At 41.4% G+C, this 288,358-nt stretch overlaps 2 protein-coding genes across 7 annotated transcripts; one reads left to right on the top strand and one right to left on the bottom strand.

Annotated features, from left to right (window-relative positions):
• Positions 1–164,305: 164,305 nt before the first annotated feature.
• On the bottom strand, positions 164,306–193,416 carry glrx3 (glutaredoxin 3). Its single transcript, XM_068002386.1, has 11 exons — positions 193,300–193,416; positions 188,557–188,665; positions 179,704–179,778; positions 177,040–177,211; positions 173,648–173,820; positions 172,711–172,772; positions 172,470–172,527; positions 169,736–169,788; positions 169,597–169,636; positions 166,119–166,211; positions 164,306–164,611 (listed from the first exon to the last, which is right to left on the bottom strand). The coding sequence occupies exons 1-11, from the start codon at positions 193,389–193,391 to the stop codon at positions 164,555–164,557; spliced, it is 984 nt and encodes a 327-aa protein (XP_067858487.1). The 5' UTR covers positions 193,392–193,416; the 3' UTR covers positions 164,306–164,554.
• Positions 193,329–264,763, top strand: LOC137340097 (uncharacterized protein C10orf143-like). 6 transcript variants are annotated; one of them, XR_010966702.1, is made up of 4 exons: positions 193,329–193,529; positions 206,461–206,631; positions 211,561–211,626; positions 216,497–218,245. XR_010966702.1 is itself a non-coding variant. In XM_068002391.1 (4 exons), exons 1-4 carry the CDS (start codon positions 195,000–195,002, stop codon positions 263,778–263,780), a joined length of 342 nt encoding a protein of 113 aa, XP_067858492.1. In that variant the 5' UTR covers positions 194,910–194,999; the 3' UTR covers positions 263,781–264,763. The 6 variants fall into 6 exon arrangements, 4 of the variants coding, with proteins under 4 accessions (XP_067858492.1, XP_067858490.1, XP_067858489.1 ...); XR_010966701.1 differs by having other exon boundaries at positions 193,329–193,564; XM_068002391.1 differs by lacking the exons at positions 193,329–193,529; positions 216,497–218,245 and adding exons at positions 194,910–195,092; positions 263,769–264,763.
• Positions 264,764–288,358: the final 23,595 nt, after the last annotated feature.

The raw sequence follows: 288,358 nt of genomic DNA, 5'->3' as shown, positions 1-288,358 counted from the left end.
GGGGCAGTGTTGTGGCAGACGGAGTGTAGGGGAAAGACTACGTGTTCTCATTGTGGCTGACCTACTGAGGTCATTGCAGTGCCTCCTGCACTGTATGCAGGTGGGTGATATGTTGGTGGCGCAGGTGACCCCCTCTGCCACCTCGAGCCAGGCCTTCTTGGTGGCAGAGGCAGGCCGCTTCCTCCCGCCCGCCGGGTGGAAGATCTCTGTCCTCCCCCTCCTCCTCACCCCATCTGATGATACCTGGGGTGAGGCATCATTAAACTGGGAGCAGCCTTCCCCCTGGGCTGCTCCATGCTGTAATTTGTTCCATTGGTTGCAGCATCTGTTAGTGGAGGACTGCCCCTTTAAGTAGAGAGCCTCCAGCTGACAGATCGTACTGCGCATGCGCAGCCCGCCCGACGCGCAGATCAGCAGCGCGGAGCCCGGAGGAGCAGGTAATTGGATCCCATTAGTGTGTTGCCTGCTACGATCGCGCGGGCAACCCACTAATTTCACCGGGCGCGGAGGCCACGCACCCGAAACCCAACCCGCCGGAAACCCGCTGGCCTGGTAAAATCAGGCCCAAAGTGTTTTTTTTAAGGTTAGTCTTAGCTTGCAGTTTTTAACCCATCATTCCTATTGGCATGGTTTTTCATTAAACTACCTCTAGGAGGTTATTGAATTTGTGAAATGTCTCCTTTGTTATTATGCATATTTTAATTTTTAACAGCTTCTAGGCAATAATCTTGATTGCAGATATATCTATCTGTAAAGCCAAGACAAGCTCATTAATTCTTGAGCAAGAAGCCCCAATATGCAAGTTTAGTTTCTGACATGTAATCTGGAAGCTGTGCAGTTACATTTTCTTTTTAATGGGATTCTTGCTTTCACTGTACTTGAATTTTGGGAAAATATATTTCAGGCCCAATTTTCGCACAACATAAATTTGGAAGCAATCCATACCCGTGGTGCTGGTACACCCACACCCGTAACATAGGGGGTGGTCTGCATCGGATTTTTTGGTAGAAGTTCTACCCCATATTTTCATTTGGCCACAGGGGAGGTTGGCCTGCTGCACACTCAGTTGAGGATCGTAAAATTGGGCACAGGAATAGCTCTTAAAGGGTTGTGGCTCATTGTAAAAAAGGGAAATTGTGGTGGGCACAGACAAAGGTATGTATGCTCCTTACTTTATCACATATTCCTTTGGAGGCCCATCAACCATGGTACCATTTCAAGTAGCGTGAACAACCATTGCCCTTTTGCACACAGTCATTGCACTCAAGCTACCTGACACACTTTTCTTCCAGGTGGAGGTGGCTGATTAGGAACTGCAAACAGATGCTCAGGGTTCCAGTCTGTGGCCCTTTTCCTTGGGGGGGGGGGGGGGGGGGTGGTGGTGGGGTCACCAGCCATGGATACCTAGGATAGCCTAATTCGACCACGAGTCAATCACCCAGTGTTTATCCTCTTTCACAGAATGTGAGCACCATGGGCTGCTGCTTCCTAGATAACAGCCTCTGGTGTACACGATGATCTTTTTGCTTATTAGATGTCACCTGAACAGTGAGTGCAAAAGCTTTCTCTTCATGAAGGCCATAGGATTGATATAAAAAGCCCTAATGCTTATGTAGCTTCCATCTGTGACCCTTAACACTTGAGGAAAGCTATGCATCTTGTCCAGCAGGTGCAGCCAGGAAAGGTGATAACGGTGCTGCCCTTGCCAACATAGCAGTTGTCATTTCCTTGATATATGTGTGTCCTGCAGGATGCCTGATGTGGCAGATAGATGTCTCTTGTGGCAGCTTGGAAGGATGCACTGGCATGGTAGTTTCACACTGTGGCAATATTCACTTCTACAGGAAGAACTAGTCATGATCCCAGATGTGTGCAGTTCAATGGGCAGCAGATGGCATGACTCTTGCAGCCAGTCTTTTAAAGTGGAGGTGGTGACAATAGAACTCCTCTGACATGTCCAAATGGAAGTCCCTAGGTAGTGCTGGTTATGGTTGGAATGTGTCAAAGGTCATCACAACTGTTGTTTGGCCACTCTCAAACTCCTCTTACTTATTTCAATTGTTCAGCAAATTTGGAACTTAAAAAGGTTATTGTCATCTCTTTGTAAGGTGCTGCATCAAAGCATTCAGAAACCAAAATTAGTGAAGTGTTGGAAGAGAAAAAACCCAATTAATGGATGGAGCAAAATGCAACCAAGAAAACAAAATCTCAAATTTTCAAGAAGCCTACTAAGCAGGCCTTAGAGACCACTGTCTCTACATCCAGTTTTTTAGGCATAGCTTCATCTGACATTGCAGTTCAAGCTAAAACAAGCAGTAGGAACAGAGGTAGGCCATTCAGCACCTTGAGCCTGTTCCTCTTCAATTAGATCATGGCGGATCTGCATCTCAACTCAATTTACTTGCCTTTACTTCATAATCCTTAATACCCTTAAACAAAAATCTATCACTCTCAGTCTTGAAAATTTCAATTGACCCAACATGCACAACCTTCTGGGAAGTGTGTTCCAGATTTCCTCTGCAATTTGTGAAAAAGTGCTTCATAATTTCATTCCTAAAAGGTCTAGCTCTAATTTTAAGATTATGTCCTCTTATTCTAGATTTCCCCACCAGAGAAAATATTAATAGTATTGGTGAAAATTGCAATCTGATCTTAAACTAATACTATCAAAGGGCTTTTCTCCAGTACTGCTAAATTTAAAAAGCCTGCTATGACACACAGAAAAATTGGATATGACTGAATCATCTCCTAGTTGTCCCGTTATCAAAATATCTTGATTAACTCAGAGTATTGAGGTTCTCTTCAATGTGACCTTGTAGTCAATTTTATGTTTGTTGCTTCAGGTGGTCCCAGTTGGTAGCAAGATTCTATATTAATCTTAAAGAGCAGAAAGATTTGATTCATACTGCATAGCCTAACAGCCAGAGAGTCCAGTTGACAAGAGATAGATGTTTTGTACATTGAGGGGCATCTTCAGCACTGAAAGCTAGTCAGTATTACCAATTTTACATATCAAAAATCTATAGGAAGCATTTGTTTTATTGTTGGCCTATACAATAGAATGGAAATTATAAAAGCATTATGCATTCATAATTTAGTGCTCCTAGAAATTTAATAATTGTCAGAGGCTAACCACAACATAGACAGTAATCTTAAAGTGCAAGACTGAATCCTGCAACAGTGAAAATTCAGTGTTAGCTACCTTCTGTGAAATCAAACAAAAGAATAAAAGCAGCTCTACATTAGCGCACCTATACGAAAACAGCAATATGACCACTGAAAAATTACAAATAACTTATAAGTAGAAAGGCTCCAACAAGTTCAGGATAATCAGGGCTATTAATTTTGCATGGTCCCATATGTACTAAATTTGTTAAGAAAGTGCTTCCAGTAACTAATTGACCTGATATGGCTTTGTACATTAGTGCTGTAAAACATACTTTATACTGGAGGCTGAAAGTAAAGTTAGGGATTTTAGTTATGTGGAGAGACTAGTGCAAGAATCCCCAGAGACCATGAAAACAGCATAGCCTAGGCCTCACGGCAGTGAGCCTTGAGGATTCTCTATAATCTAGGAAAGTCTGACACAAACCAATTGGTAACAGTAGAGTACTTTATTTGGAATAAGAACAGTCAAGCACACAGTGCATCAAACAGTGATTTATTCTGAACAAAGGCAAAGCTCAACCAGGTGGTGTTTAGGGCAGAGAGTCGTATTCTGGCGCCAGCGCAGTTGTTCCAGACTGTCGCATCTTAATCGTGCTATTTCTCTAATAAGCAGGAGTTTTGGGCTCTTTATAATAGAAATGATGCCTGATGATTGGGTTAATGCCTGCCATTCAGATTACTGTCCCTTATCTCTTAATTGCTCAGTGGGCCAATGGGGCCTGCCAACAGTGGCCTTGGGCTGTTGATGTTCACATACCCAAGGGTTACCTCCTAAGTTGGAAACCTTTAACTTTTCTTTGTTCAACATTGTTGCAGACTCTACAATTTTTGTACAACTGCAAAGCACATAGCTGTGTCTGTTTCTAGACATGGGCCTCAGAGGTGCTGTCGTGCCATGGCTGGGCTGGCAGCTGTTTGCCCTCCCTATTTCTGTACTGGGAGGACTGCCTGCCTTTTCCCAGACTGACTTTCAAAGAAACATCATGCTTATGAATGCTTCACAGAAATATCCAAAAGCATGCACAACTATGTTAATGATTGTGTTTCCGGCTACTAAAGGCTATGATTGAATGTAAAACACAAATTTAAAACAGTTTGTTTGACTAACCTGCCTACATGATTAGTATGTTAGGCAGACAAATACATGTACCAAATAAATCACAGTTAAATGTTTGTGGTTAAAATACAAAATATAAACGAGGTTAACTATGATTGAACTCAAGTAAAAATATAAAGATTTCCCTTCATTAGAGATGCTGGGATTGTTCTTAGAGTAGATAAGGTTAAGGGGAGATTTAATAGGGTTTAAAATTAAAGGGTTTTGATAGAGTAAATAGGAGAAACTGTTTCCAGAGGGCACAGATTTAAGATAATTGGCAAAAGAGGGGAATTTTTTTTTTGGCAGTGAGTTGTGATCTGGAATGCACTGCCTGAAAGGATGGTGGAAGCAGATTCAATAGTAACTTTGAAAAAGGAATTGGATATATACTTGAAAATAAAAAATTTGCAGGGCTATGGGACTAATTGGATAGGTCTTTCAAAGAGCCAGCAAAGGCATGATGGGCTGAATGGCTTCCTTACATGCTGTATGATGCTATGATAAACTATGTTTCACATTTAATGTAATGCTTTATTATGTGGGTGAACCAAATAATTCTAAATCAAAAGTTTGCCACAAGAGAACAAATATGCCACATGCATAAAAATGAAAAGTTACTTCTGAAAACCTATGGCAGAAGTGATAAGCAGGATGCTGCATAGCACTTCATTAAAAGGTATGTATTTCCCAACTCAATCAAATATTTGCTGCTTCAGGTGTGGTACCCTTTCTCACTATGTTGCAGGGCATCCCCTTTGTGGGTGTAGATGTCCCGTTTTTTTGCATCCCCTCCCCACTGGTCTCCTTTTTCTACTCTATTCTTAAATTTATTTGGCAGCTGCTCCATTTCTCCTTTTTCTTTCGGGTCCTGCAGTTAATTTCCTATTGCTTTCCTTACATCCACTGTGCCCTGCATTAGCCCCCACTCTGCTCCAGGTTGATCCTAGGTCTGGGCAATTGATGCCTAAATGTTCATTACTCATTACCAAAGGCTGACTGTTCTCTTTTTGGGATTTCTAACTTGTAATGAAGGGCTTTTGTTGTTTATATTTTCACTTATTTTATTTCTGCAAAACTATTACAAACAAAATCTAAAAAAAAAACTTCCTCACATTTGACTTGTCCAAAGAGCTTGCAAAACAAACCTTTGCTAGTGACATTTGAATATCTTAAATCTGTTTCAAAAAAGAGCTTACAGATGCACATATTCCTAAAATTCTTAAATAATAATAATGTCCATCAGGAATAATAGTCCATTCTGGAAAAACTAAGTAGATTACCACTATGGGAGAAATTAATCAAGAGTAGGCAGGACCTGTCAGATATCACTCAGTCTGGCAAAGGATCATTTATATTTTCACTAATTAAAAATCACTCACAGAATCACCACATTTATTTTAAAACAAAAGCAGTAATAGTTATTCATCTCTCGTTGTTTAGGGTTCCTCACTGAAATATTAAAAGCTTTAGAATATTCAGCCTTTCAGTACTTAGTCATCAATAAGATAACATCCTATCTTTCCAACACACAAGCTGGGTTAGACCTGCAAACCCCTGCAGTTGATTCAGAAAAGAATCATCCAAGCAATCAATCAAACCCCAGACTTGTTCAGCCTCAATGCTCTTTGTGATTTGCTTCAGCCATCGTTTTAAAGCAATCCAAACGAGAGTAAAACACCTCCAATTGATGAAGACAAACCAAAATAACATTTTAACCCCTTATCTATGAACAATGCTTTACATGTAATGAAACATCCCAGGAGCTCGGGGCAGGAAGCATACATGCCAATCATTAAACTGATAGTCATCGTATTAAGTTGACAATGTTTCAACTCATCTGTCACTTGGGTATAATTTTAACCCCCAGGACGGGTGGGAGAGGCTAAAAATAAAACAAACGTGCCCACTTCCAGTTTTAAGAGGCAGGTTGGGGTGGTGGGTGGAAAAGAGAGGGGCAGGCAATTAACCTGCTCTCCAGAGGTGGGACCCAAATTTAAATATTTTAATGAGGCTGCATGCCTCAGAATTTAGCTCTTAAATTTAAGGCTGGCCAGGCAAGTTTCCCAGGCCTTGGGAAACTCGGCAGCTGAAGGGAGGTGAGAACGGTTGGATCCAACAAGTGTCTGCCTTTCCAGCATTGCTTGTGGGCCAGGAGGAGGAGTGCTTCCCGCAGGCTAACCTGTAAACCAACCCACGATCGGATCCCCGCCCGATGACCGACCATCCCCCACCGCGCAAATATCAGGGCAGTAGATAAATCAGCTTCTTTTCTCAGAGTAGAGCCTGTCAGAGCTAATCAGATGTTACTTTCTTCCACTGTCACTACTGCAAAAATATAAGACAGAAAAGCTTCAAGTTGAGCTCTTGCCTTCTGAGAATTTCAGTTACGCAGGTTTCTGTAGTGTTTGTCCAGAAAAAGACTCAACCAAAAAATGTTTTTCACAAAGGAGCTCTCTGGAGCAGAACGATTAGAATTGTTGTAGGCATGTGCTGTAAAATGTTTCAGTTCACTAATTAAAATTTTGTGATGGATTAGAGATTTGTTTTGCTTTGAGCCATAAATGACTAGATTGGTAGAATTGTGGCAAGTTTAAAATGTCTCCCTTAAGTTCTCAAAGCTGTCTGTTTCACTGTATAGGGAGAAATACACATCTTGACTAATGTGTTAATAATGTTACTTCAAAGTTTTCATAACAAGTGCAATTATCAGTGCAAGCCAGCCACACTGGAAAGGCAATCACTATCTGCATCAGAACGGTTTTGTTTTATAGATATGCACATTATAGGAAATCCGGCTGGGCAGTTTCTTTGCCTTTGAACACCACTTTGGTTGGCAGCATTGTTTAACTGCAAGGGATCCCTTCCTTTGTCCCAGTTTAAACTTCAAAAGAAGTATAATTGCAGCAAAAACCACACAGGTGGGCAATTAAAATCCCTCAGATCTGTTATCCACCTGCTGCCACCAGGAGGTGACCTGCCAGGATATTCATCGCAAGCAGCAAGGACAAAACTGATAGCGTCCTTTTAGCATCTGCATGTTCGGTCCCGAAAGTGTCATCGGGACCAGACTGCAATTTTTTTTTTCTAGTGGACTTGAGTGGGAAACGATAGCGAGTTTCCTACCCAGGGAGGAACTGGATCCAAAATTCCAAAGACGAGGCCCCAAAATTTGTATAATTTTTTTTTTTAAATTCATGGGACCAGGAGGAACAGAGTGCTCCTCTGGGCTCCATGAGGAAATCTTAGGCCTCCGCTGCCATGGTCATGTCCTCTCAGTGAAAATCAACACTTGGAACATTGTTATAATTGAAGAAACAAGGGAGAGACTAAAAAGACAGCAAGTAACAATCCACAATTTATTTTTCAGGGAGAGGGTGAATACCAAACAGCAAACCATCTAATAGGGGTAGATTTTTATCTTAACCACCTGGGCAATAATCCCATCATAGAACCCGTCCATTATAGAATCCATCTGATTCTCCATTAATGAACGGGCAATCTGTTTTGCCAGATTATCGCCCAGGCGATGATGAAGATCTATCCCTATTTCGAGAAATGTATATCTTCAAATTATACCCTTATAAGTTTTAGAAATCTGGGAATAGAGGAAGACAGTAGACCCGATCGTAACCCAGAGCAGGAATTAGGAACATAGGAACAGGAGTAGGCCATTCAGCATCGAGCCTGTTCCATCATTCAATGAGATCATGGCTGATCTGTATCCTAACTCCATCCACCCACCTTGGCTCCATATCCTTAATACCCTTGGCTACCAAAAGTCTATCAATCTCAGATTTAAAATTATTAATTGAGTTAACATCTACTGCTTTTTGTGGGAGAGAGTTGCACGCTTCTATTACCCTATATGTGAAGAAGTGTTTCCTAATTGCTCTCCTGAATGGCCTGGCTCTGATTTTAAGGTTATGTCCCCCTGTCCTAGACTCCCACACCAGCAGAAAAAGTTTCTCTATCTACCCTATCAATTCCTTTCAAAATCCTAAAAACTTCAGTCAAATTACCCTTTATCCTTCTATGTTCCAGAGATACAAGTCTAGTTTATGTAATATCTCTTCAATCTAACCCTTGGAGCCCTGGTAACATTCTGGTGAATCTGCGCTGCATTCCTTCCAAGGCCAATATATCCTTTCTAAGGTGCAGTGCCCAGAATTGCACAGTACTCCAGATGTGGTCTAACCAGGGCTTTGTATAGTTGTAGCAGAACTTCCTCCCCTTTAAATTATAGCAAACAATTTTACAACACCAAGTTATAGTCCAGCAATTTTATTTTAAATTCACAAGCTTTCGGAGGTTACCTCCTTCCTCAGGTGAACGATTTAAATTATAGCCCTCTGGTTATAAAAGCTAACATTCCATTAGCCTTTTTGATTATTTTTTGTACCACTACATTTTAGTGATCTGTGTATATGGACCCCTAAATCTCCACCTCCACTGTTCCTAACTTTCACCATTTAAAAGCTCAGATCTATCCTTTTATGGTCCAAAATGGATGACCTCACACTTACCTGCATTGAAATCCATCTGCCACAGTTTTGCCCACTCACTTAATCTATCAATGTCTCTGTAATTTTATAGTCCTGAATAGGGTGGGCAGGGGGCTAGGTGAGTGCCAAACCCCCTTGGCTTCAGCAGCATGAGGCCTGGGCGATTTTAAACTTTCGGGCCTCATCTGCTTGCCTCCCGTCAATTGTCCACCTGAAATGAGCGAGGAGGTAGCATCTGGCAGGAGCAGAATTTTGGGCAGCAGGAGGGCACTAGGACTCAAGGAACAGTCCGTGGCACTCTGGTAAGTCATGGTGGGGGAGGTTTTTTTGAGAGGGTCTCGCACGTTGGCCCGGGGATGGGGGACGTGAAGCCCAGGGCTAGCAATGCCTAAGCTTTCCTTATGCACCCCACCCGACCCCACAAGCTTTAAAAAACTTACCCTGTTTGGGCCTCTTCAGGCCTTGGCTCTTCACTTGTTGGAAAAACCACAGCTTCCGGCTCAGGCCGCAGTTAAAATAGTTGTCGAGGCCCGATTAAGTCATTGGACTCCGATCTGTATATTTAAATAAAGACCTACCAGCTATCGGTGGGTGTCCTTGACCTGCTCAGATGAGGTTAAAATAAACAGCGGGAATGGAATGAGATGTCAGTGGGTAAATCTCCAGGGCAATTTTAGCTGCCTGCCCACCAAGTTTCTGCTGAGCAGGTAGGGTTGAAATAACTCCTGATGTTTATTGATTCTCGTGAAAACAATTAAATACATAGAATCAGCACAAAGAAAGATAAAGTGAAACAAAGGAGAGCTAATGAAGATAATGGAACAGGTAGTGAATAGAGTGAGAGAAAGAACATTAATGTAAAAGAAAATTGGAAAAAAATTAAAACAAAAAAACTTTGTTGTGAATTAGAGAAATGAAAATGAAGAACTACAGAAAGGCCAAAGTGATAAGTTAAAGAGGATTGTGGTTTATAACCCAGTTTGCGTTTGCTGGGCTTGACTTTTCTTCTTTTGATGTTCAATTTCAGGCTGTGTTGCGACTCTAACACAAATAAAATGCCCCACCCAGAACCTACCATGGTACATGTAAATTGGGAAGAGTAGGAGCAAGGGCTCCACGGTATCCCTCCCAATTACTATCCCAAACCCAAGCTCGGAGATATAGGCAATGGCTGTATGAATATTGTTGTGGTATCCTGGAGGTGGATACTGTATTGAGTTAGCTACCTTGGTTGATATGTTTGAAGCTTTGAGAAACTTTGCACATCAATTTTTACTATTTGGAGCTTGTCTGAAACCTCCTCCTACCAGTTGTAGCGAGTACAGGAGAAAGTTATTTTTCGGAATGTAGAAAAGGATTTCTCGATGGGAATCGTTCTCTTTCAGTGTTATGAAGAGAAGGATGAGGAAATGGAAGAGGTTGGATTGGAGGAACTTAAAGTGAGGCAGCAAAGAGGACAGATACAGAGTAAAAAGGGTTTACAAACCTAGAAGGTCTCACTTACAGTTCTCTGGCAGTTAGTGACTCAGAAGGCTGTGCTTCCCCCCTTCCTAGTGTTATATAGCCCATTTCCATCAGGAGAACAGCATTGACTGTAGCTGTTAGTGACCATTGCCTTGATTTATTTTGTGTTACTGGATTTTTCCAGACAGCATTAGATGACCTGTGCCACATTAATCAGGCAGCAGCACATCATTGTATAAAGATAGTCACTTATGCTCTATTCAAGTGGATCTCAGTTTAATACCTCCTCCCTTGGAAGCTGCAAAACAAAAAGAGCAAGCAGGCCAATTCTAGACAGATGGTGTTCCCATGGGTGCAACATGCAATTGATGGAATTCAACTTGCACTGAAAACCCTATATGAGAACATTCAATTTAATGAACAGTAAATGGATTTCATCCCATCAGTGTGCAGCTAGTGTATGATGCCACTCACCTTATTTTACACATTAATCCCATTACTCGAAGTTGCCATGACGCTTTTGCCACATGGCAATGCACCATACTAACTCTGATGACTCAAACCATGTATCAGGAGGTTTGATTGGGGATCAGTCTTTTGCAGTCATGGCTTATTACACCAGTATGGCAGCCATAGACAGAGGAAAAACAAATATAACAAGACCATGGACAAGTAGGATAGAGCAGACCACTGGCATTTTGAAGTTCCATTTTAAATGTCTGGATAATGCTGATGGAACCCTGCAGTACAGCCCAACAGGAGTCTCCAGAATCAAAGGCCTGGAAATTGCTCGTAAAATAACGGAGAGCCGAACAGCGCTCACTGTTGTTTCAAGGAAAATGGAAGTATAAGTTCTGGAGAGATTACATGTGCAGTCCAAAGTGACTGCATGTGTAATGCTCTACCTGATTCCTTGCTTTTCTGAAAGCTTCACGGTAAAGAGATCTAGTTGGCTGGAACGAATAGACCCATGCAAACTTGCTCTCCTGCCCAGCTGGAAACTAACTCTCTCCAGAAAAAAGATATGTTGAGTTATATCAGGTTTAAATTAACTTAACAGCATGGTAATTATTAGTGACTGGCAAACAACCTCTCTGATGGGAGTCCTGATATATCCCTGTCCCAGTTCTGCCTCTTAGCTTTGCCAGCATTCTTTCTCCCTGGTTCCCACTTCCTTCACTCTGCACGGAGTTTCTCTCAAGTCTTTCCTGATTTCTTTGTCATTACATTTTCCTTTTCTGCTTTCAGCCCTTTCCGGTGCTTATTTTCCCACTCTTGATTTCCACGTTCTAACACATGCATGTCAGCTGTCTCCACCCAATCCAGCTGATTCCTGCACTGCTCTTCCTTGGACTTCTTGGATGCTGCCTCAGTCTTATGCTGCACTGTAAGATGCACGCAGCTGGTCTGTTCCAGCTCACTTCAGCCCGTACTAAATATTTGTTTTCCCAACTGATGGTTGGACCACTGGTACATCTGTGGGGCACCATATAACCGAGTTACATTGAATGATAATGGGGTAGCATTTCCACTTTGGGCACAGTCGGGAAATTGCACTGGTTGGGTTTCAAGTTCCGCTAAAAATTCATTTACATAATCAAACTTAAAATCTTCCATGAACCAGGGCAATCGGCAACTTAATAGCTCTCCATTAAAAAGTATTCCTTTATGTATTTAAGAGTGGTAACCTGATGCAGTTTTATTAATAGTTATTAATATTAAAATCAGCAAAAATAAGCATTTTTAATAAGATTGTCCAGTCTGCCACCTGTGAGCAATCTGATTTAAAAATCACTGAAAATGACTTTAAAAAAACTATACTGAACCATTTAATAGCTTCACTGGTGTACAGTAATCAGTTTCTTAGTAAGTTAAATTTTTTGATATGAACTTTTAAAAATGTATCTACTAGTGCCTGTGCGCCTAGGAAAATGAACACAATTTGAAGAGCCTTCCCAAACCAATGAAATCGGCGGAATCTCGCTTTCGACATGGGGGCATGGCCAGTTCTGTGGGCAGGGCCTGCTTCGGGCTAGTTGAATCTTGAACCAGCGTAACAGGTCATGGAAAACACGATCGCAAACCTTTTGGGCATAACCCACTTACGTTTAAAATTCCCTGATCTTGTGCGCTGGTTCGGCCAATCCCGCCTGGATCGCACTGATATTACTGGTAGAAACTCAACCCCAATTATTCTCTGGTACCTTAATTAACTGCATTTGGTTTTCCAACTGCACCCAGCATTCAAATTGAACTGAACAAGATCAGGTCTGCATCAAAAGAGCATGCTAGTGGCCTAAAAGGAGGCCATGTTGAACGTGTGCAAGTTCACTTTGATTACTTCACCATTTAGACAAATTCCAGTCACAGATTCTACTTCTATCTGAAGTGTTTCATACTTAAGTCCTGATGATATGAAACCCCATATTTGAAAGTCATGAACAACATTTTGAAAGAGCAAAAATAAAAATACTCCGGTAACCTATACTGAAGGAGATGTTAACTGCCTTTAACAAAGCTTTCCCAAGTGCTCATGACAGGGTGGCTAAATTATTTAACTGATAACAGCAATCCCATCTCAGTTTGAAAGTTGCCAGAATTTTGAGTAATAGGGAAAATTACATAGCAAGTCAAGGACTCTCAACTCTTCTAAATTTGAAGTGTTTTGAAGCTCACAGGTTTAACTACAAAATAGGTGCCTAATTTTTTTAAATAAAAAACTGGAAGTGTACAACTGGTCAATCGGCATTTAAATGGAAAGATAAATCAGTGTTTCAGGGCAGCTTCTTCATTGGAACTAATTATTTCTGTTCCAGTATTTTGTGGTATTCTTATTTGGGTAAATTTTACAACTTAGTGTAACAGAAGTGCATATCAGGAATTTAGGAATGACCATTTGCAATCTGTTCATAACTTTCTGTCCATTCATTTAAGGGATACAAGATTCCTAAAAGGACAGAAGCGGACAAAAAAGGGAATGTAGCTCTATTTGTTAACGAGGACTTAATTTTTATTGAGAGGTGTTGTTAGTCTGTAATTTGGGTATGGTCAGATCAAGCTATTCTTCCAAAATTGATCATTGGTCCCCCTTGTAGGCTTCCAGGTCAAAGCGCCTATCAGGACAAGGCACTCTGGATGCAAATTAAAATTTCAACAGATCTGGGTAATGTTTGTGCCATGGGAAATGTGAATTTCCCAGGTATTCTGTAGTCCAGTAGTGATTTACCAAGTTTTGAAGGGTAAGGCTGAAATATTTGTAAATGTTAAAAATCAATGCTTTCATTTAGGGCATTGGATGAGCAGTTCACAAGTTTGCTGATGGCATGAAGATATATGGAGGGAGGTGGTTAGATTAAACAGAGTCTACAGGCAGATCTAGATGCATTGGGACATGTGTGGCAGATGACTTTCAATGTAGACAAGTACATGTAATGCATTTCAGCCAGGTTAATTCCAAGCATTTACATTTACCTGCTCAAGGCTGCAGAGAAAGAGTTCATAAAACTTTGAAAATCTGTGACCAGGGTCACGAGGCTGTGGTGAAAGTGAATAGGGTGTTAGGGTGTATAGCTAAAATAGTTAAATATAAAAACTAGAAGTATAATTTTTAATTTACAAAATCTTGGTACAGCGATGGCTTAAATACTGTGCCCACTTTTGGTCCCTTCATTATCAAGGGATAGTGGCCCTGGAAAGAGTCCAGGAAGAGGGCCATTGAATTGATACTTAGTTTAAGGGTGCTTAGTTATCAGGATAGCCTTAAAGAACCAGGCTTTTCACTCAATTGTCCACGATTAGATTTGAAAAAATTCTAATATCAATAATAAATGGTTACTGGCTAACAGTTTTACTGGATCATTGATACCTAAAGCAGATTGACCATCAAGCAATGCTTATCCTTCCATGGTTGCTAGTCTCGAATATATAGATCAAATGCTGGAAGTGATTTGTTATTGCTCAGATGTACTTAGAAACTAGTCTTCTTACTGGCTATATGCAAAATTGCAGTACAAATCACATCACACTCAAGTATAGAAACATTAGAAAAATCAATGACTGTATATTCAAAATTCCATGCAAAACAAAAGACATGATAACTCCTAGAATTAATGGAGGAATTGATGGTATTGATTTTGAAGCTCTCAACAGATCTTTCAAAATTGTTTGCAATTGTTATTCATTGCCATCCAAATATCCAGGTTCACCTGTAAGCCTGCACACCCACAAATTCACAATTTGGGCATGTTGAGGCTGATTCTAAGGAGCTGCACTTCCAGAGAGAGCTGATTTAAGTAGACAGAGAATCAGGGGTTGTGGGCTGGTGATTTCCTGACTAGTGCTTAGTGAGTGCCGCTCTTGTCCAGGGAGGTCCAGTCAAGGAATTAGCTCTATTATTCATTGTGTGAAGGCCACCACTGCCATCTTTTGTTCCATAGACTCATTTAAGAACCCATAGGTTCAGGTCATCACAGGAGTCAACCAGTTAGCCACATACTGGTCCATTCTGGAATGCGTATGGGTCTAGCAGGGAAGAAGTGTCTCCATGCTGGCAGTAAAATTAAAATTTTCACTAGATAATTTTATGGTGGATATCTCGACATCTCAAATATACAAATATCACCATAAAATTCTTTGAAATATATTTTTTTTAAAGTCACTTTCCTTCCCCCCCCACCCCCCAAAAGTATCTCACCCTAGACTTCACTTTCACTTTGTCATGTAATATGTTCCCATGTTTCTTTGGAAACATAACATAAGAAATAGAAACAGGAGCAGGCCAGACAGCCACTCAAGCCTGCTGCGCCATTCAGTAAGATCATGGCTGATCATCTACCTCAACTCCACTTTCCGGCCTGACCCCCATAATCCCTTAGTGTCCAAAAATCTAAAAATCTGAGTCTTGAATGCACAATGACTGAGCATCCACAGCCTTCTAGGGTAGAGAATTCCAAAGATTACAACCCTAAGAAATTTCTTCTCATCTCGGTCCTAAATGGCCAATCCTTTACCTTGAGACTATGACCCCTAGTTCTAGACTCGTCAGCCAAGGGAAACAGCCTCTCAGCACCTACCTTGTCAAGCCCTCTAAGAATTTTATACATTTCAATGAGATCACCTCTCATTCTTCTAAACTCGAGAATATAGGCCCATTCTACTCAATCTCTCCTCATATGACAACCCTCTCATCCCAGGAATCAATCTAGTGAACCGTAGTTGCACCGCCTCCAAGGCGAGTATATCCTTCCTTAGATAAGGAGACCAAAACTGTACACAGTACTCCAGGTGTAGTCTCAGAGTCCTATATAATTGCAGGAAGACCTTCTTACTTCGCCTTTATTGCAAGGGGGTTGGAGTATAACATACTATTTGCCTTCCTAATTGCTTGCTAACTGCATGTTAACTTGTGATTCACATACAAGGACACCCAAATCCTCTGAACATCAATATTTCTTAGTCTCTCACCTTTTAAAAAAATATTCTGCTTTTCTAATCTTCCTACTAAAGTGGATAATTTCACATTTCCCCACATTATACTCCATCTGCCACCTTCTTGCCCACTCATTTAACCTCTTTATATCCCTTTGCAGACTGTGTCCTCCTCACAGCTCACTTTCCCACCTAGCTTTGTATCCTCAGCCAACTTAGATACATTATTCGGTCCCCTCATCTAAGTCATTGACATAGATTGTAAATAGCTGAGGCCCAAGCACCGTTCCTTGCGGCACCCCACTAGATACAACCTGCCAACCCGAAAATGACCTGTTTATTCCTACTCTCTCCTTTCTCAGAGAATAGTAATTTTGAGCTCCAAGTGTAGCTTTCACCAATGTGTCATAGTATGCCATACATTCCTTGCGCTTATTGCTCCACAATTCTGCTATATAACGTAACATTGCGCTTAATGCTTGAATAAATGTCACACCCAAATTTGAAATAGCATACTTTCATCATGTGCTATTATATCCAGAAACATTCTTGACCTTGAATTTCTTTTGTCATCTGGCACCTATCACAGTAGATTAAGCCCTCTAAAAACTATTCCAGCTACCATAGCTTGAAGCTTAGATAATTCATTTATGGGTATAAAACAGACGTAACGAGACCCATCAGGGACCAACGTCCTGCACTCCAAAGACACCGGAAAAGTATCTGACCCGAAATTGGGTTGGGCCATGTTTCAGGCATTCCTGGCAGCGACCTGAAACAGGCGTTAGGTTTCTAACATATGTAAATGAGGAGCTTATTTCCTGCTTTAAGTCCCCTCGCTGGAATTGTGTTGAGGGGTCAGGTGTCAGGACCACTGCAGGACGCTCAAAAAACAGCAGAAATTTTTTTCCAGGTGTGCTCCTTTAGAGCGCACAAAAAAATCTGCAGCCTGCTGCCAGTTCCTTCGAAGCCCCCCTCCCCCATCCCTTTGTACAATTCAATCCTATTATAAGTCCGTTTAGTTTTAATATTGTAAAATTATAAACAGATATATAGGAAGTGAGCTTCAACTCTGCCGAAATAGGAGAACAGTCAGCTCAGTGCCTGCACTGCTCACCCAAAGCCGGCGTCAGGAGGGCCGATCCATTATACGGCCTCAATTAAATGCCGCTGGGGCGTTGCGGGTGGGAAATCAGTCAGCACCCACATGGAGCCAGCTGCAGGTTGGAGTTTTTTTGTGGGCCTAGGACCAATTAAAAACTTCCTTATTTGCATGGCCTCTAATGGGACCTTTAAGGATTGCTGGTTAAGCCGCTCAATGCCTGGTACAAACGGCCAAAGTAGTGAGCAAACTGTGCACATTTGTATCTGAAAATTGCAAAAGGGGTCTGACAACCAGCATGGAACCCAGATTTGCAAACATAAGCAGCCTCCCACAGCTAGGCATGCTGCTTTCCCCATTTACAGGCCTGCCTGAAAATTGCATCTAAAGTACCCCCCAAATCTCTGGCTGTCCATTTTTCAGGTGAAAAATGGATAGTCAGTAGTTGAATATTTGCCCCAGATGCTCTGAAATTATGCTGTGGGATACTAACGCACCAAAACATAATGTGTTGGTCTGAAATTCCTCGTTCCACTATTTCAAGAGATGCGAACCAGTATATTTAAAAGGATTGATAATGCCATTAATAGGCAAGAGGAATTTCAGATGAACATGCTAATCGTTCAAACATGAGTAATTTCAGTGCCAGAAACTAATATTTCCCTAATGATGTAAACCATTATGAAAGGTTACAAGGTTCCAACTGGTGAAGAATGTTGGTGTTCATAAATGAAGGGCAGCAGGATAAGGGGCAGTAAAAGGAGGAACATGAAGAGCCAGTGGCACTGGTAGGTGTTACAGGCTTGCAGTGAACTACAGGCTACTACTTTAGCTTTTTTCTTTTCAAGGACCTTCAAATGTTTGAAAGGACTTTTTTGTTTTATAATAATTTGTATTAGGAGAAATACATTTTTTCTAACCAAGAATGGTGTATGGTAGTGGTTCTGTGCATGTGTCCACTAAATGTATATGTATTACTCGCTCCATGTGGTTTCTAATGTGCTTCCCACCACCTGTAAATGCACTTCTAGGTACTGGGGGAATGCAGTCTGTACTTGTGATCCACACGAGGAGTTTGTTAGTGAATGCTGTCATTCCTTCTGACTGGAGTGACATCTCTCTCAATGGTGAAAGACTAGAAACTGTGGAGGAGCAAAGCGATGTGCGTGTCCTGGTACACAAATCACTAAAAGCTAGTGCACGGGTACAAAAAGTAATCAAAAAGGCTAATGGAATGTTAGCCTTTATCTCAAGGAAATTGGAACACAAATGGGAGGAAGTTATACTTCAGTGTACAGAGCTTTGGTCAGCTCCTATTTGGAGTATTGCGTTCAGTTTCAGCCACCGCACCTCAAGGATATATTAACCTTGGAGTGTGTAAAACATAGGTTCACTGGAATGATACCAGGGTTTAAAGGGGTAAATTATGAGGACAGGTTGCATAAACTTGGCTTATATTCCCTTGAGATTAGAAGCTTGAGACATTTAAAATGATAAAGGGATCTGATAGGGTAAATAGAGAAACTTTTTTCTCTGGTGGGAGAATCCAGAATTCTGGTGGGTACTGCTGTTGCAAGAAATACTGGTGACTTGCCAAAAGCAGACTCCATGCAATCTATCCATCCTGTTAGTGAAGAAATTGAATCACATGTGCTCAATCAGTCCCATTTGGAATGCAGGAAGACCAAGTGCTCCAAGTAGGGGCGACCAGCATGACAGTTCCCTGCATTGTCCCTGATCAGCCTCCTCCTTCTCTTCCACCTCATTTTTACCTTTGCACTGTTCAACATCCAGTGCTTCATGTCCCACACTTCCCAATGAATTACAAAATGCTAGTTCTGGGTTGCCACTTAATGCAGATATAAGTGGTGGTGCTGGGCACTCCTGTGTACTGTGCTGCTCAGTTTCTCATTGTGGACCACTGGTATCCACAAGAGCTGAGGGTGCATTAACACACTTTAATTTACTGTTGCCCACAAAAGTAAGGATGTGCAAATCTGACATTCTCAGAGGGAAGGTATAGATCAGTTTATGTTACCTGCTCCAGACATCAGGAAGTAACATGAAAGTTGTACAATACCTGGTGTGTGCCCTATTGCCACTTTCTCAAAAGGAGTGGTTTCAGCAGTCACTATGGCAAGGAAGGGCATCATCCCTTGTCAAAGATTGTCAGGGACTTAATTGTGTTGTGGTCTTCTCTCGTGCCACTGCAGGCCACCATTTTGTCTAAAAGTGAAAGGAATACACATAATTGGCAGTCAATGAAACATCAGTATTCTTGTTTCAGTCGTAACATCCACAAAGTAACCATAAAAGGAACTTTAAAAAAAAACAGAACCTTCATTAGGACACCTTGCAGTGCACAATTATATTTCTGTCAGTGCAAGACACAAATATGACTCCTAATAAAATTTGGAACACCTTAAGCTATCATACTCAAATATGTGCATACAGTACATAGTAAAGGCTACAGCATTTGCCATTTCATTTCCACATTACCTTGGTAGCTACCCTTCAGTCATTGAAGGGCTGACTTTTTTCTGGCCTTGGTGCTAAACCAGCAGCACTAGAAACTAGCACACTTAGTACTTACTGACATAATACTGTACTAATATTACAGAAGTACCTGCCAGTGACCCCTATTATATATTTCAGTGGACATGCCAATAAGAGCTCATTGTCAATTGAGAGGGTGGGAGAGGAAATAGCTTTTATAGATTGCAGCGGCTGATCTTTTTTGTATTTTAGGCCACCCTTTTATAAGAAGGGGGGGTTAGGGTATGTTTTTATGTGCAGCAAATAAAACCAAAATAAGTGAAAGAAGCTGATTGATTGTTGCTGGCAGAAAGCCCTTGGTTATATTCAAGTCATGGTAGGGCCAGTTTAACTACATAAAGGTGGGACTGCAGAGTAGACACTTGGATGTCTGTGCACTATTCAAACTTCCAACCTCTCAATACTACTGCTCTGCTTACAGCTCATTTACCAGGAGGATGCCCCCCTAATTTTAGACAATTGAGTCAATTTGAACAGACCATGATTGATATTCTGGGGTCTGAGAACATAGAAGGAATAGGCCAGATAAAGCTGGATCCTGAAGTTCAGGGTGAGTACCATTTTTGTTGTCATTCCTTCACTAACTCACTCACATGCATACATTCCAGCAGACCACCGTGACACACACTATTAGCTGTGTTAGCTTTGTTTGAAAGGGTGTCATGCAGACATCATTCTGTCATATGTTCCTCTTCTGCTTCCATAAGTGAGCCCCAAGAAACCAGTTGCTGTACCCAATGGCACGCAAGAAGCCGTTATCTCACAGCGGCATCACTCACTCCTTCCATAACAAACGTTAGCACTGTTACACCCACCCAGGAGCAAACATGAACAGGAACAGATGGGGAGCAGGAAACTTAGTTGAAGGGCCCAGGGATTCAGACCTCACTGCATTTAAAAGGATTCCATCTCAGCACTGATGTTGTTTTCCCTCATCAGAGGATATGCCAAGCATTCCATGAAATCTGTGGAAGGGTCTACTATCAACCACTTAACAGAACTGCAGTCCACCATGGGTTTGTGGCAAATCCAGGGACATTTACAATAGAACCCTTAGAGTCAGAGGTCCTAACCCCAGCTAGACATCTCTCATGAATGCTCAGACTGCTGCTGTATAGACCTTAGGGTGCAGTCTACAACAAGTTCTCTCATCTGGCTTCAACATAGATGGGGAAATTTGATGGCACAGGCCATTACACCAGGCTCACAGCTGCCCGGATGACTGCTTCCACATTGTTCAGGGAGTGCTCAACAGCAGCGATACGGCTGAAGTATGCATGGTTAAGGCTGCTGCCGCTCAGGGCAATGCTCTTTTCAGCCTTGCTCCTCAACAGCTAGAAGATGCGACGGAAAATGGGCAGCATCAGCCATCACAGTATCAGATGTGATGACACCAGTTGCAAGGCCAGTTCATGACCTAGTATAAGGAAGCCACCTCAAACTCAAAAGGCTCCCACTGATATTGAGCAACCACCTCACTTACTCCTGCCAATGGGAAGGCACATAGAAGAAGTACAAAATTAGGATATATAACACACAAAACATACAATATTGTCCATGGGGAATCATTGGGGTAAAAAAAAATGAGCCACATCAACTAATCACTTTTTCAGGAATTACTTTTTGTTTCAGCTATGTCCAGAGGCATTTCATCGGAGTGCAACCAGACAAAAATTGACACCGAGCCAAAGAAGGAAACATTAGGATAGGTGACCAAAAGCTTGGTCAAAAAGGCAGGTTTTAAGGAGCGTTTTAAAGGAGGAGAGATGGAGAGGCAGAGAGGTGTAGGGTCTAAATAACTGAAGGCACGGCCGCCAATGGTGGTGAGAAGGAAGTGGGAGAGATACACAAGGGACCGGAGTTGGAGGAATGCAGAGTGCTCAGAGGGTTGTTGGGCTTGAGGAGGTTACAGAGATAGGGAGGGCCAAGGCCATGAAAGGATTTGAACATGAGGATAAGAATATTGAAATGGAGGCGTCCAGGGACGCATTAGCATATATTACAAAAGTACAATTCAACTTCAGTATAATTCATTGGCTGTGAAGCACTTGGGATATCCTGAGGAGGCGAAGGGCATTATATAAATGTGAGTTCTTCTTTTTAGGTGCACCTGGCTCTACAGGTGCACCTAGGTAAGGGTTGGGAAAATGCATTCTGCTTGTTGTGTCATCAAAAATGCCTTACATCCTTCTTTTTACCTTTTCTTTCTCCCCCAAGGAATGCAAAAAGACAGGAATACCCATTGGAATTCACACACCTAGACTTTTGATTGTAGTAATGATGAATCTTGTTGCCAAAAATCTGGGTCAAAAGCCTACAAAAGTAAACTGCCAAAAATAACTACAAAAAAATGCAATTGTCACAAACCCAAAGTTAAAATACACTTCTAAAAATGCTCAATGTAAGCTGATCCCCCTTTAAACGCTGACCACCTATCAGCCTAGAATGTAGCTGACCCTGATTGCCCAATTTTACAGGTCTCCTGAGCACACAGCACATTCCCTGCAAGAAAATCGAGGAAATCACACTGGTGCTGATTAACATCTCATTTCACTCATTGTGATATTAAAATAAATGCTGGGAATTTCCTCAGGGGTTCTCCCCATCGACTGCCGTAAATTTGGTGAAGATCAGCTGAAACCTTGGATACACTGTGTAAACGGGGTTTCCGGCGCTCTTCCGCGAAAGTTATGGTGCCGATTGGGAGAACCCCCGAAGAAATTCCCGGAGTTTATCTCTTCCATTCTTACTTTTCTCCCCTCTACCCCCAACAGCAAACTTTTCCCACAAGAAATGTTGATCATATAATAGATTTCCCATGGTGTTTGATAGTTTCCAAACCTGCGACCTCTACCACCCAGAAGGACAAGGGCAGCAGGCACATGGGAACAACACCACCTGCACATTCCCCTCCAAGTCACACACCATCCCGACTTGGAAATATATCGCCGTTCCTTCATCGTTGCTGGGTCAAAATCCTTGAACTCCATTCCTAACAGCACTGTGGGAGAACCTTCACCACACGGACTGCAGCGGTTCAAGGAGGCGGCTCACCATCACCTTCTCAAAGGCAATAAATGCTGGCCTTGTCAGCGACGCCCACATTCCATGAACAAATTTTTTAAAAAGTTTGTGATTATCTCTGTACATATGTTCTGCTGGAGGGGTGTGCATGCAATGTGGCAGAAGGCAGACTATATAATGGTTCCTGGGAATTACACTCCGCTTGTCTGGCACCTATCACAGGGCCTCGGATGTGCTTATTTAAAATATTTTTAATAATAAGCATTGTTGTTCACAGACAAAATGTCTGGTTGAAAGCAACAGGGGTGTAGTTAGAAATTAATAAATGGAAATACTAAAGCTATTATGAATTGCAAAATGGTTTACCTCGTAGGGATTCTCCTTTTTATGTCTTACTTGTTGGAGGAGAAACAGCAGGCAACCCATGAAGCCAGGCTTTTAGGACATCTTCATATTGAAATTTGGCATGCTAACATTTCAGAAAATGGAATTACTCACAGAGAAAATCATGCTACATGAGCTACCTGCTGAAAACAATAGGACTAATCATGAATTATCATTTCATGACCAAATCACTTGCTATAAGAATGATTAATGTGTTCAGCTGAAGAAGCATCTCAATTTTTATAAAATGCCTCCAAAACTAAAGCAGCACATGGCAATAAACTAATTTAAAAATAGTAATGATTTTCACATAAAATTGCACTGCATTTCTACTTATTGCTTTCATTGAAATGCCTTTAAGTAATGTAATATTTTCTTCTACGATCAATGTGGGATGGCAACGTTTGCTTCAATAAATAGAAATGTATTGACATTATTTTGTATCACACCAGGAATTCTGCAAAAGCATGTGACACTTATTGAGATGTTAAAGAACAGCAGACATTTTTCTATCAAAGATATTGTTGTCTGCCAAAAAATTCAAATAAATGTATTTCTTGAATGCTTTTCTGAGAATTATTGTTGCTATTATTGAAAAGTAGGAAAATTAAATTCAGCACAGATGGTTTTGCTGTCTAAGTGTCACATATGTACAGTGTTTTGATTATTTGTTTGTTTGTAAATGCATGCTGAGAGATATTGAATGAGAAAAGTATATAATCATTCCATATTACATTTAGTAATCATTTTTCCTATTACAATGAGACGGTGGGCTCAAAACTGCTTTATTGCAAGGATAGTTCCAGAATATGATACAAGTATCTACACATGAGCCACAATATCTAGTTAAAGTGCCATTAGGTACCTAGAATGGCTCACATCTTTTCTATCTGTCACCCATATCAACTGCAGCCTTTATAGATAAACCTTTCATCTGCGAAAAAGATTCTCTGCTGGAAACATTTAAAAGGCTATCACATTTACAATGACTTTACTCACTAAACACAGTCAAGTGAAGTATAGAGTGTGACTTTCTGTAATTGGCAAGATTTAAAGTTCAAAGTGCTTTAAATCCTATTACTTTAACTGCCTAAACCAAAACCAAGGGTTAGAACAGTAAATCCCAAACACCCAAAGAGATAAAAGAACACACTGTGTACAATCCTGCAGTTGTATCTATGAATACTTGTGCTCTATTGTGCTGAATGGTCAACTAATCTGCACTAGTCAGCAACTGTGGTATTGGAAGCTACTTGTTTTTCCTCTTTCTATTCTCCTTTAGGTGTTTTGGATTGACTTTACCTGCTGATCTGGCCTTCTAATAAATGGTAAAAAATTTCAACCTTGCTTTTTTGTTCATCCTCATGAATGATCCCATTGAGAACAGATTTATCTGTAATGGTGACATTTAGTTTAATTTTAAGTTTTCTAACCTGTGTCTGTTCAAGAAGTTTATGTTCGGTTATCTTATTACAGTTTTCTTTCACTTACATAAAAATCATGCATAAAATGTATCTCAAATATTATCAGAAGCTAAATAAACATCAATGGCTTATGGTTAATCTTGCTATTCATTTTAGTGGGATGACTTTTATTCCTTTCACAAGAGCTTCTTCATAACAATATTTATTAGCGTCTTAAGGGCCTTTTCATAAATTCTGTGCTCATCAAAGTAAGGAATGACTGCTGGATCGTGGAATATTTTAACTCACCTCCGTATTAGTGCTACAGTTGCAATCAACAGGGAGCATTAACTTTTTCACAGTTAGGAGACACTTTTTTAATAGAATGAAACCAATTTGCAGATTAGATGGTTGATTTTCAGTTTGAATGACATTTTGACTCTTTGAATGATCCAGGTATATCAAAAATCAGTCTGTTAACACCCTAGTTGTTACATCCTTCAACTCAAAGCAGTCAACTAGCGTGCAGAGATTTATTTTCATGGTCCCTCACGGCCAACTGTTTACTCAACAAAATTGCTGTAGAAATGGATGTTAGTGAGTGAAGAAAGCCAGTTTGACAGACTATGAACTGCAAGCCATTCTGCAATTACCCAGGGAGAGAAGATATGCAATTTAAGAGACTCATACTCACCCCTGGTGCACCAGGCATAAAAGGAGATGTTTTAAGGCAAGTAACAGAAGTTAGCCACCAGAATCTCAGATATAACTAACTTGCATGCAGAGCTCTTCAATGCAATGCTCAGGTCTTCCAGAATCCCAGCAAACTGTCAGTGAAGCCTTACAGCCAGCCATGCTTCTTCTACAGGAGGGTCACGTTAAAGTTGTAAAAGGTCATGTGTTACATATCTGAAATAAAGCACTCGCACCAGTAGACAGCAATGTGCCACCTCAAGCTGCCAACATTCACACACTATAATTGAGGAAATAAATGCCTTGAACTTGACTTGAATATTAGCTGAACATCTATCTATCTGTCACTGATTACAATATAGAGGGAGCCCAGCAGAAGGTGGCAATTGATGGCATTTGAAGTATTTGAGGTATTGAAAATCTTTAAGTTAATCGACAAGTTGAGCCTTGAGAAACTGCTTTCCGTGGCTCCAAGAATGTCAATGAGGCTTGTGATGAGGCTATTTCACACAAAGGGCGATTGACGCTTGAAATGGATTGCCCAGGGAGGCAATTTAGGCTGATAACATCAGTAATTTTAAGAAGGAGTTAAACAGATTTTTAGCAAGAACATCAATTGAGAAATATAGACAGTGAACTACATATTCCGCTTTTGAGCTCTGGGGCTAGCCAGATGGACCAAAGTGGTTCTTTCTGGTCTACACTGATGTCTGTGTAATGATTCAGGCATGGATGAACAATCATATAGGATAGTCGCTGAAATCTGTGGATTTCTTTTAACTTTACGCATGTTACAAACAATAGAAAAACATCAGTAGAACAAAATCGCCAATATTACTGATTTCTTGACATCGTCCTTCATAGTGCTCTGGGCCCAAACTCAGGCAGACTGGAGTTATAGTCCAGCCTACCTGCAGAAGAATGGGTGAAAAATTCTACTGGGGTTAATGTCACTTTAATGCGCTTCTGATACTGCATTGATGTGAAGTTGAAACTACTTTGCAGTGATAAAAAGTGACAGTATAATTGCACCCTTTAGCTGTCAATAGAGTAATGATGTTGCAAAATAGTGCAGTTACAGTCTACCCACTTTTGGTGATGCTGAGCAGTTGATCCATGTATTCATTCAATGTGCCATAAAAGTGCCTTTAGAATAATGAACTATCTTTCCGGTTGCTATGATACAGACTAATCTTTGTTGTTGATAAGTATAATGCAGCTGTAGTATCCTTGTTCAGCTTATCTGAAGAGCTTTGCTTTGTTTTCTTCTCTGAATGGCTAAGAGGAGACATAGATGCTTGTCAAAAGATGCAGGATGGAAAATCAATATCAATTCTACCTTCAAAAGTCACATCAAAATGCATTGTTAAAGATGTTGCTCAAGTGAAGAAACATTTCTAATATACAAGTGAAGAATGTAAAAGTACAATTTGTAGTAATTTGATTGTTTAATGCTGCCACTTAATTATCTGAAGTTACAATATAAAAATTAGATACCAGATCATCATAATTAACAACTTTATTTTCTGGTTGTCATAAAGTCCAACCAGGCATCTTAGGAGGTAATGCAATGGTTCTCCTTTATGGATTATTCAAAAATTTAATAAGCTTGCTTGTCACAATTGTTAAGGCCCTCGCTTCTATTCTTGCATGATCAGATAAAAGTGCTTTGCTTTTTCGTGAGCGGTGTGTTTTTTTTTACCATAACTCTGCTATTACCCTTTAAACATTCGTTTGTCAGTTTGAAGTGCTTAGAGAAGCCATCTCCACTGCATCTTTGTTTTTCAAGCAAGAATACAAATCATCCAGGTGATGGCTTTGTTACAAAGGCTGTAGGAAATAACTTCAGCACAGGGTTAACTTGTTTCAATGCCATGAATGGTACTTGAGCTGCTCTTGAAAACTGGTGGTTAAACAACACTGGGCATTTAAATCTTTCAGTTATACCCAGCCTGCCTACAGAAGAATGGGTGAAACAATCTATTGGAATTAGTGAAGCAGAAACCACTTTGCATTTCACAAACTTCTCTAATCAATTGCAGAAATGGAGAATTTAAGAGAGATGAATTGGACAGGGCCAATTTTAAGACATGTCTGCATAGTTTTAATTAGCTATGCTAACATTGTCGAAAGGATGTTAGTTGGTCAGATTGGCTGAGCTCATGTTTTAGTTGTAATAATTTAAGGTATTTAACTTTTCACATCATCCTTGAAAAGTCAGCAAAATATACCAAGAAGAGATCAACAACAAGAAGAGAATTACAAATTAATGAACTATATTAGAATTTGCAAGTGACCCAGAGAAGGAAGGAGAGTGTAATTAATTTGGCAAAGACACACTTGTATGTTTTGCAAAGTTAGCATCTCTAGTCTTTACAGCAAGCATTCATATACATCCTCTGTTGCTTTATATAACGTGGATCCTATTAATATAAAGACTTGAATTTATTAATTCAAACTTCCAGCATGGAGGATATTGGGGTACAGAGGTTAGTGGGCCTCAGAGGATTTTCTGACCATTAAAATTAAAATTAAAACTAAAATTAAAATTAATGAATGGAAAATCCTGCAGGGCTGGCCAACCTCCACACTTAAATTCCTGATAGGCACTCCTGACACGTGAACCTCTGCGTCAGGAGCACAATTTCACAAAATCTACCATCAGCTTTTTTTAATTAGTTGTAAAGCATTCAACTTACATTTCATGGTCTGTTTGGAGATAAGTGAAAAAGAGAGACTTTCATTTTAAAAAGTAGATATCTGAGCCCCCAAATGGTGATGTGGTAGATCTCAGCAAGCAGCACAGAGAGCTGGGGGCTGATCTTCAACTTTTGCCTGAAACGGGAGCGCAGTCGGTGGAGCTGCCATGCCGCCCACTCGCTTGCTAGTGACAGCATGAGGACTGAGCCATTTTGAGGTCCCGGCCTAATTAACATGCTGTCGGCAAGCTGGGTGCACCAAATGGTAACCCACTGCAGCACACGGGAAGTGGGAGGGCAGGAAATCGGCTGGCTTCCCACAGTGATGGAGAGAGGGGGTGATCCAGGGTGGCCTCCAATGGACTGGCAGTAGGCTGGAAGGTTTTTGGGGGTCCAGAAAGGATGCACCTAGGCCAGATCCAGGAAAATCTCCCCATAGATACTTGCTTGACATACCTATGGATTGCATACTTTTTAATTTGATAGATGCCCCAATCAGTGGCATAAAAGCTTAATTCTGTAGCAACCTTCACAGGTATGGGAAGAGATGTCCATGTTCTAGAAATTGTCTGCTGGTCAGCCTACAGTGGATGAAATAGCTCAGTGACAGCCTCTCTTGCGAAGCAGTGGTGGCGACAACAAGCCTCTGCTGATGTGCCCAGGTAGGAATGTCGAGGTCTGTAAATTTGGATTCTGGAGTAAGGGTAGTGACAGGATTGGACAACATGCAGCAGATGTCATTGCGCCTGCATTTGTTGTCCCCTCATGAACTTGTCTCTCTGATCTAAATCATAGAGCATAATAGGAACCCCCAAAGGAATTCCCATCCTTGGCACTTTGTTTGCTGCAAGTTCCCTTGCTGCAGCTTTCAGCAATACAACCAACTTTAATGTGCAGAAGTGGCACCCTCTACACCAAAAGAACAAAGTTAAATATAACTAAATATCAATGTTTCTTCCAAAAAAAAATTTACAGGTTTTGAATCAATTTTGGAAACAATAAACTAGTTTTAAAAATCCAACTACAGCAGGCAAGGCCCATAATCATTTACATATTTCTATGGGCAAGGTTAGTATGAGGGGCAGAACTCACCCAAACATCCTGAATTTTTATTTGGGACCTCATTATCATGGCTCTTCATTTGCCAGGAGGCTGATGCTGCTTGGCAGTGCAAGCTTTCCTTTGACTTTTTTTAAAAATTGTCGCAAACTACCGTCCGCAACAACTTGATGCTTGCCCATAAGTGCCCACAGCAAGATCCCATGCTGACAGTGAAGCCTCACAATTTTATTCACATTTTACACAGTACTGGGCAGTGCCGTTTTCCTATCTTTTAGTATGCTTTTATCACAATTGAAATGTTACATCAGGCAATCTGACTAATCAAAATCCTTTTCATCAAGATTAACATGTCTAATTAAAACTTCGCATGCACATCTTTAAAAGTCAGGCTATCTGATTCAAAAACAGACAAATGCCATCCCTCGCCACAACCTTAGATTTATTCCATGATGTAGTAGCAATAGTTGCTATTTCATTTTTTAATATCGACAACTGGGAAACTACTGACAGCTTTATTTCTATATTCAATTATTATTATTGCTGTGTTATAAGGCCGCCTGTTGACTCAAAACAATCAAAGCTATCATCAAAACAATGCAACTACTATATATGCAAAAAGGTCCTCTCTCTTTTTGAAACCGTCAGCCTAGCTAAACATTCTTGTGCTGTATATAATTTGCCAATTCAATCAATCCACTTTCTGGTTCTCAGTATCTACTCTATTAGTTTAAGGATGTGCTGGAAATGGGTTCCATCCAGTTTTAATTGATGAAATAGCGACATATTGTAGCCCCATGGAATCTGCAGGGGTTCAGCTGGTCTCCTACTGTAACATTTCTGGGATTTTCCAGCATGCCTTATAAGAGACAGAACCTCTGTCCGCCTCTTACAGGGCAAATGTCATGGAGCAGGGAGCCAATGATTATGTAGGGAGGTTCCACTTGCCTGGTTCATTCAGGATCCAACGTAGTACTGTAATCCGGTATACTGAGTGAGATGAGGCATCCCAGCTTCCAGATGGGCAGTAGTGGGCCCTCACCGGCAAGGGGGTAGGTGGGAGGTGGGGGAGAGAAGAACTGGACCCCTGAAGAATGCCCCATAAAGGGGGCCTGGGCAACTTGCCCAAAGGTGGCCAATGCCACATGTTCCAGCTGCATGGAGATGCACGTGCAGTGGCACTTATACTTGCCTGCCCCATGCAAATTAGATACCTTCCCACTGACCTCATAAACTCCAGTAGGATTAGCGCTGGAGGGCACTGGCAGGCATGATCCTGGCGTTATCACCAAGAGCCCATCCCGTGGATTTTTGGAGCCTGTGTGTTTTAATTTGAATGGTAGATAGCACATTTACGCTTCTGAAAAGATTTCCTCTGCCCTTTGTTTGGGTGTGGGGGCCTGGGGGTGAACAACTGCATACATGCATTGAGATTCAAAAAGCATTTTATTTATTTCTTTGTCTGTAAACATTCTTATCAGGTTCATATCGATTGGCCAGACATGAAAGGCTTTTGAAATATTAATATATGCCAGGTTGCTACAGTGAAAGGAGATGCATAATGATTGCATTTGATCAAGTTATTTGGAAAGACCTTCCTTGATTTCGTAAGGTGCCAGAATAAACTCTCCATTAGACTATGACTTGGGTCCATTTTGTTGCTATAGAGATTTAAGCCCCGGTTTTAACTCGGGGCGTGAGTTTGGCGTGGAGAGAGCAGGGTAAGTATCAAGAGGGAATCCTGAATATCCTTCAGTGATATGATGTAATTGTTCCAGTTGAAAGAGTTTGTACAGTTCATGTTAGCTGTGGCTCAGTGGCAGCACTGTCACCTCTGAGTCAGAAGGTCGTGGGTTCAGGCCCCACTCCACAGACTTGAGCACGTAATCCAGGCTGACACTTGGTGCAATACTGAGGGAGTGCTGCAGTGTCAGAGGTGCTGCCTTTCAGATGAGATGTTAAACAGAGGCCCCGTCTGCCCTCTTAGATGGACGTAAAAGATCCTACGGCAATATTCAAAGAAGGGCAGAGGAGTTCTCCCAGTGTCCTGTCCAATATTTATTGGTTAACCAACATCAGTAAAAAAACAGATTTATCTCATTGCTGTTTGTGGGACCTTGCTGTGCTCAAATTAGCTGACGCGTTTCCTACATTACAACAGTGACTACACTTCAAAAGTACTTCATTGGTTGTAAAGCGCATTAGGGCATCCTGAGGTCATGAAAGGCTTTATATAAATGCAAGTCCTTTCCTTTTCCTTTATGTAGTTCACATGTTCATACCTTTTAGTTTGTTACTACACTTTCAGGGTTAATATTGATCTGTAGTCTATAAAAATGTAGAGGAATAGCTGCTTGCTACCATTATACTTACCTTTGCAGACCTTGCTGACCTGCACTAGAGTTAGGGAGATTATAAAGTTGCCACTTGCTATCTCATCCACCTCCTCCCACATGGTCCTAACTGCTGTATTGGCAGGTCCTTTAATACCCACTCCTACTATTCCATCCCTCCAGTGCCTAATTTTACTTATGCTATTGATGTCTGGCCTTAAAAACTGCTGCAAGTCTTTAAATTGTGCAGCACCATGCTGCCATCCAACAGACAAGCACCCAGTCAAACATATTTCTAATGCCTGGAGCTTACTCAAGTAAGATAAGGCTGATCTCAGAAATGATGGCAGGATTAGCACTCATCGTGTGGGGTGGGTGTGAATCATGCTCCGTCACCACCTCCAGTCGAGCTCACACCCAATTAGAAAATCTGAGCTTCTGTCTCATCCACTGTACTGCAGTCCCAGCACTTTAAGTTCTCTTGAAACCTTTTATCATTGTTCCTAGGCGTACTGTGGCACAACACAGTCATGTTCATCACTCACCTTCAGGGTTTACCCATTTTTCTGGATTCAGTCTTTAAAAAACAGTATTAGATCAGGCTAAATGTAAAATTTTTGACCATTAAAGGGTATTTAGCTGCTATTGCAGATAACTATTGCATTCTTTGGCAGATAAAAACTTAAATGAAATGGTTTAAGTTCATTTATACCATTTTAAATGAACTTAAGATGGTTTAAATGGGTAGAATTAGCTGTAGGCCATATGTGATTATCTGTCATCTGCCCAGATTTAATGACTTTCTGATTTGTTGTTAAAGGCTAGCATGATTCAGATGGTGGCTTACACAAATGCCAACATTTAATTTATTGGCACAATTGTTTAAATGAAAATACAGTTATTAAAACTACACAGTAAATCTATACAATACACAAAGGGTAGTGGAAATCTGGAACTCTCTCCCCCAAAAAGCTGTTGAGGCTGGGGATCAATTGAAAATTTCAAAACTGAGATTGATAAGTTTTTGTTAGGTAAGGGTATTAAGGGATATGTAACCAAGACAGGTAAATGGAGTTAAGATACAGATCAGCCATGATCTAATTGATTGGTGGAACAGGCTCGAGAGGCTAAATGGCCTACTCCTATTCCTATGTTCCTAAATGAAAATAGTTATTAAAAAAAAATTTGCATCCTTGTAAAGAAATCATAGGTTAAAATACATATTTTATTCATTAAAGGCCCTGAATTTCCACAAGAGTTATCCCAATCTCCCCCTGTAACTTTGGCAAGAGATTGGTGTAACCCCAGGAGAAACAACGTGAAACGAACACAACAAACCTAATCCTTCCAAACACTCCGACAAATTACAACTCTGAGGCAGGAATCTTAATACACTGTAACAAATAGACATATTGGTATACTGCAACTGGAAAGTCCCCTTGGAATGAGATGAGATTCACAAAGAAGCATTTTCCTTTAATTGTTAAAACAGACTGAAATGTTACATTAGAAATTGTCAGTTATCTTGATATTGCACTGCAACAAATACACAAATTAGGAATCCAGCATACCTGTGAAGTTCCTGGTTATGAAGGTGTGATTTGTGAAAAATAAAACCTCTGACACTATTTCCCTATAAGCTCACCATTAATATTTGACTGTCAATACTGTGAGTCCTTAGACTCCTAAACTGTCATAGATCTACAAGGTGGGATGCTGATGTGACTTGAAGAACTTGTGGTAATTAAGGTGTGATCCAAAAGCAAGGATCATACAATGTCTAGCGTAGCTGTGTACAGTGGAGACATTAGGCCTGATTTTAACTCGGGATATAAGTGCAGCTTATGGGGTCTGGGGTGGAAAGTGCCCATAATGGCGCTTGAGAACTTCCAACCAAGTGAGTAAAGTGATTTGCTTAGAATTTACACTTAATTTTTGGTGTTATTTCAGCGTGTGATCAGGGCAAGTAACTTTTGTTTGGCAGCAAAATGGGGCAGAAGCTGCTTACACCCCAAAAATCAATCCTTTGAATTCCCTTGCGCTTTTGACCTTTCCCTCGATCTGCCCACAGAGTCCCAAGTGAGCACATTTAAATATATTAGAATGAGGGCCAGTGGCACTGCAGTTCCAAGTTTCCTGTTTTTACACTCATAATGCACTCAAGGTAAGTTAGACTGAGAATTATAAGGCACAGCTGTTGCCAGGATCAGCTGAAACAGGCGGAACAGAAGAGTTTATGAGCCCGAAGAGTGTGGAGAATTCAATAGCGATTACTGCAGCTGGGAATGATTTCTGGCAACAGGGAGGTATTGCTGCAGTTATATAAGGTATTGGTGAGACCGCACCTGGAACACTGCATACAGTTTGGTGTCCATACTTAAGAAAAGACATACTTGCTCTCGAGGCAGTACAAAGAAGGTTCACTCGGTTAATCCCGGGGATGAGGGGGCGGACATATGAGGAGAGGTTGAGTAGATTGGGACTCTACTCATTGGAGTTCAGAAGAATGAGAGGTGATATTATTGAAACATATAAGATTGTGAAGGGGCTTGATCGGGTGGATGCGGTGAGGATGTCCCCAAGGATGAGTGAAACTAGAACTAGGGGGCATAATCTTAGAATAAGGGGCTGCTCTTTCAAAACTGAGATGAGGAGAAACTTCTTCACTCAGAGGGTGGTAGGTCTGTGGAATTTGTTGCCCCAGGAAGCTGTGGAAGCTACATCATTAAATAAATTTAAAACAGAAATAGACAGTTTCTTAGAAGTAAAGGGAATTAGGGGTTACGGGGAGCGGGCAGGAAATTGGACATGAATTTAGATTTGAGGTTAGGATCAGATCAGCCATGATCTTATTGAATGGCGGAGCAGGCTCGAGGGGCCGATTGGCCTACTCCTGCTCCTATTTCTTATGTTCTTATTCTGCATACACAGATCTAGACTTGCTTCGCACTACTTTTGACAGTGTTAGACCACCGGGAGATTTTCATCCACCTCTCACCTAGAGTAAGGGTTTCTCAGGAGCAGGTATGGTATTGACCTATGGGCATATCCTTCTATGCCATTATTATTATGGAGGAGCAGCATAGCATGAAACAAAGGAGATCCAAGCAATATTTAAGGAGGATAGACCCCACCAGATATTACCCCCCATAGAATGTACTGGCAACACAGGACAGTGTTGGTGAGGAGCTATGTATAAGAGTGCGCTTCACCAAAGAGGCAATGGGGCAGCTCTGCCACTTGTTGCCTGAGGACCTGTAACTATGATTATCTGCCCACACTACTCTCTCTGTGGCTATGAAAGTGATTCAACTTTTATGGAACAGGCTCATTTCTGGTATCCACAGGGGATCTCTTTAATATCAACCAGGGTGTAGTATGGGCATGCAGTCATCAAGTGCCTGATGCATTTTACAGGAGAACTCAGGAATTCATCACCGTTGTCATCACAGCAAGGCAGCAGCAAAATAGAGCAATCCAGGGCTGCTGGCTTTTCCAAGGTACAGGATGCAATCGATGGCACCCATGATGCTTTGCAATCTCCTACAGAAACCTGTGCAACTACCTCAACAGGAAGGGCTTCCACTCCTCAGTGTATAGATAATGTATGACAACATGCTGAGGAGCCTACAAGTCAATGCAAGATATGCTGGAAGTTTCAATGCATTTATCCTTTGGGGTTCAGCCCTCCTGAGCTCCTTCCCTGCCGATCCAGCACAGCATGGAGGGCACAGATGGAGGACGATGAAGAGGAGGAAGATGATGATGATGAGGAGGAGGAGGAGCAGCAGGAAATAAATTTCTTCCTAGTCAACTATGATGATGACAATAGTGATGAGGAACAGGATTATGAGGAAAAGGCCACACAGGTCTCCCTGAAGCATGACCCTCTCCTGTGTTGCTCTGCCCGAACCCTTCAATGTCACCCGCTGCGTCACTTGTTTTCTCACTCCCACCAAACCAGATACTTTCACCTAGGGGAATTTATATAGTGTTAGTGAGGAAGAGTTCTGCTCTATGTGATTGAACAAGGTTTGCAGGTTGGACCCTGAAATTATGGCATCTTCTTCCCTGCCTCTGTGCCATGCACTGTTCCCTTCTTTGGCTGCCTCTGGTAGATTCCTCTGTGTTAGATGTTCTTGTAAAGTGGCATAAAAACAGCCATAAGATACATGCAGTCAATCTAGCTGACAGTCAACTGATAAAGCCAAGTACTGTTCCTTATCTACTTGCTGCTCCCCCAGACTGCTGCTGAAATCTTTAGCCAGAACTGACTTGCTAAAGGCTGCACTCTAATTTTCATGCACCCCAGCACATTACTCTTGTTTTATGTCAATCACTACTCCAATGGATATGCAAACAAGTTGACCCAGGAAGTTCTGGTGTAAATACCTCTCCATACCATCGGCGGGTGCAACTTATCTTCCATTGGTGTTGAAGTGGTGCAACTCAGTGTGTGGAATTTCTAGGCCTTTATCTTTACGGTTCATGGAGGTGGTTTTCACACCTATTTTCTGTGCCTGAGCTGAGTATGAAGACACAACAATCCATTGTGACTGAATGTCATCACTAGTAATGTAAATGTGAAAAATATCTGATCTCCAGTGGCAGCAACAGCATCATTTAGAACCCGGGTAATTAAATCACTTCATAACTGACAAAATAAAGACTTCTTCAAATGCAGGTTCAGCATCTTTGGTTTTTGGTTTAACATGTCCAATTTTATTTCTTATTCTTTAGATCCTTCACTGTTTCTTCCAAACTCAAAATGATCTAAATTAGGCAGAATCCTATGGAGACACAGGATAGGTTCATTAACTAAAGAAATCTAAAGAAAATCTTTCTGTTCATTATCCTGGGCACATTATCAAAACCTCATGTAGCTATCAAGACCATTGTAGATACTGTCCAGGTCAAAGTGGGTAAAGAATCACCTTTGAGAGTAAGTTAAAATACAGATGCCAGAACATTGGGTAAAAAGGTAAATTGGGCAAAAAGCTTCAAAAATGTAACAGCATGTACAATATAATTTGCATAACGTTGCTGTTTGGGGTGGAACCTGGTTGCACCAAGATTCCGTCCTGTTTAGGCAGGCCCTGAAAACATCAGTTGGGAGGGAGGGGTGTATTAGATCTTCCACCTGCCCCCTGTCAAGAGGGCATGACAGGGAATGGGGAGGTCCCAGTCTGCCACAGGAATTTCCGGTATTGACACCCTCCATAGGTTTCAGCAATAGACACACCTGATGAAAGCTCCCCGAGTACCACTGAGGCCCCACTAAAGGCCCCAGAACCTCCCGAAAGAAAGATAATTGATCCTCGAGGGGCGGTACATGGTTCCCCTCAGAGTTGAAGACATTCTTACTTTTTTTTTACCCTAGGACGAGCCTTGGCATCCCCTTCAGTGGTGCAGCTTTGGGCTGTTCTGCTTTCCGGCAGTGGATTGCGACGGACATAGCTGAAGTGTCCTTGCAGGCGTGACGCACCCTGAGATTTGAGGTGGGGGCTCCAGCTTGGGATGGGGCTTTGCTCTGCCCCACTTGTGCTGGTGGAACGAGCCACAGGAATTTCGGGCCTTTGACATTCCGTGCTGTAGACATATGTCTTGTGCTGCTGCATAGTAATATTGTTGCATTACCTTTGTGCTGTTTTTTAATTCATTCCAGCACATGCACTAAATCATGCGCGTTGTTGACACAGAGTTCACACTGTCTGTGATATACTGCCATTAGAAGAACTAACTTTGCTGCAGGTCAGTCACACAATATGTTCACCATTAAAAAACACAAATTCAGAGACACAGCAGGTAACTTGTGCAATATAAACCACTTATCGTAGCCACTTGCTTATAACCCATCACTCCACTATGTGTATTCCCCTAATTTAACTGTATTTTATAAGCTACCAGATGTCACTTTTCGCAACCTTTACTTAATATAGTTTAAGATATCAAGCTCTTGTGAAAATCACCCAGTTGTGTGAAAGGATTTTTCTGAAGTTCCTGTAATAAACTAACAGCTCCAGTAACACATAGTTTGAAATACTTCTACATCAGCAGTAAAATGATAAATAATAACAAATTTTCAGCTCGATGGAGATTACACAATGGAAACAATAATGAATCAGAATGAAATGTTCATCAAATTTCATCACTGCAGCTTCACAACCAAGGCAATGGGCTAAAAAAGCTGGAGATTCAAAAAGTGTTTCTTTCTTACTGGAAACATCATTGAGATAGACAAGTATCTTCAATGCTGTGAATGAATTGTTGACATTTATTCACACTCCCCCATTTCTAATTTTTCATGTACAAACATAGGGATGATCGGCTCATTGACGTCCTTGCACATCCTGGGCCAAATTTCTTTATTTGTACTTTTCCTTATGCTGTTGCAATTCCTGTGACTTTTTCTGCTCTGTTTGTTTCTTCTTCACTAGAGGGGTGGTTTTCTGATGTTGCATTATCGGTGGAGAGCCTTGCCTGCCAATAGCACATATTGAACATTCAGGTGCTGCTGCACACGATTTTCCAGCAATTTAAAATAATTTGCATTCCAAGCCATTTTGCTCTTTGAATCAGAAAAGAAACCTGGTTTTAATCTTTTTGCTGATTTATGAAAGCAATTTTTTGGGTTTGAAGCTATTTTTTGGATTTATTAACTCTAATGTACTTTCATGTAAAATCAAATGGGTCTTTCACTAGCACCAGTCTTTCATTATTTTGGCATGACTAGTGTCACAATTGTGAAGTGGGTTTACAGTCACTTACCTTGTATGTGAAGCACCTGGTGGTGTTGTCGGCTGTGGAAAGCACGATTCTGGACCATTATATCTCAGACGTCAAGCACTTTTCAGTTCAGTCAATGGCCCTTATTTTCCTGCAATGGCGAGATCAACAACGACAACTTGCATTTATATTGTGGCTTTTACATAGTAAACATCCCAAAGTGCTTCACGGGAGTGTTATCAAACATAAATTGACACTGAGTCAAAGAAGGAGACATTAGGACAGGTGACTAAAAGGTTGGTCAAAGAGGTAGGTTTTAAGAAGGGTCTCAAAGGAAGAGAGAGGTGGATAGGCTGAGAGATTTGGGGGAGAATTTCAGAACTTAGGGCCTAGACAGCTGAAGGTACGACTGCCAATGGTGGGGTGAAGGAAGTGGGGGTGGATGCCACAGTTGGAGGAATGCAGAGTTCTCAGACAGTTGTAAGGCTGGAGGAGGCTACAGAGGTTACAGAGCGGTGAGGCCATGAAAGGATTTGAACATGAGGATGAGAATTTTAAAACAGAGGTATTAGGGGACCGGGAGCCAATGTAGGTCAGTGAGCGTCGATGGGTAAACGGGACTTAGCGCAAGTTAGGATACAGGCAGCAGACTTTTGGATGAGCTTAAGTTTATGGAGAGTGGAAGATGGGAGGCCATGTGAGCATTGGAATAGTAACAAAAGCATGGATGAGGGTTTCAGCAGCAGACGGGCTGAGGCAGGGGTGGAGGCGAGTGATCTTACAGAACTAGAACTAGTCTTGGTGATGGAGAGGATATAGGGTCAGAAGCTCAGCTCAGGATCAAATAGGACATTGAGATTACGAACAGTCTGGTTCAGCCTGAGCAGTGGCCAGGGAGGGGGATGGAATTGATGGTGAGGAAACAGGGTTTGTGGTGGGGGTTGAAGGCAATGGCTTCGGTCTTCCTAATGTTTAATTGGAGGGAATGGCAGCTCATCCAGGACTGGATGTCGGACAAGCAGTCCAATGACACAAAGGCAATGGAGTGGTCGAGGGAGGTGGTGGTGAGGTAGAGCTGGGTGTCATCGGCATACATGTGGAACCTGACGTGTTTTCAGATGATTTTGCTGAGGGGCAGCATGTAGAGGAGAAATAGGAGGCGGCCAAGGATAGATCCTTGGGGGACTCCAGTGGTAACAGTGCGGGGCAGGAAGAGAAGCCATTGCAGGAGATTGTCTGGCTATGACTGCATAGGTAAGAGTGAAACCAGGCGAGGGCAGTCCCACTCTGTTGGACAATGGAGGAAAGACATTGGAGGAAGGTGGTGTGATCAACAGTGTCAAAGGTCTAGAAGATTGAGGAGGGATAGTGCACCACATTAACAGTCACATAGAATGTCATTTGTGGCTTTGATTAGGGCCATTGCAGTGCTGTGATGGGGTGGAAACCTGATTGGAGAGGTTCAAACATGGAATTGCAGGAAAATTGGGCATGGCCTTGGGAGGTGATCAGTGACGTACACCGTAAATTCCGCTAAATAGTGCGCCAATCTCACATTGATAACTTACTCCTTGTTTTGCTAGTTTTCCAATTAGAATACACCACAGCAAGCATAGCAGCAAATCAGAAATGGCAGTCATTGGCCATTGAATTAAGTGTTATTTTGGAACCATTTAGACACCATGGAGATAATTTTGACTTTGTGGGATTATGTAAAACAGGTGATAGCGAATCAGCAGCACGTTTTACATCTCTCCTGATTTTTATTTCCATTGAAGCCAATGATCGGGAGAGATGTAAAATGGGCTGTCAATTCACTATCACCCATTTCACACTATCGCACAAAGTCAAAATCTTCCCCATTTAAACATCTGAAAAGTAATTTACTATGATTAACATGGCAATGAAATGGGAAGGCTGGATAATTTCTAATTGTGTAACACTAAAGCCTGTTCCCTTCAGTTCCTCTTTGTTCTTTTGTTTAGTTTTTTTTGTAAAGATAATATTACCTCATACATTTCAGCAGCTTACTAATGAAATCTCAGCAGTTTACTAATGAAATCTCAGCAGATAATTTTCTTTTAAACCTAGAATTCCAGCTCAAAGTATCCAATTTACATAGGTTGCTGCCTCAGATTCTCAGGAACGGATTATTAGAAGGTGAATCGCAGGGCTGGTGGTTGCAGATGAGCTTTATGTGTTAATCACAATAGAGCTACTATTTTATGAAGGCAAAGTTTGGCAATCCTAATGGAATTGGAAGCAGGCACACAAAATGTGGGACCATGATTGTTCTCAAGTTAATCTCGTTATTGGTTACCACTGCTAACACTGCGTTGCTTAATTTAATGAAATGCATTGCCGTGTTAAAATGATGTTAAATGAGGAAACTGATATACACACCTGTTATACGTTATACAATACTATATAATGCATACTGTTGTAAAGAAACTTTTCAGTGTACTAATGTGTAAGTATATTACATAGAATTAGATAGAATGTACGGCACAGAAATAGGCTATTCAGCCCTACAGGTCCAGGCCGGTGTTTATGCTCCACATGAGCCTCCTCCCACCCTTCATCTAACCCCATCAACGTATCCTTCCATTCCTTTCTCCCTCATGTGTTTACCTAGCTTCCCCTTAAATGAATCTATGCTAGTCACCTCAACTACTCTTTGTGGTAACGATTTCCACTTTCTAACCACTCTCTGGGTAAAGAAGTTTCTCCTGAATTCCCTATTGGATTTATTAATGACTATCTTATATTTATGGCCCCTAGTTCTGGTTTTCACCGCAAGTAGAAACGCCTTCTCTACGTCTACCCTATCAAACCCTTTCATAATCTTAAAGACCTCCATCAGGTCATGCCTCAGTCTTCTTTTTACTGGAGAAAAGAGCCCCAGCCTGCTCAATCTTTCTTGATAGGTGTATCCACTCAGTTCTGATATGATCCTTGTAAACCTTTTTTGCACCTTCTTCAGTGCCTCTATATCCTTTTTTTTATAATCTGGAGACCAGAATTGTTCACAGCGCTCCAACTGTGATTTAACCAAGGTTCTATACAAGTCTAACATAACATCTCTGCTTTTCAATTCTATCCCTCTAGAAATGAACTCCAGTGCTTTTTTTTTCCTTTTTTTATGGTTTATTGTTTTTCTTATTAACCTGTGGCGCTACTTTTAGTGATTTGTGTATCTGTACCCCCAGATCCCTCTATTCCTCTACCCCATTTAGATTCTTATTTTCCAAAGAGTGTGTGGCTTCTTTATTCTTCCTACCAAAATGTACCACCTCTTATCTATATTGAAATTAAGCTGCCAATTACACGCCCATTCTGCAAATTTATTAATGTCTTCCTGTATCTTGTCGTAGTCCTCCTTGATATTAACTATATCCCCCAATTTGGTGTCGTCCGCAAATTTTGAAATTGTACTTCCGATACCAGAGTCCAAATTGTTTATGTAAATGGTGAACAACAGTGGTCCCAGCACCGATCCTTATGGAACACCATTTCCCACCTTTTGCCAGTCTGAGTAATTACTTTTAACCCCTACTCTCTGTTTTCTGTTTTGTAGCCAGCTTGTTATCCATTCTGCTACTTGTCCCAGACTCCACATGCTCTGACCTTAGTCATGAGTCTACTGTGCGATACCTTATTGAAGGCCTTTTGAAAATCGAAGGCCTTTTGAAAATCCAAATATATTACATCTACTCCAATATCCTTGTCCACTCTTTCTGTTACTTCTTCAAAGAATTCAATAAAGTGGGTCAAGCATGACCTTCCCTTTTGAAATCCGTGCTGACAATTCTTTATTATATTTTTGGTTTCTAGATGTTTTTCTATTACATCTTTGAGTAAGGATTCCATTATCTTTCCTACCACCGACGTTAAGCTAATTGGTCTATAGTTCCCTAGACTAGTTCTATCTCCCTTTTTAAATATAGGAATCACATTAGTTGTCCGCCAGTCCTCTGACACCATTCCCTTTTCTAATGAATTTTTATATATATGTAATAGTGCCTCTGCTATCTCTTCCCTAACTTCTTTTAGTATGGGCGCACACGACCCATCCGGACCAGGGGTTTTATCCTATCTAAATTTGATAAACTAATCAATTATCTCCCCCCCTTCTATCTTAAATATCTTTATATATTTTTTGATCTTGTCTTCTAATGTCATGCCCACCATGTTAGTCTCTCTGGAAAATACGATGGCAAAGTAATTAATATTTCTGCTATTTAACTATCATTACCTGTGTGTTTGTCGTGTGTATCGCTTAGTGGCCCTATCCCTATCCTCATTTTTCTTTTGTGTCTGTAGAATACTTTACTATTTCTTTTTATATTGCTTGATCATTTAATTTTGTAGTTTCTCTTTGCCTCCCTAATTTTTTTTTGACTTCTTTCCTAACCTATTCGTATTTCCTTTTGTCATCCTCCCCTTTGTTGTCTGTGTACTTAGTGTATACCTTTTTTTAGTTTCAAGTAAAGTACTCTGTAATGTTTAGTGCATTGCTGCATATAATGTTTAGTATATAGATAATGCAAAGTATAGTGCTGCATTTATAATACTTAATATAGAACCTTATAAACATATTTAGTGTAGTAATCGATAGACAAGTTCAGTATATATCTGTATTGGAAGTATGATTAATACTGTATTGTGTAATAATGTTTAATATGGTGCTTTACAGATATGTTTAGTGCTGTACTGTACAGAACTGATTAGTAAAGTATCATATGTCATAGTACAGTACTTTTGAGACTATATATGTGGTATTCACTATAGTATTTAATGTACTGCTGTACATTTAACATGTAGTGTGTTGTTTTGTGCAATGCTGGAAGCATAATACTTAGTATTGTCCTGTCTAAAAATTAGCACATCATTTAAACGCAATCAGAGAACGCATTTAACGTCAATATATCACACTGCTGCCAGGACACCAGCACCATTATTTTTCACTCTAAGTGGCAGTGGTGTGGTAAATGGCTTAAATGCTCGAAAACGGCAATCACTATTGATTTTAACTGGGTGGCGGAGCTATGATAATTACCTTCTAACGGCTTTTGGCGAGGCTAACGGCAATCGTCCCAGGAAAATATGGAGAGGCATAATTAATGGTGTAAATCACTTACTCTATAATTTCCTCTTTCTTTTGTGTCAAACCATGGTCCCTATGCTGTAGATGTGCCATTACAATGGCGAAAATCTCCAGGAAAATCTGAGGCCAATGTTAATACCACCAAGTGCAGGTAGCAGCATGTCTGGCCTCATGCTGGTGAGAGTGTGAACACTGTGTCCTGAACTGCTCAGAACATGGGTGAGGTCAGGAAGTTGAAAGTAAGAAATGGAAGAGTGTGGGTAACTGTGAATGATCACTGATGACGTTAAAGGTAAGCGCCTGTCTTAATCAAGTTCCAAGGAAGCAATACTTTTAACTACAGTAAAATATTAATTTAAAACTTGCTAAATCACAAACAAATTGCAAATTTGTTACTTCTAAATCATGTTTGGGAGCCATTGTCCTGGGCCAAAAACCTATATGTCCTTCCCAAAAAAAATCAATTGCCTTTTCCCCATTGCTCAATTTATAAGCATATGCAGAAGCTGTTCCCTAACTTAGCTTTTCTTTGTGATCACTGAGGCATTTTCAAAAAGATTTGAGCATTTCACAGCTGTATCAACACATTATGACATTTTATACTGGTTATATGGCCCATTAGCTGCTTGAGAAATATTAAAGGATCATTGTTGCAGATTTGATGCGATTGGCTACTGCTTTCTCATCATTACTAGCAAAAGCATATCCTCAAATGTTGTATGTTCCTGCAATTTTATTAACAGCCAATAACTTAAAATAGAAATTGGGCATTTAATCTGTTTTTACAAATTATGGCCCGAAGTTTGTGAAATAGTGGGCATAGACTAGCGACCATTAGCACAAAATGTTAGGAGAGAGAATTTTCCTAGCAGACCAACTTATATGTATAACCATCTGAGGGTGATTTCTCACTGTCTTGCTGACATCTTACAATTCAATAGCAAATAAGAGGGTTTCAAGGCTCGACACTAAAATGAGACAAATCCATTCCACTCGCATTTTAAAGTATTAAAACTTTGGTCGATCTACGAGCAAGAATGCAACTCTCGGTGCATGAAAGAGCCTCATCTTGTACCCTCTCAATTTCTGGATAAAATTATTTAAGAATCTACTCGATTGTGTCCTGCATCAAATGGACTGTGTTATTTTGATAGTAATAAAGTGTTGGGTAATGGGTTGTCCCGATCGTCCACCATAACTTTGGCAGAGATCGGCTGGAGAAATGGCATAAATGCCAATTTACATAATTTCTCCAGGATTTCCGCTATTCTTCCACCGAGCAAAGTCATGCAGAGCAAATTTAAGCAGCCCACAGAAAACCACTATCATACAGCTCTTTCTGGGCTGTATTGGAGGCTGTCACCTGATCTGTTCAGGCAGTGGAATTGTTACATGAGGATTCCCATAGTCTACTCAATGAGAGTCGAGCCATGTAATTTGTAGTGTAATTTGGCTGCCATGCATGGGTTCCTGTGAAGATTCATGAGCCAAGTGTGCAGGAAATAGCCTTTGTCCCCAAGTAGCCAGCCTCTTACTTGCTGTGCAAGGGCAAAGACTGGGGGTATGGAGGAACGCCACAATATAACTGTATCGTGGCAGCTGCTAGGAAAGCAGGCACAGACCTGCAAGAAGCGCTGCTGATAATCACTCACCAGTTGCACATTAATGGAGTGCAAGCCCTTGTGATCCATGAAGGCAATGGGCTCATTTGAAGGAGTCCACAGGACAACAGCCCTGGACTTGCAGGAAGCCTGCAGTCTGAACAAACACCAGTGCCCTATCCTGCTGTTTCTGGTTGTCCATGGGGGAGAGTGATGAAAGTGTTTGCTTTGCACAACAGGGTGTCAGTCACCTGCTTAATACAAGAATGATGTGCAGACTTACTGATGTTCCTGATGCCTTCCGTGGTAGCCTTGAAGGGGCTGGAGGCAAAGAAGTTGAGGGCTGCAGTCACCTTGACTGCAACAGGCAATGCTATGCCAGCTGGTTGTGGGTCTTGTTGTAGGAGGCGATACAACTCTGTGACAGCCTCCCTTGAGAAGCACAACCTCCTCAGAGAACTGCATGTACGCTGTACTGCTGCCATCCACTATGTTGGAAGGGTAAAGATTCCTGTGAGCATGCCTCCTTTATCTGTCTCCCTGTAGCTGCAGCTCTGTTTGCACCGTCCTCCTGTTGCTGCTGCTCCTCTTCTTCTAACCAGGTTGTAGAATTGCCAGAAACAACCTTATGAAGAAAAAGTGTGTTACTTGAAGCCCCTTAAGAATTCAGAACATTATACAGCCATGAGAAGCATTTTAAAATCATCTAAGTAGCAAAGCAATCATTATCTAATACAAGAAAAATATCTCCCAAACCTTTGCAAAGTTCTAGCCTGCAGTGCCCATGGTTTGTAGGCAGGTTGAGGAAGTAGTGATGGCAGTGGGGATTGAGTCAAAAATAACATTGGAGGTTCTGACAATATCAGTTGACCCTTATTTGCATATATTTATTATGCTTCTGCCTGCTTCTGACATTTTGTTTTGCAATTTTCATCCTGCTGTCAAGATGAAAATCTGTCCCATGGAGTTCAAAGCCTAACTTTATTGTATATCATTAAGTTGAGCACGAGCAGGCATCCAGAAGGGGGAGGGAGTGAAACCAAAGGCTAAGGCACAGAGTTTCTGGTGGACATCAAACAGGATGGTTTTGGCCAGTGTTGAGCTACAGAAAGTTTTTGGCTCATTCACAACTTCGTGTCAGACAGGCAGTTATCCAATATAGTGATAGTCATGGAATCAAGGGGTAGTGATGGAGAGATAAAATTTGCTAGCAGGAAACATATGAAAGCTGACTCCATGCTGATGAATAATGTTGCCAAGCAGTACCATTTGGATAAGGATCAGGAAGACGACCAAGAATGGATCCTTGGGGCACACTGTGAGGGCATACAAGGAGAAGTGATTGCAGCAGCTGACCTGGCTCTGTTAGGACAGGTTGGAATGAGACCCTATGCAGGGATGGACTGCAGAGAAAAGACAGTGGGGAAGGATGGTGTGGTTGACTGTGAGGAAAACTGTAGAGAGATTGAAGGGCAAGAAGGGATGAAGCTGTGCATTCAGAAAGAATGTCATTGGTGATTTTCACAAGGGTGGTCTCAGTGCTGTGGCCCAATGGAAGGTATTCAAATAGGGGAATGGTGGGAAAGGTTGGCATGGGGGTGGGTGGCAAAGATATGTTTCAGAACCAGAGGGAGAAGGGGTAGGAGGTAGCCGGTGAGGACAGAGGGGTCAGTGGTAGACTTCTTAAGGAGCAAGGTAATTATAATAGTTTTGAAAGGGATGAGAACAGTGGTTGAGGAAAGAGAGCAACTGACTAAGTCAGTACACGTTGGGCTGAAAAGGGGTAATTGAGTCGTCAATTGCTGAAGTGGTAAAGGGAGGAGGCGGGTCTCATGGAGACGATGAATACTGGGATGGAGATGGACGAGAAACTTTAGAGTGCTGTGAGATCAGAGCTGAGATTAACTAAGTTGAATAGTCTCAATTCTGGATCCAAAAAAATTCATGAGGAGTAAGAGGGTAGGTCAAAGTGAGACCTGGAGATTAAAGCCACACTGCTTTAGGAAGCACTTCACACAAAGGGCAGTGCAAATCTGGAACTATCTCCCCCAAAAAGCTGTTGAGGTTAGGTCAATTGAAAATTTCAAAACTGAGATTGATAGATTTTTGTTAGCCAAGGGTATTAAGGATTTCGGAACCAAGGCAGGTAAACAGAGTTAAGATACAGATCAGCCATGATCTAATTGAATGATGGAACAGGCTCAAGGGGCTGAATGGCCTACTCCTGTTCCTATGCTGGTGCAGTAGTTTGGAAGGTGAACATGATGGATTGTAATCAGGCATGGCAGCCTTCATCAAATCTACTATAGATTTTAATTCACCAAGATTTTTAACATTTTATATATGTACACGTTTAAAAATGTGTTTGGAAGAGATATTTATTACTGTGTTACGTGGGTGGAAGATTAATATGCTTGATTATGACATTCAACCTTAAGGAATAGTACATGGTATTATAAAATAGGTGTTGTGGAATTAGAAGCTTTATTTGAACAGTGATTTATAAGTTTCCTACCCATTCAGTTATTTGCATACATCATAACACTTTCTAGATCAAAGATCTTTCAATTTAAGACGAGCATTTATAACTAATGAGGATCAAAAACGAATGCAGACTAAGTCTCAGGGGGATTAATGTAAATCTATGATGTGACCCTACACATTAACCTAGTATAATAGATTATGAAATGTCAGTGATACTCTTTAGATTATGTAATTTCACTTAATGAGATACTGTGGACCATATTTCTCTCCTGAGGCAGTTGTTTGATCTGTACAATGTTTCCTGTGACCTCACTTAAGTCTATTGATTATACAAGTGCAAAGTTTAAGGATTTATAATAATCTGCTATATTTTATATTTGTATGTACTGTGTAATGCCTATGAATCTCTCAAAGAGTATAATTTGATCAGTCTTTGAATTTTTAAAAATGTATATTGTATTGGGACATTTATGACATGCAGAAATAAACACAATATAAATTTCATTTAAATGATGCAGAAGCTAAAATAAAGTTTAACCTCAATAAAACTATTAACTCAAGGGACTCTCAGTCAGAACATTCCAACCAGCAGGCAGTCATTGTTTGATAGATTGGCAAGATCAGCAAAGCTGGTTCAATGCATAAGATGTAGAACCATATCAATGGAAGGATTTTAATGATCAGGAAGCTGAAAAGGAGGAACTCTGGCACACTCACTTATTCTGAACAAATGAGGAAAACATTTTCATTTTAATGAACTTCAATTTTCACTTTACATACAGATAAGCTGATCTACTTGCTGACTGGCTGCAAAGAAGGATATGTTGATAGGGTGAGATGAAGTAAGGTGGGAGAAGGCTCGTGTGGAGCATAAACACTGGCTTAGATCTGTTAGGCAGAATGGCCTGTATCTGTTCTAATACTATGAAGGATTTGCTACATCAAGCTACCCAAAGTTAAAGGCAGTCCTGATTAATCAGTAAGATTAAGGATATGAGGCAGGAAGAAAGCACAAAGGAAAAGTGGGGCGAGGCCATGGAGAGATTTGAAAACAAGGACAATCATTTTGAAATTGACATGGTGGTGCACGGGGAACCAGTGGAGTTTGGAGAGAAAGCGGTAATGGGAATGTAAGTCTTAGTACAGACGAGGACTGTGGCATTTTGGATAAATTTTAGCTTGTGCAGGATTGAGATGGAGACGCCAAATAGGAAGGCATTAGAGAAGTCAAGTACTGAGCTAATAAAGGCACGGACTCCGGTTTTGACCATGGAAGGGGAGAGATAAGCTGGAAATGGGCAACGTTACAAAGAAAATGGTGTTCGTAATGGAGCCAATATGGGGAAGAAAACTGAGCTTGGGATTGAGCAGGACACAAATGTTCCACACCTATTGATTCAACTTTAGATGAAAGATGGGAAGATGATGCAATCGAGGCCAGAGGCATGGAGGTGCTGATGGGAACCGAAAAGGATGGCCTCAGTTTTTCTGACATTTAGCTTGAGAAAGTATAAAACAGTATATCATCCAACTTACCATGAGCAATGCCTTGGTGATGCAATAGCAAGAGAAAAGGAACATGATATACATTAACATGCTACATTAGAGAATGATGGGACCTGAATTATTCATTTATACCTACGTGCTGGCCTTTGATAATCCAATTGGTGGAAATATAAGTAACAGCTCTGGTAAAAAGCTAACTTATAGACATGATGGTTAATAATAGGCCTTGGAATTGCTTGGATTTCTCATTATTTTAAAGTTTAAAAAAACCCATGCACAGTTATTAAATTAACATTAGTGATACAAGTATTTGGCCATAATATAGTTATTGTGAATCTGATCTAATTTAAAAGTGTTTTTTTTAATTACAGTACCTCAGGCCTGCATTTTCTCATGTAGGTATCACTCTTCAACTTCCAACAATTGTATAAATCTCTCTGTGTTACTTGGGCGATCACTTGTCTGAACACTTCCATTCAGTCAGCAAACGTGACCCTGACCTGCCGGTTGCTTGCCATTTTAATTTTCCGTCCCACTCCCACTCTAATTTCTCAGTCCTCGACCTCCCACACTGTTCCAACGAAGCTTGAGGAACAGCACCTCATCTTCCGGTTAGGCACTTTACAACCTTCCAGGCTCAACATTGATTTCAATAATTACAGATCATAACCACTGCTCCCATTTTTTCAGACAGCAGGAGCTGGTAATGGTTCTGCTGTTGCCATTTATAGCTCCTTTAGACCCACCTTTTGTTTCTTTACTTGTCCCATTACCACCCTCCTTGCCTCGCACCATCATCTTCCCCTCCCATTTAATCACTCTGACCCTCCCCACTATATCAGACCTTTTGTTCTTTCCTCCCCTCCCCTTCCTCCCCCTCTTTGCCTGGCACTGTACTTGTTTAAAAACTGTTAAATCTTTAACTTCTTCCAGTTCTGACGAAAGGTCTTCGACCTGAAATGTTAACTCTGTTTCTTTCTCCACAGATGCTGCCTGATATGCTGATTATTTCCAGCATTTTCTGTTTTTATCTCCACGTTACTTGTTTGACAGGTGATATCTGACAATCCTCTGGTCTCTTCAGCCTCTCGTGGGTTTAGACTTGTATATATTTGACTAATCTGGTCATCTCATGGACTCTCGTTTTTAGACACCTTTATCAGTGTTGAAGCTTAAAATGAAGTGCTATCAAACAGTATAAGTACATCTGACCAAACATTGCCCTACACTATAGAATAATTACACTGCAGTACAGAAAAAACCCTCAACAGTTCTATAATTTTGTTTTTATACTGAAAATTTCTAATCCTGTAATATCTTTATATAAGTCACACAAAATAAACAAAATATCAATCTTTATTTTTAATTTACTGTCAATCCTAATAAGGGAGATATTATGTTACATCTCACAGAATAGATCAAAACGCAAAGTGATTTCTTCCTCCCTAGCCCAGGGATACTGAGGCCAATTGTAGCTGCTCTACCACCACCCCAGCTGAGACCAGAGGGTAAATTTTAATCCCGAAGAATGGGTGGGTTGGGAGCAGGGGGGCAGTAAAAATTTTAAAAGTTTGGAGCGGGAACGAATCCCGGCTCCAACCCATCGACTTCCGTGTTTCACCCAGAGGCATCAGGGCGCGCACCGCTTCAGAAACCCAGAAGTCCCACTGGCACTTAAAGGCGGTGGGGTGACATTTAAAGGAGCAATTAAGCTATTTGAAGTAGTTACAGGAATTAAGTTATAGTGTTTTGCAGCAGACAAACGATTTTAACTCTACCTGAGCGTGTCTCCTGTGGCCTCTGAAACACGCCATGGAAATGGAGGCGAGTTGCAGTTGGCAGCTATTTGGACCTTGAAACCAGTGATTGACACATGTGAAGAAAAGGTGAGATTTTGCAGCAGGGCAATCAGTTCTCTCTGACAAAACTTTGGCTGGGTGTTCTTTGTGTTTAGGCTGAGATTTCTTTGTTCACGCTCAGAATTCGTGTGTTCACATTTATTTACCTACATTTTGGACTGTCAAACTGACACCATCAAGAATCGGGGCACGATGGATGTATTCAGCAGTACATCTGAGGAGGAGGCACATCACCATCCACGCCAGGCATGGCGTGCAGTTCTGGGAGTTGCAGCTCCACAATACAGAGGTGCGCCGCAAGGACCTGCAGAAAAGCAGGGAGGAGACCAACAGAGGGGCCGAGGTCGCAGAAGGCACTACCCTCGTGAGACAGTCTGCAGGCAGAGGCTGAGCTTCCTGAACCTCTGAGGAGCAGTGCCTACGAAGGCTCAGATTGAGTCGCCAAGTGGCCGCAGACATCTGCAAGCTCCTTCATGCAGAGCTGCTCCCGGATGCGCCTGGTGGGCAGCCGCACCTGTCATCAACATTGAAGAAGACAAGAAGGAGGAGGAGGTGGAGGATGGGTGAACCATCGGCAGAGCAGCATCTCACCTGGCTGCTTGTGATATCAGGGAGTCACTTATATTTGATAGATTCTCATAGGGAGATCTGCAAAGTGATGATATTTAAGGACTCAGATGACCTGGAACAACTAGCCCCCCTCCCAGGACCCACCCCCCTCCCCCAGGTTGCACAAAACAGTCCTACAACCACATGTACACCCATTGTAAACACACCCAATGGGTGGCATCAAGTCTCGCCATGCATGATGAAGCACTTGAAAGGTCACTTTCACAAAAGGGACTCAAGAATGGCCAAGACGTGGCAGTGGTGTTGAGAATCATAACATTTAATGTGCATTTAACCAAAAATAAATATTAATGAAAACATGACATTCTGTCAGGCACCCTTGTGCATACCCTTGGTGATTACAAAACCTTAGACTTCCTCTTCCTACAACTTCTATGTGATGCAACCCATGTGGCTGCAGCAGAGGTAGAGGCAAGTTGCTCAGATTCATGCCTGGACTGCTTAGATGCCTTCAGTCTACGACCTCTGGGTTTTGGAGAACTGTGAGGGCCCCTCCAAAGACTGCTCCACCTGCACCTGTGCAGGGGCAGACTTGGCCATCTGGAGAGGAGGCAACGTTTTGGGTACCAGTTGAAGGGGGGGGGCCACCAGGTGATACGTGGGGGCGCTTCCAGTGGAGTCCCCACTTCTATGTCCCCTTTTGCCATCATCCCTCCCCTGGGCCAGGGCCACATCACTCCTATCACTCTGTTGGACAACAGTTTGGAGGACGTATGTGATGCCTTGTAAGGCCAGTGCTAATGTTTGTGTCCGCCTGTTTAAGGCGGCAAAATGTTATTCACCCCGAGTCTGCACGGCCATTGCCAGGGCCTGAATGGACTCATTTGTGAGTCGTGCATGAAGAACAATGGAGGCTGCCATTCTCTCTATCGCAGACATTCCCGCATTTACCTGTGCCACCAGTCCACTAATGCTGGAGATGGACTCTTCCAACCTCTGCGTCAATGTGGAGACTAAGCATGACAAGTCTTCCAGTATGTCACAAAGATGTGTCTATATGTCTATCATTCTCCTCTTCAGGGATGAACCCCGCATTCAGCATCTGTGCCAAGCTGAGCAGAGTGTGGAGAGGCATGCACCCACCGACGCATGCTCTCCACAGCCGCCCCTGCCACCAGCGTCTGCTCATGCTCACTTGTGTGTGGTGACTTACCACGTGACAACCCAACCACCTCTCTAGTAGGACCCACCAAGATGTGAGTATTTGCACTGGTGGATGGCTCACTAAGACATGATGGTACGCCGTCAGAGGCAGGGAGCTCCTCTGAGGATTCGTCCTCGACCATGTCTTCTGTCCATGATGCCCCTGGAAGAGAACATATAGCAATATTAACAATCATTGCAGAAGTATTGTTGTGATGAGTATACTGAGGTGTGCAACAGGTGAATCATTGATAACATCAATCCATGTTGTGTGTGAGGGATCTTAAAGTTCTGTCACCAGACATTTGCGGGGTGCCAATTTCGGCATCCATGATGGCCAGGCACTCCACCGTTCGGCTAATTTCCAAGGCCTCCTCCTCTGCCTCTGTAAGGGCCCCTATTTGTGGAGGCCACCCTCCAGTCTGACTCTTCTCCCTTGCATTTTGAGCTCTCTTCTAGAAGGGGAGAAAGTAAAGATGTGCGAGTGAGTGAGGGTGATGGGGTCCCCTGATGGATGCATTGCTCTGGGTCAGGCTGACAATGAATGAGATGCATCAGAGGGTGACTATCAGATAGATTGATCACATTGCATCAGATTGGGGTAAGTAGGAGAGGTGGGTGCACAAATTGGTGGTGGGGGGGGGTGAAGATGTGCACAGAAAGTGAAGGTGAGTCGAGACTGAGCCTTAAGTGGGTTTGAGGAGTGATGTAATGGAGTAGGCTTTGCAGGGCAATGTGAGGGGGGGTAACGTTTACTACAGAATGCTGGTGAATCAGTAACTGTGCTCACTTTTCCTCACCTGGTTAGGTCATTAAATCGCTTCCTGCACTGCAGCCAAGACCGGGACACCGTGCGCCTGCTGCTCACCTATTCTGCCACCTCCAGCCGTGCTGCCTTGGTGGCAGAACCAAGTTTCTTCTTCCTGTCAGGTGGGTATAACACCACCCTCCTGCTTCTCACAGCAGCCAGTAATATCTCCAGGGCGGCGTCCGAGAACCTGGATGCTGTCTTTCCTCTACGACGTTCCATTCTGCTTTTTACTCCTTTCTCCTTCAAAATGCATTGTTGGAGTGGCCCTTTAAATAACGGGCTTCAAACATGTCATGGGGGTGCACAGTCCGCCCGCTGCGCAGCTTGAGGACCCAGAACCCGAAAGTTGAATTAAGTGACTTCAATTGAGTGGCGACCGCAAAGAAACACGCACAAAAATGTTTTCCGGGTTTCCCACCAGCCTATTGAAACCCCCCCCCCTGCCAGCTGAGATCCCGCCTCATTGTTAAAATTTAGGCCCAGGTTCCTCAGCACAGAACAGGGAATGAACTTTGGGCGTTGCTGATGTGCAAAGCTCAGCTATTCCCTTACTTAACCAGCTGAACCACTGTGGGAGTAGAGAGGGAATTTTAGTTTAATAGGGCATCAACAAATCGACTTATTCATAGAAATCGATCTAATCTTAAACGAGGTAGCACTGGGGCTAGCTGCAGCTGAAGCTGCCATTCTTGTTACATCCAACCATGCCTCCATCCACCATGTAGCAAGATCAGTGGAGACTAAACAAAACTTTCATCTAGGCAAAACCTTGAATATACATCCTTGAGAAAGAACTTGAAGACTACAAGTCCCCCAATGATACCATAGAGGTTTGTACAGTAAAGTTCTGGGAACCAATTAGAGTAATCTTGAAAGATTTGATCATTGCTGGCACATCCAGCCAACAGAAACAAAATTACTGAGCCCAGAAATATTGAACATCAAAATTAAATGGGTAAAATAAAACAAACAAGAAGATCCCCTAAATGTTGTATCCCTTAGCAAAAACAACTGCAAGCAAAATGCCTTGTTAAATCAAAAGGTCACTTTACTTCGGACCAAGTTCATAGGTATTAGACAGGATACATGCTGACCCATCAGTTAAAATACATGCAGAATTCCAGAAGTATTCCAGTTATCAAAACATTAATGTTGATTCCGGAAGGTTTTAAAGTGCCTAAAAGAAAGATGAGGCACTTTACAATCTTCCGAACTCAACATTGATTTCAGTAACTTCAGATCATAACCACTGCTACCGTTTTTTCGGTCAGCTAGTGCTGGTTATGGTTCTGCTGCTGCCACTTACAGCGACTCCTGATCAATCTTTTGTGTCTTAACCTGTCCCATTACCACCCTCCTTGCCTTGCACCATCAATCCTTTTGTTATTTAATCACTCGTGCCCTCTACCCTATCACAGACCTCCCCTTTTGTTCTTTCCTCCCCTCCCTTCCCCCCCTCCCCTCCCCCCCCCTTCCCCTGACTCTGTACTTGCTCAAGAATATTAACTCTTTTAACATCTTCCAGTTCTGATGAAAGGTCTTCGACCTGAAACGTTAACTCTGTTTCTTTCTCCACAGATGCTGCCTGACTTGCTGAGCTTCTCCAGCATTTTCTGTTCTTATTTCAGATTTCCAGCATCCGCAATATTTTGCTTACAATCTTGTTTAGTTTGTTGAATTGTGATCTGCTACAGTCTTGCCATCCATCCAATACGTATAGCAGGCAAATTGTATTAGCATTGCTATAAGTGGTGTGGATTGTATCGGCAGCTACATATCCATCTGACCATGAGATGGACGGGGTTAAAATAATAATAATTAGCCCTTATAATAAGTCAATTAAAAGGGTTGGGTTGAAAAGAGAAGGAGCTGGGTAGTCTCACTGAGAGGGGTCCAATGTTAAAAAAACTTTAGATATGTCAAAATCCAAAACATAATAACATTATTTGGTTCACACATAAACATGCCAACATATGGCAACCTTGAAAAATTCGAGACCGGCGAGACACGGGAACATCTGGCATCAAAATCTTCATTTTTAAAAAAAAAAACAAGCTGTGTCTATTCCATTGTAAAACAATGGGAACAATTTTAACGCCACCCAGCAGTGGAAACTGGGTGGGTGGGCAGTTAAAAGCGAGCAGCTTACCCGCTCAGATCACGACCATTTCTGATATTAATCTGCAGGGTTTTGCAGGCGGTTAAGGTGCCCACCTAAAGGAGGTGGGAGCCTCATAAATCTATATAAATCAGAGCCCTGTTATGTCAACGGGACCCTGAAGCAGTTTAAACCAGGTCCTGAGCGGGGAAGCAGCTGTGGCATTCCCACTAGGCAGATGCAGGTCTGCAGCTGGTCTGAAGACAGAAAAGGCCCTTCAGTTAAATCCTAAACTTTTCTTTGTGGAGCCAGGAAGGGCAGAAGTGATCCTCTGGGCCCCACAAGGAAAGTCACTGCCGCTCCTGCCCCTGCCCCTGGGCTCCCCTCTTGAATTCTCACTTACCTGCAGGGCGCCCAATGGCTACTCGATTTTCGCCTGCCGGCAGCAGTTAACATCACCATGGCCTCCTGCTGCCTCTGCCAGGTGGGAAATCAACTTGCCAGAACGGTTTCCTCGTCGCACTCCCGGCAAGGTTACAGCAGCGGAGCGTGAACAACTCCGAGGAATTTCCTGGCCTGCCTCAATTCTTGAAGTTCCAAATTTGGGATTGTCATTTTGCAACAACAAGCAAGGACCTGTGAGGAGATTCTTTTAAAAATGCTTGAAGCTGATGCAGACAAAACTCCTTAATAAGCTCTAAAACACGCCCATCTAGCGATTTTACATGGGAATGTATGTATTAGGCAAATGCTGGTAATCCTTCTCTAGAACTAGCACAAAGGTCTATCCAGCTAAAATCTGTATATTTTACTGAACTCCAATATATACATCTTTGGGGATCTATCTTATTGACTCTTTTGATAGCCTATTGAGAGCTTGAATTTCTTTGACATCATAATCCAGCCTACAAGCCCCTTGCCAGCCTGCTTCTATGAAGATAGTAATTATGAAAAACTTGAAAAAGACAGCTTCTGACAAACATAAACAACTGGTCTCAAGACATTTTAACTGTCATATTATTTGAGAGATCATTTGTAACACAGAAGACAATTCAAAAGGCTTCAGTGGAGCTTGGGGCATTTTATGACACAAGAAAGAATTGAATAATACCAACGATCTAAATGTAGATGCCACGGTTTTATTAACTAGTCAAGCCCCCAATAATATGAAAGAAATTTAAAGCTCTGTCTGTCTCTTTGATGGCCCATGTTGTCACAGACTCTACCTCAGAGATGTCTGTGATATTTGAAGATTACTGCTGTTAAACTATGCTGTAGGGTAATAACATGTACAATAACAACTTGCATTTATATAATGCCTTTAACACAGTAAAACATCCCAAGGTGCTTCACAGAAGTGTAACCAGACAAAAATTGACACCAAGCTACATAAAAAGATATTCTGACAGGTGACCAATAGCTTGGTAAAAGATGTACGTTTTAAAGGAGGAGAGAGAAGTGGTGAGGTTTAGGGACGCAATTCCAGAACTTAGGGTGTAGACGACTTAAGGCACGGCTGCCAATGGTGGGGCGAAGGAAGTGGGGGATGTACAAGAGACCAAAGTTGAAGGAACGCAGAGTTCTTGAAGGGTTGTAGAGCTGGAGGAGGTTCCAGAGAAGAGGAGGGGTGAGACCATGGAGGCTATTTGAACACAAGGGTGAGAATTTTAAAATCAAGGTGATGGTGGACTGGCAGCCAATGTAGATCAGCGAACTCAGGAATGATGGGTGAATGGAATTTGATGTGAGTTAGGATACGGGCAGCAGAGCTTTGGATGATCTTAAGTTTATGGAGGTGTACGTTGGGAGGCCAGCCAGGAGTGCATTGGGATAATCAAGTCTGGGGGTAACAAAAGCATAAATGAGGGTTTCAGCAGAAGATGGGCTGAGTCAGAAGCAGAGATGGGTGATATTACAGAGGTTGAAGTAGGTGGTCTTGATGATGGAGACGATATGGGCTGGAAGCTCAGTTCACGGTCAAATAGGACACTTAATTTAAATGACTGTGCTAATATATTGGAGAGAAAATTGCGGGCAATACTCATCAAATATTCAAATGCTTGTATCCCACAACATAATTTCAATGCATTGAAATTGTTGTATGGATAAAGAAATGTCAAGGATTAATATTAATGATTGACTAGTATACCAGGACAATCTTCTCAGTTTTTATGACTAGGTAATACATCTTGCCATAATCTCTGTCTAAAATGTAACGACATGTGTATTGTGTACTGTTGTTTCCTCAAGAGCATAAACTAATATGTTGGTTTAATCAAAAACGGGACAACCAGTGGTGAAATTCTACAAATATATTATTGCTGGATGCTATTAAAACAACTTCAAAAATAACATTGGTAATTCCAGCTACTTACTGAACATATCAGGAGTAAATTTATCTTCAGCAATATAAGAGAAAAATTAGGAAAGGTCACACAAAATGCTAACTCATTCTACCATTATCTTTCTGACAATAGCTCCCTATCACCTGTACTGGAAGGAAGGGCAAAACAATAAATTTTGCACATTGTGCTGTCACTGAGTGCAACCTTTATACCTTGTACCAGCCAGTGAAAATTGGACCATTAAAAATATGTTTTTCTGGTTTTGGCAACAATAAATTATTTGTCACTCCAGTAGCCTCTTCTCTATTTCATTAAAAGCAAGTTCTGAAACACGTAAGGAAGCCAATATGAACATACAAAACTGAGGGACAAGAAATGACCAACTAGTTCATTGAGCCTGTCCCTTACAATCATATTGCAATTAAACATCATGATCCCCAATGCTCCCCACCTACCAGCAACCATGTAATCTCCTGAGAGGCAGAAAACCCTAGGCCAATTCAGGTAATAAAGAATTCTGGGAAATTCCTCTGCAACTCCCAAAGGTAATTGAAATGAATTCCAGGAGACCACAATGACCAAGAGGCACATCATCCAACATCCCACCTACCGTTGTATGCAGTGATATTAGCTGTAGCCAAGAACTCGTCCAGCTCCCTTTTGAACACTATCACTCACTGCACAATAGCGAACATCAAGAGGTTCTTCATCCTCAAAGGTGTTCAGAAGGCGAGAGAGGCGCAGAGGGAAACGTCCCGACTCCAGAAAAGCATGCAGAATCTTCTCCTGCTGCAGTCGATGGGGATCGATGTCGGGGAGGAACTCAGAGAGGTGAAGGACCAGCAAGCCTCGCTCTTTGCCTCTGAGGCCTCCAAGATCATCTTCCGGTCCAGAGTCCGCTCCGTGGAGCAGGACGAGACTTGCTCGCGCTTCTTCTTCCAAAAGGTGCACAGAGAGAGCTCTGTGATCAGCAGCCTGAAGGAAGAGGACGGCTCGGTCATGTCCTCGCAGCCCGACGTACTGAGGATCTGCAAATCCTTTTATGCCGGACTGTACGACGCGAAGCCCACAGACAGCGCGGCCTCCCAGTCCTTCTTGTCGTCTATCACGGAGGTTCTAGACGACAGCAAGCGGGAGAGTCTGGATCACCCGCTAACTCTGGACGAACTGACAAAGGCCGTCCGTTCCTTCGAGAAGATTAAGACTCCCAGAAGCGACGGCTTACCGGTGGAGTTGTCCTTGGCTCTGTGGGACTGGATAGGCCCAGACCTGCTGGAAGTGTACAGGGGTATGCTCCTGGCAGGCAGCATGTCAGACTCCATGAGGAAAGGCATCATCACCCTCATCTACAAGCGGAAGGGGGAGAGGGAAGAAATCAAAAATTGGCGACCGATCTCACTACTTAACGTGGACTACAAAATTCTGTCCAAGGTCATCGCCAATCGGGTCAAGTCAGCCCTGGAGGTGGTGATCCACCCCGATCAGACCTGCGCCGTACCCAGCAGGAAGATCTCTGATAGCCTGGCGCTATTCAGGGATACGATCGCCTACGTACAGGACAGGGGGGTGAACACCTGCCTGATCAGCCTGGACCAGGAGAAGGCCTTTGACAGAATATCCCACACGTACATGATGGACGTGCTCTCCAAAATGGGGCTTGGGGAGGGAATCCGCAATTGGATCCAACTGCTCTACACAAACATCAGTAGCGCCGTTTCAATCAACGGGTGGGAATCAGAAAGCTTTCCGATCAAATCTGGAGTCAGGCAGGGCCGTCCTCTCTCCTCCGTCTTGTTCGTGTGTTGCATCGAGCCCTTTGCCGAGTCCATCAGGAGGGATGTGGGCATAAGAGGGGTGACAATCCCAGGCAGCGGAGGCACTCAGGTCAAGGCCTCCCTGTACATGGACGACGTCGCCGTCTTTTGCTCGGATCAGCTGTCAGTCCACAGATTGATGAGCATCTGCGACCAGTTCGAACTGGCCTCGGGGGCCAGGGTAAATCATAGCAAGAGCGAGGCCATGTTCTTTGGGAACTGGACCGACCGATCCTTTGTCCCCTTCACCGTCAGGTCGGATTACCTGAAGATGCTGGGGATCTGGTTCGGGGGGCCGGGGCGTGCACCAAAAACTGGGAGGAGCGTATTGCCAAGGTTAAGCAGAAACTGGGACTGTGGGATCGACGATCCCTCTCAATCGTGGGCAAGAACCTGGTCATCAGATGCGAGGTGCTCTCGGTGTTGCTGTACGTGGCGCAGGTCTGGCCCATACCTCGCTCGTGCGCCGCGACAGTCACCCGAGCCATCTTCCGCTTTGTCTGGAGATCAAAAATGGATCGTGTCCGCAGGGTCACGATGTACAAATCTCCAGAGAAAGGGGGGAAAGGCGTGCTCAACGTGGCCCTCATCCTGATGGTCACCTTTGTGTGCGGCTGCATCAAGCTGTGCATAGACTCTCGGTACGCAAGCACAAAGTGTCACTACGTGCTGAGGTTCTACCTGTCCCCGCTGTTGAGAAGGATGGGCCTGGCCACGCTGCCACGGAACGCTCCGTCCAGTTGGACCGTTCCGCGCCACCTGTCCTTCGTGGAAAAGTTTGTGCAGAAAAACACCTTTGACCACGAGGCGATCAGCAAGTGGTCTGCACGTAACGTCCTCGAGACCCTGAGGGAAAAGGAGATGGTGGATCCTGTCGGTTGGTTCCCCAAGCAGACTGTCAATGTCATTTGGCAGAACGCTTCATCGCCAGAGCTTTCAAACAAGCACCAAGACCTCGCTTGGCTGGTGGTGAGAAGAGCCTTTCCCGTCAGGTCCTCCATGCACTCCTGGACTCTCAGCGCCACTGCGCGCTGTCCCCGAGGAGGATGCGGTGGAGACGAGACCGTCAGCCATATCCTTCTGGAATGTGCCTTTGCAAAGAAGGTCTGGAGAGAGATGCAGTGGTATCTGTCCAGGTTCGTCCCGAGCAGTTCCGTAACACAAGATTCTGTGCTCTATCGGCTGTTCCCGGGGACGCACACCGAAACGGACATCGACTGCTGCTGGAAGACCATCAACTCGGTGAAAGACGCCCTTTGGTCTGCCCGAAACTTGCTGGTCTTCCAGTGCAAGGAGCTGTCCTCGACCGAGTGTTGCAGACTGGCACATTCCAAGGTCCAGGACTACGTGCTGAGGGACGCACTGAGGATGGGTGCGGCCGCCGCAAAGGCTCTGTGGGGAAAGGCAACCATTTAGAGCCTTCCCGCCATTGTATACCGAGGGGCTGAAATCAGGGAAAAACCCCCTCAGGCAGAATGTAAAATTAAAATTGATGTAATGTACTCGTAATAAATCTGTAATGTATCTGAAATGAATCACCTGTATTGATTGTGATGCAATGAGGCACCCTGGAGTGTCATGAACTGTAATTATGTCCAATGTGTTTCATTGAACTGTACTCGATGTAACCTGCAAATTGCATAATCTATATTGTGTACGTTTGGAATGTGATATGACAACTGTATTGTATGTATAGCTACAAATTTTATGAATAAAGTATATTTTTGGAAAAAAAAATCACTCACTGCACGATCCACCAATTTGTTCCAAAAGTCAAAAACAAAATTCTCCTCACATCTAACCATTTCTATGCTTACGTAACATATACACATGACTCCTCATTCTCTGTAACCTATCTAATTCAAATAGTCTATCTCCATGGACACAATCTAGTCCCCTCGTTATTTTAAATCCCTCACTAAATCTCCCAAAGTTTACGTGTTTCTAGAGTAAAAAGACCCAGATATCAAAGCCTATTATGATAAATAAGGGCTTTTAAACTAGATATCAATGTAGTGGCCCTCCTCTGAAACTTTTCCAGTGTCTCGATATCACCCAACATGTGAGGGGTTCAAAATTGGACACAGTATTCTAAATGAAACCTAGACAAGCTTTTGTACAAGAACACTTATACAAGGGTACGGTGGCATAGTGGTTATGTTACTGGACTAGTAATCCAGCGGCCTGGACTAATAATCCAGGGTCACGAGCTCAAATCCCGCCATGGCAGCTGGGGAATTCAAATTTAATTAAATAAAATCTGGAATTAAAATACTAGTATCAGTAATGGTGGCCATGAAATTACCGGATTGTCGTAAAAACCCGTCTGGTTCATTAATGCCCTTGAGGGAAGGAAACCTGCCGTCCTTACCCGGTCTGGCCGAGATGTGACTCCAGACTCACAGCAATGTGATTGATTCTTAATTGCCCTCTGAAATGGCCTAGCAAGGCAAGCCACTCGGTTGTAAAATCTTGCTTTAAAAAAAAGTCATAATAAGAATAAAACCGGACTGCCCACCCGACATCGGACACGACAAAGGCAAACCAAGCCCAGTCGACCCTGCAAAGTCCTCCTCACTAACATCTGGGGACTTGTGCCAAAATTGGGAGAGCTGTCCCACAGACGAGTCAAGCAACAGCCTGACATAGCCATACTCACAGAATCATACCTTTCAGCCAACGTCCCAGACTCTTCCATCACCATCCCTGGGTATGTCCTGTCCCACCCGGCTGGACAGACCAACCAGAGGTGGCGGCATAGTGATATACAGTCAGGAGGGAGTGGCCCTGGGTGTCCTCAACATTGAATCTGGACCCCGTGAATTCGCATGGCATCAGGTCAAACATGGGCAAGGAAACCTCCTGCTGATTACCATCCACCGCCCTCCCTCAGCTGGTAAATCAGTCCTCCTCCATGTTGAACACCACTTGGAGGAAGCACTGAGGGTAGCAAGGGCACAGAATGTACTCTGGGTGGAGGACTTCAATGTCCATCACCAAGAGTGGCTCGGCAGCACCACTACTGACCGAGCTGGCCGAGTCCTGAAGGACATAGCTGCCAGACTGGGCCTGCAGCAGGTGGTGAGTGAACCAACACGAGGGAAAAACCTATTTGACCTCGTCCTCACCAATCTACCTGTCGCAAATGCATCTGTCCATGACAGTATTGGTAGGAGTGACCACTGCACAGTCCTCGTGGAGATGACGTCCCGTCTTCGCACTGAGGACACCATCCAACGTGTTGTGTGGCGCTACCACCGTGCTAAATGGGATAGATTCAGAACAGATCTAGCAGCTCAAATTTGGCATCCATGAGGCGCTGTGGGCCAGCAGCAGCAGAATTGTATACCAGCACAATCTGTAATCTCATGGCCCGGCATATTCCTCACTCTACCATTACCAACAAGCCAGGGGATCAACCCTAGTTCAATGAGGAGTGTAGAAGAGTGTCGAAACTTAACACTATACAAATGCATTAACACCCAAACAAAGTAGTACAAAGAGAAACTTTATTGAACCCCAACTTGTATACAAGTGGAAGCGCACCTCAAACAATGGTTGAAGGTACAACTTCACCGAGTCAATGAAACAGTTCATGTTTATACAATTCAGTAGACAACGCCCACCTGTTACAGGGTATGGGCGTACACGTACATTCTTTATTGGCTCAGGTAGTTGGTCAATCAAGTAGTGAGCCTGCCCCCAAACATCCATAGCCATCTTGTTACCTTGCACGTAGGCCTGAGCAGATGTAGTTATCTCCTTTCTCTCTACATTCCTGTTCCTCGTTATCAGTAAGGCTGGAGCCAGTCTCAAGGCTTCATGGCCATTCATCAACTCTATTATTATTATATTCTGTAGTCAGTTACATGCTTATCTCAAGGGAGGTCAGGCTGTACTAGGTTTAATTATCAACATACCAAGGCTCAAACGTAATTACAAAATTGTGCTTACTGTGTGTTTGTGGCTAATCCTATCATGTGAGTTAAGTGAGTTAACAAAGAGTTAATATGGTCAAGAATCCCTTCATGCACTTCCACAAGAGCATGCCAGGAGCAGCACCAGGAGTACCTAAAAATGAGGTGCCAACACAGTGAAGCTACAACTCAGGACTACCTGCACACTAAACAGTGGAAGCAGCATGCTATAGACAGAGCTAAGCGATTCCACAACCAAAGCTCTGCAGTCCTGCCACATCCAGTCGTGAATGGTGGTGGACAATTAAACAACTAATGGGAGGAGGAGGCTCTTCAAACATCCCCATCCTCAATGATGGCGGAGTCCAGCACATGAGTGCAAAAGACAAGGCTGAAGCGTTTGCAACCATCTTCAGCCAGAAGTGCCGAGTGAATGATCCATCTCAGCCTCCTCCTGATATCCCCACCAACACTGAAGCCAGTCTTCAGCCAATTCGATTCATTCCACGTGATATCAAGAAACGGCCGAGTGCACTGCATACAGCAAAGGCTATGGGCCCGGACAACATCCCGGCTGTAGTGCTGAAGATTTGTGCTCCAGAACTAGCTGCGCCTCTAGTCAAACTGTTCCAGTACAGCTACAACACTGGCATCTACCCGACAATGTGGAAAATTGCCCAGGTGTGTCCTGTCCACAAAAAGCAGGACAAATCCAATCCGGCCAATTGCCGCCCCATCAGTCTACTCTCAATCATCAGCAAAGTGATGGAAGGTGTCGTCGAAAGTGCTATCAAGCGGCACTTACCAGTAATCTGAGTCATTTTGCATAGTTATGTCATTTTTACCCACCCTTACTATAAGCACAGTTGTCCACCATGCCCACATAACTGATGCTCAGTTTGGGTTCCGCCAGGACCACTCTGCTCCAGACCTCATTACAGCCTTGGTCCAAATATGGACAAAAGAGTTGAATTCCAGAGGTGAGGTGAGAGTGACTGCCCTTGACATCAAGGCAGCATTTGACCGAGTGTGGCACCAAGGAGGCCTAGTAAAATTGAAGTCAATGGGAATCAGGGGGAAAACTCTCCAGTGGCTGGAGTCATACCTAGCACAAAAGGAAGATGGTAGTGGTTGTTGGAGGCCAATCATCTCAGCCCCAGGACATTGCTGCAGGAGTTCCTCAGGGCAGTGTCCTCGGCCCAATCATCTTCAGCTGCTTCATCAACGACCTTCCCATATCAATGAAATAAGGTCAGAAATGGGGATGTTCGCTGGTGATTGCACAGTGTTCAGTTCCATTCGCAACCCCACAAATAATGAAGCAGTCCGAGCTCGCATGCAGCAAGACCTGGACAACATCCAGGCTTGGGCTCATTAGTGGCAAGTAACATTCGCGCCAGACAAGTGCCAGGCAATGACCATCTCCAACAAGAGAGGGTCTAACCACCTCCCCTTGACATTCAACGGCATTACCATCGCCGAATCCCCCGCCATCAACATCCTGGGGGTCACCATTGACCAGAAACTTAACTGAACCAGCCACATAAATACTGTGGCTACAACAGCAGGTCAGAGGCTGGGTATTCTGCAGCGAGTGACTCACCTCCTGACTCCCCAAAGCCTTTCCACCATCTACAAGGCACAAGTCAGGTGTGTGATGGAATACTCTCCACTTGCCTGGATGAGTGCAGCTCCAACAACACTCAAGAAGCTCGACACCATCCAGGACAAAGCAGCCCGCTTGATTGGCACCCCATCCACCACTCTAAACATTCACTCCCTTCACCACCGGCGCACAGTGGCTGCAGTGTGTACCATCCACAGGATGCACTGCAGCAACTCGCCATGGCTTCTTCGACAGCACCTCCCAAACCCGCAACCTCTACCATCTAGAAGGAGAAGATCAGCAGGCACATGGGAAAAACACCACCTGCACGTTCCCCTCCAAGTCACACACCATCCCGACTTGGAAATATATCGCCGTTCCTTCATCGTCGCTGGGTCAAAATCCTGGTACTCCCTTCCTAACAGCACTGTGGGAGAACCTTCACCAGACGGACTGCAGCGGTTCAAGAAGGCGGCTCACCACCACCTTCTCAAGGGCAATTAGGGATGGGCAATAAATGCTGGCCTTGCCAGTGACGCCCACATCCCATGAACGAATAAAAAAAAATGATGGTATTTCTTGTTTAATATCGGATCGTCCCAGCAATACATCTCTTTGCTTTTGATCTAGCCACCTGGCACTGTTAGTGACCTTTAGACTCGTATGCACTATAACACCTAGGTTTCTTACCTGCTCAGCAGACTTTAGTTCCGAGGCCTATATGCGATATACATGCTTGGCGTTAGCAATATCACGTGAATAACAGTACATTTATTTACATTGAATGTCATCTATCAGATGTAGGCCCAAATCACATTGCATCTGGATCTGATTGCTGTTGTTTTTTCTCATCCTAGTTTCTAACCCGAGCACAAAACTTTGTGTCACTCACAAACTTGCAGATGGTTGCGCAAAGACCTTCATCCAGATCATTAATAGAGAAAGTGAAAAGCAATGGTCTTAACACCATTCCCTGCGGGACTCCATTAGTAACTGATCTCCGCGCAGAAGCACTACCATTAGTAACAACCGTCTGTAACAATTCCTTATCCATCTCAGGATGTGCCCTCCAATTACAAAGTAGCCCGTTGTGTCGGACTTTGTCAAAAGCTTTTTGAAAATCCAAATATATTATGTTGACTGGGCTACCTTCACCCACCAACTTAGTAACCCGTTCAAAAAATTTAACCAGGTTGATAAGACATGACCTTTTTCGGAAGCCACACTGAGAGTCTCTAATGACCCTTTCTCTATCCAGGTGGTCATACAGAATATCTCTAATGATCCCTTCTAGCAACATGCCGATAACAAAAGTCAAATCATATGGGGTATGGTAATGTAATGGTTATATTACTGGACTAGTTATTGACTAGTAACAGAGGCCTTGACTAATAATCCAGAGAACGTGAGTTCAAATCCCACCATGGCAGTTTGAGAGTTTAAATTCAGTTTTTTTTTTCAATCTGGAAATAAAAAAATACTGGTATCAGTAAAAGTGACCATGAAGCTATTGGATTGCCATAAAAAACCCAACTGGTTCACTAACATCCTTCAGGGAAAGAAACCTGCTCTCCTTATCTGGCCTGGCCTATGTGACTCCAGTCTCACACCAGCATGGTTGATTCTTAACTGCCCTCTGAAGTGGCCTAGCAAGCTATTCATTTGTATCAAAACACTACACTGCAGCAGTTCAAGAAGGCGGCCCCATCACCACTTTCTCAGGCCAACCAGTGATGGGTAATAAATGCCGGCCTTGCCAGTGATGGCCATATCCTGAAAGCGGTTTTTAAAAATGGGTCTATAATTTGCTGGTTATGCGTTGTTCCTCTTTTTGAATATTGGTACAACATTTGCCTCCCTCCAGAATTATCAGAGCAGTGGCATTGTGTGCGCGACTAGAGAAACAGTAGCTCTTTAAAGGAACAGCATTAAAATGGATTAAATGTGCAAGTGGAATTTTAAAATTGGCATTAGTTGGTGAAAACTATTAGAGACATGCATTAATACAAAATCTCCCTAGCTTCTAGAGTAATGGAAGGCAAATGTGAAAATTTAGAATAACTAGCACAGTTAGTATAAAGATTTATACCACACTTCAGACTGTAGATAAGCTGTGTTTGTAGTTCTGAGGTTGCTGAAGGATATTTATAGAAATAACAAGCTGCCTAAGTTATTCATATACCCGTACTGAAAGAAGGGCATTGAAAACAACTCTTTAAATCATGCTTGAAACATCCTCTACTTTATGTCGAGATGTGCCACTATTTAAACTACAATTCTTCAAGCCTGACATATAATCTATAGAAATAAATCAATGAAAATAGTAAAAATACCTAAACTTCACTGTTGGTAATTGTGCAATGAAAAGTTAAATGTTCCAAGAATAAAATTCAGTCTTTACATATTGCATCTCACTCTTTAATACATCAATGTTACTTGTAAAAACTGAGCATTGATTTCCAAATTGTTACCTAATGGTGACAACAGGACAAATATTCTTAGAAAATACATTCCCTTGGGGAGTTTGTTTGCAATGACTGGAGACAAGATTAATTAATGGTACCTAAAGTGGTTCATAAAAGCTGTGGATTTAAATATGATTTAACTTTCAGCTCCAAACTTGCTGGGAGGTGCACATTTGATATAGTAATCCACACAACTGGTATGAGGCTACAGTAGGTCACAAACCTTTCTTTTAGAGTTATTCTTTTCTCACCATTTTAATCTTTGCTGACTCGTCGCTACCACACATCTGCGCCTGTAAAGACGGTAGGCCAATCTGATCCATGGACTTCCCTTTGATCACTTGCATTGACCCTATGTGATTGTCAAGCATGATATGTGATTTGAGTGGAGATATGGGGCTATAAATTGGGCTGTGTAGCGGCCGTTTTTTTAGGCGCTACGCGGCCTCCTATGGAGCCAAAATGGGGACCGGAATGCGTGCGCACGCTTCCACCGTGACGTGTGCTGGACGCCATCTTGGTAAATCTGTTTACGCATGAGCAGATAACGAATGCCGGCAGCATGAAAAGTAAGGAGAATATGCCTTAGATCTGTTTGCAATGCTGATTTAAAGGGACAGATATGATTTTGGAACTCAACGTTCCAGACAACACACAGCTGAACAAGTTGTAGACAGCCTGGAGGAACCGCCCCCCCACCCACCAACGCTATTTAAAGGGATCATGTAGATGTTGCAGTTGCTGGATTATTGCTTCTGGCTGCTGATGCATTTGTATGTGTTCGTTGAAGCTTCGTATACTTGGAGAGAGTTGCAATAGTATATAAAGAGTGGTCTGGGTGGTCATGCAGTAGTGTTGGTGGCATTTTCAACGGTGTGCTGAACAAGATTTCTGCTAACCACGGGTGGCCTGCTAGGGCTCCCGCTGGGCATTGAAAATGACTGGGAGCATGCTGAGAGACCATGCAGAGCAGGTCAAGCTGCGAGGAGAGGGAGGAGGTGGCACTGAGCAGGAGGCCATATCCAATGAGGGCCTTCAAGGACCAATTCTCTTATCTCTTACCTCAACATGAGAGAAGATCAGTGCATCCGACGACTGCGGTTCATGAAAGAGGTCGTGATGGAGATCTGTCAACTGCTGCAGCCACAACTGCAGCCTCGGAGCATGGTAAGGACAGCATTGCCTGTGGCTGTAATCGTGGCGCTGAACTTTTATGGCTCTGGATCCTTTCAGGCCGTTGCTGGCGATATGTGCAACATCTCGCAGTTTGCAGTGCACTGCTGCATAAGGGAGGTCATGGATGCACTGTATGTGCTACGCAACAGATTCATAGCATTCCCGCTTGACAGAGAGAAGCAGACTGAGTGAGCGCAAGGGTTTGCTCGCATTGCAGGCTTCCCCATGGTGCAGGGTGCCATTGACTGCTTGCATATCGCCATGCGTGCTCCACATCTCAATTTGGCCACCTTAATGAACAGAAAAGGGTTCCACCCCCTCAATGTGCAGCTGGTGTGCAATCACATGCAGCGCATCATGCAGGTCAATGCTCGCTACCCTGGCAGCAGTCATGACGCCTTCATTATGTGACAGTCCAACATCCCACCTAGCTTTAAACTGCCCTTATGAGAGGACAGCCCTTGCCACCATCTATCTGGCAAGACCCTGAGCCAGAGGCAGAGGAAGAAGAGGAAGAGGAAGAAGAGGTGGAGGAGAAGGAGAAGACACAGGAGGAAGTGGAGGAAGAGGCAGAAAGGTAACAAGGTGCACAGGCCTGTCTGCCAGGGGTCTGCGTGCTCACCTTGTTCATGAGTGATATCAGTAACCTCAACGACACCTCCCAAGTCACCAACAGTCCTACACTCCTCACCTTTCCTCTCCCACATGAACATCAAATTGTTCTCCTTATGATTACACATTGCTTCCTCCCGCAGCTCATCGCATAAATAAAAACCACCAACTATGACTTCAAATACAAATTTATAAACTTACACATGAAATCATGTATACAACATCACACTATTCACTCTTGTGCATTCCCTCAGTGCCTGTCGTTCATGTGCCTTTTCCTTTCCTCGTGCTGTTGTGCTGTGCATCCCATTGTGGCTGGAGCATGAGTGGTGGGAGGCTGTTGAACTTCAATTGAGGAGCGTACAGAAGGCTTGGAGGACCGGAATGCAGCAGTCTGGCCTGGCTGGTTGACAGGCCACAGCAAGGGCACTGGCAGAGTGGCAAGGGTGGGAGCAAGAATGCTGTCATCCTGAAAGAGGACAGCAGGTTTGACTGCCATGGCACCACTGCCACTCGCATGAGGCGGCACCTCAACACTCCCAGTGATCTGCTGGAGAACGGATTGCTGGAGTGCTGTGACGCCCTGGAAGCCCCGTTCCACAGTGGTACCCAGAGCCATGATAGCAGCAGTCTGAGCTTCCAAAGCAGCAGTCTGAGCTCCAAGTGAAGCAAGCAGACCTTTGATGGCATCTGTTAGTGCTGCAATGGAAGCTGTGACATCGATCGTCAGACACTGCATCATGATGGGTTCCACAGGTATGCTGATGGAGTTGACCACCCGTTCCATGTGGGAAATGATGGGCTCCAAGCTCTGTGCAAAGCCCTGTGCCAAGTTGGAGCAGGACTCCTCCATGCCCCTGGACAGTGTGTGCAGGCTTTCTGGCAGGCTTTCCAGTGCACCAAACATTTGGCTGTGTACGCAATGCATCAGCCTTCTTCTGTCGCCTGGCCCATCGAAGTCATCATTTGACTCCTCAATAGCAGAACTAGTGAGTGACCTCGTCCTCTGGCAAGCTGGCACCTGTAGAATCCGTGCCCCGGCTCCTGCACATTTGTGCCCGGTGTCTCACCACGTGCAGATCCCTCCTCTAACCTGGCCTGTAAAGGACACGCAGTGTCAGTATCTAAGCTGGTGGATGCAAGTGTCAGATCAAGTGACAGTGCGGCTGCGTTGACATTGTCTCCCTCCCCCTCCACCTTGGACGGTGCTGGCTACAGTTCTCAGGTATCTGCAATGACAAAGGGAGTTGTGGAATGGGGAGAGGATCATGTAAGATGTGTGTGCTGACACCATCTGCAGCACGTGAGTCAGAAAAGATTGTGGGATGAGGGAGATGTGGGGAACGAGAAGGAGGATTAGGTATGCAGAGACCCTCATCTTTGATACCTCCAGCTCCGCTAGTGGCCACAGCCGCAGCGACGGCCCGCCCAATGAATCCCAGCATGGTCTCCTCCACGGGGGTGAGGATGTCTAGACGTGCCTGTCCTCCGTCTGTTTTTTGTTGCTGCTAGCTGTTATGCGCCACGTTCTCCTGCAAGACAGAAGGAAGTGTGTCAGCGAGTGTCCTGCAAGATGTTTGGGTGATGTGCCTGTCATGATCGAATAGTTGCCAGTAGGTGTGACCTGTGAGTTGTGGGTGTGTGCATTACAATTGTGGTACTTTGTGAGGGTGAGATGCAGCATCCGAAGTGCAGTGTTGCGTACGGATGGGAAGCGTTTGTTGCGGGTGGGTGACAGGGGTGTGTCGTGCGTGGAGCAGTGGTGCAGTTGGTAGGATGTGCCATTTGACACTTGCATTCACTCACCTTGACTACTCTTGTCAAATCATTGAGCTTTTTCCTGCATTGCATCCACGTGCATGGTGCAATGCTCCTGGCATTCACCTCCAGGGTCACTTCCTCTCACTGCCTCCCCATCTGTTGTCTGGAGGGTCTCCTGCCACCCTACGGGTACAGGATGGCCCTCCGTGCATCCAACTCATCTTCCAGTGTGTCATCGGAGAACCTCAGTGCACACACTCTTGCAGGTCCAGCCTTTCCACTTGTCCTCCTCCATCAATTGCATTGACAGTGCACCTCCCCTTTAAGAGGTGCAGACTGCCTTTAAGTAGTGCTGGCCACGCCCCATATCGGGCCCCCTGCTGGTGCATGCGGCCACTCAACAGCGCAGGTAGCACTGGCTGCACGCAGAAATCATGGAGATGATCCGGCAGCATGAATCTCACACATTGCCTGCATCTAAACCACTGGGTGCGAGTTAATCGCTCACCGCGACCCCCGCGCCCGGATTCGGGGGTTATCGAATTTAACCCCCCATGGAGTATGCCAGATGATGTCTATTTTCCCTATTGTCCACTCAGAATGAATCATGTTTTGCTCTTGTATGAAACTAGTGGCCTGTTTGAGAACAGAACATACACCAGCTGAGACAAGTGTCTTCAAAATGTTGGAACCAACATAACCAATATTGACACAAAAAGATTATTGGTCCTATTTAAGACGCAGTTATTATCAAATTTATATTTAAAATCATCTAAGCTTCATCAAATTCATGCATCTGTGTCAGCGCCTGAAAATAGCACAAAGTAGCTTTTTATGGTTTGTGCTGATCTTGTGGTTAATGCTTGGCATATCAAATGACTGAAAAATCTGTCACTTGTGACTGAATGACTAAATCAATTTGATTCTGTACAAACTGAAGAGTAATTTAGCTTTGTCCATACTTTCTCATGGGCTATAAACATGTCAGTTGTTTTAGATTAGCCTGTGCTGCTGTTGCTGCATCATCATCTATAAACATGCATCAATGCAGTGTGCTGTACAGATAATTGTGCTGCAACCTCATAAAATGTAATTTAAAAACTCAAGACATCACCTACTGTTTCAAGACAAAGTTTGTTTTACATGGTCTTTACTCAGGAGATTCTTAGTTTAGAATCTTTCCCAAGTAAAATGTTAATATTTTGTTTCCATTAACTCATAATCAGTGCTTCATACGAGAGACTGGTGGGATTGATAATACTCTAATGAAATATGCTAACCTTTTATCCAAGGTCAGTTTTGAACTTTTTGCAAATTCAAACTGGGCCAATACAGATCATTTCAGACTTCAGAATTTATTCTTTCCTTACAGTTTCAACATTATGTGTTACTCCTTCCATTGAAGATAATGCCAATTACAGGTTTAGACCTATAAGACTGACAATTGCTTTTAAAACCATTTGTACTATCAAAAATTGCAAACCTGAATTTGGACTCAAAGCTGTCCAGTTACACTACTTTTGACTTGCTTGCATACCTGTCATGAATGGAACAAGTAACTATTTGAGACAGGTGCTTATTTTCTATAGCTGTACTACCAGTTTAATGAGTATTGGGCATTTTCTAGCAGCACCATCTTTGCGATCAAAATATTGTACAGACCACTCCACTGAAGAACCAGTTCTGAGAAACAACAAGGTTGCTCTGTTATTATTTTTTCTCTCCTTCATTTCTATTTTTCTTTTAAAGAATTATTTTTACAGTCCCACCACACGGACTGATTGAAAGGAACTGAGGATTGTTTGATTGATCTAACTGTTAGCTAACAGATTTTGCTGTACCTTTTAGAAAGTTGTTATTCCGCTATTTCCTCATGGAAACGTGTCATTTAGAAGCAATTTCCAAGGCACAAATTTAAGATAATAATGAAAAAAAATTAAAAGGGAGATTAGAAAATAATTCTTTACACAAAGGATGATTTGAACACTGAATTATCTGCTACAAAGCATTGTTGAAGCAGAGTCCATAAATTCTTTTATTGTAAATCCCACTCGATTTTCATCTCATTTCGTGTTATGTGGAACATCTTAGTTGTCTTACAACAGCGTATTCATCATGTAGCAGTGCCACAGAACATCTGCTAGTAATAAATTAAAAACAGCGCATCTTTATCATGCTCCTTGTGTCACATATCATTTGACAAACTTTGGCAACACAATTTGGTGTCACATTTTCTTATATGCAACTTTCTTGCAGCTAATTGGTTAAATTTCATATTCATAAAACAGCACCAATCAAATCTGTGTAACTATGAGCAGTGAGAAAATGTACCAATTACAAAAAGCAGAAACCGATCAAAAAAGTAACTGAAATTGCTAATGTTAAAAATAGAGGCTACATTTTAATAAGAAATAAAAAGATGCATATTTCAAAATAACATAATTAAACTTACCTATACTATTATATTTTCTGTCTTTGAGTACCTTCTTAGATATTTTACTGGGGGCCCTCAGCCTCTCTTAAAAGTCTAGGATTTAATTTGGTATTCTTACCAGACTGTTAGCAGAAGAGAAATAAGAAATATATATTTGTGTCAGCTGTTGCTCAGTCTGAAATCTCCCAGAATGTATCCATATGGTTTTCACATAGCCATTTCTTAGGTTATAGCAGGAATTATGAGTTCTTTTTCTAAGTGATTTTGAATCAAGCTGATACACAGGTTTTAGAACTTTTAAAGGAAAGATTTGGCAGGAAAACTCATTTCAAGTTCTTACTTTTTCACTTCAAAGAGAAAGGTTGTTTGAGAAAGACAGATGGAGAAAGAGTCCCATTTTGTTACAGATGCAAAACAATCTTAAAGTGATGAGTACTTCTTGGGTTACAGCCTGAAACTGCAGCCCAGTCTCCGAAATGCCCTCATCAAACAACAATACAACTCTGAGCGATCTCAAACTGCTTTTGCTTATAGCAATTAAACTGTATGGCCTTACAGACTGATCACAACTTAAGTCAACTTAATCACAGTTCCACCTTAGTTGCAAAATTGTACATTGTGCCATATATGTTATAATATTCTTATCATTACAAAACACCGTCTACATGCAAATTTCCCTGTCACACTTTTATCCAATTGGCTCAAATTTCATATTCATAAATCAGCAACAAATCACAACTCAGCAGGCTTATACCATATCAAACAGCAAGTCATAACAAGGATGCCAAAATCCAGGATCCTCTTCCAGTGCTGCCATATACGAGGACACCCAAACCCCATGAACTCCCAGTGCTGCCATATACCAGGACACCCAAACCCCATGAACTCCCAGTGCTGCCATATACGAGGACACCCAAACCCCATGAACTCCCAGTGCTGCCATATACCAGGACACCCAAACCCCATGAACTCCCAGTGCTGCCATATACCAGTACACCCAAACCCCATGAACTCCCAGTGCTGCCATATACCAGTACACCCAAACCCCATGAACTCCCAGTGCTGCCATATACCAGTACACCCAAACCTCATGAACTCCCAATGCTGCCATATACCAGTACACCCAAACCTCATGAACTCCCAGTGCTTCCATGTACCAGTACACCCAAACCCCATGAACTCCCAATGCTGCCATATACCAGTACACCCAAACCTCATGAACTCCCAGTGCTTCCATATACCAGGACACCCAAACCCCATGAACTCCCAGTGCTGCCATATACCAGGACACCCAAACCCCATGAACTCCCAGTGCTGCCATATACCAGGACACCCAAACCCCATGAACTCCCAGTGCTGTCGTATACCAGGACACCCAAACCTCATGAACTCCCAGTGCTGTCGTATACCAGGACACCCAAACCCCATGAACTCCCAGTGCTGCCATATACCAGGGCACCCAAACCTCATGAACTCCCAATGCTGCCATATACCAGGACACCCAAACCTCATGAACTCCCAGTGCTGTCGTATACCAGGACATCCAAACCCCATGAACTCCCAGTGCTGCCATATACCAGGACACCCAAACGCCATGAACGCCCAGTGCTTCCATATACCAGTACACCCAAACCTCATGAACTCCCAATGCTGCCATATACCAGTACACCCAAACCCCATGAACTCCCAGTGCTGCCATATACCAGGACACCCAAACCCCATGAACTCCCAGTGCTTCCATATACCAGTACACCCAAACCTCATGAACTCCCAATGCTGCCATATACCAGTACACCCAAACCTCATGAACTCCCAGTGCTTCCATGTACCAGTACACCCAAACCCCATGAACTCCCAATGCTGCCATATACCAGTACACCCAAACCTCATGAACTCCCAGTGCTTCCATATACCAGGACACCCAAACCCCATGAACTCCCAGTGCTGCCATATACCAGGACACCCAAACCCCATGAACTCCCAGTGCTGCCATATACCAGGACACCCAAACGCCATGAACTCCCAGTGCTGTCGTAGATCAGGACACCCAAACCCCATGAACTCCCAGTGCTGCCATATACCAGTACACCCAAACCCCATGAACTCCCAGTGCTTCCATATACCAGGACACCCAAACGCCATGAACTCCCAGTGCTGTCGTATACCAGGACACCCAAACCCCATGAACTCCCAGTGCTGCCATATACCAGGACACCCAAACCCCATGAACTCCCAGTGCTTCCATATACCAGGACACCCAAACGCCATGAACTCCCAGTGCTGCCATATACCAGGACATCCAAACCTCATGAACTCCCAGTGCTTCCATATACCAGGACACCCAAACCCCATGAACTCCCAGTGCTGTCGTAGATCAGGACACCCAAACCTCATGAACTCCCAGTGCTGTCGTATATCAGGACAACCAAACCTCATGAACTCCCAGTGCTGTCGTATACCAGGACACCCAAATGCCATGAACTCCCAGTGCTGCCATTTACCAGGACATCCAAACCCCAGGAACTTCCAGTGCTGCTAAGCCCCTTGATTATAACCCCAGTACTACCAAAGCACAGGAAACCTCCCTGCTCCCAATTCCACACCCACTAAATTCAAACAACACAAAGCTGGTCCTGCCAAAGCCCAGGACCACTGCCAATAGTCCTAAACCCACCTTCTCAGTGTTGCGAATCCTAAAATACCTGCCTTCAACCTGGCATATGTTGCCTACCATTTATCCTGGACTTTAGAAAAATACAAGAAAGAAATATTCAGGATATATATATAGATAAATGAACCAATGAATCAAAAGTATGAAATCAGTAGCAGCTACCAATAAACCAAGTCACTCAAAATATTTTTTGTAAACTTTTTTGGCTGCTATCATTTACTATCACTGGTTGAGAAAGTGATTATTAGAAATAAGGATTATAACATAATAAAGACAAAAATATTATAGTCCAAATAAAATTAAATTTATTTTGGAAACAGCATTTTCTATTTTCTTTTGTTTGAGGCTTCAGCATCTATAAGAAGCTTAAGGTTTGAGGTCATAATCTTCTCAGAGGCATCACCAACAGCTGATGGGACTGAACTTCAACTCCCAGAAATCATCTATACTTACAATTCCCAGCATTCTGGAGTCTGATTGTCGGCTCAATGTGTGCCCAATAATTGTGTTGCTGGGCAGATCAACGGCAGCAACATAGTTCCTAGGACCTGGCTGCAATGAAGGAATACATTTCATGAACTTATCAGGATTACCAAGGTGAGACTCCTCTTCACATCTCTACACAGCCCTGCAACACCCGACTTTAGCTCCAATACTAGTAATCTTTCCCTCCCCTGCATCACAAGTCTCTCCTCAATCACAGTAGGACACTTTACTACACCCCCTTCTGCTTACACTCACACCCTCAGCACCTGCTACTGCCCTCACAATGATATTCCCTCTTGCCCACACATGCTGCTTCTTCCTCTCAGCACGTACAGTGTGCTAAGCGGCCTCTATATCTTCAGAACCCTTCAACAAGGCTCACGCAAACTCACTTCCATTCCTCTTGCAGGCAAAGCTGCCACACAATTGAAGCAAGACTTCAAGAACAGGATGAGGTCCCACTGCGTTGCAAACTATTTTTGTCTGATTATGCTCCTGTGAAGCGCCTTGGGACCTTTTACATCATTAAAGGCACTATATAATTGCAAGTTGTTGTGAGTTGGTTGCTGTGACAACAGTTCATTCTGCCTCCCTCTAATATGGTCAAGCTTTACTTCTGGGAACATCTGTGGCAATTCCTCATCTGTGGTCATTTTAATTCTTCTTTCATCTTTTCTTTCTAGTTCTAACTGACTGACATACTATAATACTATTACTTGTGAGGGGTTCAAAATCCCTTTAACAAAAGACATTTGAAGGAAATGGTTAACTGTGCCCCTTTTAAACAAAGACATTTGTAAACCTGCAAACACAATAATGTAGTAAACCGTGTTCTCGCAAATCCTGTTTTTGCCTCAGTGACTTTGATGGCATTGGAGAGGTATGAGTTTTAAGATTGAAGACATTGTATGTGAATAGATATCTAGATTATTAAATAAATAAGCTAGATGGATAATATTGAGCTTAAAGGGCTGTCAGGCTTTCAAAACATATAGGTTTTTGGAAACACAAGCTTTTCAACACAGCAGGGGGCAATGTAAGAGAAGGCAACAAGGGCATACATCAAAGGCTTCAGATCAGGAAAACAATGATAGGTGCAAAAAGGCATGAGCCTCTCATTTCTATCTGGTAATCTGTTCAAAGAACTGGGATTTGTAAAACATGAAATAGTATTGCATCCAGCATATGGTTAAATGGTGTAAGAATGGATTTGAAACCATTGAAGCAATCAAAATTGGAGACATCAGGACCATTAAGGATGTCTGTGTATAGAAATGATAGGGGCTATCTCTACATGAAAGACCGTAAACAGAGATAGTAAAGGGACCTTTCACATTCCATGGTTCAAGCACATGATATTTTCTACATCAAAGGGTCAAAGCCTAAACTATCAATCATTGAGGTATGTTAATAATTGAGGCATAGCAACAGGGAGCGATTGGACAAAAAGAATGACACTCCCCAATCCTACGTCCTATCGGTAAAAAAACAATATAAAAAGATGACCTCAAGAGATCAGTCTCTTCATCACCCGGCAGTCACAAGAAACACACACTGCAGTCGAACATCACACAAGAAGAAGAGGACCTCGTGGACTGAAGAGCTGATCAACCTTCAGACTTCAATGAGCGAAATCCTTGGTTTAAAGGTTGTATATGTATTAATGATTTGTCTGATGTGTGTATAGATTGTTAAGTTATTACATAATAACATTGCGAATTATTAAGTGTGCAACAGGACTTTATAGAGGAAAGTCATATGTGTGGTTTGATTTCACTTCATGAGTGATCATATGAATTATAACATCATTAAATAATTACTTTTGATTAACAAAACTACCGTGAGTGAGGGTGATTCCTTTGCTTGACTATTCGTCCAGTTCCTAGGATCACAGAAAATAAGGATTAACCAACAATTTTTAGACTGTACTTTCTCGCTTTGCTTAGAAACTCACCTATTAAATTAACTGTTGTGACACACTTTATATCTTTAGTTCTGTTTGGCTAAACAAATTCCAATCTTAAAACATCCTGTCAGCTTTTGAAGACCTACTTCAAAAGCTCTTCACAACTTTAATCTTCAAGCACATCGGAGAACCTTATATTTTAGGTGGGCAAAGCATGACTTCAATTATCTTAATTTGTCACCAAGAAAATGCAACTTAGTGACCAACCAAGATGATCATAGAATCATACAGCACAGAAGGAGGCCAACGTACCTGTCGTGCCTGTGCCAGCTCTTTGAAAGAGCTATTCAATTAGCCCCACTCTCCTGCTCTTTCTCCATAGCCCTGCAAATTTTTCCTTTCCAAGTATATATCCAATTCCCTTTTGAAAGTTCCTACTGAATCTGCTTCCACCACCCTTTCAGGCAATGCATTCCAAATCATTACAACATGATCAATTCAATCATATGAATCTTTTTCCAAGATTCCATTCAACTGTACAGACACATTGCAGAAACTATAATTGCTCATTTTAATTAGTTTGACACAACCCAACCTTCTCATTAGATGCTACATTCCTTTCTACTTTGCTATTATCTAAACCTTGGTAAGGAGAAAGGTATCTGATATCAATTGTTGTTCCAAGGCTCTTTCTAAATTGTTAACCTCATCTATCAAAAGACCATAGAAAATTAATTGTTCCTTTGGGCTGAAATTTTAGTCAAGTCTAGTTCAAGTCAGCACCAGAGTTTTAATTAGAGCATCTGGAGATGCTTTGATGTATAAATCGTTTTACTGAGAGTATCCCAGAATCCTGTGCTATTTTAAGAATGTCAATAGTATTCCGACATGCTGCACCACTACCCTGTTAATAGTACACAACAGAGTTATTGGTAAGATGATGAAACTTTTTCATCTCGGTTTAAAACTGGCCAGATTGCCTTCATTAGAATTCACCATTAAATTGATAATCTTCAAATGTTCTTTGATATCATCAATGACACTTTTAATATGAAGACATTGTAATTTGACAGGTTCAAGTGGGGCCTCGTGTGTCTGGGGTTATAAAGGTTTGATTCGGGTGATGCAAAGTGGGCTTGTCTTCTATATTTCACCAAGGTTTCCCAATAATAAAAAAAGACTGGCGTGCATATGTTCAGATGTTCTGAGGTCATTCCACATTTCATGTTCAAAGCCAGTTCCAGACCTGATTGAGGCTGGTGTTAGGAGCTTGCCATAGGGTTGGGAAATCCAATATATTATTAGCCCTTAAAGGGCTGCAAGCCAAATTTAATGGGACATAACCACTTAAAGGTAAGTGGCTGCATATGGGAATAACAATTCTTGCCAGCCTCTCCAAAGGCTGTATGTGGCATAAACCAGTGGAAAGCAAAACAAATGCAGAGGGCAAACAAGAAAAGGATGCAGCACTCAAATGCTTGTTTAGTCCCTGGTGTAGTGGAGGTGCTGCTACATGACATGGGTATGAGGAGGTTTGTCCCATTTAACACCCCAAAGCACCCTCTCCAGAGGACAGTTGTGCAACATGCCTGGCAGGAAGGGCAGCCATGGTCAATGCTTTATGCATTACCCACAGAACCCAGAAACACTATAAGGAAGCTGCCAAAGACTGCACAATAGTACTCTTTATCAGCTTGATAAGAGTACTATTGTGCAGTCCTAATCTGTATTCCAAAAGTGTTGCCTATCAATTTGTTGCACATTCACTACTGGCCCATGCCAAGCCCTCACATAACTTTACAACTCTTTCACTGCTTACCATGCATGCCAATACTCCAGCAGAACACAGATTTAAGTTACAATTTATGATTGAAAGCCTTGGCACACTAACATTTTCAAAGGGCTTCACATAAAATCCAGCTGTATGATGTAGTCTTAGTGACATAAAGAATAGGCTGCAGGATAAGCACCTGTGCAAGGGCTCTTTCTGCTTACAACAGGTCAAGACTACTTCTTTGCTTTCATGATAAGATAGCAAATACCTCAATGAAACAGAGCTGGGCTGCAGAATGGCTCAGAAATTATAAACCCTATATATCTTATGGAGGACCCCACCTGAGACATCTTTGCATTTAAGAGTATGGAGGGAGTAGATGAAAGCCTCTCCCAAGCTAAGGCCTATAATCCTAATCGTGATCCTATTCTTATGTCTTGTCCCCCTTCTCACTCACTCCCGCAAGGACGTACACACACAACCACGCACACCTTCAAACAATGCAAGCTTTGTTTGAAGGTGTGCCTTGGTGCCAACATTCTGACACTTGTTCTTTTTCTGATATTATAAGCCTGGAAGGGCAGCCTCCCACCACTGCCAGAGACCCAGATCAAGACAGCACCGTGCATTTATCTCCAATGTTTGAAAGTCCAGCACAGCAAAGCATATCCCAGAAGATGCAGCTAGTCAGCTTCAGGAACTAGCACTGGGTGAGTCTTTGTACACAGGAGCAAGTGGTGGTGGCAGAGAAAGAGCAGGAACCTGAGGAGCTGATATTCACCTAGCTGTCATTATGATCCCCTGTCCATTGGGAAATGTATCATTGATATTGGATGGCCATATCATATTCATGTTGCTATTCAGTGGAAAAGATGAGAGCGCATCTCCTTGGCTGATCGTCGCATCACATTGACTGATATTGCAAAGATCCCATTACTAGGCTGGAAAGAAGCAGGGCTATAGACAGAAACATTGAGGGCAGTGGTGACCTTGACTGCCACTCATAGTGGCATTCCAATACTACAGCTGGCACAGCGCTGCAACTTGTTCTGTTCTGACCTGAAAGTGTCCTCTTGCAGTTCGTCTTAGCCATTGCCAGGTAGGTGTGACAAGGCATGAAGATATGATTGGTGATATGATGCTGTATGCGGGACGTCCAGCTTTGTGCCTGATTATCTCCCTAGCGTGCCTTTCTTCATCTTTTAAAGCTTGAAGCATGAAACATTGTATTTAGGATGTTTTACAACCAACCCTCATCATTAATTTTAACTTGACTTGGCGACTGCCACAAGACTCTGTAGATTGTATTTAGATAACTAGTCACTCCCGAGATCCAGTAAAGTTTTATATTGTAAGAGCCCTTTTTCATGTCCCTTTTTATCAGTTCTTCTTGTTCTGCTGAAGTCTTGTAAATGCTTCAATTACAATCAGCATTCCACTGATTTTGCAGACGATTATTGGGCAAGTTTTGTTTCTGCCTAAACATCCCCTACCTATTCTTTAATCAAAAAAAATGAATAAACGAAAAAGCACACAGAAAAAATACCAGCATTAAAAATTAAAATTGAACAACAAAAGCCATTGTATTTTTAAGAGCTTCTTTGCACATAGACTTTTATGTCCATTCCAGATGGAAAACTACACTTCACAATATTTAAGTACCTTTAAGTTGATTTTACTCTTGTACATTGCCTAAAAGGCTATCTGGAAGATCGCACAATTTGCTAATTGGGCAGGAATCTATGAAAAAGGACTCCCAGTCTGAATTCCTGATTCCTGCTTTCACATTTCATGCCAGCAGAACCAATCTTGCTGGATGGAAAATTTCCCCTTACAAGTACTGATGGCGCAGTCCACATCAGTCCCACTTTAAATGAATTATGTGCCACTCTATATTAACAAGCCAAACATTACAATTGCCCACATTTTGGTAGATTGAGGTTAGCTACATGGCAACCTTTGTAGCTACAAAATCTGGATAAAACTGAGGTCCTACCACCGGACACAATTATATCTTCTGAGATTTGCAAGTCTGCACTTCTTACTAGTACCCATCTGAACTTAAAGATTGAATCACATTACTACATTCATTGACAAGATGTTATTAAGCCAAAGAATGATAGGTTTTTACAGGTCATGAAAGATGATCTAAACCAGTGGCTATCCATTCCCCTATTTTTAATTGGCAGGTTTAATGTATTTAATATTAATTTTGCTGTACTTATCTTTCTCTCGTATGCTTCCTGTTTACCTCTCAGATAATTCTTAGATCAATATTAACAAACTTTCTATGGAATAGCAATAAATCCATGTTAAATTAGAAAAGTTTGGCTTGCCAAGGAGTTTGGCAGTCTAGTTTTAAAAATATATAAAATTTTATTAATGGAAGGCTCAAATATGGCACATCCTTATATGGAATCGTTAACCATGAGACTGTTCTATCAGTTGAAAAAACTGGGGTAGATTTTAACTATTAAGCGGCCAACCAGTGGAGCATGCCGGCGGGAGGCCCAGTCCATTTTGAGGGCCAGGCCTCATATATGCGATGACATGCTCGCCAGATGTTCCGATGCAGCTCATCGGTTATGGACCGTCGCAATATCAGCTGTCCCAGAGGCTGACCCGGTCGGGAAAAAGGTAGGTTGGGGTGGGGGTGGGGTGGTGCCTATTGCGATCGGGGGGGCAAGGGAACCCAGGGAGGTGGTGGCCCATGTTATTCTTGTGAAGCCTGAAGGAGCACTCCTGCTCTTTCTGGCCCCACAGAAATCACTAACACATATCTTTTCAGGCCACTTTTGCTGATGCCGGGTTTTACAGGGTCTGCTCCCTGAGGTCTCCACTCTTTTCCCCAAAAAGGCAAAGCTAGCCTTGAGTGCTTCTTGTACTCTGACACCCAGTGTATCCAGAGCAGCTGTGTGCAGGCACTTAGTTTGCATATACTGGAGCTATCCCTTCAGATTGAAGGTGCACCATGACAACATGCATTTGGGAGAACCTTTGCTCGATGGGTCTAGCCAGTTATACTGGTGGACATGGGGTGGTACACTCCTGCATAAAACCTAGACAGCACTCAAACTGTGTTCCATGGAGGTGAGTGACCTTGTCTGGTCAGTGAAGGTATGGGAATTGACTATGACCTTCCATTAATGCCATGTACTAACCATGAATCACACTTACAATTACCTCCCCCTCACACTCTCAAAGTACTTTCAAACCATGAATGCCTATGACACTGCCGAGTGCCCTTTATATCCCCAGCTTTCACCTGGAAGTATCTTTCCATTCACAACCTTACATGCAATCAGCTTGAAAGAATCCTCCCATCTAATGTAGCTGACTGTTGCATGTACTTGTTATCCCACCCACTGTGGGTTGAATGCTGATGTTTGAGTATTACTGCATGTGATATTATCAATTGGAACTTCTCACTTCTTTTACGGAGTGAATATTGACACCACTGTGTCAGCCAATGAGTTGGAGGCAGGGCAAGTGGGACTTGTGGTTTTCATTTACTCATAACCTACAGCAAACAGAGTCTATTTATTCAGCAAACAGAGTCTCTACAGCAAACTCATGAACTACAGCAGTCTCTGAACTCATGACCGAAATTACAGCAAACAGAGTCTCCCGTGTACAGTAGGATTACTTCTCCAGCAAAATGCAGTGAGTGGAGGATAGTTACATAATACAAATTATGTGCGTAAAATCAATCCCAGTTGTTTGCAGCAGTGCAGTCTCCAGGCGTTATTGACAGGGGAATTACCCAATCATTTCCCTTCCGACCGGGACTTGTGGTGTCACTGTATGCAGCCTTTCTCTTAAACTGCTTGCAGGAGAAGACAGCCCATAACAACTGTAAGAGAACTTAGACCTATAACCCTGTACCAGAAATAGGGTTGTATGGGGTTTGCATCAGCTCAGGGTTTGTTATGAACTTTTGCTGCTCTTCCCTTCATCCTATTCTCTAAATCACTTACAATCCGTACTTAAATCCTTTACCATCCCATTCCTTCTACTGAAAGCCATACATGAAGTTTGCTCATCAGGACACCACTATACCTTCTTTTCCTTTCCTCTTTCTGCCATAGGAAGATGAGTCAGGGCCTCATTACATCTGGCCATGTCAGTACTGCACTGTACGCACCTTCATTACCTTCCCTCCCAAGCACTGGCTCAGACATATCCATCCTGGAGATGCCTCAGCCACTGGGAGTCCATTAAAAAAATTCAGGTACATGCTGCCCACGATTTATTGACCAGTAATTTTAACTGGTCAGAAAATTGTAGTCTGCACACAATGGAATTTCTGATATATGCTCCAAGCAGACACTCTGTATGTGAAGTTGGAAAATTAGTCTCATGCCTGCAGATTGCTACATATTACGGGTAAGACATTTCTTGCACTTGTAAATTTGTATAAACGCTGTTGGATTTGGCTTAACAGCCCTCCTTCTGGATGTTCCATTGCATAAATACCAGCTTTGACTGTTTTAATAGCTCTACAACTAAAAGAAAATACTTGTCAGAAAGTGACTGGATTAAAAAAGTATCTGCCCTTGTTGGAGGGGAGAATCTCTTTGGGGTTGAAGTGGTTCCAAGATGATATGCCCACCAATGGAGGTTCAAAACCAAGTCTACCCTCTGTGGGAGATTCGATAATCTGATACCTAAACTAGGCAGCTTTGTGGTACTCCAGGGTACTGTTGATGATTGGCCAACCTGGAGGGGTAGACCTGTCACTGTGGGTGAGAGTCTTCCCACTCATCTCCAGGAAGCCATGCAAGCCATGATAATAAGTAAGTAATCCTGGAAAAGCAATGGAAAGCTTACGAGTGCTCTACATTGGTAGACTGTGCAGGTTTAGCTGGTTAAGCTGCAGCAGTACTCCTGCACACACTTGGAAGTGCCTAAGCCTACCACCACACCTAAGCTGTCTTTAGACTCAGATAAAATGAGGTGTGTCCTGGCAGAGAGAGTGTGCATTCCATATCAGGCAAGTTCTACCTCTGTGGATTTAATAGCTTGGTTTGGAGATTCTTAAATGTGGTGATGGGTTTCCATTCATATCCACCCAAACTGTACTAAAATATATATTTTAAAACATAACCCACCAGCTAGATATTACTACATTCGTGATGGTTTCTGAAAATAAGCTGCTCAAGCTGCATGTGGTGCTCATGAATCATAAACCTGTGGCACTCTGAAGATTATTTCTTTAAAACCATTGTTTCCCAATGTGCATACCTTCTGTGTATAGAATACTCTGGTTTGAATTTTCTTTTCTGAAAATCAATTAATCAAGATTATAAGCATCTGTGGATTTGTAATTTAAGTTATGTACCTATAAATGACATTGTGAAAGCTAATTTCTAGGTTGCTACACAATGACTACAATCTATTGAGATCCTAGAAAAATTTTGCGTTAGTTCATGGTACCTCCATAAACTGCGAAGGTAACTATAAGAGCAGGTAGTTTCCGCGTGAAATACCTTTCCCAGTAGTTACGTCCTTTCAAGACATTCAATAAGATGGCTTTAAAATATTTTGAAACATGAATGTAGCTCTCTGATTCACATAAATATCAATTACAATCACATCAACATTATTAGAATATCATCTATGTTTTCCTATCAATTTAGATCCACTCTGACAAAAGAACTCCATTAATATCAGTTAATCATTAAAGAGATTTTTTTAACAGTTTTTACTCTGGTTCGGTTTACAAAGCTCTTAATAAATGAGTGACAGTGTTATTGTAGGGTTCCTTTAAAGATTTTTTTAAAACAGGTGGACAAGACGAAGATGATCTCTGTTAGAATGGTAAGTACCGTAACTACCATCTCTAATTGTATGATGAATTTCTCTTTCTATTTTTAGCAATCAAGAGAGCAAACAATGCTTAAAATAAATAATTGCCTACTTAGCATTTATTTTACCTGTATATTTAAAAACCTTTTGGTCCTTTATTTAACCAACATTTCGGCCCTTTATTTTAGATATCTCCACATCACTCACCATTCTCCAGATGAGAAGCTGAACCAATCCTACCATATAACCAGCTATTAAGAGGCAAACAAGAGCATTGCAAGTGAATCAGCCTCCAATTTTACGCTTGTGCACAGTAGGAAAGTACCTGACATCTAATTGCCACCTTTCCCAGACATCAAGCGAAGACTGTATACTCACTGGTGATTTTTCACTTCTATCGGTAATGGATTGACCGTTCATTTTACACACTGTCCAATTTTTATTTCCATTGACTTCGCTATTGTCCGTATTCCATCCGGCAGTGAGAGTGAAAATTTGCCCCATTCTTTGGGGACATGTGGGATAGCCTCTGTTCCGCCGATATAGCCAAAATTACTTTAATTCAAAGAATAAATACTATTGCTTGTAAGCTGTGGTATTTTTACAGTTAAAAAATGATTTTCATTGTTTATTTGAAGATAAAAATGTTTTATCAGCACAATTTAGAAACATACAGGATTTTGTATTTCGTGATGTTACCTTATACACCAACGTAAGATACAGTTCTGGTTATCATCGATTTCTCCAGGTAATTTTTTTTCACACATTTTAGCTTTTACATCAGATAACGGAGAGTAGCCAAACCTAGGTTATGAACTTGTCTTGAATATAAGCAAGAAGCTCTTTCTTCTCAGTTAGAATCATTTATAACCTGAATTTAGATTTAATCTTGATGCTAAATGGTGAAGAGCAGAACTGTAGATCGACTTAGGCTATTGTGTCACATCACCTCCTGAGCATACATTGCTTTATTAATTCAATGTTAAGAAACTCATTTGATTTTGAAATACAAGTTCTTAGCCCTGCCCTAAGTCACTTGCAACACCTCTGTGGCAACAAATGAATGACTTTATTAATTTATTGCTCTAAACTAGAGATCCCTCAGGACTTATAAGTCAGAAGAATGGATTGCCATGTGCCCTGATTGGGAGTGGGGTGAACTACAAGTCAGTGCTGAATGTATGTCAGCACAACCTGATTCCCATATTAAATTAGAAAGTGTGAAAGACTGTAGAGGAATGGGAAAGTGTTTTATTGCTTTGTGTTAGGGGGCAAATTAAGGAGTAGGAGAGGAAAGTTGTGACAGCACAGTCAGCAGCAAATATCTTTCGATGTTTTCATTAATAACTCAATATATGTCTGGTGCGAAATATAAAGGGTATATTAATCATCAAAAATTAGACAAATCATGCTAATTGTACCTAATTTGTAACAGCAAATTACAAAACAGACTGCCCTTTATAACTCAAAATCCACTGTGCCAATTTTGCACCCTGTTACACCTCAAAAATGGGCATAGACATGGAGTTACAGATCAGGAAATTGGACTGGGATTGGTTCTTCCAGCAGAGGATGCTGGATAGCAAGCAAAATGGAAGCCCTGGCCAATTGTACCCTCTTGAACCCAGAAGTGCTAGGACACTTTATAGCACCCTATTGCCACTTGGCGGAGATCAGCTAAGTCAGCACAGAGCAGGATCCAACTTTCAAGTTCCTACTACGTATGACTTACCTGCTCACTGCAAAAACTCGCTAAGCCATTGGGAATGTGCTTCTTGTCTTCATCCTTAAAAGTTTTTCATTTTTTTTAAATTTAGAATTTTTGATTGCAGTTCTCTTGTCACATGAAACCTAAAACTAAAAGGCCCTAAAATGATACAGGGGGGGCCTAGTGTAATAATGTTTAAGGAGTTTGCCTGAAACTTCTCTCTCTGCTATTTTAATGAAGGCATAAACCTGTTTAAAATAATTTGACTAATGACTCTGCTAAAATAAATGATAGAACAATGTGAGACAAACACATGTGAATTCTTACACGATTATCCATGGTGAAATTTCAGAGCCAAAATTTTCAAATATAACTTATCGACAATGACTGGCCTGACTTAATGAAACAATTGTAACATAAACAAAGTACAATAACCTGTCTCATAAATAGTCCAAATCCCTGATCTCAGAGCAAATACATTACAGCAGTTAAACCTCAATAGCTCAGTTTACTAATAGTGTGAAAGAACTGGCAGGGAGCAAAGCAACCAAATTGTTAGGGTAGGTCCTTTAACTCAATGGGTTGGAATACAAAGGGGAGGAAATTATGCTTCAGTTGTATAGAACCTTCTGAAGTATTGCATTCAGTTTTGGGCACCAGATCTCAGGAAGGATATATTGGTCTTGGATGGGGTACAGTGCAGATTTAGCAAAATGATGCTGGGGCATGGCATAAAGGGTTAAATTATGAGGGTAGGTTGCATAAACTTGGGTTATATTCCCTTGAGTTTAGTAGGTTGAGGGGTGATCTAATTGAGGTATTTAAAATGATAAAAGGATTCGATAGAGTGGCTACCCAGGAGTGAAATGAGGAAGCACTTTCTCACACAAAGAGTAGTGGAAATGTAGAATTTTTTTTCCCAAAAGGCTGTGAATGCTGGGACAATTGAAATTTTCCTGACTGAGATGGACAGATTTTTTATTAAGCAAGGGTATCAAGGGATATGGATCAAAGGCAGGTAAATGGAGTTGAGGTACAGATCAGCCATGATCTCATTGAATGGTGGAATAGGTTTGAGGGGCTGAATGGCCTACTCCTGTTCCTATTTCCTAGGTTCTCTTTCATCTTTTGTTGCTAGTATTTGACTTAATTGTTTAATAAATTATCCTGGGGAAAAAGTAGCTAATTACCCATATCAGTAATTTAAATATAATACATAAAGGGCATGATTTTGATCCTGAGCCGGGAAGGGGGCGGGGGGTGGGGGGGCATATTGTGGATGGGAAACCCGGAAGTACAGGTTTCCCGGACGTCATTACAATTTTGGCATAAGGATGTCTTTTTTTTGTCGGTTTGCCATCTGACTGGCTGGCCTGATTGACAGGCTGGTCTCAGTCGGACAGGAGAGCAGCCAGGGAGAGGATGTGAAATGGTAAGTCTTCAGGTAAGTTTTTGATTGTATGGTTGGGGGGGGGGGCATGGGTGGGTATGGGGGGCATGGGGCACTGATGGGCATGGACGGGCACAGTGGCACTGGTGGGCATGGGGGAGTCAGTCATGGGGGAGAGATCGGGGGTCAGTCATTGGGGAGTGTCGGGATCGGGGGTCATCACGGGGGTTCGCGATCGTTGGGGTGTCGGGATCGGGGGTCATTACGAAGGTCTGCGATCGTTGGGGGGGGGGGGGGGAGATCGGGGGGGCCACGATTTATGGGGGGGGTGGGGTTGCTGCAGATAGGCTTGTTGGGCCTCGGGGAAGCATTCCTGCTCCTCCGGGCCCACAAGCTGTGCCAGAATGGCACTTACCTGCAGTTTCGGGCATTCTCGCCTCCTCTCACATGGCGTGAAGGAGAAGGCCCAGGAATCCTGTCCCCCAGGGATTGAAATTGCAAAATCTGCAAAAATGGAGGCCCGCAGCCTCCTTGAAAGGTTTTAGTCGCCAACCCGCCTCCTGGGAGCGGGTTGGTCGCCCACCCCTCATCCCGCCCAGTGAAAACCGGAAATGGATGGGCTGGAGGCGGGTCTGAAATGGTTGCGATTTTTTATGCCTCCCTGGCCCCAACCCACCCATTTTTCAATGTTAAAATCGTGCCCAAAAAGTTTTATCATGGTTCAAATCACAAGTCAGTTTCCAACAGAACAACAAAATACTCAATCTTTTAGATGGTTTTCTACCCATTGCTTTGTTAGCCCTGCTGATTATATTAAATTTTTGATGAAACATGACAGTAAAATATTTGCATGTTAATTATTGTACATTTATGTCTGATATATTAAGGTATATCATTTTGAATAAATACCTAAACAGTAAAAAAAAAGTCTTTTATAAAAGGGGGGCGGTATTTCCTAGCGGGCATTGTAAAGTCTTTCTGGGCAGTAATACCTCATAGGGCTAATTTTATATCTGCCGGACAGACCTTATTATCTCAACGGAATGCCCAAGCTCGTCCAAGCCCCACATGAAACAGAAAGGGTTTGACAGATTCCCAATTAAGTTTGCCTGCCTCTGCTCATCAGTGTACAACAGCAGAACATAAGATGGTTTCTAAGCATTTTAAATAACCTTTGCCAAGGCTTAATAAAGCTGAATCTCCTGTGGGAACTATGTTTGTGCAAAAATGAATTATACAAATCAAAAGCTAAATCAATCCAATTAGCATAACTAAGCCTTGTGATACAGTGCCTTGCAGTTTTCCTTAAGGCTGAAATTAAACTGAAGGAGTTATTCATAGTCCCTGAAAAGTACAAGCACAGCAAAACAAAGAATTAACTTTGCCTCCCAAGAACCACTATCTTACACTTCTAAGTACTGGAAGCTGTCAACCAGACAAATTCAATATTAAGGTGACAATTTATGTTTCTCTGTATGTGCTCATAAGCTAACTTCAAAATTATTTCAAATCTACAGATTTCGAACTGCCTGTCACAAATTCATGAGTTCATGTTTCAGAATTGTCTGTCATTTAGACCTACTTATCTTATTGCATAAGTTTGTCAGCTTTTGGCTGGGTTCCTAAATGGAATACTTTGTAAGGGTGAGATGTTCATTTAAAGGAGGAAGAAAAACAGACATGAAAAATTTCATCCATTGGGATCGTGGAATCCCAGGTGATCTTGAAGCAGCACTTATGGGAAACATTTCTGACCAGACCATCTCATCCTTCTGCCTCAAAGAGGATCAATGGCATCAAGTAACTTTCAAGAGAAGCCAGAACTAGTGTTAGTGAACCTGAATAATTTAAAAAGCGAAGTTACATTAGATGACTTGAGCAAAAGTCACCTACATTGTTATCAGTTTATCATCAGTCAAAATCTCAATAAAATGCCTGGCACTCAAGAGTCTCCCATTATTTTTTTAAAACTGTTTTTTTAACTGGACTCCATGTTATTCTACGCTGGTATGAGCCTTATTGTTGATTATACAAAATGTAATCAAGGAATCTATTTAGTAGCGTAATAGTGTACTATGTACAAAAATGGAAACATAATGTAGGCCCCAATTTTAACTTTGCTCTAGTTTTCAGTGGATGAGTAGCGCTCTGAGTTAGAAACTCATCCGCTACTCTATTTTAATTCCCAGGCCTCATTTAAATCCCGCTGTCCGATTTCCCACCTGTTCTGGGCCGAAAGCAGTGGAAAATTGCACAGTTTGGAGACTGCCTGCCGACAGCAGATAATTGGTGGGACCAGTGGCCAGGGCCATCCTATGGGGGTGGGGGGTGGTGTGTGTGTCCACAGTTGGGAGGCCTATGCTTTCCTTGTGGGGTCCGGAGGTGTATTCCTGCTCCTCCTGGTCCCACAAGAAAAAGGGGGGGAATAGAAATAAATTTGCCTCTTCTGGTTGTGATGCTCTTCGCTGCTGGGTTGGCCCGGTGGGAAACTCACTGCTATTTCCTTCTCAGGCCAACGAGCTAAAATTGCAGTCGAGTCCCAATTACGTCATTGAGACCTGACATGCATATGTAAAAAAAAACACCACCTTGGGTATGTGTCCTTGCTGTCTGCTCAGTTGAGCAGGTTAAAATTGCGAATGGTCAGCTCCTGGCAGCTCCAGCGGGTAAGTAACTTGGACGATTTTAACTGCCCACACGCCCGGTTTCTGCCAGGCGGGTAGGGTTAAAATAGTCCACATACAGTCTGTTTATATTCAGTGGATTCATTGTATTTTCAACATCAATCTATCTTATCTGATATGAAAACAAAAGAATCACTCAGTGACAAAAATGAAGGGTTTCTTCTATGATGTATCACATCATTTGCTTTTTTCTTTTCGACACAGTCCATAAAGAATTAAAAACCAGAGTCAGTCACAGAAAATAGCCCAAGTTGTTTTGATACACAAAAGCCCCAGAACAGACTTCATGGGCTAGAAATTAGTCTCTGCTCGTCTGGGCCCAGACTCGGCAGTACACACTCAAAGCATAAGGCCCGAGGATCGTTAGAAATTGGTCCTCGGACCTTATCTGCATACTAAGGGCAAATTGCCAGTGCTGATCACCCCTCCGCCCAATGAGAGAAATCAATTTCAAATTTCTGCCTCACCTTGACTGATCAGAACTGATTTCCACTGAATTTTTAATCCTCTACCGTCTTGCTACCATCCAAAACCAGGGCGGTAGCAAGACGAAAATCACCCTAACTGTCTACATATGTAAACTGCAGAACAATCATTTGAAACATTTCTCCTAAAATATTTTTGTATCCATAAAGTGAGTGAACATTTTGCATGCTCATTTAGCAACAATAGGATATATAAGAACATAAGAACATAAGAAATTGGAGCAGGAGTAGGCCAATCGGCCCCTCGAGCCTGCTCCGCCATTCAATAAGATCATGGCTGATCTGATCCCAACCACAAATCTAAAGAACACAAGAAGTCGGAGCAGGACCCGGCCACATAGCCCCTGGGCCCTCTCCGCCACCCACAGGGCATTGACCGATCCGAACTCAGCTTCATGTCCAATTTCCTGCCCGCTCCCCATAACCCCTAATTCCCTTTACTTCTAGGAAATATATCTAGGAATATATCATTATAAGGCAATTAAATCCCAACCTATTTTGTTTCTGTAACATCGTTCAGCTGTGCTGGAAGACCACTTGAAACGCAGGTATTAATTATTTATAGATACTTCAGAATTAATACGTATTAATCTTTTCACCAGAATAAACCTACCTAGAAGTTTGAGCAAAATGCACTCTGATTGTTGTTAACTATAGACTTGAATGGCATTCACAAAACCTATCAGTGCAAATTACTAGCCACGTGAGTTGCACTGGCAGAAACTAAATAGACGCATCAATTTCTCTACACAGATACAATGTTGCTTGTTAGTGAAATGTACAGATGCCATTTATAAAAGCAAATACAATCATCTTTTCTGGAACTTGATATTATAGTTACTCTCATTTCGTTAAACTAAGCATTTAAAATTAATTGGAATTCAAGCAACCTGAGCCAGCTGTTCATTAATTACTCACCAACCTCTTTCCATCGTCCAGTTCTTTTCTCGCCAGATAAATTGATTATTCTTCAGCCTTCTTCTGCCTCTGTACTGCTTTTAACCTTCGTCTCACCTTCACTGGGAGTTATTCAAGAAAATTTCCAACTTATCATTCCTTAGCACAAATAAAATATATTTTTCCCAAGAAATTTTTACGAGGTCTTTTTCAAACAGATGGGTTGACAGCATGCTGCGTATTGATTAGGTAAATTCCATAGCTATAACTTTTTAATTTTAATCAATAATCATCATATCCAGGTAGCAGTTCTGATGTATAACATAGATGAGGAGAACAAATCATGATTTTTCAAATAATATGTCACATAAATATTTAATCAATCGTACCTGCTTGGCTATCTGAGGCATCTAAGGAGGTCTAACCTGACCTGTAAGGAGGAGGGTGGCACTAGTGTAGCCAGCAATGTTCAGTTTATAGATTATATAGGTCAGATGTTATACAGACAACAGAAAAACTGCATTGAGGACCACCATGAAAGAATTATCATTTAATTTGGTTGTTGCAGGAGAATCCTCAATGATTTATGAATTCAATAACATAGGGAAGAATTGCACACTGCTCTGACTGTGGCTGTAACAAGCTGATGCTACAATGGTGCCACCCTCCCCCACTTGAGACTGTGAGGAAGGGACAGCTGGAGGTGAAGGAGAGGTTACAAATGTTTTGAAGTACTGCATATTAATAGCTACATGGTGAAACACTTCAAAACAATGTGTAAACCAGGCTAAATACAATGCATTCTTATAATGTGCCATTAACTGCTAAGGCCTCCTTCCTACATTGTGCGTTTACACTCCCTTTGAATGGTCTACTGAGCTCATGGCCAAAAAGTAAATTTCTCGACTGACAAATATGTGACAGAACCTGATTCAACTGCAATTCCCCCCTGATTTTTCAATGCAAACATTTTCCAGCGGGAGGCCATGGGACGTATTTCTGCCTGTCCCTTCTCCCACATCAAGCTGGAGTATTGGGGGAGTTCCATGATATCACCAAAGGTATCTCTTCCCTACACATAGACTGTCACTCATCAGGGTCTGCAGACCAATAAGATCTTTCATAGGCATCTCCATTGCAGAAGGAGGATGAACAAGATGGAAAGGAGTAGAAAGGGAGAATCAGGAGCTAGCTGCAGAGCAAGGATAGCACAACTGATAGCCCAGAACTTTCAATAAAGTTTGGCTCACCAAGTAAAGTCACTTCACACTTGCCTATTCTTTCCTATACCCCAGCAACATCCTCACAAAGTCCCTCACTTCCAAGACTTCTACCAAGGTCTTTAAGACAGAAGTCTACATTTCCCTGATATCTTCAAACTCCCAACTGCTGAAAGCATACCGAGAAATAAACTGACAACTCTATATGATCAAGTTGTCTTTAATTTAAACAATATTAGTCAGGAAGTAGCAACAAAATCACTTCTCCCTTTCTACAGCTACTTCTTAACAACATGACTATGCTTTGTTCCAGTTAACTTACTCTAGTTCCTAATCTATTAGTCCTACAAAGTGCTCCCTGTGGGAGATGAGATTGAGTTGTGGGTGGCTGGGATGGTTCCCCTGGAGCCTTAGAGACCTGAGGTGACTCTCGCCTCAAGGTAGCTGCTGACCCAGATGGACCAGCTTCCAGTAGCCTAATGTGTGTACTAGCAAGGAGTGCTGGGTCCATGTCTTAAGCTCTCCTTATGTGAAGGCATTGGAGGGGGCATTAAGTTCATTGTCACTCTCTGGAGAGACAGAAAAATCTGTACCTACTCCTTGTAGCTACTGGTCAGAATCATCAGAGACCGACTAGTCCCAGTGAGGTCTTGGCAGTCTTGTGCAAGTGTGGCATCAAAGCTGACCCTTAAGGTATTGTTGATGTTCCCAATCATTGTCTTTTGAAGACTGGGTACTTGAGATCTGGATCAGTTATCTCCTCCATGGAGGAGTGGCACTCTCTTCCTTTCCCAGGTCCTCATTCTGACTAGTGCCCAGCGACGTACCCGGTAGCAACCCTTCTGATTGTCTAATTCTTAACCAGTAGGTGTCTTTGTGCTGGTGTTTGTGCAGGTAATATGCCAGGATGGAGTAGATGAGGATGAGGCCGTAGCTAAGGATCTGAAAGTCCCTGGGCAGTCATCAGAGTGGCTGGCCTCTTCCTCCAAGGCACTCCCTATGATATAAAATACAGAAAAGCTTGTTTAGCTGTGCACACAGTGACATCAGTTGTGGGGAAGTTTCTAGAATCTGTTATTAGGGAGAGACTGAGTGTTTTTTCTACAAATATGAGCTGATCAGAGAGAAGCAGCACGCATTTGTAAAGGGTAAGTCATGTCTAATGAATCTAGTTGAATTTTCTGAGGAGGTAACTAACATGGTGGATAATGGAGTGTCTATGAATGTTATTTATATGGACTTCCAGAAGGCATTCGATAAGGTTCCACATAAGAGACTGTTAACAAAAATGAGAGCGTATGGAATTGGAGGCAACCTATTGGCTTGGATGGGAAATTGGTTAAGAGGTAGGAGACAGAGAGAGAGGGTAATGGGTATGTACTCAAATGGACAGGATGGGAATAGTGGCGTCGCCCAGGGACCAGTTTTTCACTATATTTATAAATGACACGGCTGAAGGAATGGAGAGGCGTATATCTAAGTTTGCTGATGACATTAAGTTAGGTGGCACGGTAAATAGTGTAGATGGGAGCAGAAAGTTGCAAAAGGACATTGAAAGATTAAGTGAGTGGGCAAAACTATGGCCGATGGAGTTCAATGTGGGAAAGTGTGAGGTCATCCACTTTGGACCCAAGAAAGATAGACCAGAGTATTTTCTAAATGGCAAGAAGCTAGGAACAGTGGATGAGCAGAGAGATTTAGGGGTTCAAGTATAGAAATCACTAAAAGCTAGTGGACAGGTACAAAAGTAATTAAAAAGGCTAATGGAATGTTGGCCTTTATCTCAAGAGGGCTGGAATACAAAGGGGTGGAAGTTATGTTACAGCTGTACAGAGCTTTGGTTAGACCCCATCTGGAGTACTGTATTCAGTTCTGGGCACCGCACCTCAGGAAAGATATATTGGCCTTGGAGGGGGTGCAGCGCAGATTTCCCAGAATAATACCGGGGCTAAAAGGGTTAAATTATAAGGACAGGTTGCATAGACTAGGCTTGTATTCCCTTGAGTATCGAAGATTAAGGAGTAATCTAATTGAGGTGTTTAAAATGATTAAAGGATTTGATAGGGTAAACAGAGAGAAACGATTTGCTCTGGTGGGAGAGTCCAGAACAAGGGGGCATAACCTTAAAATTAGAGCTAGGCCATTCAGGGGTGATGTCAGGAAGCACTACTTCACACAAAGGGTAGTGGAAATCTGGAACTCACTTTCCAAAAAGCTGTTGAGGCTAGGTCAATTGAAAATTTCTAAACTGAGATTGGTAGATTTTAGGCGTGGGTATGAATCAAAGTGGGTAAATGGAGTTATAATATAGATCAGTCATGATCTAATAGAATGGCAGAACAGGCTCGAAGGGATGAATGGTCTATTCCTGTTCTTATGTGCCCTTGGAGAAATTTTAGGTGAGTGTAGGGAAAGCACCTCCACAAATGCATTGGAATATCTGGGGACCTTCCAGCTGCTGACAACCCAGAGGTTGCTCTTCCTTCATGCTGAAAAGTAATGTTGCCCTTTTAAAGGCAGCACCAGAACTGTATTTCCCTTCCTCTCACCAGTAGTAAGCCAATGAAGGGCAGTTTTCTGGCCTCTAGAAGTAAGGGCATTGCAATACTTTGAGAAAGGGCTTGAAATAAAAACTATGTATGATAAGCCATAACCAGCCTTTACCAATCCTTCCTCACCAGCTTACCTCCAACCTCATCCTCTCCTGCCAGCTCTCCTGTACAACTGCCTTTTAAATCCAATGCATCCTCTTTCTACGGATTCAGGGCTGTCAGTGATGGTGGTCCTTCCCTAGTTGTTCTTCTCTGGTGCTGATTGTATACCATTTTTTCCTTTGCAGGGAAAGAAAACAATGTTAAGGCCTGTGAGTGTCATGGAGACTACTCCCTAATAGGCCATGCATGCCGTGATGATGAGGTGAAAATGCCTTGTTCCTTTAAATGAGTTGTTCTTGAAGACTAGAAAAAGCCCTTGTGACAGGCAAAGTGAGTGGAGACAGTGGTTTTGAATAAAGAAAGTGATTGAGTGTTTGGGAAGCTTGCCGTTTGCACAAGTGAATTTCCCTGACACTCAGGTGCTGAGAAAGCATTCGATAGGTAAGCAGGTAAGTGAAACTGTGAGTGGTGGAGGGTGTATATTGGCACCAGACACTAACTTTCCTTGGCCAATCTTTTGAGGTCATTTAACCTCTTTCTGAATTATGTTGCAGTCTTGGGCTGGTGGAGACCTCACTGCCTCTGCCACCTCCCCTCCGACAGCCTGCACCACTCTCTATTGGGGCCTCCTGCCTTCAGACAGTCCCTCCTGGTCCTCACTTCTGCTAGCAAATCTCTCCAAATGCATTGGAAAATCTGGGGGCCCTTCCAGCCGCTGACACCCCAGAGGTTGCTCCTTCTGCTTACTGAAAAGTAATGTTGCCCTTTTAAAGGCAGCACCAGAACTGTATTTCCCTTCCTCCCAGCAATGGTAAGCCAATGAAGGGCAGTTTTCTGGCCTCCAAGCTATGATGCATGGCTCCTGAGGGTTCCGGGAGGAAAATAAAGTGGGTTGGCGAAGGTTTTGAGGCAAGCGTTAAAATTAGCCCGCCACAAACCCACCCACTCCCCCAACCCCAACAGGAGGGGAATCCAGCCCAGTGTGTCCTCGGGAATGTGACTGTCACACTCAAAACTTTATATAAATGGAGACTTGCTTATTCTAGTGGATAGAATAAGGTAATTTTCGATAGCATTGCTGCAGCTTGCTAATTTAGGTCCCAATAACTAAGTGGTTCATATGCAATCATTGAATAAACATCAAGGCTTTGTAACTGCCCTGCTTAGGTGATTTTAGCTATCAACAGAACAAGACCAGTGAAGGACTTTTTCTTGAATTACAGTTGTTTATTTCTCATGGGTAATATTTAGTTTCCTTTGTGTTTTTTTTTACATTTTATAGCAAAAGTCATCACATGGCAGCTTGTGCAGCACCAAAAATTGAACATGTCGTCCATGCAAATAATTGGACTGTCTGTCATTAAAGAAAATTATGCACCACAATATGGACCTTGGAGATTTTTCTCTTTCTTTTGGCAATTTATAGGTTTATAGACACTCTAGGCTATAATGGTGACGAGTGCAAAACATTAAAACAAAATTCACAATAAAAATAAATCACACCAGTTTCGAAATGAACAAAAAATTCCACAGTGAAATTTTAACAATGTACAACACAAATCAGTCACTATGTATCAGTCAATCTGTATGAAATACTGTACCTTGGCAAAGAAATGCACAAGTCCAAATTGAATAGCAGTCAGTCCATATGAAGTATGAGAGCCACAAAGGAAGTCAATTTACAACAAAAATATAATTATTCGTCTCAAAATAGCCAAGACTAGCTAACTAATCAACAAACTAAATGACAGAACTAATATGGAGCTATAAAAACTAATTACCAGAAACCATCGGCAAAACTAATTAACAAGCTAATTCATAAAATTATAGTAATTGGGGGGAAAAGAAAATAGAGCTGTAACTGTAATCAGCAGAACATGTAGACTCGAAGAATCAATCCACAGAATGAGTCAACAGAACAAGGCAGCAGAACTAATCGGCAAAAGTGGATAACAAAATGGAAGTGTGTAGCAAAATTATGGAATTGAAGTATTTAACAATAATAACTGATAGAACTGCGACAGTATAAGATGAGAAGTGATAGAAGATATACAAGAACTAGCTGATAGAACAAAATGATGGAACTAAGTGACAGAGCTATATAATGGAAATAGGTGAAAAATAGAGACTGATGCAATCGGTGAAAATACAAGATTCATTTTCAACTCCTCATGCGCAACATGCCTCACATACCCATCATATAAGGCAGTGGTGGGCTATGTTGTGAAATTGATATGGTTTGTTTCATATTTTCATTTTTGATTTTTCCACTTCTCAACTAACGTATTAGTACAAAGCAATTTCTTGCCTTCTCGCTTTAGCCCTACAACAATAGCTTGAATTTTAAAAAGCACACATGTTCAACTTACATCTTAGTAGAATAGAACCAAATTGTGCTTTGTTTCCACCTTGACACCATGCAGGAAGAATTGTTTTAGTTACTATGTGCAGTGCTATTGTAATTGCACTCACAAGACATTTATTCGGTTGGCATTTCCAATGAATTGATAAACTTGTGATTTTGCCAGAAATTACTGACTAGAGGACATCTTCATGAATACATTCACAATGTGGCTGCATTTAACAACCAGAACAATCCTCCCCTATTTATTATTATTTCTTTAAATCAAATTACTTCTATTTTGAGATAAAATTCAAGTTTTCAGTATGCCACCTATCAGTACACAGAGTATACATGTTAAGGTGTTTTTGTGTCATTGTATTCAGTAAGATAATCGGAGAGTGCTCAGTAACTGAAAATGTTCACACTTTTGCATCCAAGTTCTCCCAAGTCAGGTTTGGCATAGGTTAGATCCAATTCCAGCATACCCCTGACAGCATACTAAGATCTCCAGTCTCAGAAAAACATGCACTATTGAACCAGTGTGACATTTCAATTTTCCACACCATCTGTCCTTATAATCAGAATGAGATTGCTGGTTTAATGCCAAGAGTGGTAAATCCGAGGGCATTATTGGGCTGAGATAGCGTCAAATTATCTCACTTAAGAGACTTAACAGCTGTCAGAAGTAAAGCAGATTTTCATTCTGTCTGCAATGAACTGGAAATCAGTTCATGGGGCAAATGGTCTGCACTGAAATCCACTGACCCACATTTGCTTTAAATTAACTGTGCTAAGATTAACAGGAATTCATTTCCACTGCTACTAACTTACTGAAAAGCAATACTTAGGAATATATTGCCCTGAACTTGTTTTTAAACGGTTTCAAGAATATAGATGACAATAACCTTTTTGTTGTGCGCAGGTACTAGCTGCTGATCATAGCAACTTAAGTTGTAACAAAGATTGCAATAGAACTGAAGTCAATGGAAAAGAAAATCAGGCATGTTGTTAAACAGGCTGCCGATTCGCTATGAGCCCGCTTCGCACTATTGGCATAACCCAATTTCGCTCCCATTGTTTCTAAAGTTACTAACCACTAAGTGTCCAATTACACTGCAAAGCAATTTTGACTTTGCACCAACGTTAAACTGTTAAGCAGTGTAAATCCAGAGTCAGAACCTGCTCTGAGTCCGAAGTGAACCAGAGTGAGACTCCCTGGAAGAAGTGGTCTCATGCCACTTCAGTTTGACAAAGCATGGCACATAAATCCAGTGTCCTGTCTAACGTGATTCACAAAGTGTTCAGTTGGACACTTCTGGGCACTTTTCAAACTTATCTTAGCTCAATTTAAATGTTTAGAGAGCAGAGATTCTCTAAACATTAAATTTCTAACTGTTGGGAGAGAGCTCCGTACATATGCATGTTTCGGCAGCTCAATCCTAAACAGGACAGTTAAATTTGAAGCCTCACAAGAGCCAAGCAATATGAATGTGGTTCTGGCTGGAACCTGAAGTGTAACTATTATTCTAAGACTGATGGTTGCACTGTAAATCATAGTAGGTACAGCACAGAAGGAGGCCATTTGGCCCATTGTGGCTGTGCCGAGTCTTTGACAGAGCTATCCAATTAGTTCCATTCCCCTACTCTTTCCCCATAGCCCTGGAATTTTTTCCCGTCAAGTATCTATCCAATTCTATGATTTAAGGTGATTGGCAAAAGAACCAAAGGCGACAAGAGAAAAAACTTTTTTACACAGCGAGTTGTTAGGATCTGGAATGCACTGCCAGAGGGGTGGTGGAGGCAGATTCAATCATGGCTTTCAAAAGGGAACTGGATAAGTACTTGAAAGGAAAAAAATTGCAGGACTACGGGGAAAGGGCAGGGAGTGGGACGAGCTGGATTGCTCTTGCATAGAGCCAGCACGGACTCGATGGGCCAAATGGCCTCCTTCCGTGCTGTAACCTTTCTATAATTCTATAAATTCCCTTTTGAAAGTTACTAATGAATCTGCTTCCACCACCCTTTCAGGCAGTGCATTCCAGATCATTACAACTCGCTGTGTAAAAAAATGTTTCCTCATGTCGCCCCTGGTTCTTTTGCCCATCAACTTAAATCTGTGTCCTCTGGTTACCGACCATTCTGCCACTGGAAACAATTTCTCCTTATTTACTTTGTCAAAACCGTTCATGATTTTGAACACCTCTATCAAACCTCCCCTTAACCTTCTCTGCGCTAAGGAGAACAACCACAGCTTCCCCAGTCTCTCCACATAACTGAAGTCCCTCATATGCCCAGAATTGAACACAATACTCCAGCTGAGGCCTAACCAGTGTCTTATAAAGGTTTAGTGTAACTTCCTTGCTTTTATACTCTATACCTCTATTAATAATGCCCAGGATCCCATATGCTTTTTGAACAGCCTTCTCTTCTTGTCCTGCCATCTTCAAAGATTTGTGTATGTGCACCCCAGGTCTCTCTGTTCCTACACCCTCTTTAAAATTATACCATTTAATTTATATTGCCTGTTCACATAGAAACATATAAACATAGAAAATAGGAGCAGGAGTAGGCCATTCGGCCCTTTGAGCCTGCTCCGCCATTCAGTATGATCATGGCTGATCATTTATCTCAATACCATATTCCCACTCTCTCCCCATACCCCTTGATGCCTTTTGTGTCTAGAAATCTATCTAGCTCCTTCTTAAATATATTCAGTGACTTGGCCTCCACAGCCTTCTGTGGTAGAGAATTCCACAGGTTCACACCCTCTGAGTGAAGAAATTTCTCCTCATCTCAGTCCTAAATGTCCTACCCCGTATAATGAGACCGTGACCCCCTCGTTCTGGACCCCCCCAGCCAGGGGAAACATCCTCCCTGCATCCAGTCTGTCTAGCCCTGTCAGAATTTTATATGTTTCAATGAGATCCCCTCTCATTCTTCTAAACTCGAGTGAATATGGACTGAGTCGACCCAATCTCTCCTCATATGACAGTCCTGCCATCCCGGGGATCAGTCTGGTAAATCTTCGTTGCACTCCCTCTATGGCAAGTATAACCTTTATGAGGTAAGGAGACCAAAACTGCACACAATACTCCAGGTGTGGTCTCACCAAGGCCCTTTATAACTGCAGTAAGATATCCTTGCTCCTATACTCAAATCCTCTTGCAATGAAGACCAACATACCATTTGCCTTCCTAACTGCTTGCTGCACCTGCATGTTTGCTTTCAGTGACTGGTGTACAAGAACACCCAGGTCCCTTTGTACATCAACATTTCCCAATCTATCACCATTTAAATACTGCCTTGCCTTTCTGTTTTTCCTTCCGAAGTGGATAACTTCACATTTATCCACATTATAATGCATCTGCCATGTATTTGCCCACTCACTCAACTTGTCTAAATCGCCTTGAAGCCTCTTTGCATCCTCCTCACAACTCACAATCCCACCTAGTTTTCTGTCGTCAGCAAACCTGGAAATATTGCATTTGGTTTCCTCATCCAAATCATTGATATGTATTGTGAATAGCTGGGGCCCAAGCACTGATCCCTGCGGTACCCCACTAGTCACTGCCTGCCACCCCAAAAAAGAACCATTTTTTCCTACTCTCTGTTTCCTGTCTGTTAACCAATTTTCAATCCATGCCAGTATATTACCCCCAATCCCATGTGCTTTAATTTTGCACACTAACCTCTTATGTGGGACTTTATCAAAGGCCTTCTGAAAATCCAAATAAATCACATGCACTTGTTCTCCCTTATCTATTCTACCAGTTACATCCTCAAAAAACTCCAATAGGTTTGTCAAACGCGATTTCCCTTTCATAAATCCACGTTGACTTTGTCTAATTCCATTGAAATTTTTAAATGTCCTGTTATCACATCCTTTATAATAGACTCTAGCATTTTCCCTTCTACTGATGTTAGGCTAACCGGTCTATAGTTCCCTGTTTTCTCTCTCCCTCCTTTTTTAAATAGTGGGGTTATATTTGCCACCCTCCAATCTGCAGGAACTGTTCCATAATCTATAGAATTTTGGAAGATGACAACCAATGCATCCACTATTTCCATGGCTACCATAGATTCAGTTCTCTGGGATGCAGATTATCACGCCCTGGGGATTTATTGGCTTTCAGTCCCATTAGTTTCTCCAGCACTATTTTTTTACTGATACTAATTTCCTTTAATTCCTCCTTCTCACTAGTTCCTTGGTTCCCGAGCATTTCTGGGAAGTTATTTGTGTCCTCTTCCGTGAAGACAGAACCAAAGTATTTGTTTAATTGCTCTGCCATTTCCCTGTTCCCCATTATAAATTCTCCCGTTTCTGACTGTAAGGGACCCACATTTGTCTTCACTAATCTTTTTCTTTTTACATAATTGTAGAAGCTTTTACAGTCCACTTTTATGTTCCTTGCAAGTTTACTCTCATACTCTATTTTCCCCTCTTAATCAATCGCTTGGTCCTTTTTTGCTGAATTCTAAACTGTTCCCAATCCTCAGGCTTGCTACTTTTTCTGGCAACTTTATATGACTCCTCTTTGGATCTAATACTATCCTTAATTTCTTTTGTTAGCCATGGTTGGGCTGCTTTTCCTTTAGTGTTTTTGGATTTTCACACTTCTCTGCATTAAATTTCATCTGCCATGTGTCTGCCCATTTCACCAGTCTGTCTATGTCCTCCTGAAGTCTGTTACTATCTTCCACATTGTTTACTACATTTCCGAGTTTCGTGTCATCTGCAAATTTTGAAATTATACCCTCTATACCCAAGTGCAAGTCATTAATATATATCAAAAAGAGCAGTGGTTCTAATACCGACACCTGGGGAACACCACTGTATACTTCCCTCCAGTCTGAAAAACAATTGTTCACCACTACTCTCTGCTTTCTGTCCTCTAGCCAATTTTTTATCCACACTGCCACTGTCCCTTTAATCCGATGGGCTTTAATTTTGCTAATAAGTCTACTCTGCACCCTAGGAGTGACTCTATCCAACAGTAGTTCTTCCAGAAAGACTAATATAAATTCGATAGCTGAATTGCCAAATGTCAATGTGGATAAGCAATCAAAACATTTTGTTACTGGCACCATAAACAGATGGGAATGATCAGAAACACTGCACATCGAAAAAGTTCTCAAATCACTAACAACTAATTGGCAAGTACTAACTAACCAAGAAAAGTTGAGTGAACATCATTTCTTGCACCCTTGGTTATAAACTGGGATTGGAGGAGCAATTTCATACATACTATCACCATGTACTCCCTGTATTGATGTCAAGGCACGATTTTCTGATAGAAGCTCTTATTAGGAGCAGTTGGCCCAAGAACCACCTAAGTGCAATTGATTGGATCAAGGACATTTGAGAAGCCTGTTTTGTAGAAATCATATGAGAAATGTGGGAAGTAATGCAGTCCAGGGAGATAGTCTAATGTGCATCACTGCAGCCCGTGGTGGCCTTTGGGCTGTCATACTGGACTGGTTCTGAGCCTGATTATGAAAAGTAAATTGCCAAGAGCAAAAGTATCAGACAAATTGTTAACCTATTTAAATATAGAGCTGATGTTATATTCGAATGGGTTTACAGTCTGACTGTAAACTTTTGCTAATGACAATTTTCTTTTACTTTTTAACTGAAATAAGAGTCTTATGCAAAAGAGCGTGGCTGGCAGGTCTGCAGTACTCCAGATTTCATCTCAGTGGAGTTATACATTTTGAATTGCTAAAGGCAATGAAAGAACTGGCTAAATAACTTCTAATGATGTCGAAAACCAATTAAATGTCAGGCTGCAGACTGAGTAGTAACTAACTCTCAGGTAGCTGTTATGACTAAATGCAGATAATCATAGTTCCTTGAGTTCTGGTTATTTCGTTCTGAAAGACTAAACTAATTTTGAGATTACTTGATCCATTTTAAGTGGATTGTTAGGAAAGAAAATTAGCTCATGGCATTTTTGATGCAAACTTTAGGCAGAACTTTCAGCCCAGTATTGCTGGAAGTATATACAGATGATCCTGATATGATTGAAGTCAGGGAGATGTGCATTTTTGGTATTAATAAACATAGAAAGGCAGGGAATGGGATAAGATCATTTTGCCTGCCAAACCTGCTCCTTCAATAGACCAGGTACCCTTATCATGGACTCTACACCATAAAGTTCTACGTAAATGTTCCCTGATTTCTAAAAGTTATATGTTACACAAAATTATGATTCGCTCCAAAATACTTTTATTTCTATATCTCTAGCAGTGTTTTATTACTTAACCTGTGAAAGTTGGTGGCACCATTTTATAATTGGCTCACTCAACAGGGTGAAAGAGTTGAATTAATATCAGCACAGATGCAATCATTAACCTAATGTACTTCAGCAGTTGTATAATTTATCTGCGTTTGTTAATGTGGCACACTAGCATTGTCATGCTCAGTAATTATCTCAAGTCAGTTCTCTGAAGATATAAGAACTATTTAAATATTCAGTGTAAAATAATTAATAGATTCAAACAAAAGCTTATTGAACTTGATCATGAGTCTTTATAATGGTTTGAAAAGGGTGCTCATAGTAAGCTTGCTCTTTAAAAAATCAGAAATTAATTGGAGTTACTCAGCCCTATTAACAAACTGCAACAGATTCAGTATTTTATCACCAAATCTTATACATCTATCTATGCCTCTACTTTTATCCATTACTAAAATGTCATTTCTTTTTGTCAAAAACTGTGAAATAATTTCAGCACCCTGCTGCAATTAGTATTTGATTGAAATGACAGCACAATATTTTTCATATATAAGTGGTGTCAGCCTTACCACAATGTCCTCCAAAGTGCGATAAGCTATCAGCTGAGTGCAGTTTTAAGTGGAAAATGCTGTCCTCTCTTGCTACCTCTTGGTGTCTTAATGTACTGAACTGAGAAATGAGAGAGGGAATTGGCTCAGTGTAAACGATTTTCATTCAAGTCTATTACCACACAAGGTTTCTTTTCCTTATTGCAAGAGATGAGAAAAGAGAGTCCTGTGACAGTAGGCGAGTGGCAAAGCAGCAGGCATGAGTCATAGTTGCAGACTTGCAAGTAGGACTCTTGTTACTCATGGTTGCATGTTTCAGGCTGCAAAATCACTTGGCAGCATCCCTATGTAGGGTTCTTCTCATCCCACATGGTGAGGAGGCTAGAAAGGCTGCCCTAAACATTGGCAGCCTCTTAACAAACAGGCCAGCTAACCATAGCTGGTAGGTCAACCTTTACACTGCAATTATAGTGCAGGCAACAACAAAAATTCAGAACTTGACACTGGTTTCATAGTATATCAGAACTCTTTTTGACAGGCAAGATACAGTAAAGCCAGAACAGACCTCTCTACCTCCATCCTGCACTATCCTGCACAAAGTCCCACGTACACATCACACTTGTCTTTCCCATCCTCCACTGGTTCCCTGTTTCCAAATGTATTAACTTCAAAATCTTCATTCTAGTATACAGACCCTTCCATTGCCTCATTTCACCCTACATTTGTAATACTTTCTACCTTTATGTACCAGTACACATCCTCTGCTTTTCCAACTTGGGTCTACTGATCTACAAGCGCCACACAATAGCAGAACCTAAAGCCAATTTGCTGCCGCACTCTAGAATTCTCTTCCTAAATCTCTTTGTCTTGCTAAATTTCTCCCTATCTTCAAGGGCCTCTTCAAAACTCACCGTGCCTTCAATCACTTCCCATTTGCTTCCGGCCTAGTGTCCACCATTCTCTTGTAAAACATCTAGAAGCATTTTGTTATGGGAAAGGCATGTTGTTGATTATCATCATTATCATTACTTTACAGTTGTCCAACCAAAAGTCCATGTCTGTGGAATGGAACAAACCCTATCAATTTCCAGCTCCCCATGGTATGGTGTTCCATTGCAACATAGCAACACCAGCAGTTTATTTGAGAACTAATTTGACCATCAGTCAAGGGCTGGAAGCAAAGCCACTAGGTCAAATACAGATCACATTTCAATTTTGTTAAACTCCTGGCACTTACTGTTCCACTAAAATAATGTAAATGCTATTTGCTTCTTTTCTACAAAATAATTCACATAGGGCCATATTTTCTCTTTTTGCAAACAAATGGCTAATCGCCATTATTTTGTAGAATTTAACGAAGCCAAATCGAAATGCCAAATTTGCACAATTATGTTCCATATTATTTTGTGTAATATAAATTTGAAAGCAGAAAGAACAGAAAATCATCTAATCGTTATATGCATGTAACAATATTCCTTTAACACCTGTCAAGAAGCTCAATTTCCATAAATTGGTATGAATGACAAATAATTTGTTCATGTAGCTATGATGTCAACAAACATTTTGAAAAATAGCACAGTAATATTTTACGAAGCCCATTTCACTGACTGAGACCTGGAGGCCTTAATAGGCAGCATTTTAATAAAAACATGATGATCATTTTGGGCCGGCAAGCAGCCCACAAACTTGTACCATAATAAAAAGTCAAAGACCAGATCAACCAGTGGTCGATCACTACTGGGTTTGGGAAAAGGTCTAAAAGATGTTTCACGAATTGGCAAAGAGCACCACAGTAAAGCGAGTACATATCTCTGTCTTAATATGGAAATGAGAGGCATATATGTGAGAAAAAATTAAGTCTGGTGTAGTAAAGTTATACATAAAATAAGGACAGCATGAACACAAGCAAATGAATGAATGAAATGCCAAGTACCAAGTCAGTTTCTCTTAATATGGAGTTTAAGCACATATATGAGAATGAAGTTAATTCTGAGTTGTTAAAGTGGTGAAATAAATAAAGTCAAGACTCACAGATGAATGCATTAACAGTGTGTTTAAAGGCCAAACCTGCAGAGAACAGGAGAGCAAGGAGTGAAAGAAGTGGTAGACTTGCAAAACAATTCTTTAACACTACACAAACAGCAAATTGTTCAATTAATAGAGAAGGAAGCTCTAAAAGGCACCATAAAGATTAAACCCCTAATTATAACCCTACCCACCTAACCGAGACCAGGTAGAAGGGCACTTAAAATCAGGGCAGTGATTTACCCCCTCCGATCCTGCTGTGCTCCTCCAGGATGGTCATTTTAACCTGGTGTTTATATCAGGTGCGTGGGACACTTGCCGGAAGGTCCTGCTTTAAATATGCAGATGAGGTCCCAATTGCATCATCAGGGCCTGACTGCAATTTTAACCTCAGGCCTGCGCAGGGAAGCTGTCCTGGCTTCCCCGCTGGGCCAACCTGCCGGCAAGTGGATCCAGAGTCAGACGAGGCCCAGAAAGGTACTTTTTATTTTAAATGGGTTTTCTTGTGGGCCAGGAGGAGCATGAGTTCAGACAGGAGACTTACAGCAAGCCTGCAGATGAGACCCAGAAGTTAAAATCTCCCAGGCCTCACTCTGCAGGGGACCGGACAGTTTGCCACCCAACGCGACCTCCACTTGCCCAATCCGTGCCCCTAGGTAAAATTGGGGCTTAACTGATTGTTCACCTCATTTCTGTTTATGGGACCTTGCTGTGGAAAAATTGCTGCTACATTCACCCACATAATAACAGTAACTGTACAATGTAATGTATTCTATGAGAAGTGCTTTGGGATGTTTCCGAGAGATATGATATGTCAAATTCTTTAAATTCTCTTTAAAAGGTACTGTGTAAGCTTATACATGATTTGATTAATGAATGCGTATGGGTGTGTGTAAAGTGTAGTGGGCTAATCTTCCAACTTCGTGCTGCCAACAGGAAGCCTCATTGCATTTGGATATTTGAGAATGCACTGCACACAACTTTCCAAGCATTAATTTAAATAATTAAATGAAGTTAAATGGTCTGAATATCATGCACAGGGTGCCCTGAAATTTCCAATATGCACCCCGGGAGCACAGAGCCAGAAAATGACCCTTTATATATAATCCTGGAAGTTCATTTGAAAATAGTAAATATTGGAAAGAAGTTTATGGACATTTTAACAGCTTAAATTACAAAGGAATGGATTTATTTTTAAATACTATTTCCATTGAAGAAAAGGGAATGTTGAGTAATCCAAATTATTATTCTAGATGTTATTATTATGCCAGTTAAGGCCCACAGAGCATAGAGGAGCTGCTGTCTCCAGACAGCAGGGAATTGGAAGCAGTCAGGCACAGTACTGGGTGAACGGATGAACTGAATATTCTTGTCTTTGTGTTATTAAAACTCAATGGTTCATTACTCAACATGTCTGACTCTGATTAAAAGAACCCACAACACCACAACTCGTAATCCTATACTGAGGTGCATTCATTTTAAATTAAACTTTTGATATTCCCCTATAAAGATGAATGTATCTTTACCTTACTAATTAATTCTATGATGTTTTACATTAAAAACATTCTCAGCGGTTTAAAAAAGTAATTTTTTTGACTTGAGAGGAGTTGTAGTATAAATTCTAATTTTGTTGAGGGAATAACTATCTTTCTCCATATTAAAGGCAGCAGTAGATACCTTTGATCAAGCGAGCCTTGATAGATCTATAAAAAATGTTCCTTATTAACCAGCCCATTGGCATTACAGCGATGGCCATATAGCGCATCTCTAACCATCCCTTCTAGCAACTTCCCCTATAACTGACGTCAAGTTAATGGTTCTGACTTATTGCTCTTTTTAAATATTGGCACCACATGGGCTTCCCTCCAGTCCATGGAAACAATGCCAAACCCTAGAAAACTGATAAATACACAAGCAAGGGGCTCATAGAGCAGAGCTCCCATTTCTTTGAGCATCCTCAGGTGAATTCCATCAGGGTCAGTAGCCAGATCTGTTTTGAGACTTCTTATTTAGCCAGGACTTTATCCGCGTCCACTTTGACACTTTCAATTTCAGCATCAACCCTACTACATGTTATTGGTAACTCAGCATCATCTTCTGTAGTGTAGACTGATGCAAAGTAGCCATTTGAAACCTCTGCCACCTCCACCTGAACCTGTCCACCCTTTATGATCTCTCTCTCTCTTTCTACCTTAGTTAGGCACAAGAGTCAGGCAAGTGTGATTAAAAACAATTTGTGTTTGCCATTGAAGTGATTTCATTGAGTTGATGACACTATAAAAATTGATCAAACTGACTCGTAGAAAATAAACAATTTCTAAGCAAACCAGACAGTACTGACATTAAATAATCTGTTGTAAAATTAATTTCATGCTTCCTATGTGTTGGTGGTCAATTACCAGCTGCACATTGATGGAGTAGAAGCCTTTTCTGTTCATGTATACCACTCTATTGTGTCTAAGGGCTTGGATGACCACATGATTTGGTCAATGACCCTCCCCCCCCCCCTACTTTGGGAAATGCAACAGTGCAATGAAATTGGACAACTCTGTCACGCTGCTGTTGCTGTTCAGTGGGAAAGGAGATGGTGTGTCATCTGTTTGCTACATTTATGGATAGCAAATTGGCTGATACTGCAGGTGCTCTCTGTGCTAACCAGGAAGGAGACAGTCATAAAAGTTAAGACTCATGGTCACCTTGAATGCTACTGGCATGCCATTCTTAAAGTGGAGGTTGGCTGCAGATCTCCTCAAAGCAGGTAGCACAGCTCTGTACCTGCCTTCCTACTGAACATTAGTCTGCAGAATCAATGCTCCTCAGCATTAGCAGGTAGCCTTTTCTAGGATTGTAGAAGGAGCGCGTGGCATATTGGTAAGTTTAGCAGTCCATCACTGGTACCATCTGATATCCCTGGCATCACTCGTTTGCTCCATTTCATCCCCTTCTGTTAAATCCAGCGAAAGAGGACACTGAAAGTAATCCCCATTAAGTATGTGGTCACAAAAAGAAATTAACACTGCAGGCTTAAAGGATCAATTCCCAAAATGAGAACCAAGTTGGCCTCACTCACTTAAAATGGGCCTAGGTAAGCACATGTTCATGCAGTGTGTGAAAACAGGATAATTAGGTAAACGCACATTCTGCAAGAGAACACGCACTACTGCCAATTATAGAAATTTACATTGCTGTGCTCAGCATGGAAGTTCAGAAACTCACAAAATTGCTGCCTCTTCCATATAATTCCCACCAGCATAATCATGTCGACAACAGAAACTTCTAAGCTTATATGTAGCAACATCATAAATGTAGATAGAAAAATACTGGACATACACAACAGGTCAGTCAGCATCTGGAAAGAGAAAAGATAATCTATGATGTTTCAAGTGTGTACCCCAGACACCAAAACATTATAACCTATCTGTCTTTCTTTACAGAGATACTGACTAATCTACTGTGTGCTTTCAACATTTGCAGTTTTTCCTTTTTATTTGACATCATAAGTATATTCATAAGATTTCCTCTGGTCAGTATTTCTAGCAAAATTATAAACGTGTTTAAAAAAGAATTTCATTAGAATACCAACCAAATGAAACCTTCATGAGTGCATTATGTCCCTAGACATAATGGCCGCAAGTTCTTCCTTCATGGTTGATAGTGATACTGCTTTAGATATGCCGATCCCCCTGTTTCTATCAATACTGTCAGTAAGAATAACTTAATAGGTTAAACAGATGTAAAACCAATTTCTGTTTAATATTCGCGGTAATCGAAAAGTTCTTCCTATAATCATTTAATCAAATGCCTATCTGTGCTGCCAACATCCCCCGCCCCCCCAACCCACCCCAAATTTATAAGTGTTGGTCAATTAAACTGTCAAATAACAAGTTATTTGAAAATATATTCAAATTAACTGTAACAGCAGAAAAAAAGCAATTTCATACACAGACCACATTTCACTAACTGTGGATTAAATATTCTGGTCAAAAAAATACATTAAACAACAATATCAAACAGCTGTTTATCTGACAATTAAAGTTGCAAGAGTTATTTATAACGGAGGGGTCCATGGAAAACATAACAGTATTCTAAAACATGTTTCTTACACAAAGATAGTACATAATAATAAAAGACCAGTGATGTTCAAAGACAGTGAAAAACAATTTTAAAAATCTTCACATACACTAAAGAAGGATGGCTTTTTAAACATTACATTCTCCCAGTAAGTATCATTTTCTTGGCAAAGGAGAAACAGCTTCCCTTGAACTAATTGAGCAATTGCCTAATCAAGAGATCAGTTTCTTTTATACCTTTCCACAGATCTGTAGGAAGAAAGTTTGGTCTTGTTTGTATTTTTGTTTTTGGTTTTATATAGTTTTAAATAGAAAGTTGTAAACAATTTTACAACACCAAGTTATAGTCCAACAAATTTATTTTAAATTCCACAAGCTTTCGGAGGCTTCCTCCTTCGTCAGGTGAACGGTATGGAGGTATTTTTCCACACCGTTCACCTGACGAAGGAGGAAGCCTCCGAAAGCTTGTGGAATTTAAAATAAATTTGTTGGACTATAACTTGGTGTTGTAAAATTGTTTACAATTGTCAACCCCAGTCCATCACCGGCATCTCCACATCATTAAATAGAAAGAATAACCATTTTTAAAATGGAGGCTGCTTCTTCATTAAGTTCAATATGGCTGCTCAGAGGCATTAGGGAGGATTTTCCTGTGTAGTTTTGCCAGCTTTCTGGTGCAACTCAGGTGAGCAGAGATAAAAAATTGAGCAAGTACCCATCTTGGTGGGTCTCTGCCCATTTCTGCCCCATAGCAATCTGCTGGCATCACTTCCAGCAAACAGTGGAAGCAATTGCTACTCTCTCACTCATCAGCAGAATTTGTTGGATTTCAAAGCAGTAAGATTCCTTTCTTGGGGTGGGCAGGTGGATACTTAATTTTCTGCAGGCACCCAAATCCTGCAGCAGTTAGGAATTTCCACTCCCTGGGCTCGCTGGTGTAGGTGGGAACACCACCAAGAGACTGTCAAAAATATTCAAATTGTGCTGACCCCAGGGAGCTCTCTAAGGTCAATCACATGGATGGGGAGAATTTCTGCCTCGAGATACTTATAGCATTAAAAGGTATGAATGAAGATCTTTTGCTGGTGCTGCAAACTGAGTGAAGGAGTTGGACTATGGGGTGGAGTTACAAAGGTTGTCCTAAGGCAGAATGGGTATGCATGTGTAGCTATGAAAGACCTGTTTACTAGATTCAGAGGAAACACTTTGTGGCGTGCATGCTTTGCCCAACTATTTGACACAAGGAATGCTGGCTAGTCTTAAAGCAAACTTCCTTCTCATCTGCATCAAGGTCCTCTGGGTATTAGATGCAACATTCACCCTTTACCCATGCAGCCTGTACAGCTTTCTTGGATTAAATATTCCAGTCAAAAAATACATTAAACAACAATATCAAACAGCTTAGGCCATTATTGTTTATCTAACAATTAAAGTTGCAAGAGTTATTTATGATGGAGGGTCCATAGAAAACACAACAGTATTCTAAAACATGTTGCTTACACAAAGATACTGCATAACAACAAAAAAAGTGATGCTCAAAGACTTCTCAACGGCTGCACTAATAAAGCACTAGGTGGTTGGTTGTCTTCCCCTTTAATGGCTGCTTCAGCCCCTTTAGGAGCTAGGCAGTGCTGAAAATTCTTCACTCCATTGAGCAAGCTCCTACAGGCTGGCCCAGCTCAGGCCAGGAGCTTGCCATAAATAATTAGGGTGAACACTTGAAGGTCTTCAACTGCACCCTGTTTGTGTAGGTGCAAAGCCCACTGTAACTGTTTCCACACAAAGATCACCGAGTCAGAAAATCTACCCTTATGTTCCCAGGATATTTAAGGAAGCAATTTGGACTTTTATGGATTTGGTGATCGCATCATCACATATAGAAAGGTGCAAACTATATGCTCCATGCTTTCAGTTACTTGCCAGTTGTATAACTGTCATGTTGGAAGTAGGACAACACTACTACGTCATTGACAGCCTTTGTCTAAAATGAAGGTATGCCAAGCAGTAACAAGAAACTTTACTTACAGAATGAAATCCCATTTAGCAGTTGAATGTCATTGGAAATAATAGGTTAAAAGACAAGCTCTTATTATTTCAGCAAGTTTTGTTTGCCCCAGGGAAGTGTGAGTACAGATTAAAATGATGGGAATTAGCTATAAAATAATTGAACAAGAATTATCTTTGGAAAGTTTTCTTAATTAACAGCGACTGTGCAGTCTTCCACCATGCAAAAGTATAAAAAGGGCAGTGTGCTAGAAAATTAATAAAAATAAGTGGATTTCCCATGGCATTGTTTGTGGTGAATTTAAAGATAACAGGAACATTATAACATCTAATGTAGAATGTAGTGGAAGAACTAATTTTTTTTATTTTAAAAAAGTAAAATGAAATTAAGCCTTTGGATGGAAAAAGGCAGTGGTTCAGTGATGTAACATGTTCTGCAACAAGCACCAAAGGAGTTGAGAAATGTAGATTAAGGAGGAGTATGGAATCTCAAGAATGGAAAAATTTGTTTGAAATTTTTCATAATTTTAAGAAATTTTGAACAGAAATCAGCAACACTTGCTATTAAGAGAGACCAAAAGCCATAGAGATGCAGACATGTCAGCCCTGAATTTCCTGTCTTGTTATGCCATCACAGCAGCATAATCTGGGTGGGCAGGTGCGCACAATAGGGCAGGAACCCATTCTGCCGAGCCCCTGCTCATTTTTACAAATGTCACTATTTCTACCAGATGTAAGTAAATAATGACAGGATAGTGTCACACATCCAATTTCCTGTCCTTTCCACCTCATTTGCTCCTCAAATTAATGTATGCCTGTATAAAGCAGCTGCACCAGCTAATTCTATTCACTATACCCATTAACTACCAAGATGGCATTGATTCCATATAACCCTAGAAAGAAGGAGGATGAACAGGAAGATTGATTGGTTGTAATACTGACTAAATTGCAGCTAGCCGGTCTCCAATACAACTAAGTAAAACAAGTAATCATAAAGGATAGCCTGCAACACACTCAACCTGAATGACTGCCAAGAACTTTAAACTGAAAGATGAAGGAATTCTACCTTTAAGACAGACAGGATAGTATAAACATATATATTTCAGAACCTTCTTCAATCTAGAAAGGATAAAAGGATATCTGTCGAGCATTGTTAAATTAAGATTCATTAAGGCCCTGAAAATAACCTAAGTTGGGGGCTTTCTCCAGTGCCCATTTGACCATAACAAAAAACAATTTTTAAACGCTCTACCTGGTGCTCCCCCCCCCCTCCACCCCCACCAAATGAAGTAACCTCATATAATGAAGCGAGGTCAACTCATTCCTGCATGCAACAGTGAACAGTGTTTGTACTAGTAATGGTGTATGGAGGCTGCATTATCTCTTGATGTATGAAAGAGGGAATGATATACAACTGTTATTTTATGGTGAAGATGTGAGTTGTGAAGAGGCAAAAAGAAAATTTGCAACCGCTGGAAATCTGAGATAAAAGCAGAAAATAATGGAAATACACAGCATCTGAAAAAGAAAATAAGTTAATGTTTAGATTGTGGCTTTTCTTCATTGAATTGTGAGGGCATGGACTCAAAAGATATGGATGTAAAATTATCTGAATGAGGAAAGTGCATTTTAGCTGAATAATAATCATTTCCACCTTCTTTTTAAAAAAACACATTTCTTGGTAGCCTTTATTGTTGCAAATAGTCAGAAAATAATGGCTTCAACTGGCCTCAGTGATAAGCATCTATGCTGCCTCACTTGAATAAAAATGTTTATAATCAGTTACCTTCATCCGAGATGGCAATGGAAATATTAGCCATAAAAAGTTGGGCACAAGTTCCATTACACACCAGGATTAGCCATCTATAATTTCACATTTGAGATTTATCATAAAAACAGTTCATTTCAGAACATCCGGTGATGTTGAGACAATTGATTAGGATTGATTTTTTTTTTTGAGTGTGTGCTTATATAAATTGGAATTTTAACAGCCTGACATGTTTAATTTGCAGTTTGATTATTGGTGACATTCCTTAGTCTCATGACATTGATTGTGCTTCCCCATACTTGTAGAAATTCCACCTCAAAATGTTTGAATGCTGTTGAATTTTATTGAATTGTCCTTAGGTTTAACTAATTAATTATTGAGGTAACTATAATTGACTATCTTTATGGTTTGTTCACTATCCTTTAAACATGATTTTGGAAGTAACCGTTAAAGTAGTGTTGTCATGGTGGAGGCAAATACTGATTGGAGTATCCTAGGGATTAGTGCTCAGGTCCCCACTGCTTCTAAACTGCAGTTACAAATTGGATTCAAAAGCCCAATATAAACTGGTAAATTTGGAGAAAAATGGATATTTGAGTCTGAAAAAACAACCAGAGAATGATAAATGCGTTAGATAAATCTGTAAATAACTAGAACAGTGGCAGTTGAAATTTGATACAGACAATTGTGATAACTGCATATTGGAAGGAAAAATGGGTGTTGTAAGCATGGGGTTTGTTATTAAGTTCAGTTAGTAACAAACTAGAAAAGACATCAGAGCTTCAAAACCTGTGAGATTAGAAATGTAAAAATCTTTTGGGGGCAAAAGTGCAGTATTTCTGGCATAAGGGACAGGAATTTGGGGTATAAGTCAGAATTGCACCCCTTCTAAAATACACACTAAATTTCAGTGGAATTGATTGCTAGCTGAAGATGTGACCATCCCCAAAGTGGTACATGTATACAAACGAAAGGATAATGAGGGTAAAGCCTTCTGTCCCAGAAATTCCACCATTTACACTAGAATTGCACCTGATTTAATTAAAGCCGATAAAAAAAGAAAAGTAATTCACCTGCATGACTTGTCAAACTCAGAAGTGGTGAGTTCACAGGCTTTGACTATCCATCAAACTTTGTCTGAAACATCAGCTTTGGCTAGAGCAATTAGAAATGTCTTTTCTCAGCTTCCCACCCTTTTTTAATGAAGCCTTTACCATGGGGTTCACTACAGTCATTCCCATATAAGTCCTTATGATAGAGGCATATGATGGAAGATGTATTGTGTCTCACCCAGTGAAAAACCCTCATCGGGACTATTTACATTCCCCCCCCCTCTCCAAGATGGATTTCCCTGGAATAGTGAGGGAGAGAAAAAAGGTGAATGACGGCAGAGGTAAAGATATGGTTGGTAAGGTGAAGATGTGGTTGGTAGGGCAAAGGTGGAAGCCTGCTCACCTCCTTCAGTGGCATCTTGCTTTGGGTTATCTAGAGAAAAACAGATGTTATAATATTAGGCAACTACCATGATGGTTCCTCTGTTGCTTATGAATGTCCCTGATGATGTTTCATGCTCATTTATTTGTGCTCCTAAATCATTATACAGGCAAGCTGCAGATGATCCAGACAAACCTGCAGCTGTCACTCGCCCTTCTCCTCTGCCCCAACAGGTGTGGTCACATGACTACCCAGGATCTCCAGTTCGTCTTCCTCGTGAGAGGGTACCACCCTTGGTCTGAGATTCCCAGACATATGGGACACCTTCTCCTGTGACAGAAACAAAAGAGAAGACATGAATAAAGCAGTGAAGGCTGGACAGAGTCTTTTGTTGGAAAAATTTGATGAATAACAGGGACAAATGCAGGAAAGGGCAGGTATTGTGAGTTAAGGAGGCTTGCTCATACATAGTACACAATGATGGAATGCATTTGTAGGTAACAGGTGAAACAGGATAGTGCAAGGGATCAGTGGTTCAGAGTACAGCCCTAGAGTATCATGAGGGTAATGAATGAAAGAGTGCCATACAAATCAAGAGATGGCAGGTAGCTTACCTTGGCTGCTCCATTGTTCCTGTACTCCAAAGGAGTCAAGGAGGTGGCACTCACTACCACTTCCACAAAGTGTGCAACGCACGCTTGGCAAGTCTCCTGCCTCCAACCCCAAACAGTTCCTCCTGCTCCGTATCTCTATTAGGAGGACAGCCAGGTTATGCTCCCTGAAGTTTGCTACTTTTTAAAAACTGGTTGTGTGAGAAAGGAATCTAGTACCTTTATCCAGCATGCTTTGGGAAAATAGGCTAAGTTAGGGCAGCAAGGGCTCATGGGATTGTTTACGAATGGAACCCGTTGGGGCTCCAGTTTTAAAACTTTCTACTTAGCTCCTGCCTCTTCATGCAGTTTCAAGGAAAAAGGGACGTCTGGTGCATTATCAGTTCAAGGTTTGCTCTCTGTAACTTAATTGAGCACTGCATCTTGTGACAGCCGGTCTTGTGGTTGTAAGGATCCATTGTATTGGTGGGTGATAAGAATTAGGACAAACATCTCCATACTAAAGACTGGTAGTAAAGAGTGCCGAAGTGGGGGAGGGAAGGAATTGTGCAAGTCTTACATGCAAATCCAATATAAGGACAGCCAGGGACTCCAGTCAGGCAGAGCTCTAAAGGCGATCCGTGACGCCGGTGTTCTAGATAGGAGGAAGACTGGTCACTTTCGCGTCCTGGGCACAGATAAGTATTGAGGTTGTACTGTTTAAACCTATGTATGTTTCAATTATTGCTTGTAATTGGTAGTAACATTTATGTTTGAATAGGTCAATAAAACTATCTCTATCGAGTCCAGTGGCCAAACTCTTTATTTAATCGATACTGATTAGACAAGTAAGATTAAACCACTCCCACAGGCTGCCATCCTTCTTTCCCAGGTTGCCTGTTTCCTCCAGTGCTGCCAAAGCCCCTTTAAGCAGCAGCAGGTTTTATATCCTGCTGCTGCACCAGGTCTCTTCCTCTCCCAAAATGATTTTCCACTCCCGTCATCTCATCTGCCAACCATTCAGGGTACATTTTCTACTTAGCTCCTGCCTCTTCATGCATTTTATGTCCCAGCCTGGAATTTGAGGCCCGAGGTGTGTATTCATCAGCCATCTTAGTAACTGCATATAACTGTCAATCATACAAACATTCTCAGATCATAAGTCAGGGAACCTCCTACACTTAACCATTGATACAAAGTTACACCAGTATTTATACAGTAAGTATACGGAGCGGTGTAGAGAGCTAGATGTGCGGGTGATAGTAGACTTGGCACTTAACATGTCAAATCATTGCACAGAGATATAAAACAAATAGAATGCTGAACCATATTGCTAAATCAGTAGAACACAAGTCAGAAGATGCTATGCTGAAATTGCACAGTACTCTGCTCTGACCTCACCTTGAGTATTATGTCTGGTTCATAACTTCAAATCATCCAAAACTCCATCACTCACATCTTGTCCTGCACTACGTCCCATTCGACGTCACCCCTTTCATTGCTCACCTACACTGAGTCCCTGTCGTCCAACAGATTGAATTTAAAATCTTTGTCCATTCTACCTAACCTAGCCCTATCCTACCGCTGTGACTTTTCCCAACTTAATCTTCCCTCTTGTGTCTTCAATCCTCTAACTCTGGCATCCTTCCTCCTACTCTTAGGTAGCAGATTCTTCAGATGCCTTGATCCTTACTCTGGAGATCCTTCTTTAAAACCTTTTGCTTCTTGCATTACCTCTCTCTCCATTTTTAAAAACCTTCTCAAAACCACTGCTTCAACCAAGCCATTGGTCAATTCTCCTAACCATAAAAGACTGTGTGTCCACACCTTCTCGCCTCTGTGAAGCACCTTGGTACATTTTTCTACATTAAAGACACTACGTAAAGGCAATTATTGTTGTTGTAGTTGTAATAGTAGCAGCTTTTTTGGTCCCCGAGAAACAAGGGAAACATACAGGCCATGAGGCAGTGTAGCCAAGGGCCATGAGTTCATTCCTGTCTTCAGAGAATTGAGCTATGAGGAAAGATTGAAAAAAACTAGAGCTCTTTAGCCTTGAAAGGATGTGACTGAGAGTGGACCTTATAAAAGTATACAAGACATTAAATGGTATCAATAAAGTAAATCCAAAGGCCTACATCAGGGTAAGCCAAGGCAATAAAACAAGGGACATATGGTAAAACTAATGAAAAATACATTTAGGATTAATGTCAGGAAGAATTTCTTCACACAAAGTGTAATCAACATTTGGAATAGTCTTTGGGTAGGGTAGTGGAGGTAAAAACCTTAGATTCATTCCATGTCTATTTGGATAATATGATGGGGGTCTTCTTAGATGAGCTAAGAAGGGCTGAATGGCCTTTCTCATCTATATTTATCTTAAGATTTTGTGATCAAATGGCTATTCTTCATCTGCAAACTAGGCAGTGGGTTTTTTACTGGAGAGCTTGATTCTATTCTAACTTGATGTTCCCCCATGAGCGTTCCACCAGGGGTTACTTGATATGATTAGGAATGGCAATTCTTTGTGATTTTTTTCCCTCCCTAGCTGAGGGTGCTAAAGCCAATCGCAATGCCTCAACTGCTGCTGCAGCCATCACTTCAGATAATGAATCACCTATCCCTTTAAAAAATGTTAGCATAAGCATGTGATATAATTTGTAGTAATCAACCAATGCTATATATACATGCAGAAGGATAGAATGACTCTTTGGGGGTGATTTTAAACCCCAAGAACGGCTGGGCTGGGGGCGGGTGGGAGTTGAAAATAGTTGTTTTTCTGGATCACAACCGCAACATTTTCGGACTTTACATTGACAACGTACTTTTCCACGCCAAAGTTAAACCGATAAATAAAGCCGGGTTGCAGTCGCGACCCAAAAAACAACTATTCTCAACTCCCACCCACCCCCAATCCACCAGTTCTTGGGGTTTAAAATCACCCCCTTTATATGTGTGCATTTTATATCTCTGCTAAAAAGTTCCACCTTGATACCTGGGTGCCTTTGGCTACAATAATACGTGATAAATCTATTATTTTTTTAAACCCAGCACCTGATGCATGGCATTTTAATTATGGGCTATCTGATTTCTACTAGGCTGGTGGTAAAGTATGAATCAAATCCCATTTGAAAAAAAACTTTTTTCCCTGGTGGTCTAATGAATCTCCTGAATAGCCGTACATTATTGGAATTTTTGTAATGTTTTTCTGCAACAGTACTACTAATTTGTACCATGTTCAAACTCACTGCTGTGTCACAAGATGACGCTAGTATTTATACCACTGCTGACATAGCTTTGAGAGACTTTTTCCTGAAGTACCAAACTGAACCTTTCAGACCAACTCTGTTTAGATCCTATCAGATTGCTGACCTGGATCTGTCAGTATCATTAATAAATCAACTACTCTTTTTTTTCTCTTTACACTTCCTGCAGTATTTTGATTAGATTCAAAACTATCCCCAAGTGCCTCTGCGTTTCACCTTCGTGTTTTAGTTCTCTTATGGCAGCAGTAAAAATAAAGCATCAAACTGATTTGTTAAGTAGGTTCCAGAAAGTCCCTGAAGGGTTTCAATAAATCTTTTGTCATTTGCTCTGTCTAGCTCTATCGGAATTCATGTTATTTTTAGACAGAACATGTTTTAAGTGCAAAATTTAAACTAAATTATGGAACAAGGTAAGTGTAGACATTGTTAATTTGATTTTTTTATATATTTAAAGTTGCACATATTTTAAAGAAATGTATCAGAAGCCATATCTTGCTTCCAAATTCTGTGTAAGTATAGTCTGAGTGATTTACAGAGCATGTACACAATACAATTGAATGGTTTGGGTGGTATAATAAATTGTAAGAATTAAAACTAAGTAATTTAAAGACATCAACTAAATTGGTTTGCTTTTTAAAATGCTAACATATCTCTAATATATACAGGATATGCTATTGCTCTGTAACTGTAGGGGTGCCAATGTAAAACATCTATTCAAAAAGGAGAAAGGGATAAACCTGGTAACTATGCATCAGACAGTTTAATGCCAGTAATGGATAAGCTTCTTGAGGCCATTATATGGCATACAATTGATACTTATATAGATGGACAAATTTAATTAATGACAGCTAGCACAGATTTATAAAAGGCAACTCATGTCTGACAAATTTAAGGGTTCTTTGAGTAATGATGGGCACAAATTGAAAAAGGAAGTGCAATGGATGTTATGTAGATGGATTTTCAAAAAGGTGCTTAAGGGACATGATATAAATTAAGGGACATGGTATAAACGGGAATGTGGTAACATAGAAAGGAAGTTGGCTAATGGATGGAAAACAGAGATTAGTAGTTAGTGGATGTTTTGGGGACTGGAGGAATATAAACAGTGATGTTCCTCAGGAGTCAATGTTGGGACCATTGCTTTCCCCTCTCTCTGTACATAAATATATATATATTTGATCTGGACCTTGGTATAGAGAACACGATCAAAATTTGCAGACAGCACAAAAATAGGGAATATTGTTAACTGTGAAGAGGAATGTGAGTGATTTCAGGAGGACAGGGACAGGTTAGTAGATTGGCCAGATAGATGTTGAATGAAATTTAATGTGGAGAAATATGAGCTGATACATTTTGAGAGAAACAATAAAGGGGAGAAAATATACACTAAATAGCAAAACTTTAAAAATAGTGGAGCTGAGAGACTTAATGGTTCAGATACACAAGTCATTAAAAGTGGGAGTATAAGTTGATAAAGCTTTAAAGACAAAGCAAATAGAATCCTAGGTTTTCTAAGTCAAGGGGTAGATCTTCCTGTTTCTGGCCATATTGGAATGTCTGAGTGCAGCGAATAGAGGAAAATCAGGCAGGGAAGAATGCATGCCTGAGAGATCGTCTGCCTGATGCTCTATCCATTTAAATGAATGGACAGAAAATTGTTTGGGCTCGTTTACAGATGTGTGATCCTTCCAGCTCAATTTTTCTCTATTCACTGCACCTAGGCAAAGCAATACATCCAGACATGGCAATAAGAAAATCTACTTCACAGAATATAAAATCAAAGAGGCAATGCCAAACCTATAGGAATCATTGGCTAGACAACTGCATAAATAAAATTTCCATAAATTATATCATTTAGCTGCTTGAGAAGTGTGAAAACAGTATTATTACAGGTGTATGTGATTGCCTAATTTTCTATCATTCCTGTTAATAAAATTATCATGCATAATATCAGCTACAGCAAAGCTATTCTCGCCTGCTATTTTGATTTGTGATCATTGGGAAACAAAACAAACCCACTTTAGAAAAAAAGGAAATATGCTCCAATGTTAGAAATTCTATCACCAACAATGTCAATTAACAAGTGCTGCTCCTTTGGAACCTATCGTGGAATATGGAGAAATGTGTCTTCAATTAAATTAGCTTTTTTCTAAATACAAAGTAAATCATCTTTGTAAGGAAATATCTAAGGGAAAATTCTACATATAAAAGTAAAGAGCGTGAAATTATGTTGTGGGATAATCGTGCCTGAACGCTTAACACATTTATCTGAAATTCTTCTCTCTGCTATTTTAGCAGAGGCATTAATGAATTTAAAATAAAATAATTTGAACCAGGTTAACACCTCTGCCAAAATAGTGGACAGAGGAATGTTATATGAACGTATGAAGCATTCATCATTAATGTCACCAATAATTACTTCTAGGCTATGGTTCCTTAAAATTCTAATCATGTGAATTAAAATATTAACATTCCAGGAAAAAATCTGCTATCTGCTGCACAATGACCTGCACACAATAGGAGGAATTTTAACTCTCCACGAACGGCAAGAAAAGAATTGAGGAGCAGCTAACGTAGAGTGGCTCCATTTCCCATTCCATTCACACTGATCCCAGATTTTAATGCACCTTGTCAGATTGACGCCTACCAATATCAGGCCTGCCTGACAACCAGCAAGATAAGTTTGGGAAAGGGATCGCGTTTGCAGAGTGTGGGTCCTGGGACAACTGCGGGCCATATTATTTTTGTGGGGCACGAAGAAGCATTCCAAACTTACCTTTGCTGGGCCTCTTCAGCTCTATTGCCCATGAAACTGATTGGAGCCTGCACACTCCAACCTAAAATAGCAATCAGAGTCCTAGTTACATCATCGGACCCTGATTTGCAAGTTAAAATGGGCGTACTGGCTGAAATAGGCAGACGCTTTGGATGCCCGTGGTAAGCCCCTTTCAGAATGGAGTCAGCCGATTCGGCAGCGTTAACGGGGCGGTGAGACCACCAACCCCATTTGGAAGCTGTTACAACCTCATTAACACCAGGCGAAGCAAGTCAAAATCGATCCCATTATATGCAGTCTTCTCCTGCACATAGTTGGAAAAGGTTCGTACTATGGAATGAGGAAGATGGGAAACGATGTGCATCACCTAAGTGTGCAGTCCAGCTCTTATGTTATGCAAGTCTCTGAAAATGCAGCATGCACGTAGCTTGTGTAGTGTGCATGCTTTTTGGACCTTGACAGATTTCATGGGTCACAGGACAAATGCATTGGCATGGCACCAGTACAGAGTAGGCAGTGAAAACATGGACATTTCTGTGCACTTGGGAAGTAAGTGAATGGTTGCAAGAGCCACTCTGTGATGCTGTAGCAAACTTGGTGAAGTTCTGTGAGCATGCCTTGTAAGGCAACATTGTAAAATGTGACAAAGTGTGATAACATTCACCTTGACAACCTATCAAAGATCTGTAAATTTCTTATACATCTGCTCCCACATTGTCTGGACAGGTTGTAAGCGGATTTTCCCATTACTGTGGCAACAAAGAGTTGTTAGTCCTTCAACAATAATTTCCAAGTGATTTGAGCCCGAGTGGTTATCCAACAAGTTATAATATTGATTTACAACAGAATTGTACTACAGCTGTCTTCAACATTACATTAAATGACAAGCAGTTCATACAACCTGGACTCAAGGCGACTTGACCTCCATAGGCAGGAGCCTATGTAATTTGACTACAGGTAAATTTTCCCTTCTCGAGTGCTTGAACAGCAAATCTTATCAATTCCAATTTGAGAAACAAATTATGTCTAGAATTTGTGGTTTTATAGTAGAGACAGAAGTGCTTGTAATTATTTTTGGATATATCTCCCATATTCCGCACCCTCCCCACCTCCCCTCTACCCCCCTCCCCTCCTCTCCACCCCTCTCCCCCCACCCCGGCCCGAGCACTCTGTCTTGAAAGATAACAAGTAACCCTGAATGGGTTAAAGCCGAGCCTTTGCGAGCAAAGTCTTAGTCCAAATGTCACCATGCTGTGATATTTGGGGGAAAAAATTGGGTAAGGATCCGTTCTGGGCAATGTTAGCACGATGCGCTAACACCCCGCGCCCGACGGACCCTGGGCAGGCAAGACGCAAGTTTGGTCCCAAGGCAGCACTTACCTGCAATCGGCGTTCCTTTCCAGGCTTTTAAGGTGGAATGAATGCAATTTGCACTTTCCACCACCAGAGGGAGCGCCATCTCTTAAAGGGAAGATGTTTCTTAGAAATCTCTTAAAGGTAGCTTATATCCTGTTATTTGCTGAAAATAACAGTTTACTGTCTGCATGGAGTCTGAACAGAGATCAGACATTGTACACATAAAACACAGATGCAGATCCCATCCCTATGTTTACACACTGATGAGTTAAAACATTGAATAAATGTTGCGCACTACTAAATCCCACATCCTCCAATCTGCACACCAGACCTCACCAATCTGCCAATCTGAGTTGTTACGCCTGCATGAGCGCATGGATCAAGGTTCTCTGCTGATGCACTAGAGACCTTGGGTGCAAGAGGTGGACAGAAGCAGGGACATCCTATATCCGCAGTGAGGTGGTGGGGCGGTGGGGGGGGTGGTGGGCAAGAGGCTCTCCAGACATATACTCAAAAGACAGTGGGAGACAGCAGGGGATGAAGTCAATGCCAGGTGCACAGCGTCATGAACGTGGATGCAGTGCAGGAAGAAGTTCAATGCTTTGACATGAGTGGGCAAGGTGAGTGAGGTCAACTGTCAAATGGCGTCTGCTACCAACTGCACCATGCACTACACCCCCCATATACTAATAAACTCTTTCCATCAGTACTCAACTCTTCCCATCAGATGCTTCCTCCCGCCCTTATACATCACCACTGTTTCAAGCTGCCCACCCACAACTCACAGGCCACACACACTGGCAGCTATTCAACCGTGACAGGCACATCACCCAGGCACATGCCTCGCTTTCTTGCAGGAGAAGGTGGCACATATCAAGAGGCAGCAAGTGGCAGTGGCATTTCGTCCCTCGAGCCTGTTCCACCATTCAGTGATATCATGGTGGACCTGTGACCTAACTCCATATACCTACCTTAGCCCCATATGCCTTAATACCCTTGGTTCACAAAAATCTATCAATCTCAGATTCAACATTCACAAGTGAGCTAGCATTAATTGCCATCTGTAGAAGAGCGTTCCAAATGTCTCCCACCATTTGCGTGTAGAAGCATTTCCTAACTTCGTTCATGCACGTCCTGGCTCTAAATGTTAGGCCATGTCCCTGCGTCGTAGTATTGAAGTCTAGGAGACCTCCAAAAATGGTTACAAATGTCTCAGCAGCCAGAGGCAATATTCCAGCTACTAACCTATAAATTCTGCATGGTCTCTTTAAATAGCGCCGGTGGGAGGTTCAGATGATCGGGGTTAATACTGTGCGTTAAGTTGAGCGTTAAATCCCAAAATGATGTCTATCACTTTAAATCAGCATTGTACACTGATTGAAGCCATTTTCTCCCTACTTTACATGATTCCAGTGATTCTTATCTGCGCCTGCACAAACTCCTATACCAAGATGGCGTCTGGCACCGTGTAGCGCCGAAACAATGGGTGTTACATGGCCCAGTTTAGCGCCCAGGATGTCTGCAGATAAAGTCTTAAATTCTTAACACCACTGGATCGTTTCCTGCACCAACACTTCTGCAGTCCCGAAAACCATGGACCCCTTGTTTAAAAAGAAACACTAAAAATTCATACCTTAATTTTCTTCTGTCGCCCTTTACCCCGGGACCAGAGAGGACTCCACATGTGTTTCCGTGAATGAATCGGATTATCTCACTTTAGTAGTAATAGTCAGCAAAGGGAGCACAAAAATAATGCCCAATATTTCCTTCTATCACGTGGGGAAATATCCATTTAAATTTTAAATAAAGGCAAAGGTCGTTGTTTAGTGAATTAAAAAACAGATGTCGTGTCCTTGGAAGGCGTTAACTTCTCTGCAGAAAAATAAACAATTCACGCAGCGTGCGTCAACGCAGCTTTCACATAAATTTTTAAAAAACATTCGTGTCAAGGAAGAATCTTTTAAAAAGAGTACTTGTGCCTGGCATTTTTATCTACAAAGGTTGCAGATTAAATTTCAATTGTTGTTAAAGTATTTAGCATTTATTTAGAGATGTCCAAAATTTATTATCTCTTAGATAGTCCAACTACATGACATTTCCCAATTCTTGTCACAGAGATACAAGATAGAGATCATTTAATTAATCTTTTCTTTCTGCGGTCACTTTTTTCTGACCACAGCCAATCACAAGTTAAAAGGGATGCTGCCAATTTGCTAACTTTCCAGTACAACCAATAATCCCAATTGAAGAAAAAGTAACATTACACAAATAAGAAAAGCACATAAGCATTGAAAGGGGTGTGGCCAGCAACAAGGAAAAGAAAGCACTCACTGGCTTTTAAAGAGACAATATACTGAAAACAAAAGAACACATTCTGTAGCTTGTAACACTCTCTCTTTCTCCTTCTTGATTCCATCATAGACTATCCTTTTTCACTTAAACCAAATTTCAATTTCTGATGTTTGTGCCATAACTCCATGCTGTACTAACTCAGAGTCTCTCGTTCACAGTCTGTGTCCTTGCCTCCGGTCCTTCCATCTTTCTTTTTGTTCTTCTTTTCGTCTTCATCTTTCAACCTACCCTTCGAAATTTCAATTTCCTCTCTCAACCTCCCTAACTCTTGTGGCTGAAATAAGACTCTGGCTTTCCAATCCTCTTTAATAATTTTCTTCTCCTTTACTAGTTTCTTCATCTTAGTCTCCATCTCATAAAGTCTGACAGATGCTGGGGGGGGTTGGGGGGTTGGCTACCTTTCAATAACTCTGTCATAACCACTTATCCCTCTTTACCCTTCATGTCGGAACCTGTCAATCTTTTAATATTTGTTATTTTCAAACCTTTAACACTTGGACCCACCCAGGGACGTCAATGTAAGTGGATTTTCCTGTTACTGTCGCAACAAAGTGTTGTTAGTCCTTCAACAATAACTTCCACGTAATTCGGGTCCAAGTGGTTATTCACAGAATGGTTACGGCACAGAAGGAGGCCATTCAGCCCATCAAGCCTGCACCGGCTCTCTGCAAGAGCAATCCAGCTAGTTCCACTCCCCTGCTCTTTCCCTGTAGCCCTGCAAATTTTTCTCCTTCAGGACCAATCTAATTCCTTTCATTTGCTACCCTTTTCAAACATTGTCTCATGTTTTTAAATGCCAACTTTATATGGGTTCGAATTGCACCTAACCCATGCCCGGGGTTAAAGGAGGAACACCATGTAGGTAATGTTGTGACATCACTTATGCTTTATTAAAATATAATGTGTATCTTTCCACTGCACCAGGCATTATGTACTGCCAGCCTTGTCCATGATTTTCCCAGAAATGTGTGTCAAGCACTGCTGGGGCAAAGTCCTGGTGTTAGGGATCTACACCCATTTTTTCTCCATAGTGTTCCCGAAAGAAGCACTAATGGGATGTTCCAATGAATACTGACGCCAGAAAGTACATTAAGAATCAGGACTCTCGCTTATTCGGGATGAATGAGAGCGAGAGCTGCAGGATCTGGAAAGAGGGAGCAGCAGTGGGAGTTGCAACAGAAGTTAAAAGAGAAGACCACTGCTTTTTCTCAGGAGCCAGAGTGCAGTACCAAATACGTAGAGTTCATTTTAATAAGTGTCAAGAATAATTCAGTTCTAAAGCATGTCGGAAAAATTAACTACTGAGTCATTGAGACTTTGAGTTAAAAAAAATCTAAAATCAACTAAAATGCAGTGTTGTTTAAAATCTTTACACTTGCAGGTTTCAAATAAAAAAACAAATCTCTATTATCATAGCAACTGACTATCATATCACCTTACTCTACTGAATAAACAGAAATATAAACAAAAATCCATACGATTACACAAATGCAGCTCTTCATGAGTTGAGCAAAACAGATTAGCATGCCTTTCTTTTGAATTAAGTTATTCTTTACAGAAAAGGTAAGCATACAAAAAAAAAATAACAAACTGCTTCCCAGTTGCCACACAAATGGGTTTGAATTACTTTGAAATATAAAAAAGCAGTTTTATTCTTTCCTTTAGTTATTATTTAACTGTTAATTAATTGATAAGGCCATGTTCACCACACCCATAGCAATTCCCACAACCACCAATCTGTCACCTCAAAAACTCTATCAGGTTTGTCAAGCATCATCTTCTGTTCTGAAATCCATGTTGGGTGCTTCTAATTATTTTCCCTTCATCTAGATGTTTAGTAATTTTACTTTTAATTAAAGATTCCAAAATTTTCCCTACCACAGATGTTAAACTAACTTGTCTATAAAAACATACGAAATAGGAGCAGGAGTAGGCCATACGGCCCCTCAAGCCTGCTCCCCATTCAATCAGATCATGGCTGATCTTCGACCTCAACTCCACTTTCCCGCCCGATCCCCATATCCCTTGATTCCCCTAGAGTCCAAAAATGTATCTATCTCAGCCTTGAATATATTCAATGACTCAGCATCCACAGCCCTCTGGGGTAGAGAATTCCAAAGATTTACAACCCTCTGAGTGAAGAAATTCCTCCTCATCAACAAGAAGTTTTTATTTGACTTACAACAGAATTGCGCTACAGTTGTCTTCAACATTACTTTAAATCATAAGCTGTTCATACAACCTTGACTCAAGGTGACTCGATCTCCACAGGCTGCCTTTCTGGGCTGTGGACTTCCGACTGTCCCAAGAGCTCTAACTTTTGGGAGGAGCAATGCCCTATCTTTATACTATTCGGCTGCTTTGTTCTGCATAGACGCATCTCTGGCCTTATCTCCTAGTTGTTAATTATCCCGCCAGGTTGACCCACGTTAGCAACTCAAGATGAGCTGTTTTACGTAACGTAACTAATGACCTCAACCTTCATATCTGTTCTACATGCTGTTATTGCAGACTCTTATCTGTATCTCATGGCCTTGTATTCTGTTTTGCTTCAAACACAGACACGTCCCCCCCACTCCCCATCCAGCATTTGCCCTCTTGCTAAAATGCCTGGACGCGATGAGAGACGGGATACTTGACCATGCTTGTTTTAAACCATATTCTTACACAGGTAAACAGCATCAACTAGTTTCTTCCACCTCCATCCATGACATTCCATACTGTTCATATTAGTAGGATGCCTCTTAGCACCAAAAAGGAGCACCCTTCTGACCAACACCTCCTGCGGCATAACCTCAAGAACTGCATCCTATAATAACACCATTCTACTGTTGGACTTGCTGCAGTAGTTTCCCCTCAGTAGCAATTCAGCTTTAAGGTGACCAGCAAACATTTTTTGACAGATAATCTGTCCTTTAACACGTGTGCACTCCCAGCACATCATTTGCCAGGAACACCACTTATAATGTATTAATGAACTGATCTTGCAGTACGGTGTGAATTCAGTTCAGTGCATTTCAGGTGCATGCTGCACATGAGGAGTAGGTGGTATCAGTACCATTGCACCAAGGTCGCATTATCAACCCATTATAGGAAGAGAAAAGGAAAGTGAGTTACAATGATTTCAGGATGGAATGCCTTCTAAGAGAAGTAAGATGCCACTATATTGTGTGTCATGCTACTGCTGCCTCTGTGTTACTGTGTGAGAATATCAATGATACTTGCCAGGCGCTAGACTGAAAAGGCCTAGGGTCATGTCCTCAAAAGAAGACAGCTGTCTCACATTGTGAGGTCCCCTGCTAATACCGACTGTGGCTGAGAGCAACCATCTCCTGGAATCACGCACAAGACATCTAGATGACAGGAACCGATAGAGCACCCAGACAGCCACCCCAGTGACAAATGCATATCCCTTCTTGTGAGTGTATTCCAATGCAGTATGCAGATTGGTTCTGCAACGGTGTTGTTTCATAGTACACCTTGTCACCTTGAGTCAGAAGGTCATGGGTTCAAGCCCCACTGCAGGAGTTGAGCACATAATCTAGGCTGACACTTCAGTGCAGTACGGAGTAGATGTTACATTGTCAGAGCTGCCATCTTTCAAACAAAATATTAAACCAAGACCCTCTCTGTCTCTTTAGGTGAACATAAAAAGTCCCATATCAATATTTGAAGAGCAGAGGAGTTGTCCTGGCCAACATCTATTCCTCAACTTACCAAAAAAAACAGATTAACTGGTCATTGTGGGACCTTGCTGAGTGCAAATTGGTTGCTGCATTTGCCTACTAAACAACAGTGATTACACTTCAAAAAATTATTTGTTGGCTATGAAGCGCTTTGGGATGTCCCGTCACCATCTTACTTCCTTGTGACTTGTGAATCATCCTATGTCAATTCTCATCCAGAATATCTATTTTACCGGAGTTAACTTATCTGGGCTGGTGAGTTCAAGTGATAGCGTTTTATGATAGAGTGGGCCAATTTCTGCTGGCAGTGTCAGACGTTGAATGTTTTGGCATTGGCTCCTTCTGTCCATCTTTCTTGCTTTCAGCTTCTGTGGAGATAAGAATGAGAAATGTAATGAGTTTCCTTTTTCTTCCTGTTATGCTTATGCAAGGGTCTCCTCAGGGTATGACCTTCAAAAAAGAGGAACCATTTCTGATCTTTGACCATTAGCAGTTAGTCAGTATGAATCACCTGTGGGTGCAGGCCCTCCCACGTCTCCACCCCCTGCAGCATTAGCTGAGTGAGTTCCAAGGATTTGCTTTGCCTCCTCCTCCTGCTGCTATCTTGCCTCCTGTAGCCTGGCTAGAGCAGGAATGCCCAGAGCAAATTACCTTTATGACAGGTTTGAAGCAAGTAGAGAAGTTAGAAATAGATAAGTTAAATATACAAATAAAAAATTAGTAAAAAAAATAGCATGCAGAAGGAATAAAGAGGGTAGAGGTGGAAAATCTAATAGACCAGGTATAAGCAGGGAAAAGATTGTTTCTGCTTATGTCAGCCAGGAGACACAACCATAACCTACCCCATCACTAAGAGAGATTTCGCCACAAACTTCTTTGGTTGACATTAACATATTTCCTCACCACATACACTTATAATTATTTTTTTTTAATTTGACCAAATACTGTATAATTATCAAATGAGAAAGTATGCTGAAGAATGGAACATTTTTTGCATTTTGGGTAAGCATTAAGCAATTGCAGGTAAGGCTTTGCATGGATTGAATGCAGAGTAAAATTATTTTTGCACTGACCCAACAATGTGCCTCAACTGAACCTCGGAATGGCTCATTCTACTGAATCGACATTACATTTCTGGCTCCCAAACTAGCAATTCTTATCGCTCTCTGGGTGACACTGCAAAATTCAGTTGCAATCAATGCTTAACTATTGACTGTTTTGTGCACTGGATTTGTGCCCACTAGAAAATGGATTGAGACTATCCAAACTCATTTCCCTTGAAACAATTATAACCATTAGAAAAAAGGATGCTGTCATCATATCAACCTGATTGCACTCAGAGATGAAATAGAGTGTTCCAGTCCATTGTTGTTATATTTTCCTCTATTCCATCATTTTATCAAGAAAGCAGGCTGAATAAAAAGTAACAGAATGCCAATAGAAAGTGCTAAGCAACTATGCATTCATGTTTAGTGCTGGTCAGCAGATTTCTACCCTTTCAAAGGTAGTTTAACAAACATTAGTGAAAAATGATTAAAAAGTCAAGGTTATGATGAATTCATGTGACATTTGCAGGTGCACAGTCTAGTTGCAAACTAAGTATTTTACTCATCGTTGCCATGACAGAAGTAAATAATACATAGGAGTTTTTGTCACTGAGCATTATTTTAGTGGCCATTGGTGCCCAAATGGCAGTGGGGCAATAACAGGAGACACCATTCATGATGGCAGAAAGCATAAGGTGGCACAAGATTCATGACTACTAAAAAACCAGAAAGACTTGCATTTATATAGCACCTTTCATGACCTCAGGATGTCCCAAAGCTCTTTACAGCCAATGAAGTACTTTTGAAGTGTAGTCACTGTTGTAATGTAGGAAATGCAGCAGCCAATTTGTGGTCAGCAAGCTCCCACAAACAGCAATGAGATAATGACCAGATAATCTGTTTTAGTTATGCTGGATGCAGGATAAATATTGGCCAGGACACTGGGGAGAACTCCCCTGCTCCTCTATGAAATAATGCCATGGGATTTACGTCCACCTGAGAGGGCAGACTAACCTAGGCAGCAGGTCTACCTGGACAAAGCAGATCAGCAATAGGGAAGCTGTGACTGAGGTAGGCCACCTGGTTTAAAAAGCACAACTTCATCTCCAATGCAATACCAGTGACAGTGAGGGTCACTCTCAACTTTAATGCCACAGAGGCCATTTCAGAAATCAGCAACTTTGTTTATTTGCCTTTTAGACAACAGTCAGTATTATGACTCAAGATCATACTTTGAAGGACATTGGCCCTGAAATTTTACCCAGGAAGTTGTGCCTTATTAGCACGAGACATGAGTTGCATCCGCCAGTGGTCTGGACAGCACCGGATTTCATGCGTCAACTTATTGACATCTCCATTGGAGGAGTCCTTGGTGCAAATCCTGAGTAAAATGGAAGTAATATGCTGGGCTGCTTGGCAATTAGAGTGCAGCCTTTAAAAAGCCAGCTATGGCAGAAGATTGGAGCAGCAGGCTTGGGGAGCAGCAAGTAAGTAGCAAAGTGCTTGGCTTACTCAGTTCATTGTCAGAGAGCTTGACTGGAGGTCTGCTGAGCGTTTTTGTGCCACTTTTGAAGAATATCTACAACAGGAGCAGCTGCCTGCAACTGGACAAATCAAATTGGGCAGAGCAGCCTTGAGGACGAGTTCATTGAGTGCATCAGGGATGGATTTCTTGAGCAGTATGTAACTGATCCTACAAGGGGGCAGGCAACCTTGGACCTGGTCCTGTGTAATGAGTCAGGATTAATTAATAATGTCCTAGTTAAGGATCCCCTTGGAACGAGCGACCACAACATGGTTGAATTCCATATCCAATTAGAGGGTGAGAAGGTTGATTCTCAAACAAGCGTACTGAGCTTGAATAAAGGAGACTATGATGGTATGAGAGCGGAATTGATTAAAGTGGACTGGGAAAATAGATTAAAGGGTAAGACGGTACATGAGCAGTGGTGTTCATTTAGGGAGTTATTTTACAACTTTCAAAATAAATATATTCCACTGAGGAAAAAAGGGTGTAAAAGAAATGACAGCCATCCGTGGCTAAGTAAAGAAATCAAGGATAGTATCCGACTAAAAACAAGGACATATAAGGTAGCCAAACTTAGTGGGAGGATAGAAGATTGGGAATTCTTCAAAAGACAGCAAAAAGTAACTAAAGGATTGATTAAGAAAGGGAAGTTAGATTATGAAAAGAAATGAGCAAAAAATATAAAAACAGATAGCAAGAGTTTCTATAGTTATATAAAAAGAAAAAGGGTGGCTAAGGCAAACATAGGTCCCTTAGAGGATGAGACCGGGAAATTAATAGTGGGAAACATGGAGATGGCAAAAATGCTGAACAAATATTTTGTTTCAGTCTTTACAGTAGAGGACACTAAGAATATCCCAACACTGGACAAACAGGGGACTCTCGGGGGGGAGGAGCTAAATACGATTAAAATCACTCAGGAGATGGTACTCAGTAAAATAATGGGACTCAAGGCGGATAAATCCCCTGGACCTGATGGCTTCCATCCTAGGGTCTTGAGGGAAGTGGCAGTAGGGATTGTGGATGCTTTGGTGATAGTTTTCCAAAATTCCCTGGACTCAGGAGAGGTCCCGGCAGATTGGAAAACTGCTAATGTAACACCGTTATTTAAAAAGGGTAGTAGGCAGAAGGCTGGAAATTATAGGCCAGTTAGCTTAACATCTGTGGTGGGTAAAATTTTGGAGTCTATTATTAAGGAGACAGTAACGGAACATTTAGATAAGCATAATTTAATAGGACAAAGTCAGCATGGCTTTATGAAGGGGAAGTCATGTCTGACAAATTTGCTTGAGTTCTTCGAGGATATAACGTATAGGGTGGATAAAGGGGAACCAGTGGACATAATGTATTTAGACTTCCAGAAGGCATTCGACAAGGTGCCACATAAAAGATTATTACTTAAGATAAAAAATCACGGGATTGGGGGTAATATTCTGGCATGGGTGGAGGATTGGTTATCGAACAGGAAGCAGAGAGTTGGGATAAATGGTTCATTTTCGGACTGGCAACCAGTAACCAGTGGTGTTCCACAGGGGTCGGTGCTGGGTCCCCAACTCTTTACAATCTATATTAACGATTTGGAGGAGGGGACCGAGTGCAACATATCAAAATTTGCAGATGATACAAAGATGGGAGGGAAAGTAGAGAGTGAGGAGGACATAAAAAACCTGCAAGGGGATATAGACAGGCTGGGTGAGTGGGCGGAGATTTGGCAGATGCAATATAATATTGGAAAATGTGAGGTTATGCACTTTGGCAGGAAAAATCAGAGAGCAAGTTATTTTCTTAATGGCGAGAGACTGGAAAGTACTGCAGTACAAAGGGATCTGGGGGTCCTAGTGCAAGAAAATCAAAAAGTTGGTATGCAGGTGCAGCAGGTGATCAAGAAAGCCAACGGAATGTTGGCTTTTATTGCTAGGGGGATAGAATATAAAAACAAGGAGGTATTGCTGCAGTTATATAAGGTATTGGTGAGACCGCACCTGGAATACTGCATACAGTTTTGGTCTCCATACTTAAGAAAAGACATACTTGCTCTCGAGGCAGTACAAAGAAGGTTCACTCGGTTAATCCCGGGGATGAGGGGGCGGACATATGAGGAGAGGTTGAGTAGATTGGGACTCTACTCATTGGAGTTCAGAAGAATGAGAGGCGATCTTATTGAAACATATAAGATTGTGAAGGGTCTTGATCGGGTGGATGCAGTAAGGATGTTCCCAAAGATGGGTGAAACTAGAACTAGGGGGCATAATCTTAGAATAAGGGGCTGCTCTTTCAAAACTGAGATGAGGAGAAACTTCTTCACTCAGAGGGTGGTAGGTCTGTGGAATTTGCTGCCCCAGGAAGCTGTGGAAGCTACATCATTAGATAAATTTAAAACAGAAATAGACAGTTTCCTAGAAGTAAAGGGAATTAGGGGTTATGGGGAGCGGGCAGGAAATTGGACATGAAGCTGAGTTCGGATCGGTCAATGCCCTGTGGGTGGCGGAGAGGGCCCAGGGGCTATGTGGCCGGGTCCTGCTCCGACTTCTTGTGTTCTTTAGATTTGTGGTTGGGATCAGATCAGCCATGATCTTATTGAATGGTGGAGCAGGCTCGAGGGGCCGATTGGCCTACTCCTGCTCCAATTTCTTATGTTCTTATGTTCTAACAAAGGCATAGCACAGAGGCATAAGAGCCCAAAACTTCAATGAGTCAGACCTGCAAATCCTCCTCAAAGAAATAGTGCAGAGGAGAGGCAGCCTGTTGGGTGTCCATGGAAGGAAGCCGCCAAAAAATTCTCTTATGTCATGTGAAGGGAGGTGGCACTGACACTGACTGTCAACTCTCCAATCCCAGGATTGCAGGCCACTGCTTTAAGAAATTTAATAACCTGACCAGGGCAGGCAAGGTAACACACTGGCTTCTTGCTTGAGCACCTCAGGTACCAGCACACTCTTCATCTTCTAAAATTAAAAGCTGCACGACTAGCCCTTCCCAATGCTCTCTGGGCTAAAGTGGGGTACTAATTTAGGATCTTACTGTATGGATATCCATCTCCCTTAATAGCAATTATTTGCACGCTTATCCTTAAAACCCCTTCTTCCACTTTAATAGGGTGATACCATAACATCTCTTGGTTCAACTGTCCCATGCCACCTGGGAGACACTCCTCAATTGCCAGCTATGATCTAATTCACTCAATCTTGTTGCAGGACAAAGTAGCGCACAACGTCCATAAAAGGCAGTGCCAGGGAGGGGGCACACCTGGCTTTAAAGACCTCATCCCTATAAGGAACAGGCAATGGAGCTGATGGGAAGGCACTCTGCTCTTGCCGTGGGAGATGGCAAGGTCGAATACATAGTCCCAGTGCTGGATTAGTGACTAAACATCTACACAGTTGCTATGGTACTGCTGTGAAGTACCACACAGCCACAAGCTTCCAACACCTTTCTCTTTCTCTTTAATCCCAAGGGAATAATGCTCATCCATTCTTAGCTTGTACTCGCCTCACCTGCAGATCCACCACAGTATCGGCTGGAGTTTTGTTTGTTGGTCCAGGAGGAGCACTGTATATTTTATTTGTTTAAAATTGAACTGTACATTTGTATGAAATTTTCCTGTCGACTAATTTAACAAAGGTGTCAACATGTTTAAAATAAACTCTGAATCCAGCTCGCCCCCGAATGCAGTTCCTGCTGCCCCCACACCAGACCTTAATCAATGGTCCAGACTTATCTTTGGTCTCATCCTGCACTTTCTGCCCCACCATCCTGACATCAACTCAAGATATTTCTACAAAGCCTCTCCATTTTCTGCTCCTGACCCCATCCAACTCTATGCAACTTCTTCTTTCTTGCCCACTCCTGACCTGACCTTTGCCCTCACATTAGCCCAACCTATTTTTAAATAGCCTTCCATTGCCCACTAACAGTTTTGACTGATGCCTCCACACCTGTCCTGACCAGACTCAACTTAAGGCACGGTCCCACCCTGCAACCTCCTCTCCACCCACTGCCCCCACATCCGCCCAAACTATTTTTAACCTACCATCCCCAGATATTTATGCTTACCTATATTGTCAATATTTTGCACATTTATGTTTATATGTATTTATATATACGAGTTAATCTTCAGTGTATTACTCACAAAAATAAAACAGTTTGTCTCTGCTTGATGCTCCATCACTAAGTTTGCAAAAGCAAATCAAAAGCAGTGTATATAAATTCCCTTATCAGATGCTTTCTCTTACTCTTTGCCCTCTTGTACTTCTTGCTTTTTTTGCTCTTCATCTCACTCTTTGCTTTTTCTCTTCTTTTAGTTTTGCAGTCACACAGGGAGGTTAATAGAGTGTAGCATTGAATGTAATAGAGCCGTACCTGAGGCTTTGGCCTTAGGCCTGAAAATGTGTATTGATATTGTGTTTAGCCATGTGTAGCTTGGTGCAACAAGCAAACTGCCTGCAGAGTACAATGTAATATATTTTGTATCAAAAATAAAAGACCTGTTTGTCATATATTTGCTTAATAAATTGCCTTTACTTCATCAGGACCTAGGAGATTTTTTTTTTAGGAAATACAAAATGTAAGCATATCATGATGAGCTCAAATGTGGGGTGTTCCATTTGACTGGAATTTGCATCAGATGAAGGTTTCCTATGATTTGACCTTAGTATACAATTTATATACTTAGCTATAGTAACATAAATCACGCAGTACTGTAGCACAATTTGCTTTATGTATGTCATGAAGTTATTTCAATGCATTTGTTGAACCCAAATGAAATTATAGCTTTCTTTAATTGCAGTTCCTCATAAAGCAGAGGCATTATTGACAATTAAGTCAGAATCAGTGCTTGGTAGTATAGAATATTTAACTAAGATCTCTCATATCTGGGAAGTTGCTGGTGGATCATTGCTGTTAGGCATCTGCTTACTGCAGACGGAGGAATTCTGCTATTTTATCTCTCTTTAATCATTCGTGAAGAACACTTGACAAACTCTTCAGTTGAAAATCCCAAAATAAAATATAATAAAACAAACAGAAAGCTGAACATGACTGAATTTTAGCAATAGCTGAAAGAAATGCAAAGTTGATACAGTTCCAGACAACTTTAAACAATCCAAAAGTAAAGTTTTATCCTCAGTCAATTTTGCAGTGAAATGATTTCATAAACTACCCTCACCCATATCGGTTTTACAAAAGTAATGTTTAACAGTGTAATGCATATTTATTTACATCGGGGTTATTTTAACATGTGATATAACTCCACCCGAGATATCCTGCTACTCTTAGTCAAACTGGTCTATCTACTGCTAATTTGTGGGAATTAGTATTTAATCCATTCTTGCACTCATTTCCTAGATTGCACTCACAATCTATGAATTGAATATAAGCCCATTTTTCCACAATGTAATTTATTAGCATATATAACTATTGACAAAATTGGGATTAAACTTAAAAGAATTAATTTTAGCCATGCAGGCATTAGAAAAATTACAAAAACTTTAGAAGGCCAATGAAATTTAAAAACATATTTAATAACTCAGTGGTATATTAGATGTGTATTATGTCTGTTGATGTTTTGCTAGCCAGTTAAGATTCTGATTACATTGTCCATTTAAAGGAAGCTGTAAACAACTGTATGACAAAAATTTTAAGTATGTATAATTTTCTGCACAAAAATGATAATTGAGATGATCTGACACTGTGAAACATCAGATTAATAAAATTAACAGGATTCTGTTGGAAATAATCAGCATTTTAGAATAAAGTGGTAGTAAATTCGAAGTAACATTAGAGGAGGTAACAAGTGAAATCCACTTGTAATTTCAAGTTTTTTTTCCAAAGATAAATAGATTTGCATTACCAGTAACATCATAACAGTAGAAAGTGTCAACATTGCATATCTGCGCTGCTTAATGGAAAGATGTTAGCTTATGACATATCCTGAAAGAGATTTACACTCAGGCATCATCATAACTACAAAGGAAACATGAAAGACACCATTTCCTGAAATGCTTTCATTATTGTTGACTACATTGATTTTGAGTCATAGATCAGCACAATCGACTTTTAATTGATAGCTGTGTAGTTTATCCCTGGATTCAATTATTCATGAGCAGCATTTCAGAGCTATCTTTTTCACATGTGTACTGTCTAAAAGTTAATGTCCAGAATGTTGTATGGCCAAATAAAATCAATTAAAATTTATTGACTTTATATGTAAAATGCATTATTGTTTTACCGATATCAGCTAATTATGTTGGTTCAAAAATGGTCTTTGAAGAATAATCACGTCATGTCTTTAATATATACGAGACCATCATGTCCTGCAAAATCTGTAGATTTGTTTTGTGATGAGAGATTTTGAAAGGTTAAAAATCCATTCACCTTTCTTTCATATAATATCTGGAAGATGATTTTCTGTAAATTTACAATGATAAATATTAGCTAAAGTAATGATAACGACCAAGTAAATGACAGGTGGACTGTACCTGAGGATATTTCTTAATTCCTAGCAGATACGGAACAAAATAAAAACGTATAATCTTGGACAATTTAACTCAAAATGCATTGCTATTTTTTATCTAGTAAAGAACTATTATTCTTCCATATATATAAGATCATTTTTTCTCCCTCCTGTAATTTTCCACCTTTTTCTTCCCTTATCCCTCGCCTTCTGAACACAGGAACTCGTGCTGAGGTACTGGATCAGGGGGAAGGAGACTGCCAGTCCTCTAGTATTTCATCCAAGAGACCATTCTTTAACAGTCTTTGAACAACATGTTGGTGGACTATTCTACCAGAGGCTGCATCATAGCAGACCCTAATCCAGTCCTCGCTAAAATCCATACAACTGGATGACGATCAGTATCAGGAACCTGAGCCAATTGGGCTTCTGAGGCTACCTGTATTGCCTCTGCCACCACCGCAGCTGAGATGCAGCTTAGTTCCAAACTAGATGGTGAATTTATCCAATAAACCATTCAGGGAGCTCTTAAAGAAAAAAAAGAACTTGTATTTAAAGATTTAATGGCTTTCAACTAATTAACAAGCCAATATTATGGATTATATATTACTATGAATAAAATTATTCTAATTTACATAAAGAATTGTGTAAAATTTAATGAAAAAGAAAATTTAAATAGTGTATTACCCTCAAAAGAAGTGCACAGCTTTTATTCATTACTCTGCTGGATAACCTGAAAGTCCATAGTAGTGATTGTTGTCCAAATAATGAAGTTCATCATGTTATTTTTTATATATTATTAATTTATGATGAAAATAGAATAGTTAGAAAAACACTGGACTAGTTAGATTGAACATATCCCCAAAAACAAAAGCATTTAAACAAACTACTTCATTTAAAAAAAAATTCTTTAAAATTTCTGAGTAGCCTTTGTGAAATATCTAAACACTAAAAAAAGGACACCCATGGATAATTTTAAATAGCTTCATTTTTAGCAAAGCATCCTTGCGAGAAATGTGTACCAATATAACTTTATGTTTGAACTATCATACTGACGTCATAGATTGTTTACCTTGCTGTGTGCCAATGGCTGCCACATTTCCTACAACTGTGACTGTACGTCAAAAGTACTTCATTGACTGTAAAGTATTTTGAGGCATCCTGAGGTCGTGAAAAGTGCCATACAAAAGCAAGTTCTTTTTTTTTCTTAAACATAGTATTTATTGCCATCATAATTGTGTTTTGACTATTTCATACACATTCATAATTACTGAGGAGCACACTAAAACTCAAAAACTGCTAACATTTTAATATAGTAACTAGAAATATATGATTGTACTCAGTGTAGATTATCCATCCGTGACAAGAAATTCTGAAAAAAAGTTCAATAAAATTCAATGAGCATTAATCTTTTATTTGCATTTTTTTTTACTGATAGTAAATATAAATTCTGTATCAATAAATAAGAACATAAGAATAAAATAAGAAAAGGCCATTTGGCCCATCAACCCCATTCATCCAACAGACCATGCACAATTTGCCCTTCTATAGATCCTACCCCATCCATTTAATCTTTAGGAAAATTTCTGTACAGAAACTCCCTATTCCCCAAAGGTGATATATACAGCATATAAAATGCTCAGGTATCAAATCAAGATCTAAATTTGAGTAATTGATTCAGGGTTACTGTAGTTGAAAAAAAATTATCCAAAGTATAGAGGCCTGGAATTTCCTCAGAGATGTTCTCGCTCCACCACTGTAACTTTGCCAGAAGTGCATCAGAAACTCTACTTCTGCATGTATGCAGGGTTTCTAACGCATTTCTAGTGAAGTTACGATGTTGGAGCTGGAGTGGCTCCATGGAAATTCCCGGCCATAGACTTCATAACTGGCAAGATAATAAATTTCTGTCAGTGATGTTTTTGCATGAACATTTAATACACTTGCATCATATTCCTCTTTCCATTATTTTAATAGACGCATTAACTCATTCCAAATGAACAGGTTTACGGCTCCATTAGAATAGCACAACACACTAAGTGTGTGTCCAATGCACCATCAACAGTAATTTCTATCCAATTATGTCAAAGATAGAAAATGAAAGAATAAGGATGAAATGAATGAATAATCTAATTCAGAATGTTTTACTGAAGTGTTTACAGTAAAACAATACTCTGTGAATATAGTTTATAATAAATATTCAATCCCCTTGCATACCTTTTATTGCCCCCTTATTGTCCATTCTGTTCTTGGCCAGTATTTAGTTTGATGACAATGCTTGAGTTGGTAGACATAAATGAGATACAAAAAAGAAATGAATGGGTTAAAAATAATGACAGGTAACAGAATGGAGCAATATGTTTAGCTGGAAATAAAGTATTAATTAATGTCTGCAGCATGACAAAATATATCATGCAGAGCATCCTCTGAGGAAATACCTATTGCTTTCCATGATACACAGATAGACAGTCTGAATGTTGTTTACATTTTTTTCTAAAATTATATTTTACAAAGCAACCAGGCATAAAATGACCAGCTGCATCATGTATCTTTTCTCTGAAGTCATTTTTGTGTTAGAGAACAAGATAGTTATTCATTACCGGAAGTAAAACAGACCTGCCTGGCACTAATAATTTTACAATTCTGCCCCTCAGAGGTCAGACTGAGAATTCAAAAATGTCCATCAAGATCAGTTTCTGTGGTGCACACTGTCCTCTCCTGGTTTTGCACAAGTATTGTATGCATGTGCTGTATCCTTTTTCTGCCACAGATCAGATGTTTCAATATCAAAAACAAATCTAAAATGCATGCCATTTTCTACCTCTAATCCTTCTTATAAAGGTCAGGACATTTTAAGTGTAATTGAATAAAAGAGCTTGGTAATAACATGATGAATACTAGCAGCATGGCAAGCTTTTTCTCTCAGTCTATAAATACTTTATAGAGCTTAAAATAATATTTAGAAGATGCATAATTGAAATACATTAATATGCAATACTGGTGGTTAATAGTTTTAAAACATTGACTAAGAAATACATAAAATGGGATAGAGGCTTTATAAAAATACCATTGTAACTGGAGATATGGAAATACTCTACATTATGATTGAAGAACAACATTTTATACCAGAATAATTTAACAGATTAGAGTTTAATAGTGCTGATGAAAAAGAACAAAAATCCTAATTCTTTATGCTCTCCAGAAATACTCAATGCAGTAAAAATAACTGACCACAATGCCACTCAAAAACTGACATTTATAATGATATAGCAGAATAAATTCTGTCTTATGAATATTGAGCCTTTGAGTATTTTATCATGACCTCCATCTAACTGATACTATCAAAAAAGTGATTAATCATGTGATAGGATTGATTTTTTTTAAAAACTGTATATTGTAGATATTCTTCCTTGATATATTTTAACAAGAAGAATCGATTTAACTGCAAAATGATGTACTATTTTGCTGGGATCTTCAAGTTCATAGTCTGTCTATTTAACACATTTTAATTGAAAGGGAGCGATTGCATTTAGGTTTGTACCTATGACTCTCCATGCAACTAATTCCTGATTTTGCCTGAGCCATCAAGGAGAGGTGCTCAGTGGAATCCAAGGATGAAAAATTAAAGGGCGAATCACCTCAGGTTATTCTTTCACATTTCTTATCAGCCATTTAGAGACAGAGATTGGCAGCAGCCCATGAATATGTCCACCATATAAGACTGGGAATTGGTATGTAGAATTGAGTGAATTGATAAAAAGGAAGGGGAAAGGATAAGAACTAAGAGCGCCATCTAATTTCTATGTAATGCTTGTCGGCAACCCAGTCCCAATGCTTTGGAGCCTGGAAGGTACAGCCTCCTCCAATCTGGCATACCGAGCCTTTATTGCAGCAGTCTGAGCATCCACGCGGCAAGCACAGACTACCCTGAAGGCCTTGGCCTCTGCTGCAGACGTCCCTGGGAATGATGACACATGGTCCAGGGTGGACTGCAGTGCTGCAAAGTTATTCAGCATATCACTACCTTTGCAGGTAGTAGACTCCTTCACGATGCATTATCTGAAGCAACTACCCTCCTATTCCTCACTTCTGACACCCTTTGTTGCCTACATCCATGGGATTTGGAAAGCTCTCCCCTCGTAGGGAGAGGAAGCGGTTTGGGCATCTGCTACTTGAATAAACAGGCTGATTACCATCATTTGTGTTTTGTTGATTAAATAGAAATTTTACAATTTCTAACAGTGATAGCTGAGAGAGACAGACGCAGAGAGAGACATACAGAGATAGAGAGAGACCCGCATCCAGGGACCATTAACTAAATACTGAATTTAATGTTTGCAGAGATTTCTTAGAAACTTACAAATCCATGCTGCCAGACCCAGGATCCATCCCCACCACCAGTGCTGTCAGGCCTGTACCCTCCCCCTCCCCTCATGGCTGAAAGACACCAGGAATCCACAATTGAGCCAAACCTTACATTCCACCTCTCAGTTCTGTCAAACCTCAGGATGACCATCCACAATTCTGAAAAACCTCAATTTCCCCCACCATAGTTTTACCAAAAGCCAGGTTTCCCTTGCACATTGATGCCAGATGAAATCACTCCTTCATCCACACTTCCGAACCTCACCACTTCCACCACAGTGTTGCCAAAACTTCAGGACCTCCAACCCAGTTCTGCTATGCCCCAGGACCATCTCCCAGTGCTCCCAAAACCCGGGAATGGCCCATACAGCTAAATCTACTCCCTCTCCCAGAACTGCTAAATATGAGATACTATCTTCAACTAGTACATCTTGCAAACCATTTTGCTATGTATTTTCAACTTTAAAAATGGGAAGGGTAAAAATTAAGTACAGATGTCAAGGGATATACATTAAAGTCCACACGTTTATGGTTTCCGCAGGATAATGGAAAGCAGTGAAATACAATCCCCATAGCGCTGATAAAACTCCAAGAATCCCATGTAATAAAAATGGAATTTGACATTCAATCACTATGAATCAGTGGTCCTGATGTTATCCCAACACGGCATCAACAGCCATATGTTATAAAGCAGTATATCTTCTGACTCGCTGTGAGCAATGCCATGTAAGGTCTGCTAGTCTAAAATAATTTCACAGACTATAGCTGGGCAGTGAAGCTTGAAACTTTCAGATGCATAGGGGCTTCATTTGAGAAGGTGCCAAATATTACTTTGACTCTGGACTGAAGAGCTATGGTAGAACTATTGTTTGTGATAAGAGATGTTAGCCTTCTGCAATTTTAATAAAAGCATAATTGTTTTGCCTTGAATGTGCTGTTATCTCTTGCATTGCTACTTCTACACCTGACCCAAACTAGTCCTTCACAAAACAGCAAATCCAATTTATAAGTTCGCATTATATTGTAAACTGTGAAACTGAAGTTTGAGGAATTTATAAACATGGCACAATAGTGATATTAGATTACATTCCTCAACTTCTGAACCAGCAGCTGTTACCTTATCAAATATATACTGAATATGTTTTAAAAATCTGATCTTACTTTTTTATTGCACCATGGAGCTGTGAAATGATGTAGTTAATGATCTTGAGAGTTGGGCCCTGAAAATATCTTGTAATATAGTAACTGTCACCAATCATATTGTCACATGGATGGTGAAACTGTATAATAAAAAAAACTGTGGATAGATAAGACAGATAAAAAAGATTGTAATTTAATCAAATTTGTTCAAACTCTTGCTCATCCACTTCTCATGCCCTCTACAATATCCCCAGTAAATCGTTCGACACCCCCTACAATCTTTCTCTCAGCAGATCTCTATCGCCCTGCAAAATATCCACTCTCGCAAACAATACCCTCCCACCCAAAATCTTAACCTAGATGACTGCACTAACTGAAACCTGGGTCACCAGTGGTGATTTCGGTCAGCTCACTGAGGCCATAACATTTGGTTACACAATTTGTCGCATCCCTTTACTGCACTACCACTGAGGCAATGTAGCACTCATCTTCAAGTCTCCAGCTGGTCTGCCTCCATACTCCAATTGCATTTTCTCCACATTCAAGAACATAGTGAGGTGAAATTTCTTTGCGTTTCCCCAGATCCCCCATTGTAACTTTGACAGAAGATCAGTAGAACTTCCAGAGAAACAGGGTAAATGGCCACTTTTAGCCGCTTACTCCATTTCTCCGGAGATTCTGCGAACGATTTGCTGAAGTTACAGCAGGAGATCAGGAGAACCCCCGTGGAAATTAATCAGCATGCTGCTCATACTACTCAGGGTCCCTGTAACTCGTTGATTGGGAGGGCAGGAAATCTGGTGGCATGGCCACTACTTAAAGACAACCTGCAGCACCTGATTGGAAGGAGGAATCAGTTGCACGGGAAACTTTGTCTGCCGCTGACAGTGTCAACCATTTTCTTGACGGTTGGCTACAGGTGACTTTGCAGCAGATGGCCCAGCCCAGCATGCAGCACTGTGCTGACCCGCAGCCTGTGATGACTTCTCCCCTTGGTCATTGCTAGGTCACTATATCAGGACCTGTAGATATGTTTGACGATGTTACGGCCGGCGTGGCCAATCCAGTTGTGCCCATCATATCCTCTTTCATCTTTTATCACTTAAAAGATGAAATACTGGGCTCGATTTTAACTCGCGGGCAGGAACGTGGCAAAGTGTGTGGCCAACCTGTCTGGGAGCAGTGGCAGGCAGGCTCAGCCGATTTTAATGGACAGGAAGTCAGCGGGATGCAGCTGCTCGGCAGTTAAAATTGGGCAGCAGGATTTCCTCATGGGGGTCCCAGGGGAAAGGACACCAGCAGAAGGTAAGTGCTCTGGAGCGGAAACCTGGTCAGAGTAGGAATAGGAAACTTCAGGGCAGGGAAGGCTCAAGGTTTCCTTGTGGGGCCCAAAGGGGCTGCCATGCTCCTCTTAGCCCATAAGGAAACAAACAAAAAAATGTTTTAAACTTACCTTGCTGAGCCTTTTCTGGCCCTGGCTGCTGTTCCTGACGGGGAAGCAATCACTGGTTCCCCTGCTCAGACTTCAGGCTAAAATAGCAGATCGGGTTCCAATGATTTCATCGGAATCTGCATGAAAGAAAACCTCGGTGTCCTTGATCGGGGCAGGTGTGGATAAGTCCCCCATTCCATTCTGCTAGGTGGGGGAAAAGTTAAAAAATCAACTCCATTGTGTTTGGGTGCTTTCTGAGCAGTCTCCACCAGTAGTTGAACCTTTATAAAACACTGGCTCAGCCACAACTGGAGTATTGTGTCCAATTCTGGGCACCGCACTTTAGGAAGGATGTGAAGGCCTTAAGGTACAGAAAAGATTTACTAGAATGATTCCAGGGATGAGGGATTTCATTTAAGTGGATAGACTTGAGAAGCTGGGGTTGTTCTCCTTAGAACAGAGAAGGTTGAGAGGAGATTTGATAGAAGTGTTCAAAATCATGAAGGGTCTAGACAGAGTAGATAGAGAGAAACTGTTCTCATTGGCCGAAGGGTCGAGAACCAGAGGACCCAGATTTAAGGTGATTGGCAAAAGAACTAAAGGCGACATGAGGAAAAGCTTTTTTACACAGCGAGTGGTTATGATGTGGAATGCACTGCCTGAAAGGGTGGTGGAGGCGGATTCAACCATGGCTTTCAAAAGGGAATTGGCGAAGTACTTGAAGGGAAAAAATTTGCAGGGCTACGGGGATAGGGCGGGGAGTGGGACGAGCTGGATTGCTCTTGCAGAGAGCCGGCACAGGCTCAATGAGTTGAATGGCCTCCTTCTGTGCTGTAACCATTCCAGGATTCTACGATTCTAATGTAAACGTGGCTTGCCAAAGTGCACAATAATTGGTGTAGTTTTCAGTTAAGTGCAGTGGCACATCTTTAGCAGAATATTGTGGGAGATACTTTACAGATTATATCTACTTTTAGGATCTTCTTCTGCAAAACTCCATTCAGTAACTACAGTTCAACTACTTCTTTCAGTACATAAATGTTTTCTCCAACAGCTGAGCTAGAAATCATGGCAAAATTATTTGAAGATTTTTTTTTAAAAATCGGAAAAAACTTCTAAATTTATTTCCTTCCTTATGTCCCTTTAAATTGGAATTTAAATCAGCTGTTCTTTAATGTATAATTATAATAGGCAGACCTGCCCCTATTCTGTTGCTTTTGAGTGTAATCTGGAGTGATTGGCAGAGTTATCCAGTGCCAGGAGAAATATGCATGGGCACATTTTCAGTTGGAATGGGCAGGACCGCTAGCCGTCCGATTTTCTGGTCTGTACTCACTTGAATCCTGCCTGTGTAAGCAATATTGCCAAATTAAAAATTCACATTTGAGTCATTATTATTTTTGTTTTCCATTGGTGTGGAACAATGGGAAGGAAAGAGAGCAAAAATTGATAGATCACCACCTCTTAGTCTTTCAGATAAGATCAAAAATAATATGCATTCTTATCAGTTTGATATGTGATCTATCCCGCCATCTGAGGACTATCTGTAACTGTTTCTATAATACCAGTTGATCCACTATGGTGTTGCAGTCTTCAGCTGAAGTGGGAGACAATTGGACCAAGGCCAAGGGATGACGGCAATACTAGAGGCCAGAGGCTGGAAACTGGGGGAACAGGGGTAGGGGGAGAATGTGGAATTTAGAGCACATTTAATGGTTGAGGGCTGGGGGGAGGTGGGGGGGAAAGAATAGGGGTAGAGGCTGGAGGGTAGGAAAATGGGAGAAAGTAGAGGAGGGTTAGATAGCAGGGAGCATTGGGAAGGTGGGGCAAGGTTGCAAGCTGATGAGGGAGATAGAGTGGAAAGGTAGAGGCAGGGCCGAGTACATTTGATGGCCTGGAGAAGAAGCAGAGAAGGTAAAATTAGAGGTCAAGGGGGAGAGGAAAGGGAGGAAGAGGCCATTGCTGGATGTGCTCTGGTTATATTCGGAAAGGTAGGAGTAAAACCAACCAAGGGAAGTCCCACTGAGCTGAACAACAGAGGAGAGGCATTGGAGAAGGATGATGTCAAAGGCTGCAAAGAGGAATAATGCACCATAATCATAATCACAGGGAATGTCATTTGAGACTTTGGGTAGGACTGTTTTGGTGATGTGCAAACCAGATTGGGGAGATTCAAACATGGAATTGCAAGAAAGATGGGCACAGATTCTGAAGGCGACAACGCATTCAAGGGCTTTGGAGAGGAAAGGGAGATTGGAAATGAGGCAATCAAGGACAGAGGGGGTGAGGGTAGGATTTCGAGGAGTGGGTGATGACAGCGGTTTTGAAAGGGAGAAGGGGAAACAATGCTCGAGGAGTGAAAACCATTTACAATGTCAACTAGCATGGGGGCAAGGAAGGGAAACTGGATGGTCAGCAGTTTAGTGAGAATGGGGTCGAGGGAGCAGGGGATGGATCTCATTAACAAGATGAGCTTGAAGAGGGCACAAGGGTAGATGGGAGAAAAACTAGAGAGAGACACAGTTTCAGAACTAGGGCAAGAGGAGCCTGGGAGGAGGTTTGGCTAGGTGGACACAGGGAAAGTGGTGGGGGGGGGGGAGGAGGAGGAGCAGTGGCAACTGAATGGATGATCTTAATCTTGTTCACAAACAAATCCATGAGCTCCTCATTCTTGTTGGAGGCGAGGGGGGAGAAGCAGGGGCGATGGGGTTTAAGGAGACATTGGTAGTGAAGAAAAGAAGCTGGAGGTTATCTTTACTCTCCGGGATGATCCTGGAATAGCGTGCGATTTGGGCAGAGGAGATTGAGGCCCAATAGTGCTTGATGTGGTCCAGCCAGATCTGGTGATGGATGGCTAAGCTAGTTGTGTGCCAGATACACTCAAGTCTCTGCCCCTTTGGACTTGAGGGAGCAAAGATTGGGACTATATTAGGAAGAATGCCCAGGATAGGAGAGAGCAATGGTTATGCTAGGAACAAGGGCATTAAAGGCGAAGGTGAGGGAATAGTTGAGCAAATCGATGGTCACAGAAATATCATAGCTAATTGAGGGCTAAAGGCTAGGCAGTTGGGAATTTGAAAGGGCAAATGTAAGAAACTTGGGGGGGGGGAAACTTTTTTCCAAGGGCAGACCCAGAAAGAGGTGGGGTTAGAAGGGGGTAGGGGAATGTGTGGGGAATGTGGGTATTGAGGGATACAAGGAAGTGGTTGCAGATGGTCGAGACTATGGGAGTAGAGAAGAGATGGGAGATGGCATAGTTGAGAGGGTGGTTGCGAGTATGGGTAAGAAAGTTTGTATGGACGGAGAAGTTTAGGGAGTAAAATTTTTATGGAAGACAAGGCTAGATTAACAAGATTGACGGACTGTTGGCAGATCCAGTTCAACGTAGAAAAATGTGCAATAATACATTTTAGAAGTAAGAATAAGAAACATAAATAATAGAGGAACATAAGGACCTTGGTGTGCAGATATACAGGTCAATAAAGGTGGCAGTGCAAATAGATCAAGCCACAAAAAGGCAAACAAAGTCTTTGCTTTTGTATCTAGAAGCACAGAATACAAAAGCAAGGATATAATGTTGAGCTTGTACAAGACCTTAGTTAAACTGCAGTTGAAGTACTGTGTTCAGATTTGGGCACCCCATTATAGGAAGGATATAAAAGCTATGGAAAAAATGCATTGTAGTTTCATTTAAGATGTTAACAAGGTGAGGGATTACAGTTATGAGGAGAAGTTAGGGCTTTTTTCACAAAAGCCAAGGTTAAGGTGACTTGTTAAGAGTTCTTCAAGATTATGGAAGCTTATGATAAGGTAAATAGTGATAGGTTGTTTCCATTGGTTAGCTAGAAGGGAACAAGGGGACACAAATTTAAGATAATTATAAAAAGAATTAAAGGGAAGATTAGAAAAATTTCTTCACACAGAATGTGGGTAGGACATAGAATTCTCTGCAACAAATAGTTTCTGAAGCAGAATCCATGCACGTGTCACTCGGTCTCAGACAAATAAGAGTTAAATTGCACTTCACTCAGCACTGTACTGTGGTCATGTTGTTGTATGTCTAGTTTGGTCTATAAATCAGTATCTTTTGAAATAGATTGTGGATGGCAGTCTAAAATGAGCCAATTTAGACATTGTATATGAAACCTTAGAAATAAAACAGGAAATCCCAATCTGAGTTTCTGATATGTATATTTGTTGGTAAAAGGGGAGGAACATTCATCTGTTATACTTCCATTAGTATAGATTATATATTGGGATTTTTCAAAACAATATTTCTGATAAATTGGGAGTGTTGTGAGATTTAGCATTCATCTATCCTATAAAACTAATGGAGAAATTAAGTCACATACTGTGCTGCAGATTAAAATTGTGCATATTTTGCAGCAACTGGTCGAGTGTAAATGTTGGGGAGTAATTTATTTCAATTAATTTTGGGGCAAAAACGAATACCTCTTCCTGGTTGCATCAGCCTGCAAATCAAAATGTTGATATCAAGACAGTATAAATGTTGATTCTGCAAGTTAAAGCTAGAACTCAGATTATAATTAAAAACCCCAGTGCAAGTACTCATTCAGTGACGTTTTCAGCATATATTCCAGGGAACTGTATTCAGTTAAAATTACTACGACTGAAAATATATATACTCTTTGAAAATGTAAGCAAGGTTTAGGACATTGATTTGGTAGTTTGGATTATAAAAATGGCTATAATGGTATGAATAGTCTTTTCTTGTTCATTTATCATTCTGATGAGGAAAACAAAATTTAGAAGAAATTAAACACAAGATTTTTACCTTTGGCTGTTATGCTCTGCATAGATTTAACCAATAAATTCTATTATGAGGATGTCAATTAAACAATAACAACTCTCGATTTTTCCTAATATCCCAAACGATCCTTCTGCACAAATGAATTTTAGGTAAAATAGCTTTTTTATGTTGTTATGCTGTCTCTATGTAAGCAGCAAATGCGATGTGTATGAGGTAATAAAAGCAGACTGTACTGGCTAAATGCCAAGGTGACAGGTGGTGACATTTACACAATAGCAGGAGATGTTAATAACCTGTTTACCACCTCAGAATTGAATTAAATGCTATTTTTAAAAAATAGACGAAAGGTATTTTCTATACATAAAAGAAATGTTTCTCAACATCACCATCTGTCTCTTGATGCAGAATGCATAAACTAGCTCTCACACATTCATGTAGGGCTAAGTTTTCTCCCAATGAATGGGTAAGAAATCCACTCTGTAAATCTATATCAGATAGCAGAATTTTTTTAAAAATCAAAAGCAGTCAGACAGTACAACACGAGAGGGACTCAAAACATAAAAAGCATGTCAGGTCAGCCTGACTTCCAATTCTATTTTTTGTATTCTGGTGGACATGATTAACGAAGACTGACAGCTGATTTGGCAAATCTTCAGCCAGATAACTGTGATGACTGATAAACGGGCCACTTGTCAACAAGAAACACACTGGCATCCAACTCAATCACCAAAGAGAAAATGTAATTACTATGATGATTTCGCCTGTGATGTAGTAGGACTCATTTACAGTTGATTAAGTTTGTCACGTGCTTAGAATGAATATTTCTTATTGGTTGATTGTTCATTGGTATAGTAAAGCTTGGATTAAATACTGGTAATACTTATCTGTAATTACTGGAGGTGAGGATTCTTTGGGAATTGAGCAATATGGTAAACATGATAAACATGATACAAATAAACTGCAAACCATCTACATCTTTCAGGAAACTGTGGGATTGTTGTTAACAACTATTTTAAATGTGAAGACAGTTAACTTAGTCCAGGGCCGGACAATCATTCATTTCTGTTTATGTTACAGCTCTTCTTGTGAAAGGAGCTGTTTGGCTAATCAACCATTAATTATCTATGCATAATGTTATTAGAATGAATGCTAGATTTTATATGTGTTTTCTACATTAATTCATTGCCACATTCATATCTGGCTGTCATCTGTGACTAGATAAGAGACTTTTAAGTAGCCTTTTGGGGAAAGGATGAGTGATAGGTATTGATTATAACTACTAAATGGCAAATAATCCAGTGTTTTGTTGACATTTAAATATGATTAGGAATGCACACATCAAAAATATTCTAATCTAAAATATACCCTAAGGGTTTGTGCTGTCAACAATCTCAAATAAATAACTTTTACATTTACTTATTAAATTTGATGAAAACATTGGGTATTGTCATTTAATCTTCCCCATAAATTTTTGGAAGGCACTTCATAATTCAACACAGGACCTGGAGTATCCAATACTTTGTGTCCCACAAATTTGAGAGATTTTCTGTTTAAAAAATTAGTATCTGAGAAATAGAGCAAATTATCCATGCATTTAATATATACCAAAAAGCTAACATTGGTTACGAGCCCAAAACTGATAAATACTGCACAGCTGCAGTAACACCATTTTCCTGGGATAAGAGACTAAAGTTGGAGCAAAGCCAATAAAGTCTTTAGTATTTAATGAGTTCATGTTAAGCCAACATTAGTGTATAGTTGTAATTTCCTGTAAGTGGCTACAACTAGTTATTAGTCAACACAAATCTTATTCAGAGCTTGAATTTAATGCAGGTTGACCGGGCAAAGAGCAGTGTACTTTTTGGTATAGCTAGCATGCCAAAGAAAGCAAACATTTGGCTTGCTAGCTACACAATTTATGCTCAATCTTGACTACTTTGCATTTTTTTTGGCTAATTGAAGAGTATAATTTACTAGTGTTAATTATAATTACAACCACTAGAAAGAAGCATACCCTATTTACAAATTAAAGTCCCAGCCTGTTGACTTTGGCAAAAAAATGACTTGTTATAAAAATATTTTGAATATAATCAGATATTAAACCTAACCAAGATGTCTTTAAACATAAAAAGACTATTAAAAGGCTGACTTCATTTCAACAATTTACAAGTCTAAATATCAGTTATGAGCAGCCTCAACTTGTAAACTCCTAAACAGCCCATACGATTTAGAGTACTTCCTTATGGAAATTCAGCTGAGAACAAGAAAAGCAATAGGACCAGACCACCTTGACATGATATGGATAACATATTAATTAGATAAAGGATTTCAAGCTCCTGTCCCAATTTACTTAGTGAGTAACTGAGCTATACAAAATAGTAGTGTCCCAGGTTCAATGCCTAGTTTATGCTGAGATGTTCTAATAACCCTTAGCACTCTTGGTTTAAGGATAGGAAATATCAAACTGGTTTCTAATCTGAATTGCTATCCAGTTATTCTGCTGTAAGTATGCATTTATGTACTGCGGGTGAGGGAAGGACCGGGCTCAGCTACAATACTCCAGTGGTTATGTTGGTAGATACTATAGAGAAACAAGCTTGGAGTTGTTGTCTCTGTGCCAGGAATGAGAATTCTAGATACAGAATCTTGTGCTTGGAGATTTATTTGAGGAAATCATACTCACAGAACAGACGCAATGATGCAATGGCTGCAGGAGACCTCATGTTACAGTTGCTGAGCTCAGGAGCAGGGTTACCAAGCCTCGGTCTTCCTAACTTTGCACGACACAGTCTTCCTTTCATCCCCTAGCTATAGGTGATTATAACATACCTCTTCCTTGACCTTTACCACGGTTTGCATTAGCTACCCGTATAGGACGTCCGGGTGTGTTGGTTTTGTGTATCTTTGGGAGGCAGTAGAAGTCTCCCACGCGGGGAGTACGTGGGATGACAGCGCGTAGGATGCTTTGAAGGTCTGGATTGAAGGTCTTGATCAGTTTGTTGAGCTGGTGGGTGTGTTCTTTGGTCGGATCTGCAGGTAACCGTCTGTAGTGTTCCTAGTTGTCCAGTTGTCGTTATGCTTCTTTGCAATAGTCCGTTCTGTTCTGGCTCCTCCTTTGTCCGCTGGTTTGATGATGATGTTGCAGTTGGTCTTGAGAGCGTCGATGGTGTTGCGTTGTGCTCGGGTGACATTCTGGACTGTCTTGTGAGTGCGGCTGATGAATCTGGCGTTGAACCATCTCCTGACAGCTTGAGCATACATGTCAAGCTTAGGACAGCGTCCCAAAGATACACAAAGCCAACACACCCGGACGTCCTATCGTAACCCTGTGTGAGAACCTCTCTGGATACGTCGAGGGCATCCTGAAACCCATCGCACAGGGAACCCCCAGCTTCTGTCGCGACACTACAGACTTCCTACAAAAACTCAGCACCCACGGACCAGTTGAACCAGGAACACTTCTCACCACGATGGACGTCTCGGCACTCTACACTAGTATCCCCCACGATGACGGCATCGCTGCGACAGCCTCAGTACTCAACACCAACAACAGCCAATCTCCAGACGCCATCCTACAACTCATCTGCTTCATCCTGGATCACAATGTCTTCACCTTCGACAACCAGTTCTTTACCCAAACACACGGAACAGCCATGGGGACCAAATTCGCACCCCAATCCACCAAAATTTTCATGCACAAGTTCGAGCACGACTTCTTCGCTGCACAGGAGCTCCAAAAAACGCTATACACCAGATACATCGACGACATTTTCTTCCTAAGGACCCACGGCGAAGAATCACTGAAGAGACTACACGATAACATCAACAAGTTCCATCCCACCATCAAACTCACCATGGACTACTCCTCAGAATCGGTTTCATTCTTGGACACACGAATCTCCATCAAAGACGGGCACCTCAGCACCTCACTCTACCACAAGCCCACGGACAACCTCACGATGCTCCACTATTCCAGCTTCCACCCTAACCACGTCAAAGAGGCCATCCCCTATGGACAGGCCCTGCGAATACACAGGGTCTGCTCAGACGAGGAGGAACGCGATGGACACCTACAGACGCTGAAAGACGCCCTAGTAAGAACGGGATATGATGCTCGACTCGTCGATCAACAGTTCCGACGGGCCACAGCGAAAAATCGCATAGACCTCCTCAGAAGACAAACACGGGACACAACCAACAGAGTACCGTTCGTCGTCCAGTACTTCCCCGGAGCGGAGAAACTACGCCATGTTCTTTGCAGCCTTCAACATGTCATCAATGATGACAAACACCTCGCTAAGGCCATCCCCACGCCTCCACTACTCGCCTTCAAACAGCCACCCAACCTCAAACAGGCCATCGTTTGCAGCAAATTACCCAGCTTTCAGGAGAACAGCGCCCACGACACAACACAACCCTGCCACGGCAATCTCTGCAAGACATGCCAGATCATCGACACAGATACCACCATCACGAGAGGACACCACCCACCAGGTACATGGTTCATACTCCTGTGACTCGGCCAACGTTGTCTACCTCATACGTTGCAGGAAAGGATGCCCCGGAGCATGGTACATCGGCGAGACCACGCAGACACTGTGACAATGGATGAACGGACACCGCACAACAATCGCCAGACAGGAGGGTTCCCTCCCAGTTGGGGAACACTTCAGCAGCCAAGGACATTCAGCCTCCGATCTTCGGGTAAGCGTTCTCCAAGGTGGCCTTCGAGACACACGACAACGCAAAATCGTCGAGCAGAAATTGATAGCCAAGTTCCGCACCCATGAGGACGGCCTCAACCGAGATCTTGGGTTCATGTCACGCTACATGTAACCCCACCAGCGAAAAAAAGTTATCTGTTTTAATACAAGTAGTCATTCTCTCTCTCTCTGCCTTTTGGGTCTCTCTCTCTTTCTGTCTTTGTTATCTGACCCCTTGTGTATTCAGTATTCTTGGATGTAATGTTTCCCTGACCAACCTGTCTGAACACCATCCACTCCTTTTGATTGCTGTGATTATCTCTCTGCCGAGGTGTGATAATGGGCAGTTGGAAAGATTATCTGTAATCACCAGGCATTGTTCTCTGACTATATAGGCGGTACCTTTATGGAATCCTTCACTCCCCTGACGAAGGAGCAAAGCTCCGAAAGCTTGTGATTTCAAATAAAGCTGTTGGACTATAACCTGGTGTTGTACGACTCCGTACATTTGTCCACCCTTGTAAGAGGCTTTTGAAATTTGGGCTATCTTGACATTCTCCAGTTACTGCCTGCTTCGAAAAATTTCTGGAGGAACTGTCTTTAACAAGAAATGGAATCCTCAATACAAAATGGAATCGAAACACAATTTCACATCGCATAGTGTCCATTGACACTCAATTGGTTAGGGTACTGGGCTGGTGAGTGATAGCTGTGAAACCAGAAACTTGGAAATACATCACTGTTTCTTCATCGTCGCTGGATCAAAATCCTGGAACTCCCTACCTAACAGCACTGTGGGAGAATCTTTATCATACGGACTGCAGCGGTTCAAGAAGGCAGCTCACCACCACCACCATCTCAAGGGCAATTAGGGATGGGCAATAAATGCTGGCCTTGCCAGCGACACCCACATTCCATGAACAAATAAAAAAAATACCTCACCAAGAGAGTCAATGTCTTCAGGAAAGGAGTGGAAAGGAAAACATTGGCATAATAAAATATAAAAAGACAATGTTGCAACAATGGGTGACTTAATTTGTTAAGTGATGCAACAGAATCACAAGTGATAAACGCAGTACTGTACGAGATCAGTTGTTACTCAATATGGTAAGGACCCGTTAATGGAAACTTGTATCTTGATCTGGTGCTTACAAATTATCAGAGCAGCATACAAAATCTAGTAGCTGCTAAGGGCCTGTAACAATATGACAAAATTTAAAAATTATCTGGCATTAAGAATCAAAATGGAAATATATGATTTTCAAAAGTGAGGGAAGCACTAAAATTAACTGAAAGCTATATCACAGCTGAGGGAAAATTGAATATTTTTTTATAAAAACAATGCAGCGCATCTAAGTGCATATTTAAGAAAAATAAATAAAAGCTAAATATACATTCTCCAAATTGGATGAATAGGTTGATTAAAATAAAAACTAAAAAGTAAAATGAACTATAGAAAGCCTTGCATCATCATCCCTTTTGTCATTTAATCACTCCTGCCCTCCACCCTATCACAGGCCTCTCCCTTTTGTTCTTTCCCTGCCTCCCTTTTCCCTGGCTCTGTATTTCCTTAAAAGCTGTTCATCACTGACATCTTCCAGTTCTGATGAAAGGTCATCGACCTGAAATGTTAACTCTGTTTCTCTCTCCACAGATGCTGCCTGACCTGTGTGTTACCAGCATTTTCTGTTTTTATTTCACAAAACATGACCTGTTTCCAAAAGCTCATGTTGGGAATCCCCAATAACCTCTGCTCTACACGAACGATCATAAAGCACATCTTTAATTGCTTCCAGCAACTTACCTGTAAATGATGCCAAACTATAATTCTAATTCACTAGCCTTCTTAAATATAGGCACCATATGGGCCTCTCTCCAGTTCCTGGGAACAATCCCAGACTTCAAGGAGCTATTAATGATAGCAGCTAGTAGCTCACAGCTCACATAACAACACCCATTTCTTACACTAGAGTGAATACCATCAGGGCCAGCAGCCCCCAACTGATATAAGTGACGATTTCTCCATTGACTTCCATGGATTCAATTTTAGTAGCATTTCTATCTACAACCACTGGCAACTCAGCATCCCTTTCAGTAGTGAAAACAGCAAATTAACCATTTAACACCTCAGCCATATCTTGGGATTCCTCCCAAATCTACGCTGCAGAATCTCTCAATGCCCTATATAATCCTTGATCACTCTCTGACTTCTAAAACAACCACTACCACACCCACAATCACCTTTTCAATCTCAGATTTTGCTACCCTCATCTGAATCAGATACCTATCCATATTCGCAAATTATTTTCTTGGTAGCTAATACAATATATATTAAGGTTATTTAGTCCACAAACCACCTTTAAGCCATTAGGTTTCATTTTAGCATGTACCCTCCTTTTAACCCAAGGGACATTCATGGCTTCCCTGTCCATAAGAATGGCTTAAAAGGACTCCACTTTTCATCTTCACTGAAATTATCCTTATCTAGTAGCATTCCCCAATCAAAGTTCCCCAAATCCTCCCTCTCTTTCTAGCAAACGTAGCCCTCTTGAGAATTTGTAACTAGTATTAAATTATGTGCTGCAGTAATTTGGCTAATCAACTGAAACCTGCTGTAATCACTGTTGCCCAGATGTTCCTCGACATGAAGGTCTAATACCATCTCGGGGTCACAGAGAAGGATTAAATTTAATAAATGATTTTCTCTAGTAATTTCAAAGACAGAATCTATTTGGTTAGAAATAAGGAACAATAGAGGAGCTGTTATGCTGTTGGGTGTGTATTATAGGCTACCAAATAGTGGGAAGGAGATAAAGGAACAAATTTGCTGGCAAATTTCAGAAAGATGCAAGAACTATAGAGTAGTGATAATGGGGGACTTCAATTATCCTAATATAGACTGGGAAAATAACAGTATAAAGGGCAAAGACGGGGAGGAATTCCTGAAATGTGTACTAGAGAACTTTCTTGATCAGTATGTTTCCAGCCTAATGAGAAGGAAGCAGTGTTGGATCTGGGGAATGAAGTGGAGCATGTTTTTGTGGGGGAAGCATTTGGAAAACAGTGATCAGAATATCATTAGGTTTAGAGTAGTTATGGAAATTGATGAGGAACAATCAAACATGAAAATACTCAACTGGAGGATGGCTAATTTCAGTAAGTTGAAAGGGGATCTGGCCCAGGTTGATTGGAATCAAAGATTGGCAGGTAAAACAGTCAATGACCAATGGGAGGCCTTCAAAGAGTAGAAAGTTTGGGTACAGACTAGACCTATTCCCATGAGGAGGAAAGGAAGGGCATCCAAAGCTAGAGCTCCCTGGATGACTAAAGATACAGAGATGAAAATGAAACAGAAAAAAAGAGGCTTATAATAAACATCAGGTGCATAAGTAGAGAACCAAGCTGAATACAGAAAGTACAGAGAAGAACTGAAAAAGGAAATGGGAGCAGCAAAGAGTTTTTTTTTTATTCGTTCATGGGATGTGGGCGTCGCTGGCAAGGCCAGCATTTATTGCCCATCCGATTGCCCTTGAGAAGGTGGTGGCGAGCCGCCTTCTTGAACCGCTGCAGTCCGTCTGGTGAAGGTTCTCCCACAGTGCTGTTAGGAAGGGAGTTCCAGGATTTTGACCCAGCGACGACGAAGGAACGGCGATATATTTCCAAGTCGGGATGGCGTGACTTGGAGGGGAACGTGCGGGTGGTGTTGTTCCCATGTGTCTGCTGCCCTTATCCTTCTAGGTGGTCGAGTTCACAGGTTTGGGAGGTGCTGTCGAAGAAGCCTTGGCGAGTTGCTGCAGTGCATCCTGTGGATGGTACACACTGCAGCCACGGTGCGCCGGTGGTGAAGGGAGTGAATGTTTAGGGTGGTGGATGGGGTGCTAATCAAGCGGTCTGCTTTGTCCTGGATGGTGTCGAGCTTCTTGAGTGTTGTTGGAGCTGCACTTATCCAGGCAAGTGGAGAGTATTCCATCACACTCCTGACTTGTGCCTTGTAGATGGTGGAAAGGCTTTGGGGAGTCAGGGGGTGAGTCACGTGCCGCAGAATACCCAGCCTCTGACCTGCTCTTGTAGCTACAGTATTTATGTGGCTGGTCAAGTTAAGTTTCTGGTCAATGGTGACCCCCAGGATGTTGATGGTGGGGGATTTGGCGATGGTAATGCTGTTGAATGTCAAGGGGAAGTGGTTAGACTCTCTCTTGTTGGAGATGGTCATTGCCCGGCATTTGTCTGGAGCAAATGTTACTGCATGTTTGGACCAAGGCTGTAATGAGTCTGGAGCCGAGTGGTCCTGGCGGAACCCAAATTGAGCATCGGTGTACAGGTTATTGGTGAGTAAGTGCCACTTGATAGCACTGTCGATGGCACCTTCCATCACTTGGCTGATGATTGAGAGTAGACTGATGGGGCGGTAATTGGCTGGATTGGATCTGTCCTGCTTTTTGTGGACAGGACATACCTGGGCAATTTTCCACTTTGTCGGGTAGATGCTGGTGGTGTAGTCGTACTGGATCAGCTTGACTCGAGGCGCGGCCCATCAGTCTACTCTCAATTCCAGAGGTGAGGTGAGAATGATCGACCTTGACATCAAGGCAACATTTGACCGAGTGTGGCACCAAGGAGCCCTAGTAAAATTTAAGTCAATGGGAATCACGGGGAAAACTCTCCAGTGGCTGGAGTCATACCTGGCACAAAGGAAGATGGTAGTGGTTGTTGGAGGCCAATCATATCAACCCTAGGACACTGCTGCAGGAGTTCCTCAGGGCAGTGTCCTAGGCACAACCATCTTCAGCTGCTGCAAGAATAACCTACCCTCCATCATAACGTCAGAAATGGGGATGTTCGCTGATGATTTTCTGTCCGTTAACCAATCCTCTATCCGTGCTAATATATTACCCCAACCCCATGAGCCCTAATCTTGTGTAGCAACCTCTTGTATGGCACCTTATCGAATGAAAATCCAAATATACTACATCCACTGGTTCCCCTTTATTTACCCTGCTAGTTACATCCTCAAAAAACTAATAGATCTGTCAAACTCGATTTCCCTTTCATAAATCCATGTTGGCTCTGCCTAATCATATTATGATTTTCTAAGTGCCCTGTTACATCTTTAATAATGGATTCCAGCATTTACCCGACTAGTGATGTCAGGCTAACTGGCCTGTAGTTCCCGGTATTCTCTTTTCCTCCTTTCTTGGAGTGGTGTTAGATTTGCTACATTCCAATTCACTGGGACCATTCTAGAATCTGGGGAATTTTGTACCAATGCATCCACTATCTCTGCAGCCACCTCTTTCAGAACTCTAAGACGTAGGCATCAGGTCCAGGGGATTTGTCGCTTTTAGTCCCATTAACTTTTTTGACGTTGTGTATATGGACTTTCAAGAGGTATTTGATAAAATACCACATAATACTTATTAGCAAAATTGAAGCCCATGGGATTAAAGGGGTAGTGGCAGCGTGGATACGAAATTGGCCAAGGGACAGAAAGTAGAGAGTAGTGGAGAACGGTTATTTTTCGGACTGGAGGGAAGTATACAGTGGAGAGACGGTTTCCAGTGGCAGACGGGTTGGTAACCAGAAAACACAAACTTAAGGTAATTGTCAACAGAACCAGAGGAGAAATTTTTTTACACAGTGAGTTGTGATTAATTGGGAATGCACTGCCTAAAAGGGAGGAGGAAGCAGAGTCAATAGTAATTTTCGAAAGGGAATTGGATAAATATTTGAAGGTGAAAAATTTGCAGGGCTATGGGGAAAGGGCAGGGGAGTGGGACTAATTGGATAGCTCTTTCAAAGAGCCAGCGCAGGCGTGATAGGCTGCATGGCCTCCTTTTGTGCTGTACCATTCTATGATTCTCCAACATGTGTACAATTAATTATATGATTCTCCAACATGTGTACAATTAATTACATCCACAAATATTTCACCCCTCTCCACCTCAATGCTTGACTAACCAGTCAGATCACTGAAAGGCTGGGTAATTAAAATCCTTCATAACACACTAGTTCTGTAGTCCCACCAATTCTAATTTGTGTTCAAAAGGACTTCTCCTGAGGAGCTTTTTAATCTGGAGATTTAGAACAGGTATCCGTGATCAATTCAGGACCAACTGTTTGATCCACCTGCATCCAGACAGCTTCAACTCCACCCTGCAGACCAATGTCCTCCCTCAATTAAATCCTTCTTAACAAAGCAATGCTCCCTGCTTTTTAAACTATTCTTTCGGCATCCTTTGTGATTCTAACTGAAATTAAGACCCATTATTTGCATTTAATACTCCACGCACGCATTTTTAGTTTGAACGTGATACATGTTTTGTATTAATGGTGCCCTCCTCCTGTCCAAGTGCCAATTTATTGGCTCAGATTCAAAACAGAACTATGTTTCAAAGACACTGATGACATCTAATTCCTGCATATGACTGTATTTCTAATACTATTTCTAACGCTACTAGCGAGGACACAAACGTTTTAAGATCATTTTTACTTGCAGCTTTTGAGCTCCCCCATACCATCATATTGATCCTGATGGTTTATTCTAACTGAGACTTTGATTATCAAAAGCTTTGCTATATAGCAAAATCCTTTTCATGCAATTATTTGGGACCTCAGCTAGCGTTATGTCCATCTCAAGCACATGTATCTAAAGATAAATGAGGAGCCAATATAGCTTTATTCAAAAGGCTGCACTCATGAAAATGAATCTGTTTCTAGGAAAATTATATCAATTAATTGCACATATTTTGCAAACTGTAGCTAACTTTTTATGCCTTTAAAGTGAAAGTTGAGAATATAGCCATTTGACAGTCACATTTAATATTCAAATTTTGATATGATTTAAAAGTTTAATTAAAATGTTCTGTATTCATGCTTTAAGTGTAATAATCATTGGGCCAGAAATTGCTCCAAGAGGTGAATGAATGGCATAATGTGGCCGACGAAAGGAGCTCTCCCTCATTGTAAAAAGTTAGAGACAGCAAAATAAAGAGGGTAAGAAATATCGAATTAAAAGACAGAGATAAAAGAGACCGAAGGAAAAAGTAAAAAAAAATTAATATCCAACAACTATTAAAATCACAACAAATGAAACTCCACATTGTTTGGCAGTCTTAAGACTTACCACGCTATTAAAACTTAGTTTAGACCTAATATAAGTGAGCGTACCTGTTTTGTGGCAAGATTAGTTAGTTTCCAGCTGGGCAGGAGAACAAGCTCACGCTGGTCCATTGATTGCAGCCGGCCAGGTTCCTTAACACGAAGCTGTCAGATCGCTGACGAACCAGGAAGAGCAAGTTCTGGATTTCCACGTGCGAACGCGCATGTGTGGTCGCCGTAACTTATTCTTCGATTTTGCCACTAGTAACGGTGAGTGCTGTCAGGTTAACGAAGGGTGGTATTCAAGATATCTTTAACTATGTATGGCATAGCCGTGCCAAACATTTTTGAAAAAGATGAATTATGAGGTATATGAGGTATACCTGCTTTTCATGTCTGTGTCAACAGATGGCTCACTGGGCCTTTTGCTAAAATAGAACCTGAATGCTATTTATAAAAATAAAGTCTGGAGCATCAAAGACTCATATATAAATGGAAATGCATATATTCAATTTGCATATAAATATATTTGACTGCAAGTTAAACTATCTACACCACACAAAATATAAAGTTAGACCCTCTTACTAATAATTATTCTACCAAATTCCATACAATAAAAAGTCACAACATATACAATAGTAATGTTTTATTATTGCAATAAAAGATGTGTAACATTTTATCATTGTTCTAATCTATTTGCATTTTGCTCCCTTCATGTTACAATGTTACTCATGAATTATTACAGAAGCATTAAAACACCAAAGATGATTTACATCCACCATTGTGTTACCTGGCTTTAGACCACATTATTTGTCAATGAACAATTTTTAAAGTAGACAAATATTATAAGATGATGACAGTTGTTCTTGTTCGTAAAATTCTAACTGGCAGTTTCTCCTTTTAAGACTGAAAGAAGCTCTCCACTTTTTTTCAATTCCTATGAAGAACAAAAAAACATACCAACTAGTATATCCATCAAAGATGCTTTAACATTGATGAAGTGCCGAGAAAGCAGCGTTCAAGTGGAGAGCTCCACTTGCCCAATTTTTCTTCTTCAGCATGCTGCCCCCGTCTCTATTGCACCCTTGGAAAGACCAAAAGGAATGCGCCTTGCATTATGTGCTTCCTCTGTGGCCATTCTTAGGACCCAGGAACATAGGAACTCCATTCACCCGCCTTGGCTCCATATCCCTTAATGCCCTTGGCTAGCAAAAATCTAGCAAAGATTGATCTTAGATTTACAATTATTAATTGAGCTAGCATCTACTGCTTTTTGTGGCTGAGAGTTCCATTAGACTCCATCCCCCTGCGAAAAAAGTTTTTATTTAGCCTATCGATTCCTTTCAAAATCCTAAAATCCTAGTTATGTAATCTCTCCTCATAACCTAACCTTTGCAGCCCTGGTAACATTCTGGTGAATCTGTGCAGCACTCCTTCCAAGGCCAATATATCCTTTCTAAGTGGATCCTGGATTGCTAAACATATGAACATAAGTTTGGAAATCATCTCCATTATATGGATAGTAATTCCACACTAGGGGTACACTATCAATATTTGGTGAAAAATATCTTGAAACTAATCCCATTTCTTATGGAATTGAACCTCAAACAATACAACGTGATACTAATATTTGCATAGACGCTTTGTCTTAACTGGAGTACAAGGTCTTACATAAACATTTAATCACAATAGTGTGTCACACTTTGTCTTAAAGTCCAATCTCCAAATAGTTATACAACTCTTTGGGTCAATGCTCCAACTTACTGCTCTGCCCATTCCTTAGCTAAGCATGCTTTTAACTAGAAAATTTGCAATTCTACAATCTTCAGGCCTTTAAAAAAGCAAGTTTGACATCATCTATTCACTATTTCCTGATTACCTCATCTCTTACTTTTTTCAACATTTGTATATATTTTGCCAATTAAACCACAAATTTAAGTCTGTAATATTTGACAACTAATTTCTGATAATTTATTCTCTGTTCGAAATAAAGAAGATGTAGAAAATATTCTGTAGTCTAAGTGTTACCAATCAAAATCAATGTTTTCTTGTCTCAGTTAGAAAGTCTTACTGTCGGAGATGCTGCTTTTAGAAAAGACAATAAACTGAGGCCCTGTCTGCTGTCTCAAGTGAAAGTAAAATATCCCCTGGTCAACATTTATCTCTCAACCAACATCACTAAAAACAGATTATCTGGTCATTTATTTCATTGCTGTTTGTGGGACATGCTGTGTGCAAATTGCCTGCCATGTCTCCCTACATTACAACAGTGATTACACTTTAAAAGTACTTCAATGGCTGTGAAGCACCATGAGTCATTTTGAGGTTGTGAAAGGAGCTATGAAAATGCAAGTTCTTCCTTTCTTACTTGGAGAAGGTTTATACTCTTCTCACAATTCTGGGCAGCCCTTACCAGTTTACATTTAATAATTATATTGAGTTACCTTCACAATATCGAGACCACCAATAAGTTCACCCTTCACGTATAGTTGTGGGTACGTTGGCCAGTTGGAAAAAGTTTTTAATCCATGCCTTACCTGTCGAACAGGAATATGTGGAAAAAACATGTATGGATGAATTACTTAAAGTTACAACCAACAATTAAATAGCAGTCCAGTAGCATAGGAATGAAACACTTTACTTCTTAATTCAGCAGTTGTATGATTTTCCCCTCAGACATTTGGGTGAAATTTTCCACCAATAAATGAGGAAAAATCCAAAGCATTTTACAAATAAGTGCAAAGCATCTTTGTGCCAAATAGCTTTTTTTGTCCAATTCGATTATAACATTAGACAGGCTTGTTAGATGTACATTAATTATATTTTTTAATTGCTTTGGAATTAGAAGCAGCCCAGTTTTACAAATGCATCCTCTATAGTAACCTCTACAATCACCACAAAACTGATGAATCAAACTGCTAATTTTTCACCCAAAGCCACCATTCACAAATCATCAATTACTCAAATCCATGCAAGTCGCTCAAAAGTTTTGCTCCAACTTGTTTTGGCCCCGACTATATGCGCCAAAAAATTAATCAAAGAATCAATAAACTTAGCCTTAAACCTACTTTACCTTTTAAATTCCTATAAAACTTTCCTCTGCATATGCCAACCCATTCGCTGGGTCTTGGACATGGAATTCTACTAGGTTTCAGTGTCTAGATGGGCTCCCAAACTGCAATGGAGAATACTCAGACTCTAGGCAGTTTCTACCTCAGTTTGAAGCCTGTAACAATTAGGAGGCTATCATTTTTATGCCTGACAAAATCTCACACTTATACTGCACAACTTTATTTCTGTATTTCTGAAATCTCTGCTGCTGAAAGAAAATTGCTGCACTAGCTGGTAATATTTAGCTTACTAAATGTCATGGGGATTCTTTTCTGTGCAGTAACTGGAAAGGAGAATGCGAAATTAACTGATTTCTTTTAGTGCTCCAGTGAGTTATCCGAGTTTGTTTCAAAATTAAGTCACCAAAAGGAAAACTATCGACTGCTTATTTCAGCAGGCTTTATATGGGATCATTTCTGGAGGGTTAAGACCAGTGACTATTCAATATGGTGCAGCACTGTAACAGCACCAATACGTTTGCCCTGGGATGCTGAAAAAGCATCCAAACAGATGGAGTGAGAATTCCTTCTTGCAGCACTCAGGAGAATAGACATTAAAAAATGATCAAGAAGTCAAGATCAACTGCAGTATTCAGGTCAAACAGGGTTAGAAGGTGGAGGAATAATTGGACCAAGGAGGGGGAAGGGGAAGGTGGAGGGGCACATCAAAGATATCCACTTCGCATTCTACAGAGGCCTCGGGCAGGATCAGGATTATATCCAGGCAATGTGTAATAGAAGAGGTAGGGAAATGGGAATGGAATTTTTAAAGTGGGTTCAGGACTCCTTTCTTACCCAGTAAGTAAGGAGCCCAACAAGAGCGGAATTGCTGCTGGATCTAGTAATCGGAAATGAACCAGAGCAGATAATGGAAGTAAGAGTCAGGGAACATTTAGGCAATAATGATCATAACATAATATGGTTTAAGATAAAAGATTGAGAAGGACATAAGTAAGACAAAGACTGGAAAAAGCTGGTTTTGAGGGGATGAGAATAGTGGGAAATATTTTAAAAGGTTATTAAGAGGGTCCCGGAGAAATATATTCTGTCAAAAAATAAGAACATACTAACCAATAATGAGACACCATGGATGAATAAATATTTAAGGGAAAAATTGAAACTAAAGAAAAAGGCATACACTAAATACATAGAAAACAAAGGAGAGGATGACAAAAGGGAATACAAAGAGGTTAGGAACGAAGTCAAAAAACAATTAGAAATGCAAAGAGGGACTATGAAATTAAACTACCAAGGAATATTAAAAAAATGGTAAAGTATTCTACAGACACATAAATAATGAGAAAAATCAGGATAGGCAGAAATACTGAATAACAACTTTACCTCAGTATTTACCAGGGAGACTAACAAGGTGGACATGAAGAGATCAAAAAGAGATAAAAATCTATTAAAGATAGAAAGGGGGGAGATAATTGATAAACTAACCAAACTTAAAGGGGATAAATACCCTGGTCCAGATGGATTGCATCCACACATATTGAAAGACGTGGGGAAGAGATCGCAGAGGTACTATTACATATATATATATATATATATATATATATATATATATAAAAATTCATTAGAAAAGGGAATAGTGCCAGAGGACTGGCAGATAGCCAGTTATTCCTATATTCAAAAAAGGAGATAGAACAAGGGAACTATAGACCAGTTAGCTTAACGTTGGTGATAGGGAAGATAATGGAATCTTTACTCAAAGATGTAATAGAAAAACATCTAGAAACCAAAAATATAGTAAAGAATAGCCAGCATGAATTTCAAAAGGGAAGCTCATGCTTGACCAATATTACTGAATTCTTTGAAGAAGTAACAGAAAGGGTTGACAAGGGTAATGCAATAGATGTAATATATTTGGATTTTCAAAAGGCCTTCGATGTGGTATGACATAGGTCATGACTAAGGTCAGAGCATGTGGAGTCAGGTGACACGCAGCAGAATGGATAGCAAGCTGGCTACAAAACAGGAAACAAAGTAGATTGGCAAAAGGTAGGAATGGGTGTTCCTCAAGGATCGGTGCTGGGACCACTGTTGGTCACCATTTACATAAACAATTTGGACACGGGAATCAGGATTACAATTTCAAAATTTGTGGACGACATTGTAACTACTGAGCAAGACTGACAAATTACAAGATGACTTTAATAAACTTGCAGAATAGGTGTACAATTGGCAAATGTATTTCAATATAGATAAGTGTGAGATTTGCTAGGAAGAATAAGGAGGCCATATACTCCTTGGAAAGTAAGTTTCTAAAAGGGGGAGAGGAGCAAAGGGATCTAGGGTTACAGATATACAAACATTCGCACCCAACATTACTGTGATGCCAGCCACAGCACCATCTAAAAGTGTACTGGGTACTGCAGGTAAATGTTGACATTGTTAAAATGGGTTTTCCTACTGACAAAGCCTGACAGAATTTTCAATTCATTTTGAGATGGAATGCCGCAACCCACTCATTGCAATGAGATTCAGCTTATAGGCTCCACAGCGTGTTTCCTCAACTGAAGGCCAGCTACCTGGTCCTCATCCTAACAATAATGATTTGGAATGTTAATTAATAAACAGGGAATCTTTGTGCACAATCCTGAGCATTTCACACTATTGTGGTGAAACTGTTGCTTTACATCGGTAAGTGGGACCGTCTTTTTTCATGCACCAGTGGGCGGCTCAGCTAAAATTCCACAAAGAGGAAACATTTCAGAGTGGTAACTTTGATGCAGTTCTGCACAGAATATAAAAATCTGCACCAATTTTCACTTTATACACAAAGGCATAGAATTTAAACAGAACTTACTTCTTCGTCTTCCAATATGTCGAACGTTTCATACTCAACACTATATTAAAAAAGTATAATGTTAAGCTCCAATTTAAACAAAACATTAGATTTAAATTACTGCAAAATATGTTTTTACAGTCCAAATGCTGATACATACCCAGTTTCATTCAGTATTCCCACTATGGTGCGACTGAATCCACATTTTGCCAACTAAGAACAAAATCATAAACCACGTTTACAAATGTGCATAGAGTTATGCATTTAAATTGGAAACAGTGCAGAAGTTTTCTAAAGACTTAAAGAAAGTTCTTTATTTCTAATTTACAAATGTGCATAGAGTTATGCATTTAAATTGGAAACAGTGCAGAAGTTTTCTAAAGACTTAAAGAAAGTTCTTTATTTCTAATTTAGTTCATACCACTTGGAGGAGAGAAGGCGAAAAACCCAAATATACACAATAAAACTATCACGCGCTTTACAAGAGCAGACTCAACGTGTACAACCCGAGCAGGGAGATGGAGAGTGACAGAGACAGAGGGAGAGAGAGAGAGAGAGAGAGAGAGAAAAACACGAGGCCGAAGAAAGTTCTTCCACTTTATTTAAAGGATAACCCAATAGAAGTCTTCATGAGTGTGAAGGGTTAAAAGTTAAATAACGATAAACCGCTTCCACTGGTCACTTAGATGATAATGAAAGGGAACAAATTTAAGATAATTGCAAGAAAAATGAAAGGAGCGGTTAGAAACCATTTATTTACATGGGAGTAATTGGAATGCCGAATTTCTTGGATCAGCGTAATTGGCAATTTACACCAATAATTATGCCAATCTCTGATGATCCTGCTGCTGGCAACTAATGTTGAAGTTGCCTGGGAATCTCATTAGCATACGCTGCAACATGCAAACAGGCATAAAATCCTCAGCGTTCAGTTTTGGGCACCTAACCTCAGGAAGGATATATTGGCCTTGGAAGAGGTTTGGGCAAATTCATCAGAATGATAGCATGGCTTAAAGGATCAAATTATGTGTACAGTTTGCATAAATTTGATTTGTATTCCCTTGAGTTTAGAAGTGGAGAAGTGATCTAATCAAGATCTTTAAAATGATAAAGGGATTCACCAGGGTAGATACAGAGAAACTATTTTCTCTGTTGGGGGAATCCAGAGCAAGGGGCCATTTAAGAGTGAAATCAGCAAGCAATTTTTCACACAAAGTGTGAAGTAGTAGAAATCTGGATCTCTCCCCCAAAAGGCTGCATCAATTAAAATTTTTGTTAGGTAAGGGTATCAAGGAAAATAGAGCAAAGGTGGGTAAATGAAGTTGAGGTACAGATCAGGCATGATCTAAATGAATGGCAAAATGGGTTTGAGGGGCTGAAAGGCCTAGTCCTGTTCCTATATGGCTGATGCTTGGAAATCTGCACTTTGGACACAGTGAAAATGACTCTCTAGAGGAATCAAAGATTTCTGTAGAGGGGTCTACAGAAGGTTTCTGCTGAGAACTCGACCAAATTGTTCAAGCCAGACACTAATGAAGAGTTCCTTCATTTGGCACTGATAATGGATGGTACCATAACATACCAGTACCCTGGATTGCTGTTGTTTAACAACAATATGGCACTTTTAATGCAATAAACATTCCGAAGTACTTCAGGGAAGCAGCAGAGGCCGAGCAGGAATAAAAGAGTTAGGGGAGATGATTAAAAGAATAGTCAAAATGGTAGGTTTAGACTTGTGATACTTTACTCTTGCAAGAATGTTAGATTATAATATACAGATGGTATTGTGTTGTGCTGTTTTCATATTTCAGAAAAGGGAAGGGGAAATGATTGTCATATACAAAACATTATTGTAGTCTTGCTTGAAGCTTGTTAAATTTTTATCCATGTTCTCAACTTCTGCACTACATATCCAAGTAACCTACTTACATCTACATTTATGCCTCTTCCTTGATCATATCCCCTTTTAATAATGTTCCAATGAATACATTAAGTTGTGTGATGCCTCATAACCTAAAGCCACAAGGCCCAGCATCACCTTGGGTCGGAGACACGGAGCCTCATTAACATATTATATTACTGACCACCTCTCAAGAGCGGGTTACTTGCCCGTCCACAACCTGCACCGGTTAAACCGGAAGTAAGCAGACCTGCTCCTCCTGGCCCACAAGCAATGATGAAAAAGCACTGCTGGATCTGCAGTACTCACCTCCCTTCAGCTGCCAGGTTTTCTAAATGGCTCATAAGATCTGAGGGCACGGAGCCTCATTAACATTTTATAATTACCGACCCACCCCTTGAGAGCGGGTTACTTACCCAACCCCCACCAGTTAAACTGGAATTAGGCACGTTCGTGGCAGGTTGGGATCTGGATTCCCATTTTTAACAATTTAACCTTGCCCCCTTCCCCATAGTCCTACCCGACCCAGGGTTGGGGAAGAGGCGGGGTTAAATTCCCCCCTTACTGTCTATGTCTCTACAATAACTTTAGTTTTTCCATTAGAAAAAGCCATTACATCAATATGCAGTTGATTAAAACTTCTGAAATGACTTTAAACTATACTGTTTAGACACTGGTTCAATTCGTGCTTTAGGCACAATCAGATCACAAGGGGGAGAGGTACATAGTACCTGCACCTACAAGCGCAGGCATTTTAATAGTATGGAAATGAAGGGGAAGGGCCTATTGGTGCCTCCTGCCTAATTTCCCTCTTGAAATACTTGTTGGGTGCCCAAAGGAGCTGGTGGTAAGCCTTGTTGCTGGTTCCCTTCAGAATGGAGGGCATCTGAGAGGTGTAGGCAGCAAGGCAATGGTGGCCTAAAAAGATAAGTAGCACCTTTTATACAAACCACTATATGAATTTCTGCTATTCATTAATAAAATAAGTACTTACCGTTTTGTTGCCTTTCATAAACAGAACCACTCTTGATTTATTGGTCAGTGCTTTCAACCTACAAATACAAAGAAGCTGAACACCAACCGTTGCTGCATTATGTAGCTATGAAAGCTCTACATCACATTCAAGGCTGAATATTTTAATCTGATCAGTTTCAAAGATCACATTATCTGTGCTCATTGTATTCCTTGCTATATAAGGTATATCAAATTTATTGCAGTAACAAACATTATTTTACCTATGTTCCAGGCCCATTTCCTTTGGACAAGTTTTGTCCAGTTCTCCAGACTCAGCAAGCTCCTAAAAGAAAGTTAGGGGATTAATATTGATATAGTAAAAACAAAAAATGCACTGTACCTGTTACGTTCCGGTTCTAATTAACTGATGAGATATCAATTCAACACATTGCTTTATTAGTCAAAAGTCCATACAAACTTAATTAGGCACTACATTAATAGACAGTTAACAAGAGACTAATAAGATCTATTCTAATACAAGTCATAATTAAGCAGTTGACTGCATACTCACACTTGGAACACACAGCTTGGTATAGATGCTGTTTCCTAATCTCCAGAAGTGACAGATAGCAAAAGCTTTTACCCCTTTTTATAGACATTTCATCGCATATATATGGTGATAGGTAGCAAGAGCTTTTTCCCCTTTTTCTAGTAATGTAATTGCCCATATATGGTCACGTGACTTTTACAGTTCACTTATGTCACGTTTTAGCTTATGACCCTTGGGTCATTGAGTTGAACTTCGTTGGTTATCTTATCACCCATAGGCCATTGAACAGATTGCTGAACATGCACAACCATAGGGGCCGCATCCTTATCAGATCCTGTTCCATTGTCTAAAATTATGATCATCTATCTTTCAATACATATGTATCTGCCCAAATATCTTCCTGCGCAGCTGGTCAAGTAAGCTATTTAAAATGTTATACTTATGTTTCCTGTATGGTTTGCTCAAGATGTTTTATCCTGAGTTAAGGGCTTCAGAAAGGCTATGTGCAGAAGCACACACTTCTTTCATAGGCTAACTATCTTTTACCCATATTGCTACACTTTATCCTACTTATAATTGTTGCATTAGCCATTCTACCCTGATTTCAGTAAAAAGCTGCAAATGCATATATATATTCTCCAACTGCACCTAAATACTATAATACCAACCTTTACAATGTCAAGCCCTCCCACCAGTTCTCCATTCACGTACAGTTGAGGATATGTAGGCCAGTTAGAGTAAATTTTTAGTCCCTGACGCACATCTTCATCAGAAAGAATGTCAAAGGTGCAAAAACGAATATTACGTTCATTGAGGATTTCCACAATTCGTCTGCTGAAACCTGCCAAATAAAACAGGATGTAATAGATATGGATGGATGCAGTTAGCATGAGAAAACTTTTCAGGCCCATTTCTCCAACACTAACATTTGCAACATTGTCATGCATAAAGACAGTTGGCCCCGAAGTTACTTGGGGGACATGATCTTGGTGGTTATACTGGGATCGGGTCGACCAATGCTAACCCAGCAAGATAATGTGGGATCAAGGCGGGCATCTAATTAGCATGGGCTTGGCTCTTGAATCTCACTTATAAAGGGGACCAATAAATAATACATTTTTTAAATGTATCTTTTATTTGGGGATCCAGGGCATTTACCTAGACCTCCACTTGAGTCCTTCAGGAGGTCAGTAAGCCTTACATCATGGGCATATTGCCCTCCACACTTAACACAGGTCTCACTGTAGCTGAGGAAGCGGGAACTTCTGGTGTACACAGCTCTCACTGTGCTTGTGGAAGTGGGAACTCTTGGTGGAGGGAGTCCTCACTTCAGACAAGGCGCCCTGGAAAGGCTGCAATCTGGCATATCTAGGTATTGGCCTATTTTCTGGGCCTTCACGTGCACTCCTGCTGGAGTTACGGAAGGAATATGCTGGGAGGCTCTCACATTTTCAGGGCATGTTAATTTTAAAGAGAGAGAAAGAACATTAAGTACTACACAATTAAAAATAACAAGAACAAGGAAAACAGAAAATCTTGTTTAAATATTGATTAGACTGGAAAAAGGGGAAAAGATCTCAGAAAGAAAGATAATTTTGAAGATTAAACTTTTTTTCTTGCTTTCTTAACATTTTTCTGCACATTAATTTAACAGCGATGTTTACCAATTTAAAATAAACTGGTTAACATCTCCACTGCAATAGTGGACAGAAGAATATTATATAAATATACTTACTGTTTGTCCACTATTATCGCCAACAGTAATTTCTAACTTATACTGCTCTTTTGACTATGTCAAAAAGAGCTATGTTCTTGTACTTGAAACAATTACCATTACACATGGCACCATTAAACAAAAATAAGGGACATGACAACATGGTTTACAGGAACAGTCACGTGGAGCTGTGATTTGCGTTTTCAGTCTGGGGTTTGCAATCTCTTATTCTCTGATTGACTACTGTCACTCCTTACAGTTCCGGGTGGATTTTGATCACTCAAATATGAACACAGCAAGCTCTCCCCCTGGTCACTACATGGTAACAAAAATACCTCTATCACACTCATGTAAACAAACTGAAAAAAGTTTTCAATGTTACAGAACTTCATTAGTGCTGCACACATATACAAACACACACAAAGGACCACGTCACAGTAGTATACTGTAGTAAAAATATGGGAATCTATGCAAAAAGAATTTAATTAAGGGAAATTTATCACAACTCTTTGCAAGTGTAACAGGAATGGCTCCAAGTAAAGCTAGTTAATGCATTTGTACCATGTATTTACATCAAAACAGTGGCTGAAAATAGTCTTGAAGAAAATAAACCTCATATAAGACAATAGCTATGCATATTTCAAAATATTTATTTCAGGAAAACGAATATATTTAAATGTGGTATTTTAGTCGCTTGATATATATTTACTTCTTTCAGAACACTTAAATAATTAACTAAATAACTATGACTCTGAGAAACCATCAGCTCATCTTAAAATCAATCTCACTGCTTCTGACAGGCACCAGTCCCATCCTGCAGCCAATGAGTAGGTCTAACAATCTCCATTTTCACCTTCCAACCAATCTGATTAATTGAAACAATCTCCATTTAACTTAAAACTTTTGCAAACTAGATTAAGATAGTTAGGAATTGTTTTACGACTGACTAGTTGCCAAAGGGAAAAGACGTATCCACATCTTTTTAGCAGAATTCAATTAACATTTTGAATTTAAGGGTGAAATGAGACATGTTTGGAACATAAACCTTCAACTAGTCTACATTGTTCAGCAGCAAAACTGCAACCTTCATCAACAAAACATGGACCACCCATGTTAATCCCGTGGTCTGGAACAGCATGCAATAAACAATTATGGCTCCAGGAAGCATATTTTGCTTTGTCTTTGGGTTTAACTGTTACAACACTCGCCACAACACCCCACATAAACCTCAGTTTATTCTGACAGGTCATGTTTGCATTCCCAGTTTAGCATGGTGATCTGAATTGTGTATTTTCCAATAGGTAAGATTTGTCTGTCATGTACAGCCTGCAGTTAAATATGAGTTACTCCTCCTTTTCCATTAGGGAATTCTTTAAAGAACACCTAGAGGCTTTGTGCTAATGGTTATTCTGCTGGCAATATTTCACTTTTCTAAACCACTCTAAGCAAGCAACCGTTCCAGATACTAAATTTAACTTCAAGCACCAGAATGGACCAACAATCTAGTTGTTACACTGCATTGACAGCTGGCCATGTAATGGAATTTAAACTGTTATTTCACACAAATTCATGTTTTGTTCAAATACCTCGTTTGTTTATAAAGGTTACAGTCACTGGCAAAATGTGAATAAATATACACCATTTTATTGACAAATTTAATTAGAAATAAGAAGTTAAAACACTGTCAGCATTATTTGTTTTTCCAAACCGTGTGGAAAAATTCAGAAAAATAAACTCCACAAGACCAATGGTAACTTCAAAAGAAAAAAACCCCATCTCATTAGATCATGCACAAAACTAGATAACGTATTCTAAATTAGAGCCAATGTGAATTATCAAAGCAAATTTTAGTACAATACTTTACATTTAATTTTATATATGTAATAAAGAAATGCTATTTCAAATGATTAAAATGGAATGGTACCACAGCTTCAAAACTAAGTTTGAAATCCTCCTACAAATTAGTCTATACTACTTTTTAAATTATAATTTCTACCTCTGAATTCATCTAATGACAGTTTTCTATTCTCAAATTATACTTTAGAAGTATTATGTCAATCACTGCTGCCTACAAGAAATCAGTACACAGATCATGATTATACAGACATGCAAAGTAAATTGTCCTATGTTTTACTTTAATTAAAATTGAACAATTTTACATGTGATATATCCAATACGTGGGTGGTCAGTTTTAAATCCTTTTATTATACGAGTAAAAAGGTCTCCATGGCATTAGGAGGAAGCAGCAAAAGGCAATGAAATCCCTTGACTACATTTTTAAAACTAGAAAGGCTGCAGTTCCAGACTTTTTAGTTTTAACATTAAAGTTCACAGAATGATCCTTACCACACCGAGGTTCTTGAGGAGTTCCCTTCATAAATACCATACAAGGTGCAGAATTTAGGAGTTTTCTCAATTGGTCACTCAGGTCTTGTTTGGCAGTCTCACCGTGCTGCTGAACTTTTTTAGTTAAATCAGGAGCATGGGCACCATCTACACGGTCAATCTTTTGACAGTTCTGAAGCAAACATATGTATTTTGATAAAACCAATGCCACAAATGCAATAAGGCAATATCATTGACACTGAAACATGAACAGTTAGAAATATATTTATCAAACAAGAGAACCTATTTCAAGTGTACATTAAAGTTAGCTCAGACGCAACAGTTACCTTTGTCATCAGTATATAAAAGACTCTGGTCACCATTTTAAATGGTTTGCTAAATGCAATACAATATGGAAATGTAGACTATTAATAAAAAATGTAAGTGTTACAATCTGCAACTGCCTTTGATAATAAAATTCTGTACTAAAAACAAAAAAGATGGAAATTTACAGTATATCCATCAACATCGGAAGAGAGAAAAAACATTTTAAAGATATCAGCTGCAGACTCTTCATCAGACCTGAGCATTTTAATCTCAAATATAAATTCTCCACTTAATTTGTCTAAAGACTGGTTAAAGTCTGGTAGTATCAGAGCTACAAATTAAATCTGCTGGTGGGTGGGGAGCATTGGGGATCATGATGCTCAATTGCACCATGACTGTATGGGACTGGCTCAATGGACCAGCAGGTCTTTTGCTGTCCGTTATTTTCATATGTATATCAAGTTACATTGAAACTACAGCACAGAAATAGGCCATTCGGCCGAAATGGTCAATGCCAGCTTTTATGCTCCTCCTCCCTTCCGACTTCATTTAACCCTATCAGGATACCCTTCTATTCCTTTCTCCCTCATGTACTTATCTAGCTTCCCTTTAAATGCATCAATGCTATTTGCCTCAACTACTTCTTGTGGTAATGTAATGTCTCCCCCCTTCCCATAATCCAAGTTTGCTGATGATACAAAGCTAGGTGGGAAAGTAAGTTGTGAGGAGGATGCAAAGCGGCTCAAAGGGATACAGACAGGTTAAGTGAGTGGGCGAGAAGGTGGCAGATGGAGTATAATGAGGGGAAATGTAAAATTATCCTCTTTGGTAGGCAGAATGTAACAGCAGAATATCCTTTAAAAGATGAGAGACTAAGAAATGTTGGTAGTCAGAGGGATTTGGGTGTCCTTGTATACAAATCCCAGAAAGTTAACATGCAGCTACAGCAAGCAATTAGGAATGCAAATGATATGTTAGTCTTTATTGCAAGGGGGTTGGCGTATAAGAGTAAGGGGGTCTTGCTGCAATTATTTAGGGCTCTGGTGAAACCGCACTTGGAGTACTGTGTACAGTTTTGGTCTCCTTACCTAAGGAAGGATATACTTGTCTTACAGGGGCTGTCACTAGATTGATTCCTGGGATGAGACGGTTGTCCTATGAGGAGAGATGGAGTAGAATGGGCCTATACTCTCTGGAGTTTAGAAGAATGAGATGATCTCATTGATAGGTATAAAATTCTTAGAGGACTTGACAGGGTAGATGCTGAGAGGCTGTTTCCTCTGGCTGGAGAGTCTAGAATTAGGGTCATAGTAATTTAGGATAGCCATTTAGGACTGAGATAAGGAAAAATTTCTTCACTCAGAAGGTTGTGAATCTTTGGAATTCTCTACTCCAGAGTCTGTGGATGCTCAGTCATTGAGTATATTCAAGACTGAAATCGATAGATTTGTAGACACTAAAGGGATATGTGGATTGGGCGGGAAAGTGGAGTTGAGGTAGAAGATCAGCCATGATCTTATTGAATGGTGGAACAGGCTCAAGGGGCCATATGGCCTACTCCTAGTTCTTATAATATCTTTAAAAGCCAAACAAAAACAAAAGCTAGCCATGCAGTAATAGGGAAGAGGTGAAAGAATATCCCCTTTAAATAGGTTCTCCATTAATGACGAAGCTGTAACTATTCATCTTAGATCAGATCAAGCAGTCACGACTGACTGGACTCAAAAGTAGGAAATATTAAAATTTTAGAATTTTCCTTTTAATCTACTGGAAAGATCTTGCAGTATGTCAATAGTCATATACAACATACAACAAAATCTCCCTTTAATTTTTTTAAATTCCCAACATTTATGAATTCTATAATCTCCTAAATCTGCAGAAAGCATTGTGCTAGCAAAAGGCACAAAGGAATCAATTCACAACCCTTTGAATTCTGAAATATGTTTCTCAAAAACATACAAAACAAAATATCATCACTTCAACGAATCCTGCAGATTTCTAAAATGAATGCTATGAAAGAATTAAGGAAATATTTAGGATAAATATTTCTCAATTCACAGCATTCTTACAAAAAACATTTTCCAATTGTAATCTGTAACAATTTACAGTTAGCATAGAACTACTTCTCCACTATAACGGGGTTAAGTCCTAAAACTGCATTTCAAGAAAAATTTCAAAAGACAGATATCACAACGAATTATTTATACAGGTGCTTTGAGCCCCGTCAAGTTTTTTTGTCATTGTAAAACTCAGGTAGCATAGAATCTGGTCTCCATGGCAACCTAAAAATAGACACAAGTGTTTTGCTTCTTCAAAAGGGTCTGCCGTTTTAGATTCCATAGCACAGTAAAATCTTACCTTAAAAAACACGAAAGTAGGCACAGAACAAATTTCATATTTTTCAGATACTTCTGGAACAGATTCAGCTTCAAGCTATAAAAGAAGAATTCCAAAACAAATAACACTTTGCTTATTTCAAATTTGGACTTAAAACAACTTATGTCCTTTATATATCAATGACAATATTGTATCTGCAAAAGCTAAATATTTTTCCAGACCCCAAAAAATGACAATATCTAAAAACAAACTTCAAAACAAAATATTAACTAAAACTGAATTTAGGTATTGGTCACAAAAGTCCCAGAACCTGTAGGATTTAGACGAATCTTGTATGATGTTGCAACAGACCAGGATGTTTCACTTTCTTGCACATTTCAAGAAGTGCCTTCAGGCCACTAATGGAAATTTGGGTGAAAAACACTTCCAATTCTGTTAATTGTCACTCAGGTATAACATACTGAAGACTATGAATTCTTGACTGCTCGATGTGGCAGCCTTATTTTCTGCCTTTAGCAATATATTTTGCTCTCCTGACAAATTCCAAAGGGGCCATATGCTATAATGGAAACACTGGCTGTTTTATTTAGTAACATACAGCATAGTAATGCATAGTAAATTTTAGTTTTGTCAGTGAGCTCAACATTTTAAAGATCAATTGCCCAATCACGTATAAAGATACGGTTCTCCTTTCTGCCATAAATATTAGAACGGTAATCTGTAACATTAAACTGCAATTCTTTCAATATGCCAATATCTATTTTTACTAACATTTTCCAACCTGCTAACTTTTATTGTAAGACATCTGAATCACTGTGAAAACATATTTGTGGGTTATAAATAAATCTGCACACTAAGCAGTTACGGCATTAAGGTGCATTTTGTAAATAGTTAAGAGTTTATGGAGGGTGGAGGATGGAAGACTGACCAGGAGGAATTTGGAGAAATCAAGTTTAGTTATCCAAATCCTATTTGTCTAACTGCTTTAACTCACTCATAGTTATTCATAGCATATGTTTTTTTCTTGAAAGTCTCAAAGCAATACTATGGATTGTTTTTAGATGCACAGATCACTTATCTGCTAACATTCAGGTACATTTCTATCAGCTTATTTGCAGATTTAAACACTATTCTGTATGCAAGTATCAAGTTAAATTTTATCTAATTAAGGTGCTATGCTCTAATTTTATTGTTATGTTTTATAGAGGAAAATACTCAAATGGAGAACAGAAAGATTTCAGGAACAACTCTCTTCTCTTCTGCCTAACTTCTTGAGCATGGATATAAAAATTGGGAATTTAGAGGAATTTGCAATAGAATCATAGAATGGTTACAGCACAGAAGGAGGCCATTTGGCCCATTGAGCCTGTGCCAGCTCTTTGTAAGGGCAATCCAGTTAGTCCCATTCCTCCGCTCTATCCCCATAGCCCTGCAATTTTTTTCCCTTCAAGTATTTATCCAATTCCTTTTTGAAAGCCACAAATGAATGAATCTGCTTTTACCGTCCTTTCAGGCAGCGCATCCTAGATCATAACTATTTGCTGCCTAAAAATGTTTTTCCTCATGCTGCCTTTGGTTCTTTTGCCAAACACCCTGAATCTGTGTCCTCTGGTTCTCAGCCCTTCCGAAATTGGGAACAGTTCCTTTTTATTTACTTTATCTAAACCCCTCATGATTTTGAACACTTTTGTCAAATCTCCTCTTATCCTTCTCTGCTCTAAGGAGAACAACCCAAGCTTCTCCAGTCTATCCATGTAACTTTTTTTTTTATTCGTTCATGGGATGTGGACATCGCTGGCAAGGCCAGCATTTATTGCCCATCCCTAATTGCCCTTGAGAAGGTGGTGGTGAGCCGCCCTCTTGAACCGCTGTAGTCCGTATGGTGAATGTTCTCCCACAGTGCTGTTAGGGAAGGGAGTTCCATGATTTTGACCCAGCGACAATGAAGGAATGGCGATATATTTCCAAGTCGGGATGGTGTGTGACTTGGAGGGGAACGTGCAGGTGGTGTTGTTCCCATGTGCCGCTGCCCTTGTCCTTCTAGGTGGTAGAGGTCGCGGGTTTGGGAGGTGCTGTCGAAGAAGCCTTGGCGAGTTGCTGCAATGCATCCTGTGGATGGTACACACTGTAGCCACAGTGCGCCGGTCGTGAAGGGAGTGAATGTTTAGGGTGGTGGATGGGGTGCCAATCAAGCGAGCTGCTTTGTCCTGGATGGTGCCTGAAGTCCCTCATCTCTGGAACCATTCTAGTAAATCTTTTCTGCACCCTCTCAAAGGTCTTCACATTCTGTCTGAAGTGCGGTGCCCAGAATTGGACACAATAGTCCAGTTGTGGCCAAACCAGTGTTTTATAAAGGTTCAACATGACTTATTTGCTTTTGTACTCTATGCCTCTATTTATAAAGCCCAGGATCCCATATGCTTTTTAACCGCTTTCTCAACCTGTCCTGCCACTTTCAAAGATTTGTGCACATATACCTCCAGGTCTCTCTGTTCCTGCACCCCCTTTAGAATTGTACCATTTAGTTTATATTGCCTCTCCTCATTCTTCCTGCCAAAATGTATCATTTCGCACTTCACTGCGTTAAATTTCATCTGCCACGTGTCTGTCCATTCCACCAGCCTGTCCTATGTCCTCTTGAGCTCCAATACTATCCTCCTCACTGTTTACTACACCTCCAGGCTTTGTGTTATTCAGAGGGATTTGGGTGTCTTTGTACACGAATCACAAAAAGTTAACATGCAGGTACAGCAAGCAATTAGGAAGGCAAATGGTATGCTAGCCTTTATTGCAAGAGGTTGGAGTATAAGAGTAAGGAGGTCTTGCTGCAATTATTTAGGGCTCTGGTGAGACCACACCTGGAGTACTTTGTAAGGTTTTGGTCTCCTTACCTAAGGAAGGATATACTTGCCTTAGAGGGAGTGCAACAAAGGTTCATTAGATTCATTCCTGGGATGAGAGGGTTGTCCTAAGAGGAGAGATTGAGTAGAATGGGCCTATATTTTCTGGCGTTCAGGAGAATGAGAGGTGATCTCATTGAAACATGTAAGATTCTGAGAGGGCTTGACAGGGTAGATGCTGAGAGGCTGTTTCCCCTGGCTGGAGAGTCTAGAACAAGGGGACATAGTCTCAAGATAAGAAGTCGGCCATTTAGGACCGAGATGAAGAAAAATTTCTTCACTCAGAGGGTTATGAATCTTTGGAATTCTCTGCCCCAGAGGGCTGCAGATGCTCAGTCGTTGAGTACCTTTCAAGACTGAGATCGACAGATATTTGGACACTAAGGGAATCAAGGGATACGGGGATAGGGTGGGAAAGTGGAGTTGAGGTAGAAGATCAACCATGATCTTATTGAATGAGAGAGCAGGCTCGAGGGGCCGAATGGCCTACTCCTGCTCCTATTTCTTATGTTTCTTACGTGTCATCTGCAAATTTTGAAATTGTATCCAGTACACCCAAGTCCAAGTCATTCATATATATATCAAAAAATGCAATGGTCCTAGTATCCTGAGGAGCACCACTGCATACCTTCCCCCAGTCCGAAAAACAACTGTTCACCACTACTCTCTGTTTCCTGTCACTTGGCCAATTTCGTATTCATGCTGCCACTACCCCTTTTATTCCATGGGCTTCAATTTTGCTGACAAGCCTATTATGTGGCACTTTATCAAACACCTTTTGAAAGTCCATTCACACCACATCAACCCTCTCTGTTACCTCATTAAAAACATGGTTAAACATGATTTGCCTTTAACAAATCCGTGCTGGCTTTCCTTTATTAATCCACACTTGTCCAAGTGACTATTAAGTTTCTCCCAGCTTATCGTTTCTAAAAGCTTCCCCACCACCTAGGTTAAACTGACTGGCCTGTAGTTGGTTTATCCTTACACCCTTTTTTGAACAAGGTTGTAAGTAACATTTGCAATTCTCCAGTCCTCTGGCACCACCCCATATCTAAGGAGGATTGGAAGATTATGGCCAGCACCTCTAAAATTTCCACCCTTACATCCCTCAGCAACCTAGGATGCATCCCATCCGGACCAGGTGACTTATCTATAAGTACAGCCAGCCTTTCTTGTACTTCCTCTATCAATTTTTAGCCCGTCCAGTATATCAACTACCTCCTCCTTTATTGTGACTTTGGCAGCATCTTCTTCCTTGGTAAAGACAGATGTAAAGTACTCATTTAGTACCTCAGCTCAGCCATGCCCTCTGCCTCCATGAGTAGATCTCCTTTTTGGTCTCTAATCGGCCCCACCCCTACCTCTTACTACCCGTTTACTATTGATATGCCTATAGAAGACTTTTGGATTCCCTTTTATGTTAGCCTCCAGTCTATTCTCATACTCTCTCTTTGCCCCTCTCATTTCCTTTTTCACTTCTCCTCTGCACTTTCTATATTCAGCCTGGTTCTCACTTGTATTATCAACCTGACATCTGTCTTACGCCCCCTTTTTCTGCTTCATCTTACTCTCTCTCTTTCGTCATCCAGGGAGCTCTGGCTTTGGTTGTGCTATCTTTCCCCATCATGGGAATGTACCCTAGACTTACCCGAACCATCTCCTCTTTAAAGGCCGCCCACTGTTCGATTGGTTTTCCCTGCCAATCTTTGATTTCAATTTATCCGGGCCAGATCTGTTCTCAACCCACTGAAATTGGCTCTCCTCCAATTAGGTATTTTTACCTTAGATTGTTCATCCTTTTCCATAACTAATCTAAACCTTATGATACTATGATCACTGTTCTCTAAATGTTCACCCACCGACACTTGCTCCACTTGACCCACTTCATTCCCCAGAACTAGATCCAGCAACGTCTCCTTCCTCGTTGGGCCGGAAACATACTGATCAAGAAAGTTCTCCTGAACACACTTCAGAAATTCCTCCCTTTCTTTACCCTTTACACTATTACTATCCCAGTCTATATTAGGATAGTTAAAGTCCCCCATTATCATTATGCTATAGTTCTTGTACCTCTCTCTAATTTCCCTGCAAATTTGCTCCTCTATTTCCTTCCCAATAGTTGCTGGCCTATAGAATTCACCTAGTGTAAAGGTACATCTATGGTTTCTTAACTCTAACCACTAGATTCTGTCCTTGACCCCACAAGGACATCCTCTCTCTCCAGCACTGCAATATTCTCCTTAATCAATATGGCCACCACCCCCCCCCCCCCCCCACCACTCCACTTTTCTTTCCTGAACACCTTGTATCCAGGAATATTTAGGACCCAGTCCTGCCCTTTTTTGAGCCAGGTCTCCGTTATCGCCACTATATCCGATGTGGCTTTTTGCGCTTGCAGCTCACCAACCTTTTTTTTTAAACCACGCTTCGTGCGTTTACACACGTGCACTCTAAACCTTCTCGTATTCTCTCTTAGTCTGATCCCACCTGATGTACTTTTTCTTACTCTAGTGCGAACTGTTTTTCCCAATTCGTTGTGCATTTCGCCCCCTGCCAAATTAGTTTAAACCCTCCCCCACAGCACTAGTGAACCTTCCCGCAAGGACATTGGTCCCAGCTCTTTGAGGTGCAACCTGTCCAGCTTGTACAGGTCCCTCCTGCCCCAGAACTCGTCCCAATGCTCCAAGAATCTGAAGCTCTCCGTCTTGCAGCAAGTCTCTACCTACGCATTAACCTGCCTTATCTTCCTACTTCTGTACTCACTAGCACGTGACACTGGGAGTAATCCAGAGATTACTACCTTTGAGGTCCTGCTTTTTAACTTCCTCCCTAGCTCCTGAAACTCTGACAGCAGGTCCTCATCTCTTCTCTTTCCTATGTTGTTGGTACTCACATGGACCCCCATGACTTCTGGCAGTTCCCCTCCCCCCCGCAGAATGTTCTGCACCCTCTCCGTGATATCCTTTACCCTGGCAGCAGGGAGGCAACACATCATGCGGGACTCACGTCGGCGGTCACAGAAACGCCTGTCTGTCCCCGACTATTGAGTCCCCTATGACTACAATGACATCTGGAACATTAATTACAACTCCACGGGATGGGCGCAGAAAAAAACACAGAAGTTGGCCATTCAGCCCACATGCCTGTGCTGGCTCTTCAACTGGAACTATCTGCTCTAATCCCATTCCCCTGCCTTTTTCCTGCATCCTTTTATATTTTCCCTTCTCAAATTTTTATCCAATTCCCATTTAAATTTTGTGTGTCTGCTTCAATGGCCATTTGTAATTATGCATTTCATGCTCTGATGGTCCTGCGGCACAGTGAGGTTTTGGCAGAAAGAAAAAGACTTTCTTGAGCAAGGGATTGATTTTTTAAAAATTTATTTTGTTCTTGGAATGTGGGTGATGCTGGCAAAGCAATATTAATTGCACATTCCTAGTGTGGGATTGGAGTCAAGTGTAGGCTGGACCAGATAGGGGTGGCAGATTCTCTTCCCTGAAGGAAGTCAGTGAACCAGTTAGGTTTTTAACAACAATCTGATGCCAGCCCACAAGTTGCCAGATTTATTGAATTTAACTTCACAATTTTTCATGGTGGGATTTGAACTCTCAACCTCTGCATTGCTAGTCCTGTTCCATAACCATTATGTTCCCAGACCGCAGTATGAAAGACCACAATACCATTTTCATTGAATTAAGTAGAGGAGGATACAGGAGAGTTGGGACATGTAAAATTCAACGAGCAGGATATGGTTACTTGCCCTTCCAAGGATCATGCACGGAGGTTCCTCTGTACAACAGCGGGATGTACACATTTCAGGTGACCCTAAGGAAGCAAGGAGTCCAAAGGAGGCACTGCAAGGAGTGTATTTGTAATAAATACAAGCAGCTGGCTACATTGGAGGAAATAGTTTCAAATTTGGTGAAGCTGTTAAGTGATCTCAAGGATGCTCCTGCTGCACTTGTTCCTGTACAGGATGTAGCTAAATTCAGTGTTCATACAGCTAACTGTTATCTGCTGCAAAGCCAAACAGAGGCTTGTCTGAGTCCAGATGCTGAGGTCTACACCCTGGATACATCTGCTGATAGCACTCCTACACCGCCAAGGATTAAAAGAAAGCAGAAAGTGATAACAAAGCATACTCAGCACTCCATCACAACCCCATCTGATATGGATAAGGTAAGATCAGACAAGCAGACCCAAGACAGCAAGACAACCACCTTATTTGTTGGGGGTTCTATAGTTCGATAGATTTACGGTGATTGGCAAATGAAACAAATACAACATGAGGTAAAACTTTTTTACCCAGCAAGTAGTTATGATCTGGAATGCCTGAAAGGGTGCTGGAAGCAGATTCAATCGTGGCTTTCAAAAAGGAATTGGATAAATACTTGAAGAGAAAAAATTTGCAGGGCTATGGGGAAAGAGCAGGGAAATAGGACTAACTGGATTGCTCTTACAAAGAGCTGGCACAGGCTCGATGGGCCAAATGGCCCCCTTCTGTGCTGTAACCATTCTATGATTCTATTGCAAATTCCTCTAAATTCCCAAAAAATCCCAGCCTTAATTTCCTTCCCATTATTCTGTGGTCTACTGTGTATTCTCAACATGCTAACAGGTCCCTTATTATTTATCAACTGAACCCACACAATCTTCACCACCATCCATAAAAACTTTCCTTTCTATGGCTGTGATCAGAACCTTAATTACCAAGGCCACCGCACATTTTTTTCTTTCTCTATCTCCTGAAAAATGTTATAGCCCAGAAATAGTAATTCCCATTCTTGCCCCAGCCAAAGCATTGTTTCAGTCAAAGTTACAACATTATATCCCTTCATTTTAATTAGTGTTGCTAGTTCCCCAACTTTATTTTTTAATGCTTTGCACTTTGCATATAAACATTCCAACTGTAGCCCATTCACACTGCTGAGTATCCTTTTACTTTTTAAAAATTCTTTCCTTCACTTTCTTTCAAGTTCACACCTTGGTTCAATCTGCCCTAAGTGCTGTCGCCCCACACAGTCCCAAGTTTATTACTTTGGACTGCTTTGTCCTTTCAATGTATTATTCTTAACCACTTTCCCAGATCATTTAAGTCTACACATCCCACCCTTCTGAGTTTATTATATTAAATTCACAACCACAGCATCCTATTCCTGATGCCAAGATATAGGAGCCAGTTCTGTTGAGGTAGAGTCCATTCCTTCTGTATAACCACCTCCTGTTCCAAAACTTCAAACCCTACACCACACTTCCAGCCACGTGCACAGGTGCGTAATATTCTTTTGACCGACAGATTTAGTTCATGATACAGGTAGTATTTCCGTGAATACTAGACTTAACATCTTTCTGTTTCAACTTTCTTAGTAACTCTTCAAATTCCTTGCATGAGTCCCTTCCTCAATCCCACCAATGTCATTCTTTTTAAAATCAACAACAATAACAACAACTTGCATTTATATAGCACCTTTAATGTAGTAAAACGACCCAAGGCACTTCACAGGAACATTATCAAACAAAATTTGACATCGAGCTACATAAGGAGATATTAGGGCAGGTGACCAAAAGCTTGGTTTTAAGGAGCGGCATAAAGAAGGAGAGAGAGGTAGAGAGGCGGAGAGGTTTAGGGAGGGAATTCCAAAGCTTGGGGCCTAGGCAGCTGAAGGCACGGCCACCAATGGTGGAGCGACTAAAATCAGGGATGCGTAAAAGGCCAGAATTGGATGAGCGCAGGGATCTCGGAGGGTTGCAGGGCTGGAGGAGGTTACAGAGATAGGGAGGGACAAGGCCATGGGGGGGATTTGAAAACAAGGACGACAACCACTGGTTCCCACAATCCTTGATGTCTATCACCCTAGTATTAAGGAGGAAACATAACATTCTGGACTCACTGTGCTATGGTCCACATAGTACATAACAAAAAGAACTTACATTTATTTAGTCAACTTGACAGATTAATCAGGAACATTACCTTTACAAATATAACATGTGGATATTCTTTGGCCAATTCAGTCATGACTTCGTTCATTTGCGAACACTGTGCAGCCCATGGTGCCCAAAAATGGACCACTACCAGTGACCTAAAGAGGGAGAACATTTTTTTAAAATAAAATTTGCCCTGACATTAGAAAGTCAAATCTTGAAACTTTGTTCATTCTTTAACATTTTGAAACTCAAAACTGGGCCACATAACTGTGTGCAGAAGTTCAAATCTGACTTTAGTTGTATCAAGCTTTGTTACATGCAGGTGGTGTTGTTCCCATGTGCCTGCTGCCCTTGTCCTTCTAGGTGGTAGAGGTCGTGGGTTTGGGAGGTGCCGTCGAAAAAGCCTTGGCAAGTTGCTGCAGTGCATCCTGTGGACGGTACACACAGCAGCCACGGTGCGCCGGTGGTGAAGGGAGTGAATGTTTAGGGTGGTGGATGGAGTGTCAATCAAGTGGGCTGCTTTGTCCTGGATGGTGTCGAGCTTCTTGAGTGTTGTTGGAGCTGTACTCATCCAAGCAAGTGGAGAGTATTCCATCACACTCCTGACCTGTGCCTTGTAGATGGTGGAAAGGCTTTGGGGAGTCAGGAGGTGAGTCACTCGCCGCAGAATACCCAGCCTCTGACCTGCTCTTGCAGCCACAGTATTTATGTGGCTGGTCCAGTTATGTTTCTGGTCAATGGTGACCCCCAGGATGTCGATGATGGGGGGGATTCGGCGATGGTAATGCCATTGAATGTCATGGGGAGGTGGTTAGACTCTCTCTTGTTGGAGATGGTCATTGCCTGGCACTTGTCTGGCATGAATGTTACTTGCTACTTATCAGCCCAATCCTGGATGTTGTCCAGGTCTTGCTGCATGCGGGCACGGACTGCTTCATTATCTGAGGGGTTGCAAATGAAACTGAACACTGTGCAATCATCAGCGAACATCCCCATTTCTGACCTTATGATGGAGGGAAGGTCATTGATGAAACAGCTGAAGATGGTCAGGCCTAGGACACTGCCCTGAAGAACTCCTGCAGCAATGTCCTGGGGCTGAGATGATTGGCCTCCAACAACCACTACCATCTTTCTTTGTGCTCCAGCCACTGGAGAGATTGCCCCGATTCCCATTGACTTCAGTTTTACTAGGGCTCCTTGGTGCCACACTCGGTCAAATGCTGCCTTGATGTCAAGGGCAGTCACTCTCACCTCACCTCTGGAATTCAGCTCTTCTGTCCATGTTTGGACCAAGGCTGTAATGAGGTCTGGAGCAGAGTGGTCCTGGCGGAACCCAAACTGAGCATCGGTGAGCAAGTTACTGGTAAGTGCCGCTTGATAGCACTGTCGACGACACCTTCCATCACTTTGCTGATGATTGAGAGTAGACTGATGGGGTGGTAATTGGCCAGATTGGATTTGTCCTTTTTGTGGACAGGACATACCTGGGCAATTTTCCACATTGTCAGGTAGATGCCAGTGTTGTAGCTGTACTGGAACAGTTTGGCTAGAGGCGCGGCTAGTTCTGGAGCACAAGTCTTCAGCACTACAGCCGGGATGTTGTCGGGGCCCATAGCCTTTGCTGTATCCAGTGCACTCGGCCGATTCTTGATATCACGTGGAGTGAATCGAATTGGCTGAAGACTGGCTTCTGTGATGGTGGGGCTATCTGAGTTAAAAGTGATTGGAAGTGGGTAATGGTGTCTCACAAGGTTCAGTTCTGAGGCCGCTTCTGTTCACTGGGTATATGAACGATTTGGATATAGGCATAGAGGGAATGGTGTTGAAACTTGCATAATAGGAGGTACAGTATAGTTGGACGCTAAATCAAAAGCAAAATACTGTGGATGCTGGAAATCTGAAATAAAACAGAAAATGCTGGAGAAGCTCAGCAAGTCAGGCAGCACCTGTGGAGAAAGGTCAAACGAACCTGAAACGTTAACTGTTTCTTTCTCCACTGATGCTGCCTGACTAGCTGAGCTTCTCCAGCATTTTCTGTTTTTATTATAGTACAGTTCGAGTTCAGCCTCAGCAAGGTAGAGGTCCTTCCGCCATACAACAGCATCCCATTTTCACCACTAGATACTGTGTCTTTGTAAGTACTTGCCAAGGGAAGCTGGAAGAACTTGACTCTTTTAAAGCAATGAATTCAGTTTGCAAGTAATAAGTTTGATTACGTAATACATAGCATCTTGCTGAAGTCCTTTTGTTTCAATACATCAGTTTACTTGTAAATAAATCTCAACAGTAGTTGTAGCTTGTAGTGGTCTAGCCATGTGGTGTTTTCCATCATCTAGGATGACAGGAGAATGTGATAGTCACCTACAGTGACCAATTTACCATATTTTGGGGTTAATAGTTAGACTTGGGTTATTTAGGATAAAGGCACAAGTTTTGGTTCATAGGACACTCAATCTGCAGGTGTATGTTAATCCATTTACATAAATAAAGAATATTGGGACAAAGCCCAGAATGTAACTTCCAACAAGTTGAATTTACATACCATCGCCAATGTAGAAAAATGTTCTACAGAGGCATAATGTAAAAAATGGACACTGAGCCAAAGGAGGAAATATAAGGAGGGGTGACCAAAAGCTTAGTCAAAATAGTGGGTTTCTGGGAGGTCTTAAAGGAGAAGAGGTGGAGGGGTTTAGGGAAGGAATTGCAGAGTGTAGAGTCTAGATGGTTGAAGGCACGGGCACCAATAGTTGGGCGAAGGGAGGAGGGGATGCACAAGAGGCCAGGGTCAGAGGAATGGAGAGTTCTGGGAGGGTTGTTGGGCTGGAGAACTAGGGAAGGACAAAACAGCAAAGATTTAAACACAAGGATGAAAATTTTAAAATTGGAGAGACTAGGAGCCAATGTAGGTCAGCGAGGCCTGGGGTGCGGGATAGGATACGGGCAAGAGTTTTGGATGAGCTCGAATTTAGAGGGTAGAGGATGGGAGACTGACCACAAGAGCATTGGAATAGTTGAGTCTGGAGGTGACGAAGGCATGGATAAGGGTTTCAGCAGATGGGCTGGAGTAAAGACAGGGTGTGCAATGTTTCAGAGGTGGTCTTTACATTGGAGAGGATATGGGGTCAGCAGCTCAGCTCAGGGGGAAACAGGACGCTGAGGTTGCAAATAATCAGGTTCAGCCCGAGACAGCAGCCGGGAGGTGATTGGGATGGATTTGGTGGCAAGGGTACAGAGTTTGTGACGGGGCTGAAGACAATAGCTTGAGTCTTCCAAATGTTTAACTGGAGGAAATTGCAGCTCATTCAACTTCCTATTTGGAGAGTGTGTGCTAACAATTCTCTTTCACTCCAGAACAAGAGCTAAGAAAAGAATTATGATAGGCAACCCTTCACCATCGGTCTTCAATCAATCTTGCTCATTTTATTTTAGCAATATTGTCAGTGCTCCTCAGAGCTTTCAACTTAGTCTCTTCTAAACTGTAAATATACCATCCAATATGCTCTTCCTCCTCCCTGCATCTTCACTGTGTTGATATCAAGAATCATCACAAGGGCAAATAATTTGTAGCTGCACTACATCCCATGATTTTCACCCCACAACCACGTCAGTTTCTATACTCATCGGTGTGTTAACTTTAATCAGCGTGTTAACTTTAATCAGCATGTTTTAAAGTGCTATATTCTGCCTGTATAGAGTAAAGGAAGTTTCCAGTTGGTTATTGTAATAGCTGCTCATACAGTCTGTACTTAATATTGTAATTCAAACTCTAATTTCAAACAGTACTGCTGAGCTGCGCATATGCTGACTTGTACAAGCAGCTATTGCAGTAAACAGCTAAAAATTTTACTCTTAGGCAGGTTTCAAAAGATAGAATACTGACTCTTTAAAGGACGTTATTGATTGAAATTGAAGTGCTGGCGGGGGAAAAGTCAACTGAGACTGCAAGAAAAATTTCCCCCCAAATTGTCACGATTTTAGCAAATTCCCCACAACTGCCTTTATGTTTTCAGCATTTTTTTGTTATGCCAACTTTCATAAGATACTTGTTCTTTTCCAGGACCTTAAGAATGTGACACTCTTTGCCTCCATTAATTTTTCCACCCACCCCTATATTTTGCAGGCTTTCAAAATACAAGCTTAGCATCCCCTAATTACAGTTCATATTTTCCCACGGCCTTTTCTACTTGGGAACAGGGCGAGCAGATGATATTGGGACTACTACTGGTACGGAGGATAAACACCGACACAGACTGGACGGCCGAACGTGTATAATTTCTGTACAATACTCTTTTCAACCTTTAGTGACTCAAAACAATTCCCATGCACAATCCACATAACTAAACCGTTTCAACGTGTTTCGGTGGAGGAGGAGAAAACTCGTTCTTTTTGGTTGACAGCCAGTTTCTCTATAACCCACTCCACAAAAATGAAACTATTTTGTGTTATTCCGACGCGGCTCTTTCGGTGCTGCTCTTTTCAACTCTCGCTCCAAGCAATATGCCGAGGTCGGCAGCTGTGGAGCAGATTGGCGGAACTGCTCCGTGAATCCGAGTTAGTTCCCGTTAAATTGATTCCCACTGGTTCTGCCCGGTAAACTGCTGACCGCCGCTTTGCGTTTTAAAACTATACGCGACGCCGCCGCCTCTATTCGGCCTGAGCAGCTGAAAAAGTCCCGCGACAGCGGCCATGCCCTCGGCTCCTGGCCCCTTTGCCACCTCTATCATTGCCGGTAACTGCGTACACAGGTCGGACTTATCCGGAAAGGGACATTCCCCCGGCCCGAACCTACTTCTTTGCTCTTTCCAGCACCTCCTCGAATTCTTTCGCAGTCTCGGCCACTACCACCGTCGCCATGATTACCAGACCACACTCGTGGCACATCAACGGATCACAGGAGAAAACACAGCGACGGTCGATTGTTGATGCCTGACGTACAAGCACGTGCGGTCCTCACGTTCATGCTCCCAAGGATTTTCAATTGCAGTAAATTATTTGGCCGTTTTGCCAGAAGTTCTCACGGTTAGAAACAACTTTTAAGCAATTTCTTATTTGAGGTGGGCATTACGTCTGCTGATGTACAGTCAGATACTTTCCTTTGTGTTTAGGAAATATTGTGCCTGTTAGTTGACCCCTTGTGGCGTTGCTCGTTTAATCAGCGGTGACATTGTTCTATCCCTTGTAATCCGTAATATATCAGGGTTATTGGGCTAGCACAATTGAATAAGTCAAATTCCATTTGTATTACACCAAATAGGAGCAGGAGCATAAGTAGTTAACGAAGCTGGCTGACCTAATAAGTGTAGCCAGCATTTTCTGTCTTGTCTATAGTGTGCACCTCCCACAAGTATTGGACTTAATTCCTGTAACAGTTATGTCGCAGTTAAATTAACACATGTATTATAGATAAAAAGCAGAAAAACAGATGCTGGAAATCCAAGACAGGATATGGGTTCTGAAACTCAACTTGGTTAAAATCAGCTGGAACTCTTAAAAGGCAATTTTGATAAAGCTGGGTCATTTATCACACAAGAAATGAGCAGACCCTTGTTAACCTTTTGCACGTTTCACTGCATTTACTATTTCTATTTGAAAGTTTCTTTTGATTCGGTGAGGTGTTGTAATGCAATATTCTATGAATGATATTTTGATTCAGCAATTCTGCAATTAAAGACATAACTTTTAATTTCAGAAAGCATAATATTGGTAGTAATTATTAAGAGCTACATTTACTTTTCAAAAATACATCGAGGTTTGGGGAATTTCAAGGAGTTAAATTTGCAAGACGTTTTTGCATACTGTTGCAGCATTGCTCATGAGTCGTAATGGCCTGGAGCTGGTGGAGAAACATTGCCCGCGTCAAAAGCATAGACCTTTGGTATTGCCTGGAGCGAAGACCCTTTGGGACCTGGGCAGCAAGGAGTGGCTGTGAGAGAGGCTTGGGAGTTGGAGAGGAGCATCGTAGAGTGATATTCAGATTTGAGAGAGATGGTGGGCAATAAATATGATTGAGGCCACTGGTGGGTAGGATTTTGAGGTTTCTTGCCTGGTATGTCTGATTGTGGTGGCAGTGGGGATGTCATTCCGCTTCTTTGTTGGTATACAAGTTTCTTTTTCGTTCTTGAACTTTGGCTGGTTGACCATCTAAGTAAACTACCCCGATCAGAGCAGCCATACAGTTTGCTTTATTGCGAGTATATCAGGCCTCGGTTTCCTACTTTTAACCAGACCCACAGTCCAGGCACGCACCAACGGCGATTTCGGTTTTTGAATTAGCACGTGGGAGAGGCGTGCGGTCTGATTGGTTCGTTCGCAATCGTCGGCGCGTGAACTGAATTTTCTGTGAACTGAAGGCGCGCTGCGCGCTCCCGGAATAGATTCAGAGACGCGCAGCAGAGAGCCGAGCCCGAGCCCGAGCCGAGCCGAGCCGAGCCTCTGAAGTAAAAAGCACGTTTACGCGAGAGGACGAAAGGGCCGCTGTTATTCTGCGTTATGTCGGTGTCGATGGATTACTTGGTCACGGTACAAAAGCGTCGCATCAACGAGGAACTGGGTTGCTGGGGACGTGTGGGCAAACCGGACAATGTGAGCGCCAACAAATCTTTCTTGGCACTTTTAATGAATGAACTTACATAAAACTACAACTAACTGAAGGAGTGCCGGTGCAAAGGAGCGAATGTTGGTGTTGCAGAAAGTGTCCCGTAGAGTTGTTTGTTTTATTTGTGATTGATAAACGGCACTTCCAGAAGCGAGATCGATGAGCCAACCAAGTTTTAAAGTTTTGTTTTAGGCTGTGCTTTTTACTTTAGATGAAGTGAACAGAATCCCGTACGTTCATAGGAATGTAAGAAGTGATTCTGAGTTACTTGCTATCGAACATTGATGTTTTTAAAAAAATTGGCTGACAAAGTTGACTACCGTATCATAAAAAATGTATTTATAGAACACCTTTAATAGTAAAATCCCAAAGTGAGAGGTGTCAGGAGGAAGGGAGAGACTAACAGGAGTAAGCGAAACTTTATAGATGATTTTTGAAGAGAAGGGCGGAGAGGTTTAGGGAGACAATTGTATAGATCCAGGTAACCGAATGTTCTGTCATCAATGGTGGAGAAGACTGGGGTGAGGCCACGGAGGAATTTATTGATGAGGCTTTTAAACTTTATACGTTGGGTGTAGTTCAGTTAGGGTTTAAAGTGATGGGCAAGGGAGGCCTAATGTGAGACAGGATACATGTAACAAAATTTTCAATAGGTTCGAGTTTGTGGGGGATATAAGCAAGGGAGGACAGTGTAGGAGTTTGAAGGTGACGGGCAGATATGGGCATTGTTGCAGAGGTGGTAGTAAGTGTTATTTTTAAAAGACAGGATATGGGTTCTGAAACTTGGTTAAAATCAACTGGAACTCTTAAAAGGCAATTTTGATAAAGCTGGTTCATAAATCACACAATAAATGAGCAGACCCTTGTTAACCTTTTGCATGTATCACTGCATTTACTATTTCTATTTGAAAGTTTTACTTTTGATTCGGTTGATTGCAATTAAAGACAAAACTGTTTTAATTTCAGAAAGCATAATATTGGTAGTAATCATTAAGAGCTACATTTACTCTTAAAAAATACATGTGGGAACTGACAGATAGGAGTAGGATCAAGGTTCAGGGATTTCAAGGAGTTAAATTCTGGATTAAGGGGCAGAACCTCCAGTGTCATAATCTCTGGATTACAAAAAGTGTGAGAAAAAGACCAGCAGGGCATATGGGCAGGGTGGACACAGTTACCTAAATAAGAATTCTTTACATGAATGCATGTAACATAAGAAAGAAAATAAGTGAGTTAGAAGCACAAATTCAACTTAAAGGAAATGATGCAGTAGCCTTGGCTACAAGTCAGACATGATTGGGAGCTAAATATCCCAGCCAGTAGGATCTTTTAAAAAGGGCAGGAAAATTGGGAAAGGAGAGGGAATAGGAATATTGACAAAGAAGACAACTACAGAAGTAGAAAGAGGGGACTTCAGTAGGGGTGACCAGGCGGTGGAAATACCATGGGTAGAGTTGAGGAAACACAAAGGATGCAAGACTCTGGTAGTAGTTGTCCACAGACCTCCTGATGGTAGTGATTTAGTGGAGATATAAATATGGATATCAGGGAAACGTAGCAAAAACAATGTGCTTATAATAGGAGATTTTATTTTTCACATAGACTGGGAGAACATTAAAAATGTTCAACCAGTGCAATGCAGCAATCAACAAAGCAATTCAAATGTTAATTTACATAGCCAAGATAGTAGAATATAAGTCAGAGGAAGTTGTGATCAAACTGGATAGTGCTCTTGTCAGACTGCACTTTGAATACTGTGTCCAGTACTGATTGCTGAGGGAAACAGACATCCGTGCGCTGAAGGCATTGCAGAAAACGGCCACCAAGATGATCGCTTATCTTAAAGGTCTGAGTTATGAGTAAAGGCTGAAGAAACTTGGGCTTTTCATCCTGTAACGGAGGTGTCTGAAAGGTAATCATATAGAGGTATATAAGAAAGTTAAGGGAATGGAAAAGGTAAATCTAGAATATTACTTTAAATTAAATTGCAAGAGAAGGACAAGGGGACACAAGTTCAGACTCTAAAAGGTGAAATCTGAATATCAGGAAATTCATCTTCAACCAAAGAGTGATCAACTGATTGAATAGACTTCCAGAATGAGAAGTACTTTTCAGGGTTTTCACCTCCACTAAAGAAATACAGGATGCTGCAGTGGGGAGACTTTAGGATCTGTCTGGATGAGTTGATTTACATGGGTTGAATGACCTTCCTCATTTGCAACTATTATGTGATCTCCATTCCAGTGGACAGTTGGCACCATTGCTCCAGTTTTAGAGTGGAAAGATTCTCATAGGCCCAAGGAGCCAAACACTGCACTGATGTGGCCCTGCAAGTCCTCTTGTTCAGTGCCACCACCTACATAAGGAATACTTCAATTCTTGTGCCTCGCAAGTGAATGCTCAATAATCTGAGAGTTACTACAATGGATTAATTTAAGGTAGCCCACTCTGTCAACCCTCTTTCAGGCAGAAGGGAAAATCTCATGGTTCTTTCTGAGAGATCAAGGCTATTCTCTGTAGCCATGGCAAATCACACCCATGTGATTTCCCAGGACACAAGATTATCGCTGGAATAATGAGATTTATTTATGCATCACCAGAGTAATAATTAAGCATACTGTTAGTATGCTGAATATGCATCAGGTGCCAAGATCGATTTGGGAACGTTCTGCAATATATTCTTGCTATGGTTTTAATAATGACGGCTGTGTGCTGCATGCTTCCTTACTACGGCTTCATCAGGGATGCCCCAGAGGAGGACGGCCTCCATGCACAGCAAGAGGACGACCTGGCTGTAAGCAACAAGTGTGTTATTCTCATACAGGACTTCCATATCTGGTTAATTTGTTAGCATTCCTGTGTACCTCTTCCCTGTACAAATGTGCCAGCATTTACAGACCCTTTCTTGTGCTCAACAACTCTCAAAGTTTGCATTCATACTACCTAACAAAAGCAACTTCCCCACCTTTCCAAAAACAATGCCTGCTCTCACAACAACCTCAGTGCTATCATAATTTTATTTGAAACCCGTAGTGTATGTGCCTCATGCTTCTTACCACCGTTCTTGGTGCCAGTATGTGATATGTACAGTTTTCAAGCTAATCTTGTGCTACCTGAGCGGCAGACGTACATGAGGTGGATGGCTGGCGATTTCCGATAGAAATGTCTTGAGATTGAAATGAGTCCCCATTTCACAACAACGGGGTCTTGAGATAGACCTGCAGCAGACTGCACTTGTGCGATTTGGATGTGCAGCCTGGTCCAGGGTCCTCTCTGCCACATCTGCAGGCATCGGAGGGGTCTGGTGGAAGGTCATCCATATGCTGCTATGTTGAAACTTTATCGGTGTGCCCATGCCATTAGTACTGGGCACTGCTCTGCATGGCTACTGATTTGTGGGAAAACAGGCCTAATAGCACCAGTAAGATGAGTGAGGTCTTTCATCATGTTGTCTACTGGTTATCTAGCCAGTTGAAGCTGGAATAGACAGCTTTCTCTAATCTAGAACACCAGGCATCTATGACTGCAATCTGAGCACCCATTGAAGAAGTGCAGTCTGCCTTTGTGCTTCTGTTGTAGGGGTCTCCATGATGGCCTGCAGTATTGTAAAACCATCCTCTGATAAACTGTGTATGCTGCGAGTGGATTATTTTACCAGAGATGATATTTGCAGAACACTGATATGGTCTCCAGTGCCTATGCCACTGCTTAATGCTCTGCCAGCATCCAGCAGAAGCCATGAGCTCTACATTCCAGACACCTCAGCTGAGAGGTAACACATGCTAACCCTGCAACTAGCAGCAGCATCTTCCTCTTTGTGCCACCAGCAGCTGCTCCTGCTCACTGATGCTCTATCTGTCACCATGGGTAAGCCCCCACTCACTCTCTAAATCTCTTGTGGTGGATCTGGTGCTTGGGTGATAGAGCAAGTGATGGTTGTGTGCTGTGAACTGCTGGCAGTGTTGGATGCACTGGAATCTGTGTCGTCTTACTTCGGTATCTCTAGAAGGGGAAAAGATGTTAGAATAATTTCCCAAGGAACAGAGGTCAGTTGTCAGTTTGAGAAGAAGTGGCACAAAGGTTTCATGATGGGGTTCAATGAAAATTATTACATTACAATAGGATGAGAGAGAGAAGCAGAATGTTATCATGAACCCACAGCTTCCACATGTGCTCTTGCAACCCCGTGTTCTTTTGCCAGGATTTGAAGTGCATTCTTGGAACAAGAGAGACATTCTGCAAAATTCCAGAACACTCTCACACTCTGTCTCTGTCATGATGTGGAGATGCCGGTGGGGTGGACAAATGTAAGGAATCTTACAACACCAGGTTATAGTCCAACAGTTTTATTTGAAAATCACAAGCTTTCGGAGATTATCTCCTTCGTCAGGTGAGTGAGTGAAAGGTTCTCAAATCGCATATCTTATATTAGGCTGGGACACGATCATACCAATCAAAGGTGTCGTTGGTGTTCAGACAGGTTAGCCATGGAAAACAGTACATCCCAGTATACTGAATACACAATGGGTCAGATTACAAAGGATAGAGGGTAGAAAGGAACATTGTTGTGTGGTTTGTTCTTGTACATGTTTCAGCAGTTGGTTACACAACACCATTGATCGCACTTGTGAATTTCTTTTCAGCTGGTTGCACAGTTGATAGGAGTTTTTAAGAAAAATCCTGGAACTCATCATAGACTTTGTTTAATCTGTTTATGCGATTCTGCACTAATTCAACTGAAAGTGAAATGAGGTGCTGATAGATGTGATTTATGTTTCCAACCGCTAATTTCCAATAGCTACTGTTGTTTTGATGTTTGTACGGTAGGGGTGTTGGAATTAAGTATTTTATGATGAAAATAGTAATAGGCTATAATTATCTCTAGCTATATGTGCAAATATATTTGTTTCAGTGCTGTTGACATCTTTGCAGAGCTGGTTTATTAAGTCTGAGAGTTTAAGTAAATTGGGTTAATATAGATGGTCGACATAAGATTACTGGAGCAACTTGGATGAATGAGTACTGCCAATGTTGGTATTTCGGTCTCTCATGTTTGACTCGGAAACTCCTCCAAGAAAGTTCCCTCAATGATGTCATCAATACTCGTTCAAACAAAACTAATTTTGAAAAATGAAAAACTTCCAGTTTTTTGAATGTGAGATTCTCTTGAGGGCTCAGATTAACCATATAGTATTACAATTTGCTATACAAAATTATCTAGCTTTGAATCATTAATGTGCTATGTGATGTACAGCATCTGCCTCAAATTGGTCAATACAGTTGTAAAAAAAACTCTTAATTAGATTCCTTCAGCTTTTAGTCAGTTTTCAATTACGCCTAGCAGTACTACCAGTCATTTTAAAAAAAAAACTGTTTTGAGCTCTGAACCATTTACAGATTGGAATATGGATGATAATGCATGAAATTAGGCGATAAATGTAATAGTTGCGATAGAACTAGAAATAATGCATATATCAGAATTTCTCATTTGGATATGCTATTTTTTTTAAATCAAATCTCAAAAGCATTTTTCACTTTTTAAAAAAAAAAGTGTGTGTGTATAGTGTTTACAAGATGTGTATTTAAAATTACTGAAAAACACCAAATTGCATTTCTCTTCTCCCTGTTTGGGTAGATCATGTGCTGTTCTCTGGATCAAGATGGTGGAAGGGTTCCTCCAGGCATCTGTGAAGCTCTGTTATGTATCAACTGTTAGAGTGTGCGACTCTCGCTCTCTCACAATCTATCTTTCTTCCCCCTTCCCCATCGCTCCTCCTCCCCCATCCAGAGTCTGTCTTATTTCCAATTACTGACTCCCTTTGATGATCCTATTCTCCAATGAGCTACTCAGTATGCAAGGGGCCAGACTGGAAAGTTAAGATGTTGACCTGCTTGTGTTTTTAGCATTTTCAGTTTTCATTTGAAAGGAGAAAATATAGGCTAACATTTTGGATGTAGACCAGTGGTCAGAACTAGAAGATAAATAAGCTCCATAAAAACACCTAAACAAAACGGGAGAGGAGATGAACAGTTAAAAGACAAAAGACAGATATGTTGACTCTTGTCATGAAAAGGCAGTTAATGGGTTTAATAGTCTGGAAAAGGTTTTTAAAAAGCTGGAAAGAGTTGAAAAACTGCGAGAGGGTATGCAAACTTCATCTCAGTCTAGCAATGAAAAGGCCACGGTTCACTGGTCTTCAGATAAATGTGAACCATGGCTCCTGTGGAAACAGGGGATCACTTGCCTACATGTATATCTGAATAACAATTGGTCACTTCACGAACATAAATGGGAACTGTGCTTCATTTGTTTTTAAAATTGAAAAGTTCACTCATAAACCAAATCATTATGAGTCACAAGTGGTCTGAAATGTCTGCTGTACTATGGAGAAATCCAGCTGGGAATATTGCAGTTATTATGACCAGAGGGATTGCTTTTGAGTCATCCTATATATTCTAAGATAGGTGATATTGTAACTAGCATACATTTTGTAAAGCTATAACTATAACATTTGCCACAGATTGAGAAAGTTATATCTATTCTGTTTGAGAGAAACTTCTCTCAAAATATTTATCTGTGTAGAGGTAGGGTCCAAGCTATTAAGAATAATTCTGTTCAGAATTTAATAATGAAGAGAAAACCTGGTATCCCCATGATGGTGGAGAGAAATTCAAAGCTCCAAGCTGAATACAGACACTTCTGTGGATTGAGTGCCATCTTGTGGTAGCTTGCAGAGGTCTTTCTTGCCCAGTCCCCAGAGAGACCATTATTGTTCAGTATATTATGTATAAATTTTTATTAAGAGATGACTTCAGCTTGTAAAGGCAGGAAATGAATGACTCGGTCAGTAGAAAATAAAAATAATTTGTCACACCCATCAACATTTCTGTTTATTATTCTGTGCCTATATCATTTTTTAAAAGCGTTCCAAAAATTTTTTAGAAGTTATTTATAGGTTGCCTAACATGAATCTCATTTGAGAAGTAATGGGTGCATTAACACAGTGACATTAGCGTAAATGGCTGGGAAACATTTTGTGCAGTGGGAATTTTACCAAAGAATAGGAGAAGAAACAGCAAGTTTATTGAGGAGTCCAGAATGTTACAGCAGGGTCATGATGTGCTGAGTCCAAATGACATGCTTTATTCAGGATTTTAGACTGAAGCCACTTGAAAGCTAGGGTAAGAAACAAGAGGTAGGCCATGTTACAGCCCTGCCTCTATCTTGGTGAGGAAAGTTGCAATGCTATTGCCTTCTCCAATAGAGCACTGCAATTTTTAAAAACTTAACTCCAGTGTGGGGGGGTGGGGAGAGAATATAAGATTGAATAAAAAGAAAAAGCTCCAATCCAATTCTGTTAAAATTGCCCTGGTGGCTTAGTGCATTAATGCACTATCAAGTGTGCTACTGAACCATACAGACCACAAACGTTCCTGGTTTGTTCACTGGCCTATGTTGAGTTAGCTGATCTCAATGGGGTGATAGTAGGATCTCATAATTGATTCAAAGCTGCTTAACTAAGGAGGGATAAAATAGACCAGGGTTCCTGCTGTTAGTTGCTCAACAGTGACCCCTGATGGAGGGTGCTTGTTTGTGGACCTTGAATGAGGACAAAATTGGGCTTAGTTGTGATGTCTTTCTACAGTGAAGTCCCCCACTAACTTACTATTTAGGCTCACATATCAAGTTAATATAAGAGTAATGTAGCTACCCCTGCCATCTGAATAATTTTATATTGTAATATGATAGTTTGTTTCAGTGTCAGTCAGTGGGCTAAAAATTTAAGCGACTGGCCTAAGTTGCCTGAAATTCATAGAACATGGTGGTGCTGTAAAGGTTAAAACAACTTAAATGGAGTAATTTTATCTATCTTGAAGTTCTCTGCCTGTCTGTAATACTATGAGCCTAGAATGAATATTGTAATAAACCTGAAATGTTGCTCATTGATCCATGCTGACCATGTGACACCCAGGACCAATCAGATGCCCACAAGAACCCACGAGCCAGCCATTTTATTTATTTACACTTTTATTTTTACATTGTTTCATAGGCTCCATGATTGTGTGAAACTCAAAAACCATCAATAACACTGGAGAGAGACTGAAGGAAAAATGGTCAGAAATAGGAGAAGCGGTTTCACATTGGCTCTTCCCCTTATGAGTAGGGATTGCACAGAATAAGGATTTAAGGGAATGAGAAGAGTTTGGTTCCTATAGTAACAGTGCATTTCCACCTTGCTCTTTCATAGGGGTGGAGTAGGGAAAGATAAGATGTACATTACAAAATAAAAATGTTTCTTTTTAAATCTAACTCAAAACTTTTATATATTTTTAAACTCATTTCATGTGTTGCATGCCAAACTGAAAACACCTGAGTTTTGAATTTGAAATAATCATATGCCAATTACTGAATGCTGTTAGGGAACTTCAACAGGAATAAAAGTTAGTTCTGACATCCAGGCGAGGTTCTCAGAATCTAAAAAGATATCGATCGCGGGGAGGGGTGAAGTTTATGGAGGGTGGAAGCTGTGAGGCCGTCCAAGAGAGCATCTATAAAGTTTCTACTTACTAATGGCTTTGTGATAATATAACCATATATATGGATTTTATTACAAAAATTAAGCTAAACCCAGTTCTGATTTCAAGCTTGCCAGCAGTTACTGTTAATAGCTATCATTCTCAGAATCCTTACTGGATACTTTAATTCCATGACCAAGGTTATAAATTTGTTGAATTCATAACCACTGATGGGAGGTCGCAGCGTCATTTGCAGTCAGGCCTGGAAGCTGCATCATTGATAGCGGTTGGGCTGGGAGGCCACAGAGTCGTGGGAATTGGGCCTGCAGACTGGGGTGGGGTGGGAGCTGGGCAAAAGGGCTTTAAAGTCAAGTTGTGATGAGGCTGGAGTCGGGATAGGAGGTTCTGTACTTCAAATTCCAAATCAACAGAATTCAGAGAAACTCTGAAAACGCTAAAATCCCAAGTTCACTTAATAACTCAGTCTCCGTACTAAACCCAGCAAGTTGGCATCTTGGTGAACATTTATCTGTATGTGTGTTTGTGAATCTCTCAACCTCTGCCTCAAGTCTCAGCTCCCAATTTCTCTTTTGTACATAGACAGAGACAAGATCGTTTTATATATAAAATTGTGGCAAATACCGAAAATTCAGTAGGACACACACTGAAGGGAGATGAGACCAAGGATAGGGGAGAAGTAATAAGTAAAACAGTTGCAGGTAAAGGGAAATGAGAACGACCAAGCATGTCAAAACCACCCAGAACGAGAGATGGACACAAAGGTGGAAGACAAACGGAGGCACAGTTCCAGGAACAAAGATACTTTTATTTTTGTTTTGTGTGCAATTCTACATGAGATTCCACTAGTTATTTAAATAGAGTGCAGCTCTGAAGATACGTGATCCCACAAATTAAATGATTCTAAAATATACATCAGGTTAACTTTACTGCAAAGATGATTTTGTGTGTGCCTTTTTGAGATGTTACCAACCACTTGGGTATGACCAGGACCACATGCTTCAGGTGGCACTACACCTTCACTGGTAGGAGATAAAAGAGAATGCGATAGGGTAATTTGCCTGGTGACTTATTTTTTCACTTTATTCTCCAAGACCTGGTGAGATTAGGTGCTCACTGGTGAGGATTTGTAGGTGCAAATATTTTTGCTATACTAATCCACAGTTCTACTGGATTACATCAGGGATTTACCTCTTCACTAAAGCAACAAGCAATCTTTTTGTGCAAAGTTCTACTTAATCAAAGCTGAGGATTTTACTATAATAATGCAAAATATATATATTTAAGTAGAACATATGATTTGCATTGCCAATTTTAGACTTGTAAAATAATCTGTGCATGTCTTCTACAGGAGAAATGAAAGAGATGTTCGTCACTAAACAAATGTAATCATTTTTTTTGTAATAAGCTTTCCAGCTGCTCTGGAAGAGCCATTTATGTTGTATAATCTCTGGTCAAATCATCTTGTTACTGCAGTGGGTAATGTTTTAACACAAATTATATAGTATCTGAATTGATCAATTATCATGTGTAGTTTTCATATTGTACCTTGGAGCCATTTGCAAAATGGATTACTAAAACAGTGACTTTAGTCAGTGTATTAATGCCAAGCATAATGTGGGCTATTAGAAGTCACTGCTATAGTATTCTATTAAATTAAAAGGAAGGCTTATTTTTAAATTTAAAATAACCTAAGGAACTTTTAGTGCTCTCTAGGGCTACTGGAAGATGGCACCTACTGTATTACCATTTGATCTATCCATTCTGAGGTTACAGACTAGTTGAAAGACACTAGCAATGTAATTTTGTGTTTTTCTAATTAATGGAAAATTGAGTGTATTTGGCTGCGGTTATGTTATCCAATAACCTGCGATCGTTTGACCCAATTCCATTCTTGTGTCTAATAAACACATTATTTAAAGTAACAGATTGTAGAGCATTGTAAAACCAGGAGTTTATTGCGGTTCTACCTTGTTAATTGTCTTCAGTAGTTTTAACTCTCTGGTCTGTGCTGCTACTCGATTTTGACAGTCACTATATATATTTTGCCTTCCTGCCCCTGGACTAGAGCCAGGTGGAGAAATGTCAATCTCTATCATTACCCAATCATTCTGTTGTGAAGTGTGTGTGTACAGTCTTTGGTGAGGACTGGACACAGCTCTGATATAATACCCCTGGTTGTGCTGAAATTTGCTATCTACTCTTACATGTGAAGAATAGCCATTGGGATGAGGTACTGAGGTGGTGGCACAAGCATGCGATGGTGTCTTCAGGAAAGAGGGGAGAAGTTGAGGGAAAATTAAAAATATACTACAGTAGCAATAAATCAAAGATTATTGTCCAAATTTGAGGCTACAAATGTATATTAATTTTGAGCTTTTTAATGTCCTGTTAAAAACAGGGGACCTGAAATTATGCTGTGGGATACCAACATATGAGCATCTAACATGTTCATTTGAAATTCCTCTCCACCTATTTAGACAAGTGTGTTAAGCGTATCCTGTGGCATAATTTCAGGGTTAAGATTGTCAAAATATCAAACTAAAAAGTAAGTTATTTATCATCAGAATATGTATGGTGGTAAGTTCAGTGCTCCCAGCACGGTGCCGCTCTGAGATAGGTCTAGAACAGGTGGCTCGATTCTCTGACCTGTGCTTCCTTTGAGCATGCTCCACACTGAGAGTCCTGTATTTACCCTTAATTATGGCTTGAGATTTGTATTGGCCTCTTCAGTACACTTTACACAGTATTGGTATTAAATAGAAAGCTCAGATTTTTATTCTGGTAAATAACTGGTGTAATACATTTTTTTTGTTTCAGAAACGGATTTGCCAAGGATTAGATGGTAGTTTTCCAGTTGAGAATGATGTACCATATACCCAGCTAAACTGGAGCTCCATAGATCATTGGAATCTACAGAAGCATTTTCAACCTGAAGGACTGATGAGTAAAACAGTTACACTGCCTAATGTAGACAAGTTGGCTTTTGTGGTACTGCACAATTTTTCTTTTCACAGTTGATATTTAGTTAGAGATTGCTATTCAGAAAATGAAATGTCTTAATCGTATCATTGCTTCCAGGTAAAGGGTTAAGAGTTGCTCTAGTTGAACAGAAATGCCTTGTAATTCTATCATTTAGCAAGCTTATTTTATCAGCTAATTTTTGATTTCTTGAGCAGCTTATTTGGCCATATTGAGCTGGGCATAAATATTAACCAATAATCAATAAATCAATTCAGTTCATTCCTAGAATGCTCCACATTAAGGAATGTCCAACAGCTTCAAGCCTTCAAGAGTTGCCACTAGGATTTAAGTAATGCATGATGGTGGACCCAAAAAAGTTTCATGCTATGTCAAGTTATATTTAGTTGTACAAATTATAGATTTTATTCATTTGAACCTAGCTTGTGCTTGGAGAACTCTGTGAGTTATACATAATACTAGGATGAAGTTACAGTTCTTCCCACTAGTCATGGGAGCAATTTGAGGTGATGAATAAAGGGTATGGCTGTAATAAATTGGATAGCCAGGTGGTGAAGGATAGAATACTAGACCCTGATCTTCAGTTCTTCCAAGCTTTTATTCAGAGAGATCCACATTACACTCACGCCACACATAAGACCATAAGAGATAGGAGCAGGTTTAGGCCATTTGGCCCTTTGAGCCTGCTCCGCCATTCGATGAGATCCTGGCTGATCTGATTCTGGCCTCAACTCCACTTTCCTGCCTGATCCCCATATCCTTTGACTCCCTTGCTGATCAAAAATTTGTCTAACTCAGCCTTGAATATATTCAATGACTCAGCCTCCACCGCTCTTTGGGGCAAAGAATTCCAAAGGTTCACAACCCTCTGAGAGAAGAAATTTCTCCTCCCTATGAGGGGAAACATTCCCTCAGCATTTACCCTGTCAAGCCCCCTCAGAATCTTATGTTTCAATAAGATCTCCTCTCATTCTTCTAAACTCCAATGAGTATAGGCCCAACCTGCTCAATCTTTCTTGATAAGAAAACCCTTCCAAAACTGGAATCAGACTAGTGAAACTTCTCTGAAGTGCCTTCAATGCAAGTATATCCTTTTTTAAATAAGAGGACCAAAACTGTGCGCAGTACTCTAGGTGTGATCTCACCAGCACCCTGTACAGTTGTAGCAAGACTTCCCTGCTTTTATACTCCATCCCCCTTGAAATAAAGGCTAATATTCCATTTGCCTTCCCAATTACCTGCTGCACCTATATGCTAACTTTTTGTGTTTCATGTATAAGGACACCCAAATCCCTCTGTATGGCAGCATTCTGAAGTCTTTCTCCTTTTATATAATGCTTTTTTATTCTTCCTACCAAAGTGGATGACTTCGCATTTTCCCACATTGTACTCCATCTGCCAAATTTTTGCCCACTCGCTTAAACTATCTATATCCCTTTGCAGACACTTTGTGTCCTCCTCACAACTTACTTTTCCACCTATCTTTGTATCATCAGCAAATTTAGCCACAGTACACTCGCTTCCTTCATCCAAGTCATTGATATATATTGTAAATAGTTGAGGTCCCAGCACTGATCCCTGTGGCACCCCACTCGTTACAGATTGCCATCCTGAAAATGTCAAACATGATTTCCCTTCCATAAAACCATGTTGACTCTCCTTGATTTTATTTTGAGTCTCTAAATGTCCCACTACTACTTCCTTAATAATCGATTCTAGCATTTTCCCAGTGACACATGTTAGGCTAATTGGCCTATAGTTACCTGTTTTCTGTCTCCCTCCTTTCTTGAATAGGGGTGTTATGTTTGCGGTTTTCCAATCCACTGAGACCTTTCCAGAATCTAGTGAATTTTGGAAGATTACAACCAATGCATCCACTATCTCTGTATCCACTTCCTTTAAGACCCTCTGATGCAAACCATCGGGTCCAGGGGACTTGTCAGCCTGCAGATCCATTAGTTTGCCTAGTACTTTTTCTCTAATGATAGTGATTGTTTTAGATCCTTTGCCCCTTGATTATCTACTATTATTGGTATGCTTTTGGTGACTTCTACTGTAAAGACAGATACAAAATATCTGTTCAATGCCTCTGCCATTTCCTTGTTTTCCATTATTATTTCCCCAGTCTCATCTTCTAAGGGACCTATACTTACTTTAGCTACTCTCTTCCTTTTTATATACTTGTAAAAGCTCTTACTGTCAATTTTTATATTTCTTGCTAGTTTACTCTCATAATCTATTTTCTCCCTCTTTATAACTTTTTTAGTCCTCCTTTACTGTTTTCTAAAGTTTTCCCAATCTTCGGGCTTACCGCTAATCTTTGCCACGTTGTATGCCTTTTCTTTTAACTTGATAACATCCTTAACTTCCTTAGTTAGCCATAACCCTTCTCGTGGAGTCTTTTCTCCTTACTGGGATGTATTTTTGTTGAGAGTCCATAAAATATCTTTTTAAAGTCTGCCTCTGCTTATCCACCCTCATACCTTCTGATCTGTTTTCCCAGTCCACTTTAGCCAACTCTGTCCTCATGCAATTATAATTGCCCTTATTTAGGTTTAATACAGCAGTTTCAGATCCAAGATCCTCACTCTCAAACTGGATGTGAAATTCTATCATATTATGATCACTATTTCCTAAGGGATCCTTTACTTTGAGGTCATTAATCCTGTCTCAGACCCTAGATAAGCTATCATATAAATGGATATAAGAGAGATAGCAGCTCAAAATTGGGCATCCATGAGGCACTGTGAGCCATCAGCAGCTGTAGCAGAATTGTATTTCACCACAATGTGTAACCTGATGGGCTGGCATACCATTCACTCTACCATTACCATCAAGCCAGGGGATCAACCCTGGTTCAATGAGGAGTGTAGAAGTGCATGTCAGGAGCAGCACCAAGCCTACCTAAAATTGAGGTGCCAACCTGGTGAAGCTACAGCACAAGACTGCATGCATGCTAACCAGCGGAAGCAGCATGCTATAGACAGAGCTATGCGATCCCACAACCAACGGATCAGATCAAAGCTCTGCAGTCCTGCCCCATCTAGTCGTGAATGGTGGTGGACAATTAAACAACTAACGAGAGGAGGAGGTTCCATGAACATCCCCATCCTCAATGATGGCAGAGCCCAGCATGTGAGTGCAAAAGACAAGGCTGAAGCATTTGCAACCATCTTCAGCCAGAAGTGCAGAGTGGATGATCCATTTTGGCCTCCTCTCGAGACCCACACCATCACAGAATCCAGTCTTTAGCCAATTCAATTCACTCCACATGATATCAAGAAACGGCTGAGTGCACTGGATACAGCAAAGGCTATGGGCCCTGACAACATCCCGGCTGTAGTGCTGAAGACTTGTGCTCCAGAACTAGCTGCGCCTCAAGTCAAGCTGTTCCAGTACGGCTACAACACCGGCATCTACCCGACAAAGTGGAAAATTGCCCAGGTATGACCTGTCCATAAAAAGCAGGACAAATCCAATCTGACCAGTTACCACCCCATCAGTCTACTCTCAATCAGCAAAGTGATGGAAGGTGTCTTCAACAGTGCTATCAGGCGGCACTTACCAATAACCTCAGTTTGGGTTCTGCCAGGACCACTCTGCTTCAGACCTTATTACAGCCTTGGTCCAAACATGGACAAAAGAGCTGAATTCCAGAGGTTAGGTGAGAGTGACTGCCTTTGACATCAAGGCAGCATTTGACCGAGTGTGGCTGGTCAAGGAGCCCTAGTAAAATTGAAGTAAATGGGAATTGGGGGGGAAAACTTTCCGGTGGCTGGAGTCATACCTAGCAAACAGGAAGATGGTAGATGGAAGCCAATCATCTCAGCCCCAGGACATTGCTGCAGGAGTTCCTCAGGGCAGTGTCCTAGGCCCAACCATCTTCAGCTGCTTCATCAATGACCTTCCTTCCATCATAAGGTCAGAAATGGGGCTGTTTGCAACCCCTCAGATAATGAAGCAGCCCTTGTCTGCACGCAACAAGACCTGTCTTTTCTTTTCAGACTGATTGAACTGTTGTATATTTCCAATTTTCTGTTTTTATGTCATTAATCCTTATGGGGGATTTTATTCTAAAAGTAAAGGAATGCCTTCCTCTCCGTCTCATTTAAAAAAAAAATCAAAATGACGACGTAGAGGGTAATTTTCACCTCCACTGTTTGGGTGGTAAACTGGTGGAGTGGATCACCCATAGAACTTAGCCAGTTTTCATTTCTATTGATTTCACCACTGTACCACAGAGTGGTACGAGATGAGAATGCACCCATGATTTCCACCTTTTGGCTGTGTTATCATGGAGATTAACTAAAACAGAGCTTTGCTACAGGAGGGAAAGGGTGCTAAGTGGGAGAAGTGGGGAAATCAGCATATTAAGAACAAGATGCCTACCACCCTCTAGGGAAATAGTGCGTCGCATACAGATACTATGGAGGTAATTTTCTCCTTCACCTCTTGGACAGTAAACTGGTGAAATCAATGGAAATGAAAACTGGCTAAGTTCTATGGGTGATCCACTCCACCAGTTTACTGTCCAAGAGGTGAAGGAGAAAATTACCTCCATAGTATCTGTATGCGGCGCACTATTTCCCTAGAGGGTGGTAGGCATCTTGTTCTTAATATGCTGATTTCCCCACTTCTTCCACTTAGCACCCTTTCCCTCCTGTAGCAAAGCTCTGTTTTAGTTAATCTCTATGATAACACAGCTAAAAGGTGGAAATCATGGGTGCATTCTCAGCTCGTACCACTCTGTGGTACAGTATATTGGAAACCACTTGTGAATTTTCATTATAATACACTTGTCCATATACAGTCTGCCAAGCAATTAGTGACTTTTTATGAAGTACCCCAAAAATTCATCAATGATTACTGTTTATTATTTGGTAGTTAATGTTAACATCGCCAAATTTAGTTAATTACTATAGCATTTTCTTTTTAAAGATGCAACAAAACCATGTACAAGCAAGCATATCAAAGCCTTGTCCTCGATGTTTGGCAGGTGAATCTGTAAGTACTTTTATTGTTTCATAAGAAATACTGAACACATAAATTTACTGTCTTTATAAATGGAGGATAGGGTACATGAATGAAGGTTGAAACTGATCATCAGATTGACCAAATATTTTTCTTTAAATGAATCCTAAATTTAACAAAATGGTACTAAAGCCCTCATTTTCAGAGATCAGGAAAAATTTTGGTGGGAATGGCTGGTCCAGGCTAGCCCACCACGCAGCGAAGTAACTGTGTCCAATTTTGTGGGGTCGGCTCATTTGACTAATTAACAAGCTTTCAGCACCACTTTAGCCTTGCATTGGCAGCTAAGCTAAGAATTTGAAGCTTGAATTTAAAGAATGTGCACACTTGAAGGTAAATGGCTGCACATCGGGGCATATATTGTTTAGCCTATCTAAAGCTTCGAAATGAATTTAAACATTTTGTCAGCCTTTGCTGGAGGAGAGGAAAGAAGTGCCAGGAGAAAAATAAAATGAGAGGTAGCTCAATGTGGAGGCATGTAACGTAGTCTGTGGACAAGTGACCGAGAAGCCTAGCTTCCCACCCCCCCCACCTTTTTTTTTATTGCTGGAAAAGTCGATGTGCTGCTGCATGACATGGGTATGAAGAGGGTTACCTTGTTTGGGGACGCCGCTCTGAAGTGCCAGAGGACAGTGCTGCACCTTGCCTGTTGGAAGGCACATGGGTGCCATCTATTATACTTTGTATTCTTGGTAACTCTGTCACTGGTATGCATTCTGATCTTTGTCGAGTGAATGCCTCCTTTTCTCAAGAAAAGTGATGAACATGTTGCACCTTGCAAACATGCCCTATGTTGCTTGCTTAATGCAGCTGACTGACTTGGCATATGTCACTTGCAGTGATTAGAAAGGATTGGGTAATGTAAATGTTTAATGCTGCCCATGGGAAGAGCTGTCCCTGTCATACAATTATGGTATAGCCATATAGCAGTCCCCTTTGTGAAGCAAAAGCATCAAAGATGGGTCTCCTGACATGCCCAAGAATGACTAGGTGAGCCAGTAAATGCAGGCTCTGGTGTAAGGATGGTTGTCTCATAGCCCCTGCATTTGTACATGCTCATTTTCATAATCCAAATTCAGCTCACCAAGTCACAGCTCTGGGCAAAAATATCTCTTTCATGTCCAAACTGTTGGGAGAACCTGAGGCCTTCAAGTAAAAGCTTTAATGAATACATTAAAAGATACAAAAGACAATTTAGATAAATGTAATATTATTGTGAAGTGTCATTTTTTTTTAAACCCTTAATTTGGACATTAGAAATTTTAGTTGCTGAGAAAGAAAATGGCAATGTAAGATTTCTTTGCACAATCTGGCCACCTCAAAATGTTTTCTGAAATCACAAGGTGATATATTGTCACAATAGCAGCTATTGTGTCACACAGATTGACACCGTTAACATTGAAACAACCTATCAGTGCCACCTGCAGGAGTAACAGGTACTGCAGGGACATATGCGTTTTCAATTAAACATGCCCCATGTGCCGAATTTAATATATAGTATAGTTAGAAAACTTGTTAATCTAAAAAACCTGTGTAGTTAGGTGACTCGTTGGGGGAAAAGGATATCATTCAAAGAAAGCTGGACAAGTGGATGGACTAAAGAATGGCAGATATAATTTAAAGTAGATAAAGCACATTGTTACACCATGGTCCTGTACTCGGTGGCCAAGGATGGAAAAGAAAAATAATTTGGTTGTAATTATTGACTTTTCACTCTAAATATCGAGTCAATGTGAGACTTTTGTCAACACAATTAATCAACAGCAAAAACAACTTTTATTTATATGGCACCTTTAACATAAATAAACATCCCAAGGTACTTCAGAGGTGTAATCAAGTAAAAATGAACGCACAGACAAAGGAGGCGATATTAGGAGGGGTGACCAAAAGCTTGACCTTTTATGTGCCTAATATGTGTATTTCATCTGTGCTCCTTATTTTAATGTTCTTTGCAAATTAAATTAATATGTCCTGACTTCTTTTTCTTTTCCTGAAGACACGGACTCCTTGCCTAGGTATAGTTCCACACACCCAAGTGACCATTCCCAATGTTACTCAACCAGAGGCGACTTTGCAACTGAACCAGATTCTGTTCTAACTTGATATTTAAACACACATACACTCAATAGTGATCAGGAGATCCAGGGGGGTTGAGGCCAAACAGCCAACTTAGCACAGACTGGGGATCAAACTTTGGACCTGACTGGTCTGTATGGCTCAGTCACCCACTGGATGAATTCCCAGAGCCATCGGAAAAAATCTGTTTTATTTTAAACTGCAGAGTTAAATCAGAAATGCAAGATAATTTACTGTAACATTTTGAAAATATGAAATGAACATGATGAATGTCACAACAGCATTATTAGACAGTACAATAAGTTGAAATGTTAAAAGTCAAACATCACATCATTTCATGGGGAAAATAATGTAAAAAGAAACTGGGCATTTCTTGATCAGAAGAGTTTGTAATGGGTTGTGCTTTTTAAAGTCAACTATTTCAGGTGATTACTAAATGTTTCACACAGAAAACAACTACATATTTTGTTGTGCAGGTGCTTCTAAATTGCAGTTCGCACCTCTTTTACTGGGGAAGGTCCAAAAAGAAAGAGATGGTGTTTATCACCAGGATGTCCCAAAGTCCTTTACAACCAATTAATTACTTTTGAAGTGTTGTCACTGTTATGTTGGCAAATGTGGCACAGCAAAGTCCCAATATATGAATGATTGACTAGTTGATCTGTTTTTGGTGCTGCTGGCTGAGGGAGGAATGTTGGCCAAGACACTGGTAGAATTGCCGGCACTTCTTCCACGAGTGACCTAGGATCTTTTAGTTCCTTTGAGCAGGTGGATGGCCCTTAGTTTAATATTTCATCTGGAAGACAGCATTTCCTCAGTTTTGCACCAAAGTGATTATGCGCTCATATCTTGGAGCAGGACTTAAATCCACAGCCTTCTGACTGAGGTGAGAGTGCTGCCAACTGAGCCAAGCTGACCGCTATTAGGGCCAGCAAAGAAGGAAGCAAACAAACAAAAGAATTTTCATTTATATATAGTGCCTTTCACGACCTCCGGATGTCCCAAAATCCTTCACTGCCAATGAAGTACTCATTTTTGAAGTGTAGTCACTGTTCGATTGTAGGAAACACAGTAGCCAATTTGCACACAGCATTGTCCCACAAACAGCAATGAAATAAATGACCAGGTCATGGGTGGAATTTCCTGTGGGGATGTAATTGGGAAGTTATACACGAAATTACGACCATTTGGCACCCATTTTGCCGATATCAATTCAAGCCTAAATTTTTTGCCAATCTCAATAGAATACGCTGGAACACAAAATTCGGTGTAAACGAGCAGAAATCAGTGTCAACAGCAGGGGAAAGCGTGAAACTCAGACCTTATATTTTTTTAAATATGACATTTAAAGTTTCAAACCATCTCAGCATTATTCATGCACATTAGGCATAGCATGTTTAAGAAAATGCAATCGCAGAAGCTTTTCAATTTTTAACGTGACTCATACCGAAGCCATTAAAAATACATTCAAAGAAATAAAATACAGTGCAGGTCTCTGAGGATAAAATTTTTAAAATATCTTTTTAAAAAAAAATCAAAATGATGCATAGAAAAATGGCTATTTCCTGCTGTGCCTAAAATTCTGTGCTTAATTTTACATTTATTTTGAACCAGTGTAATTGCAGGAAATTGGCTTGTATGGCTCTTTAGCATGGGGTGAGCTATTATAATGAGCCTGGTATGTGTTCGGATACAAGGATCAATAGATGGACATAAAAATCCAATTAATTCCTGGAAATTTGAGCACAGCGTAATTACATGAGTAACGCACTTGCACCTGAGATTGCTCGATCTTTTATGCCGGGTATTTGTTTTACCATTGTCTCTGGTTGTAAATAAAGAGGAAATTCTGCCCCCATCCGTTTTTGGTGTTGGTTAAAGTATGAATGTTAGCCAGTACACCGGGAGAATTCCCCTGCTCTTCTTCAAATAGTGCCAGCCTTGATTATGTGCTCAAGTCTCTGGATTGGGCTTGAACTCGTGACACTCTGACTCAGGTGAGAGTGCTACTACTGAGCGAAGACCGCTTAACTTGAGGCTCCGCACTGGCTCAAGAAGTCTATCCAGTGAGTTACTGAGTCATACAAACTGGATCTCATATTGAACCAATAATCCGTGGTGATTTAGTTGATCTCAACCAGGGGGCAGCATTAGGATGCTGCAATTGGCTTCAGCATCCCTGTGTTAGGGGAGGAAAATCGGCCAGTTTTGTCTTCTGATCACTATCCGTTGAATTTTATCAGAAACACCTGTGGATGACAGGCTTGGTTGTGAAGGCCTCTGAGTTTGAATGGACTGCTAATGTTTCTTGTCCAGGCCCACATGAATAATAGCCACTTTGGCAAGGGACAAGAGGGTGTCCAGAGGTTGAAACCATATCCCAACGAAGTGTCAAAATCTCCAGGGGAGGATGGAAAAGAGCAAATAGGTGGAGAAAGTTGGGGGTGGGGGGGGTTGGAGTTGATTGAAAGACTGGGCAGGCAGAGGTGCTCAGTCTGCCATGCCCAGAAAGTGTGGCTGCCTTTACCTCTTGTGACTATGGTATTTCTTCTGGCCTCTGCAAGAAACATCACCACCTCATTTGCTTTGCCGCACAAATTTATAATTTTTCAACTTTATAATAATTCTCTCAGATTTTTGATTGACATGTTATGTGCTGTTCTCTACATTGTATGTAGTTTGTCTTAAAGGGTAAGCATACTTTTTCTGACCGTAATACTGTTGAAATTTTATAAATCAAGTTATAGTGAATACGTTTCTGTTTCAGGGTCATATTAATCATATCATGGCTGGCTAAAAGAAAAATTGAGGGTGACATACCAGGCTAATTCTTCACGTAAAACTGAAGAATATCTATGAGACTTTTTAATGGCATTATGAAGATTCTTCAAGAGAAGTCTAAATTGCTTAATAATTTTATATTACAAGTTACTGATTTTGAGCTTAGCCAAGTTTCACCTAATGAAAACATCTGGCATTATTATCTGTTCTACTTGAACTCTCTAATGATCAGTTCTGTACTATTGTATGAAACACAGAATGTTTGTTTTCTAACCAGAGGAAGTTAAATGGTTATCAAGCAGAGCTTTTTACACCAAGGTATGTTTGCAAAAAGTTAAAACCTTAAATTTTAATGATTAAATCATGAAGATAATACTTGGGAACATTGATGCTGCAGTATAGAATTGATGACAATGTGCTAATGTTTTTTAAAATAGTTTTTAAATCACTTATTTAGGAATTTTTATAAAAAAAACTATTGCTTCAGTTTCTGATAGAAAGGAAAGTGCTTATTGTAATGTCAGTTTCAAAGTAAATTGGTTGTATTTTTGTTCACATATTTTTCACATTTTATGGTGCCGGAAGGTAAACAACTTAACATACACTTAATTTGCAAATGAATTACCACAGTTTGTTCTGCTGTTTTTTCTTCCATTTCCCTTCATTCCTCGCGTGAAAAAGATGGCTAATGCTGGTGTACAATTCCGTGGGTGCTGGCAACCCTCCAAGTGGTATTCTTCATGCGTAAACCAAGATAGTTAGTAAGTGTCAGCAAACTGAGCAGCCATTATAGTGAAGTCTGATCCTGTCCACACGTCCACTACCCAGTAGGATTACAAGATGGCAAGCTCAGACGTGCTGAGGGCAATTGTTTTTTTTCTGTTGGCTGGGTGTTTGACGGGTGTTAAACACCCAGCCAGATGAAATATAGCATCCTTAGCTGAGAGCTAAATTGGAAACATCCAAAAGAACACGCCTTTTGGTCCAGAGAGCTTAATTCCAGGCAGCATGGTGCATTAACCCTTTAAATCACTTTGTTCCCTCCCATGCTTGTTGATGTTCTTGAACCTGAGAGGGTGGATGGACAAACTGCTGGAGGCCTCTGCCAGTGTGCCATCAGAATAGTGAGAGCATTGCCCAGATTGACATGTTCTGACTTATAAATGGGATAGGTGGGGTGGAGTCTGCTTCCTTCTCCAGAGAAGCAATTTGACTCTCTTTTGTACCACCCTCAATGGCCTGGCTGAACCTGTATCATCACTTTGTGATGGTTTTATGCAGTGTGCCCATACTTCATTTTACCATATATAATTGGGGGGAAAAATGGTTCAATATTGGATATCACTTTTGATAATGTACGTTTTTTTTTAAAAACTCCTCGGCAGGAAGCTGTATCCTAAATGTTTACTTTAGATTATGTTTAGAAAATATCTGCTAGCATTTTGTATCACTTCTGCAAATAATTGTAATTTGAAACTGTTTATTGTGCAAAATGCTGTATGATCTTTTACAAAACCTTATTCCAAAACAAATGTGCTGGACATGTGATTTTTGGTATCAAGCATTGGAAACAAATTACCAAGGGAAATTTTTGCACAGATCACAGTTGGAATTGAGTTGGTAACAGTTCAAAATGTTGTTTTTAATCTACTTTGTTTACAGCTGTATTTAACAGACATTCGATTGTTTTCTAGGCTCTTTCTAGGTGTAACTAAAATTTGAGCTAAAATAAAAAGGGTACGATCATTTAAGAAGGTGTGAGGTTTATTTGTAGTAATTAGTGTTCTTTAATATCGATTGAGTTGACAATTTTCCTTATTCTCAGGATTCTCTTTCTCACCTGCCTCTTCTCCTACACATGAATTACCTGCCCTCTTGGTTACTTAACGGACCTATTGAGCCGTTCACTGAGTTTATTAGTCAGGTTTCCCCATTGGGGGGAAGGAGGCGGAAGAGTGCCTGGTCTCTGTCACTATTTCTCCCTGACTGCGTCAAAGAAATTTGGCATAGAATAAGTAACTATAAAATATTATGATTTTCTGTTCTACAAAAACACTTTAGGACTGAAAATTATTCAAAGTTCATCCCTCTGAACAAAGTCTCCCAAGTATCATGCTTGTAAGGAAACCCAACATTTTGCATCAGGTGGTAGCATTGATTTCCACTTTGCTGATGTGAGTAATGGGCTGAGTCAGCGGGTGGCTGATCTGATATTAGGATTTGAAGTGTTCTTTTCATTACTTGATGTTGCATCAGAGCAGAGATTCATTCCGAGACTCAGCAATCCTACTGATGTTAAGTTCGTGAATTAATTCTGAGCAGGAACAACTACCTCTACCTAGTGCAAAATGACAATTGTCCTCTGGGGATGCAGTACTGGACTGAAGCTAAACATTTCTCCTAAAAACCAGTAGTGTTTTTTTAAATTAATATATTATGTTAATAATAGGAAATACTTTGCTTTTATATTACTTCCCCCTTCAGTACTGTGCACCCTTTAAGATGCATTTCATGTCATTTTTAATTATTTTTTCTGTTTGGGGGAATTACTGTTCAAATCACCCAAATGCCTCAGCATTAAAATATTCAGCAAAAATAGCTTGATGTGATAGTTGAAGTTAGACTGCACAGCTGGATATAGTTGTTGTACCAAAATGAAAAGTGATGATTCGAACACTTGCTTCATCACTGATTCCAAATCGCTTTGTGGTAGAACAATTGGATTTAATTCTGTTGAAAAAAAGTGTTCAATGCACAACTACTGTGATATGGTGGTGTTGATGTTTCCTTATGGATGACTACTATAATTATTGGATGAGGCAAAGAAAGGAGAGATAAACCTGAAGACATTGTACGGCTGAGGTTAAACTTGATATTTGCCTTCTGAATATGACTGACTGGTTTTGATCTGTGACCAAGAAGAAACCAGCCCGGAAAAACTGAGTTGATTAATGACATGGTACCTTTCAAGAATAATAGTTGAGGGGAAGAAGAATGCAGCAAAGTCTTGAATGTGTGATCAAAAGCAGTTGGAGTCTTTCTAATCCCAAAAGGAAAGTTGAAATTAGAGCAGTACAGTGGAGGATCAATGTGGATATTTAATGAGAGCTTTTGTTCACCTTAATTCTGAGATTGCAGAGTAAAGGGCCAGACCACTAGATATGGAGATGTATTTCTTAAATGTCTGTCTTAAATGAAAATTGGTAGTGAAAATGACACATTTCTAGAGGTAGCTGTACAGTATGATAACAGAAGCATAAAAGCACAAGCCTTTGCTTTATTTAGGCACAGCAGAATCTTAATGGCTACCATTGAAATATTTACAATATAATAGAAGCTGGAGAATGCAATATGTTCAAATCGCTTCCAAAAAATTGTTTATATGAGTTATATAATTAGTCTGTAGATGTGAAAATTGTCTAAAATTCTAAAAGATGTGTATAATAAATATATAATAATATATACACACACACTATTCGATCCTGCTTTGCATATGGGGAGTCAAGATAAAAATGCAGTATTCAGGTCAAGGAGGGTTAGAGGGCAGGGGGTGACTGGACCCAGAGAAAGGTTGGGGGGAAGAACGAGAATGATCTGAGGATGGGAAAGATAGAGAGGTTGAGGAGGAGGGAGGGGGAATGGCAGGGAACCAACTGCATTGGGAGGAGAGTTACCTCAGTGGAGGGGCACTAAAGCTCTGACATTGATCTTGTGCTCAGTGGGTAACGGAGGTTGTCATGAGTGTTCTTGTTTTTGTGTAAATAATGTGCGGTAACAGTTCTACAGTGTCATAAATGCTAAGCTATGTTTTTTAAACTCAGTAAGGGGGATGTATTGTTGGGTTTCAAGCAGTGATTTTATGCTCTGTGGAGGGGAGGGGCTGTAATATTACAATGAGCTGAATGCTCAACAGTAATTTTATGCTTGCGGGGGTAAGGGGGATGGTGATGTTGGTGATCTGGGTAGATATTCTGTCTTACTGGGAGCTTCTGTGACTGCAACTCTCATTCCTGCACGGCCACACAGCGAGTCTCTGGAAGATGTGTGCATTGAAGCTGCATTCTTTCCTACCTCGAAGTGTGGCACTGTACAGGACAACATGAGATTTCAAATCACCGTTGACAATATGCCACTTTTTGGCAGTTTGCACCTCTAAGGAATGTCGGAGGATCGGGGTACCAGTCTTGGTAAACTACTGCAATCTCTGATGATATTAACAGGAACAGATGTGTATTTGGGGCTGGGAAGAGGTGGAAAGTCACCCAAGTAGGGTAAACCATGATAACTGGGAAACGGCAAACTTTATCCAGTGGGTGAAAACTCAGGCATCTGTTCAAATAGGCAGGAAACGGAGGCTCCAGTGCAAATATAACGACATGTCCATCTGGCAACAAAGAGGAGCCCCTGTGTTTTGATGTTTGCAGTATATTACCTCAAGTTCTCTTCTTAAAACCCAATGACTACAAGTCTCACACTCCTGCACTGACACCAAGTGTCTGTGTGGTGGAAGTGCACGTTGACTCTGAGGACCAAAATACTATGCCAGTAAGGGGACAAGGGGGTGGTTACTGCAGTTAATGTTACATGACTATACTTTTAATATTGTTAACACCAATCACAGTGCCATCTATGGATGTAACAGTATTGCTACTAAATATTAACATTAAAAAATAGGTTTTCCTGTTGACAAAGCCAATGACTTAGAAATGTCATCGCTCTGTGCCGTTTTACAGGCATAAAACGGGCGTCCAATATGGATCCAATATAGTGAGCGGTATGCGCTTGCTCATTCTGCGCTGGAAGTGTACCGCCCGCAATATTGGATCGGGCTCCTCCATAGACGTCCAGGGCGCATGGCGTAATCATTTAAAAGCCTCATTATATTCAAATAAGGGTCCAACACTTATATGACCCTTTTCTGCCCTAGCGTCTAACTCGCCATGTGATAAACTGGCTTGGCAACTCGTGGCATTAACAGGCAGTAAGGACCCTTCAGCACTGCTATTTAAAAGGCTGATCCACTGCATGCAGGTTTGTTGCTGGTTTGTCCTTTTTAGTCTGCCAGTTAACTTCTGGGTGTTTTTTGTTTGCCTATTTTCTGCCTTCAACAACTGGTTTCTGACTTCTAAGAAGTTTTTGTTGCTGCTGGACTGCTTTTGTCTGCCTTCACAGCAGTTTTACTGTAGTCATGGGTGGTCTGATAGGTCTGCCTTTGGGGCTGGAGGACGAGGGGGAGCAGCCAAAAAGATAGGAGAGCACAGGAGCAGCTGTGAGAAGAGGGAGGAGGAGGGCACTGCGCAGAAGACTATACCCCCAGTGAGTCTTCAGGGAGCACTTTTACTACCTTAATTTCACTGAGGAGCAACGTGTCAGACGCCTTTGCTTCATTAAAGAGGTCATCACTGTGCTATGTCCTGCTGCAGTCACAACTTAAGCCTCGAACTGGGGCACGGACAGCACAGCCTGTGGCCTTCAAGGTTACCGTGGCCCTTATCTTTTATGCCATGGGGTCATTCCAGGCTGCAGCAGATGATATGAACTCCATCTCCCAATTTAGAACGGGATTCCACTCCCTTACTGCCCTCTGTGCTGCCATTATTCCAACCAGTCCATCAGGTCATAGGCTGGCTATTGGACTATCCCCTTCATACATGGCTCATGATTCCGGTCAGGAACCCAGGCACAGCGTACTATGAGAGGACAGCATGTTCCTCTCCCTTAAAGCCAAGACCACTCTCCTGTGACTGTGCCTCAGCACTCCTATGGGTCTGCTCGAGAACAGAGTGCAGGAGTGATGCGACATTCTGGAGGTCCTGTCAACACTGGCCCCAGAGCCAGGATGGCAGCTGTCTAAGAGCTTCGATGGCAGCAGTGTGAGTTGCCATGAAAGCTGTCGGAGCTGACAGCAGAGGCTCCATCATGGTGGGTGGTACTGTATGGAGCTGACCACTCATTCCATGTTGGACAGAATGGTCTCCATGCTCTGCACAATCCCAATGCAAGTTTAATCTAGACTCCTCCATGCTCTGAACCATTGCACGCAAGCTCGCTGGCAGGCTGCCTAATGCTGCTAGCATTTCTGGTAGATACCCATCAGCCTTCTTCGGTAACCTGGGGTCTCGAAATCTGCATCTGAGTCCTCTACAGCAGAGCTAGTGTGTGCTCCTGTCTTCCAGCGCACTGGCACCTATGGTGTCCTACCCCCCTGCCCTAGCTCTTGCACACCAGATGAAGACCCCACCTCTAGCCTACCCTTTAAAATATGCGTGGTGCAGTGGAGCTGGGGCTTACTAGGGTCAGGTTGAGTGATGCTGCATCTTCAGGAAGGCTGGTCTCCTCTTCGTGAAGTGTCAGAGGGGCATCCACAATTTCAGTATGTGAAGTGAAAGAGAGGGAAGGGTTAAATTTTAGTGTAAAGGGAGAGCAGAGAGAAAAGTGACTGGTGAAATCTGCTGCAGTTTGTCAATCAGATAATGTAGGTTGAGATAGAAGTAAGAAGGAAAAAAAAGGATAAGGTGAAGAAACTGCATTACGTCTGCTCCAACATTGTCACTTGCCTCGGCCATGATTCTTTCCCCTGTCCTTGATGACTGTTTCTTCCACAGGGGAGCGGAGGAGCCTTCTCCAGTCATGGCCTCATGTCATAAATTGTACGTGATCTCTTGCAAGAAATAGGGGAGTGTGATAGGCACATTCTCTAAACACCTCAAGGATTTCACTATCATATGTATGTAGTGTATATGATGTGAGGTGTGGGGAAGTGAGGGCTGCAGTAGTGGTGAGAGTGGGAAGTGCAGAGTCTGAGTTGGAAGAAAAGGAAGTGGAGTGAAGTGTGGTGCAGTGATTGTAGGAGAGTGATGGAATTGGGGACGGGGAGTATTGTGAGTAGTGAGGCTGCAGGTGTGAGCAGAGAGTAAGAGAACATGATTCTTGCCTTGACAACTATGGTGAGGTCATTGAACTTTGTTCTACATTGCACCATGTCCTGGGAGCTACGCTCCTGGCATTAACTTCCTCAGTAACCTCTTCCCACTGGCGGTGGAGGTGTTGCCTGGAGGGCTTTCTGTCCCCCGGGGGCACCAGGATCTTCCTCCTCCTGTCCAGTGCCCAGACCAGGGCTTCCAACACTGCATCAGAGCTTCTGGGTATCCTCTCAGAACATCTTGCAGCCAATTTACTACTTGTGAAGTTTCCTTGCTGTCAGGTGCTTGCTGCTTCTAAGTGGCGTCAGTGAAGCCCGATTTCCCCCAAACAGTCATGATCATGAGCTGCCAGCACCAATTTCATGTGCTCCCTGAGACCACGTGAACGGGTGCGTGCATCCGTTTTTGGGCGCATTTGATTTTCTTGGCCAATGTATTTTGAGAAGGAATGTTGGATTCACACGTGTTTAATATATAATTATGATTTTTTATCTTTTGAAATTTATAAAGCTTTTTTAAAAAAACTCATTTTTGGAAAAATATGTTGAAATGAAAGATGGTATGAAATGTTTTTGACATTTAGGTTTCAGTAGGATTGTTCAGCTGTTTTAAAATAATTTCACAACTCTGTTAAACAGCTTATATAATATATATCGTTTGGCAAATGTTCCTTTTATTTTTTTGAAAAAAACAATTCTACATTTTGTCCATGCTGACAAAATTATAGAATGGAATAAACCTGTAATTTTTCATCCTCACTATATAAATCTACTGTTTATGTAAGTCAACAAACAGTGTATATATAATCTATTCATAGTGATGCAGTGTAAGGTATATTTTTATGAAAGAAAATGTTTAATACATACATTGTATCGTATAAATAGGATAGTTAGGATTTCATTAAGCTATACTGGAGTCTGGTTTTAGCCATATGCAGCTTGGGATTACACACACCTTTTGTAACCTAGCTCCGACTATCAGCTTTTTCTATATAATCAATAACTCAAATTATTTAGTAGATGGATGCAACACTGGCACTTTTTTTTAAGCCAACTTCACAAGTTACAATTGAAGAGAACAGTAATCCCTTTGTATGGAGGCTGATAGCTGGAAGTTGAACTTATAGATATGAAGTAATCCTATTACGGATGTATGCTCCTGCCAGGTCACATTTTCAAGTTTCAGTCATCTCCTCGATTAATTTTACATGTAATATAAAGTATTAAAATCATAAAGTTACTTGTGTCAAAACGTTTCTGAATTAAAACAAGGGTTGTATTACATTTTTTAAAAGTGCAGATTTCTGTTGTGTTTTATAGAACTTATCGTATGACACTTGGTGCAGTGAGCAGATCTTTGCTACTTTTATAAATAATTTGTGTCATTTTGGTTCACTTTTCTGAATATCAAAAAAAAATCTTGTGGGAACTAATTGAACCACAACCAGAGGTTTGAATTTAAAGCAGCTGAAATATTGAGCTACTAAATTTCAAACATTAGAAGATTAATACTCATTTCTTAATATTTTAGGATATACTATGCTAGCAAATGTTGAATTCCACATTTTTATATGGTACAAATGCCCTAAGTAAAACAGGTCACATTTTAACTATAGTAAGTTGCTACTTCTAGAACTTTAGCCAGGGTAGACAAAAAATTTAATCTAATTTTTGATTTCACAAAATTATCAGAGGGCTATTGCATTTGAGTAGATAGTTCTACTGGATAAGGATAAGAATTCTAGTCTTGCCTTTACTTACAATATTGGCCCCTTCTGTATCATGGACTGTGGAAAAAATATTTTCTCTATTTCCAAAATCTCTTGTGAATAATCAATTTAACTGAATTTATATGTTAATACAGCCACACAGTAACTGAATAATACCGTAATTTTCTCAAGATTCATTTATAGTGAGAGTGGTTGAATTTTATACACCTAAAAATTGCTATTTGTTGGAGGGGAATAGTTTTAATTGTTTCTTTGGTGCTGTTCATGCTAGAATTTTCTCCGTGTCACTTATTTTGCAATTTAACTAAATTATCATTTTGTTCACTGTATTTCCTCCTGCCTTGGGAAGGGAGGAGTGCTGAAATATAATGTATTTTCTGAGTTAACATTCAAGAATATAAAATAAATTATTTGGAAATTAGTTCATAAATTTGCAAATGAATCTTTCAATTAATTCCTTAATTTATGCATTAGTTCATAAATTTGAAAATCGGTTCAGAAAGCTATTAATTTTGAAATTAAGAGGAAATCTTGTTAAGTTGTATTACAAGGAGGATGCCTCGGCTTAGTTTTTCTGCCACTCAAAAGAAATCCAAGAAAAATGGAAAGCACTTTCAGTATTTTGGGGAAAAAAAATACAAGACAAGGAGAAATCCTTCGCCACACTTTCACTACCTTGAATTAGGCCTAGTTTAGGGACCCATTGGTTGTTCTTTCTATGTTTGAACTCCTATCTCTTTGCCGATGTGATATCCCTACTATTGCATCCGTTGCTGCCATTAAGCTGGATACGTTGAATGGCCTTTTTCCATTGTTGCTTGAGTGATCTGAGATGGTAAGTGACCAGTGCCTTTCTAACTTTAATCTAAATGCTTAAATGTGGGGAGAAAATTTTAAAAAGCAGTCAGTTAAAATAAGGGGAAAGTGGTGTTTATTTTTTTTTTAAAAACCACACTTTTGAAATCCCCTGATGACTATGCAACAGAACCATCCAGATACGAAGATCCCAGGCTTGGTTCACAGTGTGTTGAGCTAAATGATCTCAGTCTGTATGGTAGGGGTGCTATAACCACGTAGTTTCTGTACGTGTATTGTAAGCAGTGGTATGAAGTAATCTCAAGGCCAGCCCCAGAAAAGGGAAACCATTATAACAGCTGAAGTATTGAAATGGAACGACTTGAGATGTTTGTTCATTTGAAGCCAACTATTTGAGCACTGAGGACATTAGCCCCATATCATTTCAGCGCCAAAGTGTTAAAAAAAAATGGATTATAATAATTTCTAGAATACTGAAGAAATGTGCAATATAATATTTCTGCACACAATACAACATATGAACAACCTTCGATGTAAAGTTGGAGAAAGGGCTAAATATTCTGAGGCGATGATTACGGTGGTAGCCACAGACAGGCACTATTACAAAGCTGGATGAAGTGTTTCCAATAATAAATGATGATAACCATAGATAATTCAATGCCATATCCATGTGAATTGCATTTTCAAAAAAAATTCACTTAGCTATTGATCTTTTTTATTACAAATTAATATGGTGTGCTTATGTATATAATTCAAAATTATGGCCTAGTTCATCTATATATTTAAAACTATTATGCTTCTGCTACAAACGATTAAATATCAATTTAAAATGACTATTGGAGGATATGGTTATCCCTTGACTATTCTTGTCATGTTTTTGTTGCTGTCTTTCCTAAAAAGCTGGCATCTCAAAAGCAAGTAATTACATTGAGCCAAGCTGACATTGTGAGGCCCCACATTCTTGTGACCTTTAGCTCATATCTCCTACCCTTATCCCTCACTGTCCATTCCCTGGTCTTCTTGACCCCCTATCTCCTAGCTGTCAGAAGCCTGATTACAGGCCAAAGACAAATGTGGAGGTACTCTGCAGTTAAAAGGTGCAGGGAGGCCCGCCAATGAAAAAATGATTTGGGACCAAGACCACCAGAGCAGCAACCTGCAGAGAGTGGAGGGAGGCTATTGAAAGGGGCAAGCTTTGGAGGTCACTGATTCGCACGGGGCCAGAACCGGGCTAAGTAGGGAACTGGAGGCCAGATCGGCCAAAGCCACAAGCGCCATGAGCACCTTTAAAAGTAAAGTACGGGTTGGCCATTGCTGAGAAACTGTTGACAGTAATATGGTCAGGGAGGAGAGAGAGTGACCCCTGAAAGGAATTGCAGCAGGAAGAGAAGCAGGAGCCAGGTGCAGGTGGGCAGCTGGGACCAGAGGGAAAAGTTGAAGATAATAAGGACCCAAGCATGGGGAGGGAGAGTGCTGTGGAATGCTGCAAAAGGGAAAAGCGCGAATTTAATTGTTAGAAATGTGAAATTTAATATATGAAAATAATAACTTAGCTGATTTTGGGGAGGGGGAGGTGAGAACTCACGTGGTGAAAAAGCAAAATAGCAGGGGGCATAGGCGACTTGGGCCACACTGCAATCTCCAGGTCAGAGCCTGCAACTAACTGTGACAGGCAATTGTGGACATAGGGAAATTGCCGTTCCGAATATTTACATACCATTTTAACAATGTAAATGTTGACATCAAAACATTACCAAAAATTGTGACACTAGGAAGTGCATGCATATGCATTATTTTTCTTTAATAGTTCTCAAAGAGCCTGGGATATTTGGGGAAGATGAATAATAATAACTTACTAGAAAATCTGATTATAAAGTGTGAATTTTTATAGAATTGAAAAGCCATAGAATGAGCTATTAATTGGCTTTAATCCTTTTTAACTTTAATCCTTTCTACCGACTTTCTGTTGACCTGGAAGCTAGATGGAAAATGAATCTTAATAATGAAGAATGCCTTTTTGCTGTATATTGGGTATATGCTAACTTTACTATTAAAATTGAATCCTGATAGACTGGTTATGTATTTATCAGGAAAAGTTATGTGAGATCTGAATTATATTTGGATCAGGACTTTTATCAGCTGCAGATAAAAATAACCAGTTGGCAAATCTTTGTACCACAGACTGTTTAATAATTTATTCAGCATTTCACCCATACCTTGTAGCAAATTAATCTAGAATTAGAGAACCTCATTCTTAGATTCAAAATATCCAATCTGGCAACTGGATTATTGACTCTGACAATGTGAATGGCTTAGCACATCTAATCACTTTGCTACATTTTCACAAATCCACTGCCAGGTTGAGCTGTTGCAAGAAATAACAAAAAGAGGCATACATGTTTTTATGTAAAAGAGGTTAGATTTGAAAATTATCACCCAACTAGGCAAAGTATGGTAGTGAATTGTCTATTCAGTAGCAAAGTTTAAAAAGGGATGTAAATTATATAAATTAGCTGATCTTCCTGTTGTTGCTTACAGAAGGGGGGAATGCGCTTTGCCTGCAACTTTCTCTTGTTCTTAGCTGTTCTAATTCTTTCCATCACTCTGCCTTTTGTTTGTTCTACATTTCTTTGTGTGTTTTCTCTCTCACACATGCAATTTTCTCATTAGAATGTCTATCTTTCTACTTGTCTCTCATTCTTTTTGCATGAGTGTATATTTCCTCTCGTGCTTCTGACACATGCTTACAGATGTATTCAATTTTAACTACTCTTTTTGTAGCAAGATTGTAGCCAAAATGTACTGAGAAATGGGAGGGGTGCCAGTGAGGAGAGGTTGGCTGGGAGTGGATCAACATGTGTACATGAAAGAGAAAATGGAGCTGAGAGTTCAAGCTGGTGGCCAGGAAGAAACAGAGTGGGTGGTGGGGGGGAATGAGGCCTGTAATTGGCACATGGGAGGTAGTTAATAGAGTGAACTAGGGCCTGGGAGGGAGGGAGGGGATGGTGGCTGGAGCTTGAGAGCACTCAGATGACAGGAGCTGGATGCTGGGAACTGGAGCTCTTGCAGAAGGTCTCTGTGTTGCAAGCGCTCAGGAGAGAGGGAAGGCTGGGTGTGGTGTCTGTGAGCTCTTGGAGGGCAACTGGGTTGTGGGAGAACTTAGGGGCCTTTGATGCCTGTGGTTAGGAGCATAGGGGAGGGGATACTGGGGGTAGGGAGCATTTGGTATTAGTGATTGGACTACATGGAGACAAACCAGGCACCAATATTGGAGGCCAGGAAGATGATCGATTCCTAAGAAATGATAAGAAAAATCTTGGATTTACATTTCCTGATAATTGCAAAAGCATAGACAACTTGAGCCAAACCTTTGATTGCTATCATTAGGAAGTTTGCCCACTTTAATATTCATGGTGACTTGTTCCACAGACCCTCTATATATACAACTTTGTCTATAACTTTAAACTTTTTGTACCAATTTTGATGAGGTCAGGACAATAGTGAATGGTTTTTTTTGAAGAGTGGGTGATGAGCAGTTTTGAAAGGTACAGATACAGTGCCTGAGGATAGGGAACAATTTCCAATATTGGGGACCAGGAATGTAAGTGGGGTGATCAGAGGTTTAGTGGGAATTGTGTCAAGGGAGCAGGAAGTAAGTCGTGTGGCTGAAATGAACTTGGAGGAGGCAGGTGGGAGAAATTAGAGAGACAAAAGCTCAGGATGCCCATTACATTCTTTTGCCTCCAAAGGCAGAAACTGTCATACTGTTAGACCACTGCCCACGTTTATTTACAAATTAAAATAATATACAGAAACAGAAGGATTGGTAGTATTCTCAATACAATAATCAAACGTGCACTCTGCAAATTTGATTGACAATTCAAAAAGACAATGGAGGAACTTTTGATTTACTGTGATAGTGTAGAACGAACGATTATAGATTCAGGCGCCCATTAATTCCCTCCCAAAAATCAGGAGAGGTGTATAACGGGTGGCTGAATCGATATCACCCATTTTACACCAGCACTCAAGGTCAAAATTACCCCCAATAAGGCTAATTCTTGTGCTCTCAGTGGCAACCACACTGACAAAGAAGGCAGGCCGGAGAATCAGGGTGACAGTCATAGCCCTATTCGACTTCTGTTCCCTTCAAGCGCAGCTTCCACACTGAAAGCACAGGAATGCAGAATTGACCCCAGTGTTCACAGATCTTGCATCACCTGTCTGCAAGTGTGCAGTATATTATGTAAAGTTACATAAGCTTTTTACGGAGCTCTAATGGCTTCCTTTATGTGGAGAGGTGTGAATAGAAACCGGAGACCATTCAAAAGTCCTCGGATTATAATATTTTCCTTCAAATTAGCAGCCTCTTTTTTAAGATTGTCTTTAACAGACATGATCTGAGCCGACACATCACAGTAAATAATGAATTAATCATATTCCTTTCCTGCCAGTCTAGTTTTTAGCACCCAACCATAGAAGACAATGTCATTTTAGATTGCTATCACTGAGATGATTCCACATATAGTAAGTAGCCGTGTGGAAGGTTCCATGGAAAGAAACAACAGGCTGTGTTTTGGGTAGCCTGATGTGGATACAAAACAATAAATACAGCTAGGACAGAAATTCACATTAAATAAGTTGATGAGGGCAGATAGCCTGCATCCAGCCGTGTGTGTATAGACCATCCACAGACCTAAGTTTGCCACAGAACAGAAGAAATTTCATGCAGACATTCCAGAGACACGGCTGACTGCTGCCATTGCTAATACAAATTTATTCATTTAAAATCAGATAACGGAAAAAAACAAATTCCTATTCTTTGTCGCATATGCCAGATGCAGAGAAGGACAGGCTGAGAGACTCTGAGGGCGCACATGCACAGATTCCTGAAAAAGGCCCAGCCAAAAGACCCAAATCCCTAGATCAGAAAAGCAGACGGCAAGCCTATGGCTCCTGCAGAAGTGGAGCCCTGTATAATGGGAAAGATTTTAATATTGGAAGATGGGATGGGTGAGTTTGTTGGTAAATTTTGTGATTTCCTCCCCCCCCCCCCCCCCCCCCCCCCGACACAAGTGTAGAACTTTTTGTGTGTAATATTTATAGTGGGGTAGATGATGAACCAATGTGCTCATTTTTCCTTGCTAACTTTTTAGTGAATTAAAATTTTTATAATCCTGTTGTGAATTTTTTTAGTTCATGGTTTTTCATTAGTTAAGCAAAGTATGCTGAACAGTGTTGTCCAGTACACTAGCCACATGTGGACAATTGCATTTTTGATTAGTAAATTAAAAATGAGCAATACACAGTCATTGGGCATATGATTGCAATACTCATATTTGTATGGGGTACGCATGTGTACTTTAGCCGTTTTATGCATTTGTTGATAAAATGGTAAAACAAAAAGTAGTGTAGTTTGACCATTGTGCGTGCTTTTCTTCCTTGCTTATTGATTATCTGTTAAAATCGTGTGTAATATGGATGAAAACACCGGACTTCAGGACCCTGGAAACACCGGCAACATTGTATGGAGAGGAGAGCTGCTGTTGTGGTTAGCTCGACCAACCGTAATAACAGCTCCATGCCAGCAGAAGAAAGCAAACCCAACCAATAACAAACAGCTCCGACGGGGCATGTCATGCCAAAGGGCAAGCAGCATCCAACTGCATTCTGGATGAAGAGCAGAGGCCGGTCTGGCCCGTCTCGTTGTGCAAGTCAACATTCTCACCAATCAATCTGATGTCAAAGTACCGCTCGCAACTGCTGGACAAAAACCTTGAAGCTGTGCTAAGATGTGCTATGTTTGTTAAATTCATGCCAGAATTCCAAACTGATGAAAGAGAAATACTGCAAAGTTTTGCACTAAATGGTGGTGGATGTTTGTTAAACAAATATACACATGAAGTACATTTCCTTGTATTGTGTGTGTTTTCTACTAAAATTAACACACGTGGGTAAAATGCCATTGTGACATCTGTGGCTAGTCAGCAATTTCCACAACGCTGGCTTAACAGATATGGCAGGGATTTTATTTTTGGCAATAGGACAGTTAAGCCAATCACAGTATTTGCCCTCCTGACATTTTTCATGTGTAATAGACATTTTTGTTATACAGACATTTGTTAGATGCAGATCCTATAATTATATAGTCACAGAAAATGCTGGAAATACTCAGCAAGTCAGGCAGCATCTGTGGAGAAAAACAGTTAACGTTTCAGGTCGATGATCTTTCGTCAGAACTGGAAGCAGTCAAAGATTTAACAGTTTCTAAGCAAGAGCCAGGCAAAGGCAAAGGGAGGAAAGAACAAAAGGGAAGGTCTATGATAGGGTGGAGGGCAGGAGTGATTAAATGACAAAAAGGATGATGGTGTAAGGCAAGGAGGGTGGTAATGGGACAAGTAAAGAAACAAAAGATGGGTCTAGAGGAGCTGTAAATAGCAACAGCAGAACCATTACCAGCACCTGTTGTCTGGAAAAAAATGGGAGCAGTGGTTATGTTCTGAAATAATTGAAATCAACGTTGAGTCCGGAAGGTTGTAAAGTGCCTAATCGATAGATGAGGTGCTGTTCCTTGAGCTTATGTCGAGCTTCATTAGAACAGCGTGGGAGGCCGAGGGCAGAAAGGTCAGAGTGAGAGTAGGATGGAGAATTAAAATAGCAAGCGACCGGAAGGTCAGGGTTATGTTTGCAGACTGAACGGAGATGTTCAGGAAAGTATTCACCCAATCTGCGTTTGGTCTCCCCAAAGCAGAGGAGACCATATCGTGAGCAGCGAATACAGTATACAAAATTGAAAGAAGTATAAGTAAATCACTGTTTCACCTGGAAGGAAGGGTTGGTAACCCTGGACGGTGGGAAGGGAGGAGGTGAAAGGGCAGGACATCTTCTGTGCTTGCACGGGATGGTGCCTTGGGAAGGAGAGCGGGTATTGGGGGCTGATAGAAGAGTTGGCCCGGGTGTCGCGGAGGGAATGATGCTTTTGGAATGCTGAAAGGGGAGGGGAAGGGAAGATGTTTGGTGGTGGCATCGCGCCGGAGGTGGCGGAAATGGTGGTGGATGATATGTTGAATGTGGAGGATGGTAGTGTGGAAGGTGACGTCATGGGGGACTCTTATCATGGTCCTGGGAGGAAAGGGAAAGGGTGAAGGCAGAAGTGTGGGAAATGGGACGGACACGTTTGAAGGCCTTGTCAACTACAGTGGAGGGGATTCCTTGGTTGAAGAAAAAGGAAGACATATTGGGAGCACTGGTGTGGAAGGTGGCATCATCGGAACAGAGGTGATGGAGGCGGAGAAACTGGGAGAAGGGAATAGAGTCCTTCCAGGAAGTGGGGTGAGAAGAGGTGTAATCAAGATAGCTTTGGGATTTGGTGGGTTTATAGTAGACATTGTGTGACAACCTATCCCTAGTAATGGAGATAGTGAAGTCGAGGAAGGGAAGAGTTGGAGATGGACCATGTGAAGGTGAGGGAAGAGTGGAAATTGGAAGTAAAGTTGATGAATTTTCCAGTTCGGGGCGAGAGCAGGAAACAGCACCGGTACAGTCGTCATTGAAAAAGAAGTGAGGGAGAGGACCTGAGTAAGACTGGACAAGGAATGTTCCACACATCCCACAAAAAAGCAGGAATAGCTAGGACCCATATGGGTTCCCATAGCGACACCTTTTATTTGAAGGAAGTGAGTGGAGTCTTTTTCTGGTACATTGATGACTTTATCGGTGCTGTTTCCTGCTCTTGTCCCAAACTGGAAAATTCATCAATTTTACTTCCGATTTTCACTCTTCCCCCGCCTTCACATGGTCCATCTCCAACTCTTTCCTTGACTTCTCTATCTCCAATTCTAGGGATAGGCTGTCAAACAATATCTACTATAAACCCAGCGACCTTCCCCCCCCCCCCCCCCCCCCCACAGCTACCTTAATTACACCTTCGCTCACCCCAGTACACTGATGACTGTATCGATGCCGTTTCCTGCTCCCGCCCCGAACTGGAAAATTCATCAACTTCCAATTAAATTAGGTTTATGTTATTTGGAGCTTACTATATTAAATTTATATCCAATACAAAAATCAACATTTCTGTTTAGTGGCTTTTGCAATGTTACCAACAAGACAAAGAATTCCTAACTTTGCTCTATGTGATGAGGGATAGAAGTAGTACTTTATTATTATAAATAGATCTGCCCTGGATGCATAAGAAGTTTAAAAATATCGCCGTTCCTCCAGCGTTGCTGGGTCAAAATCCTGGACCCTACCTAACAGCGATGTGGGAGAACCTTCACCACATGGACTGCAGCGGTTCAAGAAGGCAGCTCACCACCACCTTCTCAAGGGCAATTAGGGATGGGCAATAAATGCTGGCCTTGCCAGCGACGCCCACATCCCATGAACAAATTTTTTTTTTAAATTGCATTCTTGAGGATATGTCTGGAGGGCCTCTTGCCCCTCTGCGGATGTAGGATGCCCCTCCTTCTGTCCACCTCTAGTGCATCAGCAGAGAACCTTGGTGCACGCACTCTCGCAGGCCTGTTACAACCTCAGATTGGTGAGGCCTGGCGTGCAGATTGGACGCTATAGGATTTAGTAGTGCGCAACCTTTATTCAACGTTTTAACATAACTCAACAGTTTGCAAATATAGGGACATGTTTTACGTGTGCGATGCCTGATCAGACTTCATGCGGATCCGTATCTTATATTTTGCAAATAAGAGGTGCAGGCTGCCTTTAAGTGGCGCCACTTGCTCGATAACAGGGCCCCTCTGGTGGTGAACAGCCACTCAACAGCGAAGCTAGGCCTGGTTGCTCGCAAATATCCGGTAAATGACCAGGCAGCACGAGTGTTACTGCCTCATCTGTACAACTGGGTGCAGGTTAATCGCACACCACGACCCCCGTGCCCGATTTCAGGGGTTATCCAATTTAACCCCCACCATGAAAAAGGGGCATAGCAATGAGCTGAAATGCTGCTGAAGTCCGCTGAATGAGTTCTTTGACTACAATTTCATCACCCTAAGCACCAGAAACGTGGCTAATCAGGACTTGCCCCTAGTAATGCTCAAGTGGCTCTTTAGCCATTTAACTAGACAAGTAAAGGCCACTGTTGTTAATTCATCCATGGAGAGCAAGAAATTGTAGGAAATTGACCAAAGCAGCTAATTTGTAAAGAACATTTTTTGTTTAAACAGCTCTGGTATATCTATATTTCGACATTTGATCAATGAGCCAATGGGGTAACACAGCTGGTACACACCATCACATCTATAGGCTTTACCTATATCATATACTCCAATCTATAGGCTTTACCTATATCATATACTCCAATCTATAGGCTTTACCTATATCATATACTCCAATCTATAGGCTTTACCTATATCATATACTCCAATCTATAGGCTTTACCTATATCATATACTCTGCAATAATCTCCACGTTCAACCTAAAAGGAATCATTAATGGACGCCCTTGTTAATCATGAAATACTATACTTCTGGCTAATATCCAAGCCCTGGAGGAGCAGAGCACATCTCTATCAGCTGTTGCACTGCTCTGCTCTTCCTGGACCAAAATAATGTCTTTCCATTTAGGAGAGATCACAATTTTCTTTTCAAAACGGACTTTATGTGCTCATTTCAGGTAACAGGAGTGCCAGGTCTGAAGTCTGCCAAAGTTGACCGTCTCACTAAGTCAGCCACTTTTGGCCAGTCCCACTGGTGCTCGGCTTAGTGAGATGGTCAACTTAGAAACAAACTTCTGTCCTGATACTACTACATACGTGCCAAGCCACTCACCCATGTTTAGACACTGGTTTCAGTGTCCACTCTGTCTAAAAAAAAATTTAACTGCAGGTGGGCAAAAAAGTATCCAAAGATTCATGGATCTCCCCCCCCCCCCGACCCCCCAACCCCAAGCAATTCTTACATCTGGTTTGCTACCACACTGAACTTGCACTCTATGTGATATGAAACAGAAGTGATGTGAGACTCTTGTTTCCATGTCTTGCGTCATATGTCAGTGGAATCAGATTGATTTAAACTACATTAGCATTGGTATATGCTAGAGCTCCAGGTCCTGAAGTTCTGTGGGGGTTCTCCTGATCTCCAATTGTAATTCCAGCAGGAGACCAGCAGAACCTCTATGGCACAGGGTAAAAGTTCTGGCCGTTTCCTTGGGCGTTGCGCTGGTCTCCTGCCAGTTACAGTGGAAGACTGATAGAAACAGCGCAGAATTTCAGGGCCATAGTGTAAAGGCACCCATTAATTATTTCATTCCCTTATTTTAAAGGGTGGAAGAGTGGTGGTGTTAAAAGCAACATAGGTGTCAGCCTTTTATTACCCCTTTGTCCTCCCCTGCCCCTCCACCCCCACCCAGGTTTCCTGCCATCTTTGTAATTAAATTATGTTGGAAAAGAGACCCCTGGTGTGATGGTGAACCACACAGACCAGGAACATTGGCGTTTTGGTCCTGAAGAATATCATGAAGAATGACCACTTGATATATTGGAGAGTGACTGCCACAAGTGTGGCTCTATCCCAACAGGACTTACTGCCTTCAGGAGGGAAGAAACACTGGAGGAAGAAAATCAGTTGCAGCATAACGTATAATATTACAATCTTGAGGTATTTCAAGTGAAAAGATTCTACACCGAGAAATTATTAAATAATGTTTGTCAGATAGATAAAAGGCAATGAATACATTTATTCAGCACAAAGTAGTATGATCAGTGTTAGGCATCTTTTCATTGATTGAACAGAGTTGAACAATTTAAACAAATCAAACTACCAGTTGAATCAACAGTATATCTATTTTCTGTAGCTCTCAATCACTTTGGGCTAATGACTTTATTGGACAAATACAGGAAGCACAAACTGTATTTAAAAGCTCAGCAACAGCCCAGTTATACTGCAATTGAGTGTGCAATTCTGGTTACCCTGCTCACTTTCACTGTTCTCCAATCAGAGTAGACAGAAGCCCATGCATGTGTACTTAGCTTTTGTCATTGGCCTCTGACTATCAGTGAGATTTTTAATGTAGAAAGGCGCAGTAAGCACTGTTCCATGATTAGAAATTTAAAGTTGGTTCTGTGCTGACCACAATTATACTCCAACTGAAATATTAGCTGTGTCAGGCTATCTTGTGGTTATCTCACTGCCAATACCAGGCGGCTGGTGTTGATTTCTGGCAACATTATGATACATTTTTGGTGTTGATGCCATGTACAACATGAAATGTGCAGTATGACTGGGCCATAAGATTTGGGATTACCCCTTTGGGATAATCAATTTTCACCCAATATGTTTTTGAGGCAAGAGCCGAGTACGCATCTCATCCTTTGGGCTATCAGCAAAATCACTGTTCTGCATTTCAATAAAGGTAATGTTTGAAAAATTGAAATGTGATTAGTTTTCAGAGTGTACATAATAGACATTCAGACTGTTACAGTCTAAATACAACTAAAAATGGAAAAAGTGTACTTGTTGGCAAGGTAATATTTTTACCTTTATATATTTTTAAGCAAGTAGCTATGGATTTAAAGAAAAAGTCTGATCTTTAAATATAAAATGACAGGAGGAAGAAACAATTTTAAAATAGTGCTAGGACAGTACACAGGTAGGACAATGTTTGAGAAACAGGATAGAAATGGGATTGAAATTAGCTTCTTCGTCCCTTTCTAATATAAATCTATTAGGGTTTGTATGCTTCAGAATTTTATTGAACAAAATTAATATTTTAAGATTAAAGAGTTGCTAGATAGCCAAACTGTTCTTTTTCTTTAAATCTGCCAACATAAGTTTGAACAAATGTCAGGTTCCTGCTGACTGTTACATTTTTTAGGTATTTTTAAAGTTTATAAAACTGCTGTTGATTCAAAGGAGTTGCAGTTGAGTTACAGTAATTAAGTAAAATGAAATGAGACAGTACTGCTCGTGAACAAATCAATTTCAGATGGAAAGTGTAAATTGTCAAAACTGAAAGGATATAACCTTGTTTGCCAAATACCTATGATGTGATTCAATAGAGAAATGGTGACATAGAGAACGCGACAGCTATTACACTCAAAATCTACGTCAAAGCCATTTTGCTGTTGATCCATTGTATAACTTGTAAAGAAGTGATTTACTTCCTGTCCAGCAATAACATCATCTGGAATAAAAAAGGAGTATCATATTCAATTTGTTTGATTATAGACAACATTATAAAATACAGATTTCATACAGACTTGAAAGGAGCATCATGAATGGCAGACAGTGGGCTAGTCTAATTCTGAGTTCTTGTAAATCATCAACACTCTTGAGTCTCATCTCTTTTTACAGTTTCTTAAATTAAGATATACGATGTGAAGACTATTAGGTTTGACATGGTACCATTACCACAGTTTTCAAATATGGTTCAGCCAACATAATACACAATACCTGCTCTCAATATATTTCTGAAGACATTGGCAGATCTACTCACAGACCACAGTTACATAAATAAATAATATTAATCTGTGCATGTCTCATGGGGTGGAGAGAACTGTTCTTTACTTAGGATTTCTGTCCCTTCTGTTTAGCATGCAGATTTTTATAGTGAGGGCCAAGAAATATAAAACCTAAGAAAAGATTAAACCAATTCACATCTTTCCTTCTTCACCAAATAGCCCTATAATAGTACTCAATGTTACTAAAAGGTTCTGCTCAAGTAAGCATATTTGAGTGTAGGACTTTTATTCAGAATCTCCCTACAAATTTGAATAATGGTACAGTCCTAGAAATTGCCACCTATATTCATTTTGTTGCTGATTGCTTTGAATTCTTCCTCAGACAGACATAAATACAAAAAAATGTAGCTGTTGTAATCATGTAGAATACATTAGAAAATATAACTAAAAATGCTAAGCATTTCAAAGTGCAAAGTTGAGTTGTTCACACATGGAATTGCTGTATTTGTTCAAGAAATAGCTGCTTAAATATCATAATTTAGATAATTTTTCAGCAAAATTACTTCAGCGGGAAGCCCCAAAAACACAACCCTCAGACTTCTCAGCAAGATACTGACCTTTGATGGAAAATTATTAGAAGTTTTTCAAAATGCTATTGTATAGATAATTCTAAAGATTTTCTTTTAAACGCTATAATTTTTAGAGTCTTTCTTGTGTTAGAAATCTTATTTCCAATAGTAAGTTCTCAGCTTAGTGGAGAAAACAAGACAGTAGGCCTATCTTGTCCGTGCCAGCTTTTTGCTAGAATAATCCAAATCTAATCCCCCTCGCTGGTATCATAATGGTGAATCTACATTGTATGCTCACCATGGCTTTAATGTCCTTTCTATAATGAGATGCCTAAAATTGTACACAGTACTCTAAAGATGCCTTAATGAATGTTTTGTATACATTTATCATCACTTCTTCATTCTTGTACTCTGTGCCCCTATTTATAAAACCCAAAATGGCCATTTTTGCCTTGATTTATCTGCACTTGCCATTTCAGGGAATTATGTATTAGATCTCTTGGGTCTTTTTGTTCATCCACATCTTTCAGTGCTTTTCCATTAAGTGTATTCTCCCATTCCTTGTTTTTCCTCCCAAAATGCATTACCCCACACTTATCCCATTAAATTGCATCTGCCATCCACCTACTGATTGCACTAACCTGCCTGTGTCTTCTTGAAGTATTTTACAGCCCTCCTCACTATTTGCCAAACCCCCTACTTTTGTGTGGTCAGCATGCCAAAACCCAAATCATCTGCATATACTGAGAACAAAGGTGGGCCTAGTACTGACCCTAGGGTACACTACTTCCAACCCTTCTCCAGTCTGGCCAACGCGCAAGTGCTGGCTCTTTTGTAAGAGCTTTCTATCCCTTCTACATTTGCTCTTATAGCATACGCCTGATTTTTTTGTAACAAATCTTTTGTGAGATACCATTATCTATCCACTTCTTCAAAAAACTCTATTAAATTTGTCAAACATAACTTGCCTTTAACAAAGCATGACTGCCTGTCCTTGATTAACCCATGCATGTCTAAATGCTCACTAATTTTATCTTAAATTATGAATTCTAAGGCTTAGAAATTCGATGGTGCTGCGCCAGTTCTTTGGGGGCTAAACAAGTGCCTAAGCCTCCAATATGGCGGGCAGGAAACGCATGCCCACCATATTGGTGTAGTCAAAAGAAATAGGCAGTCAGGGCCCACTCCTGAATCAGTTGTTACATTTGCAAATAAGGGGCCCAGCGCCTGTTGGAGACCCCCTAGGCAAAATTGGGTTGTCCTGAACACAGCCAGTGCAGGACTGGCTGCGTTCTGGAAAACCAGATCTTCATGCGGCCTCGCCGGTGGTCCTTGCAGGCTGCCACTAAAAGGGAATTGTGGAGCTAGGAGGAGCAGGACTGCATCTGGATCACCACTTGCTGTTAATAAATATTCAAAAATTCCTAAATGGAAAGAAAACACAAAAGGATGTAACCATTAGTTTTTGTTTCAAAAATGCTGGTGATTGTCATTCCTTTGAAGGAATGTACCCATCTCCAAAAATCCTTAGTGTTCTAAAATGTTGAATAAGCTTCCAACATTCAACCCACCATTCACTCACTACTACTTTTTGGAATAAAGATGAACATGATTAAATACAACACAGTAAACATTTATCTTCAGATTATCATCCATTAAAACAACTTATTCACGTGTGTCTAAAAGGTGGCTATTTTGGAATGTTTTTGTTGGGCTCGTTTATTGTACACTTATCAGGTTCTGCCTTTCAGTTTATTATATGCAGCAAAAACATGACTTTAAAAGGGCACTTCTAGCCCTGCATACAGGAAATGATGATGCAATTGGGTTCTAAGGTAACCTAAAACTGCAATTGATGGCTTGAAGGGGAGCATAACGTTAAACTGCTCAGTTGGAAAGTTTGCTGCTCAATTGGAAAAGAACTGTTCATTTGGCAAGGAAAGTATGTTATTTCATTACAGATATCTAGTTAAAGTGAAAGTCACAACATCAGAGCTCTGGGTTATTTTTAAATGATTTGAAATTAAATTAATAAACTTGGAAATAATTTTTGTGTTCAGAAATATATTTCTAAAATTAAATTAGATTTAGATTACAGTCCTATCCAGTTATGTACTTATGTTGACGTGTTGGGGACCATTCTAATTTTGTCTACATCAACAGTTTGTCAACATCAGCAAATCACCTGTTTTTTTGACTCACGAGAAACTGTAGTTTATTTCTTCCAGTCATGTTGGCAGTGACAAGAATTGAAACACAGCCTTTATTTTGTTTACCCCCAGTACACGGTTGTCCCTTGGTGCAGTAAGTTTTGTCTGGAGTGCACTTAAAAAACATGGCGGTCTCATCCTCATTGTAACTATGGTCCGAATTGTAGTGCCATGTCACACGTGAAGATAAGGGCCTGTCGACATAAGTGGTAATATCAGAAGGCTTCCAATACTGTTAAGGACTTGAAAAATTTGTCAAATTAACGTGCCAGAGTTTATGTCGATGTTGACCTAGGTGGTAAGTATTTGGTATTAATGGGCAGAGGAGGGACTTCACGCTTTTGTCAATATTAGCAGGATGTCGTCACACACAAGTTCGAGATAAGCAAATTTTGACAAATCTGAATTTTGCTGCTTCATAACTTTATTTTTTAAATAATTGTTCAAAATTACTCCAGACCAATTAGCAACTATGGTGAAGGGTTTAACTACCAGGGGGCACAAATTTACAATATTATGAATAAGAAAGGAAGTCAGGCAGATCTTTATCCTCTTAAATGATAATGGAGCTGTGGAATAAGTTACTAGGGAAGGCTGTTGAAATAAATTATATGTAGATTCAAAAGTCAATTAGATGCATTTCTGGAGGGAGAAGAGAATGAGAGTATATCAGGGATGTCAAACGTATGGCCTGCGGAACAGTTTCATCTGGCCTGCGGACTTCCCATGGATCTTCATTTCTTTATTTAGCTTGTTGGGGTAGCTCCCTGGACAAGCCTGCTGGATGTGTTTTATAACAAATTGAAATCATTTTTTACGTAGAATGTACAGTGCAAAAGTAGGCCATTCGGCCCACCAGGTCCATTCTGGTGTTTATGCTCCACACAAGCCTCCTCCCACCCTTCTTCATCCAACCCTATTAATATATCCTTCTATTCCTTTCTCCTTCGTGTTTATCTAGCTTCCCCTTAAATGCATCTATGCTAGTTGCCTCAGCTACTCCTTGTGGTAGCAAATTTTAAAGTATTAATTGCATTAGTGTCAGTTTTTAGACCAAGTCCACACTGTCTGCACTCAGGCATGCATGCTGGGAAACATCCATCGTACGTTCATGTCTGTGCAGAAAAACAGAGAAGTTCAAATGTTCTTGCACCCCATCATTCCTTAAGCGTATCCCCAGACGGAATCCCATCTTTGTCAAAGTTTTGCCATCCAAGATGTCAGTAGTACTGTTTCCTACTGCTTTCATAGTCTTTCTTTAAAGGCATTCAGATCTGCCTGCAGGTCTTGACCAGAGATGACACAAGAACCAACAGGTCTCCACTCGTTACATTATAAACAATGCTCCAGACCTCCTCATTCTTAATACCCGGCACCCATTGCTAGGCTTAGAAGCATCACACCTATGAAAACAGAACAATACCATCGCCAGCTCTAGGCACCCCTGATGAATTTAGTGAAAATGCTGTCAATCACTAAGGGATATTTATCAGTGCTCGAGTTGCCATTGTCTAATAATATCATGGACTGTCCGAATGGGTTTGCAGCGCAGGACTGTAAGAACTACAAAAATTAGAGGGCCATCATGAATGTCATTGTTTTTATTAAGGGATAATGGAACTGTTTGTACAGCGACTTATTGGACCAGCCCCCGCATCTAATAGCTGTTATTGTCAAGAGATGGCAATCTTGTCTGCCACTGTTTGTCTGGCCCAGTTTTTTAATGTCATGTAACATTGATAATATCTTGCAGGGTGTTTCAATGTCTTGTAAGATTGATCCTTGCGTTCTGTGATGAAAAAGTGGGCCTCATACTTTGATCCAAGGTAGATCAAGGGTGCCGTGCGTTTCAAGAGAAATGGAGAATTTCATATTTCTCTGTGGACATGAATGGAAAGCCCACATGCTTGATTTGTAAGCAACAGGTAGCTGTGGTGAAAGAATACAACATTCAAAGACACTGTGAAGCAAACTATGGGGAGAAATATGATAAGTACACAGGAAAGTTACATGAAGATAAATTTCCTGCATATATTGTGAGCAAGAGGTAGGTGGGGTTGATCTGTCAAAAAGGCATAGTTTATTGTGGTCTAATAGCCTTTTCCTGTTCTTAAAATTTCTTATGTTCTTCCTATAAACAAGAAGGAAAAAGCAGCAGGTGAGTCACTCTGGGCAGCTTTCATTCATATCTATTTCTGCATTTTTCATGCACGAGACCTCATTTTTCTGTTATTTGCATTCCCTAAGTATGAACAAGATCTGATGACAAGTCCTGATGATTTGACATTATCCTAACATATACTGTGATTTTTTGTTTAAAAAAAACATAATGAGTTAAATTAGAAGGACATTCTGTTATCAGTTTTGCCATATGCAGGGAATTGTTTGATTAAACGTTACCAAAGCCAAGGTATGGACAAAATAACAGCGAATCCTGCTATTCTACAGGGGCTGCGACTGTCATTTGTTCTGCTGATTTCGAAATTACTGTTGAAATTCTCAGAGCATCTTGGAAAATCTCAGTGGCTATAATTATTATTGTTTTCTCTCAGCACAGCATAAATGAGCTGCGATCACCAATATCTGGCCAAGGCCCAAAAAGAGTGTTCAGGTGATTAGAAAGAAATTGAAGGAATTTTTTTTTTAAAAAACAAGTAACATTAATATAATACAAAAAACAGCAATCAAGTAAATAGCTGAAGGCAAAAAGTTAAAGATAAATTGGCAAAAAGCAAAGACAATCACCTACAGCATCGAGAGAAACTCAAAGCCAAGAAACGGAGAAACAAAAAGAGAAGTTCCAGAAAAGACCAAAACATTAGCAAATATAAATGCCCTTAACTTTTTTGCCTCTTGGGTTGTATAGTGAGTTTTCAAAGACTTTTTAAAAATGGCTCATATAATATAGAATTTGTGGTCACTTTTAAATTGTAATTCCATATATGCTGACTTTAGTTGGAGATATCCCCCTTCCCATACACCTATTTTGACCCAGACTCAATATAATGGAATCTTAAAAAAAACAAGCATATTAATGATTTAAAACTCAGATTTTGTTTTATTCAGTTTTAAAGGTGGCAATTGAGAATTGAGGTTCCAAACATATGATAACAGTACAAGAAATATGTACCAAATACCAGTCTGGTCATTTAACAAATTTAAAATGGTGAGGTTCAGAAACTACTTCTCAGCAATGCTTTGCTGCATATCAAGAAATTTAAAAAGACCTCCTTCTCTCGTCTATATAGCAAACTACAATACATGTCTGGAAGAGTATATTATCAGAATATTCAGACATTTTGCAATTTTTTCTTCATCTTTGGTCCGTACCATCCCTGTTGGTCCCTCCCTGCTCTGCATCCACATTATCCTCACCATTTGAGAGGAATTGGCAGCTAGCTAAAGCAAGCTTCATAAATGCCATCAATAATTGGTGGGCTTGCCACGATGAATGTTTGAGCAATGTAGGAAATCAGTCTCCCTGGCCAGTTTTGTCCTTCTTCTTACATGGTAAGTAAAGACTCTTAAAATTCATTCTCTAGAGGAAATCCAAGTGCCAATACCAATTGAGATTGGGATTCTCATTCAAGTATCCTACTGGGAGTTCAACAGTAGCACTATAGCTACCAGGCTGCATTGATTCGATTTTATTATTATGTATATATTTATTAAGTTTACTGTAGATTCCTAATTATATTAGCTATTAAAATGTTAATTTTTAAATTTGTTGATGAGTATTAATCTATTTTCAACCAATCGCATACATACTCTCACAAAAACATTTATTTTTACTTCACAGATTTTAAAAAATTAAACCAACTCCTCTTATTTTATTTTCATTATTATGTCAACATTCCCTGCTTGGAAACCAATAGCAGTTAGTAACAAAATTATATTACAGTGTAGCAGGTGTTAAATGGTATTAGCAAATTTGTTAATTTTACTGAAAACAAAAACAGAAAAAGCAGATCAGACAGCATTTGTGGAGAAGCAGAAGTCAGTCAGTCGATGTTTTAGGTTTAAGACCCTTCCTCAGATATCGCAGATGAACAGCATTTAAAAAAGAACAGAACAAGGGAAGAGGGTAAGAGTAAAGAAAACAAAACACACAGGAAAAGAAATAGAATGACCTGTGAAGTGCTTGGGTGGAGAATGGGAGATGATTAAATGGAAGAAGTGATATTAATAGAGATAAAAGAACGCATAATGAGAGAAATCAAAGAAATAAAAAAAATATATACATGATACAGAGAGTGTGTGATTAGCTAAAGGGGTGTACGTGGAAAGGGTAACATGAAATACCGGCAAGGCGGAGCATGCACTAGTGGCCCTGGAGTGTGGTGGAAGAAAAAAAAACAGGTTGACATCAAAGGGGCCTATCATCCCACACTGGCGATAAACTGGTGTCAACCGTCTCCTTTCCCCCATCCCCAGAAATACCGGCACACCCATCCTGGAGAGTGTAGACCATTTTTTTACATCAACCAGACTCTAGGGCCACTGGAGCCTACTAGTTTTTCATGCTTCCCTTTCTACCTATCGCCCTTTAGCTATTCACACACTCTCTGTGTCTCGTTTTTGTCTTCTATTTCTTTGATTTCTCTCATTATGCCTCCTTTTGTCTCATGCTACTTTCCTGTATGTGTATTTTTTTCCTTCACCCTTTCCCTTGTTCTGTTCCTTTCTAAATGCTGTTGTAGGTGTACTATCTTCCAGTCCTGAAGAAGGGTCTTAGACCTGAAGAGTTAACTGACTGACTTCTGTTTCTCCACAGATGCTGCCTGACCTGCTGCGTATTTTCAGCTTTCTCTATTTTTGGTTTCAAATTTCCAGCATCTGCAGTATTTTGCTTTTTGTTTAAGCCTTTATTGTACTGATTGCCACAATACTGGAATTTAATCTCTGTGCAACGGAACTCATTCAGTATGAAAATGGTTCATTTACAGTATTTTATCAGGTCACGCACTTGTACACCTTCTAAATATATGAAAATACCACAGAATTTAACAGAATTGTATCTCATTTCCCTCACTACTCCAAAATACTGTCCTTGTGTGCAATGTATTGTACTTTCAGTTTTTGCTGAAATGAGAATTAACCTAAATAATAATTTACTTTGTAATAAGCTGGCTACAGGTCACACTTGCATGTGATGAATCTGATTTTTTCTGATTAATAGGACTATCAGAAATAACTATAAATTTAAGTAAAACGGAAATTAATTTGGCTTGTTTCAGTTTAATTCCCTATAGATATATGACCATAGCACAAACTATCCTCAAATTTGGCACCAATTCATCAATCTCATTTAAGGATTCTGAAAGTGCAGTGAGCATGAGAAATGTCACTCTAGTGCAGTAGGGGGTGCTCTACATTGCATTTGACCCATGCCATACCTGACTGCCACTGCTTGAAACTGTCACATTATAAAATGGAAAAGCATATTTTCCCAGCATCATCACCCCGCACCTTATTAAATAGATACATGCACAAAAAAACTTTAAAATAAATATTAAAAAATGCAAGGACATTTTGTTAGAAATTAACATTTTATACAATCTTCTTTACTGAATAAAATACAGCCAATTCTAATAGAGATCCACTCTAGCAGACTGTCTTGGAATACATGAATGAATGTATATTTGATAAGCTTAGAGGACTCAGACAGGCTCAAAGAAAGAAATACTTTGGATTTCTCTTTCATATCTTGACATCCTCACAATTGAGGAGCAATATGTTATTTCTATTGCCACTCATCTTCTGCCAAACATGAGTAAATCATGCATTGAAACATTTTTGTATACTTGTTATCTGAGTGAATGACATCTAAAATGCTATTGTAACTGCTCAATTTTTAACAAACTAATACACTATTAACAGAAAAGAAAATATTTATAGCTGAATACTATCCTGTATAGGGTGATAATAATAGCTTTAAGCTGAAAAATAACATAAGCTTGTGGAATAGAATATACAAAATTGGTATACATAGTGCTGTTTGTATACATTTAAAAAAAAAATTAATTCCATTAATTGATCCATTGTATTTATTGCATGAGGATTTTCTAATATTGGCAGGAAGAACTGATTTTTCAAGAAACAAAATGAAGTAAAGATTCTACTACAAAGCTTGTCGGGCAAAGCACTCAGACCTTCAGCCAAATACACAAGTTGGAGAACCCAATAGTTCACACCAATGGTTTGAGGTAGGAAAGGAATGGGTCAAATCGAATTCTGTAACTCTTTCCCTCAGTTCCTCTATCAAGAACAGTTAAATGATGCAATAGTCCTCACTAGAGAAATAACAGTCTTGATACAGCTCAAAACTCTAGATGCTGTTTTACCTCTTGCTACTTTCTTACTGAAAGTTTAATTTCATTTTCTGAAATTTTATCTGCTTCAAAAACATTTCATTCATTAATATCACAAAATTTGAAATTTTGCTCAATGAGTGGCATTTATGCTCTGTTTCTAGGTGCCTGTAGAAGAATTTAACACTTCTGCTCATTTAAGTAGTGCACCTCATCAGATTGATTCAAAAATATATCCTGTTGAAAATACAAATAAACTGCTCTGGCAGTCTACTCTTAGGCCTGTTGCTAAACTGATATAATTAGCATTATCTGTTTATCCAGTTATGTCAAACTATGTCGCTCTTGGTTGCTAAGATAATTATGTTGTGAATTCTCTTCCTTTTTATGCATTATCAATATTGCACTTGTGATGCCATAAAAACAGAAGCAATGTAAATAAGTTAGTAAACAGTATACTGGCAAAGGATTTCCTAGCAGTCAACTGCATTTATTCAGAAAACCTCTACAGAACTATTTGACCTTGCTCTCATAAAAGATTTTTGAAAAGAGATATGATTCTGGATCTTCAAAGTGCTGAGAAGCATGGATAATATGGGGGTAAGCAAGTATTTTTTTAAAAAACTTTAACTGTTCACAGAACATGAGTACAAAATTGGCAAGCCTCAAGCGAGACTAGAGATGAGAAGAGTTTTTTTGCACTCACAGTAGGATACGCTTATAATAGACTCCCATCAAAAGTAGTTGGCCAGTGAATTTCTGCTGGGTTTTTCCCGCTTGTTCACTGTAACCTTGCTGTTTGTCTGGAGTTCCCGGGGCCTTTCCACTGAAGTTACAGCAGGTGATTGGGAGAACCTCTGCAGAAATTTGCCCTTTGGTATTTTGTTGAGTAAATCTTTTAAAAAGCTTCGATAATGGCTAAGTAGATAACTGCATCATATTGCATGGTATTGACCCATCCAGAACAGGGGGGTACCAGGTTGAATCCTTGACCTATGCTGAGCTACCAGGACCATGGTCTGATCTGATGAATGCCTCAATGACCCCAGGTTAGGAAAGGGGTTAAGTCAGTCTGGGTTCCTGCCTCTGATCGCCAACCTGTGACCCCTGCTGGAAAGTGCACACAGGTGAACATCAGTGGGTTCAATTTCTTTTGTGCATTACTTTTTACCCTACCTGTAAACTTATTTGCATGAATTTCTGTCTGACCTACTTTCATACAGTTTCAATCTGTTTCATTTTGTGTCAAAATACTGTGGATACGAATTTATGGAATATGTTAAAAATGCAGAGGACATTAAACTCTGGTGAAGATAGAATTGGGCTGAGTTGTGATGCACTCCATGGTTACATTGCCCATCAAAACTTACTGCCTGGACACTCATTCTTGGGTGAAGAACTAGACGACTGCTAGCAGCTGGATAACTGCACATAGGCATGAGTCACTGCCTTCTGAAAAGGTCGTTCATCCACCGACCTTCGGGTAAGCGTACTCCAAGGCGGCCTTCGAGACACACGACAACGCAAAATCGTCGAGCAGAAATTGATAGCCAAGTTCCGCACCCATGAGGACGGCCTCAACCGGGATCTTGGGTTCATGTCACGCTACACGTTACCCCACCAGCGAACAAATGTTATCTGTTTTTAATATAATGGGTCATTTGCTGGCTTTCTCTGCCTTCCGGATGTTTCTGCCTCTCTCTGTTTTTTTTTCCTGTTTGTTTTTTTGTTGAATGTGTATTCGGGGGTTCTGCAGGTGACACCTCTCTGTCTGAACACGGTGATTGCCTTGGCAACGGGCAGTTGCAGGGGCAGTCTGTAAACACCATGTATTGTTCTGTGATGTATAAATGCGTAGGCTTCAAGGAGCTCCTGAACATTTACCTGACGAAGGAGGAAGCCTCCGAAAGCTTGTGAATTTAAAATAAAATTGCTGGACTATAACTTGGTGTTGTAAAATTGTTTACAATTGTCAACCCCAGTCCATCACCGGCATCTCCACATTCTGAAAAGGAGGGGAGGATAGGGCTAAAAACTGATGGGTGGGGGTTAGAAAAGAACTGAACTTTATATGGAATGAAGATTATAGAGATAACTACTATGTAGAGCTGATTAAATGGTTTACGGAGAAATGTGATTTGAATTCTGTTCTAGTCTTTGCAATGTCATCTGTGGATACAATAGTTGGGATAAATAATATTAATTCTTTTTGCTTAATTGATTTTGTGGTGAAGGAGCAATTTCACTAAGTTCTTTTTTTTGATAATGTTACCTGTGATTATTTACCTCCAACAGAAGATTACATAGATTATAGAAAGTCCATATCAATACAAAATAGATATGATACATTGAAACGAGTAAAATAATTAGGTCAAAACCGTTTTCCTTTATACTTTCTTAAGATCAGGTTATTTATGTATTTTTTTCCTGTATTCCTTTGATGCATTTCCTGCCTACACAAGGTGTGTATGCAGTAAGAAATGTTACAGAGGCCCTGAAAATCAGTGGCCTGTGATCCTGATTGTTATGCCAGGATCACACCCACCGATGCCCACCAGTGCTGGAGTTTGTGAGGTTAGTAGGAGGGCACCTAATTTGTATGGGGTTACTTCAGGCACATCTTCAGTGCCCTCCCGTCTCATGCAGCAGGAAAATTGGGCATCTATCTGGCATGTGAGGGAGAGGGATTGCCCAGACCCCAGCCATATGCCCTTCGGCCCCCTGGATTAGGGAGCCAAACCAGATTTTTTTTCTTTTTTAAGTGCTCCAGGCCACTTCTCTCATAAGAACATAAGAACATAAGAACATAAGAAATTGGAGCAGGAGTAGGCCAATCGGCCCCTCGAGCCTGCTCCGCCATTCAATAAGATCATGGCTGATCTGATCCCAACCACAAATCTAAAGAACACAAGAAGTCGGAGCAGGACCCGGCCACATAGCCCCTGGGCCCTCTCCGCCACCCACAGGGCATTGACCGATCCGAACTCAGCTTCATGTCCAATTTCCTGCCCGCTCCCCATAACCCCTAATTCCCTTTACTTCTAGGAAACTGTCTATTTCTGTTTTAAATTTATCTAATGATGTAGCTTCCACAGCTTCCTGGGGCAGCAAATTCCACAGACCCACCACCCTCTGAGTGAAGAAGTTTCTCCTCATCTCAGTTTTGAAAGAGCAGCCCCTTATTCTAAGATTATGCCCCCTAGTTCTAGTTTCACCCATCTTTGGGAACATCCTTACTGCATCCACCCGATCAAGACCCTTCACAATCTTATATGTTTCAATAAGATCGCCTCTCATTCTTCTGAACTCCAATGAGTAGAGTCCCAATCTACTCAACCTCTCCTCATATGTCCGCCCCCTCATCCCCGGGATTAACCGAGTGAACCTTCTTTGTACTGCCTCGAGAGCAAGTATGTCTTTTCTTAAGTATGGAGACCAAAACTGTATGCAGTATTCCAGGTGCGGTCTCACCAATACCTTATATAACTGCAGCAATACCTCCTTGTTTTTATATTCTATCCCCCTAGCAATAAAAGCCAACATTCCGTTGGCTTTCTTGATCACCTGCTGCACCTGCATACCAACTTTTTGATTTTCTTGCACTAGGACCCCCAGATCCCTTTGTACTGCAGTACTTTCCAGTCTCTCGCCATTAAGAAAATAACTTGCTCTCTGATTTTTCCTGCCAAAGTGCATAACCTCACATTTTCCAATATTATATTGCATCTGCCAAATCTCCGCCCACTCACCCAGCCTGTCTATATCCCCTTGCAGGTTTTTTATGTCCTCCTCACTCTACTTTCCCTCCCATCTTTGTATCATCTGCAAATTTTGATATGTTGCACTCGGTCCCCTCCTCCAAATCGTTAATATAGATTGTAAAGAGTTGGGGACCCAGCACCGACCACTGTGTAACACCACTGGTTACTGGTTGCCAGTCGGAAAATGAACCATTTATCCCAACTCTCTGCTTCCTGTTCGATAACCAATCCTCCACCCATGCCAGAATATTACCCCCAATCCCGTGATTTTTTATCTTAAGTAATAATCTTTTATGTGGCACCTTGTCGAATGCCTTCTGGAAGTCTAAATACACTACGTCCACTGGTTCCCCTTTATCCACCCTATACGTTATATCCTCGAAGAACTCAAGCAAATTTGTCAGACATGACTTCCCCTTCATAAAGCCATGCTGACTTTGTCCTATTAAATTATGCTTATCTAAATGTTCCGTTACTGTCTCCTTAATAATAGACTCCAAAATTTTACCCACCACAGATGTTAAGCTAACTGGCCTATAATTTCCAGCCTTCTGCCTACTACCCTTTTTAAATAACGGTGTTACATTAGCAGTTTTCCAATCTGCCGGGACCTCTCCTGAGTTCAGGGAATTTTGGAAAACTATCACCAAAGCATCCACAATCCCTACTGCCACTTCCCTCAAGACCCTAGGATGGAAGCCATCAGGTCCAGGGGATTTATCCGCCTTGAGTCCCATTATTTTACTGAGTACCATCTCTTGAGTGATTTTAATCGTATTTAGCACCTCCCCCCCCCCGAGAGTCCCCTGTTTGTCCAGTGTTGGGATATTCTTAGTGTCCTCTACTGTAAAGACTGAAACAAAATATTTGTTCAGCATTTTTGCCATCTCCATGTTTCCCACCATTAATTTCCCGGTCTCATCCTCTAAGGGACCTATGTTTGCCTTAGCCACCCTTTTTCTTTTTATATAACTATAGAAACTCTTGCTATCTGTTTTTATATTTTTTGCTAATTTCTTTTCATAATCTAACTTCCCTTTCTTAATCAATCCTTTAGTTACTTTTTGCTGTCTTTTGAAGAATTCCCAATCTTCTATCCTCCCACTAAGTTTGGCTACCTTATATGTCCTTGTTTTTAGTCGGATACTATCCTTGATTTCTTTACTTAGCCACGGATGGCTGTCATTTCTTTTACACCCTTTTTTCCTCAGTGGAATATATTTATTTTGAAAGTTGTAAAATAACTCCCTAAATGAACACCACTGCTCATGTACCGTCTTACCCTTTAATCTATTTTCCCAGTCCACTTTAATCAATTCCGCTCTCATACCATCATAGTCTCCTTTATTCAAGCTCAGTACACTTGTTTGAGAATCAACCTTCTCACCCTCTAATTGGATATGGAATTCAACCATGTTGTGGTCGCTCGTTCCAAGGGGATCCTTAACTAGGACATTATTAATTAATCCTGACTCATTACACAGGACCAGGTCCAAGGTTGCCTGCCCCCTTGTAGGATCAGTTACATACTGCTCAAGAAATCCATCCCTGATGCACTCAATGAACTCGTCCTCAAGGCTGCTCTGCCCAATTTGATTTGTCCAGTTAATATGATAATTAAAATCCCCCATAATTATGGCTGTTCCCTTATTACATGCCCCGACTATCTCCTGATTAATACTTCTTCCAGCAGAGTTGCAACTATTAGGAGGCCTATATACTACGCCCACTAATGTTTTTTTTCCCTTATTATTCCTTATCTCCACCCAAACTGTTTCATTATCTTGATGCTTTGTCCCAATATCATTTCTCTGTATTACAGTGATTCCTTCCTTTATTAACATAGCCACCCCACCTCCCCTTCCTTCCTGCCTGTCCTTCCTGATTGTTAAATACCCTGGCATATTTAATTCCCAGTCGTTGTCACCCTGCAGCCATGTTTCTGTAATGGCCACAAGATCATCTAGATGGTCCTCTGCAGTCAGGCTCACCTGCGGTCATGTAGGAACCGGTGCACCTTATCTCACTAGGCAGTCCAACCTCCAGTACTACGCCAGGTCCCAAATGAGCTGAGAAAGTGGACGCTCCTGGTGTATGGAATTCCTACCCCTAACAATATTTGCCTCGTGATGGGCAAGTGGATTTTCTACTCATTACAAGGCAGGCCAGAAAATCCCGGAAATAGCGGCAGCTTGGTGCAATGGAGTCCATATCATTTTCCAGCGGGTTGTACCAGAGTTATAAAGGGAACCCAGTGGTATGCACAAAGAAATTTGGGGCTAGTATTTCTATCCAAGGTTATATTTAACATTTATAATCTAGTGCTTTTAAGTTTTCCTTCTATCAAAGGGAAGAGTCTCCAAACCCATTGTTGCTCTGGGTTCTAACATCAACCAACAGGATAGTGATCCTGCTTTTTTTTTATTCATTCATGGGATGTGGGCGTTGCTGGCAAGGCCAGCATTTATTGCCCATCCCTAATTACCCTTGAGAAGGTGGTGATGAGCCACCTTCTTGAACCGCTGCAGTCGATGTGGTGAAGGTTCTCCCACAGTGCTGTTAGGTAGGGAGTTCCAGGATTTTGACCTTGGGAGGTGCTGTTGAAGAAGCCTTTGCGAGTTGCTGCAGTGCATCCTGTTGATGCTGTTTTCCTTCCCTGATTCTCATACATTCTCACTTTGTTTCTTGCTTATGCTCTCTTTGTTTCACCCTCTTTCTCTGGTGCCCTCTTTGCTTTTGTTTTATAATAATTGCTTCTCCATTTACCTTTCCTTTTATCTCTTTGTTATGCACCTCCTCTCTCTACTTTACTTTCAACCCACCCACCTTTCAAGTGAAAATAACAAATTGGCACCTATCTTACATATGACCTCAAACACAGAACCTTTAGTATATGTCAGCACAGCACTACCTTCCAAGTGTTTATAAAAGGATAGACAAAGGGTAAAAAATGTTTCCTGAGATTCTGGAAGATAATACACACTCTACAATCATCTTGAATTTAACATTGCATATTTTCTCTAGAAATATCAGTTGTTATTTTAGAACTACAAGGCCATTTTAAAAAATGGGTAAGAAAAACAATGCAAAACTTATACATTACCAGGATTTTCCATTTCTAGCTCATATTGCATTGAAATAAAACCAGAATTTAACTGCTACAATTATTGTAAACCAATTTTAATTTCCAATTGAAAATGAATACTATTACCACTACAGACACAGATAGGAACAAAGGAACAGGAATAGGCCATTCAACCCCTCGAGCTTGTTCTGCCATTTAATTATAGCATGGCCCTCTGTACCTCAACCCCATTTATCCGCATTTGCTCCATATCCCTTGATACGCTTACCTAACAAAAATCTATCGATCTCAGTCTTGAAAGCTTCAATTGACCCGGCATCTACAACCTTCTGGGAGGGAGGGTTCCAGATTTCCACTACCCTTTGTGTGCAGAAGTGCTTCCTGAATTTGCTCCAGAATGGCCTAGCTCTAATCTTAAGATGATGCCTTCTTGTTCTAGATTCCGCCACCAGAGGAAATAAATTCTCTTTATCTACCCAATCAAATCCTTTTCTCATTTTAAACAGCTCAATTAGATCACCCCTCAATCTTTGATACTCAAGAGAATACAAGCCAAGTTTATGCAACCTGTCCTAACAATTTAACCCATAAGCCCTGGTATCATTCTGGCGAACATGCACTGCACCGGCTCCAAAGCCAATAGAACTGAATGCAGTAGTCCAAATGAGGTCTGACCATGGCTCTATACATCTGGAGCATAACTTCCTCCCCTCTGTATTCCAGCACCCTTAAGATAAATGCCAACATTCCATTAGCCTTTTTGATTGGTTTTTGTACCTGTCCACTAGCTTTTATTGATTTGTGTGCATGGACACCCACACCTCTATGCTCCTCCACAGTTCCTAGTTTCTCACCATTTAGATAATACTCTGATTTATTTTTCTTGAATCCAAAGTGGATAACCTCACACTTCCCCACGTTGAACTCCATTTGCCACATAGATAAATGGCAAATGAATTTCAATGTAGCGATATGCGAGGTGGTTCATTTTGGTCTGAGGAATAAGGAGGCCACCTATTTCTTGGAAGGTAAGAAACTAAATGGGGTACAGGAGCAAAAACCTGGAAATACAGCTAGATAAATTGCTAAAAGTAGCAACACAAGTTGATTAGATTATAAAGAGTGCAAATTATGTGGGTTCATTTCTAGAGGAATAGAAAACAGAAGCAGGGGGTTATGTCAAATTTATATAGAGCCTTGGTTAGACCACACTTGGAGGACTGTATGCATTTCTGGTCTCCATACTGCAAAAAAGATATTGAAGAACCTGGAGAAAGTGAAAGGATATTTACAAGAATATAGCCAGAATTATCAGAAAGATTGAGCAGGCTGAGGCTCTTTTCTCTGGAAAAGAGAAGATTAAGAGTGGACTTAATAGAGGTCTTCAAAATTATGAAGGGCTTTGATAGGGTGGACATGGAGAGATTGTTTCCACTTGTGAGTGAGTCCAGAGCAAGGGAGCATAAATATAATATGGCAAGTAAGAGTCTCGTAGCATTGGTGGGGGGTGGGGGCAACACAATGTGCCCAATCCCACCCCCACCCCCCCCCCCACACCACTTCTCATTGCTGAGCTGCAGCCCCATGGAGTTTATGGCCATGCCTTTCTGTTCCTTGGCTTGGAGAACTAAATCATAGCATAGCAAAATAAATAGGAACATGGAAGCATGACAGAAAATCATGATGGAAATAACATGACAGAAGGAGCAGCATGGGATAGTCTTTAACTTTGTGGTGATCAACGAGTAGAACACACTCCCTATGCCGGGAGTGAAGTGACGGGAACCATTTTGAGGTTTGGGCCTTTTTTTTTCATTCTGGAGCTAGGAGTGTCGCTGGAAAGGCCGGCATTTAGTCCCCATCCCTAGTTGCCCTTGAGAAGGTGGTGGTGGGCCTTCTTGAACCACTGCAGTCCATGTGGTGAAGTAGTCCCACAACGCTGTTAGGTGGGGAGTTCTAGGATTATGACTTGGCAACCATGAAGGAACAGCGATATACGTCCAAATCGAGATGATGTATGACTTGAAGGTGATGGTGTTCCTATGCACCTGCTGCCCTTGTACTTCTAGGTGGTGGAGGTCTCGGGTTTGGGAGGTGCTGTCAAGGTACCCTTGTCGAGTTGCTGCAGTGCATCCAGTAGATAGTATACACTGCAGCCGCAGCACGCTGGAGACAGTGAATGTTTAAGGTTGTGGATGGGCTGCTGATCAAGCGGACTGCTTTGTCCTGAATGGTGTCGAGCATCTTGAGTGTTGTTGGCCTCATTGAAATAGAACTGGTGAGCTGCCCACTCTAAACGGGCATATTGATACAGCTTACCCATTTAGATCAGCGCAATATCAGGCGGCTGGGGGGGGCGCCCAGCCAGCAGCAAGGTAAGTTCCGTGGCGGGAGGGGGGGTGCAATCGCAACAGGGAGGGGCGACAACGGCCCAGATTATTTTTGTGCACTCCTACTCCACCTGGCCCCACAAAAATAACTTAAAACTTACCTTTTCAGGGCCTCTTCTGCTGGACCGCCAGTAAAACTGATTGGAGTGTGCATGGCACACGCTCCGCCCATTTGACTCCCAAAATGGCAATCGTCTTCCAAAGTGTGTCATAGGACCCCGATTTGCATACTAAAAAGGCCTACCACCTGAAACAGGCAGCTGCTTTGGCCACCCAGTGGTAAGGTGAAAATTAGTGGCAGCCGGAGTATCGGTGTTGACGAGGCGGTGAATCTACCGAGCCCATTTTGAAGCTATTAGTGCCCTGTTAAAAGCCGCTTTGGCAAAGTCAACCCTTTGGTGTGCAAGGCCATAGCAGGTCAACTCGTAATAAAATGAAATCAAAATATTATATAAAGATAAGGACAGAATGTATGTCTCTAACATAGGGGCTTAATGACCTCTTCATGCCCAGGTAGAATTATACCATCCCACCTTGCACCCTGCTTCACCCAAATACTACACTCCATGTGCCACTGGAGATATGTATAATTATTATAAGTTTTATTTTGATTATTTGCAATGTCAGAATCCTTCATGAATTTTAGGCTGCCCAGTACATTTTAACAGAGTGTATAACTGATTTTTTTCCACTATGTATAAAGCCATGGGACTAAAGAGACAGTGGCAACGTGGCTACAAAATTGGCTAGGGGACAGAAAGCAGAGAGTAGTAGTGAACAGTTGTTTTTCAGACTGGAGGAAAGTATACAGTGTGTTCCCCAGGGGTTGGTATTAGGATCACTGCTCTTTTTGATATATATTAATGACCTGGACTTGGGTATACACGGTATAATTTCAAAATTTGCAGATGACACAAAACTCGGTAATGTAGTAAACAGTGAGGAGGATAGTAACAGACTTCAGGAGGACATGGACCAACTGGTGAAATGAGCTGACACATGGCAGATGAAATTTAACACAGAGAAGTGTGAAGTGATACATTTTGGTAGGAAGAATGAGGAGAGGCAATATAAACTAAATGGTATGTACACAAATATTTGAAGATAGCAGGACAAGTTGAGAAGACTGTTAAAAAAGCATATGGGATCCTGATCTTATTAATAAAGGCATAGAGAACAAAAGCAAGGAATTTATGCTAAATCTTTATATAACACTGGATAGGCCTCAGCTGGAGTATTGTGTACAATTCTGGGCACCGCACTTTGGGAATGATGTCAAGGCCTTGGTAAGGGTGCAGAAGAGATTTACTAGAATGGTAACAGGGATGAGGAACTTCAGTGGAGAAACAACAGAAGCTGGGGTTGTTCTCCTTAGAGCAGTGGAGGTTAAGGGGAGATTTAATAGAGATGCATAATTTTAGCCTGGAAAAACAGGTGGGTTGGGGGCAGGGTGGGGCATTAAAAATTGCAACAATTTCAAACCCGCCCATTTCCAATTTTCACCGGGGCAGGACAAGGGGCTGGCTACTAATCCGCTCTCAGGAGGCGGGTTGGTTACTAAAACCTTTCAAGAAGGCTACGGGCCTCCATTTTTTCAGGTTTTGTGATTTTAGCCCCTGGGGGTCGGGATTCCCGGGCCTTCTTCTTCACGCCACGTGTGAGGAGGCGAGAAGACCTGAAACTGCAGGTAATGCCTTTATAGCACAGCTTATGGGCCGGAGGAGCAGGAGTGCTTCCCTCAGGCCTAACGAGCTTACCTCCAGCGACCCCCCCCCCCCCAATGTTTGCCGACGCCCCCCCAACGATCACGACTCCCCCACCAATGATCGCGACCCCCCCACCAATGATCGCGACCCCCGCCCCAAATGATCGTGACCCTCACAATGATCCTCGACCCCGATCTTCCCCCCCCCCCTCGTGACTGAACCCCGATCCCTCGCCCGTTGACTGACCCCCCCCCCGATGACGGACCCCTGATGACTGACCCCCTAATGACCCCCATGCCCACCGATGCCCTCATGCACCCCCTCCCATCCAATCTAAGACTTACCTGAACACTTACCTCTTCCTTGCACTTCTCCTGTCCAACTGAGGCCAGCCTGTCAATCAGGCCACCTTGTTGGGTGGGAAACCGTCAAAAAAAAAGACGTCCTTGCATCAAAATCATAAAGACATCCGGGAAACCCGGACTTCTGGGTTTCCCATCCACAATTCGACCCCCCCAACCCCCTTCCCAGCTCCGGGTTAAAATTACCCCTAAAGCGTCAAAATCATGAACAATTTTGATAGAGTAAATAAGGAGAAACTGTTTCCAGTACAGAAGGGTCGGTAACCAGAGGACACAGATTTAAGGTGATTGGTAAAAAAACCAGAGGCGTCATGAGGAAACATTATTTTACGCAGCGAGTTGTAATGATCTGGAATGCACTGCCTGAAAGGGTGGTGGAAGCAGATTCAATAGTAACTCTCAAAAGGGAATTAGATAAATACTTGAAGGGAAAACATTTTACAGGGCTATGGGGAAAGAGCAGGGGAATGGGACTAATTGAATAACTCTTTCAAAGAACCGGCACAGGCACGATGGGCCGAATGGCCTCCTCCTTGCTGTACCATACTATGATACTATGATGTATAGGTGCATTTACACTACAACTGAATTGGTTTCAGTTTCAGACTGCCACTAAACTTGTGTGGTTTAAATTGGATTTCATGGCCTACATAAATGCAAGTTGTTGATGCTGAACTGACTGAAGGAGAATGAGAGTCTCTCCAGGGAGTTTCACTCTACTTTACTCCAATGTTAAGTTGGACCCTGATTCTGAATTCAGGCTGCATTTACACTGTAACTGGAGTGTTGGTATAAAGTAGGGTTGCCAACTCTGGTTGTCCTGGAGGTTTCAACTCCCTGCCAATTAATTAGTTGCCCTGCCCAGTCAAACAGCCTATTTTTCCCCATCTGCAGTATATCTACACGTGTTCAAAGAAAATGAAAAAAAACATACAATTCCTCAATGATTTTTCTCCTGGGTCGCTTGCAGCAGTCACAGGAGATTAATCTCTAATTCCTGGAGACTCAAGGACAATCCTGGAGGGTTGGCAACCCTAGTACAAAGCAAAACTGCTTCACACCAATGCTACAGTTTTCATGTAAATTCAGCCTAGAATTTATAGAGGCATTTTATAAAATGTTATTTTTAATATTGCAAGAGGTCTGCAGCTGTGTTTCAAATTCCTGCCCCTCCCGTCGGTGCCAGACCCTGCCAAGGGGTTGGGCCTTCACAGTGGGGGCACTCCTAGACCATGTTAATGGCAAAGCACATGCAATCCTGGTGCTCCTGGGCTAGAACAGGAGCAGCATACTTTGGGTGCTCTCTTCCTGTCAGTGCTCGGTGGAGGTGGGGGAGCGGGACGAGCGTAATATTGTTGGTGTAATATTGTTGCAGCTGATGAATGTCTAGGGTTGCATTTATGCCGTAATTGCCACTTTGTAGCAATGCTAAGAAGTTGTAGTGTAAATCCAGAGTCAAAACCCAACCTGACTCTGGAATGAAGTGGAGTGAGACTCCCTCCCCTGAAACTACTTCTCATCTACGCTACAGTTATAGTGTAAATACAGCCTTGTTCACCAGGCCAAAACATCATGAAGAAATCAGACTTCAAAAAGATAGAAGAAAGCTGAAAATACAGTGGTTCCTCCCCATCAAATTTTTTCTACAGCTTCACATATATATGAACAGAACATTGAGCTATAAAACCTGAAAACTTTTAAAAGTCAGTGCAGGACACCAATGGGACCCCCAGGGAACACCGTGAACGCAGTTACAGCGGTCGGTAGAAGCCCTGAGGAATTTCAGGGCCTGTCAGTTTTGTTTGACACCTTAAAACACTTCTTTCAGTGCTTCCATATTTTTAAAAATAAAATTTAGATTTATTAATCAAATAATTGCAAGTTAAACCGTTTGTTTAGAAGTTGATTCTTGTTATTTTTATTTCAAGTCAAGTAAAAATCGAAATCAATATTACTGAACAGATCCACTCCTGTATATCAATGCTTAAATAAACCAAGTGCCAAGCAATTATTAGGAATATTCTGCAACAGTCTACAGAGCAGACATCAACAAAATAGAAAAATGCATTTTCTACATGCACCCTCCAATGCAGGCTGCAAAACACTTCTTTGATGAACACATGAAATAATAAAAAGAATGCTTTAATCTCTTTCAGTGCAGGTATCTATTCATAAAATCCCTTGATTTCCACATGAAGAAAGATTTTTCCAGATGGTCCAAAGGTTTCCTGTCGTAAAGTTTTTTTAAAAAGCCTCCATTACTGGGCATTTTTCAGAAGTCTATGTAGTGCTTAGCACACTTTATTCCAGTAGCATTTGGCTAAAGAACCATGTTGTTACATATTTAGTTTCATTCTGCTGCTGTTATTCACTCAACACTAAATATCAGTTTACTAGTACAACTTAGTTAATGGCATGAATTCTGTACATAGACAAGAACCGCTGCATCTTCGAACTACTTGTATTATCTGCAGTGTCATTAACATTAACTCTTAGAGTTATAAAGGAATTAAATATAGAAACAGAAGAATTTGTGTAAGGGTCAAGTTTCTACTCAAGCAAATAAATTGGATTTAAGTGTATTACAGTCATAATCTTTCTCTCTCTCTCTCTAGACAGCCTCAGTACATTCTGAAATGAGAATGTGTTCTCAGACAAAGCTTGACCTCAGGGAGTAGGCTGCAGAAATCTGGATTTTCAATAACAGAAGACAATAAAGCTTAGACTTTCAACCAGCTGCAATATGGAACAAATATGAGGAGCTTAGTAACTAATAAAAGAAAAGGGTCTTCAGACTCATATTTGAAGAGTAAGACCCCAATAGGACACTTCATAAAAATCATAATGGGCAGTATGTATCAAACAGATGCAATGTACTACTTTGACCAATTCTCTGACAATTGTCTTCTGCTGCTCTGGATATTGATGTGTCTGATATTTATTTCCTTTGGGTGTTTTATCGTCATAATCGACATCTACTTATTTCGATGTGTCATACACAACATATTTATTTGATAGGATTCTCATAGCAAAATATGAGTTCAATGCACATTTTGCTAACAGCATGAGAATATTGTGGAGCTATGTTTTCCCCATAAGAAGCACACAATTCTTGCTATTGACATTTGAATGATGAGGTACTGTCCAAGTTTTTTTCTTTTTTTATTACTTTTTTGTGCTCACCAAGGTGAGGAACATTAGTATTGGGGGATGAAATGTTCTATTTTGGAAACCCAGCGACAGCGTCAAGCATTTTGAGGCCAGCTCCCTCTACTCTGCTCCAACAGTGTGCCTCAGTCCCAACCTCATAAGAGCACTTAATTCTGTACCGGTGTGACCATAGCCTGCCTGAGTAAGATACCCAAATAATGCCAAATTAGAGACAAGTTCATGTGGGATCCCTACAGGCAGAAAGAGGAGTCTAAGCTGGATTTGAACCTAGGTCCCAGAGGTGAAATCCCTCTTTTCTCCCAGTCCCTCTGGTTATGCTGGGCCTTGCACTGACTGCAACTAAGAGGACAGGACATAGATGATCTGTTCTCAGTACACTGCCAATGTCACTTTGACTCTAGTACAAGAAGTACATGAGAGAAGTCTGGGATGACCCACCACGTGAGGTTTCTTGCCCCATGGGAAGGCATCTGGCCTCCACTTAGCACCTCTGCAGCACCATGACATGTCAGGAACTTAACAGGTGGGTAGGGAATTAAGGCAGCAGACACTCCATGATACCCTGTATTTATGTTCTAACATTGTGCTGCCTTGAGAGGCTCTACAAACTTAATTTTTTACCTTAGTATCTTCTTTGCTATTTAATGGTTAAAATGTTTGTAGAATTACTTTAATCCTCACAGACATACAGGCTCTGATATTTACGGGGAGGCAGGGAGGGCGCGGGGGCGACCTTCAGCGGCCCAGAAATAAAGCGAATGCGGAGCTCCTTCCAAATTGAACGGCAGGACCTCATTTGAATTTTTTTTCTCCGTTCCTCGGCTGGCAGCCAGCCAGATTGAGAGGCTGGCTGGCTGTCGGTCGGGAAGGCCTGCGGTGTAAGGCTGCAGCCAGGGACCAGGGAGGAGGGAGGGAGAGATTGGGGGAGGCTGGGGGAAGAGATCATGGGCCAACCCGGGCATCGCGGGTCAGCATAGGATCATTGTGGGGGGGTAGATTGGACTGCGGGGGGGCCAGCCAGGAGATCATGGGGGGAGGGTTCGGATCACGAGGAGAGTCAGCCTTGAGATCACGTCGGGGGGATCGGATTGTGGGGAACAGGTGGGTCGGCCAGGGCATCAGTGGGAGTCGGCCTTGAGATCACGAGAGGGAGAGATTGCGGCAGGTTAGTTTGGGGGGTCAGGGGGAAGCACTCCTGCTCCTCCTGGTCCACAAGCAGTGTTGGAAAAGCTCTCACCTGCTGGATCCGGCAGTTCTCGCCTCCCTCTGAGTTTCCTGAGCCCTGGCCCGCTAAATCTAAATGGCTGCTAAAATCTGAATGCTAAAATCACACACCCTCATTAACATATTTAAATTACTGACCCACCTCTCGAGCGGGTCACTCGCCTGCCCCAACCCGCCCTGGTTAAACCGGAAATAGGCACGTTCGCGGCAGGTTAGGGTCGGGTATCACATTTTTAAGAATTTAAACCCACCCCCCTCCTTGCTCCTCTCCCACCCATCCTGGGGGGTTAAAATTCCCACCACTGCATCACTCAATTTGGATCTAGTATCATGATGTGGAGATGCCGGTGATGGACTGGGGTTGACAATTGTAAACAATTTTACAACACCAAGTTATAGTCCAGCAATTTTATTTTAAATTCACAAGCTTTCGGAGATTTTCTCCTTCCTCAGGCGTATCTAGTATCAATTTAAAGAGTTTTCAATTTTCAAGGAAAACTTGATTAAGATTTCAAAACATTCCTTTTTAGCATAAGGATAAATGGACTTTATTTTCCTCTCCGTTTTTCCCCTTTGCTCTCTCAAGGACATACGCTGACTGCAGCTGAGAGAATGGACAGATGACCTGCTCACAAGCCTTTCCAAGAGGCGCCTGAAAATGACTGTCTTCCTGATTTTTCTTCCTTGACAACAGTCCGGCATCTCTCTACAGTGATGCCACTGAGATTGGGCACTCAGCATTCAGGAGGTGTGACTTGTGTCCCAACACTCCAATGTACTGCACCACCCAAAATATTCTTCTATTGTGATTTACTTCGGATTATTTTTTCTCAACGATAGTTTAGTATGTATAACATATTGTTGAATATTTGTCCAAAGGTCCAAACAATTAACATCCTGCATAAGGTGACAATTTTACTACTTTGGTTCATGTTCTTTTTGATGCATTATAACTAGAATTTTGAATAACCAAAGATGCAGTACAAAGATATATGTGGTGCCAATTTGGTCTTTGACTGGTGCCATTAGGACCTCCTATAAATGCCTAACTGCTACTTTGTAAAACACATATCATACTTTTTTAATGTTGACTTAGTGAGATGTAGGTTATGAATAGATTAAATTTACAGAGTAAGCACTTGAGTAGACTACACAGATGAGCTGATGATGATCATGTTTGTAATTAACAGCATAAGATAACTTGTGTGACAAGACAATTATAAGCTTCACTTCAACATGTGCAATTTTTAAAAAACAGGAATATTGAATATGCTGTATTTATTCTAAACATATAGTTTTACATTCTTCACATCAGCTTAATCTGTTATGCTTTCAACAACAATTATTCCTGTTAAAGTTACACCTTGCTATTGAAAAGTGAAACTTCAATTATTGTTTGCAGTCGGAACCTTATACCCGTGGAGTATTTTCAGTTATCTTAAAATGTGTTTTCGCTTTTGTAAGTACTGAGTCCAAAGACATAAAACAAAACAAGCAGTCACTGTTTCCCTCTTTTTAATTTTGCTATACATGTGATGCACTTTTACATTGTCAGTCTAAAAGTATAAGCGAGGCAGTATCCTTTTTATTGGCTTATAATTGATCATTTTAAAAATTGGTCCAAATAACTTCAACACATTTCAGTTGAACCAAATTTAGCCTTTTAGCATTGAGAATATTTCTGTAGCAAGTTTTTTGTCATTTGCCCTCGCCGCAGTTAGTAAGAGTTGACCTAATGCGTCTTTCAAAACGCTTGTAAAATGTTAAATAAAATATAAAACTGCATTTAAGAAACTTTCAGTAGTTCAGATGTACAAACTTGACTTATTCTAAAATAAAGGTTTACTAATTCAAGAGATGAAGTTCACCAAAATGAAGCTCTAAATATGGTATTGAAAATTGGTAGGGGGAGGAAAACATGTATGAAGAATCTCCCTGCAGTACTTATTAGCATTGTTTCAATTTGTAACACATGTACACTACACTTCGGTGGTGATTTGAAGTAGATAATTCCTGAATCCGGCGTTCTTTTAGACTCCTAAAATCATACATCATGTGATGTACCTGATGCCAACAGCAAAGTGCCCTCTATCAAGAATAACTTGCATTTATTAGTACTTTTAACATAGAAAATGCCCCAAGGCGCTTTACATAGGGAAGCAGAAAAAATATCAATAAAGGAAATAAGTGAGCAGATACTGAGCCACGGTGTGAAAATTAGGTGAGTGAAAGCTGGCCCAAAAGGTGGATTTTAAGAAGGTTTTTAAAGATGAAGCAAGAAGTGGAGAGGCAGAAGGTTTTAAGGAGAGAGTTCCAGAGAGTAGGGCTAAGGTGGCTGACAGCTGTGCTACAATGATGGGATGAAGGGATGGGGTCATGCACATAAGGCCAGAGTCGGAGGAACCAAGTGCGTAGGAAAAGATTAAAGGCTGCAGAAGGTTGTCAACATGGGGTGGGTGGAGATTTTGGATGGAATTGAAGATGAGAATGAAGATTTTCAACTTAATTTGTTGGGGGACAGAGAGCCAATATTTGTCAGTGAGGACGAGTGATGGGCAAGTGGCATCTTGTGCAGGGCAGATACAGGCAGCCATGTTTTGAACAAGTTGAAGTTTATGGAGGGAAGAGGATGGGAGGCCATCAAGGACTACATTGAAGAAACTGAGTCAAGGGGCTCGATGTTAGCAGGGCTGCGGGTTCGCGGCGTGGGTAACGCGCCCGGTGAAATTAGTCAGCTCCCCGCGCGATCGCAGCCTAATTGGATCCACTTACCTTGTCTTCCGGGTTCCCCACTGCTGATCTGCTCATGCGCAGTAAGATCTGTCAGCTGGACGAGCTCTATTTAAAGGGGCAGTCCTCCACTGACAGATGCTGCAACAAATAGAAAAAATTACAGCATGGAGCAGCCCAGGGGGAAGGCTGCTCCCAGTTTAATGATGCCTCACTCCAGGTATCATTAGATGGGGTGAGGAGGAGGGGAAGGACAGAGAACTTCCCCCAGGGGCGGGAGGAAGCGGCCTGCCTCTGCCACCAGGAAGGCGTGGCTCGAGGTGGCAGAGGAGGTCACCTGCACCACCAACATATCATGCACCTGCATACAGTGCAGGAGGCGCTCCAATGACCTCAGTAGGTCAGCCAAAGTGAGTACACCTACCCTTTCCCCTACACTCCATCTGTCACATCACCCCTCACACCCACTCAAACCTCATCCTCATCTTACCTGCACTTACTCACCTCGCCAGTACTCATCCCACCACGACCACTCAACCCAATCCTCATACAATCTCATGACTCTATCTCATACTCACCCTCTCGTGCATCTCTTTCACAGTCAGCCTCACTCAACCTGCCACTACCTGTGCTGCAGCCACAGGGCATGCATCACATATGTGCAGTAGGCAGCGTAAGGCAAACGTGTCGTGAGCATGAAGGGGATGCACAAGAGTGTTTGAGGGTTTGTCATGGTTTTTACTTATATTGAATTTCTGACCAACTCACATTACATATTATATTGTCACCACTCCTGCCATGTCTTTGCGAATCTTGTCTGGTTTGTGCAATAATGCCCTTTCCTGAGGATCACTATGAAGACCCACAACTGATGCCACCCATTGTGTCACTGCAGAGTGGGCGTAGGTGTATTTGCAGGGCTCTTTTGTGCAGACGGCTGAGAGACGTTGGCGATGTCCCCGGTGGCACCCTGGAAGGATGCGGAGGAGAAGTTGTTGAGGGCAGTGGTGACTTTGACAGCGACAGGTAAGAAGATGGTGCTCGGGCCAGCCGGGAGAAGCTCGGCATGAAGGAGGCTGCAGATGTCCACAACTACATGTCGAGTGACTCTGAGCCTCCGTGTGCTCTGCTGCTCAGAAAGGTCCAGGATGCTGAGCCTCGGTCTGTGGACCCTGTGGCGAGGGTAGTGCCCTCTGCGACGCATCTCTCTCTGCGGTTGCCCTCCCTCCTGCTGTACAGGCGGATGTGTCACAGCACTCTGTTGTGGAGCTCCACGTGTCAGAGGTGGATGGCGAGGCTGGTGATGTTGTTCGCCCTCCGAGGAGGTCATGACTGCAGCTACGGCGGCCCCCATCCGGAAGATGTACATCTGAGGGGGTCCGCAAGGTAGGTAAGTGTGTCCTCACACCGGGGTTGCGGTTCCAGGTCGGTGAATTTTCTTGTTAGGTGGAGGCCAAACTTTGTCCAATGTGACGGAGTGGCCACCTGTCGAATGCACCTTTGCAGCTGCCACAGGCTGCTGGCTGCAACACCTCCGTTTGAACTGGGAGTGTTTCCCCCAGTATGGGAAACAGTCTCAGTTCAGTGTAAAATCCCACCCCTCCTAATAAAACAGCTCAATCAGGTCTGTAAACGACCTGAACGAGCAACATATTACTTTCAAGTGGCATCCCGCTGGCTTTAATTGCCTGCGGGATTCCCACCAGCGGGGGCTGCGCGCGCATGCCGGCGCGTCAGTGGGGAACCCGGAAGTGGGCGGGTTGGAGCCGGGCTCCGGTCCCGCTCCGGGATTCCCCGATTTTCGGAACCCCCCCGCCAGGAACGCACTCGATAGCGGGTGCTAAAATGAAGCCCTAGATGTAAGAAAAGCATGGCTAAGAGCTTCAGCTATAGTTGGGGTGACGTAGAGCAGCCAATGTTGTGGAGGTCAAAGTAAACAATCTTGGTGATCGGAAGAATGTGGCATTTGAATATATCGGTAGATTTTCCAAGTCCCTGGTGAGGTACCTTTTCTGCTGTGAGCGTGGGTTGGAAAATCACCGTGATTCTAACTACTGATTACAATGGACAGAAATTCATAGACAGCACGCCTTGATTTTTCAATCCACGCTTGTGGCAGCCAGGAAACTCGCCATGGACAAGGGCTCAGAAAATCTATCCTGTCGTGCCAACTTTAAACAATGAACTGAAGTACTCCCCTGAGCAAACGCTTCACTTCTTAATGCACGCTCTCTCTCTCTCTCTCTCGCGCTCTCTCTCTCTCTCTCTGTCAACAATGGCAAAAACGCTTCTCAAAAATTTTTCACTGCATAATGTTCACACTGACAAGTCTATATCGGCACTGAATTCACCAACTACTAACAGTGCACAGCAACCATATATCATGCAGCAGCCTTTCCTTTATGTGAGTATGCAATTCAATCGGATCATAATATGTAATAATTCTAGAACATTGAAACTAACCTACTCCATTAATTAGCAGATATATATCAACGTGAAATAGTCCTTCGATTTAGTTTTTTCAGTTGCATGGCCAAGATTTAAGTAATGGTGTAATGCACATACATAATAAATTATTTTAACTATGTCTTATTATTACTTGTCACCATATCATAACTATCAACTCTGACTTTCTGCAGCACAGTAAATCACTTTAAAACTTTACAATTGCCCAGTAATTGCTCACCAAATAGCTAAATCACACAATTAATCTTTGATAAGCCTATTTACACATCCCAAAATTGCAACACTCCACTGACAGCACAGCACCTTACTGCGGCGGGTGGATGTGCAGACATATGTATCTGAGTCATTGTGCTCACAGATGAAACTAGATTGGTAAAGTTCTCAAGTTTGATTTCAAACTTGTCCATTTTTTTTGTAGAAGCAAAAATATTCACTTACATTAGTTTCTTTTACTGTGGGGGTTCCATATTTACATTGTTTCATTACCAAACTTTTCCTACAGTATTGTTGCTTGCTGCTGCAAAGGAACTTGCAACAAACTAAATGCTGAAGATGGGAATTCCTTTGTGGGTTCTTATTGTCCTCCACAATTTAAATGAAGAAGAGGAGTTCATGGAGGGGATAGTGAATGCAGTATTATGTCCACCCCACCCCCAGTGCCCCAAGACCTGAATTTGCAGGACTGGACATTCATTCCTGAGTGTGTCAGAAGAGACTTGTCTTCACCTCTGCTTCACAAAAGAGACTTTCACTGATCTGTGCTATCTACTCCCAAGTAGACAACATCTAGAACAGGTCACCATAGCAAGAACCTTTTCTGACACGAGGGGGGACTAAATTGGTTAACCCCCGAAAATGGACGCTGGGATCGCGGTGCATGATTAACCCCCGCCCAGTCATTGAGATGCAGGCCGCACGTAATATTCTTGCTGTCCGGTGATTTAAGTGATTGCTGCATGCAGCCAGTGCTACCTGTGCTGTTGAGTGACTGCACACACCAGCAGGGTGCTCAGATATCGGGAGTGGCTAGCACTACTTAAAGGCAGCCTGCACTTCTTAAAGGGGAGGTGCACTGTGACTGCAGAAAGTGGTGGAAATCAATTGTGAAGTGAATCTGTGCTGCAATATAGTGAAACGTAGTGATGATGGGAACTCTGGAATCTTTAATGAGCAACAACTTGGCTGCTTAAAGTTTGCGGGACTCTAATATTTTCAAAATATAAAATACAGGCCTGAGATCAGAAATCGCACACGTAAAACACAAATGCAGGTCTCGTTCCTATGTTTAAAAACTGTTGATTTATTTTAAAACATTGAATAAAGGTTGCTCACAACTAAATCCCACATCCTCCAATCTGCACGCCAGACCCATCAATCTGCCGATCTGAGTTTGCACCAGGCCTGCGGGAGAGCGTGCACCAAGGTTCTCTGATGATGCACTAGTGGCCTTGGTGCAAGAGATGGACAGAAGGAGGGACATCCTCTATCCGCAGCAGGGCAAGAGGCCCTCCAGACATATGCTCCCAAGGCAGTGGGAGGCAGTAGGAGATGAGGTCAATGCCAGGAGCATAGCGCCATGAACATGGATGCAGTGCATGAAGAAGTTCAATTATTTGACACGAGTAGTCAAGGTGCGTGAGTTCAACTGTCAAATGGCATCTCCTACCAACTGCACTACTAGCCGCATCCACTGCTCCATGCACTACACCCCCCATCACCCACATACCAAAAAACTCTTTCAATCAGTACTCAACTCTTCCAATCAGATGTTTCCTCTCACCCTCACACATTACCACTGTTGCAAGCCACACACCCACAACTCACAGGTCACACACACACTGGCAGCTATTCAACCATGACAGCCACATCACCCAAACATCTTGCAGGACATGCATCGACACACGTCCCTCTTTCTTGCAGGAGAAGGTGGCGCATAACACGAGGCAGCAAGTGGCAGTGGCTCCATGGAACTTGAACCTGCTGTCCTTTCAGGATGACCGCATTCCTATCCCACCCCTGCCACTCCGCCAGTGCCCTTGCTGTTGCCTGTCAGTTAGCCAGCCCACTCCCTGTAGTGTATTGAAACTTTATTATAGGAAGATAGCAACAGGAGCAGGCCATTAAGCCTCTCGAGCCTGTTCCGCCATTCGATGTGATCATGGCTGCTCTATGACCTAACTCCATATGCCCACCTTAGCCCCATATCCCTTAATACTTTTAGTTAACAAAAATCTATCAATCTCAGATTTAAAATTAACAATTGAGCTAGCATCAACTGCCGTTTGCGGAAGAGTGTTCCAAACTTCTACCGCCCTTTGCGTGTAGAAGTGTTTCCTATTTCACTCCTGAAAGTCTTGGATTTAATTTTTAGGCTATGTTCCCTCGTCCTAGTATTCAAGTATAGGAGACCTCCAAAAACAGGTACAAATGCATCAGCAGCCAGAAGCAATAATCCAGCAACTAACCTGTAAATCCTGCCAGGTCCCTTTAAATAGTGCTGGTGGGGGATCCTCCATGCCATTTAAGACCTGTGCAGCTGTCCGTGGTTAAGACAGTACGTTGGCCGGAGCGTGGCGTTCCAATATAGCAGCGGTCCCTTTAAACCAGCGTTATACACTGATCTATGTCATAATCTCCCTACTTTACATGCTGCCAGCGTTCGTTAGGTGCCCGTGTGCAGCCACCTTTACCAAGATGGCGTCATGCACACGTCAAGCCGGAAGTGTGCGCGCGCATCTTGGACGTCATTTTCGGGGTTTAGAAGTCTGCGTAGTGCCTAAACAACGGGCGCTATGCGGCCCAATTTAGCCCGCATCATCCTTAAAAGCCATCGCAGGAGATAGCTGTCATAAATGTATCAAGCAAATAACGGTTGCAGTGTTTGCAAGGAACAGCACCTTAATCATTCTCCGTTTGCAAAGGAAACATCAGTTGGAAAAAGCACAGAATTTTCACTGGGTGGCAGGGTTCCCAAAAGTATAGGCTGTAGTAGACGGCACCCATGAAAATTTCAGGGCTCCACACCTCAATACTATGACTTACATGAACAGAAAGGCTCCCATTCAAATAATGTGCAGGAGACATCTGACCTAAGAAACACCATACAACACCAAGTTGCATTTATATAGCTCTATTAAAAATAGAAAAACATCCCAAGGTGCTTCACAGAGGCGTAATCAGAAATAAATGGATGCCGAGCCAAAGAAGGAGATATTGGGGGTCATTTTAACTTTTGGCGATAGTGTAAAACGGCCGATATCCTTCTCAAATTTAGACAGCTCCTTCAATTTAGCAGGTCCCCTGCCTGTGCAGTGGTTGTAAACAGTCTTCTCCTAGAAGCACATACAAGGCATCCAGATGTTAGAAACTGGCAGAGCAGAGTACAGCCACCCCTGTGGTCAGTCCACATACCTCCTTGTGTGAGTGTATTCCAATGCAGAATGCATGTAGTTTCTGGTAACATTGCAGATTCTGAGCACACCATTAAACATTTATGTGCCACAGTTCAAGTTATTTGTGTGCTCCACAAAAAGTGTGCCTTATAGCTTTTCTACAGTAAAAATGTATGTAGAAAAGGTTGTCTCTTCTTTGTATGGTACTTCCCTGAGGTGCTGCAGCTCACAATTTTGATTAGTGCCATACGTGCTATCTCCCAACAGTACCAATATGTGCCAAGGTGGGGCACTTACATTGGCACTGCTCCTGATACCAGGAAACAAGTCGCCTGGCTCAGTGGTAGCACTCTCACTTCTTAGTCACAAGGTTGTTGGTTCAAGTCCCACTCCAGGACTTTAATACATTATCTAGGCTGACACTTCAGTGTAGTTCTGAAGGAGTGCTGCACTCAAAGCTACTGTCTTTCAGATGAGATGTTAAACTGATGCCCCATCTGCCTCCTCAGGTGGATGTAAAAGATCCAAAGGCACTTTAGGAAGAGGAGCAGGGGCGTTCTTGGGCGGCATTCCTCCCTCACACAACACACAAAAAACTGATTATTTGTCTTACCGCTGTTTGTGGGACCTGGCTGTGTGAAAATTAGCTGTGGCATTTGCCTCCATTACAACAGTGACTACATTTCTAAAATACTCCTATGAATGAAATTCTTTCTTTCCTCATTTTCTCCCAGCTGCTACAGAATTCGCTCTCCATGCCACCTCCATCTATACAGCTTGCATCTCTGTTTTGGCTAAAGGATGGCATAACACTCAAAAGAAAACCATTCACCTTTGATACACCCCCTGCAGCAGGACCTTCAAAGCATCCTCAATGAAGGGGTGAGTTTTCTCCACATTCCCTGCTTTCAGGCATATTGGGCTCTATGCAGTTGTGGCAGCTTAAACTTATCATTTGTTTTCCACAGCAAGCAGAGCTTTCCTTAAGGCCAAAAAAACCCTTCAACCCTTTAAGGACAAACGGTATCCCTTTAAGAGCTGTTGCCTCACCGGACTGCCTACCCCTGCCAGCCAATTGCATTGCTGCAAGGTCAGCCCACCCTGCTGCTGGCGCAGGCATGTCCACTAAATGGGTGGGCACAGCCTTGAATTTGCTCACATCACAGTTTCAGAACTATGGTGTATTGTGAGAGATTTTCTGCTTTGAACAATTATGTCTGTTAAAGATTACGATAATGTGGGTTCATTTCAAGTTGGTTTCATTGCACTCCACTATTTTACTATTAAGATTTCCCTATGGTATGCCTTTTTTTTTGAATTGAAACCACACTTTCAAGTTCATTATTATTTCATTATATTATTTTTTTCACATGCTGTACTTCAAAATGCATTAGAAGGCAATTAACTCAGATTTGTTTTATTGCGTTCAGCTACTCAGAATTATTCAACCTGTCTATGTATCATAAATGTATATTAAAACAGCGATACTATACTTATTTGACAATCTGACGCTCTCAGTAAAGCAGATTTTGATTATTTTTAATGTTGCCTTTAATTAACTATGATTCTACACGACTGAATACCAATTAAGCAAATATTTCTAATAACAAATGAAAAAATTAAAAATCCAAAATAATTTTATTCAGAGGCAATCTGGTGAGGCAGTATACTCACAAACTATTATGCTAGGACGTTAAGTTATGTGTTTGCATCAGCAATTGCCTACATTATGGTTTTCCGATTTTCACTGGACCACTTGGGGAAGCTGCTGAGTGAAAGAGTGGAACTTCTTCAAAGGAGGGAGAGAAAATCAGAGAACAGATCAACTCTGACGGCTCCCACACTCCTCTGAGCAGCTGCTGAAGGGCAGCATTGGAAAAGGTGTGGGAGCAAGCCGCCCAACCATCCTCTCACTTAGCAACTAATGTGCTACAGAGATGGTTAACAAAACTGAGAAATAAGTAAAACTGAGAAAACTGAAAGTCAAAATGACCTATTCAGAACTTGATGTTAACTTGTTTGAACACATGTGCTTCAAGCAGTACTCAACAAGTTTTACACACCAAAATGCCTGAATAATAATGAGTACAAACCTTTGGCTATTTTTTATCTTTCCCAACTAATTAAATCCCAAGGTTCAAATGTAATCTCTTGTTACATCTTCATCTAGGGGTTCTGGTATATGCACCTCCAGGACATTCAGTGACAAGAGGCAGCGTTTGAACTGAGATGTAATTCATTGGGAAAAATATTGGATTTATTATTGTTTTTCTCCCCAGTCAATGCCTCTGATCTTCCCCTCTCTTTTCTTGCTTACCCCCTCCCCCATTACTGACTTTGATCCCTCCATTGCTACCAATGCCCTTTATTTTCCCCTTATGTCTTCCCATAGGCCGCTGTGTGCATCAAAAATGAGCTGCACAAAATAGGTTAATGTGCAGAAAAATGACAGATGACATTTAATGCTGGCAAATATAAGGCACTAAATGTAGGAAGGAAAACTTGGTGACACAGGTACTCCAAGAATAGTATTGAAATAGCTAAGGATGAAGTTGAAAGAGCCCTCGGAGTCTTAGTCAACTCGATGCTTAACATGTCCCACCCATGCAGAACAGCAACCAACAAAGCCAATAGAATGTTGAAGTATGTCTATAAGTGTTGATCTTATAGAATCACATAAGATAGTATTATATTTCAGAAATTTTGATTATTTGGCCTAGGAAGTCTTTGGCTTCCTGGCTAGTTGGAGCACAGGACAGCCTACAGAAATCCGTATTGGAAGACAGACAGTGGGAGAGTACGCACTTACAAAAGGTTAGCACTGACTTGTTTCAGAGGTCTACTCGTCAGTAAAGTGAAGTTGGCCTGCTTACAAGGATTTGTTATTTTCTATGTCTGAGGAATGGCAGATGAGATGTAATATGGCCACAAAGTTTAATTGCTATTAAATAAACATTGGGTGAGGTCAGTTTAGTTGCTTTTCAGGCTGCAGATCACACTGGGTCATTTTTTTAAGTGTGATTGGTAAAGTAATATAGATGTTACAGACATTTTGACTCCAGTGTCAAATGACTATATTTGATTGTTCATACTTTTCTTTAGGTGTAACAGAAATTTGACCTCGTCCTCACCAATCTACCTGTTGCAGATGCATCTGTCCACGACAGTATTGGTAGGAGTGACCACCACACAGTCCTTGTGGAGACGAAGTCCCGTCTTCGCACTGAGGACACCATCCAACGTATTGTGTGGCACTACCACCGTGCTAAATGGGATAGATTCAGAACAGATCTAGCAGCTCAAAACTGGGCATCCATGAGGCGCTGTGCACCATTAGCAGCAACAGAATTGTATTCCAGCACAATCTGTAACTTCATGGCCTGGCATATTCCTCACTCTACCATTACCAACAAGCCAGGGAATCAACCCTGGTTCAATGAGGACTGTAGAAGAGCATGCCAGGAGCAGCATCAGGTGTACCTAAAAATGAGGTGCCAACCTGATGAAGCTACAACGCCAGACCACATGCATGCTAAACAGCGGAAGCAACATGCTATAGACAGAGTTAAGCGATTCCACAACTACCGTATCAAATCAAAGCTCTGCAGTCCTGCCACATCCAGTCATGAATGGTGGTGGACAATTAAACAACTAATGGGAGGAGGAAGCTCTGTGAACATCCCCATCCTCAATGATGGCAGAGTCCAGCACATGAGTGCAAAAGACAAGGCTGAAGCGTTTGCAACCATCTGCAGCCAGAAGTGCCGAGTGGATGATCCATCTCGGCTTCCTCTCACTATCCCCACCGTCACAGAGCCAGCCTTCAGCCAATTCGATTCACTCCATGTGATATCAAGAAATGACTGAGTGCACTGGATACAGCAAAGGCTATGGGCCCCGACAACGTCCCGGCTGTTGTGCTGAAGATTTGTGCTCCAGAACTAGCCACGCCTGTAGCCAAGCTGTTCCAGTACAGCTACAACACTGGCATCTACCCGACAATGTGGAAAATTGCCCAGGTATGTCCTGTCATCAAAAAGCAGGACAAATCCAATCCGCCCAATTACCATCCAATCAGTCTACTCCCAGTCATCAGCAAAGTGTTGGAAGGTGTCGTCGACAATGCTATCAAGCGGCACTTAGTAACCAATAACCTGCTCACCGATGCTCAGTTTGGGTTCCGCCAGGACCACTCGGCTCCAGACCTCATTACAGCCTTGGTCCAAACATGGACAAAAGAGCTGAATTCCAGAGGTGAGGTGAGAGTGACCACCCTTCATATTAAGGCAGCATTTGACTGAGTGTGGCACCAAGGAACCCTACTGAAATAGAAGTTAATGGGAATCAGAGGGAAAATTCTCCAGTGGCTGGAGTCATACCTAGCACAAAGGAAGATGGTAGTGGTTGTTGGAGGCCAATCATCTCAGCCCCAGGACATTGCTGCAGGAGTTCTTTAGGGCAGTGTCCTGGGCCCAACCATCTTCAGCTGCTTCATCAGTGACCTTCCCTCCATCATAAGGTCAGAAATGGGGATGTTCGCTGATGATTGCGCAGTGTTCAGTTCCATTTGCAACCTCTCAGATAAAGAAGCTTTCCGTGCCCGCATGCAGCAAGACTTGGACAACATCCAGGCTTGGGTGATAAGTGGCAAGTAACATTCATGCCAGACAAGTGCCAGGCAATGACCATCTCCAACAAGGGAGAGTCTAACCACCTCCCCTTGACATTCAGTGGTATTAGCATTGCCGAATCCCCCACCATCAACATCCTGGGGGTTACCATTGACCAGAAACTTAACTGGACCAGCCACATAAATACTGTGGCTACAAGAGCAGGTCACAAGTTGGATATTCTGCGGCGAGTGACTCACCTCCTGACTCCCCAAAGCCTTTCCACCATCTACAAGCACAGGTCAGGAGTGTGATGAAATATCGCCACTTGCCTGGATGAGTACAGCTCCAACAACACTCATGAAGCTCGACACCATCCAGGACAAAGCAGCCCGCTTGATTGGCACCCCATCCACCACCCTAAAATTTCACTCCCTTCACCACCGGCACACCGTGGCTGCAGTGTGTACCATCTACAGGATGCAATGCAGCAACTCGCCAAGGCTTCTTCGACAGCACCTCCCAAACCCACGGCCTCTACCACCTAGAAGGACAAGGGCAGCAGGCACATGGAACAACACCACCTGCACGTTCCCCTCCAAGTCACACACCATCCTATCTTGGAAATATATCGCTGTTCCTTCATCATCGCTCGGTCAAAATCCTGGAACTCCCTTCCAAACAGCTAAAAGTGATAGCATTTGGGCTGACACATTTATTACCTCCTTTAATGATGGTTGCAGGTCACGTGCTGATAGTGCTCATATAAACTGGATGATCTGCTTTGCTTTGCTGCATTTACATCTGCAATATTTGAAAGAGATGGGCACCAATTTGGATAAAAAGTAGGCAGTGAGGAAAGAAAAAGTTTAAAATTTACCGTTACAGTGGGGCTGCTCTGTGGCCTGGAGCTATCAAGGAGAGCTGGGAAGTCCTGTGCTGACATTACCCCTTAGTACAATCGGTGTCCCATTCGGAATCCCATTCTACTTGGATGAGGAGGAGGAAGAAAAAGAGTGTTTAATTCCAGGGAAGTGAGCCATCATTGCAGGATAATGGATACTTCTCACCATTATCGTGCAAACGAAATATATCAACTACAAAGGCATTATCTGAACCGTTACTTATCTGCCAGCAGACCACACCTATTCACTGCACATTTGTTATTCCAGCCTCCCAAGTGCTGCAAATCATTTATTAGCCAACACATGGTTGCTCTGAACCTAAAGCCTATTACCATGCTGCTTCCCCTTCCTATCAGTTGGTGCTCAACTAACTAATCTAGTGCTTCTCCATGCAATCTTCATGACAGGAATCTGTGAGGTTGCTGGTCATAGTGTGTCCATGAAAGTCTCCTGAGAATCAGGTGATTCTTGACCTCTGTATGCTTGGCCTTGAGATGGGGCTGCTGTGCTTCCACAGGAATGGGGGTAACCTGCCTGCTTTATGGCACCGGTCAAGACGTTGGAAAGGGTAGCAGACTGGTCTGGATGTGTTATCATTGGGAGAGACAGCAACATCTTCGCCTACCAGTCTTTGCCTGCCCTTGATTCCGGGGCCCATACCAGCATGCCCATCGAAGCTGGAGCTGCATGCTTTTGGTATCATGCATAAGAACCCCATGCACATGAGTTGTGGAATCCTCCACACTAGCTATCATGTGTTGAAAGTTCCTAGGAACATTCCTCAATGAGGATACTTTTGGAGTATGAGACTCTCGTACTCCAAAAGTATCCTTCCTCTGAAACCTGAGCCCTGGAGCTCAAGATCTTCTGCCCTCTTTAGCTGTGAATGGAGGCAACCTCACCCCTCCAGCCAGGCGCCTCCTGCTCCTCCTGAACCACCCCTTCCTGTGTATTGCCCTCACACTGTCTAAATCTCCCAGGGTGGGTAAGTCTGTGCAGGTGCTGGACAAAGTGAGATTGAATGACGGGGTCCAGGTGAGATGCTGGGAGAGTCCAGATGTAAGGGCCCCAAGTCAACTTCTTCTACCTGCAGACATTGGCAGAGAAACAGTGTTAAGAGCATGTCCTAATGACAACTTACAGAAAAGAAGCCTTCACCAAACAGCTGGCATGAAGCTACTGGTCTCTATAAGCTTGTAATGCATATCTGTAAAAGAAATGTAGCTGCTCAATCACTTAAAATCTATGATAGGTTCTATGAAAATAGGAACAAGAGTAGGTCATTCAACCCCTCAAGCCTGTTCCACCATTCAATTCGATCATGGCTGATCTGTATCTTAACTCCATTTACCTGCCTTGGTTCCATAACCCTTAATACCCTTTCCTAACAAAAATCTATCAATCTCAGTATTGAAATTTTCAATTGACCTAACCTCAACAGATTCTTGAGGGAGAGAGTTCCAGATTTCCACTACCCTTTGTGTGAAGAAGTGCTTCCTGACATCACCCCTGAGCAGCTTAGCTCTAATTTTAAGGTTATGCCCCCTTGTTCTGGACTCCTCCAACAGAGGAAATAGTTTCTCTCTATCTACCCTATCAAATCCTTTAATCATCTTAAATACCTCTAAATCTTCTACATTCAATGGAATACAAGCCTAGCCTATGCAACCAGTCCTCATAATTTAACCCTTTAAGCCCCAGTATCATTCTGGTGAATCTGCGTTGCACCCCCTCCAAGACTAATGAGATGCAATGCTCAGAACTGAACGCAGTACCCCAGATGCAGTCTAACTAGAGCTTTATACAACTGTAGCGTAGCTTCTAAGTGCTTAGAGCAGCTAGATTTCTATTATAGATCAGAAAGAAGGTTTAAAGGCATGCAGGAGAAAAAGGGTTAATATAAATACATAAAATTCTGGAAGGCCTGTACCAAATTTCAGGTTTTGATAAATGTTAATTAAAGTCCTTAACATATTTATTTATATAGAACCTTTTAGTGACACTAAGTACTGTTGCAGAGATATTCAGTAAAGAAGGAAAAATGCAGATTCATTTCAAAACTTTATATTTCATGATCTACATTCAATGGAATACAAGCCTAGCCTATGCAACCAGTCCTCATAAAACACAGACGCTAAATGGATAGGACTGTCTGCACATCTGAATTCTTGGTAAGGAGCTCGTGCAATCAGTCTCTCTCAGAAAACTTTGGAAAAGAAATATAATTTGCATTATTTTTGCTCACAAATTGTATTTTGTACCTCTAATGATAACATGGAAGAAATTGTAAGGCAAAATATTAGTGTTTAAAGCTATTTTTAAAATTAAAAAAGCTCGGTTGTAAAAGTTGCGTGCTTTTGAATTTATGTAAATTGATCAGATAAATAAATGATTTGATATATCTTCGATTTTGGTTTCTTGAGGAAATGCTTTTACTGAATATGATAGTCTGCTAATCTGATATTCTAGCTTGCAGCATTGGCCTGGTTTTAATGAAATTATCTATGCGGCTGAATAAAAGTAATTGTTTTAACCACACCCAGCTGACTCCCTTGCCTGATTGTGTGTGAGTGTGAGAAAGAGAAATGTGCCTCTGTATTAAAAACGACCTGATAAAACACAGTGCAGAGTATCCACATGGAAGTCCGAGCAACTGGTTGCTTCACAGAAATGTAGAAGTCCCTTCTCTTCTCCACCCCCCCCCCTCACCCCGACATAAAACTCATTCCAAGAAAGTGAACTTCTGTCATGCTTTTATGCCATCTGTCTTAGTTACTCAGATCAATTATTTGTAACAACCCATGGTTATAGCTATAATGAACTTCACAGCATATTTGATGTGGGACAGGGACAGAGAATTAGATATTGGGCTCCAATTCCATCTTTCAACATGGTATATAGATACTAACAGACAGAATTTCACTTAACTGAAATTTGAAATATATTCTTAGAATGACTTTGTGTGGTATCACTTTTCACTGGAGGTGAAATTCAACTTCGGCAGGGGTGTAAAACAGGAGGTAGTGAATCAGTCCACCCAATTTTCCTTTCCAGGACTTGAGAACATAAATCTAGGTTCGCACACGAGTGCAATACGGAGGGAGTGCTTTGTTGTTGGGGGTGCTGTCTTTCAGATGAAAATTTAAACTCTGTCTGCCTGTTCAGGTGGACATAAAAGATCCCATCCATTTTTTCAAAGAGGGGTAGGGTATTTGGGTGACACACAACTGCTCTTATATTCCTTATTCCAACATATATTCCTTTTCTGTATTTTCAGGTGAAGTCCACACATAGCAATGTATAAAGACTAGAGGGGGTTCAGGTCATCTAAGACCATTACTTACTTGCAAGGAAAGAGTCCTGAAGATTCTGAGCCAGGAGGCAATAGAGCCAGTGGAGGAGCAGAGGTCATAGGTCACTTCCAAACTTATGGCGAGTATCATCCTTTGGTTTTCATTCATTATTCGTTTAGTCACTTATTCCTTCTCTCACATACGGGCATACACTGAAACACTGCAGTATAATATACTAGAATATCTTGCCATATAAGCTCTGTTTCAAGGGGTGTCTTCTAAAGTAGGTTCTTCTTCTTCTTTAAATGCCCACGAGGAGGAGGTGACAAAGACCAATACCTGGCCTTAATTAAGCACCTCACAGCATGCTGTGCCACTCACTCTTACATTGACAAATACATTTACTTTGTGGGGACAGTTAATGAGTTACTGAAGGAGCAAATAGTGAAGCACAGAGCAGGAATGAGGAGGAAAAAGTGCAGGTAGAATTAGAGGGACAGCACCCTGCTGGCTGGACAGCAAGCTCCTTCAGCTGCTGACTCCTTTGGATCTCACTAGGCCTGCCTGTAAATGTAATCACCTGAGAGTGTACCTAGCAGGTTGCACAGCTTGGAAGCATATATGGAGAAGTCTAGAATCCGCATCTGTACAGTGCTGAATGACCAGTTGACCAAGCTGCAGATGACCATGAGAGCGTGGCCATTCCTATGTCTTCTGCAGCAAAGTTTCCTTTAGCCAAAGTTTTAAGCTCAGGTGGAGCTTCCATAACAAATGCTCTAACTGGCCTTGAGCTCTAATCTACAGCAGCATGTTTTGTCTGGATTCACTGTGTTGGAGAATCAGATAGAGACAGCCATAATGCAGGGTTTCACCAATCTCACTGCAGGCCAACAATCTGCTCCCACAAATAAAAATTGAGTATGTAGATAAAGGAACATGTAATAATAATGATTTATATGTTTAACATAAAATTGGAACGAGTCCAAAATTTCATCTCAAAAATACCTGTAAATTCCATGAAAGCCATATATTAAAAATGCAATTTCACTTATTCAGTCATCGTAAATAAGTGGCCGAGATAATCATACGTTGTGTGTCATGTGGTATAATATCCCTATTTTTATAAAACAGTTTATCTTTTGATACAAACACTATGGAAGATCCATTAATAACACAATAAAGACCTTAGCCCTGATTTTTCAAGACCAACAAAATCAGGACTGCACTTGCCCATATCTAAGGAAGGCTATTTTTGCCAAATTTTGCATATGTTCGCTGCATATGGAAAACATGCGCAGGAATCAAGCCAACAGTGTTATTGGCTGCCAGTCACAAAATTGGTCCAGCCAGTTGTTCTTAAAGGGCTGCTGTTAGCCCTTAAGGGGGAAATGATTTTCCAGTCTGCAAACAAATTCTTTGCTGTATGAGGATATGGCTGAAAGGAAATATGGGCAAAACTACCCACTGATAGACTTCAAGGCTACAGCAGGTGCAGCAAGGGAGGCTGGCTCTTTTTGGAACAGAAAGCTATCCACCTGTGAAGATGAGGGTGCAAGCTGCATGGAGGGAGTTGACTGAAAGAATGTCCCAGGTACATCATACCTAGAAGCAAATTAGGCCAACATTTTCCAGTATCCAGAGAAGTATCAAGGTGAGCGCACCCTCCTGTGCATGCATGCTTGCTCTTCATCCGTAGAAGGTATGGCCGCGGTAGAAATGTTTCTGTCCTACAGCCTCAAGGAGGGAACATGCAGAGGTCATGTCTTCTTTCTTGCAGCACTTTTGCATACAACAAAAGATGGAGGGCACAATTGCAGTTTACATAGTAATACCTTGCACATAGCAGTTCAAAGTCCCACTTGTATAGAGTATTGCCAGCAGAAACACCATGCTAGTTCATTTGCAAATCTTGGCACCGAGATGGAGGTGATCTGGGCACATGGTGGCTCAGGGAGTTCCTGTCATCTTCTTTCCTGTGATCTGTTTACGGGCTGAAGCTACGCATGACCACAGGAAGAGGACCAGGACAGGGGAACCAGCCATAATGAAGCAGCTGATGTTGTATAAGGAGATTGCCCTAACCCTTTTTCTCCCAATAAATTGAAAGGGATTGGTGAGGATAAGTTTGAAGGCATTGTGCCATCAGCTATGCAATATCCTCCATTTATTATGATCCTTATAAATGGCAAGAAATATATATTGAGCTTTTTAGTTCAACTTCATATTGGTAGTGTTTCTTCAGTGGATTCATGAAAAGGTACGAATGCTGGGAGGGGGCAGAAAGATGGAGGAAATGTTCTTGGGAAGCACAATGTATAGATTTTCATAGCAAGAACTAAGTTGGTCCAGTAGTTGGATGTATCCATCACTGGCCATACCTGTCTTCCATAGAGTTCTGTAACAATCTCCATGCCTGTACATCAGCTTGCTCTAAACCGCCCTACTCTTCTTCCTCATCCTCTTCCGATAGCCCTGTAGCCCCATGACTCTCCTTCTCTGCTGCATGCATACACCTTGTTGGATAGCAAAATTGTGGAACATGCAGCAGACAATAATAATATTTGATTGGGCTGTAGAGCAGCACCTTATCTGTGTGGTTGAAACAATGGAATCATTGCTTGAGTGTCCTTATGGTGTATTTGATGGTAGCCCAAGTGGTGGCATGGGCCTTGTTGTATTTTTGCCCTGCTGTTGTGTGGGGATTTTTAATTGGGGTTATCAGGCATGGTCACAAAGGGTAGCCCTGGTCTCCCAACAGCCATTTATTCATTCTGTCTGCACCGACAAGTAATGCATGCATTGTTGATTGCCATACAATGAAAGCATCATGAGTGCTCCCTGGATAATGGACATCAATAACAACTTGCATTTATATAGTGGTTTTAATGTAAAGAAAGTCCCAAGGCACTTTACAATAGGCGGAAGGAAATGGAAGCCAAACCAGGAATGGAGATATTAAGAGGGGCGACCAAAAGTTGGCTGAAGAGATGGGTTTTAAGGAGATGTTTAAATGGTGAAGAGCTGGAGAGGATTTAGGTGGGGAGTTCTAGAGAGTAGAACTAAGGCGGCTAAAGGCTGTGCCACCAATGGTGGGCGAAGAGAGGGGTAATACACAGAAGGCTGGTGTCAGAGGAATAGAGCATTCGGGAGGGGATCTAGGGCTGGAGGAAATTGCAGAGGTAGGGTTGGCCACAGAAGGATTTATAGATGAGGACAAGAATTTTGAATGACATGCGTTGGGGGTTGGACAGGCAGAGTAGGTCAGCAATGACAGGGTGATGGGCAAGTGGGGCTTAGTGCAGGACAGGATACATGTAGCAGAGTTTTGGACCAGTTTATTGAGGGTATGTATTGGAGGCCAACAAGGAGAGATATTAAAGTAGTCAAGCCTTGAGGTGCTAAAGGTACATATAAGGGTTTCAGTGGAGGTGGGGTGGAGGCAGGCAATGTTGCAGAAGAGGAAATAAGCAGCCTTGGTGTTGGGTAGGATGTGGGGTTTAAAGCTCAGCTCAGAGTAGAACAGGATGTCAAGATTACAAACTGTATGTGTTGGCGAGAGAGAGAGTGGGTGGGAAAGGGATGGAATCAGTGCTAAGGGGGTAGAGTTCATGGCACAAGCCAAAGATGATGGGCCGGGTTCTGCTCTGAGTGGCACCCGCTGCTCGTTAGACTTGGACTTGCCCATAGACTTTTCACGGGCTTTTGCACTGCAGGTTCCTCTTATCGGGTCCTCACCTCAATCCAGCGCGGTGCCCTCTCCCGGGCATCGGAGACCTCTGTAAACAGGACAAGCAGCTGTGTATCCCCTTAACCAATCAGATTGAAGCATGTAAATAAGCAGCGCAGACACAGAACCAGGAAGTGTAAGTTAGAATAATGAATTCAATGTATAATCAGTTACAGAAAGCAAATTAAAGAGAGGGTAAGAAATATTAAATTAAAGGACAGAGGTAAAAGAGACAGAAAGAAAAAGTAAACAAAATAAAAATTTTACATTTTAAATTTTTATTTTAAATTTCCAACAATAATTAAAATCAGAAGGAATGAGACTCCACACTTAATAAAAATAAATTTTCTGTGCCAGAGAAGTTGTTTGGCAGTCATTAAGACTTACCAAGCCGTATTTTCTGGCAAAATTACTTTGTTACCATCAGGGCAGAAGAGGAGCCTTGCGCTGTTGCAGTCATTTCAATGGGGAGCCAGCCAGCGAGATCTTCTTCCCACACAGCTTATGGAGGAGCAGAGCATTTGGTAGATGAACTTTCAGATTTCCACATTTAATTGCGCATGTGCCGTTGCCGAAAGTTCCTCTACTATTTGCACTGAAATAATGGAGAGTGCTGTTACACTCGCCGTTATTTTTAGAGCAAAATCCAGCCCAAGGTCTTTGCTTCTCCCGGTGTTAAGCTGCAGGAAGTTATGACCCATCCAGGACTTGATGTCAGACAAGCAATGTGTTCTATTCCCTGGGAAAGTGATAAAGATGTTTCCTCTGACAAACATGGCATCAGTCATTTGTTTTATGCAGATATGATTGCAGACTAGCTTATCTGGCAGATGTCCCCTGTGGTGACCTGGAAAGTTCCTGTGGCATAGGAGTTTAATGCAGTCGTGACCTTGACAGTTGCGTGAAGAGCCGTTCCAATTGATGAGATTGTCTCTTCGTCATGGTACAGCAGATGGCATAGCTCAGTCACCACCTCTGCAGTGAAGCGGAGGCAGCAAAGACGTACCCAGGTAAATGTTAGATTGTTTATAACACAGGTCTTTGGGTATTGCTGGGAGCGAATATGCTGCCTGAGGTGTTGTTGAAACTGAAGATTCTATCTCTCCCATGAATTGACAGTCCTTGTCCAATTTATGCAGCACCATGGGACCAGTCAAAGTGCCTCCATTCATCCTAACTTTGTTAGCTGCAGTAATTGCCCAGACTTCAGGAAAGTAGGGTTGTTTTTTTTTACCCCAAGCAAACTTTGGAGTGCACCAGTCGACTGCCTGATAGTACCCATTGTTTCCAGCCAAAATGAAGGCCTTTTATCTGCCATTTTTCTTCTTCACTGATGTAAATGTATAGTGAGAAATAACAATTGTAACATAATAAATGCATTAAAAAATTATACAATTATACAATTATGGAAAGAACACTAAACCTGTCCATAACATAATTGATTACTAATAAAATGCCTGCAATAAGTTTCTCTTAGATACACCTGCCTTTCTGAATGGAGGCTTGGGCATAAGTTGGAATTTTCACGAGGGCCTCGATGATGGAAGTCCTAGCTGCTGTGCACATGTAAAAGAGATGGTTCATGATGGAAATTATTTCACCCAACTCCTGTGGAACTACAATATCCATATTACACCAGGACAACAATGTCACATGACAACCATGTAGAAATACAGGAGAGTTCTAGTTCCTGTGGAGAGTGTAGTGTGATGCAGGCAGAAAATTTGTAGATAACAACTGAGGTATTGGGGGGTGGGGGGGGAGGGTGGTTGGAAAAAAAATTAAAGATTTCAGGGCGATGTTCCTATCCCATCTCTCAGTCTGGGTGTGAGTCAGGCAAAGCACAGCTGAAATGTGGTCTACCTAATCTGACTTGAGCTCACCCATTTTTGACGGTTAGGGTCATTACCCTAGGCCCTACAAACCTCAGGCACTGGCCTGCCCCTTGATAAGGCCTTATGCCTAGAAGCAGGTGCAGAAATCCATCCTTTTTGACGTAATGGTGAAATCCATCCTTTTTCACGTATTGGCTGCCAGCTGCTGGCCTCCAGCCATAAAGATCTAAGGAGGACCTTAAAAAGCAAGAACACTTAAGTTTTCAGGTCCTTCATGGGCTTGCTGCCTGCCCCTGTCAGATCCTTTAATCTGAATGGGGTTGGGTGCAGGATTAACACCTGCTTTTTCTGAGCACTATTCCGAATGGGTATCAGCCTAGTGATCAGGAAAATGAGATGAGACACGCCATTATGTTCCTCCTGCCATATTTACATGTTTGCACCTGCTGTGGACACTCCAGCAAACCCCTCCCCTCCGCCACCTCCCCTCTCCCCCCCCCAACACAGACAATGCAAAGGAGGCACAAACTAAGTGTCACTGGTCTCCACCCCTTTTGTCTCTGATTTATGCCCAGGTTCCCTGGGTGCAAAGCAGAGGAAAATTGATCCTTCATTTTTTTTTAGATTTTTATATATTTTTGAGTTAACAGTGTTATTTGGAATGATTTTTTTAATGTTGTTGAGAGAGATTGATGTTTGTGCTGGGCCCGGAGAGAGATATTTATGAGGTGCTTTGATGCTGACATTGCAGCTGGAATCAGTTAGTCAGCCAGACCTGGATCATAGTGAATAGCGCCTAGTCATTCACAGTAAGCAGAAACGTCCATGGACCGTGTACACCAATGAGAGCACAGTGACATTGAGCCTTCCAGAAGGGCTGTCCAGAGGTAGCAATGGGTGATGTTGCTATTTCTCCAGATGACAGCACATCCACACCAATTTGATATCCCCTCTGATTACTTCACAGGAGACAAAAAGCAGGTAGAACCAGGCTACATCCGTAGCAAGGACTAGACAGACTTAATGCAGAGAGGATGTTCCCGATGGCTGGGGTGTCTAGAACCAGGGGTCACAGTCTCAGGGCACGGGATATGCCATTTAGAACCGAGATGAGGAGAAATTTCTTCACTCAGAGGGTGGTGAACCTGTGGAATTCTCTACCGCAGAAGGCAGTGGAGGCCAAGTCATTAGATATATTCAAGAAGGAGATAGATATATTTCTTAATAATAAAGGGATCAAGGGATATAGGGAAAAAGGGGGAACAGCGTACTGAGTTAGACGATCAGCCATAATCATTTTGAATGGCAGAGCAGGCCCGAAGAGCCGAATGGCCTACTCGTGCTCCTATTTTCTATGTTTCTATGTTTCTATGCAATGGCAGCGCCATAGCTTGAAGCTGGCCTTTTAAGTCCCTGACAGAGATCAAGAGTCCACTCAAACTCAGATGCCTCTCATGGAGACAGGTGCCAGCTACCACACAGGCTTTTTCCACAGAGATCTCACTGAGAAGCACCAGAATAGGTAGGTGAGTACAGCATTCACCAACTGTTAGGAAGAAGAAGTGCCATGGTAGCAGAGACTAACACAGAGACATACTGTAGTATTGGGAAATAAAAGCTATTTTGTGGAGTGTGAATTGGTAAGTTTTATGAGGCCAAGGTAATGAGAGAAGATGAACTGTGTGTCACTGATTGAAGTAGGGGGTTATTAGTGCTTGCTGATGTTTCACATTTATTGTCAAGTAAGAGGAAGATGTTGGTATGTAGAATGGAGGAAGCTGCAATCAGAACATTCTGGAATTTGTCTGCCAGTCACTGTAGGGCCCTGTGGGGTTTTCTCTTCTGCTCCCTCTGCCTCCTGTTAAATGGCATCAGATATCTCTTCAGTCTACTGCTACAGTGCCTGTAGATGATGACTCCTTTCATTGTGGGATTGTGAAGAATGCAGCAAATCATAATGATTTGGGAGACTTTGGCAGGATACCCTGACCTTTCCAGACACCAGAAGAGTTGCTTCAAAATTCCCTATTGTATTTTTAATTGTGGCCCTGACGGAGGTATGGGCCTTGTTATATCTTCTATCAGTTGAGAAAAAATAGAACTGACTTGCTCTATGGTGTATCCTCATTTGCCACCCTTTCAGTCCAGTCAGACCATCCTAGCAGCTTTTCCTAGGCATAGCTTCCCTCTCTTCTTACCCATGCAGAGCAGTGTCCAG

Source organism: Heptranchias perlo, chromosome 21 (genome assembly GCF_035084215.1).
Source record: "Heptranchias perlo isolate sHepPer1 chromosome 21, sHepPer1.hap1, whole genome shotgun sequence".
Lineage (NCBI taxonomy): Eukaryota > Metazoa > Chordata > Chondrichthyes > Hexanchiformes > Hexanchidae > Heptranchias > Heptranchias perlo.
This window is presented reverse-complemented; position numbering and strand designations above follow the sequence as displayed.

Excerpts from the sequence above, each read along its gene's own strand:
- glrx3 (XM_068002386.1), bottom strand. The coding sequence starts at position 193,391 with ATGTGCCACGAGTGTGGTCTGGTAATCATGGCGACGGTGGTAGTGGCC. Across the intron at positions 172,773-173,647 it reads GAGGGCTTGACATTGTAAAG|GAGCTTGCTGAGTCTGGAGA; the intron begins GTTGGTATTATA and ends ACTTTCTTTTAG. Across the intron at positions 172,528-172,710 it reads GAAATGGGCCTGGAACATAG|GTTGAAAGCACTGACCAATA; the intron begins GTAAAATAATGT and ends TTGTATTTGTAG.
- LOC137340097 (XM_068002387.1), top strand. The coding sequence starts at position 195,000 with ATGTCGGTGTCGATGGATTACTTGGTCACGGTACAAAAGCGTCGCATC. Across the intron at positions 206,632-211,560 it reads TAGACAAGTTGGCTTTTGTG|ATGCAACAAAACCATGTACA; the intron begins GTACTGCACAAT and ends TTCTTTTTAAAG. Across the intron at positions 211,627-213,649 it reads GATGTTTGGCAGGTGAATCT|ACACGGACTCCTTGCCTAGG; the intron begins GTAAGTACTTTT and ends CTTTTCCTGAAG.